The 284,796-nt window shown below is 47.3% G+C and overlaps 8 protein-coding genes across 12 annotated transcripts; 2 read left to right on the top strand and 6 right to left on the bottom strand.

Moving 5' to 3' along the window:
* Window positions 1–113,789: 113,789 nt before the first annotated feature.
* Window positions 113,790–120,734, top strand: LOC308574614 (uncharacterized protein). Of its 2 annotated transcripts, none has more exons than XM_081172670.1 (9): window positions 113,790–114,097; window positions 115,339–115,518; window positions 115,639–115,775; window positions 116,160–116,337; window positions 116,683–116,896; window positions 117,922–118,060; window positions 119,197–119,382; window positions 120,201–120,343; window positions 120,466–120,734. In XM_081172670.1, the coding sequence occupies exons 2-9, from the start codon at window positions 115,368–115,370 to the stop codon at window positions 120,542–120,544; spliced, it is 1,227 nt and encodes a 408-aa protein (XP_081028796.1). In that variant the 5' UTR covers window positions 113,790–114,097; window positions 115,339–115,367; the 3' UTR covers window positions 120,545–120,734. The 2 variants fall into 2 exon arrangements, with proteins under 2 accessions (XP_081028796.1, XP_081028795.1); XM_081172669.1 differs by having other exon boundaries at window positions 113,791–114,097; window positions 115,409–115,518.
* Window positions 120,735–120,736: 2 nt separating this feature from the next.
* Window positions 120,737–130,533, bottom strand: BUD13 (BUD13 homolog). 2 transcript variants are annotated; one of them, XM_081172595.1, is made up of 11 exons: window positions 130,367–130,533; window positions 128,694–128,790; window positions 128,333–128,417; window positions 127,060–127,117; window positions 125,679–126,064; window positions 125,199–125,551; window positions 124,656–124,764; window positions 123,401–123,539; window positions 122,872–123,056; window positions 122,166–122,247; window positions 120,737–121,799 (listed from the first exon to the last, which is right to left on the bottom strand). In XM_081172595.1, exons 1-11 carry the CDS (start codon window positions 130,513–130,515, stop codon window positions 121,706–121,708), a joined length of 1,737 nt encoding a protein of 578 aa, XP_081028721.1. In that variant the 5' UTR covers window positions 130,516–130,533; the 3' UTR covers window positions 120,737–121,705. The 2 variants fall into 2 exon arrangements, with proteins under 2 accessions (XP_081028721.1, XP_081028722.1); XM_081172596.1 differs by lacking the exon at window positions 130,367–130,533 and adding an exon at window positions 129,407–130,289.
* A 2,407-nt stretch (window positions 130,534–132,940) lies between these two features.
* ZPR1 (ZPR1 zinc finger) lies at window positions 132,941–142,703 on the bottom strand. The gene is made up of 14 exons (XM_081172659.1): window positions 142,468–142,703; window positions 141,314–141,475; window positions 139,987–140,077; window positions 139,061–139,131; window positions 138,153–138,239; window positions 137,890–138,012; window positions 137,658–137,711; window positions 137,330–137,396; window positions 136,955–137,025; window positions 136,784–136,873; window positions 136,587–136,697; window positions 136,124–136,210; window positions 134,278–134,343; window positions 132,941–133,226 (listed from the first exon to the last, which is right to left on the bottom strand). Exons 1-14 carry the CDS (start codon window positions 142,603–142,605, stop codon window positions 133,092–133,094), a joined length of 1,353 nt encoding a protein of 450 aa, XP_081028785.1. The 5' UTR covers window positions 142,606–142,703; the 3' UTR covers window positions 132,941–133,091.
* Window positions 142,704–147,029: 4,326 nt separating this feature from the next.
* On the bottom strand, window positions 147,030–151,636 carry APOA5 (apolipoprotein A5). Its single transcript, XM_081172705.1, has 4 exons — window positions 151,457–151,636; window positions 151,165–151,228; window positions 150,596–150,707; window positions 147,030–148,209 (listed from the first exon to the last, which is right to left on the bottom strand). Exons 2-4 carry the CDS (start codon window positions 151,211–151,213, stop codon window positions 147,276–147,278), a joined length of 1,095 nt encoding a protein of 364 aa, XP_081028831.1. The 5' UTR covers window positions 151,214–151,228; window positions 151,457–151,636; the 3' UTR covers window positions 147,030–147,275.
* Window positions 151,637–155,478: 3,842 nt separating this feature from the next.
* APOA4 (apolipoprotein A4) lies at window positions 155,479–160,259 on the bottom strand. The gene is made up of 4 exons (XM_081171565.1): window positions 160,129–160,259; window positions 159,436–159,529; window positions 158,350–158,476; window positions 155,479–156,742 (listed from the first exon to the last, which is right to left on the bottom strand). The coding sequence occupies exons 1-4, from the start codon at window positions 160,234–160,236 to the stop codon at window positions 155,785–155,787; spliced, it is 1,287 nt and encodes a 428-aa protein (XP_081027691.1). The 5' UTR covers window positions 160,237–160,259; the 3' UTR covers window positions 155,479–155,784.
* Window positions 160,260–173,325: 13,066 nt separating this feature from the next.
* APOC3 (apolipoprotein C3) lies at window positions 173,326–177,228 on the top strand. The gene is made up of 3 exons (XM_081172335.1): window positions 173,326–173,792; window positions 174,790–174,913; window positions 175,846–177,228. The coding sequence occupies exons 1-3, from the start codon at window positions 173,654–173,656 to the stop codon at window positions 175,943–175,945; spliced, it is 363 nt and encodes a 120-aa protein (XP_081028461.1). The 5' UTR covers window positions 173,326–173,653; the 3' UTR covers window positions 175,946–177,228.
* A 279-nt stretch (window positions 177,229–177,507) lies between these two features.
* APOA1 (apolipoprotein A1) lies at window positions 177,508–180,982 on the bottom strand. The gene is made up of 4 exons (XM_081172747.1): window positions 180,861–180,982; window positions 179,987–180,054; window positions 179,559–179,715; window positions 177,508–178,493 (listed from the first exon to the last, which is right to left on the bottom strand). The coding sequence occupies exons 2-4, from the start codon at window positions 180,027–180,029 to the stop codon at window positions 177,860–177,862; spliced, it is 834 nt and encodes a 277-aa protein (XP_081028873.1). The 5' UTR covers window positions 180,030–180,054; window positions 180,861–180,982; the 3' UTR covers window positions 177,508–177,859.
* A 3,538-nt stretch (window positions 180,983–184,520) lies between these two features.
* SIK3 (SIK family kinase 3) lies at window positions 184,521–278,963 on the bottom strand. 3 transcript variants are annotated; one of them, XM_081172464.1, is made up of 25 exons: window positions 278,812–278,963; window positions 221,338–221,454; window positions 218,930–218,993; window positions 209,848–210,009; window positions 209,412–209,536; window positions 208,991–209,114; window positions 205,256–205,374; window positions 204,896–205,006; window positions 204,660–204,803; window positions 204,003–204,080; window positions 203,795–203,904; window positions 203,348–203,501; window positions 202,861–203,016; window positions 202,045–202,115; window positions 198,957–199,094; window positions 195,386–195,536; window positions 194,662–194,787; window positions 193,461–193,546; window positions 192,718–192,827; window positions 192,126–192,450; window positions 190,809–191,647; window positions 188,039–188,202; window positions 187,722–187,857; window positions 187,126–187,304; window positions 184,521–186,493 (listed from the first exon to the last, which is right to left on the bottom strand). In XM_081172464.1, the coding sequence occupies exons 2-24, from the start codon at window positions 221,377–221,379 to the stop codon at window positions 187,147–187,149; spliced, it is 3,693 nt and encodes a 1,230-aa protein (XP_081028590.1). In that variant the 5' UTR covers window positions 221,380–221,454; window positions 278,812–278,963; the 3' UTR covers window positions 184,521–186,493; window positions 187,126–187,146. The 3 variants fall into 3 exon arrangements, with proteins under 3 accessions (XP_081028590.1, XP_081028589.1, XP_081028591.1); XM_081172463.1 differs by having other exon boundaries at window positions 187,130–187,304; XM_081172465.1 differs by lacking the exon at window positions 198,957–199,094 and having other exon boundaries at window positions 187,130–187,304.
* Between the last annotated feature and the right edge of the window lie 5,833 nt (window positions 278,964–284,796).

Here is a 284,796-nt window from a genome sequence, read left to right as displayed (position 1 = left end):
GTTACAGTGGCGTAGCGTGGGGGGTGCAGGGGGGGCCGGCCGCACTGGGCGCAACATCTGGGGGTTAGGGTTAGGGGCGCAAATCCACGGGTTAGGGGGCACAAATTACTTTCCTTGCCCCGGGTGCTGACAACCCACGCTACGCCACTGGCGGGGTATAAAGAATAAATTATTATTATTATATTACATTTGCTTTGCCCCACCCCAATCTTTCTTCTTTCACTCCAGCACAAACCTAACCTGCACACTTTCTTTGCACTTTGTGTTGGGGGTGGGAAGGGGAGGAGGCAGTGGGGAAACCACCACCCCCCTTCCTTAGCATCGGGGTCCCAATACCAATCAGGGGTCAAACAGCTAGTTTAAAAAAAGAAAAGAATCTCCCATGTCTTCTCTAGCTTTCCTCTCCCCGCCACACAACCCAACTCATCTTTTGTTATGGCTCAGGGACCTCAGTCCTGGGGGGGGGGGCTGGAATTCATACCCTCCAAGTGTCCCGATTCTACACATGCCACTAAGTGAGGTGCTAGAATCCAAAGGGAAGCTGCACCACTTCAGTCTGCAGGTCACAGCTTTGAATCCTTGCACTAAAACAAAAAACAAAAAAACACTGCAAGTAGAAATCTAGCAAGTACAAGGAGCAGGTGGCACTAAATGTTTTGAGTGGTAATTCTTCACTTGCAAGGAGCATTTGCTTAGGTGTTGTTTTTACACAGAGAAGCATAAAAAAATAGGAAATCTACCACCTGTCACTTGAAGTGATAACAGCTCATTAGGAACATAGGAACTGTCTTGTACCAAGTGAGGCCGCTAAGCTCAGGGTTCTCCCTCCCTCTTTCTTTCTTTCTTTCTTTCTTTCTTTCTTTCTCTTTCTCTCTCCACTGATTGAGGGCTCATCCACACTTCCTCACTATCCCATGCTTAGAAAGCGTGGATCCAAGTGGTTTTCCCCTTGCACTGCTCCTTTCCCAGGGAAAACCCATTTTAAATCAGAGCCAATTTCAATCCAGGGAAAAAGCCTTAATTGTCCTTTGCTCCAATTAATCGCTAAAGAGCAGTTTTCCAGCTGCAGAGACGGAAGTGTGAATTTAGGCAGCCTTTTCTAGGAACAAACCTGGGATCTTTTGCAAGCAAAGCAGATGCTCAACTGCAAATTTATGTCCCTTTTCCTAAAAATAAAGTAAGATCCCAGTCCTTATGATATTGAACAAAGGGCTGATTAAATAGGAACTGAGGAAGCTGCCTTGTACCACATTGCACCATTGGTCCACCTAACTCAGTACTGTCTGCACTGCGGTTCTCCAGGGGTTCAGGGACATTCTGAGCCCTATCAGGGACTGAACCCAGGACCTTTTGCATGCACAGCAGATGCTCTAACCACTGAGCCACAGCACTTGCCTGCCACTGCCCTTTCTGCCCCCCTTATTCTATGCTGCATGTATAGACCAGATCTGATGGGAACTTTTAAGAAGGGAAGGCACTACCTCCTGGCTTCCGATCCCATAAAGCATGGAGAATCTCAATGACTGTTTGGTATTGCACCATCAGGCAGCTGGGAAGAATCTCAGAGCGTAAAAGAGGCTGGCCCCCGTGCCCAGAGGAAGGGGGGAGGTCAGAGGACCTCCTCACCACAATCTGCGCAGTCACAAATGGAAGAAGCGAATCATTGGAAAGGGCATTGTTTTAGCTCTGTGCTCTGTGGTTTTTTAGGACCAGGCATCTCAGCGGAAGGAGGAAATGAATTAGTTTGACATATTCCAGGGAAATGGGCAAGGGTACAGACGAGAGGTCAGCCCTGCCATGCTGATGGTGGCTGGAAGTGTGGCTGGGTCCACCTCCCTCAGCTGAGTTCAGAGATGGGCTGCAGTCTAGTTTCAGTGGAGGAGGAGCAAGACCAAGGATTCAGAGATGGGTGCTGTGGTCAAAAGGCAGACTGGTGGTCAGATTCTGGATCAAGGAACATGAGGCTACTCAGTCAGACACCAGGTTTCTCAAACTGAGGGGCTGGCTTCATATGGCTTGGTGGGTTCCAACTGGATTGCACTGCATCCTAGAGGCTACTGTTGGTCCAAAGAGCCTAAACTATGGTTACCAAATGTCCCCGTTTCCTGGGGATAGTCCCCGGATTTACAAAACTGTACCCGGACAAAATCCGTGCCTGGAATGTCCCCGGATTTTGTTTAATGTCCCCGGATTTATATTTTAAATGTTGTAGATTTATTAGTAGGGAATGAATGTTGACACATCATATGGGGACTTCCGGTGAGGCAAAATGGTGGGCGCCACAAATGAGCAGCTCCTGAAGCCAGCCAGAGCCAACTGCGCTACCAGGCTGGCTCCCGGCTGCTGAGACTGCCGCTGCTGCCGCCACTGCCAAAGGGAAACCAGGGATGCCCGGTGCGTCAACTGGGGGAACCACTGACACACACACCCTATGACCCAAATCAAGCTGGGAGCGAGACTGCCCAGCCACCCAGTCAACTGCCCAGCGGCACTCCGGGGCCAGGAAAACCCCAGAGCCAATGCAGGGAGAAGGAGGAGAGGAGAAGAAGAAGGAAGAGAGAGGAAGAGGAAGAAGAAAAAAGAGGGGAGCCCTGACCTTGCCACGCTGCTGCCGCTGCTAAGGAAGAGAGGTAGGAGAGCACTGGGAGGGCAAGGACACGTGGCCGAGCCCAGGCCCGACCCGAGCGTACTCTACGGTGGCTAGCACTCCAAGAGAGCAGGCAGAGACACGGGCTGCACGACAGAGGAGACCACAGAAGAGAAGATATTACTTCTTTTAAAAAAATTAATACCTTTCTTAAAAAATAACTTTTTTTCTCTCTTTTTTTTTTAAAAAAAGTGTCCCCGGATTCTTTGAAGAAATCTGGTAACCTTAGCCTAAACTGCCGAGTCTGCAGCAATTGTGGGGAAGCAAATGTGGCCCCCATGCTTCTCTATCCAGCCCTTAGGATCCTCCCCAGGCCACACATCCTCCCAGTGGCATAGCTACATGAGCTGTTCCCCGGGCACGAAATTGTTAGAGGCACGAAATTTCAGCAGCCAGTGCTGCCTCAATACAGCTGTGTATTCCATCACTAGGCTCCGTTGAAAACGGCCTCTCCATGTGAACCAGGAAATGACCTCTCCAGACAACAGAACAACACTTCTTTTGTTATCGCTGTGGCTGCAATCTCCTGGGCAACATGGATGCCGTTAGGCAGTTGAATGCACATGCATACTCCATCCGTTTCCTTGCCTCGCACTATCCCCTCTGCACGGCCCCAGGCACTGGCAACCTACGCTACGCCACTGCACCCTCCTGAGCCACCAGCCCCACTTTGCACCCTTCTTGAATCTTTTTCCTTGGCTGTGTCCTTGAACTTGCATAATGCTTCTTCCTTTCCTGGATGGAGGGATGTGTGTGTGTGTGTGTGTGTGTGTGTGTGTGTGTGTGCGCGCACGCGTGTGTGTGCAGAAACTACATTACACTACAAAGGTAAAAAATTGCTCAGCCCATTTCTACCCCTCATTCCACCCACCACTGTCATGTGTCCCCCAGAGCTTGCCCAGAATGTGGCCAGTGAAATGAAAAGCCAATGCCGTTTCTTGCTACCAAAAGCGGGCACAAATTTCTGCTTCTTCCATTCACTTAATCACCCTCTAAGGGCCAAGACAGAGCTGAGAGCAACACAGGGGGGAAATCCAGGACTTCTTGGGAAACAGATCACCCTCCAGGAACCGCCTCAGTAAGGACAACACGCTGTATACAGTCCTTATGCAAACACCATCATCTCCTGAGTTATTAATGGGTGGCGTTCGCTGGCTCTTCATTAGCGTGGAATATAAACAGAAAATCATTTGCTTACCACTGATTCCAGCTTGAGCTGAGCAAATTTGGACAGAGGTAGTCAAACACAGAGTTTGTTGTTTGGCTAATTACAGCCATCGTGTAAAGTTTAGATGAAGCGAGCACTGCAGCAGCTGGAAGGGAGAGGGGGGAACAAAGCAAAAGGCACCCACAGGATCTCATGAAAATCACTTGCTGCTTCTGAATGCAAAGCCAACAGTAAGGCAGGCAGGCCCAGGAGAGCTCCTGCGCTGTGGGTTGTCCAAGAGATGGCATGAAGCCATGGGTCCCATGCAGGCATGCCCATAAACTGTGCCTGACAGAAGTCACTGGCCTTACCATGCCTGAGTGTTAGTTTACAAGCAAAGAAGTTTGGGGCAGGGGCTGCACGCACGTTAAAAAGTGGCTGGTGAGTTTTGTTTCTCAAGTCTATTTTTGATAAGCTATCCTTAAAAAAACAAAAACTAAAAAAAACCAACCCTAGGATGTTGTTGATACACTTCAAAGTGACAACATTCTGAGTCCCAAAACTGGGATGTGTGTCTTCTGTCTGTGTTCTGGTGTGAGTCATGTGACCCACATGAAATCACAGAGCCCAAAATCTCACATTTTTTAATCAAAATTTTTTATTGCTTTTCCACATTTATAACAAATCTCACATGTAAAAAACATGAAACAATACATCTTACAATACTAAAAGAAAGGGGGGGGGGGAGAATAAAAGTAAAAACAGTCATTAGTTTCCGAAATCCAAGTTAACTTTCATTGTAGTCTGACTTTCTCGATTCCACTCTAACTGAATTTCATTGTTTCTCCTTTGTAGCAGTTCTCCAAAATCCTCTTTCTAATACAATTAACTCCTTCCACTAACTATCTTCATCTCTTTTCTTTTTTAACTTAAATCCATATTCAAAATCTTGCATTTTGGGGCACTGGGCAAGATTGCGGTCCTGAAAAAAGCCCTTTTTTTGAAGGGTGTGATCTCAGCGCAAGATCACGGTGGCCAAAAGGGTCATCATGCTCTCACAGGAAAAAATGGTATGTCCCGTTTTTCCCAGGACACTTGTGGGATATGTCACTGTCCTGGCTCATATCTCTTCTTTCATCGCCCCCCCCCCCACTTCCTTGCTCTTTCCCCCCATAGTTTTTGTTCCCCTACTATCTGCTCTTGTCTGATTCTACTTTTATGCACAAAACACATGGTACAGTGGCCTCCCTGACATGCAAGCAATGCCATACACATTACAGATCTTTGTTCTGTTTTGCACCTTCCAGCTTTTGTGGGATGGGCTTAAGAAAAGGGAGGGGGGAGAATCTTTCCATTAACGGAAGCCACAAAATTGCATACAGCTATCCGGTGAAGACTTATTAGATCCCGCCAGCAGCAACCAACACTAACCTTTTAAATGTGAATTTACTTCACAGGCTGCTTGCCCCTCCCTGCTGAGAATGTTATATTTCTCACAAGCAGCCGGGCCTGTATTACACGTGCTGTGAAACTGGCACACTTTGTTAGGAATGTCAATAAACAGACCTCCGCAGCATTTCTCCTTCGACATTAGGTGGGTAGGGTATGTTAGCTGTTTGCACTGCTAGCAAGTTAAAGTCCGCCAGCCATAATGTCACTGCATGAAAGGGTCAGTTTGCCTGCAGGTAGACATCGCATTTTAAACAGGCCTTTGAAATGCGGGGGTTGACTTCCTAAGAGAAAACCAACATGCCCTTCAATCATCCTGGGCAAATCACTCTCTCCCTTTTTTTGTGTGTCCCCCTTTTTTGTGACATCTCCAGGTCTCCAAAAGTTGCACCTTGACTCTCCTGTGCATACATTTAGGCACCTGTGCATGTCACTGCACTGGTTCACTACAGTGGTACCTCAGGTTACAGACGCTTCAGGTTACATACGCTTCAGGTTACAGACTCCACTAACCCAGAAATAGTGCTTCAAGTTAAGAACTTTGCTTCAGGATGAGAACAGAAATCGTGCTCCGGCGGAGCAGCAGCAGCAGGAGGCCGCATCAGCTAAAGTGGTGCTTCAGGTTAAGAACAGTTTCAGGTTAAGTACGGACCTCCAGAACAAATTAAGTACTTAACCTGAGGTACCACTGTATAAGACTCCCAACAACTGCCCACCCAGGCAGACCCATTCCCTGCCTCCGAACACAGTGAAGGACATACTGTTATACAGCAAGCATGCAGCAGAGCCTTTAACAACAGACAGTTAAATGCATATTTATTTATTAATATATATATATTTATTAGTTTTTTTAACACATCATTTTCAATTAAACATACTTTTACATCTTATTCAAATTTTTGACTTCCATCAATCCTGTCTGAAAATTTTCCAATCTAATCTCTCAGTACGCATGTCTTATCTTCCCTATTACATTTCAAACTCATAACCAATATCTCTGTCTTTTTCTACTTTGTAACACTTTGTATATTTCTCCTTATGAAACTTCTTGTAGTCCTACTGGCGTAATTTGTTGATTACAGTTGCTCATCAAATAATTTATATACAGTGGTGCCTCGCAAGACGAAAATAATCCGTTCCGCGAGTCTCTTCGTCTAGCGGTTTTTTCGTCTTGCGAAGCAACCCTATTAGCGGCTTAGCGGCTTAGCGCTATTAGCGGTTTAGCGGCTATTAAAGGCTTAGCGGCTATTAAAGGATTAGCGGATTAGCGGCTAAAAGGCTATTAGCGGCTTAGTGGCTTAGAAAAAGGGGGGAAGCGGGGAAAAATCAGAACACTCGCAAGACGTTTTCGTCTTGCAAAGCAAGCCCATAGGGAAAATCGTCTTGCGAAGCAGCTCAAAAACGGAAAACCCTTTCGTCTAGCGGGTTTTCCGTCTTACGAGGCATTCGTCTTGCGGGGCACCACTGTACTTCTTCTGTAAATCTCTGGTCCCGCAGGTTTCAAATCCTTCCTGTCATTTTGTCCAATTCTGCATAGTCCATTAATTTCGTCTGCCATTCTTCTTTTGTTGGAATTTCTTCTTGTTTCCATTTCTGGGCTAACAATACTCTTGCCGCAGTTGTTGCATATAAAAACAATTTAACATCTTGCCTATTAATGTCCTGACCTATAATACCAAGTAAAAATGCTTCTGGTGACAGTTAAATGCATATTGCCAAGGGCAGGGGAGGGAGGAGAGGGAGAGAGAAAGAGACAGAGCTGAAGTACAAAGGGCCAGTGTTGCAGCATTGGGGGTGGCACAGGGATGGTTGCCCCAGGTGCAAAATTGTTAGGGGCGCAAAATTTCAACACCCAGTGCTGCTTCAGTATAGCTGTGTGCTTCCATTGCTCAGCTCCATTGTGAACCAGGAAGTGACCTCTCCAGATAATGGAACAACTCTTCTTTCCTTATCTCTGCAGCTGCAATCTCCTGGGTGATGAGTTAGGAAGTTGAGTAGGCACATGCATATTCTGTCCATTTCCACCCTGGATGTGGCCCTGGGCTCCGGCAACCCACATTACACTGCTGCAAAGAGCAGCATGCAGTGGCAGATCTTGGGGTCTCAAATTTCAGTGACATCCTCCCTGCGTGATACCAAAATTCAGTGCCGCTCTGCCTCTTGCTCTGCATTGTAAATCATAGTTGCTGTGTCCCCAGCGGCTCCCTACCCAGTGCAACTGAATCAGAGGTGCTCCCCTAAAACTGTCTCTGCAACAAGGACTCTTTTTAGAACATAAGGAGACCCATCCCATTTAGCACCCTCTTCTCACATTGGCCAATCAGATGCCCCAAGGGAAGCCCATAAGCAGAACTTGAGTGCAATCGCAGTGCTCTCCTGAGTAGACCCATGAAATTTTCCAAATCTTTAAACCAGCATGCAGCCAACTGAGGCAGACAGGGTCTAGGGATGCCAGAAACTGGGGGGGGGGGGTATTAGAGATGTGATGCTAAATTTGTCTTATTGTGCATAAAGTATAGGTAATGGGACGCCTGACTATTAGGTCCAGTCGTGGCCGACTCTGGGCTTGCAGCGCTCATCTCGCTTTATTGGCTGAGGGGGCCGGCGCCCAGCTTCCGGGTCACGTGGCCAACATGACTAAGCCACTTCTGGCGAACCAGAGCAGCGCATGGAAATGCCATTTACCTTCCTGCCAGAGCGGTACCTATTTATCTACTTGCACTTTGACGTGCTTTCGAACTGCTAGGTTGGCAGGAACAGGGACCGAGCAACAGGAGCTCACCCCATTGCGGGGATTCGAACTGCCAACCTTCTGATCGGCAAGTCCTAGGCTCTGTGATTTAGCCCACAGTGCCACCTGTGTCCCCTTATTGTGCATACTTCTTTTAAAATGCAAATAATAGTCACAGGGGAGGTCAGAGCATTATTGGGACTGCAGCAGGCAGCAGGGAAGGTTAACCCTTTCCTCCCCTCACCTAGTTAAGAGCCCTGACAGGAAGTCCCATGCCTGAAACATTGGTATTGCCCATAATCACAAGAGCACTCCTTAGCAGCACTTTAAGGCTAGAGCTCATCGCCTGTGGAAGGAAACTTAGAACCCTTGTAGATTCCCCAACCCCGGCAGTCCTATAGACCTTCTTTTTGTCTTTGTTTTAGGGAAACCCATCCCACAGGTTTCCAAAATCCATTAGGGTTTTCTACGTTAAAGAGTCTAAACTCTCATAAACTGATTAATTGCCACCTCAGATTGTTTCCTCCTTGCTTCCCACCTGCATTCCCATCCTTGTTGTTTTAGATGAGCTGGGGGTCCCAGGAGAGGTATATCTTCCTTCATCATAACAGGGGTTCCATGCAAAAAAGGGGGGGCCTGAAAGGATCTAACAAGAGCGCAGCCACCCTTGGCCTGTCCTCACTTCCATCCTCTCTGGCTGTGAGCTGACAACAAGAGGCAGCTGTCTACCTGAGAGCTAGAACGTCTAGCCTCCTCCCTAAAAAAATAAGGCCAGGCATCACCTAAGTAATCCCTAAAGCCCAAGTGTCAGGAATGGCTTCCTAATTCACTACAGCCCCCTGAAAAAGAGTTTCTCCCCACAATAGAAGAGGCTAATATTTGTACTTAGACCTCCTCCTTGCTTTTTCTCTCTTTGGCTTTCGAGAATCTGCAGCAAAGCATCTTTGCATTCTCATTTCCCTCTTCTCAACTCTAAGGCATCTTTCAGTGCACCCTCACTTCACCAAATTTGGCATTAGATATTTTTCTGCTCCTCTGCTTCAGCTGAGGGGCTGCCAGTCCATCTTGAAACTTGCTGCTTAATCAGTTTTCTTTTATTTCCATAACCACCTGCATATTAATGACTCTTGTGTAATAAATTACACATTCTTTGGTGCCAAGCTCTGCTCTCTTGTCTGGATGTGAATTCCTCCTGACAGAAGTGTGTGACTCTGAGCTGAACAGATGAAAACACATGTTCCCCCTGTACCTGTGAAAACTGGACATGCAATAACACCATGACAATCTCAACATGCTTGTTTCTACACAACGTGAGCAGGCCAAGGTGGGTGGGTGGCACATGGTTATTTTCCTGGTCAACAAGCCGACCAAGCTTATTCTGGCCTCTTCGACTTCCTATTTGTGTTCCTCTCATTTCTAGGGCTGCATTGTGGGACCTGGAAATCTAAACCAATGGAAAATGTTGCCCTACAGAATCCCATTCTTGAAGTGCAGAGCCTTGCAACTACCCAGCCTCATTGCGAAAAGAGGAGCTCAAAGGTGGATTCCCTCTGGCTCCACAACCAAATTATCCGCTCTCTCTACCACGTGAGCGGCAGGCCCTTGACTGGCTCCTGGATTTTAAATTTTCCTTTAAAGCCGAGAAGTAAACAAAGCCGTGGTAATGAACATGAGCACCACTGGGCCCAGCTGTACCGATGCAATTTGCAGTTGTTTAATAACCTCTTCATGGCTTTGAGCTCTGCAGCCAACAAGCTTTTCCTCTCTGGGTCTTGCGTCCTGTATCCGGCTGCAATGCATAATTGCTAATAAGCAACCAAAACAGGGGTTTAGCAATAATTAAAGGAACCTACGGAAGACTCCCCACGTTCCCAGGCCTCATGGTTTTTTTAGCAGCTTGTAGAAGTGCAGGAAAAATTGGGTGGGTTGGAAGGGAGATGCCTGCAGCCCTTGGTGCAGATGCAACTGCAGTGGGCAGGTGGAAGAGACTGAATATAAAATAGGTCACTGCCCATGTGCACATGTTAATTCATTTAGATTTGGAATTGTGCCAAGGCTAACATTGCCCTCATCACCTAAGCCTCAGCACATGTAACTGAACTGAACCCTGATTACCCTGTGACCTTCATTTTCCTCCTTCCCAGTCCAGTTTTAGATAGTAGGCTCCTCAAGGCAAGGGCCTGCCTTCTCCTTAGTTCTCTGTCAACAACATGCATATTGTAATTTGAATTTGTAATCCCTGAAACCTAGTCCTAGAAGAACGTGCAAAAAGGAGATTGTGGGCATGTGAGGGGAGCCTTACCATTAAAACACAGTCTCCAAATAATGGGTGCTAGAAACAAGGGCTGCCAGAGAAGGATTAAGCCAGGCATCCCCAAACTCGGCCCTCCAGCTGTTTTGGGACTACAACTCCCATCATCCCTAGCTAACAGGACCAGTGGTCAGGGGTGATGGGAACTGTAGTCCCAAAACAGCTGGAGGGCCGAGTTTAGGAATGCCTGGATTAAGCCCTATTTGGGACTAAGCTTTAATGGACACAGCTGGGAGATGAATGGCAGCCCTCTGATGACTTTAGCAGCCAATTGGTGACAAGGCAGCCTGCCCATAAATGCCTGGATTGATCTTCTTCTTCTCTCCATGCTGTAGTACAGACAGAGAAGCAACTTGGAAGGCCTTGTGATGGGTCCTAGTAATATCCCAGTTATATTCAGGTGAATAAAATGGCCTGTTAGCCAGCCCTTCCTTACTGAGTTTATGCTTCTGCCAGTCAAAATATGAGGCGGTGTCCCTTTATTTTCCTGTACATGCCTGTCTTGTACATACCTGGAGTCCTGCTCCACATCTGCCTGCTAACTGAAGGGCAGCAGGGAGGCACATGAGGTACGGGGCCTTATTGTGGTGGTGCCAGAGTCCTAGAACAGCCCACGCCAACCCCCAGAGATGGACCTGCCAGGCTAAGGGTTGCCTCTTGCAAGAGGCCTTTTCTTTTGAGGAAAGCTGAACCAATAATCTGTTCTGTTATCTGCTGGTTATAATATTTCATCATGCAGTTGGATGAAGTCCTAATCATTTGTCCTTCTGTGCTGTTCGCTGCTTTGAGTTCTGCTTGTGGAAGAGTCTTTTTTAAAAAAAAACAACACACACACAGAAAATAAACTGTGTGAGTGTGATCAGGAATCTTCTCTTTCTACAAAGCCACTTCCGACCTCAGGAGGAGGTGGTGTTGCAGGCTTCACGCCCCCAACACACGCGCGGAGGCTGGCTTCCAGCCCTGCGCGATCAGGGGAATCCTCGGGCCGCGTCATCCCCTGAGCCAGCCAATCGGCTGGCTCGGGGGGGTGGCTTGCCTCATTTGAGGCAAGCTCGGCTCCAGGATCGCCCTCTTTGGACCACTCAGCTGCTGAGGTTTTCCACCCACCCGCCCTTTAAGGTTCTCCGTCTGACCTTGCTATGGACCTCGGTTGGTCGCCATTAAGGGGCCTGGTAGGAATTTTTTCCACTTGGCAAATTGGCACCGGCCATTTGGTTTTTCGCCTACCTCGTAGCAAATTGTCACAACTCCTTTGGTTTTGGCGGTTAGGCATTGGTAGGGGTATTGTTATGTAGATGTGTTGGGGGGGAGCGCCATCACCTCCCCCAAATATTGAAGGGTAGTCCGGTAAAGGATTCCGGGGGGCGTGGCCTCATCCGAAGCCTATGGAGGTCAGGGCCTAAAGCGTGCCCCCGAGCGGTGACCCCGGGGAAGTCCCTAGTTGATTTGCATCAGCAGGGCTCCCCCTGCTGGTGTTAACTCTTCCCGGTCTTCAAGCAAACAGGCTGAAGCCGGTTAGTCGGATAGGACCAATGCCTAAGCCAATACCGCTCTTTATCTGTAACCAATAAAGTTGTGGCCAATGTTAGCCCATTAACCTAAAATAATGGCATCATTATTTTAAAATAATGGCACCCCGTGACGGGGTGAGCTCCCATTGCTCAGTCCCTGCTCCTGCCAACCTAGCAGTCCGAAAGCACGAAGTGCAAGTAGATAAATAGGTACCACTCCGGCGGGAAGGTAAACAGCATTTCCGTGCGCTGCTCTGGTTCGCCAGAAGCGGCTTAGTCATGCTGGCCACATGACCCAGAAGCTGTACGCCGGCTCCCTCGGCCAATAAAGCAAGTTGAGAGCCGCAACCCCAGAGTCGGTCACGACTGGACCTAATGGTCAGGGGTCCCTTTACCTTTACTAATGGCATCATGTGTCTTTATTTCTACTGGTGGGAGGCGGGAACTTGCCACGCAACTGGAGAGCACAGTTGGCAAGGCAAGAGACTCTTATTCTCAGGGTCGTGGGTTTGAGCCCCACATTGGGCAAAATATTCCAGCATTGCAAGGGGTTGGACTAGATGACCCTCGCGGTCCCTTCCAACTGTACAATTCTATGATTCTATGATATCTGAAGGGGGTTCCATCCCAGGAGCATGGGAAAGCCCGTCCGCCCCAAAGCACACAGCCTGCAGAGAAGGGAGGGAAGTGAACAGCGCCCTTTCCTCTTGTGCAAACTGAGGGGAGGAGGGAGAGTCAAAACAAACCCCTGTGAACATGAGTAATGGGCTGGGAATGAGCAGCCTGAGATAAAACTGAATAATAACACGTCAAAAACTACATGTTGTGGATTTTTATTCCCCAGCGGAGTCTCCCTCGCGTTAATCCATCACTGTAGAAGATGCAAGATTACAGCTTTCAGGGGGGGAAACTCCAGGAGATAAATGGGAGTAAATGAGGGTTTATTATATTAGTTGGGATGATATAATTTCAGGCCTCCCCTTATTGAATCGCTTACAATCGCTGCTGCAAGGCTGCTCTGTGGGGGTCAGCCTCATCACCGCTGGAGTCCTCCCCCCACTCCCCTCAGGAGAAAGGCCTGTGGTGGGTTGTGGAGCAGGGAGACAGAAAGTTGCTCAGGTATGTGGTACGTTGGGCATCCTTTCAATGGAGGGGGGTGCAAAGGGACCAGGAGGTCTCCTGTTGGCAGAGTTTAGGCCTACAAGCTATGCTGAATTAAGCTTTCTAAGGACTTTGATACTTAAAACAAAAACTCCTAATTGAGGGGCAGCTTGCCCTTATTTATTTAAACTATTTATATACCACCTCTCATTAAAAGAATACCAAGATGGCGTACAATAAGGCAGTTCAATACAAAGTAACAGTTCAAAATCAGGACAATATACAATTTTTAAAATTCCAGTAAAATCAACATGTAACTACAGTAGCCAGGATCGTTCCACTAGTAGCAGAGGGTAGGGAAAGCCTGAGTAAGTGGATATGTTTTTAATGGTCAGCAAAAGCTCAGCATAGTAGGTACCTGCCATTGCTGGGTGAGTAGCTCATTCCACAGGCTGGGGCCAACTTGGAGAAGGCCCTCCAAGTTGCCCTAAGATGAACCTCTGCAGGCTATGACATAACTAAAAGGGTTCCTCCAAAGGTACAGGGTCACATCCACACCAGAATTCTTCCCCCAAAGAATTCTGGGAACAGTAGTTTGTTAAGAGGGCTGGGAACTTTTGCGCTCTGGGGGCTTAACTACAGTTCCCAGGATCTTTTGGGGGAAGCCATGAGCTTTAAATGTATGGTGTGGATGTGAGCATTGTAAGCAAACTATATTGCAGTGGGCATACCCATTGATGCTGATGGGAGACAAAAACAGGATGCCTGCCTTCAGCACCCTGATGCCCTCCAGATGTTTTGGACTACAACTCCCATCCGCCTTAGACGCCACAGTCCCATCAGCCCAGCATCACAAGGCAGTGCTAGCTGGGCCTGATGGGAGATGTAGTCCAAAATATCCGGAAGAACATAAGAGCAGCCTTGCTGGATGAGGACATCTAGTTCAGCACCGTGTTCTCACAGTGGCCAGTCAGATGCCTCCTTTGGGCAGCTCACAAGCATGCACAGATTGCTTTGTGAAAATCCACACACAAACAGCTCAGAATGTGCTGTCTACTTCCTTATTACAAGGAATATGATACATGCAATGGGCCAGAGATAGAGCAGCTGTGCCCTGTGGGTGTTTCTGTCTGGGAATATAACCGGGAGTTGCTTCCAAGATCATGACTCTCTAGATCCGGGATAATCCTTATAGTGCCATTCAGCTATCTATGCTAATCTAGTTCAGTCTGTGGGGCTAACTGAGAAAGGCGCCAGCCCTCAAATTTTCCAGTTGGGTTTTGGCCATAGACCATGGGTTCATCCACACTTACCTTTGCTTCATGCTTTCTGGGCAAGGCTAGTGCTTTAAAGCTCTGTGACCAAAAGCTTTCTTCCCTTTTTGTTTTACTTTCTTTGTTTGCCCCAGAGCTTTCTCCGCCAACACTCACTCTTTACTGATGAATCGGAGCAAACGGCAATCTGGAAAACCCAAATTGCCCTTTGCTGCGCTTCAGCTTCTAAAAAGTGGATTTTCACGGGGGAAACTCTGGGGCAAGAAAAAGAGTATTTGGACATGAGCTTTAAAGCGCAGGCCTGTGCCTGGAAAATACAGGACTGTGTGTGGATATTAACAAAGGCACAGCAATTATTCTGGTCTATTAATGTGATACGCATTGCATTTTTATCACCTGCTCAGAAGCCACAATCTGTTTGTTTCTAGCTTCCTCTGTGCATCTCCCACCCACCCCCAAATGGGTGTTAATTGCAAAGGGGCTGCCCTGCCCCCCCCTTCTGCCTCTCCCCACCATCTGCCAGTACTGCCATCTCCAGCAGCGCCCCTGGCAAATGGGGCGTGAGGATTCGAGAGGACAAATCTATGTCGGGCCAAATGTCACGCGGGGTTCCCCTCACCCTTCCTCCTACTTTGATAAATTCCTTTCTTGAGCTGACAGCCGTTCAATTAGATTGATTAGAGTGAAGTGTCTTCCCGGAAAGAAAAGGGCCCTTGAGCTGTGGGTGGTTGTAAAAGAGCCTGGCTGGAGTCGAGAGTGGGGAGGGCTGGGTGGGTCAGACCAGGATGTGAAATGGGGCAGTGAAGGGGGGGGTAGTCCAGCCAGCACTGGCCTAAAGTGTTTTAGTGAGGCAAAAAAATCCCAAACAAAGTCATGAGGACCTCCATCTTGGAGAGCCTCACTCCAGCTTCCCCACCACATTTTGCCTGCTGGTGTGCTTTCCCCACTGGCTAGTCCTGAAGGCTTGCCTTGGCCTCCTCCCTCCAGAGCCATTAGCTGCAAGGAGCCCCTAAGCCGAGCTGACAGGGAAGGAGGATCGCTCATTCCTTGCCCGGACGGGAAGATGGAATGATGGTGTGTTTACCATGCAACCTGAGGCATGGGCGTGCAACATTAATCTTTTCCACCTCCAACCCCTCCTCCCCCTCTCAATTCTGCTTTTTAATGAACTGCTGCATGCCACACTCAATAAAATCAGCACTTTTGCAGGGATCACATCGGCAAGGAGGGAAAGCAAAGAGGCTAGCCGGGGACACGTTTTCTGTGGTGTGCCGGGATTCCGACGACTTCAGACTAGCTGCAAATAAACACTTCTGACTTCCCTTGCAAAAGACCATTCCGATCATCTGAACTCCAGTCTGCAGCTTTGCACCGGAGTTTTCCCACTCTTACCACGGGTGCATCGGAAATAATATGTAATGTTACCATTTCTCTCTCCCTCTCCCTCTTTCTCTCTCCCTCCCCCAGCCTTCCACCCTCCCAACTCTACAGTGAACTCCGGGGATTCCTGTTCCTTTCCATGACACCTTCTCCACTTGATGCAAGCCTCTACTAAACAGTGGGGAGCTTCCATGGCAGGAAACTCCAATCTCTCAGGTCTCCATCACTTGCCACACCAAAGATACATAATGAACGCTTAACAGAAAGTGCGGAAAGAAGACCTAGGGTGGAGAGGGAAGTCAAAGACAGAAGGGGAGAAGGCTTTGAAACTCTAGGCACTGTAATTTCTCCTCTTTGTCACCCTGTAGACTGCAGAGGGTGCTGTGTTCAAGTTCTGAACAGGCCTCACCACAGCTGCTCTTTATTTATGGGCCCTGTTATGAGAACAAAGACTTGCCTTGCTGGGTCAGGCTGAGGGTCCATTATCCTGTTTCCATCAGCAGCCAGCCAGGTTCCTCAGCAGGGCGTGACCTTCATGCCGCAGTGCCAAAGAGCCTTGGTTCGCCTTGGATGGCCAGGCCAGCCAGCCTGGTGCCGAGAGCTGTCCATCTCAGGAGTGGAGCGTTGCTGGAAGGGGACCACCCCTCACCATAGCATGGTGCATGTTCATGGGGAACCTGGTGCTAATTTATCCATACAATTCAGAGATTCCTGCAGCACGCAGCCAGGTGCCTCAGCAGCATGCAACCTTGATGGCCTTCCTCCATTTGACCCCTGCATGCATTCCCAGGTATACTGCCTCTGAACATAGGGATTCCATGCTCACAGGTACAAGGAAAGAAAGGTGCTTCCACCCCATGTGAGTGATGGAGCCATATCATGGCATACAGCTGGGGCATGAATGCACCAACTGTCTGGCTCAGTATAAAGGCAGCTTCCTGTGTTCGTTTGTAGGACGGGTGGAGAAAGTGCAGAGCAGATGCAGCCCAGCAAGCAAAGGAATATTTCAGGGAGCCTAACCCAGTCCCTCCGTCATTTGTGATGGAAAGCTTTGCCCTGAGCGTCAGAGCAGAAAGAAGGAGCACCTTTTTGTCTGCTGTTTGAATGGAGGGCAATTGCCAGCAAAGGAGCAAATGGAGGCAGCGGCGGCAGCAGCCTGACTAGATGACTGTCAGCTGATGAGAGGCTGGCTGGACAAGGGCTGCAGTAGCAATTTGAGCGGAGGGAGAGAGGAGGCAGATTTGATCTCAGAGATGCTGCACAGAAAAAACAGGCCCAGAGAGCTGCGCTGTTGGACATTCTAGTGGGAAGACTTACGTGCAAATTGAGGAATTTGTCTGCTGGAGAATGAGGAGCCTGCTGGTGGCAGGCTCAGAGAGCTGCTGAACACATGCACAGGTATTATCTAGGCTGCTGCATCTGGGCTGAAAGGCAAGGAGGTGGTAGGGCTCTCCTTTTCCACCTTTATTCTGTGATTCTCAAAGGAGCCTTTGAGAAGAGGAGCTGCCCTAAGCATAGGAAAGGGATGTCAGATTTCACATTGGTTAGAAAGCGGCAAAGTGTGACAGATGGGAGGGGGGTTGCAAGAAAAGATCTTTAAAAATGGGACATGCTTCATATCCCAGAGCCAGCAGGGCCTTCTGGTACCAAACCAGAAGTCTGGATCATTGTCAGCAACTAACTGCCCAGGGCTTATTTCGGTGAGGCCCCGCTTGCCTGGCTGGGGAGAGGTCTGTTCCTTCCCTTCTGTGGATTTATGTGGTGCCACCTTCATAAGCACGGAGTGTGGCTGTTGTGGTTGTCACAGTAGCCATTGAACATATCAATGCTGGCTTGGATCAGATGCATTTGGTGTGGGTGTCCTCTCCTGCGTGGGCCCTCATCTGTCCTCCTCATTGCCCTTGCTGCTGGGTGAATGGGTGGATGCTCACTTGCCAGGGCCAGAGCTGGTGAATAAGCAGGTGTTACAGCTCCTGTAGGATGTAACCCATTGGAGCAGTCAAATACAACACTCCTTGTTTCCCTAGAGTGGGCAGAGGCAGGGGGATGTTACTCCAGTCAGTATAACTTCCTGTTCCACTGGTCTGGAGTGTCCCCTCCCTGTATGTGACCAGGGAGATAGGTGTGACCCTGGCTGACTCCATAAAAGAGCCGAGTCATGCAACCATCTCTCTCTCTTGATGCCATGCTGCTCTCCTGCAGCCATTTTGTTCTCTTGATGCTGTTCTCTTAATGTATTTTGCTGTCTGCTGGCTCTCAGCCAGCAGCACATGGGCTCAGTCCCCATAAGGGATGAACTCACACTATGTTCTGAAACTACAAGCTAAAGTCTGTCTTCAGAGATCGTACTGTGAACTGAATGTGAGTAAACTTCTTGTTACTTTTAAGGAAAGACTCTTGTGTCTTGATTCTTTTAAGAGGGATCAAAGGGGATACCAGGAATAATCTTAACTAAAGAGATTCAAACGAGTCTGCAAACTAGCTTCTTGCTGTATTGAGGGGAATCTGCTCAGCTACATGACTCACTAGCGTGAGTGAAGGAAGGGTAATATTTAATCAATATATCCTCTCCTACTATCCTTAACAGAGATGTGGGTGGTGTTGTGGGTTAAACCACAGAGCCTAGGACTTGCCGATCAGAAGGTTGGCGGTTCGAATCCCCGTGACAGGGTGAGCTCCCGTTGCTCGGTCCCTGCTCCTGCCAACCTAGCAGTTCGAAAGCACATCAAAGTGCAAGTAGATAAATAGGTACCGCTCTGGCAGGAAGGTAAACGGTGTTTCTGTGCACTGCTCTGGTTCGCCAGAAGTGGCTTAGTCATGCTGGCCACATGACCCAGAAACTGTATGCCAGCTCCCTCGGCCAATAAAGTGAGATGAGCGCCGCAACCCTTTACTAATGACCCTTTACCTTTACTATCCTTAACATTCCCACAGCTCCTTCTGCCGCTGCCTCCTCACCTTTGCTGGTTCTGTTGCCCTCCTGCTCCTCAACTCTCTGTCCCACACAGTGTGAATGGGCACCTTGACAGGCATCAGCCAGGCACAAAAAGGAGCAGCAGCAGAGGTGGTCTCTTGGTTGCTGGCAGGCCCCCTGCTGAGGTGCGATTCCCCTCTGAGTGTCCTGACACCTTTCTCTTGCCCAGCCAATGCAACTCATGTCCACGACCAGGCCAGGGTTAATGCAAACCCTGAGCAGAATGCAAAATGTTAAACACGGCAAGGACTGTAAAGGAAAGCATCTGTCAACTCTTCAATCTTCTGTCTTCCAGACTTTTTATTTTTATTTTTTAAAGCTATGCCCACCAGCAGCACACAACTTCATTATAAAGAGCAGATACTGTATATGAGACCAGAGACTCACCCGGCACATCCAAATGAAATCCTGTACCTTCCTGGCTTTGATTTGCATTTCTGCATCTCAGTTTCCTTCCCCCATTTTAGCCTCAGCAAGAGGAAATCTGATGAGGTCTGTGCGGTGCCAGCTGTTGAAACGTGCATGTTGGGGAAGATAAGGAGGTCTTTCACAGCCGGCTTGATGCTCTGCTCAGCCTCTGATGAGGAGTTGCTTGTGGTGGGGAGGGAGGGGATCATCTGCATGAATTGTGCGAGTGCATATTGTAGGGGTGGATCCTGAGAGCAGAGAGGAAACTTAATACCAAAATATATACAAGCTGGTTATTTAACTATCAATCCCTATATGTCATCGTGTTTATTTTGTCATGGTCTGTTTATCTGGATTTTGAACCTGGCCCCTGCTAAAGACTTTATTTGTTTTCAATTAGCCCTGAAATAAACTCCCTGCTTACCCCTGTCACAAAGCAGTTCTCAGAACAATATGGTCTGCCTTTGCTTTTTGCTCAAGTTTTCCTAAACCCCATGAGAAGACAGCTCCAAATCTGGGGAGCAGGCTCCACGATCACCACCTTCTGTACCCTCACCATCCAAACCTGCCACATGGCAGAAGTAAGGTGTAGAATAGCCTCCCCACAGAAGTACATCTATGTACAGCTTTCAGTAAATGCTGAGGACTCACCTTTTCACCCTGGCCTTTGACGTCTGAGATGTATTTTTGGGACCCACCCTATTCCTGTGACTGTAATGTGTTTTAACAGTTTTTAATTCTGAATTTTAAGGGACATGGGTGGCGCTGTGGCCTAAACCACAGAGCCTAGGACTTGCCGATCAGAAGGTCGGCTGTTCGAATCCCCACAACAGGGTGAGCTCCCATTGCTCGGTCCCTGCTCCTGCCCACCTAGCAGTTCGAAACCACGTCAAAGTGCAAGTAGATAAATAGGTACCGCTCTGGCAGGAAGGTAAACGGTGTTTCTGTGCACTGCTCTGGTTCGCCAGAAGCAGCTTAGTCATGCTGGCCACATGACCTGGAAGCTGTACGCCGGCTCCCTCGGCCAATAAAGCGAGATGAGCGCCGCAACCCCAGAGTCGGTCATGACTGGACCTAATGGTCAGGGGTCCCTTTACCTTTACCTAATACTGAATTTTACATTGTTGTAACTCACACCTTGTGGTGAAGAAGAAGAAGGAGGAGGAGGAGGAGGAGGAGGAGGAGGAGGAGGAGGAGGACGACGGCGGCGGCGACGACGACGACAACAACAACAACAACAACAACACAAATCCCTCTTTGGACTCAGCTATACAGTTGCAAACATAACATTTTAAGTGTGTTTAAAGTGTATTATATAAATCTGACATTAGGTGGCCATAGTGAGCTTATGGCAAATTCAATATATTTTTCAAAACGCTTTTTTAAAAAAGCATTTTCATAGCGTGCTGGGTTTTTTGTAGGCTGGAGAGAGTGCAGTGGGACCCAGGCTGCATTTAAGGGAGCAGGAAATGGCAGTATATAAATGGCAGTTTTTTTAAAAAAATGAAACAAACAAGTGAAGTTATTATTCACATAGGGCATGGTCTCTGGTGCAGAGCAGCTGCATGTAGCACTGTCCAATCACACCAAAAGTACAGCAGCACAGAGCTTCCCAGACATCAGAGGACAAGAAATGGGGGGGGGGAGGAACCTCTCACATGATCAGCCTAGGAGTCAGTGGCTCCTCTTGGAGTGAGTCGTCTAAGAAATTTGCAATAGATGAGAGCAATTCCTTTTTTCTGTCCCCTGATGACAGTCTTAATTGCTCAAAAACATGTTGGGATTTATATTACTTGCATTAATAAGTTTGTCTCTGGCACCTGTTAGAATTCTGTTCATTACAGCCTGTCGTTTGGCAGCCAGATTTAGATGCCCATCATATTCTGTCACACAAAGTGGAGAAACGTAGACAGGGACAAAGGGAGCAGATGCAAGAGGTTGAAATGAGAAGCCACCCATGCGACGATTGTGAGAGATCAGAGCTGAAATATTTCATATGACTGGGCATGGCTAGGAGACTCTGGGGGAGAAAAGGCTTGGACTGAGCTGCTGCAGGGGGGCTGGAGGGGGAGGTTGTGGGGCTGAACTGCTGTTTCAGATGATCAATAACCTATCAAACTGTGCAGCTGTCAACAGAGAGATTCTGAGTAGCACCAGATCCACAATAAACACCTGCCTGGAAGTACTCTTTGACCAAGGCAGGCGGGGTCTCCAACCCTCTTTCCCACACTAACCTGGGGGGGGGATTTTTCCCCTCTACATGGATCAAGCATCCGTTGCCAGTATAGTGTCCAAAAGATTAATTCATCCAAATGTTTTGCCGTTTTAAAGTCCTCCGTGATCCAGCTGCCTGGTGGAAGTATGGATTCAATGACTATCCCCATATAAGCGCTGGAGTCATTTAGCATTAATTAAAGGGGGGGATATTCTTTTACTCTGATTGTGTGGTGTTTATTACTTTCCACAATTAGCAGATTGAATCTCTTTTATCGCTGTGCTTTCATTCCCAACTTGGTAGCGGGGAGGAGGAGGGAGGAGGAGGAAGAAGAGAGAAAGTGGTGTTGTCCAAGCAGAGAGAGCAGCCTTCAACCACCCAGCTCAGAATCACCTTTGTATTCACACTGCTCTGCCTGACTCCAGGCTCAGGAACAGGTGGGTGGCGAAATAAATGCCATTGGCTTGTGGTACTGAGTTGTCTTGACTGGAAATATCTATACAGACTTTCCGCCTAGCAAGGGTCCTGGCTATATAAACGGTCAGCAGAGCACAACTTGAGCCCTGAATCCATCTGGTCCACAACCATCCTCTCTGTCTGACCCAGACGGTGGAGGACTGCAGGGAAACTAACCCTCAGGCAAGCATGGAAATAGCCCCCCAAGCTGTAACTTGCCCAGTCCCAAGTTATATGCACTCCTAAGGAGCTCGGCACAAAGTTCAACCTCTTGCCTATTGTTGGTGAAGGTCAAGACCTCCTGACAGCTAGACTTTCTGCATCCCTAATACCACTTTGGGTTTCCTCCAAAGAGCCCCTTGAATGTGCTGAGTTGTCTTCTTGAGTATTACTGTGTCTATTCAAGGCCTAAGCCCCCTCATTGGAAGGGCATCTCCAGGCAGGGGCAACCTCCTGCCATAACCATCCTCAGAAGCAACTCCATCCACCAGCCTGTACTTGCTCTCTGATGAGAGAAGGCCTTCTAATTACCCCACCTCTGGCTGTAGGTCTTTCTCAGCATCTGCTTCTGGAGAGCAACGTCCTACACTGGCTCAGCCAAGGATACAGAGCAGTATGGTCCTTCTTTTAGGGTCATTGCCAGGGGTGCAGGTAAAAAAAATGCCTGCTTCATTCAAAATCAGCATGATGATTCTAACTAGCTCCAGTCCTGTGTGAGGTTTCCGCCCACCCCAGTCAGACTGACCTTTCATCAGTTGCACTGCTTGTGAACATTCTGTTGCTGTCACCTTGTCACAGAGCAGCCTGTAACCCAGACCCTCCAGGTATCCCTATTTTCCAGGCACATCCCTGATTTAGAGAAGCTGTCCCAGTTTCTGATTTGATCCTGGAATGTTCCGCTTTTCCTTAGGATATCCCTATTTTCATTGGATAAATGTTGGAGGATATAGAGTTGTCTGACCCCAAGCCGTCTGAAGGCAATCCTGTATAGGGAAGTTTTTTTTAAAAAAGTTTAATGTTTTATTATGTTTTTATATATGTTGGAAGCTGCCTAGAGTGGCTGGGGAAACCCAATTAGATGTGTGGGATATAAATAATAAAATTATCATTATGGAATGGGACGTCCCTATTGTCATCGGAGAAATGTTGGAGGGCATGGTAACCATTCCATGACTTCAGCCCTGTTAAGGGAAGTTTTTAATGTTTGATGTTTTATCGTGTTTTTAACATTCTGTTGGGAGCCGCCCAGAGTAGCTGAGGAAGCCCAGCCAGATGGGTGGGGTATAATTATATTATTATTATTATTATTATTATTATTATTATTATTATTATTATTACTACTACTACTACTACTACTACTACTACTACTACTACTACTTCACAGCCATTTGGCTCACAGCCAGAAAACAGACACATGTTCTAACCCATATATAAAAAATAATATGGGATTCTGTTGCTCTTCAAATTGACGCTACTGGAAGATGTGTTCCCAGTGGAGAGCTCAGCTGCCTACGGGTTCAGCTCTCTTGCTTCCCACATTGATCTACCTTAAGGAATGTTGTAAAACTGCTTTCAGTGGCTGCAGCTGGACCCCCTTCTGCTGCTGCAAACCCAGCCAACCTGTTGTGCATCTTTTTCCATTCTGTTTGGGTTCTCACTTCCCTACCCACGCAGCAGATGAAAAACGAAGGAAAGAAAACCCACACAGAAAATCTCTCTCTCTCTCCCTTTAAGTTCACATCCCATCAGTCTGCTTCTAGAAATGCCAGCAAAAATGGCAAAAGCAGTAGGAGCAAATGCTTTTGCCTTTGTGATGATCTTTCCTTGTGATCTATCCTGTGGCTTGGGGCTGGGGTGGGGAGTATGTTTGCTTGAGATAGGGAGAATCAGATTTATGAGGTGGGGAGGGGGATCCTGGTTATTCCAAATATTACCTTCTTCAGAAGAGTTGTGGGTGGGAGAGGAGAAAGAAATCTTCTCTTTTAGAGTCCTGGTGTTTGGGAGCCCCTGTTTGGGGGTACAGTAACTGAATCACTTCTTCTGGGGTACCAACTAAGACAACTTTTTGCAACCTCACACCCTCCAGAAAACTCCCAGACACACACCCAGGCTTTGTCAAGGATGCAAGAACACAAAGTCTCCTCATTCCAGACTGGAGCACATTTGCACATTTAAAGCTAATGCGCCAACTGCACCCTTTCCTGGACCCAGCCACGGTGGCATGTGCCTTAGTTATATCCCATTTGGATCACTGCAACATGTTCTAAGTTGGGCCACCTTTGGAAAGTGTTCAGAAACTTCAGAGGGTCCAAGTTGTTGCATCCAGATTGCTGACCAGAGCCAGTTACAAGGAGAACTGAACCTCCTTGTTGCAACAGCTCCACTGACTACCAGTTCAAATCACTGGTTTTGACCTGCAAAGCCCAATATAGCTTGGGTCCAGGCTACGTGAAGGACCAGATCTCCTTATGTGTGCCTGCCCAGGCTTTGAGATCTTCTGGGTAGGCCTTTCTCTCAGTCCTGCCACTTCCATGGGCAAGTTTGGTGAAGACATGGGAGAAGACCCTCTTGGTGGTTGCTCCCAGACTGTGGAACTCCCTTCCACAGGAGACTACACTAGCAATGATTCTTCAACATCAACTTTGTTGGACTGGTCATGTTGTTTGGATGCCTGATTATCATCTTCCAAAGCAACTACTCTATTCCGAACATAAAAATGTAAAGCGTAATGCTGGTGGTCAACAAAAGAGGTTTAAAGACTCTCTCAAGGCAAATCTTTAAAAATGTAGTATAAACACCAACAACTGGGAAACACTGGCCTGTGAGCGCTCCAATTGGAGAATGGCCTTTACCAAAGGTGTCATGGATTTTGAAGACGTTCAAAATCAGGACGAAAGGGAGAAACGTGCTAAGAGGAAGGCATGCTTAGCAAACCCTCACCGTTATCAACTCCCGCCCAGAAACCTATGTTCCCACTGCGGAAGGGCATGTGGATCCAGAATTGGCCTCCACAGTCACTTATGGACTCACTATTAAGACCATGTTCATGGAAGACAATCTTACTCGGCTACGAGGGATCGCCAAAGAAGAAGACACTAGGCTGTCACCCTCTCTGCTTTTATTTCACTAGCAGGCAAATACTTTTTTGTTCCGGCAGACCTTTGGTCACTAACTGGCTGTTGTGGCAGGGTCTCCTGGGGGTGGGTATTGTTATATTTCTTTTTTTCTCTTTAAAAGTGGTTTACACTGCTGTTTTTAAGAGGTTTATTAATTGATTTTTTTTTAATATTCATTGTGTGCATTTTTACTGTATCTGTTTTCATTGTTGCTGTGAGCCACCTTGGAGAAAGGTAGGATATATACATAACACACATGAACATCTAGGCCCATGTAAGTAATCATGAGCTGAATGAACTAAGAACTGCTGCCTAGGCCTCCAGTCTGGACATGCTTAAATGCTGGGTGAAGCAACTTACCCCACCAAACACTGGGTTCAGTGCATGAGCTTCTTCTTTTCATGTAGGAGGTCCCATGTTTAATCCTCAGCATCTCCAGGTAGGATTGGGAGAGGCCCCTGCCTGGAACCCTGGAAAGCCACTGCCTGTCAGTGTACTTAGCTAGCCGGACCAGTGATCTCATTTGGCACGAGACAGAATCCTAGAATTCTAGTGTGTTCCTGCTTGATTCTCATTATGCAGGAGAGCCACCTATTGCCTTGGCTGCCAAAAACCCACTTCACAAAATCTTCCGGTTACTTTGTCCCTTTTCTGCTTCACAGGATACAGGTGTTGTTCCACCCAAGTGCACATGCTTTTTGGGGGGAGAGATCTTTGCAGCCAGCTGTTTCGGGGCATTCTGGGCCACTTCCTCAGGAAAACCATCTGCAGAAAGGAGTGTGCAGAAACCCAAGTGAGGTCTGGGCACTTAAAATGCAGCCTGGAACAGCGTCTCGTGTCCCCTGTCACTTAGGCTCTTACCAACAGGACAGTTAAAAACCAAACAACCATTATTATACTTAATAACTAGTTTCTAGATCATCAACTCATCGAAGTTTGACAGGCACAGTTAGTGTCAGCTCACACAGCCTAACAAGCCGGAGCAACAGGAGCGAAAGCAAAGCAGTGGCAGCATATTATTCTGGTGTGCACCTGTCCATCCATCCATCTGCTAGAACAACACACAAGGGCAACTTGACACTGCAGGCTTCCGCTTCGTGAGCGCCAATCACCATGACAACCGGTTTTCCCCTGCATACCTGGGCAAGGCAAGAGACTACGCCATCACCTGCCTGAATATAACCAAACCCACCAAGTGGGTCCATGGAGCTTGGCTAAGATCGTGTCTCATATGGAGGAGGCAAAGGGCACAGGATATTTTCAGGTTGTGACAGATCCATTCAGGAGGGCAGCCTTGACTTCTGCTTTGCTCCCCCTGCTCTTTACTTCACGGGGTACTCTTCCCCACGTATGTCAATCCCACAGAGGAAACTGCCGCCTCCCTAACCCATTTGCAAGCAGGCTTAGTGGTACTTAGAGAAAATGTCATGCAATGGCCTTTTATAAAATTAAAAAAGCATGTACTAACTCACTTGCCTGTCCACAGAACAAATGTCTGCAAGGGGTTTGTCCCTCTCTGCAGTGATTCTGCTCAATTTAGGTGATTAGTGAAATCCAATGGGCTGGAAACAGTTTAAAAGGGATTGTGGCTTCTAAGTCCATGACAGTTTATGTGCAGGAAGCAGAAGCAGATTAGATGATAGATGATAGATAGATGATAGATAGATAGATAGATAGATAGATAGATAGATAGATGATAGATAGATAGATAGATAGATAGATAGATAGATAGATAGATAGATGATAGATAGATGATAGATAGATAGATAGATAGATAGATAGATAGATAGATAGATAGATGATAGATAGATAGATAGATAGATAGAGATAGATAGATAGATAGATAGATAGATAGATAGATAGATAGATAGACAGACAGACAGACAGATAGATAGATAGATAGATAGATAGATATAGATAGATAGATGATAGATGATAGATAGATAGATAGATAGATGATAGATAGATAGATAGATGATAGAAAGATGATAGATATAGATAGATGATAGATAGATGATGATAGATAGATAGATAGATAGATAGATAGATAGATAGATAGATGATAGATAAATAGATAGATGATAGATAGATAGATAGATAGATAGATAGAGAGAGAGATAGATAGATAGATAGATAGATAGATGATAGATAGATATAGATAGATAGATGATAGATGATAGATAGATAGATAGATAGATAGATGATAGATAGATAGATAGATGATAGAAAGATGATAGATATAGATAGATGATAGATAGATGATGATGATAGATTAGATAGATAGATAGATAGATAGATAGATAGATAGATAGATAGATAGATAGATGATAGATAGATAGATAGATGATAGATAGATAGATAGATAGATGATAGATAGATAGATAGATCATTTGAGTGTCCATCACAAACATTCAGCTAGGACTCTGCAAGCCTTTATTAAATTAAATTAAGTTCCCACCCCACCCCCCAACAAGTATGTCAAAAACATAAATACCCATTTCACCTGATTTTATAATGATTGCAATATCGTAAGAGAAACTGGCATGCAAAACCTACAATAAATGGAGTGTCTCCTTTGTAGCAAGGAAGAGGGCAGCAGTGGCTCTTGTCATCTGCACTGAGTTCAGGGCACACCCCAGGGGAACTTCAGCAGTGGCCAAACCCAAGGTCCCATTCTCTAGTAAAGCTTCAGAAAAAGCATGAAACCTTGTATTATTGCAGCAATTATTTCAATCGTTTCCTGATGGTTTAGTGCCTATTGTGCTTTTCTGTTCCTCTCTTTTTTTTAACATATTGCTTTGTGCTTAATCTTTTGTTAGCAAGTTGAGCTGCTGGAAAAACGATCTATGCATATTTTAAAGGAAATATGTTTCATGATATAGGCTGCTGCACTCAGGAGGAAATTTTTGCATCTCATCCTGCACCCTCCCATCCTTAGGATGTGTCTTCCTGTAAGGATGAGTCCCCAGCAACAGCTCCTGCTCCTCTCCCCTTATCAAACCCAGCAGTTATAGAATCAGGAAATGGCCCTTTCAAAGCCAGTTCCTCCTAGAAGATAGGGCCAACTGCAGACCAGGCCTTACCAGCCTTCAGAAGGCTCCAACTCTCTGCTGAGACAACACCAACTTTCTGCTGAGGATAAAACCACCATGCTCACTGGGAGTTGGCCATGGTCTTGAAAGGCCTGCCTCCATCTCTACTTGATCTTACTTGGTGTGCCCTACAGTTTAGTGGGCCAAGGTCTCCTTCCCTGTTGTTGATGGAATCAGTTCACCGAATTAGATCCATAGTCCAGGAGTGCTCTTGAAGCTGATACAGTGGACCAATGGGCACCCAATCTGTCCAAGGATGTCCTTTATCCACTACAATGAATTCACAATATATGACCATTTGTGAGTCTTTGGGATTCAGCAAGTATCATTCATGCCTTTGTCACCTCTATGACTGACTGCTTCAATGTACTTTATATGGGGCAGCCCTTGAAAATGGCCAAGGTAAAATACATCTACTTTAGGATATCCAGCTCTGGTGGCTGTAGCTGCTTGGCATCTGGGTATAGCTCAAAGTGCTAGTTTGTCCTTTAAAGCCCTGCAGCACTGTAGCTCAGGGAAGATCAGTGTACATATAACAAGTTCTGGAGCAGCCTTTGTCAACCTGATGCCCTTCAGCTGTTTTGAACTACAACTCCCAGCAGCTCCATCCAGAGATAAGGCTAGTGGGAGTTGTAGTCTAAAACAATTGGATGACATCTGTTTGGTGAAGGCCACTCTATCGGTTTATGAATAATGTCTCCACACTGGGTGGGAGTTACAGGGAACCAGGCAGAGGGCCTTCTCAGTAGTGGCACCTGCCCTGTGGAACGCCCTCCCACCAGACGTTAAAGAGAAAAACAACTACCAAACTTTTAGAAGACATTTGAAGGCAGCCCTATTTAGGGAAGCTTTTAATGTTTAATAGGTTATTGTATTTTAGTGTTGTGTTGGAAGCTGCCCAGAGTGGCTGGGGAAACCCAGCCAGATGGGTGGGGTATACATAATAAATTATTATTATTATTATTATTATTATTATTATTATTATTATTATTATTAGGGGTTGTGCGTATGAGCCTTTATTTAAGCCAAAGGTCCAAGCTACAAACCGTTCTTCACAAGGGAGTACTCTAAACTCCTGAACAATTCACCAGATTAGAAAAATAATGTCCTTTTGTTGTTGTTAGTCTAATAGACCTACAGAGTTGCTTTTTCCTGATCGAATTAGTTTGCCCTTTTCCTTTTCTTCCTGCATTATATCCTTTTTTTCAACCAGTGAGAGGAGAGCGAGAGAGACCCAGAGGTTGCAGCTGCATATATGTTATTTTAAAGGTGGGCGCACCATACATTTCCATGATAGCATTTCTAAGGGTCCAGGCAGAAGGAGAGTCATTTGCTGTCCTGTTTCTTTCCTCACAAACCACATCCCTTGTCACTCGCTGCCTGCCTTCCCCTGGCACTGAACTGGTGCTACACTGCCATCTTTTGACTGCCTGGCGAATATGACTTAGCAGTGAAGGGGGCAGGCAAACAGCAAGCCCCTGAACTGAAATGAATATGGTGCCTTGGACCTTTGTCTGCTCCTATGTACTGCTGAGATTTGCAGTCCCTGCCTGAGGAACCCTACTCAGATGCAGTGAGAAGCAAAGGGCAACTTTTAATATTTAATTGCCATCCCCTGTTTCAGTAGCACACTACAACCAAAATAGCTTTTGACTGGATGTGGGGTGGGAGTGCCTGTCCCTTGCAGCCCTGTTTATTAAAATTGGTCCATGCTAACAAATCAGCTAGAGACATCATCTTGCCAACAAAGGCCCGTATAGTTAAAGCTATGGTTTTCCCAGTAGTGATGTATGGAAGTGAGAGCTGGACCATAAAGAAGGCTGATCGCCGAAGAATTGATGCTTTTGAATTATGGTGTTGGAGGAGACTCTTGAGAGTCCCATGGACTGCAAGAAGAGCAAACCGATCCATTCTGAAGGAATGAGAAAGAGAAGACTCCCTGGAAAACACCCTGATGTTGGGAAAGAGAAGGGGATGACAGAGGACGAGATGGTTGGACAGTGTTCTCGAAGCTACCAGCATGAGTTTGACCAAACTGCAGGAGGCATTAGAAGACAGGAGTGCCTGGCGTGCTCTGGTCCATGGGGTCAACAACAACAAACAAATCAGCTAAAGCTTCAGCTGGCTAATTTCAATCAATGTATCAATACTTATTGGCTTAAACCAGGGGTGGGTAAACTGGCCCTTGTGACGACAGTTCGTTTCATTTCTATCCCTGCCCCACCTCCCAAGGGAATAGATGAGATTAATTTCAGCTACTGCAGAGTGAGGTTGTGGATGGGAATCCTGCAGGGGTTAGGCCAAACACATCTTCTCTCAATCCTTGCCCACCTAACAGAGAGAGGCTGACTTGGTGGGTCCAAGGAATAGTTCGTACCTTGCTGCAGGAGAGATTGATGCCTGAAAGGTGGGGTGGGGTGGCCTCTTCCAAAGAGGGACCCCCCACCTCAACCCTTAAGCAATAGACAACTATCACCCAGATGCAGATGCTCCCTTCCTTGGTGATCAAGAGAATGGAGATCTTCCAGCAAGCCTGAGTGAAGTGGATGATTCGGACCCATGTCAGCCTGGCTTTAGACCTGGATATCACAGGAAAACTGCATTGGTTGCGTTGACTGATGGAGTTTATTGGGAGAGGAACAGGGGGAGTGTGTAACCCAGCTTGTTCTCCTTGATCTCTCAGCAGCATTCAGCACCATTGAATGCATGGGCCTCCCAGAGAGATTTTCATAGGGTGGACATTGGAGAGACAGTGAGTCTTCTCCAGGGGGCTCTGGCCCTTCTTTCAGGGCTGCAACCAGAAAGAGGCATTGTCGGACTGCTTTTTGAGACAATGGCATTTGTGCCACAGGGTCCAATGGGGGTCTGTTCTATTCCACTATTGAATATCCATCTGAATCAGGAGAGACTGTGTCAATGTTTGGAAGCAGTGGCAGGCTAGATGGGCGCCAATAAACTGAAGCTGGTAAGAGGGAGGTGCTGTGGATAGGTGGTTATCATGTCCAGGATTTAGGGAGGCAACCTGTTCTGATTGGTGTTGCAATCCCCCTGAAGTAGCAGGTACATGGCTTGGGTGTTCTCCATGGTTCAAAACAGTTACCTGAGGATCAGGTGGCCTGAGTGGCAAGGAGTACCTATGCCCAGCTCCTAGACTGAAATACACCAGCCATGGAAGTCTATGCTGTAGTAATTTCACAACTGGACTACTACAGTATAATGTGCTCTGCATGGGGCTTCCCTTGAATGTGGTCTGGAAGTTGCAGCTGGTGTCACCAGGCTGTTAAACAGGGCATCAAGACAGGGCCATATTATCATTTTCCCTTAATGCAATGCACTGGCTGCTTTTGGGCTCAATTCAAGGTTTTGGTACTGGTGTACAAATATTCAAATGGCCCAGATCCTAAGTACAGTGGTACCTCGGTTTACAGATGCTTCAGGTTACAGACGCTTCAGGTTACAGACTCCGCTAACCCAGAAATAGTTAAGAACTTTGCTTCAGGATGAGAACAGAAATCGTGCTCCGGCAGCGCGGCGGCAGCAGGAGGCCCCATTAGCTAAAGTGGTGCTTCAAGTTAAGAACAGTTTCAGGTTAAGAACAGACCTCCAGAATGAATTAAGTTCTTAACCCAAGGTACCACTGTACTTACATACAGGATCACCTCCCTCAGTACCTGCTAGGCCATGTTTTGAGACCAGTGGCGATCTTGGTGGGGTGCCACTCAGTGTGGCATGTGGGTCGGTGCCTTGCAACAGGGCCTTCTCTGTGGTGGCACCCTATTTGTGGCACTCTTTTCCTGGTGTGATGCACTGGTCCCCTGTATTGTTGGCATTTTGACATGACATATTTATTCGCCCCGGCCTATGAGGCATGAACATTGGTCGAAATCTCGGCTGCTGGTTTTATCTCTATTTAGTTTTCAACACTGCATTTTAAATACATTTTTATTGTACAGATATTTTTAAGATGCTCACCATCGTGGGCTCCCATGGGAGGATTTTGGGGTAACAATAACAAGAAGAAGAATCTCTGTGGTGCAATGGGTCGGTGTATGTGGCTCTTAACCAAGAGGTTGTTGGTTTGTGCCCACCCAGAGATGGCTGCATGCAGGATTCCTGAGCAAGAGTACATCTGGGGCAAAGGAGCCCTGCGCTAAGGCTGGGCTGGGAAATTGCCCTCCTCCTTATGTAACCTTGGAGACAGGGAGAAAAATCAAGTGCAAGAAATTGCAGCAGAAGCAGCCGGCCTGGCAGCAGGTAAAAACATTGACAGACAATGAGAAAAACAAATTGAGGAGCCGCGAGGGAGCGAGGGGAGCCAAAACCCCTTGTAAGACAAAAAGGGAAAGAAATCCCGCAAATATACGGAAAGCGGCAGAAGGGGGTTTGGGAGGAGAGAGAAGGGGGTTGGCAAAAGACCAAGAAGTGGAATCAATAAGACACCAGGAATGACCCCAAAGTGGCTCTGAGGTGAGGCTATTTAGTAAAGTGAAAGTGGAGAAGAGATACGAAATGGAGAGAACGAGGAAGGGAGAGGAAGAGAGGCGGGGTGGTCTGTTGCAGAAAATTGACCAGATCAGGTGCAAAGCAGGGATTGAAAAGGTAAAGGGTGCTGATTTCCCTTGAGAGCACCTATGGCTGTTCCAAGACATTTCAGCCAGAAAAACAGAATTGCCTCCATCCCCAATTAACATCAGCAGCAATCCAGTGGAAACATCTCTTGCACAAGGTATGCATGCTCATTTCAATCCGGCATGAGGAAGAGAACTCCCGACTGCAATACGCAGCCCTGGCATGAGCTGTATTTGCCCATCTCCCCATCTGACACCTTTAACGGCATCAACCATTTGTCAATTCACCTCTCAGGGTGCAGCCTCACCCCCTGCCTCATTAAACTCTGGGTCTTTTGCAATGAGAGCTTAACTTAGCATTCTCAGACATGCTAAGTGGGCTATATCCAGTGGTAGTATTACTCAGAGCAGATGCATTGAAGTTAATGGATATGACAAGCAAACTCATTAATTTCAATTGGTCTACTCTGAGTAGACCTTAGCTGAAAACCACCCAGTGTCCCCAGAAGAACCAGGGAGCTGTGACTCTCCCCAGGGACCCTGACAAGTTCATCACAGTGCATGACTCCGAGGTGGCAACTCAGTCTCACAGCCAGTTGTCAGAGGAAGACTGCAACAGTGTGCCCTCCTTTGTTGGGAAAATCAACTTCCCTTTTGTGCCATTCACAACGTCTTCTAATTAAAAGCTGGATTGACTTTTTTGGTACATATTTAATGCTTTATATTTTAATAAAGAGCTATTCACTTCTCATTGCTCCTCTGTGTACATTTCCAAAAAGGTAAATATAAGGAGATAAAATATGCTTTCCTCCACCCGCTCACCCACGATTCTTGCCCTGAGATTAAGGATCTCATCAACAGCAAAATTATTCTTGAAATGTTATAAAATCAGCACAACCCAGTAGACATGGATATATGCTTTGTGTTAATTAGAAGAAGGGAAATGCCACAGCTTTAAATAATGACCAACCATGAAAGCCACCAAGTTTTGAATATACAGTGGTACCTCAGGTTACATACGCTTCAGGTTACAGACTTCGCTAACCCAGAAATAGTGCTTCAGGTTAAGAACTTTGCTTCGGGATAAGAACAGAAATCGTGCTCCGGCGGCTCGGCGGCAGCAGGAGGCCCCATTAGCTAAAGTGTTGCTTCAGGTTAAGAATAGTTTCAGGTTAAGAATGGACCTCCGGAACGAATTAAGTACTTAACCTGAGGTACAACTGTATTTTAATAGAGAGAGAACCTCCAGCATGCTGGAGACTGAAGAGCTGTCCATGGTCCTTAAAGGCAGCCAGGAAATGCAGCAACAGATGCCTCAACCAGCTTACCCATTACAGTTTTGCCCCATGGGAAGCATGGGAATAGTAGCTCCAACAGCATGATGCGGCTTCTGTTACAGAGTCCTACCTCCAATTGCTAAGAATCACAAGACAGGAGAGTTCTATGGCCCTCGGGTCCACAGCATCTAGAACAGGGTGGTCCAACATGTGGCCTGGCAGCTGCATGTAACCCTCAATGCCTTTCTCTCTTTTCTTTTGCACCCCAGACCCCTGCCCTCACACTGCCTTCCCAAAGCCGGAAAAACAAGGTGCTAGGCTTTGGGAAGGAGGTGTGAGGGCTCTGACAAGGTCCTCCCACCTTCTTTCCAAAGCCTGGTTAGTGCTTTCCTGGCTTTGGGAATGTGGTGGGAGGACTCTAGGACCCTGCCAGAACATCAGGCCTCCTTCCCAAAGCCCAGCCACACACTTTGGGAAGACAGCATGAGGGCTGGCAGGGACATAAAATTTTGGCCACCCACACATCACACTCACACACACTCACACTCACACACACACGCCTGCCCATGCAAAAAGGCAGTGTGCAACCCTCAGGTTCCATATTGAGGTTCTCTTGTGGCCCATTTAGTATGAAAAGTTGAACTGCCCTGGTCTAGAGGTACCTGGGTTCCCCTATCCCTCCCTTACGCACTCACTGAACTACAGTTCCCCGGATTAAAGCATAATCTTGCAGTATTCAAGACCATGACCTGAACAGCAGGTTTACCTTTGCAGCCTCTTCATTAATTAGCACAGGTGAAGAGGCTCCTTCCAGAGCTGCCTTTGCCAACTTGGTGCCCTCTGGATATGGTGCCCCGCAAGACGAATGCCTCGCAAGACAAAAAACTCGCTAGACGAAAGGGTTTTGCGGTTTTTGAGCTGCTTCGCAAGACGAATTTCCCTATGGGCTTGCTTCGCAAGACGAAAACGTCTTGCGTTTTTTGCAAGTTTGCTTCCTTTTTCTTAACACCGTTAATACAGTTGTGACTTGACTTCGAGGAGCAACTCATAGAACGCAGTGTGGTAGCCTTTTTTGAGGTTTTTGGTGATTTTTGAAGCTTTTCCAAAACTTTTCCGACACCGTGCTTCGCAAGACGAAAAATTCGCTAGACGGAAAAACTCGCGGAATGAATTAATTTCATCTTGCGAGGCACCACTGTATTTTGGACTGCAAATCCCATTATGGCCAGGCTGGTGGAGGTTCCTTGTTTGATTTGTTTGTTTGTTAAATTAATACCATGCCCTTGATACCAAAGGATACCACGGTGGCTACCAGGTTTATGGGTACTGTATTCTAAGTCATCTGGAGGGCACCAGATTGGGGAAGACTGTTACAGTTAAAGCAGACCTTGGCTCCAGGGCAGCCCATCCCAGTGGCCTTCCTTTCTGTCCAAACCATCACCTCTGTCTGGGGACAGGCAAGAGGTTAGCACCAGGTACCTAGCAATCCACAATTAGCTCTTGCTCTTAATTACCCACATTACTGATGAGCTCATCAACTTAATCTAATTAGTCCACTGAAGCTCCATTGCCAATCCTTTTTCCTTAAAGAATGTGCTGTGTAAGACTATTATCGCTCCTGAATTAAAAAAGAGAGAGAGAAAAAAGAAAAAAAAGAAAAGAAATTTGTCTTCCTGTTTACACAACTTGCCAAGGAAGCAGAGAGCCAGCACTGGTGAGAAGAAGGGAGGGACAGCAAGACAGATGCTGGCAACCATCTGCAGTGGGTACCCTTCTTTCTTTCCTTCCTTCCTAACTTCCTTCTTAACAGCACAGCTGTTTTTTGTGCTGGTCTATCCCACCCACCAAGGGATGCGGGTGGCACTGTGGGTTAAACCACAGAGCCTAGGACTTGCCGATCAGAAGGTCGGTGGTTCAAATCCCCGCAGCTGGGTAAGCTCCCATTGCTCAGTCCCTGCTCCTGCCAACCTAGCAGTTCAAAAGCACGTCAAAGTGCAAGTAGATAAATAGGTACCACTCCGGAGGGGAGGTAAACGGCGTTTCTGTGTGCTGCTCTGGTTCACCAGAAGCGGCTTAGTCATGCTGGCCACATGACCCAGAAGCTGTACGCCAGCTCCCTCGGCCAGTAAAGCGAGATGAGTGCCGCAACCCCAGAGTCGGCCACAACTGGACCTAATGGTCAGGGATCCCTTTACCTTTACCTTTATCCCACCCACCAAGCTGTTCTGTAACCTCATAAAAACCTATGTAGATATATGACTTCCCTGCCTAGGGATGAAGGCATAAAGCTATCAATGGATGCTGATCATGATGACTATATACTAGACTACCTCCAAGATCAGAGGTGGCATGCCTCTGAATTCCAGTTGCTGGGAATCACAAGCAGGAGAAGACTATTGTGCTCAAGCCCTGCTTGCTGGCTGCCCATTGGCATCTGGTTGGTCTCTGTGAAAAGAGGATGCTGAACTAGATGGGTGTCTAGTCTGATCCAGCAGCTCTTTTTCCTATGCCCTTGAGCATCTCTATGGAGTGCAAGGGCAAGTTAACCTTCTCAAACATCTATGAAGCAGATCAAGTTCTCTTGCTCCTCATTTTAATAACATTCCCCCTCAAGAATAAGGATCCTGGCTTGGCTGCCCCATAACCATCATTGCTCCAGTCCAGGACATGCTTGGCCCACCAAAAAGCAACAAACTGAAACATTTCCCCTTCCAGGCTGTTAAAAAAAAAAAGCTGAATATGTTTGTTCTCAAATCAAAGTGCAGACGCAGAGAGCAAGAGGCAGGTTTTGCTAGCACAGAGCTTCACAGACCCTTTGCAGGGAGGGCAGCAGGCTCCAGCTGTGTCCATTCCAGATGTGTGCCTGGCTCTGACTGCACATGTGAAGAGGCAGATCCTTCTGCTTCAAAGAACTCCCTGGAGCTCTCTACTACAAAGGATCCTGACCCACAAGGGAAGAGAACATGCAGAAATCTCCCATATGAAGAGAGGTGAGGAGAGCACCGTGCTCTTCTGTTCCTCGACTAACGCCTTGCGTTGTTCAGGAAGAAAAGCAAACTTCTGAAATAACCATGAGATCTGTCCCTTGTAGCTTTGACTCTTGATTCCATGCTGGCCTATGGAAGTTGATCACTCTAGAAATGTGTGCCTGCTGCAAGTTTGGGATGCTCATGAAGCAAAAATCCCTTCAAAACATTCAGGCACTGAGGCTCTTCTCAAGATTGGAAGCCAGGCAGCAAGCTGTGTCCTCCACCTCTTTGCTCTGTGAGGCTTCTCTTCGATGCAGATTCTAAGCACTCAGACTAGACACCCAAATGAATTGGGTCCTAGAGTCCTCAAGGGAAATGCACTGGTCACAGGAAAAATTGTACTACCTGCTACAAATGAAAGAACATAAGAAGAGCCATCAGTTCAAGTTAATGGCCCATCTAGTCTAGCATCCTATTCTCATAGTCACCTACCAGATGTCTGTGAGTTCAACAGCAATTGGTATTCAGAAGCCACTGGCATTGGAGGTAAAACTAAGCTATAGATATAGATAGATAGATAGATAGATAGATAGATAGATAGATAGATGATAGATAGATAGATAGATAGATAGATAGATAGATAGATAGATAGATAGATAGATATAGATGATAGATAGATAGATAGATAGATAGATAGATAGATAGATAGATAGATAGATAGATAGATAGATAGATAGATATAGATAGATAGATAGATAGATAGATAGATAGATAGATAGATAGATAGATGATAGATAGTAGATAGATGATAGATGATAGATAGATAGATAGATAGATAGATAGATGATTAGATAGATAGATAGATAGATAGATAGATAGATAGATGATAGATAGATAGATGATAGATAATAGATAGATAGATAGATAGATAGATAGATAGATAGATAGATAGATAGATAGATAGATAGATATAGATGATAGATAGATAGATAGATAGATAGATAGATAGATAGATAGATGATAGATAGATAGATAGATAGATAGATGATAGATAGATAGATGATAGATAGATAGATAGATAGATGATAGATAGATAGATAGATAGATAGATAGATAGATAGATAGATAGATAGATAGATGATAGATAGATAGATAGATGATAGATAGATAGATGATAGATAGATAGATAGATAGATAGATAGATAGATAGATAGATAGATAGATAGATGATAGATGATAGATAGATGATAGATAGATAGATAGATGATAGATATAGTATAGTATTGTGCTGTGTGTGTGTGTGTGTGTGTGTGTGTGTGTGTGTGTAAAGAGAGAGAGAGAGATTTGACAATTTTATGGAACTCCTTGCAAGCTGAGGTCATACAGGAATAGGAGAAGCCTGGGTTTCCTTAATAATGTAGGACTTTCTCTAAAGGTTAACTTCAGAACAAGCCTCCCTATCTTCTGAAAGATAAAACCAGAAGAAGGTCCTTCAGGGGCCCTGTCTTTAGAAAGCACCAAGCAAGTGCATCAATCAGTTCTGTGGCACCTTCTCTGTATATTAAGTCCTTAACTGAATGCACTGTCTTTTTGCAGTTCCAGGAATGCCGTCTCTGTCTCTCTCTTTCTCTGTTTGCTGGAATCAATGCAATCCCCCTAAAAGCTCATAACTCGGAGGTAATTATAAGAAGCATCAATTACCCGACGATGTGGATTCCATGAATTCAATTAATTTGCATAGTGATCGATTCAGCCGGGTCCTCTCCAGGCTCCCTGGAGAAAGTTAGGACATTGTTCTGCACGCTATTGATTTTACAATGTAAAACCAAACCGCGCTATCCTCTTATTCAGTGCTGTTCATTCAGCCATATTAACTTTCAGATCATTTATTTTTGTATGTCTTTCAACTCTGTTTGTTGCTATCACACAAATGCAGAGTATTACATTGTAGAGAATAATTGAATCAATACACAGTCATGGTACTTTGGGTCTCCCAGACTGCTGGCAAGAGGCTGCAACGAAGCTAGGAGAGGCTTTTTTTCTAACCTTTCCAGTTATTAAAACGGTTGTCTGGCTTCATATTAACTTTCAGCGCTGCGCGATTGTTATTGTTTTGCTTGGCCTTGGAGTGGGAGAGGCAGGTGCTTTGATGAATAGGTGGAGAGGTTTTTCTCTCTATCCTCCATTGACAAGGCTGTTTTTGTAGCATCAACAGCCATTCCCCTCGGCGCATTGCAACAAACATCACTTCCCCTCCTCCAGCAACAGAGCAGCGAGAGTGAGATCCTGGCCAGGCAAACAGAGCAAAAACATGTTCAGTTAAACAGAAAAGAGGGTCTGCTTCACTGGGCCTCAGCAGACACAGAAGGAAGGGGTAGAATTGCTAGGGTGAAGGATGGATGGGAAATCTCTGGGATGCAGTTATCCTCTTTGAACTTTCCAGAAAAATGACATGCACAGAGGAAATGCCCCCTGGTTCACAAAGCATAGGGGTTTTTCTTGTTTTCTTTCACTGCAATTCAAACCAGACACTTGTTAAAATGTTTTCATCCCATGGCCACCCAAAAATCAACCTGCCACAGCTAATGCTTTGATGATCTTGCTTCCCATGAGATCTGCAATTCCCATCATAGAGTTCTGCAGCAAGAGTCCCTGCCATAGAAGCAGAAGAGGCTACAGTGAGAGCTGGCCCTGAACTCGCTTCCTTTCTCACTGGAAGCCAGCAGCAGGGCCATCATACCCATAGGCACTAGGGGTGTGGGACACCCGGGCACCGGACTCTCGGGGTGCCAGGCCAAGAGTCCGGGGCCTGGGAGTTGAGTCCGTCTGTAGGTCAGAGTGCCATAGTGGACTCTTCTGCTGTGGGCGGCTCTGCACCACGAGTTCAGGGGTGACCAAGCCAGTGAGACACTGAGGCAGCCAGCTGGCTCCACCCTCTTGCGCGCCTGGGACTGGGCAAACGGGGGGGCACCAGGCAGATCTTTGCACCCTGGCACCGCATATGCTTAAGACAGCCCTGACCAGCAGTGATTGAAGAGAAGGAGAGCAGCAGGAACAGGACAGGAACACTGCTCTGAACTCATTCATTTATTTGTTTGTTCATTTTATTAGATTTCTTCTCCACCCCTCACAGCCAGTGTGGTGTAGTGGTTAGTGTGTTGGACTGGGACCTGGGAAACGAGAGTTCAAATCCCCACTCAGCCATGAAGCTCACTGGGTGACTGTGGACCAGTCCTCTCAGCCTGACCTACCTCACAGGGTTGTTGTGGAAAGTAAAGAAGGAGCAAGAACTATGCATGCCACCTTGAATTCCTTGGGAGCAAAATCGTGGGATGTAAATAAAATAAATTAGAAGGTCTGAGGGCATGTCACAACAATAAAAGATGCAACTGCAAAGCAACCAAAACAGTTACAACTGTAAAACAAGTATGAAAACAATTATTGCTAAGGACTTCAATACTTCAAAGGTCACCTCTCCCCTTATGAACTGACCTGGACCCTGTGGTCATACTCTGAAACCCTTCTTCATGTGCCTCCAGAGGGCGGTGATACAGGAATGGCCCATTTTGTGGTGGCTCCCCACTTGTGGAATGCTCTCCTCAGGAACGCTCGCCTGGCACCTTTGCTACATATCTTAAGCACCAAGCAAAAACATTCCTTTTCTCCCAGGTCTTTAGCTAAACAACCTGTGGCCTTTTAAACAGTAGGGGGTATTGTTTTTGCTTGTCACTATCGTATGTATTTTTGTGTTTTTATATTGTAAACCACCCTGTGATCCTTGGATGAAGGGTGACAGAGAAACTTAATAAATAAAATAAAGCAAATTGAACTAAAAACAGTTGCTTATAGAAAAACAGTTACATATTGCCGCAATGCAGATGCAGAGTAGGATAAAGATCTCCACTTCAAAGAGGAAGGACTTCAGTAGATGCCAGAGAAAAAAGGGAGACAGGGTCTGTCTAATATATAACCCATCTCTGCTCTGCTCCATTTGCCTGGCACTGGTTATGGTGTGCAAGGCAAACCATTTACCTCCTGTCCAGTTTTTAGAACTGGACTATCTTTACTGTGCAGTTCTTCTTTCCCTTGCCTCTGTGGTCCCTGGAAGCAACAGGTGTGTCCTCGCTTCAGAAACACAAGGATGCAATTTGCTACGAAGCAAAATGTGTTGGAGAGCTGGAAGGCAATGCGAAGGAAGTAGCACTCACCCACTGACCTGAAAGAGGTGCTTGCCTCCTTGTTCAGAGGGTTGGCACTCAGCCTCTATGTTCCCATATACACACAAGCATAGACACACACCAGGCAATGCTCACAGCCATGTGCGTATCCAATCCACCTCACACTCACAAAACCTAACTGCAGAAACTTGGGTTCTAGTCCCTAAGCCAGTGGTTCTCAACCTGTGTGGTCCCCAGATGTTGTTGGACTACAACTCCCATCATCCCTGAGCTCTGGCCTTGCTAGCTAGGGGTGATGGGAGTTGTAGTTCAACAACATCAGGGAACCCACAGGTTGAGAAAGGCTGCCCTAAGCCATGAAGTGTTACATTGGATGGGTTTGGGCCAGTCTCTCTCTCCACCCCCCTCTTCACCTAAGCCAGTGGTTTTCAGCCAGTGTGCCATGGCACACTGAGGTGCCTTGAATGATGGTCAGGGGTGCCAAAGGAACTAGGGGCTGCTGCTGCTGCTGCAGCTGCAGCTGTCTGGAAAACCTCCAAGGAGAGGGGAGAGGAGGCTGAGGGAACACTCCACAAGGGAGGGTGTTTGAAAAAGGCTGAGGGGCTGCCAGCTCTGCAGGCAAGAGGTGACATAAGTGGGCTCCTGAGGTCTGGAGCACATTTCCTCACAGGGGAGTCACAGAAAAAATGTAGTTGGTCATGGGAGCCATGGACTCAACAAGGTTGAAAACCTCTGAACCAAGCTACCGCAGAGCAGGAATGGGTGATATATCAGTATATTGTCCCAAACCAGTTTAAAGTCCATATTGTGATATTGGTTTCATAATTTTGGACCAGGCAATATATCATGAATCATGTGTGTTTGTGTGCTATGCAAAAATCACAATGTGGGAAAAACCATAAAGCCAACCAATGCCTCTTCATAGCGCCATCCTTATTTCAGACATTGTGATATATTGGTGTACCGCGATGTTTAGCTGGTGATATATCACGACGTTGAAAACCAGCTATTGCCCAACCCTACTTCACAGTACTGTTGTGAGGGAGAAGGGGAGAGAAGCCATGCATACTGCCTTCAGCTTCCTTGAGGAAAAGGCAGAATATGATTAATAGTACAGCTCTTGCGTAATCATGAAGTCTCCCTGCCCCCACACGCAGTCTCCGTGATGCATCTCAGAGGGGTTTCCCCCAAACACAAAGTCCTACGCCTCCTCTGATAGGGCAATCAGCCTTCTCAAGTTCACATGCAAAGGTCCTGCAGTGTTGGAGTGCTCCATTTTATTTTTTAGAAAATGGAAAAAAGCCCTGCTAATTTTGCCTCTTGCTGGCTGCCAGCGGGACGCTCAGCTACACAGATTTGTTTGGCGTCAGAAAACGAAGAACACTTGTTGCTGATGGCTACATTTGCAGCTAAGCTGTGGTGAGGGGAGCAGCTGTGACTGAGAGACTGGCAGGGAGACAGGAGATTCAGGCGGCTTCCCCAGATCTCTTAGCATTAAGGAACAAAGGAAGAAGCTGCCTGAACCAGGTCAGGCTGTTTGATGTCCACTGAGAAGCCCAATATGATCTCTTCTGACGGTCAGCCAACCCTACTGGGTCTTAGGCAGCAAGAGGCCTTTCCAAAGACTGGCCACCTGGCCATTTTGCATTGAACCTGCAATTTTCAACATGCCAAACAGGTGCTCCACCACTCAACTGTAGCCTCCTCCTCTCCTTGATGGTTGTCACCCATTCAGAAGCCAGTGGGACTCATTTGCGTTTAGAGTTAAGGATGCAGCACCTCAGCTCCTGAAGACAAATGTGACCCTTGACACCTCTCTATCTGGCCCCCAGGATTCTCCCCAGGCCATATCCCTTCTCTCATGCTGCTCTGCCCCCTCTTCAAATGCTGGGATGGCTCAGTCAGTAGAGCATGATACTCTTCAGGGTTGTGGGTTCAAGTCCCATGTTGGACAAAAGATTCCTGTATTGCAGCCCTGGACTAAATTATTATTTGATTGATTGATTGATTGATTGATTGATTGATTGATTGATTGCCCATCTGACTGGGTTGTCCCAGCCACTCTGGGCAGCTTCCAACAAATTAAAACATCAAACACAGTAAAACACAGTAAAACATCAACCATTAAAAACTTCCGTATGCAGGGCTGCCTTCACATGTATTCTAAAAGTCAGATAGTTGTTTATTTCCTTGACATCTGACGGGAGGGTGCTCCACAGGGCAGGCATGGCTACTGAGAAGGCCCTCTGCCTGGTTCCCTGTAACTTCACTTCTCATGGTGAAGGAACTGCCAGAAGGCCCTCGGTGCTGGATCTCAGTGCCTGGAGATGCTCTTCAACGCTGGTCCTCGGGGTCCCTTCCAACTCTACAGTTCTGTGGTTCTATGATTTTGCCTGGCTGGAATGTGTCCTCACACTGCAACAATGCCTCTGGCTTATCTACATGGAGAGTGGGGATCTGTGAGATTAGTGTGTGTACATATTGTGTGTAGCTGGAATGAGTCTCCTGTATAAAAGGTAAGAGTCACGTGAAATTCTCATTCCAGTGTTGCACCTGGCTCCACCCACCAGTGGTATACAGCCTCCAGAAGGTTGCCCACCAAGGGCTAGAAAATGTTTCCTACTACTACTGGGATCGGAGGTGGAGTGATGTCTGGTGCATGTCAGAGGCCAGATGGACCCTTGTTGATCCTGCTGTGCTTCCCAGTGGAAGGGAGGAGCTGCCCTTCGCCCAGCTCAACCTCCTTGTTTGGTGAGTCCAGTACCATACTCCCACGTTGCTTTTCATTCCATGCCAGGACCGACAGTGCCCTGGGGTGCCCAGCAGAGGGCGCAATGTCGAGCCGCACCCCACCTCCTGGCACGCCCTGGAGGCAGCTGCCTGGCCCTCCTGCAGACCCAGCTGGTCCTCTCTCCCCCTTGTCTTTCTGTTCCTCAGAACATTGGACCACACACATAAAAGTCGGAGGTTTCAGAGAGGGAAAACCTCCTTGAGGAAAGTCCTAAAGAAAGAAAGAAAAAGAAGTGTGTGTGTGTGTGTGTGTGTGTGTGAGAGAGAGAGAGAGAGAGAGAGAGAGAGAGAGAGAGAGAGAGAGAGAGAGAGGAGCCCTCTCCTTCAGATTCAAATGGTTAAGAAAAGAGAGGCCATTTTTTAATTTGGTTTCCCCTCCTACCAGGATATTAGACAGCTAAATAGCAATGTGCCTGTTTCCTTCAGATAACCAGCTCCCAACGAGGACCCTAATTGTCCCCGGAGTCTCTCTGCTGCCGTACCGAGTAGGTCATTTACTGAAACGTACACACAACTAAATAAAAATCCATTTTCCAAGCGAAAATTCTATTCTTATCAGAGTTCTGCAAGAGGGTTGCAAGCGGTCCATGTTAATTGAAGCTTTGATGTTTGTTGGAGGGGGCCTCTAATCAGCTTGACAAAAGGCGCTGAGACTCTGCAGCATTGTGTGTGCAGCACCCGGCGGCAGGAGGGGATGCTGCCCCAGGAGGCTGGTGGCAGGGGGCCAGCTGGAAGCCAACCAGGCCCTCACCTCCAGAGCAAGAGGGGCAAGGGAGATGAAGGGGGTGAGCAAGAGAAGATGGGAAGCAGTGCCCCGTCCTTTTGAGTGGGGTATTGTATTCTCCACCAGGAAGGGGTACTCCATGGGCATGGGAGGGCACCAGAGACAGTGGTCAGGAGCCAACAAACAGTACCAGTCATTCTTTGTTAGTATATAGAGTTTGTATGCAACAGAAGAAGTTAACTTTATTTAAAGGAATCCTTGCTTGGAGCACACCATTAGTTGAAAGGTATTCCATCTGAGACTTAGTACAGTGGTACCTCAGGTTACATACGCTTCAGGTTACATACGCTTCAGGTTACAGACTCTGCTAACCCAGAAATAGTGCTTCAGGTTAAGAACTTTGCTTCAGGATGAGAACAGAAATCGTGCTCCAGCGGCGCGGTGTCAGCAGGAGGCCCCATTAGCTTAAGTGGTGCTTCAGGTTAAGAACAGTTTCAGGTTAAGAACAGACCTCTGGAACGAATTAAGTACTTAACCTGAGGTACCACTGTATACCATAAGTATGCTTATGTTTATTAAGGGAAGTACACTCCTGATAGGAAAGAGTTTTATAGTCCTAGCTGGCTAGCTTTCGTTGGAGAAGCCTCACTTGCCCCTTTGTTCTCAAAAGATGTATCCAAGATGACCTCATGCTTCAAGGTCCAGAGAAAATGTGAGGAGGAGGAAGTTGTAAGCAGCATGTAACCTAAGGTGTATCAGTCTAAACTTCAAATGATAGATAAAGGTTATCACAGAGGTTAAAGGCACAGGGCTAGTATGACAATCTGGAGGCCCCTTACTCTATCTGTCTCAACCCCATGCAAATCCCTTTTGTGCAACCTGAGTCACACCCAAACTTCCAATACATTCTGTGTGCCCAAGGGGGCTGTAAAATTCTTTTTCCCTCTATTAGTCCTGCAGCATGGCACATCATGGCACACCCCATTTGAAACTCAGAGGAGAACTTCTCAGGGGAGTAGGGGAGACTCTCCTTCCCCATATATATATGTTGTATGATCAGTGCAATATATATATATATTTATCTTCAGTGGTTCAAGCCAGGGCAAACAAAAAGCAAAAAAACCACACCTTGACACATTAACTGTTTTGTGAGCATCAGCATATGGTTTTAGTTCCAGTTTTTAGGTATTATAATCCCCTGTTGTTTTAAACTTTTTCACGTGAGCTAGTTTGACAGCATTGCTCCTGAAAGGGTGGCATAGAAATCCTGCAAACAAGTACATATTTTAGCATCTAAATAAATGAAGCCTCTTCTTGGGGAATTAAATAAATAAACAGCTCAGAGCAATAAAAGAATCATTTAAAATATGCAGCAGTCATTAAAAGAAATAAAAGTTGCAAGAATGCAGGAGCAGCAAGATTTCCCAGTACTGAAAGTATTTCTAATATATCCACCTGAAGCCTCAAACTTTGTAAAAGGGGGCTGATGGGCTTGAATGATGGGGTTCAAGGGCAGGGACCCCTTAATGAAATCATCAGGCTCCAACCGCTTGGGCTCATTCTCCCAAAGCATTCCCCGCCCTCTCGTCACCACCCACCTAAAGCAGCAACTAAGGGAGCAGTTACAGAAGGTGTGAAGCCAGGACCCTCTCTGAGTGTTACTACAGTGGTACCTTGGTTCTCAAATGCCTTGGTACACAAACAACTTAGAACCCCAAACACAGCAAACCCAGAAGTAAGTGTTCCAGTTTGTGAATTTTTTTCAGAAGCTGGACCCGCTCCATTTTGGGTGTTAAGCTTCCGTTTTGAGTGCCACACTTCCGTTTTGAGTGTTACGCTGAGGTCTGTCTGTTTTTGCTAATTATTTTGCCTTTTCGTGGCTCTTTTTTGTTTTGTTTTTGTGCCTGTGTGGAACCCAGTTCAGCTACTGATTGATTGATTGATTGATTGATTGATTGCGTGACTGCAGTACATTGTTTATTGCTTTCATTTTATGGATCAATGGTCTCGTTAGATAGTAAAATTCATGTTGAGTTGCTGTTTTAGGGGTTGTTTTTAAAAGACTGGAACGGATTCATCCATTTTGCATTACTTTCTATGGGAAAGCGTGCCTTGGTTTTGGAACACTTTGGTTTTGGAACGGACTTCCAGAACAGATTAAGTTTGAGAACCTAGGTACCACTGTATTGGGTATAAATCTGGTGTTTGTCCACAGAGGGCATAGGCTTTGGGGGTGGATGGACACAGACACTTGAGTAATAACAAAAAAGGTTCCAGCTGAATGGCACACCCCATAGCTCAGAAAATAAACCCAAGTGGCTTGCTAAATTGCCACCCTTATACTGGCACAGCATCACTGCCTTTATATGTCTGTATTAGCCCAATCAACACCACAATGCAGATTCCCATATGCAACAAAGTGTGTCTACAGTCAGCACAAGTCCCCCACACGACACTTACTCCCACCGTCACATCAGTAGCTTTTTCAGATGATAACACGTTTCTCCTTTTTTTTACCCACTTTGGCACATCTTCAGCAATATCCTCCAGCAAATCAAGCGATTCCCTTCTTGGGATGTTTTCAATCTGTTTTATGTTGATTTTAATTAAAGAATTTGAAACCGAACAAACAGTTCGTAGCAGGTGGCTACACAAGTGTGAAATAAGCAAACTGTTTTATCTGCCACAAAAGTCCGCCAGTAAATTTCTTCAAATTAATCTGAGCCTTTGAAAAGCCGGTTGATTCCGACCAAAACGCTCGGTGATATGGTCTCCCCCCATTTCCTAAATATTTGTGTCTCCATCCCTATCTTTAAGGAGCTGCTTCATGAGAATATTGTGATGCTGTTGTGATAACAAGAATTGTGCTTACAGCTGTAACTGAGTGGTGGTGTTGTTGTTTTCCTGGGAAAGGGGGAGCGGACTCTGCTGCCGTTGCTTCCAACGTTGAGTGCTATTACCCTACAACGCATCTGCTGGAATATCATCACAGCCAAACTGGCATCCAAAATTTGGATTGTAAGCAGAACATTATTGATGTAGACATCTGTACACTGGAAGCGTGGAGACATAAAGGCATGCAGGTCTTGATGACCACACAATTTAAGTTACCTTCCTTTGCCTTCATCGGCTTGCCTTTTCCTCACCATTGGCTACTTTCCAGTCCTCAGGTATGGAAGCGGATCTGAGGGACAAGTTACACATTTCTGTTAGGAAATCAGCTATATTGCATTTGAGTTCTTTGAGAGCTCTTGGGTGGATGCTATCCAGAGCAGGCAATTTGTCGGTTTTTACTTCGTCTATCATCACCACTATTTGCCTCTCTTCACTAGACTCCCTTCCTGCAAAGGTTAGTTCAGGCACCAGGATTTGCCCTGTGTCTTCCACTGTGATGACAGATGCAAATAATTCATTCAGCTTTTATGCCATCTCCTTCTCCTCATTTAACACACCTTTGATTCCCTTGTCATCCAAGTGTCCAGCCACCTCCATAGGCAGTCTCTTTCTCCTTATGTATTTAACAAACTTCTTGTCATTGCTCTTTATGTTTCCAGCAATGTACTCCTCCGACTGCTTTTAAGCATCCTTTATTGTCTGCCTGCATTTCTTTTGCCAAAGTGTGCATTCCTTTTTGTTCTCATCTGGACAAGGTATCTGCTTTTTGAAGGAAGCCTTTGCCACTCTAAGAGCTTTTTTGACTCTCTTCATTAGCCATGTTGGCATTTCTTGGCCCTGGTGGTAACTTTCCTGATCTGCAGTACACACTCTAGTTGAGCTTCTAATACTGTGCATTTCAAAAACTCCCAGGCATTTTGCACTTTTCCTTTTAAATTCTCTTATATCAGCCCCTTCAATTTGGGGGTGTTTTCTCTTTTGAAGTCAAATGCTACCGTGTTGGATTTTTGTGGCAATTGGCCATGTGTATTAAATTTAATAGCACTTTGGTCATTGCTCCCAATTGGTTCAACAACACTTACATCTCCCACCAGGTCCTGGGCACCACTTAAGATTAAGTTCAGAGCAATATTATAATGAGGCTGTTATTGGAATGATATTGGGAAATAACATATATATATATCAATCATACCATCCTTCTGGTCACTTCCATGGCTGATGATTCTAGGGCACAGTCATTTAGGGTGTCTGGAAATTTTAACAGGAACACATATGTAGCCAATCTATGTGAGGGTTGTTGGAGTCACCCATTGTCAGGGATTGGACTCAAGAGGGTGAGACAGAGGAGGAATGGTGGAAAAGCACACACACCCTTCTTCTAACACTGCAAGAGAAGAGGAATGCAGCATTGATTTACAGCAAGGGTTTGAGGGGTTTGAGGAAAGTCATGGCTCAGAGAGAGATGAACAGAAGAGTTGGGGAGTGTTAAAAGAAGGCGGGGTGAGACAGAGGCAGGGCAGCCAACCTGACATGTTGTCACTGGAGAGTATTTCTGACCCCCCCCCCCTTCTCCCAGAACTCAGCGTTCATTAAGAGTGCAGGAACAAAGGAATCAGAGTCATTTGGCTACAAGCGGCCACCGTAAGGGGAGATGCTGTTGCTAGGAAGGAAGGAGGAGGAGCCCAGTTGAAGCAATGTCTTTGTCCTGAAGTGAAGGACATGAGTCAGGAGTTGGTAATGCAGGTGAGCTGTGCATAAGCAAGCTGCCAGCTAGCTCTGCCGAGGCTCTTTTTATTAGCACAATATGCAATACCAGTCAGGTACATTTTGGACTGTGCCCTTTACATCTTCCAATCACGAGATTGTGGGATGGTACAAAGTTATTTTGGCACCTGTTTCCACCGCGTCACTTTCCCCTTGAACAATGTATGACAAAAAGGAGACAAAGGTCATAGACAGAGCACAGCAGACCACTGAGAAAGCCAAAGGTTAGATAGAGGGCATGATGTTCAGACAGCTGTGGCTTGTCTGCGGGTGGAAGTGTGCTCCACACCTGGCGGTCATTCCTTCAGTCCGGCTTGCTGCATTCTTTTGTCTCTCATTATTATGACTGAATAAACTCATTAAAAATGACTCTGCCTTGTTTTCTCTGCTCTTGCTGCAACCTGGAGAGGAATAGCTTCCCCAAAGCCATGACACCCATTACTACATTTCCTCTTTTAGATGTTCCCTTGATTTTATTCTTCATCTCAAGATCTGGGGGACAATAGCACCTCCCTAGTATAGCATTGCTCTCGGGGCCTGGTATCACCACTCCTAGCGACGCCGTCGAGGAGTCTGTCCCTTTGGGGATTTCTAGCTTGCTAGAATCAATAGCCTCTTTGACATACAGAGCAACACCACCTCCACTACATGATCCTACCTTGTCCTTCCTATGGCACGCCAACACATCAATACTGTGTGTACAGGATCATGCAAATTGCCCCAATGCATTCTAAGCTGCCACAGGAAATCTGTTTTCAAATGATAAACAATTAATATTCTAAAAAGAAAATACAAGCTTTGCCTTTAAAAAAAAACCAAACCCCGTTAAGAGACAGCTGACTATTCCAGAAAGTCAACTATGTACACTATCAACAATACTAAATTCTTCTGAACAGACAACGAACAATGGCTTTTCTGCTCAGTGCTCATGTGTGTGAAAAGGTACATACCAAAAGCAAAAGAGAGATCGATGCACATCTTATGTGCACCTACCCCCACTTCCTGGCTGAGGGCCCACCAGTGGAAGCCAGTGGCTATTCAGCCTCAGCTTGCTACTTTCTGGTGGCCACAGATAGCAGCATCCCCGTCCACAGGTCGATCAGTACAGTACAGCTTCCACCAATGAACATCCTCTCTCCATCCTACCTGCACAGCTAGAGTGAGGAGGCGGCTGTGCTGCTTTCAGCCTTGGAATTCTGGCTGGCCTGGCTCAACCTGGCTTCCCCAGCCCCTCAGCGAAGAATTTCCAGCGGGGAGGGGGACGGATGGCTAGTTTCCCAGCCTCCTCTCTGCTCAGTCCTGAAGACTTTGGCAAGGTGGCATTTCTCTGCAAACAAGAAGCCTCTTTCTGCATTAACCTTGAGGATACAAAGACAGTAAAGACCCTTTTATCTTGGCAACAGGCTGTGCATACTGATCACCCCTTCCCCCCCTCCACCACAAGCAGAATGCAAGGCCCCCCATGCCCACAGGCCTTTCTTCTGGAAAGTCTGCATTGGAGAGAGCGGCTTGGGGAGGGGGGGCTGCTTGCTTCTCTCCAGCTCCCAAGCCTGCCCTCTTTAAAAAAACAAAAACAAACCACACACACACACACCTTATCAGCATCTCTCCACAGCCACATTTGATTATCCAGAAATATCAACAGCAAGGATAAAAATCTGAAGGCAACCCAGTGGGGGCCGGGGGGGGCCAGTCACATCTCCTTGCCACTGAGCTCATTCCAGGATTCCCTCAAGAGAGAGCTGGAGATGGGGGCAATCTTCTCTCCCCACCCCACCCCTCCCATGCAAAGAGAGAAACGCCACTGCCTCTGAAAGCAGGAATAATTGCATGTTGTTTTTTTCTTGTCTTCAAGACAGGCCCCTCTGCCAAAACTAGCTGGGTTTTCAGTCTTGCAGCATGCCTCCAAAACACCCAGAGACTACCTGCTAACTCTGCTACCTACATACCTGCCAGAATTTGAAGATCCAAAAGAGGGAAGGTGAGTAGAAATGTAAAAAAGAAAGGAATCATTCTGCTCTGGTTATAAATTATGAGCCTTCTGAGCATCTCTTGAATAGCCAGCAGACAAAGCAAACAAGATCTACTGCCTTTATCCTATAAAGTTTTATGTAACTAAAGGGCTAAGTAGCTGAAGGATGAGAGCCAGTGTGGTGTAGTGGTTAAGAGCGGTAGTCTCCTAATCTGAGGAACCGGGTTCGCTTCCCTGCGCCTCCACTTGCAGCTGCTGGGTGACCTTGGGCTAGTCACACTTCCTTGAAGTCTCTCAGCCTCACTCACCTCACAGAGTGCTTGTTGTGGGGGAGGAAGGGAAAGGAGAATGTTAGCCGCTTTGAGACTACTTAAAGGGAGTGAAAGGCGGGATATCAAATCCAAACTCTTCTTCTTCTTCTCCCCTATGGTCAGCCATTTTGTGCCCTTAAGACAGGAGAGGCTCTGCTCAAAATTCCATTCTTACAAAGATCTGATGAAGTACAACAACAACCTTGTAAAATATACAGTTTTGGCTCCCCCCCCCATTCCCCCCCTTCTTTATGGGTTCTGTTTCTCTTTTTCTTTTTCTCTTTTTTGTTTGCATCTCACCATGTTTGGTATACATATAGTTGTGCACTTTTTGAACTTTCAGTAAAGATGTTACCCCAAAAAAATCCATTAACGGTGCAGCAATATGAAACAGGGCCTTCTCCATTGTGGCACCCCAGATGTGAAACTCCCTTCCACATGGAGATCCAGCTAGTCCCTACATCATCTGTTTCTAGGTTTCTCATTTTATGTGTTAATGTCCCAGGCTTAGAGATTTGGCTGATGTGTGAGAGGGATCTGCCACTAGATTGGCAGAACTTCTGATTTTGTGGATAGGGGGTGACATCTGTTTTATATTGCTTGTTTTATGATTCTTTTATTGATTTATAATATAATTGAATATATTTCAATGTACCACCTTGGAAACGTTTGGGTTGGAGGAAATAATAATATTACAGTAAACCCACAACTTAGACTAGGGTTGCGTTCTGGAGATTATGCCTAATGCCAAAATCGCTTGTATTCAAAACACACTGATTACCAAAGTCTTTTTTCCTGGATGCCCACCTGCTTTCCATCCCCCTTTTTTATTGTCAGGAGTGAGCCAGCAGTAAATTACACCCTGCAAGTTGAAGTTAACTTTTTATTAGCAAAACCATGATCTTCACAGGAGTGTCAGGCCTAAGGAGAACAGCAACTCATCTCCAGTAGGTCTTTCCTCCAAGAAGCAGTTTCTGAGATTAAAGGTACCCACCTCCCCACAGCTTCCTAAGTCCCCTACTCTCCAAGTTTTCCCCCCAAAGAATCTGTGCATCGCTAATTTCTCCTCCACCATTTTCATGCCTCTTCTGGTCCTGGGAGACAAGGGGAGAGGGGAGCTTGTTGCAGCAGGAGGGGGAGACACAAATGACTCTCCACCAGCCTGGCTCATCTCTGCCTCTTGGCCTCCTTCCTCTCCTGCCTCAGCTTCTGCCTCTGATTCTGTACTTCGCTCTGCCACAGACTCTCCTTGCTCCCTAAGTCCTGTTACTTCTTCAGCTTCTGACACCTCCTCCCAGTCTTCTCCTTCTGACCACTCATCATCATCCCACCACCAATCCCCAGATTCTAAGCCTTCTTCCCCTGGGGGTTCCCCAGCTGGTTCTTCCCACCATTCCTCTGAGCCCAACAAGTCCATTACATTCATTTATTCATTCATTCATTCATGCCAAGCACATAAAGCTGAATGAACACAAGTTAAATGTGCATAAGTTGCAGGCTTACTGTAACAGCAGCAGCAGCAACAACAACAACAAATGATATCATGTAAATGAATGATCAGGGCAAAAAGTACCAAAGGCACAGAGGAAAGGAGCACCTGGATCTGTGCTCAGATGGAAAGGAGCAGTGCAGCAGCCCCTTTACACCTTAATGAATCACACACACAGCGTACACTGCTCAAAGATGTACTGGCACCCAGTGGCGTAGCGTGGGGGGTGCAGGGGGGGCCGACCGCACCGGGCGCAAATCTGGGGGTTAGGGTTAGGGGGCGCAAATCCACAGGTTAGGGGGCGCAAATCCATGGGTTAGGGGGCACAAATTACTTGCCTTGCCCCGGGTGCTGACAACCCACGCTACGCCACTGCTGGCACCCCAGGCCAAAGGATCTCCTCCTAGGCTGCATCGTGCTCAAGATGGAATGGCTGCAGAATCTACCACTAAGTCCACTCCTGGCCCTGTGGCCTCTGAGATGCTGTGCATGGCAACAGAAGACAGCGTTTGAACAAATGTGGAGCAGACCAGTTGGCTGCTGAGAATCTGACCAAGCCCACACACGTGGACAAATGGCTTTTTGAATCAGTGCTTGCAGCTGAAGGAGCAAAGCAGGGAAGCAAGCAGCTCAGTTGGAAGCTGCTGGATCATCTCCATGTTGCTAATGCTTCCCACTGAAAATTACCAACTCAGCCACTGTTTGCCAGTGGAGGAGGAACACTCCAAAGGCCATCCCCAGGAAGGCTCTGCCATGGGAACTTCTGTGAGCAAACAAGTGCTTTTGGGTTAGTTACTTGATGAGTAATGTCAGCCTGTCCAAAATGCCAGTAAAGATACCACTGAAATGCACCTGCATGAAAGAACATAGGAAGTGGCCTTATTGGCTGTTGAAATGGAACACTCAGGATGAAATGGTGAAATCAGCTATGATTAAATGGGCACAAGATGTTGGACATAACATAATGATGGCTGACTGGGAACAGTTATGGACCACAGGTATGAAATTCACGGCATGTAATGCCTTAAGAGAAAATTTAATGAAAATGATTTATAGGTGGTACATGACACCAGTCAAGCTTGCAAAAATTTACCATTTGCCCGATAATAAATGTTGGAAATGTAATGAGACTGAAGGTACATTCTTTCACCTTTGGTGGACATGCCCAAGGATTAAGACATTCTGGGAGATGATTTATAACAAAATGAAAAAGATATTTAAATATACCTTCCTGAAGAAACCAGAGGCCTTTCTCCTGGGCATGGTCGGCCAAATGGTGCCAAAGAAGGATAGAACTTTTTTTATGTATGCAACAACAGCAGCAAGAGTACTTATTGCAAAGTATTGGAAGACACAAGATCTACCCACCCGGGAAGAATGGCAGATGAAGTTGATGGACTATATGGAACTGGCGGAAATGACTGGCAGAGTCCGAGACCAGGGAGAAGAGTCAGTGGAAGAAGACTGGAAAAAGTTTAAAGACTATTTACAGAAATACTGTAAAATTAATGAATGTTAGAAAAATGTTGGAATGAAGTTATATGGCTTTAGTAGAAATGTTATAAGGAACTAAGTATAAATAGATTAATAGAGTATTAAAGGAAGAAATAAGGTTAGAATGTGTCAAGATAATTATAGGATAGAAAACAGAGGAAGATGGAAAGGAATTGCTGAAACAATTAACGGAAGTGGAATACAAAAAGGGAGGTGTGAGGAGGTCGTTGAAATAAGTGAATGAAAGATAAGATATTGAAATTGTTTGATGTGTTTTAAGCGGTTTTTGTTTTGTTTTGTTAGTTTTATGTGTTAGTGTTATGTAGTGTCTCTGTATTGTATTGTATTGTATTGTATTGTATTGTATTGTATTGTATTGTATTGTATTGTATTGTATTGTCTTTTTTGTGTTTAAATTGTTGGAAAATAAATATTATTATTTTTTTTTTTTTTAAAAGGAAGTGGCCTTATTGGTCCATCCAGCTCAGTAGCATCTACAGCAACATTCTCCACTCTGGTGTCTTCCAGATGTTTTGGACCACCGTTTCCATATGCCCTGGCCATATGGATTTGTAGTCCAAAATAACTGAATGGCACCAGGCTGGGGCCAGAGGTTTTTCCCTGCCCTCCTTGAGAAAAGGTTGTAGCTTAGCAGCAGAGCAGGTGCCTTGCATGTAGAAGGCCCCAGCTTCCATCCCTGGCATCTTCAGGTAGAGCTAGGAATGTTGCCTGCCTGGAACTGCTACCTGACACACCTGCCTGACAATACTGAGCTGAATGTGACCCAAGGGCCTGACCCGGTATAAGGCAGATTCCCATGTTCTTTGATTCCAGCAACTGAGCCTGCCACCAAGCCACAACTCAAGAGAGAGGGGGGCTGTGGCGTACTTTAATCCAGCCCTGCCTACAAGCTGGCCGGCTGGCAAGAGCCTGTGTCCAGTCCGCTGCAGGAGATTGTCCTTGGCTTGTCTGACTCCTCCAGGGTGTTGTCAACACAGCAGAAACACAGGGACTGATCTGACATCTGCCAGCCTCTCTGGCCAGACCAGGTGCCGAAGCCGAAGTGAACAGGCATTCTATAGGTGAGTCAGTCCTGAGGGTGCAGCTCCACCTGTTCTGGCCACCAGCAGAAGGCAGGTTGGAGGCTGTGAGTACATCACCTTTCACCAGCACAACATCCACACAACAAATTAAATTAGTTGAGAGCAAGAGGATTTATCGACCTCTAACCCTGCTCCATCCAGGGGGAAGGCTGTTGTCTGTCAGCCCTGTTTGTTGCACTAATGCTCAGCAAATTCAACACACACTCAGCCACCTTGACCTCCCACAAGACATCAGGCTGGGAAATTAGAGGAGCAACTTGTGGCCAGCTTCAGTTGTGCCAGACGTGCTGGCGAAATCTTTTACGAGATGTGAAGTTGCCCTGGGATTGCTTCTTTCTCTGTGTCTCTCTCTTGCTACTCTCTCTCTCTCTCTCTCTCTCTCTCTCTCTCTCTCTCTCTCTCTCTCTTAAAAGGATAAATATGCAAACATTTAAGTACAGCGTTTGCTTACAGCCGCAGCTGGCCAAACAGACATTTGTCAAAACCCCAGAAGCCCCTTGTAAATTCTAGGTATGAGCAAACTCTCTTTAACCTCTGCCTAACAGCCAGGTTGTAATAAAATTCTCAAGCTCCGTTTCACACATCCCCACATCAGATCTTTTCTGCAAATCTAACCTGAATGCCACTTTAATCATTCTCCTCTCGTTCCTCAAACAAGAATCACACAGAACCACCAGGGATCTGCAGCCCCAAGATTTGGCTGATTGGCTCAGATCAGCACATTAAATTTAGTCCTTCTCTATGTCCCCCCCCCTTTTTTTGGCACCTCTCAGCTTCCGCCCCCCCTCCCCCGCCCCCCGCATTTGCGACGCCAAAGCCCATTTGCCTTCCCGCTGCCAACAATGCAGACTCAGGTGCTGTTGTGCAAGGTAGACCCACCAGCACCTCCATTCACAGATGCTGCCAGGCTCAGAAGCACATTCACTGCACTTTCCAATACGCACACCCTTCCGCCCATGCAAATGCTGCCAATAAACCACGTTCAGAGGACTGTTTATCAGGCATTCATAGACATAGTTGCAGAAAGGGGAAAGTGGTGCCAAATGAAGAATTCTCAGCACATTCACATAGCTGCAATCCCTACCGTATACTACCATGGGGGAAACAATGGCATTTTAACCTGTTAGGTTCCAGTCTGTAGTGAGATTATAAAGCCTAGATAGCTGAGTTGGTCAGGGCATGGTGCTGACAATGTCAAGGTTGCAGGTTTGATCCCTGTTTGGGACAGCTGCTTATTCCTGCATCGCAGGGGCATAGCTGTCAACGTTTCCCTTTTTTTAAGGGAAATTCCCTTATTCTGAATAGGATTCCTCGCAAGAAAAGGGAAAAGTTGACAGCTATGCGCAGGGAGTTGGCCTAAATGATCCTCAGGGTCCCTTCCAAATCAACAATTCTATGATTTCTGGTGACGCTTATGCCACCTGGTCTTTTTACCCTTTTAAAAACTAGAAACATTTTGAAATATGTAAGGCTGGAATCTGAAATTATACCAGCTAAGCACAGACCCTGATAGAGCGTTCTTCTACTTTCAGTTGTACCAAAGCTAAAATTTCACCAAGTGAGGCTTTTGTCTCTTTTTTTATATAATTTTTATTAACCGGCCAATCAAATCAAATTAAATCACATCACATAAATTCCGAATTACAAAACCGAATTTTAAATTTTTGTTGGGGGAACCCATATTTCAAGATCCGAAGGGGGATTCTGATCATCTTCTTGCTACTGCGTTAATGTCCAAATCAGTCCAAACAGAGTTCATAATTCTATCCAGTCTTATCTTGATGTTTCCACATCACATCTTGTTTATATATTTTCTCTTTTTTCTTTATGATCTCTTCTGATAGTCTCCTTAAACCGATAAACTCCAATAATAATAATAATCCTGTGTGAATTTTCCGTTTTTCCATTCCTCAAATCGAGATGGTTTCCATATATCATCGCCTTCATAGATAATATCGCTCTTTCCATCTCGCAAAGCTGTCGCTCTTAAGTCCCTCTGAGGAGTTTCACCCACAATATATAAACAGCTCTATTTCTCTCTTTCTCCTCCCAGACTCAAGACCTCCGACAGAACTTCCCAATATGGCGACGGCATTTTTAACTGTGTCATTCACAAGCTCTTATACATTCCTCGCTCTTCTTAAAACATGCTTTGGGTCGAAAGTTTATCTCCACACAGCCTTAAATCCACAGCTTAAGTCCTTAAAACGACATTTCTGACTCGTGACTCGTGTGGGGAGAGGATTCTTGTTAATCACATAGGAAAAGAAAGGAAGGTTTTTTTTTCCCTCCCCCATCAGTCATTTGCCATACTGTGTCTTGGCGTATCTTCTCATGTTTTATTCTTGTCTTGTTTTATCAGAGATCTCTTCTATAGCAGTCTTTACTCCCCCTTCTTCCTTGAAATATGTGCATTTCCTTCATCCAAATTGTTTTCTTTTGAAGTTCAAGCAGCTAGTGGCGCGAATCAGGGACGGCGTCCAGGAGTGCCGGAATCCCACAGGAGGGCTTTGTGCCTAGTGCTCCCATCCCCACAAGTTTGGGGGTGGTATAGGGCACAGCAGGCAAAGGCAGTCCCCCCCCACCGTCCTGGGGGGGGTTAGGGGGGCTAATTACTCCCATCATAGCCTCCAAATTACCTCGTGTGGGTCGGAGAGATGTTATTGTCAGCCATCTTCCGATGCGCCCCCTAGTGGCCCCCCAGTGAGGCTTTTCTCTGCATCTGCAGTGATGAGAAGCAGCACATGGAAAAATTCTCCCTTCTGTGCGACCAGATGACTGCATAATGCAGACCAGGAGATGTGGCATTCCAGCACATTTGACTTCCACCATTTCTGTTTTGACATACTGCACAAAACCAAACAAGCTCTGTTAGCTGGGGCTTATGGGAGCGGCATTCCAAAAGAGTTGTGGGGGCACCAGGTTGGCAAAGGCTGCCATAAGCTCTTCCTGAGAGCATCCTTTGAGGCGGAAAGAGAGAGCAATTCTTGCAGCAGCAGAGCACACACAAACACAGCAATTGCTTCCCTGCCCAGTTGCTGAACTTCCAGTTTAAATGCATGTCATGGGCACTGATGGAATTCTATATAGGATGAATTCAAAAATGTAGGCAAGCTGTCCTGGAACTTGGTGGGGGGGAGGGAGATTAGATGGCTGGGCATACTGGTAAATTGTGGGCCAGGACTGAAAGCTGAACAGGCGCGGCTTCAAGGGTCACCTGACAGGATACAGGGGCTTCATCAGAGGAATAGCACAAGAGCCCAACTTGTTCAGTTTTGCCGTGATCTCCCCTGGAGTCTGAAGACTGCAGAATGAGGCGTTCCTGGTGCGAATCACGCAGGCTTGTCTGAAGTCCATGCAAGACTGGTCTCCCGCTGAGCTTCATTTCAGAATCTGGGGATGTCATTACAGGGCGGGGGGAGGAGGGAGAAACAGAACTGTTTGCTCACTGATCTGTGCAACAATTTTCATCAAAACCTCCCCATCTCTTTGCCTTGGGAGACCTGCCCATGGGGACGATTAGACACCACACAGAACCTCATCTCCGGGCAGAGAGAAAGCCTGCCTCTGCATGTTTGACACAGAAGGGAGCAAATCCTAATTACGGCACTCTCTCAAGGACACCCAGGCAGCCGCGGGCATGAGGCAGCACAAGTGAGGGGCTTTCTGATCCTCAACAAACCCCTCTTCCTCGGCTCAGCTTTTGCTGCTGTCCCTAGGTGGACCACAAGAGAGCGCTGCAGGTGGTAACATGCCGCAATAAACGCGTTCGTCTTTAAGGTGCCACAAGATTCCTTTAAAGTCTTTTGCTGAAATCCCCTAAGTCAACTGGGATCAAGGACATTCCCTAACTAAATGGCCCAGACTAGCAATCTCTTCCCTGCAATAATAATAGACAAGTTGGTAAAACATGCAGGTAGAATCCCTTAATACACTTTAGCCACAATTCCCTCTTCACATTCAGAGTGGCAGGTGAGGGGGTTTTGCCCTGGCCAAAAGCCACTTTTTTCCATCCATGCTTTTGGGTGGAATAGAACCTCTATCCCACATTGCTGACTCCAGAAGCCATGCTTCCAGATTTAGCAAGTCTTTGTTTGCAGGATCCAGTCTGGAGCAAGAGCCACACACAAACAAAATGCAAAAACGAGCTCAGCAAGCGTTTCCCTTTTTCAAGCAGCCTCCCCACATATCCACGCCGGACCTTTGGAGCACGTGGCTTCCCCCAAGAATCCTGGGAGATGTAGTTTTTAATCCCTCACAGAGCTACCAATATCAGTGTCCATGGCAAACTACAATTTCCATGATTATGTGGGGGGGGGGGAGCTTGTGTTCTCAATGTGGGATGTAGATTCTGCAACACGTACATTTTCACTCTTCTGCTGGAAGAGTGGATCTTTCTTCATCAATGCCCCAGGTGCATCGGCTGTCTCTGAGGCAAACCTAACTGACCCTCAGCCTCTGCTCTCCCCCCACACACACACACACACATTGTTTAAATAGTTGTCAGGGTACTGCCTTCCTAGGTAGTTCTGGGAACAAACCCATTAAAGACTGCAAAGTCATTGTGAGCTGAATGAGCCAGCCCAATGTCAGTTACCCATAAGGCACAGCCAGTCTCACATCCTAATGTGACTTGTATTAATTACTACACTCCTGGGAATAAGCAGTGGCCCTGTAAAGGTAAAGGGACCCCTGACCATTAGGTCCAGTCGTGACCGACTCTGGGGTTGCGGCGCTCATCTCGCTGTATTGGCCGAGGGAGCCAGCGTACAGCTTCTGGGTCATGTGGCCAGCATGACTAAACCATTTCTGGCGAACCAGAGCAGCACACAGAAACGCTGTTTACCTTCCCACTGGAGCAGTACCTATTTATCTACTTGCACTTTGACGTGCTTTCAACCTGCTAGGTTGGCAGGAGCAGGGACCGAGCAATGGGAGCTCACCCCGTCGCGGGGATTCGAACCGCCGACCTTCTGATCAGCAAGTCTTATGCTCTGTGGTTTAACCCACAGTGCCACCCGCATCCCTAGTGGCCCTGTAGTCCTGGCTTAATCATAGGTGTCAACTCCATGGGGCCCTGGATGCCCGAGCACCCACAAAATTCCCCAGGAAGGGGGTGGGCACCCACATATTTCGGTGCCAGGGCCATGCATGGCACCCACAGCCCCGAGCACCCATGGTCGCAGGGCCAAGCTGGCACTCCTAAGCTTAACTGGTGTGTCATTAAGTGTATAAGGCACTCCTAAGCCAGTAATGTTTGCACAGATAGCTAGTTACCAGTTTGGATCAAGGCCGCTTTGGAGGAGCACGCATCAAAATGCAGTATTTCATAAGAAACAACAGGATGTGGTTTGTGGCTAATGTGTGTGCACCACTTCTGAAACCAGCGCTGAAAGAGCATCTCTTACGGGAATAACTGGGAGTGCGTACATACCCTAAAAGTGTTGAGATGTTCTCCTCTACCCCAGCTGGCTATTTCTGGCCTCAACAGTGCCATGCAGGCAAACATACCTTCCTCCTGGACACCCTCCTATAAAGGTAAAGGACCCCTGGACAGTTAAGTCCAGTCAAAGGCGACTATGGGGCTGTGGCGCTCATCTCGCTTTCAGGCCGAGGGAGCCAGCATTTGTCCACAGACAGCTTCCCAAGTCATGTGCCCAGCATGACTAAACTCTTCTGGTGCAATGGAACACCATGACTTAAGCCAGAGTGCACGGAAACACCGTTTACCTTCCTGCTGCAGTAAGGTAAAGGTAAAGGGACCCCTGACCATTAGGTCCAGTCGTGACCGACTCTGGGGTTGCGGCACTCATCTCGCTTTATTGGCCGAGGGAGCCGGCGTACAGCTTCTGGGTCATGTGGCCAGCATGACTAAGCCGCTTCTGGCGAACCAGAGCAGCACACGGAAACACTGTTTACCTTCCTGCCGGAGTGGTACCTATTTATCTACTTGCACTTTGACGTTCTTTCAAACTGCTAGGTTGGCAGGAGCAGGGACCGAGCAACAGGAGCTCACCCCATCACGGGGATTCGAACCGCCGACGTTCTGATCAGCAAGTCCTAGGTTCTGTGGTTTAATCCACAGCACCACCCGCATCCCAACTTCCTGCTGCAGTATTAATCTACTTGCACTGGCATGCTAGGTTGACTGGAGCTGGGACAGAGCAATGGGAGCTCACCCCGTCACAGAGATTCAAACTGCCAACGTTCTGATCAGCAAGCCCAAGAGGCTCATTGGTTTAGACCACAGCGTCACCCGCATCCCACCCCCTATATGCCCCCTCCTATACTCCTGCCTTTCATCACTTCAGGATATCTTAGTGCTTGTGAACGGCACCTCAGAACTCCTGGATTCAACTTCACGCACCATGGCTTGAGGAGGCAGAAGCTGCCATGCTGCTCCTTGTCTTGTTGCAAAAAAGAAGAAAAAAAAACCATGGCAAGGAGGATCCACCGTTGCTGGATGTGCCCCGTTCCGATAAGGGAGAATAATAACTTGTCAAAGATATATATGATGCGTGTTTTCTTTTGAGACAGGCTATATATTGGAATAATTCATCAACCTGCTTTGCAGTATTGTATTTGGGGAGGGGGAGATGTTCAGAGGAGAGAGGACGGATACAATAAAAGCAACAAATGCTGGAGAAAATTTCCCTTTTCAATTTGTGCCTCCCACCCCCCACCTGCATTATGTTGCTTTGCTCTGGCATGTCTTTATTAAAGGGTTCTTATCTAGCTTGATTGCTCATTAGGAGGAAGTGGAGATTGACACTGCTGGCCATCAAACAGCCTGCAAAGGGAGGGAGGCTGAATGCATTGGGGTTAAGCAGAACCCTGGAGCTGGGGCAAAGGCAAAGGCAAATCAGACATGGAGAGCAGCTTACATGAGGTCACTCGGGCAATTGAGTCAAGCTGCACATTTCTCACAGGGAGGCCAAAAAAAACCCCAAGTCCAACTCCTCTGGGTTGATAGCCAGAATGATATTGGGGCAGAGGAGGTTCATGCATTTCCTTGATTACAGACCCATCCCAAAAAGTAAGTGAGGGAATACATGTCCCACAAAGGTGGTCAGAGATACAGCCCGTGCTGTGAGTGGCACCAGAGCAAAGCATCAAGCTGCATGCAGTGCTCAGGAGACACAGAATAAGGGCAAACTCCAGAGGTGCAAGTGAATCCTTTGAGGCAAACCTGCAAAGAGTCTCTCTCTCTCTCGGGGCTGTTTTGGCACAGGCCAGACGTCGCCTGTCAACTGCCTTCAATTGCAATGAAATAAAATTAAATAAAGGCTATGTGGGAATGCAGGCTGCGCTATCCAAAAGACCCCATGATGACTGCGAGGCCAGCAATGAGCGCAGCTCATGAGCTCAGTGTCCTTCTCATCCGGAATAATACCAAGTTCCATTAGGTGGTGCTGTGCTGCGCCATTGCCGCTGACTCCCTTGCCTTGGCGCACTAGATTTTGGAAGAGCCGGGCCAGGATGCTAGAAGCGGCCCGCACCAGGAGTGGGGCCGGCAGCAGTCCTGCCTGGCTTCCAAGCAGCCTGGCCAGGCAGAGATGCTCATCTTCTCCGGACTGGGGACTTTTCTGCTGCCATGAAATGAAAGGTTTTGGCTAAATGCAATGCCTCCGGCTCTGGGAAGGGTGCTGATCCCCGCCAGTGCTTTCTGGAGTCTTTCCAAGGGCAACTCTTCCATGCAAAGTGAAAATGCCTCCGCCTCTACCTTTTCTGCTGCTCTCTGAGCTGGGATGGGGTTTTGTTTTTTTTAAGTTGCACTGAAAATTTATTTTGTCTGTTCTGGATGCTCATCTCATCCATTTCACTGGATCAGCCCATGTGTAAGAGTGAGGAAGAAAACTCTCCCTAGCAGCTACTTTCTCTAGACCAGGGTTTCCCAAATTTGGGTCTATAGCTGTTTTGGGACTACAACTCCCATCATCTCTAACTAGCAGGATCAGTGATCAGGGATGATCGGAACTGTGGTCCAAAAACAGGCCTGACCAGGGCGAAGGCCTCTTATATACCTGTTGGGAATGACAAGGCATCTGACCCTCACCTGAATCTCATAGCTCTCCTGACAAGTGATTTGGTCTGCAGCCACAGTGTGGAATAAAGGATGAGATTGCCCAACAGATACCAGGCACTCTACTATTCAAATTAGCCCCCAGTGTTTTTGTTACAATCCCCTTCTCAATTAAGTAATCGATTTTAAACTAGAATTTAAATTCTCAAAACTTTCTTATTTGTTAATTTGAGCAAGTAAACTACTGCTCTCACTTCATTACAAATAGTATTTCTACCTGCAACACACTTGAGCAAACCTGCTCCTCTTCCTTTCACAGATATTTTGTTGCCATTTGCAACTGTAACTGCCTCTGATTAGTTATCATTTAACTCTTTGGAAAAATAATTCGCATCACGTCATGTGCATGGAAGTTGCCGAACCAATTAACCAACTAGAAGGATTACTGTTAATAGCACCAATTTCCCTATAACTTGATATTGCTGGATAGTTTTGATGAACTGCAAAATCATTTTTAGTTTGCTTTCTATTGCCACCCTGGAACCTTTCTTTATTAGTGCCATTTTGTTTTGTATAATTCCTTGCAAATGAAGGAATATATCTTTTCTGCTTGTATATGTTGATAATACAGTTTTGGTTACTGAGAACAAACAAGATTGTATAAAAACAAGATTGGGCGCAGGCCTGGCCAGGACATAGGCATCCTGATTGTGACAAAGGTGACCTGTGTGCTTGCTTGCTTGCTTGCTTGCTTGCTTGCTTGCTTGCTTAACAGCTGTTGGGAACTTCAAGGTCCCTGTTCTCCCTTCTTATGGTCTTTGTACTGGACCTGGAGGCTCCAATGGAGAGCATTCCATGTCAAGAAGGAGGGCAAGTGGGCACCCTATCAAATGACAGGGCAGGAGCTACACGGAGCAGGGCCTTTTCACTGGTGGTGCCCATTGTATGGCTCGCTCTTCTCAGACCTGCTCTCTTTTGGTCTGTATTTTGGAGCTTTATAATTTAGGAAGACTTTGGAAGAACTGGTTGACAATTCTTATCAGTCGCTGACGTATGAGCGGATTTTATTTGCTGCTATTCTGGGCTTCTGGTGTACCAGGGTTTATACCAGCATAATAGAGTTGGCCAGGATGCCAGAAGGGATACAATTTACGAGCTTTCTCCATTATCTGCATAGCAGGGGGTGTTCAGTCAACAGTGCAAAGGCTGAGCTGAAGCGTTCCCTACTGGTTACCTGCTTTCAGCAATAGGGGTCACTGTTTGGTAGTACCCAATTGGTTAGCTGTCAGATTCTAGAACTCCCTATTGGTGGCTCTTAGGTAATTCATGAAATACAGAGTCCATTCATAAAACACAGTGTTCATTCATAAAGCAGTAACATAAATCTCCATTGCTACATATTGGGTGTATATTTCAGCAGTTGAACATACAGGTTTATGGCCATGCTGTAGTGTAGTGCTTATGCGACTGTGAATAAAAGGTGGCTGGGCTCACTGTCTCGGGGTTTGGGGGTGACAAAACCGATTTCCAATAAGTGCCCCCCTTTATTTCCATAACAAGTCCTTGAGTCTGTACTCTGAATAGTGACACCAGGGACCTAGAAGGTGCAGGTCTTGTCAGTCCAGCCCCTGCATAGCCTCATCAGAGCTGAACTTAAGGCAACTGGAGCAATTTGGCCAAACTGGGTCCCTTGTGCCACTCCTAAGCAGCCCCCAGCACCAGGGTAATCTAGATGGATTTTATTTATATCTATAAGATTTTTGCAGACTTTGGCTGTGAACTGGGGCCCTACAAAAAAAAAAATCAAGTTGTGCCCCATTGCTTCAAATTGGGCCCCACTGGCTAGCCCTGAGTCTCATAGTTGCTGGGCCTGAGTGGCCCTGCCCTTGCATGAAGTCTTGGGTTTACAATTTTGGGAGAGGGGAGACTGCGGCACTGGGGAGCGGGCAGGTTGGCGAGGCCCCCTAGATTTAGAGGCCCAAGTTTTCCTGCCCTCACATGAAGCCTTGGGTTTGCAATTTTGGAAGAGGGGAGACTGCCCACTGGGGAGCTGGCGGGCTTGCGAGGCCCCCTAGATTTAGAGACCCTAGGCTCTAAGTAGACCCTAGCCTACTTAGCCTATACATAAATGCGGCACTGGTGCAGATGAACAGGTCCAATGTGAGTCCTGCTGCCCGCACCCTTCTGGTGCAGCCCAGCACTGCTGCACTTACAAAAGAGCCGGGTTGTTGAACTGCCATCCCAGCTTCTGTTTCCTTGGCAACCGGAGGCTGCAGGACACAGCCTTAATAGCAGAAGCAGCTCATGTAAATAAGGTCCTCGGCAGTGGAGTTTCACTCCGAACACAGCACAGGCAGTAAGGCCTCTCCCCAAGGGACTCGCTCAGCTTAAAAAGGCATCAAACCACTGACCTGTGAAACAGACAAGAGTAAGATTTTGCCAGTGGGGTGTGTTTCTCTACTTCTTGCCTCTCAATCTTCTCCTTGGAAAGCTCCGTAGTGTCTCACCAGCAAGAAGGCCCGGCCTTGCTTCCTGCCTTTCTGTTTACAGGAACACAGGAAGCTGCCTTATTCTGAGTTATTCTGGCCTTGCTCCATCTAGCTCAGCACTGTCTACACTGACTGGCAGCAGCTCTCTAGGTTTCCATGCCCAATCCTACCTGGAAATGCCAGGGATTGAACCAAGGACCTTCAGCATGCAGGGGGAAGCAGTATCCCACAACTGATGGGCACCTTCTGGCATTCATTTTGCCAGGACCAGTTAGCATGTTAAAATATATTTGTACTTCACAGTCTGGACTCAAGAACGCTCGAATACTTTGGGACCTGGGACCCACACCCGCTGGGGTTTGCCCTAGTGCAGGTACCAGAAACTTGACCTCTGCACCAGCTTCCCAGTTTCATAGACTCATAGAGTTGGAAGGAACCCCAAGGGTCATCTATTCCAGCCCCCTGCAATGCAGGAATCTTTTGCCCAACAAGGGGCTTGAACCCACAACCTTAAGATTAAGTCTCATGCTCCAACCGACTGAGCTATCCCTGGCTCTTGCCAGGTGGGATGCAAAGAAGAGGCTGAATCTTTCATTCTCCTGTTGCAAAACATGCCTCATGTTACGTTTGCTTCATGATATGTTTTTTAAAAGGTTACTTCCGGGTTTCGCCACTCACGAATGCGCAGGCGCACAAAATGACATCACACGCATGTGCAGAAGTGATGAATCACAACCCGCACATGCGCAGACGCACCACTGCGGGTTGCGTTCTATTCATGTTTCAAACGGGCCTCCAGAACGGATCCCATTTGCAATCAGAGGTACCACTGTTGTAGTGGAAATAAACAAAGGCTCTATCCTTGTTTATTTATTTATTATCTTAGTTGAATGATTCTTATCTTGCTACATTGTAACAGAAGTGGTGCTGAAGCAAAAATCATACTTTGCTTTAAGAAGATACGTGTGTGTTTGTGTGCTGTAGCCAGCATCATCTTAGAAGAGGCACACTGTCTTGTACTCAAGAGATGAGGGGAAGAAGCATCGGTCATCTGCAGTTTTTATGACATTTTTAAAGATATGCTGCCTGATTGATGAGAGCCCTTGCTAGTCAATCAAAATGTTTTTAATTGATTAATCTAAGCAATGGATTAGTCAGTTGTCCAAACAATAGTGTTGTTTATTTCTTTATTTACTTGCTTGCTTGCTTGCTTGTTTACTTACTTACTTACTTGCTTGCTTGCTTGCTTGCTTACTTACTTACTTACCTACTTACTTACTTACTTGCCTAGCTATTGCTTCCCAGGACGCATCCCAAAGTGATCTACATCAGTGATATTCAGGACAATCCAAAGTTCGGCGATGAGTCATGGTGAATACAGTCATATCTCATGTTACGTTTGCTTCATGTTACGTTCTTTCAGATTACATCCCGCAGCAACCTGGAAGTACTGGAAAGGGTTACTTCCAGGTTTCACTGCTCATGCATGCGCACAAGCACTAAATCACGCTTCTCACATATGCACAAGTGCCAAATCGCACCATGCACCTGCGCAGATACAGTGCTTCAGGTTGCACTCTTTTCATGTTGTGAACTGGTCTCCAGAATGGATCCTGTTCGCAACCAGAGGTACCACAGTACAAATAATCTAGGGCTGCCAGATTGCCAGCAGGCCTGCTAAGAGACAGAAGCAGCAGTGGTAGAAACAGCTTGCTATGACCATGATACCTGTCGGCAGTAGCGGTGACAACCTGCAGCACAATCAGTGGCGGCCTGTTGTAGCCTTATGAGGCTTTGCCCTCAGGTGGGAAAAAGTATTGCACCCAGGAGAGGGAGTGGGAGTCAACAGACACTCAAGGAATAGTTTCAGAGAAAAAGCTTTATTTCTACCATGCATGAACTGGTAGAAGGAGCAAGTGTGATAACTCACAAACAAGCACGAGTTCACAGTCATTTGCACAGAGCATATATTCCCCTTCTAGTTCCCTCCCCTTTCTCCCCCTCTTCAGGAGTCCTGCCCCATGTTGAGTTTCCTGAGCATGAACAGAAAGCTCCTTTCTTGGGACTCTTTTGGACTCTTCCCAGGAAAGGGGGGTGAGAAGCCAAGGGGGTGGGTCGAGGAGCCTTGTGGTTCAGCATGTCCAAGATGTTGCAACTGAATGAGATAAAAGTCAGTTCTCAGGCTTGCTCTGACAGAGCCTATTCATTAGCTTTTTGAAGCCTTCTCGTGCTGATAAAAGTAACATTTTGCCTATGCACAGCATCTTGTGCGAAAAGCAGAGCAAAACTTTAGCTGTGAATTTTTAGGAGAGAGAAAGGGAATTTTGGATGATTTTGAGGCCTGGTCGGGGGGGGTGACTTCGGGCCTAGGTGGGGTCACCTGTCCTCACCTCCTTCACTGTGAGTCCTCGTAGCAGTAATGGGAGGGGGCAGCAGCCTGCAAAGCCCCTCAGCGGCAGCACAAACAGTGGCAGTCTGCAAGGCCTTGCGGTGGTGATAGAAAATGATGGCAGTAGTGGCGGCAGACTGCGTGAACTCACAGCAATGACGGGACGTGGTGGCAGTAGCGGTGGTGGCCTGCAAGGCCTCACAACAGTGAAAGCAGCAACCTGCAAGGCCTCAATGACAGGGAGTGATGGCAGCAGCAGTGGACTGTGAGGCCTCGTGGCAGTGATGGGAAGTGAAGCAGTAACAGCATTGGCCTATGAGGCCTCGCAGTGGCGACAGGATTTGGCAGCAGAAGCGGCAGTGGCCTGCAAGTCGTCGCGGCAGAGGCCTGCAGGGACAGGAGGTAACAGGAGTAGCGACATCCTGTGAGGCCTTGAGGTGGTGGCGGGAGATAGCAGCAATAGTAGTGGAAGCCAGCAAGGCCTCGTGGCGACACAAGCAGTGGGGTTTGTGAGGCCTCACTGTGGTGGCAAGAAGTGGCTGCAGCCTGCAAGTCCTCCTGGCAGTAGTGGGAGGTGGTGGTAGAAGCTGTGGCAGCCTGCCTCAGCAGGGCCTTGTAGGAGGCCACCTCTGCTTCTGCCACCATCTCCTGCCACCACTGCAAGGCCTCGCAAGCCGCAACTACTGCCACTGCCAAGACAAGGCTTCACAGGCTGCTGCCGCTTCTGCCACCACCACCCACTGCTGTGGCGAGGCTTCACAGGCTGCTGATTTTTGTGCCGCTGCTGCTGCTCCCCCCCCCCCCGTTGTTGATTCGGGCTGCTGCCGTTTCTGCTACCTAGTAGGCCTGCTGGCAGTCTGACAGTCCCAGATTATTTGTATTTGCTATGACTCATCCCCATACTTTGGATTGTTCCGAATACCACCATTTGGTAGCCAAGCCCAAAACCAAAAGTCTCATTTGGATGCATTTTGGCTTGCCTGCTGCTGAAAGTGACCATGAAGTGATTGATAATATCATTTATCAGTTTTAGACCCTTAAGTTTTAGACCCTTAACTGGGCCAAAACAAACAAGATGAACTTTAACAGGGAGAAATGTAAAGTATTGCACTTGGGCAAAAAAAATGAGAGCCACAAATACAAGATGGGTGACACCTGGCTTGAGAGCAGTACATGTGAAAAGGATCTAGGAGTCTTGATTGACCACAAACTTGACATGAGCCAACAGTGTGACGTGGCAGCTAAAAAAGCCAATGCAATTCTAGGCTGCATCAATAGGAGTATAGCATCTAGATCAAGGGAAGTAATAGTGCCACTGTATTCTGCTCTGGTCAGACCTCACCTGGAGTACTGTGTCCAGTTCTGGGCACCACAGTTCAAGAAGGACACTGACAAACTGGAACGTGTCCAGAGGAGGGCAACCAAAATGGTCAAAGGTCTGGAAATGATGCCTTATGAGGAACGGCTAAGGGAGCTGGGCATGTTTAGCCTGGAGAAGAGGAGGTTAAGGGGTGATATGATAGCCATGTTCAAATATATAAAAGGATGTCACATAGAGGAGGGAGAAAGGTTGTTTTCTGCTGCTCCAGAGAAGCGGACACGGAGCAATGGATCCAAACTACAAGAAAGAAGATTCCACCTAAACATTAGGAAGAACTTCCTGACAGTAAGAGCTGTTCGACAGTGGAATTTGCTGCCAAGGAGTGTGGTGGCGTCTCCTTCTTTGGAGGTCTTTAAGCAGAGGCTTGACAACCATATGTCAGGAGTGCTCTGATGGTGTTTCCTGCTTGGCAGGGGGTTGGACTCGATGGCCCTATGATTCTAAGTAGTAGCAGTTGTCAGGACATTGTCCTGTTCGCCTCTGCTTAGTTCCTTCGTTATTTCAGATATCGTGATGTTTAGCCGGTGATATATTGCGATACTGAAAACAAGTTATCACCCAGCCCTAGAGTCCAGCAGTATCTGAAGAACCAGAGCTGCTGCTGCCGCTTTTGCTACAGCTGTTGGGCCAACTATGTGCAAGGAGCTGTCCTGATACTGAAAATAACATGTTCCCTGCACACAGAGACATTGCAACCCATATTAAGCAGACAAGAAGCCTGGTATATAGCAGAAACCAGGGTCACAAGCTGGGGCAGCCAAATAGCAGAAGCAGAACAGGTAAGATGTGACTTGCAACAAATCCAGACAAAAACGCCTCCCCTCCTCCTACTGGAGATTAGTGGCTCTCCCCTCCTCACTGCCTTTTCCAACACTCCCTATCCACCCAGCTCTGCCTTCCCAGCAGGGGCTGCGTCTCACTGCAGGAATCTTTTTTCCTAATGGTAGACCACATGTCTCCATCCCTCCACCCCTCCCTCCCTTTGCCTGGGAGTATCTGTGAGTTCCAGGAACATATGCAGCAAAATAGCAAACTGCCCACCACCAATTACCTGCTCCCAACACTGGACACCTGCTAATTATTTTCAAAGAGCCAGATGGTGCAGTCATAAAGCGCTTACCTCGCATGCACACATGCACAGAAACACAGAGCCATGGAAACAACGGCCAGATTTGCCTCGAAGGAGCTCAGGGACTGGAAATCAAGCTCCTCGCCAATTAATTAGCAATTACTTTGTTTGAAAAATAAACATTCTGGTAAATAAAAGTTGTTGCATTTGGTGGCAAGGAGCAGGCAATGCCATCAGCCTGTGTGGCTGGTGTCCCTGGCTTCTGTCGAGGTCCAACTAAGAAGCAACACTTCACTTTAGGAGCAGAGTCAATTGCCTCTTGAGGGCAGTGGGGTCGAGTGGCTACATCAGTCAACCTGATGGAACAAGATAAACCTATCCCGAGGCTTAACTAGTAGCTTGAGGTGACCTTGAGCAAATCATTCTCAAATCACTTCCAACTCTAAATTAATTGGATCGAGGAGTGTTGTCTCTGGGGCTTGGCATAGTCCAAGAAGACTACACCATCAGCACATGAGAGACAAAACTTGCCGTTAGGAGCTGCCTTCTACGGAGTTGAGACAAAAGGTCCATTCAGCCTTCTGCATTTAACCTACCTGGAAGCAGTTCTCTGGAATAAGAACGAAAAAGAGGAGCTCTCCTGAATGAGGGCAAAGTCCCATCGAGTCCAGCCTCCTCTTCTCACAGTGGCCAACCCGATGCCCCATTGGGGAACCCACAAGCAGGTCATGGGTGCAATAGCATTCTCGTCTCTTGTGATTTAACTGGCACTCAGAGGCATATTGCCTCTGGCAGTGGAGGGATAACACAGTCATCATGGCTTGTAGCCATTGGTAGACTTATCCTCCATGAATTTGGTTAATCCTCTTTAAGAGCCATGACAGCCTGGATAGCTCAGTTGGTTAGAGCGTGGTGCTGAGAACCAAGGTTGCAGGTTTGATCCCCGTATGGGACAGCTGCATAGTCCCTGCATTACAGGGAGTTGGACTGAATGGTCCTCAGGGTACCTTCTAACTCTACAAGTCTATGATTCTAAGTTGGTGGCCATCAGTACATCAAATCCCATAGCTTAACTATTTGCTGTGTGAAGAAGGTCCTGTCTTTTGCCAGCCCTTAATCTTCCAACATTCAGCTGCATTGAGTGACCTCCAGTTCTAGTGTTATGGGAAGGGAAGCAAAACATCTCTTGCGAATGGGTAGCTGAATAAAGAGCCTGGAACATTTGGTTGGGTTGAACTAGGACAACTTTTATTGATTGTGAGCAAACCAAACCAAACCAAACCAATAGCTGCAGAGGGGAAACCCTTATAAGTGTGGGAATTAACTCAAAACACCAGGTGAAGCCAATGGGGTGACAAAACCCCTGCCTTGGAAAAATGGGGGTATGGCAGTACCACCCACTTACTTCCCCAGGCCATGCTATGGCTGATGGCCATAGATAGGCCTCTGTCTGTACGTCTAATCCTTTTTTGAAAACCCATTGACACCAGCGGCTGTCACAGCATCCTCGCTCCCTGCAAACACAAGCATAGATGGAGTGTGCTTGCAAACAGCCATGGCCTGCCAAAAAGGAAACAGGTAACTGGCCCCTGATTGGAAGGCCTATTATGGAGGACTCAGCTCAGGAAAGAACAAAGTGATAGAGGCGGAGAGAAATGAAGGGTGCCAAAAGAGAGCAAACACACCAGGACCTCCTCACTGTGGCGCCGTGCTGTGTGATCTTTGTGGCTCAATATGAAATAGCTTATGAATGATTGAAATGGGGGGAAATGATAGCAAGGGCTTGTGTGGAATAAAGAACGGAAGCAGGGGGTGGGCTGGGCTGCTGGATGAAGACTTGTGCCCTGATGGAGGCCACGCAAAGCCAGCTTTATAACACGATTTGTCAACTGACAAGCAACTCTCTCGTACCAATTTGGGGCTCTGATTTGCCAGCAACTTTTTAATCCTTGAGTTGTTGTTGAATAGATTAAAGTGTCTGCTTCGATACAGGCTGCTGGATGGAAGCATAAATATATCCATCACTTATTCTTTCAACACCACGGACAGAGATGTCGGTGCCCATCAGAGACGTTTCCAGCAGGGAGTGAGAGCCCTGCATGCAAATGGACCGTCTGGCTATTCAAACTTTTCTTGAAAGGAAGAGGAAGGGAGAAGTTCACTGGGTTTGGGTGGGTCACTCCTCACATCTGTGGGGGAAATGGACTCTTTCCTGGGGCTGCTTTCTTTTACCTAAGTGCAAGTCTCTTTCCATTCTCTGAATTAAAGTGTGTGTGTGTGTTTTAAATATATTTTTACTAAGGATTTCTTAGTTTATAAAATATGTGTAATGTCTCTTTTTTCAAGCTGTGTTTTCTACAGATCAGTTTCATTTGTTGTGAGACATTAGTGTTGCATACAATGCAAGGTTAGGAAGAAAAGAGGGGGGAAGAGAGAGGGGGAATGGTGAGTGGGCTGGGGTTGGGTGGCCATGCTTCTCTTCTTCTACTTAGTGTATGTGTGGGGTTTAAGGCTTAAATAAAATGTGTTTTAAGGTAGAAGTGGGCAAGAGATAAGTTGGGGTCCACTGGTAGGTCTCTGGTGATTTGAAATAGAACAGCAAAGATTTCTGAATCCCAATTATTTAGCAAGAGCTGCAATGCTACCACCCCCTTCTAAATTAATGCTGCTGAAATGAAAAATGGTTGGACTGAGGGAAGGGGTGTAGCCAGAAGTGGATTTTTGTGTGGATGGGCTATGAGCTTAGTTCATTTCCAGAATGCAAACCAGATTCCTGGTTTCAGAATTCTCCCATTCTATGCATTTTGCACCTGTGGATTCGCTTGGTGAATCTTGATATGTGGAACTGGCCACATAATGCACTTTCTACATTTGCAAGGAGTCATTCCCTTAGTGTGGCAGCACCTCTGCTCTGAAACTCCCTACCTATTGACATTAGGCAGGTACCCTTACTATATCACTTTAGGAACAGAAACTTTTCTGTTTGGGCAAGCCTATCTAGGCACATGATCTAGTTGCCTATATTTATTTTTAGAACTGTTGCTGGTTTTATCTCTCTTTTTATTTGGTGGAGGTTTGTTCTAATTCAGGGGTCAGCAAACTTTTTCAGCAGGGGGCCGGTCCACTGTCCCTCAGACCATGTGGACAGGACTATATTTTGAAGGGAAAAAATGAATGAATTCCTATGCCCCACAAATAACCCGGAGATTCATTTTAAATAAAAGGACACATTCTACTCATGTAAAAACATACTGATTCCCGGACCGTTCGTGGGCCGGATTGAGAAGGCGATTGGGCCGGATCCGGCCTTAGTTTGCCTACCCATGTTCTAATTGGTGCATGGATTTTAGCAATGTTTTATGTAGGATAGTATTTGTACACTGCTTAGAGAGCTTTTGTTCAAGCCATTTATATGGTTCCTAAATCAATGCATTAAACAAAGAAATAAAACATAAGGTAGACCCCCACAAGTCTGAAATCTGCCCTCCCCTGATTAAGATCAGGCTAACAGTCTATATGTGAAGCAAGGAAGAGCCATTTGCCAGGTCAGGCAGATATGTGACTGTGAAATGTCCCCTCCTTAAAGCTTGTGTTCATAAGCTGCCTGGAATTCATATTTTGTTAAACATATTCCAGTTAATTTTGCAGGAACCTTCATTAGTATTGTGGTGGTGCCACCAGTTTTGTCCTTATAGTCCTTCATCCAAATAATAGCAGCTCCTGGCCATTTTGCAGGTGACAGTCCCCACTTTAGCAAAGGGTAGAAGGTCTACAACTTTCTCCTAACTCAATGATGTTCAGTCCCATGTCTTAGGACAGTGGTGTTCAAAGTGTGCTATGATGGGAATCCCTGGTGCTCCCTAGAAACTGGTCAGAGGTTCTTCAGAGAGATCAGAAATAACACACAACCAGCTTCCCTAAAAAGGCAGCTTGCCCAGAACTATGGGCAATGAAAAGAGCCTTAGCACCATTATGGAGCCCCCTTTCATGCAAAGTAACCATGGGACCCAAGAGTCATGGGCGTTGCCACAGGGCAGGTACTGAGCAGGTACCAGAATCCTTTGCAAAGCATTGGGATTCCATAACTATTTCTCAGGATTTCCTCTCCAGACATGCTGACCTGGAAAGTATCCCTTGAAAGTAGAATGATTGAAAACTGCTGTCTTAGAATATAAGAAAGATGAGAACAGTAGTCTTGCTGAATCGAGTCATCGAAATAAAATAAAATAAAAATGTCCAGTGGCACCTTAGAGACCAACTAGGTTTGTTCTGGGTATAAGCTTTCATGTGTCTTCAGACACCCAAATTTTTTTTTTTTATTTAGACTGCGTCAGACCAATGCGGCTACCTACCTGAACTGAGCCATGTTGTCCTACTCCATTTAGTCATCAACAGTGTCCATCTGAGCAGAGCACAACTCTGCTCGTCAGTCCCTCTTGCTTGCCCTAAACATCCAGGACTGGGAGAAGTGAAAAGGGAAGCTCTGTTCAGTTGTCAGTTACTACTGGTAGAGTGGTCTTCTTCTCACCAAGGTAAGGATTCTGCTGGCATTTCCCATAGCGGAAGTGTGTCCCACTTGCAAATTCCCCAGACTAAAAGTGGAGGTCTCCCAACTGGAAGATGCACAGGAACACAAGCCAGAGGCTGGCTCCTGGAAGCTGGAGCTACACAAACAAGAGAGGGATTTGGGTTGTAATCCTGTCTCTTCTCGGTGCATGCTTGGTTGATTGTGTCATCGTTCATCAACTGCCAGGCACCTAGGAGTGGACTTACTGCCGTTCAGGCTGGCTGTCAGAGCAAATCCTTCTCACATTGAGCCGTCAAGCACAGTTACACGCTCATCACGTGAAACTCCCTTTCACTCAGATGGATCCCGATATGCCCTTTCCCTTCCTTTCCCTTGTTCTCCTGATGTCTAGAGAGTCTGGCTGCGGTTGCTCAGATTAACAACACTCTGCCTTTGCCAAACCTGGAGGATTTCAAACATGGGGGCATTGCTATTGCAACAAGACTTGACACTGAATTGGCCGAGGAAGATGATGAGCCTCCAAAGAGGAAATCTAATCATGTGTCCATATGGGACCAGTTCCACATTTCAGATCTTGTTTTAGAACAAACTATAAAATGAAGCACTTTGTGGATTGTTCATCTCTGTTGATTGTGAAACTCCCTCCACACTCCTCCCTCAGCTGGACACCAACCCCAGATACCTCTAGCTTGCCATCCAGTCTAGCAGCGATCAGCTCAGTGGCTTTGTTGTTGTTGTTGTTGTTTAGTCGTTTAGTCGTGTCAGACTCTTCATGACCCCATGGACCAGAGCACGCCAGGCACTTCTGTCTTCCACTGCCTCCCGCAGTTTGGTCAAACCCATGCTGGTAGCTTCGAGAACACTGTCCAACCATCTCATCCTCTGTCGTCCCCTTCTCCTTGTGCCCTCCATCTTTCCCAACATCAGGGTCTTTTCCAGGGAGTCTTCTCTTCTCGTGAGGTGGCCAAAGTATTGGAGCCTCAGCTTCAGGATCTGTCCTTCCAGTGAGCACTCAGGGCTGATTTCCTTAAGAATGGGTCGGTTTGATCTTCTTGCAGTCCATGGGACTCTCAAGAGTCTCCTCCAGCTCAGTGGCTTACTGGGGTGGTTTCTGCATTAGTTAAATTAGTGCTTGACACCCACATGCTGGAGAGGATGCTTGCAGAAAGGTCAAATTATTCTGCAATGCTGTAGCCAAAGAAATAATCAAAACTACAGGGTTGCCCTGTATGATGACCTCTGCCAGGAGAGAGACAGGGGAAAGGTGCCCTTGTTAATTCTCCTTGACCTCTCAGCAGCTTTTGTTACCACTGACCATGGTATCCTTCTGGATACAGGTGGTGCTGTGGTCTAAACCACTGAGCCTCTTGGGCTTGCTGATCAGAAGGTTAGGTTGGCGGTTTGAATCCACATGGCCATGAAAGGGTGAGCTCCCATTGCTCTGTCCCAGCTTCTGTCAACCTAGAAGTTCAAAAGCACACCAGTGCAAGTAGATAAATAGGTACCGCTGTGGCAGGAAGGTAAACGGTGTTTCCGTGCACTCTGGAACTTGTCACGGTGTCCCGTTGTGCCAGAAGCGGTTTAGTCATGCTGGCCACATGACCTGGAAAGTTTCTGTGGACAAACGCCAGCTCCCTCAGCCTGAAGCAAGATGAGCACTGCACCCCATAGTTGCCTTTGACTGGACCACCCAGGTTACTTTTTTACCCTTCTGGAGTGGCTGTCCAAGTTAGAAGTGCATGGCGCTTCCAGTCCTACTTGGATGGACGCTTCCAGAGAGTAATGCTTTGGGAATGCTCTTCGGCCCCATAGAGCCTTCAATGTGGGGTTCCACGGGGTATGATTGATCCCTCATGCTGTTTAACATCTACCTGAAACCACTGAGTGGGGTCATCCAGAGTTCTGGAGTACATTGTCAGCAATTTGCTGATGACACACTACTTTTTTACAACTGCAGATGCAGCAGTGGATGTACTGGAACATTGTATTGCCTTGCTAATGGACTGGATGAGAGCATGGGCATAGCCAGAATTTATGTTAAGGGGGCAGGATTTATGGGGGGGGGGGAGAACTGAGAGCTATCTGTGACACGGTTTTTATTTGTTTACTTGATTTAGAAAGCAGCTGCCCCACCCTCCCTGTCTATGCCCATGGATGAGAGCCAACAAATTGAAGCTCCATCCAGATAAAACTGAGGCACTGTTAGTAGGCAGTTCCCTGGTCCAGATGGATGGGAGGTTGCCTGCTCTTGATGGGATTACACTCCCTCTGAAAGAGCAGGTATGTAGTTTGGGGATACTTCTGGATCCTTTTCTGTCAATTGAGGCTCCAGTGGCCTCAATGGCGTGGAGTGTCTTATCCCTTTCTGGACAGGGATAACCTAACTACTGTCATCTATGCTCTAGTAACCTCTCGGTTAGCGTTCTGCGTAGGGCTGTCTCTGAAGACAGTTCAGAAACTAGTGCAGAATTATGTGGCCAAGCATAATACACCAATCCTGGCCCGGCTACACTAGCTGCCAATTAGTTTCTGGGCCGAATTCAAAGTGTTGCTTTTGTCCTATAATGCCTTAAATAGCTCAGGACTACAATACCTCAAGGACTGCATCTCCTTGTTCGAACCTATCCGGACCCCACAATCATCACCTGAGACCCTTCTTTGTGTGCCTCCTCCATGAGAGGTCTAGAGGGTGGCAACACGGGAATGGGCCTTTTCTGCAGTGGCTTCCCTTTTGTGGAACGCTCCTTCCAGAGAGATTCACCTGGTGCCTTCATTATACACCTTTAGGCACCAGGCAAAAATGTGGCTGACTAACATCCTATATCCTTTCAAGTGTGGGGGGGGAGGGGGTTATTGGTTTGGTTTGTTCTTGTTTTTATTCTGTATTTTGTGAATCACCCTGAGATCTGCAGAGGAAGGGTGCTATAATAAACAAACAAATGGGCAGTATTTTTTACGCCACTATTGATTCCTTTTTTTCCATCTCCAAGGGGCACAACAAACAACTCAAAAATAAAGAATAACTAATGTTCCTTCTGGCCATCACGCACCTGGCGATAGCCCAAACATGGAAGGACTTAAAAAATGTTGTACACCAAATTTGTAGTATAATAATGTTTGGAAACTGGCAATAGTTGAGAAGATCACCCACAACATCACAGTCTCCTGAAGAAAGCGGAAACCAGATACTTTCTTTGCGACATGGTAGTGGTTTATTTCATACATCAGTGATCACAGACTCACAGACAAGCTCGCACATGCTGCATTGCAAATCTGGATATCATGATAGACAAAACGATATAGCCTCTGTCCAGCCCTGACTTGACTGTATTCTCAGACCACAGCTCCCATTCCTTGTCATCTGAAATCTAAATCTCGAAGATTATTTGATCTTGGACTCTAGCAAATGGTGTATAAACATCTGCCTTTGTAAAACTGTAGCTGTCAGAAGAAAGAGGGATTTGGGTGGGGAAAAGATTAGTCATTGTTATATTTGTGTTAATGTTTTATTTCTACATATCCCCTTAAAATCAGGGGGGGGCAGGGATTAAATGTTCATTCTTGTTTTGCGTCATCACATAGAAGTGGTATTTGACCTCAGTGGGGGGGGGGGGTATTAAAAACTAGAGTTCTCCCCAGTGTGGGAGCACCAGGTGCTGTCAAACAAAATATTGGCCATGCTGTAAAACCACTTTGTGGTGACTTTAGAAACATTGTCTTGTGAAAAATGGGCTGTTGTCAGAGGGAAGAAGATGGGGAGCCTTGAATGTACAGACTGCAAAACTGAAGTGGATGCAGAAAGAAGCAGAAGACCCCTGGGGAAGGCTTAAGAAGGAGAGTGGTACAATCATAGTGTCATCTATGGAGGATTATTTCAATATTGGCTGAGTGCAAAGGCAACAGGAGACGAGGCTCACCAGCTGGGAGGATGCTGCACAGATGACCCCACTTGCCCTCTCCTTGCACTCAGAGGCCATAATTCCCAAGCCCAGCTTTTCTATGGGGCTGTTGTAAACAGCACGATAAAGACGCCCAGTGGCACCGAAGACAGCTAAGATTTGTGGAAAGGAGAGCAGCAGGACTCGTAATGCAATTAGTGTTTGAACAACAGCCGCAGAAATGTCAAAAGGTAGCAGGGTGATCCAGAGGAAAATTAATTCGACATTTTACTCAGCGACAGTGCGTGTTGCTGAGGTTATGCCTAGTTACCATGCAAAAGCCACGGGATGAAAACAGCCGCTTGGAAGGGGCTGCTCCCATTGCGAGAGAGAGCTTGCTCCTGGCTATGATAATCTCAGGCAGCACCCAGCACAGCCAGTCTGGACCATGAGATGGGCTCTTTTCAAGGTCTTCCACAGTATCAAGCTCATGGAATCCTGACTGGTGTTCAGGGCAACTCTGAGAAAGCACCAAGTCCAAGTGAAGGCACTGCCCCCCACCCCTGACACCCAAGCCCCACGTCCTGCAATTACTTTATCATAAGGTTACCAGGTGTCCCCGTTTCCTGGGACAGTACCTGGATTTACAAATCAGACCCCATACATAATCCATTGAAGTTGAAAAGTGTCCCCGGATTCATTGAAAAAAATCTGGTAACCTTACTTTATCGCCTCTGCCCCACCCTGCTTATCAGGAGGCAGCCTTCAAGGTCATGGGCTACAGAAAGGGCTCAAAGCAAAGGATATTATAATTCAGCCAAGGAAGGCAGAACACAAGCAGGTGGCTGAGAGGGGAAAACTGACACATTCACAGAGGAAACAGATCACAGGTTTTAAATAGAGGAAGAAATGAACTACTGGGACAACCTGAAAATGTGGTGGGGGAAAGGGGCAGGAACACCAATCAGAAATCAACCTAATTATCAAAGCACTCCGAGTTGATGGATTGCATTACTAAAATTTGCCAGCTCTTTCTCGCATGTTGCTCAACTGATCATGGGTTATCCCCTATTTGTGTACGCTTATCTTTATCCAGTGCAATACGTCCCCTGCAGCTCCGGGAAACCCATCAAGTGCAAATCCATACAAAACATCTTTCCTTGCTAGCACATTTTGGCTGCACCTGCCGATGCGCAGAGAAACAGTCCCCCAGCACACCTCCTCCACGAGGCTGCAAGACAAACTTTCCATAACATCCCAGCTCCGCTCATCCTTCTTGCGTCATTAATCTTTTAATCAGCGCTGCCAATTAATTAGCAGGCTGCATGAAGAACCCTGCTCAGTCCACTCGTCTTTGCTCTTGTCTGGCAAAGAAAATGAGGATTTATTTAATTTTTTTGCCAGAGTGAGTGCAGGCATTATGGCAGCCCTTAAACTTGCAGCAACATGCAATTGGACTCTCTAAGGATACCGCAGTCTTGGAAGCATTTGCCCTCCGCACTCCCGAGATCCCTTTCTTCCACCTTTCCATCTCAAATCACTGTGCTGTGCAGAAACAGATGTCTTGCTTCAGGCACCAGCACACCAGTCAGGCTCCCTTCACTGGCCATTGGGTGTCAGTCTTGCTTCACAAGAAGAGTGGGAGACATCACCAGGACAGGAATGCCCTGCCTTAGCCATGAGGGACCTGCTGGGGGTCAGGTTTTATTCCCCTTCTGCAACCTAAGATGCTGCAGTAACACTGCTCTTAGGGTGCAATGAGGGGACTTGATAGATACTGTGCGATTTTCACACCTAGAGGTGGAAGGCATGTTTGCCATATCTGAATAGCTAAGGGGAGGTTTTCCTGTCCCTTGTACCACTTGACCGTGGGTGACAACAGCGAAGTGGCGCCTCAGAAAAGAAAAACCTGAGTGCCACTGGCTGGCAAAGAGGCAGCTGGAGAGACCCTCTGTCACCTTCACATACTGCCTGTGATCTTCATGGGAGCAACTGATGGTGAGACACAAGGTGCTGTTCTAGATAGATGCATGCCAGGTTCTCACAAGATTCGGGAAACCATCCAAAATAGTTCTGAGGTTCTGGATCTATGTTCTTGAGGTGTTGGTTCCAGCCTTATCTGATCTCCCTCCGCCCCCCGGGTGACCACATCCACCAGAATCAGTCAGACTATCATCCACCAGGGCCAGAGCCTTTTCAGTGATGGCTCCAACCTGATGGAATGCTCTGTCCCATGAGACTAGGGCCCTTCAGGATTTAACCTCCTTCCATCGGGCCTGCAAGACAGAGCTATTCCGCCTGGCCTTAATTTGAATTCAGCCTGATCTTTGATTTCGCTTCTCTTCCCTCCCCCTCCCCTTTTATGAAGATTACCCGCTCTGAGACCCCACAGCTAATTCTCCCCTGGCCTCCTCGCTGGCCCAAGTAGGACTAATTCAGCCAGCTAGCCCTGGGGATTATCTAATGCTTATTAGATGGATTTCCCCCAAATTGATTTCTGACCTTTGAATTTTATTGTTACAGTGGTGCCTCGCAAGACGAAATTAATCCGTTCCTCGAGTCTCTTCGTCTAGCGGTTTTTTCGTCTTGCGAAGCAACCCTATTAGCGGCTTAGCGGATTATCGCTATTAGCGGTTTAGCGGCTATTAAAGGCTTAGCGGCTATTAAAGGATTAGTGGATTAGCGGCTAAAAGGCTATTAGCGGCTTAGCGGCTTAGAAAAAGGGGGGAGCGGAAAAAAATCGGAACACTTGCAAGACGTTTTCGTCTTGCAAAGCAAGCCCATAGGGAGAATCGAAAAAAAAGCAGCTCAAAAACGGAAAACCCTTTCGTCTAGCGGGTTTTCCATCTTGCGAGGCATTCGTCTTGCAGGGTACCACTGTATTCATGTTTATATACTGTATTTTATGCTGCTTCTACAATTAAGTGTTTTAAATTTGTTGTTAGTCACCCTGAGCCCGGTTTTCTGAACCGGGAAGGGCAGGTATTAAAAAAATAATAATTATTATTATTATAAACAAGAACAGGGAAGTCAAAGGCAGGAGTGTAGGAAGGGGGGTGCGGGGGGTGCGGTCCGCCCTGGGTGTCATCCCTGAGAGGGTGACAAAATTGCATACCGCATACCGCGGGGGGTGTCACGTAGCATGGGGCCTGTCCTGCAGTGTGCCCGGGCCCTGCATCTCTCCTGGGAATGATGTGGTGGCTTGGGGCACCACACTGCCAGAAACGGGGGCAGCTGTGGGCAGCTCGCCGTGACCCCCCACCAGGGCAGATCAGCACAGCATAGCTCACCCCGCCCCCGCCGTTCTGGGTGCCGGAGCAGCTAGCTACGCCCCTGGTCAAAGGTTGTGAGATGATGTAGCTTTCCTTCCTGACTCCTGTATGCAACAGCAATGGATCTAGTGATGGTCGGCACACCAACCAAGGAAGCCCCTTGTGGGGGGAGAGGGGCAGTGATGCAAGTCCTGCCTGACTTGGCAGGGGGTGAGGTCCCCTCCCTCCTACAACCGGAGCCAAGATTGCTAAGGGGAGAGGAGCGATGCCTCCAGCTGACAAGGGATTAATTGAAACCTACTGTCAAAATGTCGCTGAGGAAAATGATTAAGTTAAGGTAAGCCTCTTCTCCACATGACAAGGCGAGGCAGTCAGTCTCAACCAGGTCCCCTTAGGAAAGTGCGGGGAGTAATTAATCAAAAAGCTAATGAGAAATGTGTTTTCTTTCCTGGCCTAACCCCACATCATATTCTTATTAGCTGAGGTTATTACAGTCATAATCAGGCATGCTCGGAGTTCAAATTGGGTTTTCTTGCTCCAGTGCCACCAATTTAGAAAGCCATTAATAGAAAAGATAAACCCTGATAACACAAATCAAGAGCCTTTGTGTTTATTCACCTGTCATGTGATTAGCAGCGGGTGTCACCTGTGGCTGACTGACATCGATTGCCTCTTGATTTATGCTAGGCTTTCCTGACCGGCAGCCATCTTCCCATCATGCACCTGGATACGGCTGCCATGGAGGCTTATCAACTCCCATGGGGTGGCACATCCCCCAGAGCAGAAAAGGTGCCCAGAGTTCAGGCTTCTGGACTGAGGGAAGAGGATAGCATCTGAGTCTAATATTCAGCAGTAAATTATTCAACCCTTGTATAGAGGTTGACAATGGGGGGAAGAATGGGTTTGTCAGGCAGCTTAAAGATTTCCAATGCTATGTCAAAATGCGCTGCCCTGATTAGCTCTTGACTGTGAGGGTGCTGAACAGAGGTAGATTAGAAGAGGAATAGGAGCCATGTGGAGAGACCAGGAAGCCAAGGGTGAAGGGACGGGTCATCAAAGATGCAAGGACACCTCATCATTCAATTTGGCCTCAGAAATTCAGAATCTCAAAGCAATTCTGTGAAACACATCACCAAATAACTTAGAATATCTGAATGGCAACCTCCATTCCTACAGACCCTCCAAGGTGTTAAGATCGGCAGGGGGGAACACTCTTGATATATTTTCATCACCCTCAGAAGCTCAGGGAGGCCCAACAGAGAGACAGCTTCTAAACTGCAGAATTCCCTCCCAATATAGATGCTTCTGGCACCGTCATTCTGTAATTTTCACCATATAGTGAAGACTTGTTCTTTACATTGTTCTTTGACACCTGAGATATATATGTATATTAGGGTTCACCCGCTTCTCTTGACGGTAACTTATTTTAACCATTTTCAATCCTGCAAGATGGTTAGATTGGTTTCAACTAGGGCCAGGGCCTTTTCAGTACTGGCCCCAACTTGGTGGAACGCTCTGTCACAAGAGACTAGGGCCCTGCAGGATTTGACATCTTTCCGCAGGGCCTACAAGACAGAGCTGTTCCACCTGGCCTTTGGTTTGGACTCAGTCTGACCCTTATGTTTCCCTCCCCATATGGTTTTGATCTATGGGCTACTATTAAAATGAGGCTGCGTTTTAAATTGTATTTTAACCCGTATTTTAAATTGTTCCCCCCCCCATTATGTTTTTATTGTAATTTTACTGGTGTTAGCCGCCCTGAGCCCGGCTCTGGCCGGTGAGGGCAGGGTATAAATAAAAATTATTATTATTATTATTATTATTATTATTATTATTATTATTATTATTATTTTATTGTCATAAACTGCCCTGGGCCTCATGGTGAAATGTGGGTAAGAAATCCTAACAACAACAACACCAAAGCAACATCTCTTAAATAGCTTCCTGCTGTCAATGTTTCAGGTGCCTGAATTCAAAAGAGCTTTCAGAGTAATTGTAGGGCAGAAATGGCTTGGCTTTGCAGCAGATCAGTTAAGGGGGAGAAGGGCTGCAACATTTCTGAGGTACTGCAGTAGGGGAAGGGTCCTCGCCTGCAGGTTTATCATCTCCTGATGACCACAATGTGAAGTTCAGGATATACATGTGTCAAGAGCCTGCCTGTCTCCTTGCATACAATGCTATTCAGTGGAATCAGTCATCAAGGGTGAGGAAAAACGAAGCGTTGGTGTGCACGTAAGTCATGAACTGGCCCCCCAGGATAGGGCATGCTCTTCACATGGCATCTGGCTTCTGTGCACCAACAGATTAAAGGAAGGGTCCCTCTCTTTTTTTGTCTGTTGTAATTTGGATGATTGGTGTCACAGAGTGAGAACAAGGGACACATCTAAAGTAGGGTTGGGTGATATATCAATATATCGTCCAAAACCGGTTTGAAGTTCACATTGTGATAATTGTTTCATAATATTTGAGCTGGCAATATATCACAAATCACAATGTGTGTAAAGGCTAGGCAATATGTGGTTTTCAACATCACCATAACTCACCAACTAAACACTGCAACGTTATCAGCAGCTAAACCTCACAATATTACCAGCTAAACATTGACAATCAGTCACAGATTCCCAGGGATTCTGGGTAAGTTGATCAATTGGTTTCCTGAACATCTTCTGAAGCATTGATGCTGAAACAAGTGCATGGATGTGCCCTAACCCCAGCCTCAGAAGATATAGTCAAGGCTCAGAGACAGAAGCCAGAGAAGGGGGGAAAGGGTGGGGGGGGAGAGACAGAGACAGACACACAGAGGGGGGGTGCTTGCTGGGGATTGCCCAGTTTAAAAGTCACACTCCTCAGGTGGGGCTCAAGGTGGCACCTAGGAACACTAATCTGAACTGGAGTTACAAATCTTCAATCTATTTTGAAGCTGCTGCTGCTGCTGCTGTTGTTAACATACATCGTCTTTATTTTCAGATCAAAAATGGTTCTCTACAGGTCAATTATATTCAATGTGAGACAATAATGAACACAACGTAAGGCTGGCAGAGAACAGTGTCACAGCAACTTGTGCTTTTGGAGCTGTCTGTGGTCCTGAAATCTAGGCTGCCTTCCCCCAGGAGTTCCTGCACCAGATAGGATGCTTCTTCTTGGCTGTGGAGGTGAATTTGGGTGTATAACTTCCTTTCTTCCTGTGGGGAAAATAGGAAAGTTATCCTGCAGAATGTATATCAGCCTATTCTGCAACTTACACATATACTTAATTTTGGGTAGTCCATGAAACCATTTCAACAAACAACTTCATCTGGTCAAATGTCAGGCCCCTTGTAATGGACATATTTGGGACATATGAGCCTACAGAGTGGACTGACCACCATCAGCTGTGTCTTAGGTGGTGGTTGGGTGAATCCTCTAAGAGGCATCATCAAAACCAGCCTACATAATGGCTCGGCCACAAAATGTGGCTCCTCTTCATGCAGAATGTAAGTTTCCTTTGTGGAAACTTTATGCTCTACAAATGCACCCAAAAGACTCCTCAGCTCCCCAAAATATATTCCTTTCTCTTCTGTGGGGTCCTCTGTACCAAGAGCCAGATCCAGCTGCTGCCACAACTTTGCCAAACTACTACAGTACCTGCAAAAGGGACTTTGATGTGTACATTAATAATACTTGACACCACTTGGTGAACCCTCCAAATGCTCACCTGCTGAGCCTCCTAGGGTGAGACTGGAGACCTTCAGAGGCCAGTGAGCCAATTCCACTCCCAACAAGTACACAAATGGCTGCTCCCATATTGTGGAATTCCCTCCCAAGAGAGGTTAGATTGGCTCCTGCTTTGTTATCCTTCTGCTGGCAGGCTGAGAGCTTCTTCTTCTGACAGGCTTTTGAAAAATAAGGCACAGATGACACTGAACACTGGGCTGATGTGAGGCCAAACTGTACTTTGATGTGGTTTTTAAATCTATTTTAATGTATTTTAACCAGTGTGTTTTTATTACTTTGTACTTTATAATGATGTTTTTTTAAATGTTATAGGCCACCTTGAGCCCCAATTTCAGAGAAAGGCAGGATATAAATACATTAAATTATTATGATCATTATTATTACTTTTGTTACCAGAGCTGATCCTGTTAATGTGGTGTCTGGGAATCCATGCCACTCCTTCCTCGGGAGATAAGTCCATTATCCTGTATTATCAATTAACTAATTAATTAAATTTGTATATCACCCTTTGATCTGAAGCTCTCAGGGCAGTTCATAGCATAAAAACGCAAAATAAAAACACAAAATTCATAATAAAACAGGAACAAAACAAACCAATAACAACTCCCACAAACACATTTAAAAGGACATAGGACGTTAATCAGCCAAAGGCTGAAGAGGAACATTTTTGCCTGGTGCCTAAAGATGTATAATGAAGGTACCAGGCAAGTCTCACTGGGGAGAGCACTGCACAAACGGGGAGCCACTGAAGAAAAGGCCCATTCTCGTGTTGCCAACCTCCAAACTTCTCACGGAGGGGGCACACAAGGAAGGACCTCACCCGATGATCACAGTGTCTGGGTTGGTTCAAATGGGGAGAGGTTGTCCTTATATCCAAAGCAGCACTTTGAATTGGGCCCAGAAACTAATTGGTAGCCAGTGCCGTTGGGCCAGGACTGATGTAATACGCTCAAACTGTCCTGCAACCTGGCCATTGAATTCTGCACCAGCTGAAGTTTCAGAAGCAGCCCCATATATAATGTGTTGTAGTGATCTAACCTAGAGGTTACCAGAGCATAGATGGCAGATGTTTGGCTATCCCTGTCCAGATTGGGACACAGCTGAGCCACCAGGCAAAAGCTGGTGGAATAGAGACTCAGAGAGGTTGGGACAAACATTAGGACTGTGCAAGAGGTTGTTACATGGGCATAGCCAGGATTTTTGTTAGCAGGGGCAGGCCTTTTGCTACTGGGGGCAGAACCTGAGTTAGTTATGTATTTTTATTGATTTTTTTGTTGATTTAGGGGGCAGCTGCCCCTCCCTGCCCCCCTTGCCTACACCCATGGGCTGTTATAAGCCCTGGACACTGGAAGTCTCAGGCTGGCTCCCAGCTACCTACTTCTGCCCCTGAGGGTGCCTTTTGCCATTGGTTCTGCTCCTGCCATGTCTCAAGCATCCACAGCTCAGAGAAGCTATTTCACCTTCTGTTCCTTGCAGATGTTCTGACAAGAGATGACTTTTCCCTCCAGTGGGAGAAAGGGATCTCTTTTTCATTGCTGTTATTGCTTTTGCATCACTTCCTACCTACAGTTTTTGGGGACCGGCAGTCTTGGATCTTGAGTGTCTCGGCAAGCCCAGCTTGGCTGATCATTGTGACGCCTTAGGTTACTGGAAATGAATATGGATGCACATCTGCCTCCACTTAACAAATTATTGGAGATTGTGTTAAATTGCCCTGAAATTGTCCCGTATGGCAGTGGCTATCACCATCTCTCTCTCTCTCTCTCTCTCTCTCTCTCTCTCTCTCTCTCACACACACACACACACACACACACACACACACACACAAGTTGGGACTTGCCACCAAACAGTGCATCCCTGGAAAGTTTAAAAACTCACTCCTGATATTGAATATTGAATATTTTATCCTTCCTATGCAGGTGACTTATCCTCTTGCCATCTCCAAGCCAGAGTGGTTGTATGTCTGTATCAAAAACATGGTGAAGAAGCAAAGGGAGCTTATGTGAGAGTTCAATCCCTCCCAACCTGGGGTGGATCTGTGCAAAGGGGCGGGGTGAAAGTTATAACAAAAGGGAAAAACCCCTATCTAAAATCACATAGAAAAGTTTTGTGCTCTGCAGCGCCATCTGGTGTTGCATGTTTATAATGCATTTAAAACATTTTTTTTTTTTTTACTAATATAGTTGTGTCCCTGCTCTGGCTGGCTGGCTTGCCCAGTAGCAGGATGACCAAAAAAATCTACAGCCTTCAGTTCCATTCAGCATGATCCTGGCCATGTTTATACCTGGTGGTGCAGACTAACCAATGCACTTTCACACCTCTCGGTTCCTGAGTTGTGGAGCACTATGAGCATAAAGGATGCAGGACATTGGTACTGTCAGGCCTTTAAAGAGAAGGATGTTCCTCTGCTAGTGAGCTGTTTGTCATGTGATGGAGCTAAGCTGGGCTGGGCCAGGTCTTCTGCATCCCTGGGTACCTCGGCTCACTGCTATGAGTGCTATGGTTCTCTTCTTACACTTTTTAACTGATCAGAGCCAAGAAGAATTCTTAGCAAATTCAACATGACTTTATTAGAAATCACCCTTGGAATGACTCCTCTTTGGGAATAAATGACCTGGCAGCCTTATCCTGAAGAACCTCTAAGGCAGCAGCCTTTCTCAACCTGTGGGTCCCCAGATGTTGTTGAACTACAATGCCCATCACCCCTAGCTAGCAAGGCCAGAGCTCAGGGATGATGGGAGTTGTAGTCCAACAGCATCTGGGGACCCACAGGTTGAGAACCGCTGCTCTAAGGGTGCTTGCTTTCATACTGCTTGCTTTCATCTGCTTCAACATGGCCAGTAAGTTGAAGGCTAACTTGGCCCTAGGACCGTAGCTCCGTGGTAGAGCACCTGCCTTGCTGCATGTAGGAGGTCCCAGGTTCAATCCCTGGTGTCTCCAGGTAGAGCTAGGAAAAGCCCTGTCTCTCGGCTTTCAAGGACCGATGCTCTGACTCAGTATAAGACAGCTTCCTGTGTTCTCTTTGTTGCTGAAACACAGCCAAGCCACTTGCCTCCACAGCACCAACTTCACAGCACTGGCACGCTGATCCTGAACTGTTCTGGGTGCAAACAGGTACCACAGCTCTCTTGGTGTCTGCACTGACTCACTCTGTGCCGTTTCATTTCTGCTTTTAAAGATCCATGACATTTTGCCTTTCTGCTTCCTCTTGTCCTGGCCCAGGACCGTACCTTGTTGCTGCAAACGAAACTTCTGCTCTGGAAGAGGCTGCTGTATAGCTACTTGAGAGGGTTCTAGTTAATGTAGAGGGAAACATCTTGGAATGCTCCCCAGATTTAGTCACCTCAAAACATTGATTGCCAAGGAATCATCCTAGCTCCCAGTAGGGAGGTCGATAGTGCTGTCTTCAAAGCCACGTATCTCAAAGCACATGAAACAATCTACATTGGGGGGGGGACTTCACACTTGAGGGAGAGGCAAGGAAAACTACATACCATTTTCTCTTCTGCACTTTCCTTGACAATTAAGACCTCTGCACTTTCATGACCACGCATCCCTCCTCTGTCCTCTAGATTTCATCCACAAAAGGTGGTGGGTTAAAGGATTCTCTCTTGCATTCATCTCTTTCCTTCCTCTGGCACTGAAACACCAAGGCATCTGTTTCATATTGGCAGCCAGGAAAAGCAGCAATAAAGAGATTGGGGGGAAGAACTGAGTCACAAAACTCAGCCAAGGACATCCAGGCAGTTACAGAATTTGTATTATTATTATTATTATTACTGCTACTCCGTTCGTCCCACTTAATAGCCCAAAGAGGCTCTCAACACCACTTACAAAGATTTGCACAATGCAATTGCATTCAAAAAGATTTGCACCTTTTACCAAAAATAACATAGTGCTAGGTTTATTCAACATTTTTGTCCCCGTTCTTTGATTTGTCTGCTGTAGGCAGGTGGATTCCACAGGGGACGTCTGAGGAAAGGAACTCGCTGCTTTTTGCGGCTGAGGAAGCTCAAGCAAAGAAGCCACTAGGCACACCCCTTCTCCAAAAATGGCCACATTAGCAGATCTGCAAGGGAACGGGAACTCCTCTCCCTTCCAGACTGGCACATCAGCCTTGCAGAAATGGAACACCACACATCCCACTTAGGTGAGGGAAAAGATATTTTGCACGTGCTCAGGGGCATTCTGTTCTTTACCACTTTGCACTGAAAAACAGGCTCCATGGTAGGAGCTCTGGAGTCATAGCAGGAGCTGTCTCTGACGGGGAAACATATTAATTTAGCAAAATCCAGCCTCACCCATGTGGAACCAGGGGTTCCTCACTAAGGCAGCACTCCACTGGCCAGCTCCACCTGGTCCATCCCTCCCTTTTCTCTCCTCCTCCTCCTCCTCCTCTTCCAGCCCAGTTTTGTTCACCTTGATGAGTTCTTCAGAGGGAGACAGGGGGCATCCTCTGGTCCCCCGCCCTCTCCAGCGTCGTCTGCCACGTCCAGCCGCTATCAGCTCCTCCATTGTAAATGCATTGTGTGCTGGCTTTGAAGCAATTATCTGGCTGTGGCAGAGCCTTGGAGGAGCTTTGTGTGCGGGAGACAGCAGCATCTCAGGCGCTCATCTTATCAGCCTGGTGTTAGGTTAATGAGTTTTATTGAATTCCATTCCCCGTGCATATGAATGGGCCTCCAGCAAGAGGGAGTGACAGCCGGCCAGACGGAGCAAAGGTCGGGCCCCTCTTGGCATCCACTCACCGCCCAGGACTGCACAGGGGTTGCAATGGGAGGTGGGCAAGTCCCTTCACTGCGGCAGAGCAAGGAAGATGGTGAGACCAGGACTGTCTTAAGAAGCTGCTCTTCTCCCCACTGTGACTATTATTGTCTTCCTCATCAGAAACTATACTCCAATGATGAGAAACAACTTGTTTCGGGTGTCCTGGAAACTTTTGTCATCCTGGTGCTCTCCAGGAGTTTGGAACTACAACTCCCATTAGCCCCAGTTAACAGGACCATACAGTTGCGTTCTCTAGTGCGGATGGGAGTTGTAGTCCAAGGCATCTAGAAGGCACCAAACTGATGAAGGCTAGTTTGGAGGACACACCAGCAGGGGCAGAGGAAGGAGGGATAAGTGGGGCGGTCCACCCCGGGTGTGGGTGTCACCACTGAAGGGGGTGGCATAATGCCGGGCAGCACTCACTGCGGGGCCTGCAGTGCGCCCCAGCCACGCATCTCTCCTGGGAGTGACGCAGTGGCTTAGGCACCCGCAGGCTCCGTGCTGCCTCAAACGGTCTGCCCACCGCCTCCCCCTCAGCTGCAGACTCCTCGGAGACCCCCACAGAGTTTCCTGCCCTGGGTGGCCCCGCCTCTGGGTGTAGGGCAGGTCCACCGCCCCAGGCACCCAATCGGCTTGCTCTGCCACTGCACACCAGTCAGGTGATTAGGCCAGAATATTTATTGCCTCCCTCCCGTGAAGAATTATCCACAAACTATCCACATAACTGGTTTGACCAAATTCTGCAAATTCTTTCTCTTCTGTAAACCCACCTCTTATCCTCACAATCAAAATGAAGCTTAAGTGTGAGTAATTCCATTTGCACATTGTTCATTTCTTGGACCCTTGAAAATTTAGACTGGCATCTCAAAGCAGGGTCAGTTAGGTGGAGGTGTCTCTGCAAAGTGTCTTATACACCAATCACACTCACTGATAGGGGAGAGAAAAGACAGACAGACATACAGACAGAGAAGCCTCCCGTGTTAACATGGCAAGAAAACTCAGCTTCAGGGCTGACCTGAAATTATTGAAACCATCTGTTGTGTGGTGGTTGCAGACATCACATCATTCATGTATAGCCCCATTAACAGGGGACCCAGAATGCTGGTGTCCTTTTCTGATTCTGGAATCTAATTATGGATTCACTTTCTCCAAACTGAATTGTGGACCCTAAAACTACATCTGTGCATGCTGGGAAATAAGAGGAGCAGAAGTGGTTGCCTTGGTTCATCTCATCTAACCCAGTATTGTCTACACCAGGATTTCCCAAACTTAGGCCTCCAGCTGTTTTTGGACAACAACTTCAATCTTCTTCTTCTTCTTCAGCAATCACTTGTAGTCAAGTAAGATGGTCTTCCATGAACACAGTCTTAACAGTGAGTCCATAAGTGACTGTGGAGGCCAATTCTGGATCCAAACGTCTTTCCACAGTGAGGACATAGGTTTCTGGGTGGGAGTTGATCACAGTGAGGGTTTGCCAAGCTTGCCTTCCTCTTAGCACATCTCTCCCTTTCGTCCTGAGTTCAAGTATCTGCAAAGTCTATGACACCTTTGGTAAAGGCTGTTCTCCAATTGGAGCACTCGCAGGCCAGTGTTCCCCAATTGTCAGGGTTTATACTACATTTTTTTAGATTTGCCTTGAGAAAGTCTTTAAACCTCTTTTGTTGACCACCAGCATTACGCTTTCCATTTTTATGTTCAGAATAGAGTAGTTACTTTGGAAGATGATAATCAGGCATCCGAAAAACATGACCAGTCCAATGAAGTTGATGTTGAAGAATCATCACTTTGACACTGGTGATCTTTGCTTCTTCCAAGTACACTGGTATTAGTTCGCCTGTCTTCCCAAGTGATGTGTAAAAAATTTTGGAGATACCATTGATGGAATTTTTCAAGGAGCAGGGCCAGAGGTCAGAGATGATGGGAATTGTAGTCCAAAAACAGCTAGAGACCCAAGTTTGGGAAACCCTGGCCTACATTGACTAGCAGCAGCCTGCTGGGTTCCAAATGAGGAATACTGTGTCCAGTTCTGGGTGCCACAATTTAGGAAGAATATTGACACTCTGAAATGTGTGCAATAGAGGGTGACCAAGATGATCAAGGGTCTGGAAACCAAGCCATATGAGGAATAGTTGAAAGAGTGGGGTATCTTTAGCCTAGAAAAGAGGAGACTGAGAGGAGATTTGAGAGCCATCTTCAAATATCTCAAGGGCTGTCACATGGAAGAGGGAACAAGCTTGTTTTCTCCTGCTCTGGAGGGTAGGACTCGAACCCATGGCTTCAAGTTACAAGCAGGGAGATTCCAACTAAACATCAGGAAAAACTTTCTGACAGTAAGAGCTGTTCATCAGTGGAACGGCCTCCCTCTGGAGCTGGTGGTCTCTCTTCCTTGGAGATTTTTAAGCAGAGGTTGGGTGGCTATCTGTCATGGATGCTTTAGCTGAGATTCCTTCATTGCAGGGGGTTGGACTAGATGACCCTCAGGGTCCCTTCCAATTCTATGATTCTGTGATTCTATGATTGAATCTGAGTCTGTGGTTCTGCCTTTGTGGAGGGAGTTGAAGGATGTTCCCTAACAGAAACAGGGAGAAGCTCCCTGCAACAGCTGCCACCAGTCTGCTTCTTCTGAGCAGTTTCAGAGTGGAAAGTCAATAGCCACAAAAGGAAATGGGCTCAACAGAGGAGCAATCTTTAGAAACTTCTCATCCCTCGGAAGCCCAGGGAGCAACGTGACTTGCTAAAGGTGACCCCCAGAATCCGTGTTCCTCCCTTCCCTGCTCCGCCACCACTGCCTGCCAGAGGATCCTTCCCTCCCGAACGTGTTTATTTCCACCCAGGCTGCTTTGTAATTTCATTATTTATCTCCCGTTTAGCCTTTGACAGATCAAAGCCTCAGCCGAGGCAAAGCAAGTTGTGGCATGCATGCAAACAAGCCTGATACATAATTAATTACCATAGAACAGTTTCATTAGGAGATGGTGTTACACGGCTGTTTGTCTTAAAAATTTAAGCTGTGTAAAGAGAACAAGGAAAAGTATGTCTTTGCCGTTCAGCCTGCGGTTGTATGACAGCTCTGGGGCAGGCAGGGAGAGGAGGGGGGTTCAGGGGCGGGAGATGGAAAAACAGGCCATACGCAACCCAGCTGCTTTATGGAGGTGAGCTTCAGCCAAGTGGCCCTGCAGGTGAGCTACCTGTCTGGAAGAGGAGGCCTCTTGGGAGATGCTCCAGGAACCTCCTGCCCATTCGCTCCAGGTTGCAGCTCAAATTCACTCAGTACAGAGTACCATCACCTCTTCTTTCTTTCTTTCCTTTTTTGCTACCAGTTACCCCCCTTTTGGGGATGCGGGTGGCACTGTGGGTTAAACCACAGAGCCTAGGACTTGCCGATCAGAAGGTTGGTGGTTCAAATCCCCTTGATGGGGTGAGCTTCTGTTGCTCGGTCCCTGCTCCTGCCAACCTAGCAGTTCGAAAGCACATCAAAGTGCAAGTAGATAAATAGGTACCACTCTGGTGGGAAGGTGAACGGCATTTCCGTGCGCTGCTCTGGTTCGCCAGAAGAGGCTTAGTCATGCTGGCCACATGACCCGGTAGCTGTACGTTGGCTCCTTCGGCTAATAAAGCAAGATGAATGCCGCAACCCCAGAGTCGGCCACAACTGGACCTAATGGTCAGGGGTCCCCTTTACCTTACCCCCCTTTCTGTACTGGCATCCATGGCACCTTTATCAAGCACATTTGGATTTCTTTTTTTTAACCACAACAAATATATAAAGATATCTATAGATTCCAACAAACATCATGAAGAACTTTCTGACAATAATAATAATAATAATAATAATAATAATAATAATTATTATTATTATTATTATTATTATTATTATTATTATTATTATTATTTATTATTATTATTTATTATTATTATTTATACCCCACCCATCTGGCTGGGTTTCCCCAGCCACTTTGGGCGGCTTCCAACAAAATATGAAAATACAGTAATGCATCAAACATTAAAAGCTTCCCTAAACTTAAGAGCTGTTCAGCAGTGTCCCTCGGGAAGTGGTGGACTCTTCTTCCTTGAAGGTTTTTTACGCAGACCTTGGCTGGCCATCTGTCATGTATGATCTAATTGAGATTCCTGCATAGCAGGGGGTTGGATTAGATGACCCTCAGAAGTCCCTTCCGACTCTATTTTGATTCTGTAGTTATAGATAGATGATAGATAGATGATAGATAGATAGATAGATAGATAGATGATAGATAGATAGATAGATAGATAGATAGATAGATAGATAGATGATAGATGATAGATAGATAGATGATAGATAGATAGATGATAGATAGATAGATAGATAGATAGATAGATAGATAGATAGATGTAGATGTAGATGATATAGATATAGATATAGATATAGATATAGATATAGATATAGATATAGATATAGATATAGATATAGATATAGATATAGATATAGATATAGATATAGATATAACCCCGGAAGTCTCCCACATCCTAGTCGGACACTCTAACCACTTTACTGCACAGGCTCTCTCATAACAGTGCCCCGTGTCCTGAATATAGCCAGTTAAGACTTACGGTATTCGTCAGCAAGATCGAAAGTGTCAGGGACTGGACTGAGGAAGAATGGTGGAATCCTCCTGCACTTCACAGAGAAGAGAAAGTACAGTATAGATTTAGAACAGTGGTTTGCAGAAGGTCACAGTTCAGAGGCTGCAGTGGGGAGAAGCTGGGAAATATTGGGAGAGGAGCAGCAGGAAGAAGCAGCGCAGGGGGGAGACAGCTGACAGACTCAGTGTCCTTGGAAAGCATGCCAGACAGCCCCTCTCTCCCAGGTCCCAGCAGGTATTGAGGGTAGGAGAACAGAAAGCTAAGAGGCAGAAAGAACAGATCAGCCAGCGTAGGGATGACGAATAATAGGAGAGACAGAGGGGGTGGGATTTTACTCGTAGCAATGCCATTACTGCAAGGGAGGCACTTTTCAAAGCCTCTCTTTGAATATTGGATAAAAGACTTGTTAAGAACTCTTCTTGTTTATCTACTTCTTGGCTGCCCACCACAGGAGGGAACAGATTACCTGAAGCCTGACAGAAGGTGGCTGTATGGTGGTACTTCAGGGACATTTATTTTAATAGAAACCACCCACAAAAGTACAAAGATCAAATGTGATTTCAAGCTCGCTGGCTCTTCTTCAGTCTGGGCCAGGAGAATTAATCCTCTCACGGCTACAGGCCGCATCTCAAGTCCACGCACTGCATCAAAATACTTACCCACATTCAGACATGACTTGAAGCCATACCTTCGCCAGCAAATTGCAAAGGCTCGTCTGGGAACTTTCAGCCTCAGCCTCAGCAACAAGACTGATGTTCCAAGTCTGGTTCCAGAATATGACAAGATCAGGCAGTTGAGGTGCCAGGGTCTCAAGACCAACAGAGGGGCCCCCTGCCCTAACAGCTCTCCTGTATCCACTGTGCAGCCAGGGAAATGAGATACAACAACTTAAGAGAAATTGTAGTTTGCATGCCCTACCTCTTCTAGATTTTTTATTGGGGGGGGGTTCAGTTAGGGGCTTCCAAAATCCTGGAACCAGCACTGGGATGCATCATAGTCCAGGTGTACTGAAGTATTTGATTTTTTAAAATAACCCAATTTTCTTTATATATCACAATTATTTATATCCCACCTTTTCTAAAAATCCTTTAAATCAAAGAGACTGAAACCCGATCCAGGCACTCTTGGAGGAAACTGATTATCTAGAGCCATTTCAATCAGGGTTTCGGCTTGGTTTCGGCATAGAAACTGTTTTGGTGACCCTGTGTGATGATGATGACAGACAGGGGAAAGGTGTCGCTGTTAATTCTCCTCGACCTCTCAGTGGCTTTCGATAGCACCAAGCACAGATATCCTTCTGGAGTGGCTGTCCAAGTTAGGAGTGGGTGGCACCACTTAGCAGTAGTTCTGGTCCTGTTTGGAAGTTTCATTTACAGAGGGTGATGCTTGGGGAGTGCTATTTGCTCCTGTGGGGTTCCTCAGGGTTTGATTTTGGCCCCCACGCTGTTTTATATCTATGTGAAACCAGTGAGGGGTGTTATCCGGAGGTTTGGAGTACGTTGTGTTAGCAATATGCTGAAGATGTTAGATTTCCTGCTCCATGATTGCAGTCATGGGATTTTTGTCTATCACATGACGGTGTATGTTCTGACTCCACAAAGTGGGAAGTGATGGAGAGAGGATGTTTGGGTTACTGTGTTCCATGAAGTGGGACTATTGTCCTTTGTTCTTTCTCTTTCCTGTCTGATGCTAGAGAGAGAGGGAGCCATGTTGCAGTGATCCGTGTGTGTTTATATGTAAATAAAGTAGATTAGCCAACATGCTAAGTTACTGAGGTCTGTCACACAGCTGTGTAAACTCTGCAGATCCCTAAGTGTGCCGATGTCTGTTGGCATCAGTCGCTGTGATGTTTGGGCAGAAGAAAGCTTTTGAAGCTCCCGAACAACCAACCAGGAGGGAGAGAACATGCCAGTCAGGCATGTGTCTCTGCCAGAGTCCTACTCGAGCGTAGGACGAGCTCCTGACAGAAGACACATGGCTCTGCTTCTCCTTTACATCTGCAAGTGTTGCAGTAGATGTGCTGGACTGCTGTCTTGCCTCAGTAACAAGAGCCAACAATCTGAAGCCCAATCCTGATAGGACACTGCTAGCGGGTGGTTCCCTAGACCTGATGGATGATGGGTGGGTGCCTACACTTGATGGGGTCACACTCCCTTTGAAGCAGCAGGCAAGTAAATTGGGAGTGGCTTCCATCAGCTTCAGATAGTGGCCTAGCAGCAAAGGTAAATGTAAAGAACCCCTGGACTGTTAAGTCCAGTCAAAGGTGACTATCTAGCTTTCAGGCCAAGGAGCCAGTGTTTGTTCATAGACAGCTTCCTGGGTCATGTGGCCAGCATGACTAAACTGCTTCTGGAGCAACGGAACTCCGTGACAGAAGCCAGAGCGCACGGAAATGCTGTTTACCTTCCCGCCACAGCGGTATCTATTTATCTACTTGCACTGGCATGCTTTCGAACTGCTAGGTTGGCAGGAGCTGGGACAGAGCAACAGGAGCTCACTCCATCATGGAGATTTGAACTGCCAACCTTCCAATTGGAATGCTCTCCCTAGAGAGGCTCACCTGGTACCTTCGTTCCATATCTTCAGGCACCAGGCAAAAACATTCCTCTTCCCCCAGGCTAATAGTCTATGGCCTTTAAAACTGTGGTGGGGTTCTTGTTTTCGTTTGTTATTATGGTATGAATTTTTGTGTTTTAAGTTGTAAACCCCTCTGTGATCGTTGGACTGAGCTGGCTCCATGTAGGGATCACCCCATTGATACCTTTGAAAAGGTCTCTGTCTGTTTAATCTCTGCACCCTTCAGCCTGAGCTACAATGAAAGCTCTTCCATTAAGTTGCCTTTGGCCGCATTTGCCCCTTGCTGGCCTCCTCTCCTAGCTTTCTCTTCTCTCGGTTCACTCCCTGCTGTCAGCTTGACATGGCAGTTTTCTCAGGGCAATGATCTGCCTCTCCGGTTTCTTTTATAATGTGAGATCATCTATTTATTTACTTCATAGAATTTATACACTGCTTGCTTGTAAAAAATAAATACTTCAAAGCAGCTTACTAAGAGATGAAAACAATACAATTTTCAGCAACAACAGTAAAAGCAACTATCTGAAACGTTCAGAAAAGAAAATCAGCAATAAGATTAAAACAGATTAAAATATGCATCAACATTCTACATGTCTGGGTAGGCAAAATGTTTTTAGGTAAAGGTAAAGGGACCCCTGACCATTAGGTCCAGTCGTGGCCGATTCTGGGGTTGCGGCGCTCATCTCACTTTATTAGCCGAGGGAGCCGGCGTACAGCTTCCGGGTCATGTGGCTAGCATGACTAAGCCACTTCTGGTGAACCAGAGCAGCGCACAGAAAGACCATTTACCTTCCCGCCAGAGCAGTACCCACTTGCGTTTTGACGTGCTTTCGAACTGCTAGGTTGGCAGGAGCAGGGACCGAGCAACGGGAGCTCACCCCATCACGGGGATTCAAACCACCGACCTTCTGATCGGCAAGTCCTAGGCTCTGTGGTTTAATCCACAGCGCCACCCGCATCCCAAAATGTTTTTAGCAGGTGCTAAAAAGAGTACAGCGAAGTCACTTGCCTGGTGTCAATAGGCAGGGAGTTCCAGTGAAGATGCTGCCACACTAAAATGTTAATGCTTAACAACTGCAGAACAGGTATTATTCGGCACCATGCATTCTGTTGAGATGGTATACATATTTTTTCAAAAGCACCAACACAAAAGTGGCTCTCTGTTTGTGGAGCAGCACCCCTTTCACCTCCTTTCTGATCTCATCTGTGACTGCACCAATCTTGCCCAACTTTGCTTATTATCTGGGTGTGTGTTTTTTTCTAATTCTATTAAGAGATGGCCAGGAGAAAGAACATCCATTTCGGATTAACAAGGTTATTAGCACTTAATTATGTGAGGTGTCTGTAATTGAAAAGGGAACAGGCGGCACTCCATCAATATCCCCAGACTCTCTAAACTCCTTGGGGCTAAATCTGTAGGTTTCTCTTTTTCTTCTTTTTTTGAAAAATATTATTCACAGGGATATGAAACTATAAATATTAAAACATCCTGCAAAAAAAAAAAGAATTACAAAGAGAGCGCAAGGGAGGGTTGCGCTTCCCCTCTGGATATTCCAATGCGTGGGAGGCTCTCGCGTTTACAAATATTCATTAAGGAGGATCTGCTAAGTACCACCATAGCTCACAGAAAGCGGGAGGGGGGTGTTAATTATCCGGGGGAGGGGGATTCAGAGTAAATATTTTTGTAAATTTTCCCTGTGAACATCTCCACGCATATAATCCCAAGCAGAAACAGGCACGTCCAGCCGCTTGCTCCTGGGGGGGCAGATGGAGAAGGCGAAATTAAGATGCTGCCGCAGCCTTCCATATGAAGGTAGGTGGGGGGAGGGAGGTTTCAGGGACTGAGTTTTGCCTGGAGGAAACGTACCCCCAGGTAGGGAAACTTTGCAAGAGCGAGGGCCCCTGAAAGGGGGAGGCGAGGACGTAGCCGGTGGGGAACAGGAAGCGGGGCGGGGTTATTCAAGTAAATAAATAAAAATACTTAACTAAAAGTAGAAGCTGTCGATTTTGACCGATTGTTCTGAGCACTTGGGGTCAAAAGGAAGTAATTTAAAACAACTGTTGTTGAGACATTACAATCTGAAGTTGCTAGACAGACAAGTGGGTGTCTTGCTCCCTCCCCTATCCACCATGGCACCTCCTACCTCTTCAGGTACCCCTGCCCGCCTCCCCACACCCGCAGAAAACATGCCCGCAGCTGCAGCATCCATCCAACCTCCTTCGCTTTGCATCAAACTCGCATCTGGCGCACTGCAGCTCCGGCCACGCACGAGCCAGGCGAAGGCGCCCAGGCAGGTGGGCTCCCGCACCTGGATTGGCGTTTGCTGCCATCTGCTGGCTGCGCGGCAGGTTGCAGGGGCGCAGAGCCGGCTTGCAAGAGGGCGACTGCAGAGCTGCCTGGGCAGCGGTCCGTCCCAAAGGCTCAGGTTGCACCCGCGCAACTCCCTGCAGGTTTTCGTTATGCAAATAGCAGCCCCAAGCGAAGCCGGAGCAGCCTCCCGCGGGGGTGGAGGGAGGCGGAGTAGAGTTGAACATAGGCGAACTCAACCCTCCAGATGTTTTGGGACTACAACTCCCATGATCCCTAGCTAACAGGACCAGTGGTCAGGGATGGTGGGAAATGTAGTCCCAAAACATCTGGAGTGCCAAGTTTACCTATGCCTGGTTTAACTCTTTCTCTCCCTGCTACAAGTCTTCTGCCTTAAAATTTTTAACTAATAACTTAGTTTTATTTCTGTTTAATTTAAATCCTGCCACTTCCCCATATTTTTGAATCTTTTCTATAACTCCAGGGAGAGAGGGTTTTTGGATCTTCCACTGTAATCACTAGATCGTCAGCATATGCTTTCAATTTAAACTCCCTTTTCCCAGTTTTTATCCCAGTGATCTCCTTGTCACCTGCTACAAGTCTTCTGAATCTAACAAAGTTAGAACATGGCAAGGGTCTTTGCAGCTGGATCAGGTCAAAGGGAGCCCTGCCCAGTATCCTGTTCTCACAGTGGCCAACCAGTAGGAGTGGACTTTGGGCCTTTCAAATTTCAACGGCGTCCTGAGTGAGGCCAAAACTCAGCACACACCCCACAATTCTTCCACTCAGTTCACTACATCATAGTTGTGATGCCCTGCAATGTCCCCTAGGCCTGGTGCCCAGTGCAGCAGAACTGCCCTAAATCCACCTCTGCAACCAGAGGCTGCAGTGGGAAGCAGTGGCGTAGTGTCAGTCACCAAGGTACAGTGGTGCCTCGCAAGACGAAATTAATTCGTTCCGCAAGTTTTTTCTTCTTGCGAGTTTTTCGTCTTGCGATGCACGGTTTCCCATAGGAATGCATTGAAACATTCCTATGGAAACCGCCTTCAGACCAGGTCCGGGGACAGTCTGTCCCCCGACCTCTTCTGAAGGGGGGGGACAAGGGCTTTTCTTCCCACCCCCAGCATTTTAAAAAACCCCGGGACAGCGGAGGACTTCTCCGCTGTCCGGGGCGATCTTAAAATGCTGGCGGGCGGCATTTTAAAATCGCCCGGGACAGCGGAGGACTTCTCCGCTGTCCGGGGCGATGTAAAAGCCCCTGGGAAGGCAGGCAGGGGGGACAAAGCCCCTGGGAAGGCAGGCAGTGGGATTACTGATAAAGGAAGGCAGGCAGGGGGGACAAAGACTTTTGCCCCCCGCCCGCCTTCAGAAGAGGTCCTGGACCTCTTCTGAAGGCGGGCGGGGGCCGAAAGTCTTTGCTCCCCACCGCCTGCCTTCCAAAGCCGTCCGGGACAGCGGGAAGCGCTTCCCTGCTATCCCGAACTGCTTTTAAAATGCTGGCGGTGGGGAGCAAAGCCTTTCGGCCCCCGCCGGCCTTCCTGGACCTCTTCTGAAGGCCGGAGGGGGGGAAAGGCTTTGCTCCCCACCACCAGCATTTAAAAGAGGTCCCCGGAGATTTCCCTATGGGCTTTCTTCTTGCGAAGCAAGCCCATAGGGAAATTCGTCTTGCGAAGCGCCTCCAAAACAGAAAACCCTTTCGTCTTGCGGGTTTTCCGTCTTGCGAGGCATTCGTCTTGCGAGGTACCACTGTACAGGGCAAGCTGCAAAAGGGGTGGGGCACCACGGCTCCCCTGTAGCCCGACACAGGAAGCTCCACCAGTCTGGCCCAGAAACCAGCACACTGCCAGTCAAGGCTCACGTGGCCACCTCTTCATCCACGCCGGGCACTCTGGTGACAACCCGCCATGCCTAGGGCTGCCTGATCCCACATGGGGCCTTGGCCAGGGGGGGGGTTCTGCGGCAGCCCTGGGGCAGAAGGGGGGTGAAGGGGTCGCCCAGTGCAGTAGCAACCCAGCGCGCATGGCAGCAGCCCCAGCCAGGGTGCAAGAAGCATGCAGCGAGCTGCCCCGAGGCTAGAAAAGGCAGCCAACAGTGGTCTCCTAGTCAATGTGACACCTTTGGGACTGCTGCAGGCCACTTGCACCCTTCTGAATGTGTGCCCAGGGCAACGGCCCCCAATACCCCCCTGCCAGCACCCTACACCACTGATGTGAAGCCCCACCCCAAAAAAACAGCACCTGCACACCATAGCAACTCTGCCCACTTGCGATTCCCTCCCACAGGTATTCAGAGGCACACTGCCTCCTCCTCCAGGGAAGGTAGGATAGTGATAGCCACTGATAACTTTATCCTCCATGAATTTGTCTAAGCCCCTTTTAATGCCATCTATTTTGATGTCCGTTACTTCTTGAGGTAGCAAATCCCATCGTTTGCTTACGCGCTGGAAGAAGGAGTCCTTCCTTTTGTTTCTCCTGAATGGTCCACCATTCAGCTATATTGGATGTTGGGTTTCTTGCCCTTTTTCTAAACTAAAGAGCGCAAAACCTTGCAACTATTCCTCATAGGGGAGTTGATTGACCCCTAGGAGCAACTTAGCCGCCTTTTCCAGCTTTGCAGTATCCTTCCTGAGGTGGGTAAACCAAAAACTGTATGCCGTAGCCCATGTGCCCCTTACCACAGATTTATATAACGGTTTTAATCTAGGAGGTGGAATTTGCCTTTTCACGCGGAGCGAACATCTTCATCCGCCACAACTCTTCCAAGTTCTCATTCCTGCTCAGTCACTGCCAGTTCAGACCCCATGGGTTTATATGTGAAATTATGATGGATTTGCCTCCATGTGCATCACTTTACGCTTGCCAACATTGAATGGCATTTGCCCTTTTTCCACCCGTACCATTCTTTCAGAGCTCCTCACAATCCTTTTCCATTTTAAGCACACTGAACAATTTGGTATCATTATCAAACTTGGCTACTTCACCCCTAAGTCTAGTGGGTTTGGGGGGGGGTTAACAAGTTAAAAAGCACAGGCCCTGATCCTTAGGTAAAGGGACCCCTGACCGTTAAGTACAATCATGGACAACTCTGGTGTTGCAGCGCTCATCTTGCTTTACTGGCCGAGGGAGCCGGTGTACAGCTTCCGGGTCATGTGGCCAGCATGACTAAGCCGCTTCTGGCGAACCAGAGCAGCACACGGAAACGCCATTTACCTTCCCGCCAGAGTGGTACCTATTTATCTACTTGCACTTTGATGTGCTTTCAAACTGCTAGGTTGGCAGGAGCAGGGACCGAGCAACAGGAGCTCACCCCGTCGCAGGGATTCGAACCGCCAACCTTCTGATCAGCAAGCCCTAGGCTCTGTGGTTTTAGACCACAGCACCACCCACATCCTTAGGAGACCCCATTTCTTCCCTTCCTCCAATTGGAGTACTGTCCATTTATTCCAACACTCTTCTTCTTTAATCATCAGTCATAAAAGGACCAATCGCCATCATTACATGTCTTTAGGCACCAGGCAAAAACATTCCTCTTTACCCAGGCCTTTAGCCATTACATAATTTATGGCCTGTTAAAGTTGGGGCAGGGGGAGAGTGACTGATATTGTGCTTATTTTTTATTATACTGCCTGTTATAATGCTTTTTATTATGTTTTTATTAATGATGTTCCATAAAATGTGTTCTTATTGGTATACAACACCCTGGGATCTTTTGCTAAAGGAAGGTATATAAATTGAAATAATAATAATAATAATAATAACAATAATAACAACAACAACAACAACAAACATAATAATAATAATAATAATAATAATAATAATAATAATAATATCTGCTATTTTCATTTCAAGGGCAGCTCCCATTTGCAAATAGCAGCTTCAGAGGGGCTACTTTTATGATGACTGTGACCGGAAGAAAAAGAGTTAACACTTCCCTTAGAAAGGGCTGTGGCTCAGAAACAGAGCACCTAGTTCATATGCAGAAAGTCTCAAATTCAATCCATGTTATCTCCAGGTAGGGCTGGGAGGGACTCCCATCTGCAGCAGATAGAAGTCCAGAAGCAGAGGTGAGGAGGACGGCCAAGAGGCACAAACGGGTAAAGCTGGAGAAAAGCCACATGTCACTCCACCTGCTGCTGTGACAAGCTCCCCTTCCCCCTGGTCTCCCAGAACCAGGAGACGCATGAAAAGGGCAGAGGAGAAGGTGGCTTCACACAGGTGCAGTATCAGATTGCTTGGGGGAAACCCTGGAGAGGTAGGGACTGCAAGGAGGCAGGACCAAGCGCAGTTGCTGTGCTCATTAGGACTGACACTCCTGTGAAGATCCTGTTTTTGCTAATAACTTGCCTGGTATGATTTACTGCTGGCTCGCTCCTGTCCGTCAGGCTAATGTGAGGGGATGTGGCTGAGGAGGTGTGGCCCGTGGAGACCCCTGAGGGGCCAGTTGGAGAGGTCTGAGCAGCCACATTTGGTACCACTGCCTCTTCCAGTTCCTCACCACTCTTCCAGTCCTGCATCAACTTTCCAAAGAGGTCCTGCACCCCCTAAAAGATCTGGGAAGCCTTCCCACACACAACATCCATCTTCCTCCTGGAGCATCCCTTATTTCTTCGCAGGCTCATTTGATATGTTGATGACAACCTGGAGCGTTCCACCCCCTAACATGGCTGTAATTGTAGAGCATCTGCTCCCAACAGTGACTGATGAGCCACCGACTCTGACATCAGCAAGAGCTATTAGAGAGGGTGGCAGCGGCAGCAGCAACTGAGAGCCAAAGGCAAAGGGGTAGCCTATCCAGAGTTGCTGTTTTCCAACTCCAGCATAAAAGAAGAAGAAGAGGAGTTTGGATTTGATATCCCGCCTTTCACTCCCTTTAAGGAGTCTCAAAGCGGCTAACATTCTCCTTTCCCTTCCTCCCCCACAACAAACACTCTGTGAGATGAGTGGGGCTGAGAGACTTCAGAGAAGTGTGACTGGCCCAAGGTCACCCAGCAGCTGCATGTGGAGGAGCGGAGACGCGAACCCGGTTCCCTAGATTACAAGACTACCGCTCTTAACCACTACACCACACTGGTGCACAAAGGAAGTGCACCGAGGCCCCAGAACTCTCCAAGGTGAATTAATGTATAAACCCCTGCCACTGAAAAAGGAGGGACGCAGGTGGCGCTGTGGGTTAAACCACAGAGCCTAGGAATTGCTGATCAGAAGGTCGGCGGTTTGAATCCCCGTGACGGGGTGAGCTCCCATTGCTCGGTCCCTGCTCCTGCCAAGCTAGCAGTTCGAAAGCACATCAAAGTGCAAGCAGATAAATAGGTACTGCTCCAGCGGGAAGGTAAACGGCGTTTCCGTGCACTGCTCTGGTTCGCCAGAAGCAGCTTAGTCATGCTGGCCACATGACCCAGAAGCTGTACACCGGCTCCTTCAGCCAATAAAGCAAGATGAGCGCCGCAACCCCAGAGTCGGCCACGACTGGACCTGATGGTCAGGGGTCCCTTTTACCTTTACCTTTACTGAAAAAGGATTGGTGGCAGACCACTGAGCCTTGGCCAAGGCTTCCCTGTGCTTATTCCATGCCTGGCTATTAAGCCGATGGAAATACCTTTAAAAATATTAATCGGAGGTTGAGTCTAGAAAAATTCCACTGTATACACTTCACTCTGCTTCTGGAAGTAACAGATGACCACTGTATTGCCCACTGCATGCAACACCAGTCAATCTTGCTGGTCCAGATGGCTTGATGCGGTCATCCAAAAAGAGGACCATTTAAATACTCCGCCATCTTGGCTGCTGCTCTGTTCTTGTATTAAAATGTTTCTTCCTGTTTTTTGGCACAGTAGAAGCATTCCAACATCTCAGATGGGCTTCTTTAGTTTGTCAATAGCAAGCTGACTTTCAGCCATTTGCTGTTGCTTGCATTTCTTTATGTCCCGGTAAGCTTGGACAACCCTGTCTCTTTCTTCCTGCACGATCCTCTGGCAACCAAGGGATGCATGTAATCTTAGCAACTTGGGGGTTCTGTAATCTTCCCTTAACTTTCCTCTGGGATTCAGAGTAGAAGGACTAGTATGGGAATGGTCTCGGAGGCAATTACACCAAATAAATATATTTATATTGGGGAAAAATAAAAATAAAAATATTAACCGGCTAGAGGCAGGAGGGGCAAGGCAGCCAAAACCAACCACCACACCAAAGCAAATCCATCTCTGCCAAACTCCGCCGACACATGATCCCCTTTCCAGGGGGACCACCAGGGCAAGACCAGAACTCTGGGTGACAACATCATGGACAATATAGCAGAAACAGCAGCTACGCCGTCTCCCAAGGCAATTCCAAATCAAAGACCATTCTCCCATGTTGCCATATAGAGTTCCCAATACCGTTTGGAGGTTAAATTGCAATTGAAACATTGAAATTGGGAGTCACCCCAGACAATTCCAGTCGGAAGGCATGGTTGAGACTAGGGATGGGAGATATGTATCATTCAAAACTGGTCTGAAGTCCATATTGCAATATTGGTTTCATAGTTTTTGACCCGACAGTAATCATGGGGGGTGTGGGTGTGGGTGTGGGTGTGATGCAAAAATCACAATGTGGGAGAAACCATGAAGCAAGTCAATGCTTCTACATAGCTCCATCCTTATTTCAAACATTGTGGTATATCAGTGTATTGTGGTGTTTAGCTGGTGATCTACTGTGATGATGAAAACCAGACATTGCCCAGCCCTAGTTGAGACCTAGGAAAGATGTAGGCCCAGCTGTCACAGCTAAGCTGCACATCTGGGCTGGGGGGTCTCATCCCCCAAGTGTCTTCTCCTAGCTGAGGCACAGGGGACACCTGTCGTCTTCCAGGTGGTTCTGGACTCTACAACTCCCAGCAGCTGACCTGACTCACGATCCAGACATGATGGGAGTTCTAGTTCAACAGTATCTTGGAGGACCTCCTCTGTCCCCCAGCCCTGAGCTAGCTGGCAAGTGGCCTTTCCCACTCCAGCATGTTTCTATGGTGGTTTGGAGAAGGAAGATGGTGGTGGTGGGGGAGGAACTCTGGGCGATGTTGTGCACTGAGGACTAAGCCCTTAATCTTAACTAAACACATTACTGATGAGCTCATCAACAAAAATCTAATTATTATGTGTGAGGCCAAGCTTAATTGCTTGTCCTTGACATGCATAATGTACCACATAAGCCTATTACCCAGTGTAAGCCTATTATTATTATCATCCGGCTTCCTGTCAAAAGTATAAAAGTAAAACAGTTAAACATTGGGGGGCGGGGGCGGGGAATAATGCCGCACAATTAGCAGCCAAGCCGTCATACAAGAGATCTCAATTCTCAATAGCGTCTGGATTTTACCCTCAGGTACATCAGACAAAATGAGCAACAGGAATACCCTAGAGCCTCTGTCATTTACCACACACACACACACACACACACACACACACACACACACACACACACACCAAAAAAATACAGAGCGGCCAGGAGGTGCACTTAAACTCACACACCCCTCAAGTGCAGCAGAGTGATAAATCCAGGATGACATAGCATCTCCTAAGTTCTGTACTAAGGGAGAGTAGAATCTACCCACAAACATGCATAACTCCCTTCCTGATCGGATTACCTGGTTCTCAAGTGTACAGAAGTGTAGGCAAGGTGTGTTGAGGGGCACCTAATCCACAACATGTGAGATGGGGCATGCACCTTAATGAGCTGTTGGCTGATTTTCAGTCCCATCAAGTTTGCAGACAGGTCTTGATAACAGGACAGCGCAAGGAGGCTTGGGAAGAGGGAGGAGTCTAGGGAAATGATGTCACAACGGAGAAACAAGACCATCTTTGGTGGGGTGCCTCTTCTAGCCAAGAGGGTGGTTGTTTTGAGGTGGGGGGAGCAAGTTGGGTGGAAAGTCAACCCTTGGATTCCCCTCCTTCATCACTTCCTGAGATAACCTCTTCCCTTTGATTTAATAAAATTTTATGACCAGCCAAATCCTTTACCTCTTCCATTATGTCCGGAATTCAACTATAAACTACAAGTGATATTCCAATCCTATTACAGTGGTACCTCGGGTTAAGAACTTAATTTGTTCTGGAGGTCTGTTCTTAACCTGAAACTGTTCTTAACCTGAAGCACCACTTTAGCTAATGGGGCCTCCTGCTGGCGCTGCGCCGCCGCTGCCATAGCTGTCAACTTTTCCCTTTTCTTGCGAGGAATCCTATTTGGAATAAGGGAATTTCCCTTACAAAAAGGAAAAAGTTGACAGCTATGCTCTGCATGATTTCTGTCCTCATCCTGAAGCAAAGTTCTTAACCCAAAGTAATATTTCTGGGTTAGCGGAGTCTGTAACCTGAAGTGTATGTAACCTGAAGCGTATGTAACCTGAGGTACCACTGTAACGGTTTTAACTGTTTACAATGGTCTTTAAGGTAAGTTATAAATTTTCCCCATTCCTTTTTAAACTTTTGGTCTTCCTGATTTCTAACTCTTCCGGTCGTTTTAGCCATTTCAGCGTAGTCCATTAACTTAATCAGCCATTCTTCTCTGGTGGTGATAACCTCTTCTGTCCAGGCCTGCAAATCTTACAATTTGCAGATGCGGACATTATTATACATAGATTGTAGACTCAGTGGACAGAGTCTGCGTTGTCTCCATGTTGAGTACAGCATCGAGCTCAAAATTAAGAACCGTCACATGAAGGCTCTGCCACCTTCAACCTTCGAATCCCCCTTGCCAAATAAAACCCAAGCTTGCCACACCCTCTCTCTCCCATCAGCTCAGTCGCAGACACCCCTCCTTGACCCGCCACCCTCGCCAACCCTGCCGCTGTGCCCACCATCCCTCTCACGCTGCTTGGCTCCTGCTCATCACTCCCTAATTAAAGCGTGCTAATGAGACAATCAGGATGCCAGCGCCGGCTGCACCACGTCCCCACCCGTGTGCCAGTGCCGTGCAGACTTATCACCACTCGCAGGATGTTTACAATAATTTTTAATTTGTACAATTATTAATCATTTTTCTATCTGCCTCATTTGCATAATGATTAGCCTGCTCAGTGTTTGCTATGACTGTGAATGACAGCATTTTAAATTAAATTAAGATTTTAATATCCTTTCCCCCACTCTCCTTCCTATGGCTAAGGCTAATCAAAGTCGACCGGCGACGCCGGTTTTGAAGGCAGCAGCTGCCTTTCCAAAAATAACACTCAAAGGGACATGGGTGGCAACTGGGCGAGCGGCTGGCGCACGGAAAGCACAATGCCACCCCAGAGCCAAAGACTGGCAACATCTCTGCGGCCAGCCCAGGGGCGGAGGAAGTGGGGGTGCGGATCGCCCCGGGTGTCACCACTGAGGGGGGTGACAAAATGCTGGGTGGCACTCACCGCGGGGCCTGCAGCGCGCTCGAGCCACGCGTCTCTCCTGGGAGAGATGTGGTGGCTCGGGCACGCACAAGCTCTGCGCTGCCCAAACAGTCCACCCACTGCCTCCCCCCCCCCAGCTGCAGGGCGGCTGAGTGGGAGGAGGCAGGCCCCACGGTGCACCCCGCCCCTATGGGAGGCTCCCTGGGCACACTGCCCCAGATGCCCAAGCAGCTTCCTCCGCCGCTGGGTCAGCCTCTCCACACAGGAATTTTTTCCCAGGGAGAACAGGGGACCATAAGGCCCAGAGCAAGCTGTCAAAAGTCATTCTACAGAACCAAGGGCCTCCTAAGGGCCTCTTTCTTTCTTTCTTTCTTTCTTTCTTTCTTTCTTTCTTTCTTTCTTTCATCTTTGAAATCATTTTTATTTGATTTTACCAATACAAAGTGATAAAAATCCAAATATATATCCATATACAGTGGGACCTCTCGATACGAACGGGATCCGTTCTGGAGCCCCATTCACATCCAGAAGCGAACACAACCCGTGTCTCCCCATGCACGGGTCACGATTCGCCGCTTCCGCACATGCGCGTGATGTCATTTTGACTGTCTGCGCATGCGCGAGCGGCGAAACCCGGAAGTAACACATTCCGTTACTTCCGGGTCGCCGCGGAGCACAACCCGAAAGCGCTCAACCTGAAGGAACTTCAACCCGAGGTATGACTGTACATATATTTCTCCGAATCTCAGGACTTCCCCCACCCCCTCCATGGAGTCCCATTTTAAACAATCAAAACTGCATCTTCTTCCAAACTCTAACTTTTATTTCAATCCATATTGTCCATGGCCATTATTACGCTACAAGTGAAATCAAAATCCTACCAATGTTTCCATCGGCTTACAGTGGCCTCTTAGATAACTTATAAATGTTCCCCATTCTTTTGTAAAGCTTTTGTCCTCTTGGTTCCTGAGTTTTCCAGTCAGCTTTGCCATTTCAGCATAGTCCATCAACTTGGTTTGCCATTCCTCTCTGGTAGGAGGGACCTTGTCTTCTTTCCATCTCTGGGCTAGTAGCATCTGGGCAGCTGTTGTTCTGTACATAGAAAGTCTTTTCTGATCCTTTGGAATGTAGACACCTGTAATTCCTAATAAAAAAGCTTCTGATTGTTTTTTTTTTAAAAAAAGTTATTTTCAACAAAAGGGCCTCTTTCAATCCATACAGCATTTAGCACCAGGTAAGTTTAGTACTGCCAACCTAGCAGTTCAAAAGCACATCAAAGTGCAAGTAGATAAATAGGTACCGCTCCAGCGGGAAGGTAAACAGCGTTTCCGTGCACTACTCTGGTTCACCAGAAGCGGCTTAGTCATGCTGGCCACATGACCTGGAAGCTGTACGCCGGCTCCCTTGGCCAGTAAAGCGAGATGAGCGCCGCAACCCCAGAGTCGGCCACGACTGGACCTAATGGTCGGGGTCCCTTTACCTTTAAGTGACTATCAGTAGCAGGTATGTTAAAGTCCCTGGAGGCAAGAAAAGATCCAGCCAAAAATGCATTCCAGGTGAAGCTCCAGCCCTGCCATTGGGTAGTGGGGCAATCGCCTCAGGCGGTAGAACTTGGGGCAGTGGTGGCAACCCCCTCCTGCAGCTTTACTTCCTAATCCCCTGATTATTGAGCCCTAACAGAGGGAGGGGAGACTGTGCGTGCGTTCAGCCATCTTGTAAAGGTAAAGGGACCCCTGACCATTAGGTCCAGTCGTGACCAACTCTGGGGTTGCGGCGCTCATCTCGCTCTATGGGCCGAGGGAGCCAGCGTTTGTCTGCAGACAGCTTCCGGGTCATGTGGCCAGCATGACTAAGCCACTTCTAGCAAACCAGAGCAGCGCACGGAAACGCCATTTACCTTATTTTTAAAGGTATTTCCATCGGCTTAATAGCCAGGCATGGAATAAGCACAGGGAAGCCTTGGCCAAGGCTCAGTGGTCTGCCACCAATCCTTTTTCAGTAAAGGTAAAGGTAAAAGGGACCCCTGACCATCAGGTCCAGTCGTGGCCGACTCTGGGGTTGCAGCGCTCATCTTGCTTTATTGGCTGAAGGAGCCGGTGTACAGCTTCTGGGTCATGTGGCCAGCACGACTAAGCTGCTTCTGCTGAACCAGAGCAGTGCACGGAAACACTGTTTACCTTCCCGCTGGAGCGGTACCTATTTATCTACTTGCACTTTGATGTGCTTTCAAACTGCTAGCTTGGCAGGAGCAGGGACCGAGCAACGGGAGCTCACCCCGTCACGGGGATTCGAACCGCTGACCTTCTGATCGGCAAGTCCTAGGCTCTGTGGTTTAACCCACAGTGCCACCTGCATCCCTAGTACTTGTACTTTGTACCATCTTGTACTTTGTGGTAAAACCTCTCTCTTCAGCGGCAGTTCTGGCCAGGAGAGTCAAGAGGTCCATGAAACTAAAACTGGAGGGTGCAGAAGTGCAGCCCCAAAGTTAGGAGGTGTCTGTGGCATCATCATACTTCAAGACACCATGCAAACCTGCGCCCATGCCCCTTACCCTCTGCCTCCCATCAATTATTGGTGAAAGCAAAGCAGTAAGTTGTTAAAATTAAAAAAAAAACACAAATTAAGCAATAGTAATAATGATTATGATTGCACTTAGTTCAACCGAGGCTGCCAGCCGCCAACTCTCTCCCACATACAAACCCTAGAGAGCAAACTCAGCAGAGAAACACAACGGTGAAGAGAGCAATTCCAAGGTGAACTGATAGAAAGGAAAAAGAAACACACATTTGTTCATCTGCCGAGTATTTGGGGACCTGACAGAGGGAGGAATAGGTCTTGGAATACTCCCTGAAAACATATGATCCTAGATGTCCCTATTTGGTAACCCTGGTAAATCCACACACGTTTAACATTTGACACCTGTAAGCATGCTACAACCGTTGTTCCCTAGGGTCTCTAGCAGTTTCTTCCTGGCAAAAATGCATCTTGGTTTCCAGAGCATATGCCACGGATATGCATGCATGCCTATGAACACGGAGGTATGATGCAGTTCACCACCTGCTCTTTTACACACAGCAGGCAAATTTTAACACTGTTGATAACAGATTCATAGGACAGTTGGGTTCACAAACATATGGACTCTAGGAGAGCAATGCCAAGTGTCAGCCGAAGACATACTACTGCCCAGTGTAGACCTCAAATGGCACCACTCCCCCAGTTCACAATGCCTGAAGGAGGCCACTTCACCCCCGGCTGCATAGCAGGGCCGGCCCTCTGCAGGAGTAGCAGGTGCCTTCCAGAATGTGTGGTTTGATTAGGGGAAGGGGGCTGTCAGGAAGCGATCCTTGGCACAGGGACTGGGGTGTAGCAATCAGGACTTTGTAATTTTATTATTATTATTATTTTATTACTATTATTTTATCCTGCCCATCTGGCTGGGTTTCCCCAGCCATTCTGGGTGGCTTCCAGCAAGATATAAAAACGTAACAAAACATCAAACATTAAAAACTTCCCAATACAGTGGAACCTCGGGTTAAGAACTTAATTCGTTCCGGAGTTCCATTCTTAACCTGAGGTACCACTTTAGCTAATGGAGCCTTCCGCTGCCACCGCGCCGTACCGCTGCCGCACGATTTCTGTTCTCATCCTGAAGCAAAGTTCTTAACCCGAGGTAATATTTCTGGGTTAGCGGAGTCTGTAACCTGAAGTGTATGTAACCCGAGGTACCACTGTACAGAGCTACCTTCAGATGTCTTCTAAAAGTTGTGTAGTTCTTTATCCCCTTAACATCTGAAGGGAGGGCGTTTCACAGGGAGGGTGCCACTACCGAGAAGGCCCTCTGCCTGGTTCCCTGTAACTTCACTTCTTGCAGTGAGGGAACTGCCAGAAGACCCTTGGAGGTGGATCTCAGTACGACATACTGGACATACTGTATCGGAGGAAATGCAAACATGGTGTGTCAAAACTTAAGGAAGGCAGAGCATGGAGCAGCAAGAGAACCAGTTGCAGACCAGCTTCCAACAAGCACACAGGCCCTGCCTGCTTTGTGCTCCAGCTGTGCCAGGCACTGGGGCTCTGAGAAATTCCACACCTCTGCTGGCAAATACAGAAGGCCTCTGGGGAGCATCTTTCATATTCAAATCACCCTTGGCAAAGAGGAGGGGGGAGAACAAAAGGAGGGATTTGTGGGCCTTAGCAACCAGCACAAACCCCTTGAGTTGAGTTCTGGCCAAAAGCAAAGGACAAGCCTCTCTGCACAGGAATCCGAGCAGTTTCAGTTCTCTCTACAGTGCTCAGCCACAGACTCTGCAACGGTGAAGATCTCTCTCACACAACATGGAGAGCCCTCCCTTTAAAGAGTGTCTCTGCGAACTCTGCGACTGTGGGTAAGTGCAGTTCCTCTAGGTCATGGGTAGGCAAACTAAGGCCCGGGTGCCGGATCCTGCCCAATTGCCTTCTCAATCCGGCCTGTGGATGGTCCAGGAATCAGTGGGTTTTTACATGAGTAGAATGTGCGCTTTTATTTAAAATGCACCTCTGGTTTATTTGTGGGGCATAGAAATTCTTTCATTTTTTATTTATTTTTCAAAATATAGTCCGGCCCCCCACAAGGTCTGAGGGACAGTGGACCGGCCACCTGCTGAAAAAGGTTGCTGACCCTTGCTCTAGGTTTTGCAGGTTAAATGGTAGCCGGTGACAAGGAGCAGCTGGCGATGCGTAGACCTTTACCCAGGCCCTGCATTCCGCCTTCCTCGCTTCCAGGGGTGGGTCCACTCAACCCAAACCATTTGGACCAGGTGTGGCGAACCTGGAGCCGTGGAAAATGTTGTTGGACTCCGTCTCCCATCTGTTCCGACACCCAGCGTGGCCAATTGTCAGGAATTGTGCAAGTTGTGGTCCACCAGTACTTGAGAGGGGCACAGCTTCTCCACCCCTGACTCAGATCTTCCATCGCTGGAAATAGATCTGGTTTGGCTTAAGCAAGTGAGCCCATCTACATACAGAAGAAGAAGAAAACAGGCAGCAAGCAAGCCCAGCTGCATTGCAGCACATTGCAGAGAGGATGATCTTGAATTTTTAAGGAATGCTCCGATCCCAGAACCCTCACAGTGGTACAAAGCCTGGCGCATCCTGCCCACTGCACCTTCCATTTTCCAAACCAGGCTTTTATCTATCAAGACAGGCAGAGAACGTCCATTACAGAGCAGCCTATAAAGCAGTATATGTAAAGGTAAAGGGACCCCTGACCATTAGGTCCAGTCGTGGCCGACTCTGGGGTTGCGGCACTCATCTCACTTGGCTGAGGCAGCCGGTGTACAGCTTCCGGGTCATGTGGCCAGCATGACAAAGCCGCTTCTGGCGAACCAGAGCAGCGCACTGAAATGCTGTTTACCTTCCCGCCAGAGCCGTACCTATTTATCTACTTGTACTTTGACGTGCTTTCGAACTGCTAGGTTGGCAGGAGCAGGGACCGAGAAACGGGAGCTCACCCCGTTGCAGGGATTCAAACCACCGACCTTCTCATCGGCAAGCCCTAGGCTCTGTGGTTCAACCCACAGCGCCACCCACGTCCCGCAGTATATGTACAAATAACAAAAAAAGTATCCCTTTTTTCCTTGGCACACAGAGCTGTTGCCAGAGAGACAAGCCCCTTTGATGCCACCTAGTTCTCAGATGCTTGCTTGCTTCCCATGCAGCCGCCACAAGCGCCACAGGAACTGCCGAAAGCAACGGGTGCTGCTTGCACAGCCGAAGACTGGGAAGGGCTGGCTCTCTCACTACAAGGCAACTTACACGTGCCCACCAGGTAAGAGGGGAAGGAGGGCCCCAGCTGGCCTGGGAAAGGGCTGGGTCAGTCCCTTCATTTCCCTGATCTCAACCATATCCTAGCACCTAACTGCTGTTCTTTCCCCCCTGCTCCAAACAGCTGTGCACCCACGCAGCAGCAAGAGGCCCCCCTGCACCCCTCCACACCCAAATCCTCCTCCCATGGACCTCCAGACCACCCAGAGGGCAGAGTTTGTCATCTGGGATCCAGGCAAGAGAACCGAGCATCCCATAAAGGTAAAGACAAGGGTGGGAGGTCTCCTGTCACCTGGGGTGAGGGGGAGCTCCCAGTTCTGCACGCAAATACCTACTTAATTTGCCCTCTTGCTTTTAGCACATCTCAGGGGGAAACAGCTTCAAACACCTTGAAGGGAAGAAAGGGGAGCTTTTGGTTGGAATTATTTCTGTTAAAGAAATCGGAAGGAAACAAAGTTTCATCTCTATGCAGTACCTTGCATGGGCCAAACCTTGGCTCAGGTTTGCTTGTACATTTGATAAAGCCCCCTGCTCCTAAACATAACGTCATCACAGCACTTCACAGTTTTATGAACACACAGCTGGAAAGTGAGAGGCGTGCAGGAGAGATTTACTGAGCAAGTTGTGGGGCCATCTGCTTTGCAGGAGAGGAGAGGCCAGCACCCACAGGGACCCTTCCAGAGCCAGGCTCTCTGCCAGCTCCCCTTCCCACCACAAGCATCCGCCCTCTCGCAACCTCCAAGCAAGCTCCAGCCCTGCATCCCTGCAGTCAAGAACAGCTCCAGAAGCAAGGGATTCAAGAGGGAGCTTCCAGACCAGCCAGGTAAAGCTAAAAATGAAGAAAGCAGCAGCACCAAAACTAAGCTTGATAAGGGGACATTCAACTAACCTCAAATATAGTATTGGTTCTACCAAATCAGAGCTACACTGGGGCAGGAATGGGAAGCCTAGCTGCACTTCTAAGTTGGAGGCTGTGTCAGGTGTTTGAGCTAAAACAAGCAAATGAAATGTTTCCTCTCTTCCCGTATCTGCCCCCACCTGAACACAGTCCAGGTGAGTTTTTCCTAGGATTAAACGCAGCCTTCCATACAGGGGGAGTTGCAAGGCTGAGGATCTGAACTCTTCACACCAAAATAAAAGGTATCGTTCACCATTTTCTGCCCTGCAGGAGTAAATGTCATCACCACCCCCAGCCACCCCTTGCCCTTGGAGAAGGGGGCATTCCTTCGAGAGAAGAGGGCCATCACAAAATCCTCAGAACCGGCAGCAGCTGAATATGTGACCAAGTACCAAAGCGATTTCCCAGAACAAAAGGCCTTTCTTGGCCAGGCTGCACCTGCCCTGCCTCCTCTGGACAACCTGGCAATTAACCCAGCCTTCAGGTGAGCATCTCAGATGCTGGGGAACGATTCTTGAGAGGTTTGGGATTGAGGAGAGACAGGAGCAGGGACTTCACATGTCAGTCTGATACCAACAAAACAAAACCACAAAGAGGCCAACGGCACCTTAAAGACAAAGCCATTGATCATGGCGTAAGATTTTCTACATTGGGCAAATGCGCCAGCACCAATGGGAAAGAATAAATGCACAGAAATAGGATTTCAGAAAGGAGAACATTTCGACCTACCAGACCACTTTGCTGTTGATCTTGGGGAGGCAGGGGGCCATCCTCAGAGAAAGGAACTTCAGTGTGAATCCGCTGGATTGCGACTCATCAGTAAGTTCAATAACGTTCATCTGAGTCTGAATAGAGACCATGGTTTCCTGCCCAACTATAGGTGTTAACATAATTATCTTTGCAGTGCTGAGTAAATCATCACCAATTTGCTGTGTCAAGGGCTCCTGTGCCTGTTTAACATACCCTCTAAGCTCTAATTTAATTATCACTGATGGTACTTTTTTCATCTCATGACTGTTCAACTCCCACCTTGCATTTTTCTCCTCCTGCATCTACACCCGTCAACTGAGATATCACTTCATGCATCTGATGACATGTGTTTTGGTCCATGGAAAGTTATGCCATAAGTCAATGAATTTGTTAGCCTTTAAGGTGCCGCACGACTGACTTTTCTTTGGCAAGTGGTTTAAAGTCCCAAGAAAGGTTCCCTTTCATCCTCTCCCAGGACCTATGAGAAAGTGCAGCATCTTCTTCTTGGGTATTGTTACATTAGCACAGGTGTACCCAGGGCAGTTTTCATTGGCCAACCATGAAAAGGTCAGTGAGGTAAGACCAGGCTCTTTTGACTCTAAAAGCAGTTCCAAGAGGATAGAATGAATCACTATTCCTTCACAATGAGAGAACAAATACTGCTGCATGGTGCAACTGGCTTAAAGGCCTTTCAGTAACACGAGACTTAACAAGGGGACTATTCACTGCAGATTCTCACACGCCATCACTTCTGCACAGAACCAACTTCCAGACTGTCCACAGAGAGAGCTACCGTAGCTGGAACGCCTCTGCATACTCTCGTGCCAAGCTCATCACGCTGAAAAAGAACCGGGGGGCAAAGGAAGCTGGGAAATCTGAAGAAGACGACGTTACCAAGGTAAGGGTTCATCCCAGCAGCAAAGGAAGTTGGTAAGAGAATGAGGGTAGTACTTTTCTGCTTGAAATTTATCTCCCCTTCACCCCTAAGGCTTAGGGAGGGAAACAGTGGAGCCCATTGAATTTCAAAATATGAGAGTCCCACTTCCTATAGGAGGGATGCGGGTGGCGCTGTGGGTTAAACCACAGAGCCTAGGATTTACTGATCAGAAGGTCAGCGGTTCGAATCCCTGCAACGGGGTGAGCTCCCGTTGCTTGGTCCCTGCTACTGCCAACCTAGCAGTTCGAAAGCACATCAAAGTGCAAGTAGATAAATAGGTACCGCTCCGGCGGGAAGGTAAAACGGCGTTTCCGTGCGCTGCTCTGGTTTGCCAGAAGCGGCTTAGTCATGCTGGCCACATGACCCGGAAGCTGTATGCCTGCTCCCTTGGCCAATAAAGCGAAATGAGCGCCACAACCCCCGAGTCGGTCACGACTGGACCTAATGGTCAGGTGTCCCTTTACATTTACCTTTACTTCCTATTGGCATCATGCCCTAGACCTTCAGGCTACATTTATAGGGTAGCTTGAACTCCTCATTGCTCCATTGGCTCTACTGGAATGAAGCCTAGTCACATCCCAACCCCGTGTTCCACCTCTAACTTGGGCCAGCTAGCTGGGCAAGCAGATAATTCCCTTCCCTGCCTCCTTCACCTACTTCTGCAGATACTTTCTGAAGGGTTGCGGGTGGCGCTGTGGTCTAAACCACTGAGCCTCTTGGGCTTGCCGATCAGGTCGGCAGTTCCAGTCCCTGCGACGGTGGTGAGCTCTCGTTGCTCTGTCCAGCTCCTGCCTACCTAGCAGTTCAAAAGCATGCCAGTGCAAGTAGATAAATAGGTACTGCTGTGGCAGGAAGGTAAACTGTGTTTCCGTGCACTCTGGTTTCTGTCATGGTGTTCCATTGTGCCAGAAGCGGTTTAGTCATGCTGGCCACATGACCCGGAAAGCCGTCTGTGGACAAACACCGGCTCCCTCAGCCTGAAGCGAGATGAGCACTGCACCCCATAGTCACCTTTGACTGGACTTAACCATCCAGAGGTCCTTTACCTTACCCTTTACCTTTACCAGTATCCTTTTTGCATTCCTCTCCTCTTGCAGCTTCCTTATCACCTTCCTGTCCTCCTCAACCATGCGGAGCCCATTAAACATCCAGGCACAGCTCTGAAATCTCTGGCTGCCCAGTTTGACAACTCCACAGCACACAGGTTCTTCTTCAGGGACTGGGGAGCTCAGCCTCGTATTCGATACGGAGACCCCTGGGAAGGAAGCTGCACCCACTCCTTGGTAAGGGACCCATTGAGCAGAGTGTGCTTTGGGGCAGAGCCGTAGCTCGGGGGCAAAGCCATCACTGCACCCTGGAATCCTGCTTAGTCACATCCTCAAATACTTATAAGGCTCCAGGTCCAGTCTCTGGCATTTCTGGTCTAAAGGTGATCAGAAAGATGCATCCTACCTCAGCCCTGTCAGTCACAGCAGACAATACTAAGATAGACAGAGAAGTGGCTTGATTTGACGTTAGAAAGAGGGGTGGGAAGGCTGTCCTCTTCATGGGTCAGGGAAGAAAAACTTGCCCCAAATATATAGCTTCTGTGAAGTAGAATCACCAAAAAGGGACATGTTGCAGGCAAGAGCCTAAAGGCATCAATAGCAAACCCCAATCTTGCTCAGTAGCTGAACAGAGGTGAAAAAGGCAGACCCCCCCCCCACCCCCCAAAATTCCTGTTCCCAATCTCTCAGGGCACTGGAGATTTCCCAAGGGAAATGCAACTGTTGTTCAAGCCCAAGGAAGTAGGAGTTGAAATTGGATCAGCTCTCGAGTGAACAAGGTGCACGCACACTGCCTAGCATCATTTTCAAATTTCCTCAACAATCTACTCCACTCTCAGTCCTTCCCATTTCTAGTTAAACTACCTCTTCTGCAAGTATATATGAAGCAGATGTGAACGTGGTGGATTGGGCTGCTCTCTCACAGGAAGCCCTTTGTCGGCTCCTCTCATGGCTGTGGCTTAAGGTGTCAGACAAAGGACATTTTAATACTGTATCCCATCTCTGCCAACGGACACTGAAAGCATCTGCTGCTTGTTTCTGTTTTGTTTCAAAAGGGTCATTTTGGAAGCCAAACCACAACATGCAGCACTTATCTGCTGAAGAGAGCAGAGAAGGCCAAGAACTACAAGCCAGAACTGAAACCCATCCAGACTGAGGGAGGGCAAGATTTTGCCACCATCCACCGAGAGGCTTACAGGTATCCAGCCAAATAGTGGCCAAGAAAAGCCCCAGGGAGGCATCCAAAAGTTTGGCTGGGCTGTTGCAGGGTAGAGATTGGAACAGCAGCAGCTTAAGCAAGCTCTGCATTCTCTTTTGCAGGCATATTCCACTCCCTGTCTGTCGACTGCAAATGTACCTAGCCCAGCAACAGAAGTCTAGGAAAGAAGCAGACGACTAAAGTGTGACTGTGCCAGAAGGGTCAGACCTCAGGGACTAATGGCTGAACATCGTGGATTTTAAAGGGGGCTGGAATCTATGCTCCTTCACAAATTATAAAATTGTACTCTCAAGTTCTGTTCATGTTTGGATATTGCCATAGCAAAAACACACTTGTGTTCAATAAAAAGGAGTAATATAAACTCGAAACAGCTCAAGCCCAAATCTTTCTTGTTCCCTGGTACAAACATGGTGGTAACAGAACTTTACAAAATGCATACAACCAAACTGGAAAAGGAAGTTGTTATTTACAAACTGTACATCAAAAATACAAAGGGTTGTAAAAAATTTAGCTGCAGAGAATCCCATTTCCTATGACAAAGTCTTTGCATTTAGCTTCCCTATGTTTTGCAGGAACAGAAGAGACTCCTTCGGTGACATCAGCAGACGTTTCAGGGGAAATGTAAAAGGGTTTCAAAATCTACACGTTGACTTCCCAACTAGCTCCTTGAGCTGCTGTTGGAGGTGAGTTTATTCTCAAATACAAGAGTGCGGATTTCCAGCTGGTCCTTTTAGGAAAAGGCTATGGGAAAGCATTCTCCCTGCCCAGGCAAAAACTGCACAGTCCAGAAGTGTGTGCACCCAACAGTGCAAGACAGAAAACGCAGGAAGATGTTGTGCTTATGTACACCAGGATGTTCAGAGTCACAAACCAGCCAGTGGTTTCAACCATGGCCAGCAGCTACAAGAAACAACAGTCAAACCCTTCAAAGAAGCAGAAGGAACGTTATTCAATGAAGGGAGTCCTCCTTAACCTTGTCTCTTGCTGCTCCTTACCCAGAAAAAGCACCTGAGATTTCAAATACAGCTGCAGCAACCTCAACTGCTCCATGAGGTTAATATGTAAGAGACCAGTTTCTTCCAGCAGTGGATTTCCAGAGGTTTCCATCCGAAAAGGACTTGGGGCTTCTGCACCACATCTCTCACTCCTCCTTGCCCAGTCTATATATACTGCAGGAATTCCATCAGTCTCGCCTTCTGCCTGGAAACGGCAAGCTGCCACAAGCCCTTCCAAAACCACATGGAACAGTCTTGATAGGTGGACCCCTTTAACCCTGCTGCAGAGGAGATTCTTCCATCTCCAGCACTGTGAGGAGGTTCCATCGCATCTCAGGATGGAAAATCACATGTCCTCGACACTCCACTTGTATGCCAGCTCCTGAACTGCCTTCTTACTTGAGATCCTGGCAAAACGCTTCTGCTCAAAGCCGTTGGACCTACAGGAACAGAAACAATGTCAATAAGGTGAACCAACAATAAACTGGGGCAGGCAGATTTCTTGGAGGAGCTGGGTGGCCTTCACGGTGAAACCAAGTCCTTCAAATTTCCCAGCCCCAAATCTTGGTCATGAGAAAGTTGCCAACAGCAGCTGAATGAAGATATCCCACCCACCCACAAAGTTCACAAAGAAACCCCACTAGGGATGCTGCTTCAGTGTCATGATCAAGGATGAAGGATGGACACGAAACCAGAAGTTGTTTCAGTAATAATATTGCATGTAGGAAATGCCACATGGATACATCACATGGTTCTTTGTAACTGGAGACCGTCTATTACCATTACTAGCAGAAAGACAGACTTACCTGTCCACTCCATCCCAGCGATACCCAGGCCAGATGTTGAACCTATTAAGTGGGGGTGCTGGTCCATTGTATCTTGGCTTTTCTGAAGAAGGGGAAGGAAAATAAGCAAACAGCTTCAACAATTATTTTTTTCCAGTGAAGCCAGGGAGTTATGCTAGCACTGACCCAACACACATAGAGGAAGTCAACAGTGGTCCTCAAAGACCGTGTGATTTATGGGGAAGACATGGTGCAAGGCACAGGGTTCACAGGAAGACAGAGGCAAGGCAAGAAAGCAGAATGCCTGATATGCCATCCATCACAAAATGCCTTCCTAGAGGAAGTAGCCCTGAACAACATCTTCCCCCCCTCTACCCCAGAAAGCAATTTTTGTTGAGGGGAGCTTAGAAGTAGAATGTGAGGACTGGGTGTAACAGAGAAGGACGACGGGGGAGTTTCTTGCCCAGTTCTCTTCACCACAAAGCTTTAGTTACTCCTCTGACTCCTGACACCCCATCCTTTTCAAAAGGCATTGCTGAAAACTCCATTTAGGTGCATCTCTTAGGGTCAGAGTTATTTCCAAGCTGAACATTCTGCCTCTTAGCTGTAACAGATCAGAATTTACCTTTGGGAACCACAAGAATTAGCACAGTGCCTCTTCCTGTCAACCACAGCCACCCTCCCCACTGCCACAAACCAGTAACACCTGGAGACCGCAAGTGCTGACCTTTGGTATCTTTCTTCTCCTTGGCCTTCTTCTTCTTAAGAAAATCAGCCATGGGGTCCCCTTCACGCTCCTGCTCCCGCAGCATCTTGTCCAAGTCCTGGTCGTCAATGTACCTGGCCAGTGGCTTCTGCATTTCTTTCGCTGCATCTTCCACATTCTGCTGCTGCTGCCGGCTCTGTGTGAGGCTGCAGGGAGAGGCACAAAACAAAGCAGGGCATAAGCGGCTGGACTCAACTTTTTTTCTTGCCTTTTTTGCACAAGACACTACAGGAGGTTTGGAAAGAGAGAAGGGTCACCTGCTGTTGCCCAAGTCAGCAACACACCAAGGAAGGCTTGACATAGCGGCTCTTCTCTTAGGGTAACAGTTGTGGCTCAATGCTACAGGCAGGAGGTGTCAGGATCAATCTTCTGAGCTGGTGTTAGGACACCTTCCTTTCTCACTGTTAAGTGAATTTTCACATCCCCATTTTTCAGTGGTCTGATAGGGAAGTGGGGCTTCTGCCCTGAACGCAGGAACCAACCAGCTTACCCCTTTCCCCATTTGGCATACTGCTCATCTCGCTCGGATTTCTCCTCTGCTTTCTTGCGCTGTTCCAGCAACTCCTGCTTCAGGTCCCTCTTGCGGCCTGACTTGTCCCGGAAAACCGTTTCAGCATGTCGCGATTCAGCTGGGGGAGGGAAGCAGGGGAGAAGGAGTCAGGCATTCAAGCTAGCCACAACAGGAGGCTGAAAAATGTCGCACCATCGAATCTATCCGTTTGGTGAACTCAGCACAGCCAGTAAACATTTGATTATTTCTGTAGTAAAGCAAAGCTGTAAATGATGAATTGAACTGGTATTTTTCCGCTTGCAGGAAATGCGGGTCTCTGGACTGCAGAACTTTGCTTTTAGACTTACAATGAGCCAAGGACGAGACAAATCGTATGGCTCAACACCACTACTGCTAGCAGCTCTCGAGTTTCACAGGTGAAAGGTCTATCTACATTTCCTTTCAATCTGCTGGGTGCTAACTTCATTGGGTGTGAACAATTAGACTCCAAATATCTGTAAAAGGTAAAGGGACCCATGACCATTAGGTCCAGTCATGACCGACTATGGGGTTGCGGCGCTCATCTCGCTTTATTGGCTGAGGGAGCTAGTGTACAGCTTCCGGGTTATGTGGCCAGTATGACTAAGCCACTTCTGGCGAACCAGAGCAGCGCACAGAAACGCCGTTTACCTTCCAGCCGGAGCGGTACCTATTTATCTACTTGCACTTTGATATGCTTTCGAACTGCTAGGTTGGCAGGAGCAGGACTGAGTAACGGGAGCTCACCCCGTCCCGACCTTCTGATCGGCAAGTCCTAGGCTCTGTGGTTTAACCCACAGCGCCACCCGCGTCAAATATCTGTAGGCTTGCACATTTTTCAATCATAGCCCCCCACATCCGTATGAAAGGACAGTGGTTTGCTTTAGAGAATGCAGCAGCTGCAACTACCCATTCCTGCAACTAGCAGTCCCAGCTCATCACCACTGCATTTGCAGGAGGACCTGCCCAAAACTCTGGTGGGCCCTGCTCCACTATGGAGGGTCACAGCCAAACACTTCCTTCTGAAAGCCGCTTTCCTTCCTGCTATAATAACCCAGTCTTGGTGGGGATGACATGTCCTGATGGGTTTTAAACAGAGGTGCCCATACAACCCCGGGGGTGAGGGCTGGATTCACGTCCTACTTGTGCCATGAAGTCACTGTGTGACCCTGAGAAAGTCACATTCTCCACCTCTGCCTCCCACCCCACAGCTCACCTTCCAAATGTTTGCTGCTGCTTTGCTGTTTCCTGAGCTCATGCTGCTCCTTCCTCAGCAGCTCAGCTGACACTAAGCCAGCTTTGCCCCCCGAAAGCATCTGAGGGCCCTGCAAGCCAAAAGCAGCACAACAGCTGTGTCAAAAATGCTACCCCTGTGCCAGTTCCACAAAAGTACTAAAGCCCATACAATTCCAGTGTAGCTGCCTCTGAGGGAAGTCATTCCCCATAGCACTTGGGGAAAGCATACAGAAAATCATGACAGGGTTCCACAGTTCCTTATTTATTTATTTATTTATTTAGAGCATTTGTACTCTGCTCTTCAGCCCAAAAGGCTCCCATAGTAGTTTAGATATAATCAATTAAAACAAGACATCCCTGCCTGCAGATTTACCATCTATTAAAAAACAACAATACAACACACAAAGAGAAAAGGGGCAGGGAGAGAAGAAGAAAAAGCAAAGTCTGGCAGCAGTTCTTATCATGGTTGTCATGCTTACAAAACAGAATCAGCACATTTACTGCTGAATAACAAAGTCCTCACCTTTTGGATGCCATCCTTCCCTTTGGTGTCCTTGGCCCGTCGAGGTGGTGAGAGGTCAGGGGGGCTCTTGGATCTGTGGGCCTTCCTCCTGCCTTCTTGACCTCTTCGGGGAGGGGACAAATCAGAGTCCGAAGACTTGCCCCGTGATCTTCTGGGGGGAGAGAGGTCGGAAGGAGAGCTCGGGCGCTGTGAGTGTGTACTGCGAGAGGCCCGTGGTGGGGAAAGGTCCGAATCTGAGGAGGTTTTGGCACTCCTCCTGGGTGGGGGAGAATCGGAGTCGGATTCAGAATCATGTCTCTGGCGCTTCCTCGGTGAAGGTGCTGATGAATGGGACCGTTTATTGGCTTCAGAGTCTGTAAAGTGGCATACAAGCATCAAAACAAATTACCAAATGTGACTGGATGTTTACCAGGACTTCCAATAACTCACACTCCCAAAACATACTCCTCTCTGGAGAAAGGCTTCCACAAATCTACTCACCTCTGGCGTTGCTTTGTTTTCCTAGACCCCCAGTGGGCAACTGCCGTTTCTGAGATAGCAACGAGCCGACATCCGAATCACGCGTCTTCTTTTGGGGTGGTGACAGGTCAGAGGTAGCTTGCCACCCTTGATGGGCTGAGGACTTGTCAACGTAGTGTTCCTGTCGGCCTCCATGCGAGCTTCTGGTATTATTTTTGCCTGTGTCAGAATGATGCCTTTTAGGTGATGGATCTGGTGAGTCACGACGGCCCCTCCTGGGCGGGGACAGATCTGGTGAGTCACGGAGGACCCTCCTGGGCGGTGATTGGTCCAGAGAGTCATGACATCTCCTCGGCGGTGACTGGTCTGGCGAATGCCTTGCTCTTTTCTGTTTTGTGGCGTCTGAACTGGAAGGAAATCCAAAATGCACATTAGTCAAAGCTTCAAACAGGCAAGTCACTTTCAGTAAAATTTTGCTGCCTTATATGGTTTTGACACAGCAGGCTGGCAGCAAGCGGGGAGTAGCAATCCTGACCAGGGAACACCCAGTGGGCTGACTCAGCCTCCTGGTGTTGGCACTTGAAACTCTGCCACTGCCAGTTTCTTTGCCAATACCACCACAGTCAGAATGCCAACTGTCCACCATGTGTGCTCTTTCTTTGGAATCATGTGACAATTAATTATTTATCTTGACACCCCTCTTATGCCGCACTACGCCCAGCCCAGTTCTAACTATGGTCATAAAGATGTTGGGAGGCTTACTGTGCTCTTTTCAACTGTGCAGAGCCTACACAGTCGGTTTTCAATGAGCCTGCAACAAGCTTTGTGCCTTAGCTTCAAAGATTCCATAGAGCTGGTGTGCTACAAACATGAAGTGCTAGTCATTCCTTCCACTCACAAACTGTTAAATAGCTACTCCAATCCAGAAGGTTAAAGCCACTGTCACAGCAGCTGTTAAAATCATCCTGAAGGAGCTTTTCTTCCTCCTCCTCCTCCTCCTCCTCCTTTGATGATCCCTCGTAGACAAGTAAGATTGTCTTTCATGAACACTGTCTTAACAGTGAGTAAACAACACTGTCTTAACATTCAGTTGGATTTGTGGCGGAGAAGTTGTTTCTGGCTTGTTGGTGCAGCATTTTGGTTTTGGGGATGTTGAGCGATAGGTCAAGCTTTTCGTAAGCTTCTGCATAAATATGTAGGATGGTTTGGAAATCATCTGAGTGTGCACACACTACATTGACATCAGCATACTGAAGCTCTATGACTGAAGTTATGGTAACCTTACTCTTTGCTTTCAGCCTACTCAAGTTAAAGAGCTTTCCATCTGTTCCTCCTATACCACAGATGTGTCCTAGTCAGGAAAACATGAGCTGTTAAATGCTCAACTAAATACCCTCCTTACCTCTTTGTTGACTTTGCAGTCACAGAATGATCAGATTCTTGTGACTCTTTCTTCTGATCTGAAAAAAGGACGCAATTCAAGCCATGTTTATGTAGACCTCTGAATTGTCTCCATAACATTATGAGAAGATGCAAGTTTTGTGGCTTTTGCAATGGTCATGCAAAGGACAGCAATGTCTAGAAAACTAACCCAGGAGCGGTGATGTGGAGCGGAACGTGTTCCAGTGCTTTATCTTTCTGCAGAATGCATTCCATCTCATATGGTAATTAGTAACAATGAACACCAATTAAAAATACATTGTTAGGCAAGTCAGACAGAGTCAACCTTTCTAAGCGTTGTTTACTAAATATAAGTAAAATAAACACACTAGATTAGATCACCTTCTAGAGCATCAGAAAGTTTTCCAATGCAAATTACCCCAATTCATATTTTTTTTCTGGAAAATTCACATCACTGTCCAGGAAGAGAGCACATATTTTTCCATGCAAAAGATCCCAGGGATAATACCTGGTGTCTCAAAGTGGAAGAAGAGACTCCTGCTAGTCAGTATCTATAACAATGAGCTGGATGGATCAAAGTCTGACTTGGCATAAGGCAACTCCCTGCATTCCTATGCTCGCCCCCTCCCTAAGCTAAAGTAAACCCCCGACAGGCTTTTTTGGCAACCCACAAACTTCTTTTTCAAACGCCACTTCCCACAAACTGTTTCACCCTGCAAATACTGCTGGACTACAACTCCCACCATCCTTAAGCATTAACTATGCTGGCTGGGGGATGATGTGAGTTGGGATATCATTGAAGGGTCACTGTTGACCCACTTCTGTAGCAGAGTTATGAAAAACGGATCACACGTGATATGTCATAGCAAAAATGTTCACACTAGCTTAATTCTACATGAGATTCCATTACTGACACAGTTTGCATTCTTATAATGTCTTATTTTATTAAGACCCCAATGAACCTCTACACTGCATAAACACGAATAAGTAAAGTGTATTTATTTTCCATCTTCATTCTTTTTTGCGCAGTAACCGCTATCTCTTGGTTATGCTTCCATAACATCTACTAAGCTACTTCTCTGTTCACCTAACCTCACTCTTCTGCCACACCTACAGAAAGAGAGACATAACTATACAAAATAACCCCCTCACTCCCCCCCCCAAAAAAATTGTGCCCATCTTGGCTGTGTGCCTACATGCAGCGCTAACCTGATGAAAGTATCTCACAGAGCACAAAATAATCATCCCATTTAGAAGAACTACAGAACACTAACCTCCCAACAGCTTCCACTTGTTACTGGTTCGGAATTCTTCCATCCATTTAACTTCATCTGGCCGCTCATCAATAAACTCAGCCACCTGGAAGGAAAGACAGGAGATCTGGGCAATCCCAAGAGGCACGTCGCACAGCAAAGCCAAAATCTCCCCAACTGAGCAACCCTTGTTACAGTGTGTACTGAATGCATCTGTGCTTGTCTGAACCCTCCAATTCCAATGAGTAAAATGGAAATTATATTGACCTTCACTACACACGACTGAGAAGAAAAGATGATGTACTACTCAGAGAGTTAAACAGTTTAAAATAAGTGATGGTACAGCTAAGCACTCTGTTTCCAACTGCCTCCAAATACTCACCACAGGTAAGTCTCCATCATCCCCCTCCTCATCCTCTTTTTCCTGCTCAATAGGGATATTTTTCCAGCTTGTGTCATCATCATCCACTATGCGAATTCTGGATGTCAAACAGATAACACAACGTGATCAAAGATCAGCATATTCTTTAAATGTATTCTTTGGAAAAAAGAGCAGCTCCCTAGAATAAGAAATCGCATTAGTATCACAGTGTAGCATTACAAACACTTCCATTTATTAAGCCATCATACTCATGAATAAATCTTCTAGATAACTGCTAGGCTGTCAGAATATACCGTTGCTTGGTCCCTGCTCCTGCCAACCTAGCAGTTCGAAAGCACATCAAAGTGCAAGCAGATAAATAGGTACCGCTCCAGCGGGAAGGTAAACGGCGTTTCCATGAGCTGCTCTGGTTTGCCAGAAGCAGCTTAGTCATGCTGGCCACATGACCCGGAATCTGTTCGCTGGCTCCCTCAGCCAGTAAAGCGAGATGAGCGCTGCAACCCCAGAGTCGTCCACGACTGGACCTAACGGCCAGGGGTCCCTTTACCTAGTTATTAGGTTTCCCACATCCAAGCCCAACATTCTGATAAGTCTGTTAGAAACTCAGAATGCACAAGTGGGCTGCGCCCTCATTTTTCTTATTATGTGGTGCCCACTGCTTTAAGAGATGAGTGGCATGCTAAAGGCTTCTATGGGCAGCACCATCAACGTACTTGCCATTTTGCAGGATTCTCATACAAAGACCACAAACTGCTGTTTTCTAGGACCTTACAATCTGAAAGCTACAGTAAACTCCTAGAAAAGACAGGAAGGGAATAGAATGAATGGCAGCCAATGCTACTGAATGCTACTGAGGCTTGGTTACACAGCAGGAGAGAAAGAGGGGAAATGGAAGATTGGTGGAGGCATAAAAAGACTCACATTCCAGCACTAATCTGGTAGGAATAGGAAACCAGAAATTGCATAGACAAGGTCATGAAATGCCACACAGATGATGTGAGCAAGTGGGCTGCCTGGAACGCTCTGTCGGGTGGTCCGGTGGGAGAGAGATAATTGGACTTGTTCACCTTTGTCGTATAGAAGGAGGAATTTCACAGGTACGACATAAACCCAGCATGAAATGCAAGCAGGCTGCTAGACAAGGAAGGGTCTCCTCCACCCCACCCAGCTGTGCAATGCTCCATCCCTCCTCTGCCGCCTTTCAACAAGCAAGTAAAAAATGCTGCAGACCAGTATATTTGGGCATATTTGCAAGGCTATTAAAAACACAAATGGGCGTTGTGGCTTGAGAAGCAAGGCGGGCAGTCTGACCAACCAAGGCTGCCCTGCGGTGAACTTTGGCATTCAACCGTCATTTATTCATTTATATCCCTTTCTTTTGGCTCCCAAGAAGCTCAAGGGTGGCACACGTGGTTCTCCCTTCCATTCTCACTCAACACCCCCACCCACAACAACCCTGCGAGGTAGGCGAGGCTGAGAGGCCGTGCAGAGAAGCGCAGATATTTCTATGCGTTCATACCCCTCAAAAGGAGGGGGAAAGCAGAGCGGGGAAAGGGAGGAGGGTCTCCTCGCCATCGGCAGGAAGGAGGAGGAGGCGGCGGCCGCGGCGGAGACAGAGCCAACCACCACCCCCGGCCCTCCAGCCCTGTTCCCTCCCTCCCTCCGTCTCCCACCTTCCCGGCGGCAGCTCCTTCGCCGCCTTCTTCTTCTTGCGCCGCTTCTTGGCCTCCGAGTCTGCCTCCGGCCCGTCGGCCTCCAGGTAGCGCCGCCGCAGGTATTCGGCCTTGGACAGGCCCGAGGCTGAAGCCGAGGCCGCCGCCATCTTCCTCAGGCGGGAGGAAGCGGAAGCCAGGTCGGCTACGGAGTCAGAACCATAGAGAACGAGGCTCTTTTTTCCTCCTGTCTCTATGGTTGGAGCTGCTGGGGGCCGTGAAGAGCGCGGGAGCCTAGGGCGCCCTCTAGCGGCAACATCTCTGCGCGAGGGATGGAATGCAATACAGTGGTACCTCGGATTACATACGCTTCAGGTTACAGACTCCGCTAACCCAGAAATATTACCTCGGGTTAAGAACTTTGCTTCAAGATGAGAACAGAAATCCTGCAGCGGCAGCAGGAGGCCCCATTAGCTAAAGTGGTACTTCAGGTTAAGAACAGACCTCCAGAACAAATTAAGCCAAGGTACCACTGTATTGTAATCCCATGCCCACCAGGCGACCGGGCAAGCGGGGGCGGGGGGGGGGCGCAGAGCAGCGACCCTTTTTTATTATTGCAAGCCTATCCGCACCTTTTCCTTCAGGGTGCTCAAGGTGAATGGCCTGACAACACTTGTAGTTTAATGGTGAATTTTGGATATAATGAAGATGTAAAAAAATTGAATTATTATAAAAGATGCAGAAGGAAATGACTAACAATTGGACTCATGAAGGGGAGGAGAGAAGTCCAGGAGATTCTACGCAATCTTGTCTTTCTGTTGTGTGTTGGATATGTGATTGTAAAGCTGTAATTTGTAAAACCAAATAAATTATTTTATTTTATTTTTAAAGGTGAATTGCCTGGTTCTCTTCCTCCCCAGCACAACCGTGAGGTGGGCTAGGCGGAGGATACAGGAACTGGCCCAAGATGACTTTCACAGCCAAGTGAGTGGGGTGGGGAGCAGAATGACAGAATTGTAAAGTTGGAAGACCCCAGGGGTCATTCAGTCTGACCCCCTGCAAGCAGGAATCACACTTGAAGCAGCCCTGGCAGATGGCCACCCAGCTTCTGCTTAGAAACCTCCAATAAAAAAATGTGCCACTTTCTGAGGGAGCCTGTTGCGCTATCAAACAGCCCTTAGTGCCTGAAAGTTCTTCCTAATATTTAGTTGGAATCCCCCTTCTATTTTAATCCACTGCTTTGGGATAGTCCCAACAGATTGCAGTAGTAACGCAGTAAAGAGAGAGGAGTGGAGAGAGAAGGGGCAGATGCAGACCTACCACCTATCTTAGGATCCCTCATAGGGAGGCATAGGCGCCAACTACTATATTTGAGGGGGCCAGGGGGCCCCAAAATTGATGGGCATTGCTACTCAAACGATGTGCGTGTGACACGTCTTGTAATGCGGGGCAGAGCTTACCTGGCCTCCCAATATTTTATTCAAGTTGGCACCCCTGTAGCCCCCTGACCCTCGCCTCTCAATACTATTGCCAGGCTGAGAGGCTTCCACATTTCAGGAACAGAGCAATATGAGCGATCGCCTGCTGCTGCCCTCACCTCCTCCCAACTGTGGATTTCCCAGAGGCACTGGGGTGGGGGGAGCACCATTAGTGTGGGAAACAGGACAGCAGGATATGTATGGTCTGATCCAGCAACCCATTACTGTTTGGTATTCTCTATCCACTGCAGCACAGGCCAGAGAGCCAAGAACAATTCATTGTATACACCTTTGGTCAGGTAGAAAATATGATCACAGACACAGATCTTCAGAAGCCCCGTAATTTACAGGAGCCTTTGTCCACCTGGTACCCTCAAGATGTTTTGAGCAGTCACTCCCATCAGCTGCCCTTTCTGCCCACCAGGATGATAATCCAAAACAGCTGGAGAGCTTCAGCCTGACAAAGGCCAATTTATGCCATGACACCTAGGTGGAGAGGACTACCTTATACAAACCCTATTACAAGTGTGCAACTGACAGGTGTCAGCCTTGACAAGTTTTTAGACAAAATTGCCCAGCCTTAGCTAACACATGAAGAGGAAAGCAGGCTTCACTGAAAAGCCCCTACCCTTGCGAAGCAGAGACAATCAATGCTGCTTGTGTGAAAATACAATTCTTTCAAGGTCGGGTACCAGCTTTTAGTTTAAGAGGGAGCTAAGGTCGATTACATCCCTACTGTTCTTCAAGGCTTGAATATCCTTCATTTTTCTCCTAAGAGCAGAGTGGCCCTAGCAGAGGGCAAGCAGGAGTTGTCTTTTCACACACCTCACTTTTATTGCTCTGGAGAAAAACAAATGCAAAGAAACCGAACACCCACAAGGGAACAGGGGAGAAGAGGAGACTGACAATGTTGCCTCCCTTACTGAAAATGCCAGACACTATTCATGCGGGAGGCAGCACTCAATACAGAACCAAGTGCTGAAGACCCTGGGCAATGATATACCTGGGCATCTAACTTTGATGGGCCAGTTGGGGGAGTAAATCAAGCAGTGGATGGCCTGTGCTTTTTGCGCCAACAGAATCCCAGGCCATAACAAAATGAGCCTCAAACCAGAAGCAATGCTTTTGCTTTTTATGAGAAACCCTGCTAGCAAGCTTTCCGTGGGTCAAATTCAATCCAGAATCACAATCCGACCCTTCCTTCGCCAGGCAGGCAGAACTGTTTGTCTTTCTCTGCACAACACTGTCCTGGCCTCTGTGTGGCGCTGCTACCGCTGGGAAGAGCCTTCTGCTTCGTAGCCCTCTGTTTTCATGTCGTTGAGGCCCAGCTCTTCGTTCTGCTCAAACTGCCGCTCATAGTGCTCCACTCGCATCTCCGGGTCTTCCTCAGGAGCGTAAACGTTCTGCAGGCAGCAAGAGGCGGTTGTGTTATGCGGGGATACGACACAGAAACCCTTCCTGCACAGCCCACAAGGAATGAATCACCAGCTTTGGGGAGTCTGTGGGTAGAAGGGCCTGCTCCGTTTAGCTCATTTTAGGAAAGGGATCATGTGGCTTGTGCAAGGGCCAAATCTAGAGCAGGTGTATATTGAGATCAGTTACATGGAACATGCATGTGGATGAGAGCTATCAGCCATTGCAGCAGGTGGTCTGGGATGTTGAGAATTGAGTCCAACATTCTTCTGGAGAACACCAGGTGCCCCATCCCTGACTTGTATACACCTCTCTCTCTCTTGAATACTTTTCAAGGCATGCAATGCTGGGCTTGAGCGCAAGCATGCTTAGATTCTTCAGCAATATGTTTGGAGGCACCTGGATATCCGATGTTTTCCCCAATCTCAAAACTCCCCACTTATCCTCAAAATCCAAGATGCTAAGCCAAAAAGATTGCAACTTGGCTCAAGCCGTTTTCAGCGGTGAGTGTGTTAGCCATGGATTCTCCGGCCTCAAGCCCCCAATGCACTACCCAGGCCCCTCAAACCCCGAACTTAGGCACTTGCTCCGTTCCTCGTCCTGTGACCCGTTCCTGACATGGGTAAGGAAGGTACAGACTCCCCTGTGGCCCTATAAACATCCCTGCTGTAACCTCCACTCCTCCAGCGTTACCATCCTACACTGTCCGGAGGTCTCCAGCTCTGTCAAATGACTCTGCCCTTTCTTCCCTTGTTGTCCCGGGTGCTGAGCTGGGTCACATAACACCTGGGTTGGTGCCATCTTAGCCTGTTCTCAGCAGTGTCAATATCTTAGGCCTCTTGTCATCACCATCATTTTGTGCTCTCTCTCCCCAAGCACTTTGAAACTCAGCAGCCAGGCACATGCATACACCACAGCCTGTCTTTTTTAAATGGGCCATTCTCAGAACTTTCCTGTTCTCAGGAACCAACATGGCCAGCACTTCCTACAGAACTATCTGCTAAACAACCCCTTGTTTCTTCTGTCCCAAGTTCACTGTACCTGGAGGTAACTGTTCCCTGCAGGGTCATCCAGGACAAAATGTATCCTCAACTGCCCATCCACTACCTGGAGAGAAACAGAAAAGGCATGCCTATCAGGGAAGGCTTCACAGCCTCTCGTCCCAGCCAGAAAATCAGCCCAAGTACAGGAGGAGCATCAAGCCAAAGAGCCCAGATGCCCTTCTCATCATTTAATTAGCTTATTTATTTTATTTATTTATTTACGGCTATTAGCCCATAAAATATGTACAAACATAAAGGACAGAGGCATAAAGACCGATATATTCGGCACCAGAAGGAGAACACCACGATGCAAGGGTGGGTCATTGAGCAGAGTCAAATAACAGCTTGGGGCCCGGGGAGCTCCAAGGGACGGATCGCAGAAAAAGGAAAACTGAAGACGAGATCCGACATGCACTCTCATCATAACTGTCCGATTAGTTTTTGATGATGTTGTTGTTTTTTAGTGGTCTTTGTGTGTGAGATAACCGCGTTCAGGAATCTCGCCACCTGCAGAGTTACAGAGGGATCTGTGTCCTGCAAAAGTAGTGCGGCGTGTGACTCAACAGGCCTGCCAACCAAGCGCAATAAAACAGGACCCAGGAATTTAGTCCTGGCTATGCTATGTAGGGGACAGTTGAACATTATATACCACTCAATATTAGCAGTCTCAGAGAGAGACCTCAGAGATTATAGTGGGTAGCTCAATGAAGGTGTCAACCCAGTATGCAGTAGCTGTGAAAGGGGCAAATTCCATGCTAGGAATCATTAGGAAAGGAACTGAAAATAAAACTGCCATTATACAAATTTATGGTGTGACCACATTTGGAATACTGTGCACAGTTCTCCACCTCCAAAAAAGATAACAGTCGCACCTTGGTTCTCAAACGTAATCGGTTCTGGAAGTCCGTTTGACTCCGGAAACCATTCAAAAACCAAGGCACGGCTTCCGATTGGCTGCAGGAGTTTCGGACGTTCAGCTTCTGAAAACCGTTTGCAAACCGGAACACTTACTTCCAGGTTTCCGGCGTTTGGGAGCCAAAACGTACGAGTGCCAAGGAATTTGAGAAGCATGATACGATTGTATTGTAGAGTTGGAAGAGTTTTTTTAAAAGGGCAACCAAAACCATCAAAAAGAGGTGGAGAAACTCCCCTATGGGGAAAGGTTACAGAATTTAAGGTGAATAAGAGCAGACATTATAGAAATGTATAAAATTTCTCATGGCATGAAGAAAGTGTACAGAGGGAAAAATTCCTTCTCTCCTAACGACAGAACTTCTGGACATCCAATGAAACTAAAGAATATAACTCACACAGTAAACAGCTCACAAATATGAAACATAACTAAAAACCAGTAGGTAAAAAAGGTAAAGGACCCCTGGACGGTTAAGTTCAGTCAAAGGCGACTATGGGGTTGCAGCTCTCATCTCGCTTTTAGGCTGAGGGAGCCGGTGTTTGTCCACAGACAGCTTTCCGGGTCATGTAGCCAGAATGACTAAACCGCTTCTGGCACACGGGACACTGATGGAAACCAGAGTGGTACCTATGTATCTATTTGCACTGGCGTGCTTTTGAGCTGATAGGTTGGCAGGAGCTGGGACAGAGCAACAGGAGCTCACCCTGTCGCAGGGATTTGAACCACCGATCTTCTGACTGGCAAGCTCAAGAGGTTCAGTGGTTTAGCCTACAGCACCACCCGCATCCCTTTTACTAAAAATCAGTAGGCATATATCAATAACACCATAAAATCCAGCAAAATTAAAATTTACAAACTACAGTAAAAAAAAATGTACAAAAAAACAGAAAACCATAGTATGCTGAGTTAAAGGCATAAAGAGGCACCAAACCTGTTGCAGCTTCCTGCCAAATGCACAGAGTTTTTCTGCTCTGTCTGATGTTGAGCTGTCCCCCAGAGTGAATGGGTTCTTCTCCACCTGTAAGACACAACTCAGAATTTAGTCCCTGTTCAAAAGAAGGGCCCCCTAAGCCAGCCAGTGACTCTGCTCACATCCAGCAGATTCAGTCTTCCCATTCCGAAACATTATTCCTGTCTCCTGTCCCTCCAGAGACCAACACCTGTTGGCACCTGCTGGCAAGAGCCACACCTGTCTAGAGGAAGGACATTTCTCCAGCTGAAGTGAAGCCAACAAGCCAACTCAAATTTGTTTTGAGTTCCTATTGGTTTAAGGTGTCACCCCCCCCTTAATTTAACAGCTTCCTTCCAATATGTGTTTTCATTAAGTGCAAGTCACTTTGTGAGGGCTTTACCTTCAAAGGTGGGATATACATTTATTTTATTACAAAACTCACCAGAGTCTGGATATCCTTTAGCAATCCTTCCAGAGTCGTGAATTTCCCACCCAGGGCTCCCATTCCCAGCTCAAATTCAAGCTCTGGAATCTCCACTCTGCAGGTTTCGGACTGCGGAAGAAGGAGGACATTTCACTTAGTTTCTGGAGGCAGAAATTTGCAAGAAATGGACAATGACGGAGAAAACAGCACCACACCTTGAGGATGTCCCTCGTCATGTCTGATGGGTCAGTCACATGAAGGGTTATCTTGGTCCCCAAAGGCTCTATGGCTCCTCCAGATTTAACCTGTGGACAAGTAGGAAAACTGTAAACTGGACAGAGTTCATCCAAGGAAACATCAACCCTGCCAGACCAAAAGCCTCTCACCTCGTTTGTTCTGTGCCCACAAGCATCACAGTTCGTAGCCATGATAATGACTTCCTTGAAATGAGGGATCTCTGGAGAAGGAGAAGTCAAGGAAACCAACAAACAGCTAAACTCACATACCTGTTTTACTGATACAGATACAAGACCCACTTCTTTGCTTTGTCAGATCTCCTCACTGTCAGAATCCCAGCCCTAGAACAGCACTCCAAACCACCCTTGACACAGTTCCTCCACCACTAAAAAAGGAATAAGGTATGTTTGGTTGAACCACACTCTTTGGCCAAGACCGAGGCATCTGCACGCACACACTTTATTGGCCCCACATGACCGGACTGGAATGTGACATGTTCCTTGTTCACAGACTCAAAAGGATACGCACCAGCTTCATGTTTGTACTGGCCGGGGCATTACATTCAGGGCAGTTGGTGCCAAACTGCAGCACCTGGAATACAGGAGAGGGGCACAGTGGATAGCTCAGTCAGCAGAGCATGAGACTCTTGATCTCAGATTCTTGCATTGCAAGGGGTTGGACAAGATCACCCTTGTGGTCCTTTCCAACTCTACAATCATATGATTCTAAGTCCCTTTCTGCAGAGTGACCCCTGCTGGGAACAGGAACCCTCCAGAGGGCGCAAGCCAGGCCTAAGCAGGCCACTGAGTACTCCAGAAGACTCTGCCTAAACCTCAAGGGCAGTTTACTCACTTCATTCCGTAGGTCGTCCACAGAGTCAGTCAAGTCCTCCTTGGATTCATCAGCCTAAGAAAGAGCAGAGATGTTGGAATTTGTCTGTTGCACACTCTTAGGACCTGCAGCACGGCTCAAAGGTCAAGGGATCAACAACAGTGGCACATGAACTAGAACACCATTGCCTAAATACTAAGTTACGGAGCCTTCATGAATCCACTAAGGCCAGACACCCTCTAACTCAAGCTACCTCAATTCCAAGCAGAGCAGCCTGCTGAGCGGTTCTCCTGTAGTGGGTCACCACCAGGGCTTCGTCCCTCCGTGGAGCATGAGGGTTTTCCACAAAGCTGTTGCCAGAGGGGTCATCTAGGATCTGGCAAGAGAGAAAGGAAGTGGAAGGGAAGAGCCATTAATAGCCTCTGTTTGCTTCTGCAGGGAACAGTTGGGTGCATGCCAGGATAGGCAAAGGCTCCCCACCACAACTAAAGGCAGCCCTGTCCTGGTGGTACTTACAAAAGTGAAGGCTGAATCCACATCTTTCAAGCGCTTCAGCTTACAGATGAATCCCTCGATCTTCTCTGCAACGTCTGGTTGGGTTTCCTGCATCCAAAAAGCAGAAGCATTTGTTTTTAGCCTCTATTATCCAGACCAGCTTGGAAGAACAACTTGGGAGTCCAACACCAGACTTAAAATCCAACACCACAGGCCACAACTCCCATCACCCCTTGCGGTCAGCAGGGCCAATGATCAGGGAGGATGAGAGCTGAAGTCCAACAACAACCAGAGAACCAAACGTTCCCCTTCCCTGCTTTACAGCAAAGAATATCAAACAAACAAGCACAGAGAAAGCTGCCTCATATCCTCTGCTCTCTGTTATTTGTCCAGCATCACTTGCTGCATGTTATTGCCAGACATATTCAACAAGTGAGTCATTGTTTACCAAAAGGGGGGTAGGCAAGGTGTTAGCCACCCATATTCTGGACTTCCGGGGCCTTTAACAATACTGCTAGAAATATTTAGGACCAGCTTTACTAGCTCACAGGACTGCGATAGAGCTGCCCAAACCAAAAGGGCGTTCAGTGCTTCTAGGTAGTTCTCAAGTTCTGCTTCCCGAAGGGTGACTTCTAAACCTTTGTTGTTTAGTCATTTAGTCGTGTCTGACTCTTCGTGACCCCATGGACCAGAGCACACCAGGCACTCCTGTCTTCCACTGCCTCCCGCAGTTTGGTCAAACTCAAACATCATTTAATATACTGGCCACACAATGAGCACTGCCATAGCACCTGCCAATGCCAGGTATCTTTTCAGGCAGAAGTTTTCCCCTGCCAGCTGACCGAAAAGCCCCATGAAATGACAGCTCAGCCCATACAGACAAGAAAGTGCTCCCCCCACCCCCTGCGGAGCCCTTGCAAACAGCTTACCCTACGGAATGGCTGGTCCTGCTTCAATCCTTCTATGGCTCTCTCAATTAACCCTTCAATGGTGGTAAGAGCTAGTGAGAGGGAGGTAGAGAGAAAGGGCAGACACATCATTACCCACAGCAGTCCAGACCCCACCAGTTATAGTCTTCCACACTGGCACGCAAAAGTGACTGTTATTACTAGAAATAACAAGGTTGGCTCCTTTGCTGGCTCTCGTGGACTGATATCAGTCCATTCTGCCAGCGACCAGATCCTCTGCAGTGAGCCCAAGACTGGGTAGAACAGGGAAGAGAGGCCCCAACTTCTGCTTTTCAAAAGGCAGCCTGGCAACACAAGTCCTTCTCTGCCTTGTACCCCCATCAATTCCACTGCCCTCCCCCCGCCAGCTGCCCTTAGAAAATAGAGCAGATGGAACTGGCACACTGGCAATCACAGCAGGTGCACAGAACACAGGGTGAGCTGGCATCCCCAATGATTTAAGCAAGGAGCACTGCTACTTTGGAAAGCAGTCAGCAGTGTCAGCCACCAACTGGGATGGCTTTAGAAGAGGGGTAGACAAATTAACGGAGGAGAAGACTCCCCGTGGCTACCTGCCGCAGTAGCTATGTTCTTTCTCCGCTGTCGGAGGCAGTAAGCCTCTACATGAGAGAAACATGAGAGCAGGAAGCTATTTAGTGGAGATCTGTATTCTATAGGCTGACTGGGCAGGGGGCTTGACCAAGGGGCTTTCTAGCCCTCTTGTTCAAGCCAGTACAACAAATGCCTCTTCCACACACCCTTTAAAAGCCCCACAGTGGAAAATGTTCCTTTTCACACCCTCAAACAGCAGCTCCTCCTCTGGAACAGGTTGTCAGGAAGGTGCTAGTAGCTCCTTGCATCCCAAAGACCAGCTGCCCCAAGACATAGTGAAACGACCATATACCCACCTCCCTTCTGAGAAAAAGCAGGGATTTCAAAGTCTAGCTCGGGTACTCTAGCTGTGGCACAGTCAGTCTTCACCACTTCCCTATTCATATCCTGGGGAGAATGATTTACAGGAGAGGTTATACCAGTCTAGAAACCCAGCAGCCCACCTGGTTGGGTGAGGACAAGGACATGCCCAAAGCACACATGAACTAAAGGGAAACACAAGCTGAGTGATAACACCTCCCCAACTAACCCAAACCAGAGCAGGGGTGGGGGAAGAGGCCTTCTGAATCAGCTCCAGTGCAGCCCATTCCTTCTGGCTCTTCCTAGAAGCTTGTGCCCATGTTACCATTTATCCCTGGTAACCAGAGATAAAAGGATGACCAAAGCCAACCTTTAAATGTGCAATGGAGACAGGTGGCAGTTAGTTACCCCACAGAAAATGGAACGAAAACCCAAATGCCTCTTTCAGCTATTTGCAAACAGATGTCAGCAAAGTATCTCTTCCAAAGAACAAGGAAGCTATTTTCCCTTCCAGTTTCAGGATTCCACTTTGGAAGAACGCTTAGAGACCAACCACTGGCCCTACATGTTTGTATGAAACCCCGCCGTGGGTGTCACACATTCAAAGGTTGCCCCCCATCCAGTTACAAGTTAATTCTAAAGGACAAACTGGACCCAAGTTCCGATCCAGAGCACACACACCCATTTACTTTGCACGCATGGTTTGACTGAAAACTGTGTGGGCAAAGGAAAACAGGTCACCTGACACAATGACATCTGGTGACTGACAGGTGGGTGGCCCAAACCCTGCTAGATGCCTGTTATGTTTTTATGCAACCTGGGGGTCACAGGAGTTTTTAAACTCTGCACTGGAGGAGGGGTGTAAAAGGCATCTCTTTTGGAATGGCAGAGTAAGTTTCTAGCACTGATTGAGTGGTTTTCTATATGTAATCTGGGCTGTGGTTTCTACACTGCCTTGAGTCTTGGAAAAGTGTTTATTAAATTTTTATATAACATAAGATCACACCGAGGGACCTCAAATCTGGATTTCTTTAGTCTGATTTCTGCAACGTGACATCAGCAGCCCAGCCCACCTACAGCCACACACTGTGCTGCCTTTGTACTGTAAGAAAGTAAGCTTAATTGATTGAAAGCTTACTTCTCTGCCAATTGTGGTTTCTCAAGCCAGATCAGCTTTACAGCAAATCAGTTCTGTGACGCAGTGGATCCAAACAGGCAGGGATTGTGCCAAAACCAATCGTCAAAGCTGCCAAATTTGCTTCTAAAGCAAAATCAAGGTCCTTAAGCTACCACAGGGGAATGGGAAGCAGACAAACCACTCACCTGCTTGCTCCGCACAGTCAGCATATAGCATACACCTTGATCCTGGATCCGGCCAGCCGACTGGATCTCTGAGTTAGTCGAGCCACAGCTATTGCAGGCAAAGGAACTGACAATGATCTCTTTGAAGAAGGGAATCCTAGTCAGCAACAACCGAGTCACCCCCTAGATAAAGAAAAAGAAGAATAAAGGCAAACTGCAAGGGCTCAGCATCCCAAACATCTGGGCTGCTGCACAGTCACACTTAGCACCTTTCCCCTTTATACAAAGACACCACAACTTCCCCCTCTGCACCAAAGCTCTGTAATAGACATGCCTTATCCCAGACAAACACTACCTGCTACCTATAACCCCATTTCTGAATGAGGGTTGTATACGATAGTCCGACTCGGAGTAGACCCGCTGAAGTCAATGGGCATGACTCACTTAGGGGCACTATTTCCAATGGGCTTACTCCAAACCGAACAAAGAACAGTCACCTATCCCCCCCCCACCCTAAATTTAATACAGTGGTACCTCAGGTTAAGTACTTAATTCGTTCCGGAGCTCCATTCTTAACCTGAAACTGTTCTTAACCTGAAGCACCACTTTAGCTAATGGGGCCTTCCCGCTGCCGCCGCACGATTTCTGTTCTCATCCTGAAGCAAAGTTCTTAACCCAAGGTACTATTTCTAGGTTAGCGGAGTCTGTAACCTGAAGCATATGTAACCCAAGGTACCACTGTAATGATGTTTAGAAACTATATGGCACCATGGGTGGGGTTTTTTTGGGAGGAGACGTCCTTGCTCAGAGTGCAGCCGATGGGGGCAGGGGGGGGGGAGAGAGAAAAAGCAAGAAAGCAAGGCCTAAGAGTGGTCGCCCAGCACAAGAAAGGGGTTTCCTCTCCAGGGGCAAGTCCTAGAAGAGGAGGAATAGGAAAAGAAGCGATGGAGGCGGCGGAGCGGGGCTCCCATCTTGGCAGAGGCTGCTGCCATTAGAAGGAAAACCTGCGTCTTAGCAACCCCCCGCGAGAACCCTCTCGTCCCCCTCTTGAGAAGCTGCCCGGTGGGGAGGACGTATCCCGCCACCCCCGGAGGACGGTGAGGCCCCACAGCCGGGGCGGAGAGAGAGAAGAGAGAGACCAGCAGAGTGAGGACTAGCATCTTGGGGAGGCTCACGTTGGAGTGACAGGCCATGCAGAGGGACTCGATCTCGTCCGGCAGCTGCTGCTCGTCCTCGGCGCTAAGCGGGCGGAACAGGGCCGGGGTCGCTTCCCCGCCGCCCCGGACAGGGTCGAGGGTCCCGATGGCCGACATGCTTCCCTTAGCAGCAGCAGCAGCGACCTACGCACGCTTCCGGCAACCCGGAACTTCCACTCAACGCCTGCGCATTCTCACCCACACCGCCCGAAAAGAGGGCACCGGCTTCGGGTGACGTCACAAGCGTCGTGTGACCGAATCAGTGCGCAGTACTCCTGCGCGGGCCTCGCGGGCTTTTCCTAGGCCTCGGCGGACTCAATAAGAAGACCAGCGGGGAGGCAGAAGTTCAACAGGGGGAGAAATAGGAGGAACAGCGGGTGGGCAGAAGTTCAACAGGGGGAGAAATAAGGGGGCCAGCCGGCGGGCAGAAGTTCAACAGGGGGAGAAATAAGGGGGCCAGCAGGCGGGCAGAAGTTCAACAGGGGGAGAAATAAGAGGGCCAGCGGGCAGGCAGAAGTTCAACAGGGGGAGAAATAAGAGGGCCAGCGGGCAGGCAGAAGTTCAACAGGGGGAGAAATAAGGGGGCCAGCAGGCGGGCAGAAGTTCAACAGGGGGAGAAATAAGGGGGCCAGCAGGCGGGCAGAAGTTCAACAGGGGGAGAAATAAGGGGGCCAGCAGGCGGGCAGAAGTTCAACAGGGGGAGAAATAAGAGGGCCAGCGGGCAGGCAGAAGTTCAACAGGGGGAGAAATAAGAGGGCCAGCGGGCAGGCAGAAGTTCAACAGGGGGAGAAATAAGGGGGCCAGCAGGCGGGCAGAAGTTCAACAGGGGGAGAAATAAGGGGGCCAGCAGGCGGGCAGAAGTTCAACAGGGGGAGAAATAAGGGGGCCAGCAGGCGGGCAGAAGTTCAACAGGGGGAGAAATAAGAGGGCCAGCAGGCGGGCAGAAGTTCAACAGGGGGAGAAATAAGGGGGCCAGCAGGCGGGCAGAAGTTCAACAGGGGGAGAAATAAGGGGGCCAGCAGGCGGGCAGAAGTTCAACAGGGGGAGAAATAAGAGGGCCAGCGGGCAGGCAGAAGTTCAACAGGGGGAGAAATAAGAGGGCCAGCGGGCAGGCAGAAGTTCAACAGGGGGAGAAATAAGAGGGCCAGCGGGCAGGCAGAAGTTCAACAGGGGGAGAAACCCTGGGATGGAATTTCTGTCCACGTGGGCATACTGGAAAGCCAGGCTACTAGATCCTGTTGCTGGCAGTTAGACCTCAGAAAGGGAAGCATTCCCCTCCCAGTCCAGTGGCAAAGGAACCACTTGGCCGGGTAGGGAGACAAGTCCTTGCCAAGGTGAGCCTGGCCAGGCTGCAAGCCGCTGGGAAATGAGAGGCCTCAATAGAACCTCCAGAGCCAGGAGAAGTCTACCTCTGGATACCAGTTGCTGGGGAGGAGCTGCTTGCAGGCATCCTAAATGGTTGTGCATGTCCAGTGTGGGTGGGAACCTGAGTGCTTGGCTAGACAGGTCCACCTTGGCCTGATCCAGGAACCAAGCTCTTCCAGTTGGAGGTGTGTGTGTGCACAAGGATGGGGTGGGTCTCTGCTTTTTAATGCCTGGACCAGAGTTTTCAGCCCTCCCTTTGCACCGTGGTAGACCACTGCAGATTCAGACAAAACAAGAGGCAGGACCAGTGGAAATGTTACTTTATTACAGACGGTCAAAAAGCCATTTACAATGCAGGACAAGGAAGCCAAGTTTGATGCAGAAAGTGTAGCGGCAATGCTTTGTTCACAGATTCATACTGATCAGACACGTACACACATATATACACAGTCAGCGGGCGTGGAGGGAGATTGGCAAATAAGTGGTGCAAAACTACTTTGTGGCAACCAAAGCAGAGCTTGGTAAATATTTTGTGCTTAGTTTTGCAACTATTGGAAGGCAATTAAAACCTAGAAGTTCAATTGTTCTGCAATTTTAGTCCATGTTTTCATTTTTTAAAAAATTAAATTTCTATACCACCTTTCATCCAAGGATCACAAAAATACATATTACAAAAATACAAGAAACAATAACACTCCCCCTACGCTGTTTAAAAGGCCAGATTGTTTAATTAGCCAAAGGCCCCGGAGAAAAGGAATGTTTTTGCCTGGCCTTTGGGCAAGATGCAGTTTGACTTACTTTCCTTTGTATAAAACAAGCCTGAAGGAGACCCCCAACCTGCTTCCAGGTCCTTGTATGATCAGTGGAAACAGTTGGTCCTGGCAAGTATTAACCACTCTCAATTCCAAACCTGATAATTGCCACCTGCCCAGATTTTAATTTGAATTAATTTTAAGATGTATTTTAATTAATTGATGGCTGTTTTATGCATATTGTGTTGTTTTTATGATGTTAGCCACTCTAATCCCAGCTGGGGAGAGTGGGATACAAATAAAATTATTATTATTATTATTATTATTATTATTATTATTATTATTATTATTATTATTTAATGAAGGCACCAGGCAAGCCTCCATGGAGAGAACATTCCACAAGTAGGGAGCCACCACAGAAAAGGCCCATTCCCGTGTTGCTGCTCTCTAGACCTCTCATGGTGGGGACACATGAAGAAGGGCTTCAGATGATGGATACAGTGTGCATATGAGGAGAGGCAGTCCTGGATGTATTGCGGTCCTGAGCCATTTAAGGTTTTATATGTCAAAACCAGCACTTCAAATTGGCCAGAAACTGATTGGAGCCAGTGCACTTGGGCCAAGATTGGCATTATATGTTTAAGTAAGCAACCTGGCCACTGAATTTTTGCATTAGACCACCGTCATAAATTGGATGTGCAAACTGGAGCTGAGGATTCCACAGCCATTTCTGTATTACCTGTTCCATAGGCATAGTGGTTGTGCTAACATCTAAGAGAAGAAACAGTGCAGGAGAAATTATGTATTTACATAAATGGAGCACCAGAAGTAGCAAATGGGAGTAGTTTCATTCATTATTATCTTTCAGTCTTTCTGTCTCCTACTGAGCACAGTAGCTAAAAGTTGGGTGTCACGGGAGCTGGTTGAAACGTGTTTTAAACAGGGCAAAAATGTTTAGGAAAAGTCACCACCATGTGCTCACATGATGAACATAAACCTTTGGAGGTTTCAGTTTTCAGTGCTTCTCTTGATGTGGCAATTTCTCTACCCATTTAGAGTGCATTTAGGTGCATTTAGAGTGAATGCAGAAGTGAGTAAAATTTGCACTGAGGAGGCACAGTGAACACGAGAGTCTGGCCTCTCATGAATAAAACATGGGATGGTAGGGTGCAGTTTATTTATATACTGTGCCACTTTTTTTTCAGCCAGAGGCCCCCCAAGAGGTGAACAACATGAATGCATATTACTACAAAATATATATTTACAGCATTACTACAGTATATGTATACCTACAATAAAAGTAAAGGTAAAGGTACCCCTGCCCGTTCGGGCCAGTCTTGCCAGACTCTAGGGTTGTGCGCTCATCTCACTCTATTGTACTCTAATAAAAGTACAATACATCAAATAGAAAACAGTGGCAGGATATTTAATCATCAACATGTGGGGGGTGGGGGGGGGATAAAATGTTCCGCTAAGAGGAGATCCAAGGAGGTACTCCAAATCAGAAGCAGCCTCTTAACACTTTTAAAACATGAGTAAAATTAAGATGGGAGCCAGGTCTTAATCATTCTAACAGAGGGAGGTCCAATTTTTCGTACCAAGTGGAGCACATGTGTACTTTGAAACAGAACCCATGGGACGCACACTGTCTTGCCACACAGGAAAGAGGAAGGCCAAAATTTTATATCCCCCCCCTTGCCCCCACCCCATGCTGCCTTCCCAAAGCCGGCTAAGAGATGCACTTTGGGACTTTGGGAAGGCATCACAAGGGCTCTGGCAGGGTCCTAGAGCCCTCTCACCTTCCCAAAGCTGGGGAAGCATTCGCTAGATTTTGGGAAGGAGGCAGGAGGACTGTAACACCCTGTCAGAGCCCTCACATCTCCTTCCCAAAGCCCAGCACCTTCCTTACCTGGCTTTGGGAAGGCTGGGTGTCAAATGTTGCCGAGGTCCACACTTTGGACCACCCTGTCCTAGCATAACCTTCAGCAAACTCAGCTGCATGGGTGAGAAACTGGATGATCTGACCCACTGGCCGGATTCAAAACTCACTCACCTGTGTGCTACCTTTGACAAGTAAGCCCCACCCTCAGCCCCCTGACATCCAATGATTCCTTTTCAAGTTGCAATTTGGCACAATTGTGCTTTTTTTTTTTTTGTCACCGCAAGGTACCAAGGTGAAAAAAAGTACTGAACTGCAACCAGCGTCTGGAAAGGCAGAACTGCTGCTGGCATCATAAGTTGTCAGGTGATGGACAGGTGGACATAGTTTGGACCCAAAAACGCCATGGACCTAATTGGGATGTGTGTGATTTTGCCTGCAAGGTGAAGGTTCTACACCGCTGCTCTCAGGGCTGTAGCCTCCTATTTACCGGTAAATGTTTATCCCCTACCAAATAATAGAGAAAAGGAGAGGGGAGAAAATACTGTTTGCCGCAAGAGATGATGTATTGAGCTTAGCTGTATCCAATAATTCTAAGGTCCTATAATTTTGAAAAGGAGAATAAAAGAGCCACAGGAGGAGCGACGTGCCCAAAATAGGTCCCAACCATTAAAGTCTGATGTGGCAGTCTAGGGAAACCACTACTGCTCAGAAGGGTTTGATCTCCCCCACCCCAAAAGTAGGTTATTTCAAAGAGGGCTCCACTGCCTAATTTGCCTGGGCACAAAACTTCAGTATAAGCTGCTGCTCGGCTCATTGAGACTCTGGAAAATATCCTTCCACAGGGAGTCTAGCCTGACATGCAAGTCTTCCAGTGGTGTGGAGTTTTCCTGGAACTCTTCCAAGTATGAGGATGTGGGAGACAGCTTGGACTTCATTTCTTCCATCTCCCTGTCCGTGGTCCTTGTGAAGTTGTCTATCTGAAGGATTGTATCTCTCCTGAACTCCTCAATTCTCTCCTGAACCTCCTGAGCCATATTTTCCAGGTCCACAGACAGCTGGTGGTTTTCTTGGCTCCTGTGGGAAGGATGTGCAACCCAGGTGTTGGGGTGAAGGCTCAGCTGCACCTTGAGTTGCTCTAGGTTCCTTTCAATTTGGAGATGGAGAACCTTCACATTGTGGGTGAGCTTGCCGGAGAATTCTTGTAGATACTGACTGAGTCGCTGGCCCATAACCGCAGTGTGAGGTGGTGTGCTTTTGTGGAGTTCTTCCATGGTACGGTGGATCTCAGTTGCCAACCTGTCAGCATATGGGAAGAAAATCTCCTTCACCTGGTCAATAAAGGTAGCTGCCTTTTCAGCATAAGAGGCTGTAAACTTCTGGACCGCACCTGGAGTTTCCACCAACGGAGCCCCTGCGTTTAGGTTGGGCCTGAAATGCTGGTGCAATTCTTTTGCGCATAGCGAGACCTGTTCCATCAGCTGCTCTGTGAGGGGAGTCAGGCGGAGACGGAGACCTTCTAAGTTCTGGCTGATTTTTTGGTGCACCTCATCCATGTAAGGGGAAAGTTTCCTCCGGAGGCTTTCGACCTCCCTCTGGATGATCTGTCGAAGTCCATCAGCATCTTGGTAGAACTGGGGTTGGAATCCCCTGTGTACTGGGGTCAACTTCTCAAGGACGTGTCCCACGTAGTTGGCTCCATCTTGGAGACTTTCCTTCATGTTTCTGAACAAAAGAGAGAATGCACACATTTGCAGAGGGGACACAGACCCGAAAACAAAGTCTTGAGTCTGAGAGCCCATTACGGTGGTACCTCGGGTTACAGACGCTTCAGGTTACAGACTCCACTAACCCAGAAATAGTACCTCACGTTGACCTCCAGAACAAATTAGGTTCTTAACCCAAGGTACCACTGTATTAGGATCGTACCAATCCCAATTATTGTATCTCATTAAACAGACAAACAGGAATGCAAGTACGGTGGTACCTTGGTTCTCGAAAGTAATCTGTTCCAGAAGACCTTTCAAGTTCCAAAATGTTCTAAAAAGGTGGTCTGCAAATTTCATTGAGGAAATTGAGAAACAAACAGTGGAAGCCATTCGACGTTTGAAAATGGAAGCATTTACTTCTGGGTTTTTGGCATTTGAGTTCCGAAATGTTCATCAATGGAGACGTCCGAGAACCAAGGTACCACTGTATACCATATGTTCCACACAACACTGGTTATTTCATTTCATTTATTTATTAAATTTGTAGACCACCCTTCACCCACAGATCCGAGGGCAGATCAAAGCATAAAAATACAGGATTAAAAGACAAAATACATAATAAAAACAATAACCCCACCCACCCACCCACCCACACTGCATTTCAATCCCCTCTCGCCAAGTCACTGTCTAGCCGTCTCTGTTCCAAATATGTCCTCCTTTGCAGTTCCACCAGGCCACATACCAAGGGTGCCAACTTGAATAAAATATTTGAGGGGTCCAGGTAAGCCCCACCCTGCATAATTGAATGGGAATGCCCATCAACTTTGTGGTGACCCAGCCCCCTTAAATATTTTACTGTGGGGACCAAAGCCCCCACAGTCCCTAGGAGTTGGCTCCTAGGCCAACCACATCAGCAAGGATGCTGTGTATTGAGGCTGCAAGATACCTTCCCACACCCAGGCCTCCTAGTGCCCATTACCTATTCCTGCATCGTTCCTAGCCATTATATGATAGGCAGCTTCAACTTCACTGAGAAAGGATGGAATGAAGGGATGGTGGACTCTCCTTTACTTCTATGCTGCTCAGAATCCAGGCAAGCAGTTAAATTAATGATTAAATAAATAGGTTGCTATGTATTAGCAAGCAGGTTTTCGTCTTGTTTTAAACGTATTTGTTGTTTTTGTGTTTTCAGCTGTTTTTAATTATCTTGAGATGGTGGTTTATAAGGCGATTAATCAATCAATTGGGACACGGGTGGCGCTGTGGGTTAAACCACAGAGCCTAGGACTTGCCAATCAGAAGGTTGGTGGTTCAAATCCCCGCGACGGAGTGAGCTCCCGTTGCTCAGTCCCTGCTCCTGCCTACCTAGCAGTTCAAAAGCACGTCAAAGTGCAAGTAGATAAATAGGTACCGCTCCGGCGGGAAGGTAAACGGCGTTTCCATGCACTGCTCTGTTTCGCCAGAAGTGGCTTAGTCATGCTGGCCACATGACCTGGAAGTTATACACCGGCTCCCTCAGCCAATAAAGCGTGATGAACGCCGCAACCCCAGAGTCAGCCACGACTGGACGTAATGGTCAGGGGTCCCTTTACCTTTAATCAATCAATCGTCATTGTCATCCCCTGCATGTTGATGCAGTGGGAGCCCAAACAATAGTGGAAACCTCTACCAGTGGTCAATAGGGGAGACTCCTTCCCCTCACTAGTTAATATTAAGGGCTGGTGAACCCTCTCACCTCCCTCTTACCCCAGAACCATTTCTAGCTATGGGCTGCAGATGTGCAGTTCCTTCTGTCACTTGAAAGGATGTTACTGTGGAAAGGCAATATATAATCTTTCAAAATAAAAACTTTAGAAGATCCTGGCTGCTGGGTCAGGCCAATGGAATCTAGTCTAGAATCCTGCTCTCACAGTGACAGGCAAGAGGCCCCATTGGAAAACCCACAAGCAGGACCCCATTTTAATCAATGTCCCCAGCACCGTTTCCTTAGGCCTGATCAGGGGCTAATCCTGTTGGCTGCACTTGCTTTCTTCTGCCAGTGCATCAGATGATCTCTCCCCATAATGGTTCCCACCCCTTCCCCTACAAATCAGGGAATGGAGGGGTGGATAGGAAAACCCACCAGTTGTGTCCTTTGTTCTGTGAGAGCCAGTGTGTTGTAATGGTTAAAGTGTCAGCCTCTAGGACCTGGGAAACCAGGGTTCAAATCCCCACTCAGCTATGAAGCTCACTGGGTGACCCTGGGCCAGTCACTCTCAGCCTAACCTACCTCACAGGGTTGTTGTTAGGATAAAAAAAAATAGGAAAAGGGAGAACCTCCTTAGAGGAAAAGGTGGACGATAAATGTCTGAAATGAAAAAGCACACAATCGTACTGATAAGCTTAGAGCGAATCAGACTCACTTGACCCTTTGTCCTCCTTTCAGCTGCTGGGCTTGCTCCGTGCTGCCCTTGTCTTGAGTCAGTTGGCTGAAGTAGTCCCAGACATGGCTCCGCTGAAGACTGGCTGGAGAAGCTGTGCAGATGAGGCAAAGAGGAAAGGACAAAAAGTAGACAGTCTATGGAAAAGCCAACCCACTTACAACCAACAGAGTTCTCTCACATTGGTGGATTCTCATACTGAGAATGTTGCACAACAGTGCAGGCAACCAGGGAGGTCACCTCTGCAGCTCAGGGTCATTCCTGCTCTTTAATGTCGCTGCTAGAGGGGTCTCCAGGGGGAAAAACCACCCTGTGTGCCCAGGTGTCCAGAAGCTGAATCTATTTGTCACCCCGCTAGCAGCTCTGATTGGGACTTGTGACTAGAAGCAGAGCATTGTAAGCACTGTGTTAAGGCTGTAGCCCACAAACACATGCTCAGAGGTCACCAAGCTGTCCCTAACACAACCCAGAACCTCCCCACTCTCTAAATACACCTGTATTATTATTATTATTATTATTATTATTATTATTATTATTATTAGGAGCCTAACCTGAAAAGGTGGCCAGCAGCACTGCTAGGAGGGCAGCTTTGATGCACATGATGAAGCGAGGATTCTGCAACAAGGCATTAAAGGGACATGTTAGCTGTGCAGCCGCAGCAAGCAAGGATCTCCGCTGTCAGACTTGGCTGAGTATGGATGATGCTCCTTCCAGGCTGTAAGTCCATCGGCATGATTATCCCTCATTTCAATTTAAAAACAGGAATTGGTTGAACAGAAAGGTGTGCTTTGTCTGCTTAGAACCCAAAGTTCACGTGCCAGATTGTAACCACTTTTGCCTTACCTTATTCCTTCAGGTATTTTGCTCAGCTGCTCCCAGATGGTGGGATTGTTCCCCCTGTGTCCTCCTACCTGTATGCTGGGCACTGGTCTCCTCGGGGTTGGCTCTTGTAGATGCCCTGCTGCCGCACCTTTTATATATGCCAGGCAGCATTCACTGCCTTGCACACGGCTGCAGAGCCAACCAGCCTGGCCCTCGTTCCGTGTAAACACAACACAAAGGTTGAAAGACATTGACAAAGAGATGACGTCTGCATCTGTCGTGAGCAGAGGACAGAGGGCTTACTTTGATCGGGGGAGGTGGTGGTTTCTGAGATAAGGGGGGTCTCTTTTGATCGACCCAGCTCTCTATACTTGGGGCGCAAGCAGGAATCTCCTGTGGCCTTTGCCTCCCCATCCCAGTTATTCAGTCTTCTGCAACTCCTGGCCCAAGTACAGGGGAAAGCATCATGGGACAATTAGTCCAAACTGGGTGAGAGTTCAAGGAAAGGAAAACAGAGAGAGTGAACCCTGTGGGGGGTGGGGGCTAACTGCATCCCAGGCAATTCCACCCTGGCCAGGGGAGCGTTGAGATGCAGGAAGGTGAAGCTGGAGCGGCGTTTTTTGTTTGTGTTGCACTGCCTCGTTCAAATCTTTTGTTTCTTCATTTCATGTAAAACTATCCCACCAATGAGGCTCAGTGGTTTGCAGTCCAACTGGGCAGGAAATGGCTTTGAAGGAGCAAGCTCAACTCTTTCCAAGGGAGGGTCCCAGCATTGTGAAGGGGGTGAGCATGGCCTCTAGCAAGAGATGCATGTAAACTGACAAGAGATTTCTTACAAAACATAAAGCAGGGTATAAATTAAATAATAATTACCCTAGTTATCTGTGTATAAGACAGTGCTTTTTATTATAAAATAAAGTTAAAAATTAGGGGTTGTCTTATACACGGATAGTCCTGAAGGGGGGTGGGCGATTGTTTGCAGCCGCGAGCAGGAGATTGTCAGTGGCGACTGGGCAAGTGATTGGTGGCTATGGCAAGGCCAGCTGTTGATTGGCTGCCACTGCAGGAATTGGGCGGGTGATTTGTGGCTGCTGGCAGCTAGCGGGCAGATAATTGGCATCTTTGGCAGCACGTGTGATTGTCCGGTAGGTGAGCAATTTTTGGCAATCCCCCCCAAAAGCTCAACAGCCCTGGGCAACCCCCCCCCAAAAAAGCTTAACAATTCTGGGCATTTTCTTAATTTGGAGTCCCCCAAATGGGGGTCATCTTACACATGGGGGCGTGTTATACACGGAAAAATACGGTACCCTGAGCAGGATGGGCAGAGTTGCTGCAGGTTAAGGTGATGCTGAGGACAAAAGCTGATACCCTCTCTCCACTGGCCACCCCAAAAATGCATCTTTCAGGCCATTCTCTCTCAACTTTACTTTGAGTAAATGACTTTTCTACACTACAGTTTTATGCCATTTTTGGACTGCCATGGCTTCTTCCCTGAGAACATTGCTATAGATCCCCTGCAGTTCCCCCCAGGGTTCTCCAGGAAGAGGGAACATTGCTTAAGCCAGTTTAAACCTGTAGTGTGTTCATGCAGGCATGGAAAGCAGCCTCAGAACCGGATTTCCATCTTGTACCAATGGCTGGGCTAAAGTAGCAGCACCAAAAAAGGCTCAAGCAAGGGAAAGGAAGGGCTTATCCATACTCCCTCTTGCAGGCCGCCAGGTTCCGCCCAAGATCGTGGGCGCCCAGCATGCATGCGTGACATCACGCATGCCGCATATGACATCACACACTGGGAGGAGCCCCGGTGCGCCCTCTGAAAGGCCCAGTGGGGCCTGCTGTAACTGCAATGGGCTCTATCGGGCCCATCCGCTGCTGTGACAGGCTCTGTCGAAGCCCACTACTGCAGCGGATGGGCGCAACGGAGACCGCCTGGCTATAGAATATTGAGGGGCCCTGGCTCCATCACTGAAAATTTTGTGGGTACTTGGGCACCCATGGCCCTGCTGAGATGGCGCCAGTGCCCTTTGTCCCCAAGGTAAAGCCCTCTTTAAGCACTCAGTCAAAAAGCACAGGATTGCTGTTTGTTCCCACTGAAAACTAAAGAACAGGTTTTCCCAAGAAGAGGAGTGGGACAAATGGGAGATGAGGGTGAGCCCTAATTCAATGTTCACATGAGTTGCCCTGGCACCAAATTTGTAAATTGACAGGCATGTGGGGAGAAATAACTGCTTTGAGAGAAAACAATCCAATGACAGCAACCCTCCCCCACCTCTTCCATGTCTGTAGGGAGTTTGGGGTGCACCCCCCCCAATCTTCAGCCATTCAGAACACATCTCTGGCCAAGCCTCTCAATGACCACAGAGTTATTCCCAGCAAAACCCTCTGTGCGAATATTCAGAAGAGGTCAGAGTGCACAGAGCTAGCCAAGGCCAGCTTGTGGCCAGGGGAAGTTCCAAGCAGTCATTGCTCCCAAGCTGGTATCAAAGGGCAGCCCAGCCAGCCCCCAATTCTCCTCAAAGAAGAGGCCTCTCCATATGCAACTCACCCCCACCAGCAATCTCTAGCCCATGTCTTCCTGGGCAGAAAGGGGTGCTGGAGGGGAGATACATTTCCTTCCCCGAAGATGACCTCTGACCTTTCCAAAAGTGGTTTCAACCAATAGATTCAACTTACAAGAAAGAAGATTGCAAACTAAACATTAGGAATAACTTTGTGATGGTAAGAGCCGTTTGGCCGTGGAACAAACTACCTCAGAAGGTGATCGGCTCTCATTCATTGAAGGTTTTCAAGCAGAAGTTGAATGATCATCTGTCAGGGATGTTTTAGTTGAGATTCCTGCATTTTATGGGGTTGGACTAGATGACCCTTGGTGTTACTGGCAACTGTCAAATTATATGAATCTATAGTGCTCTGCATGGTCCAGCTCCTTTCACTAAAGCAACCTTCCACAACTTGGTGCCCTCCCTAATTTTAGACTCCATGTTGGCTTGGAGGTGAGGGAGTGTTGATAGGAACTGCAGTCCCAAACATCTGGATGTCATCAACTTGCAAGAGGTCACACTAAAGGCTGAAGCACCCCAAAGCTCCTCGCGCTTTGAAACTTCATCTCCCCACTTTGTCCTTCCCATGGTCTGTAATTAGCAAACTCCAATCTTGCTAGATCAAAGCTATGTGCCTTGCAAGGTTCCTCAAAGGTTTCCTTGCTGCTAGATCAAAGCTTTGCTCTCATCTCCTGTCAAGTCAAGTCAGCTCAGATAATCTTTGCTAAAATGGAGTCGTTAACTGAGGACACGCAAACCTAGTGATAATTTTGCCTTTTCTACTAGCGAGCCAAAATTCTTATTTGAAAACAGAGAGGAGTCTTAAACCTGCTGTTCAAATGCACATCGCAGCAAGAGGAGCTACTTGAAAGATGTTGCTTGTAGCATGGGACATTTTAATACTTTTGCCCATCCATCCACCCATTTCTCTAAAAACTCTTGGATAGATGCCATCTGGACCCAGTTCCTGGTCCCCAGTTCCCCACCCTCCCACCATTGCTGGTGGGAGCACCATCCCCACCCCAGTTTCTGCTGAAAGCACATAGACTCTCCCTCTCTAGGTCCCATGTAAGCTTTTTCTCCCACCCAATGTGAAATTTCATTTCAGCTGAAAGAACCCGCACTGTGTCAGACATTGCTTTGGTGGCTGATACCTTTCCCTCTAACAACTGAATGCTTGTGAACATTCCTTGGCATCACACTCAATCAGTGGTGCTGCAGTGGGGAGGCATTCCCAGAGGGGCAGGTAGCAATCAGTTTGCAGTCTACTTGTGTAACAGATTTTCCCCCTCCAAAAACACACACCTGTGAATTTATCCTTTTTGCCATTTTTGCAATAAAAGTCTCCCTGGGTGAGGGGATGCTCAGCTCCATCCCCACCATTCAGCCAAGGGCATTCCCATTTTCCCCTTCAAAAACACTTTCATTTGGGATCAGATCCCTCCATCTCACCCACCCCTTCCCTTTCAAGGTGGACTGGGCATTAAGAGACAAAAGAGCAACTTGCAGGTATTGCTGAGGTGTTCGTTTATTTCAGCAGAGAGAGTGTGTGTCTGGGCACACAACAGTGCATGGAGATTGTTAGCAGCAATGGACAGAGAGGGTAATAGAAATGTGGCCGCCAGCACTGCCCCAAACATTCAGGGGCATTGGGGGCTCCAGTGGGTCACAGCCAGTTCCTCACCCACTTATTCTGGGTGGCAGCATCCTGAATCTTGCCAGGAGTCTTGTTTTCGGTGGTGTTTCGGTGGTGGCTTCAAGCAGAAGACACGCTGGGGCTGTGGTGTCAGAAATATAGGGTGCCTTCTACTATTCCTCCAAAGCAGGGAGAGGGGCCTTTTCATTGGCCATCTGCTTAAGGCTGTCGAAGAAGGAATTGAACCTGTCCCTCACATCTTTCTCCAGGAAGCTCAAGTGATCCTCCGTCTCACCAGCATAAGGCTTCAGCTTCTTCTTCATCTCCTCCACCTTCTGCACCAGGAGCCTGTTGAAGTTCTCTCCATAGGGCCCCACCACCTGGCGGAACTCCTCGATTTGCTGGTCCATCTTTTTGTTCAAGCCTTCCATGTAGGGTGTCAGAGATTCACGCAGGTCGGCCGCGTCCCCCTGCAGCTTCTCCCTCAGCTGCTGGGCGAGAGGGCTCAGCTTGAGCCGCAGATCCTCGGTCCTCTCCAAGAGCTGGGCCCGCAGATCCTCAATGCTCTTCTTCATCTGGAAAGACATTCCCTCCAGTTGGCGGTTCAGCTGCTCTTGGACGTCCTGGGTGTAGGGAGACAGGCTGTTCCGCAGCTCAGCCATGGTTTGGTCCACCTTGGCCTTCAGCTCATCAGCATAGGGCGTCAGGCTCCCTTTGATGTCCTCCACCGTCTGGTTGACCTGCTGCTGCAGCTCATCGGCGTAGGGAGACAGAGAGGTCTGGAGGCTTCCCATGTTCTCCTGCAGCTTGGCCTGCACCTCCTGGGCCAGGTGCTCCAGCTTCCTGCGCAGCTCTCCAGCATTCTGGTTCACCTGGGTCTTCAGCTCCTCTGCATAAGGGGCCAGCTTGGCCTGCAGCTCCTGAATATTCCTGCTGATTGCTGAATGGACGTCATCAGCGTGAGGGGCCAACTGGGCTCGGAGCTGCTGCAGCTCTTTCTGGATTTGCTGCTTCAGCTTCTCGGAATCTTCTGCCAGCCGAAGGTGCATGTCTGTGGCAAAGGGGACCAGCTTGTTCTGCAGTTCCCCGGCATAGGTGTTGAGGGCCTGGAAGTTGTCCTGGAAGAGGGTGCTGTGGAGGAGCAGGAGGAGAGAGGTGAGCAGACAGACAAGCACTCCTTGGCTCCCAAAACGCTTGGGAGTTTCAGCGTTCCTGCTGCCGTGGATTTCCCTCGGGCGCCCGGTGGCCACAGGTGCCCATCCTACTCCACTGCTGCAGCACGCAGCGCAGGAGCCGTGGCCCTTTCCCACCAGGATACCCCCCTGCGCTTGTGTCCCAACCCCGAGGTTTGTTCCCAGGCTGATCCTGTCCCTTCTAAGCCAGTTCTGGGAGGACAGCAGTTCACGGCTTGCACCCTACACCAAAGGTGAGGCGCCTTAGGCCTGGAAGGTCAATGCATGGCCCCCCAGGCCTATACACCTGGCCCTCAAGAGCCAGTGTTCAAAATTAGCTGGGCACGTTTTGAGAGGAAGTGGCTGGCTGGCGTGGCTGCGATGCTGCACCAATCAGCTGATCTGTGGGGCAGCGCAGCACCCAAAGAGCCATGTCTTTTGGTGCTGCATGAGACAGTGACTCACACAGCAGACATGTTTTGTATCTCAGTTTCTAACACTGCACAGGTCTCTCCCCAGGCTGCATCCTTCACTGGTCCTGTGCTAATGATTTTGCCTGGCTAGAAAGTCTGAACCCTGACAATACCTCTTGTTTCCTGAACAGAGGATAGAGAGTGGTGGGCATCCTGTAATGCCCACTGCCGCTGTGAGACCCCCACCCTCAGAAGGTTGTCAAGAACGGAAAGTGGCCCTTGGGCTGACAGAGACTCCCCACCCCTGCCCTACAACAAGGGCAAGCCACGTGTAGTAAAAGGCCTGCATGCAGCACCCAATCCAGCAGATTATCATCTCCTGGAGAATGCCACCCCCAGCAAAATAACCACAGAAACACGACCCCCAACCCTGCCTTATATTCTGCTCATTCTTGGTGTGTTTGCTGATTTAGGTATTGCACAGGCTCTGAAGGGACCTCAAAAGTCACCTAGTTTTTAATTTTTAAAAAAATCACTTTTTAAATTAAAAACAAGTTTCCAAATAGTAGTAAGGGGCATTAAAACAAGAAGATCTTTAAAAAGCAGGTGTGTGTGTTTGCAGAAGCAAAATAAAATCCTCACATGATAAAACAGCAGTATCAAACTATTTCACAGCAAATACCTTATAATCTATCTAAAATGTCTCTGAGTGAATTTTGAAAGCCTTCCCGTGACACCTGAAGCTTAAAAGTGACAGATGATCTAGTGAAGATTTTAAGAAAAAATGAAGTGGCAACAACAGGAAGAGATGGACACGTGTTTGCAACGGGAGCAGGAAACCTGGTTGGTGTTGTTTTTGAGTATTAAATTAAAATAATTTGTTTTAATTTGTAATAATTCAGAAAATCAATAAAATAATATTATTTTTTTTAAAGTGACAGATGAATGGGGAGGAGTTATCTCACAAGCAGGGCACCCCATGAAAAAGAGCCTTCCCTCCTTACCAACTGCCTTGCCTTCAAAGGCACAGGGAGAATCTCAGAAAAGGGACAAGGGAGTGAGCGGGCAAGGGGTGTGTATGTGTGTCCCTAAGCCCAGTCGCCATCATGAGCACTCCCCACCTCCACCGGCCCCAGAGGAAACAGCTACTCACTTGAGCCGCTTGCTGATCTCTGACTGCTGGACTTGTTCCACCGTCTCCTTGGCATTGTTGCCCATATCGGTGAAGTACTTCCAGATCACGTCAGCCACCTGGTCGGCATTGATCTCGGCCTGGGCCCCTGCAAGGATGAGGAGGGAGCAGGTTGGTGCTGTGTGTGACCCGGCTCACAGCCTCCCATCCCAACTCCTCTGCCACTTGCCAATGCCCCACGTGTCTGCAAAGCCACAGGTGAACTCCCCTAATTTCTGGGAATACTGGGAGAACCACACAGACCCTTCCCTTTAAGAATGCATGCACATATCCATCAAGTCTGGGTAGGACCAAGACTTCTTCAAACAGATGAGGCCTCTCAGCAAGGCTGCCAAGTTTAATGAATGCAGCCAGCCCAGCACGGAAAGGCTAGCCACATGCTTCTTTCTACGGTGCCCAGATTTGCCAGTACTCTTTTCCGTTTCAAGCAGACACCCTGTTTCAGCCTGATCTGCCTCCCACTCTGAAATCCAGTCTCTCGGTTTGCTTTTCTCCTGGCCAGTTCATTGAGGCTTCTCAAACAATGTTATTGCCAGGCAGAGGGCTTTCTCAGCAGTGGTGCCCTCCCTTTGGAACGCCTTCCCATCAAATGCCAAGGAGATAAAGAACTACACAATTTTTAGAAGACATCTGTAGGCAACCCTGTATCGGGAAGTTTTTAATGTTGGACGTTTTGTTATGTTTTTATGTGTTGGAAGTCACTCGGAATGGCTGGGGCAACCCAGCCAGATGGGCAGGGAATAATAATAATAATTGTAACAACTGGGCAAAGTGCTTTAGTAAAGAATCATTCTGCTGTGCCCGACTCACAAGATTTTAGGTTAATCACACTGATTTGCTAAACCTGAGCTGCAAGACAACCATCGCTCGGTACATTCCGAGATCTGAGCTATATAGCATTTCTCCAGCTATGCCTTGGCCAGCCAGCGCAACAAGAAATGGGTCAGTGAGAATTTACAAAGACCGAACAATATTTAGAATTCAACAGTTGGAAATAGGACCAAAGTGAGTGCAGATAACAAGATCAGCAGAGCCCTTCTGGGTTACCTGTGATAGCCAAAAGGCTGAGGATCAAGGCTGCTGCCTTCAGAGTCATCTTTTGCGGCTGGGGGTTGCAGACACCGCCGTTTAAGGAACAGATCTGCCAAGAAGAAGAAGAAGGGTCAAAACTAAATCAGCGGCATTCCCATAAACACAGCCCCCTGATCTGACTCTCAGCCTTGTTCCAGCATCCCTTCCAAATTCCTGTCTCAGCCCTGTCCCCCTTCCGCATCCCCATCTCTCATGGCTCTTAGACATATTTTCTACATCACTTAGACCACCAAGCTGGGGCCCTCCAGATGTTGCTGGACTACAACTCCCATTAGACCTTGCCAGGGTTGCATTGACTGATGGGAGATGTAGTCCAAGAACATTTGGTCGGCAAAGGCAGAATTAGGCAGCTGAAGCTTTTCTGCCCTGAATGTGAGCTGGGGGGGGGGGAGAGAGAGAGAGGAGAGGGGAGAACCACCAGATTAAAATTGGCCAGAAGTTCCCCCTTCTAACTAGGATAGGAATAAGGAGATCACAAAGGCAGTGTCTCCCCCCCCTTCAAGTTCCCAGTAAGCAAAGCAGCACAAAGCCTCCCCTGCTCCATCATCCTGAACCAAACAGGGCTCCCAGCCCAGCATCAGCACCCTCCAGGTCAATGGAAGAGCAGTGCTCAAGCATGGACCCTGCAGGCAGCTCAGCTCAGCTCACCTCTTCTCCTTGCGCTGTCTCCTCAAGGTGGCTCAGCCTGCTTTGCCCATCCAAATTTATAGCCCTCCGAGCAGCTTCTTCCTGCTTCCACGCAGGCTGCTGACACATCCTCGAGCTTTTGGACTTTAGCAGGAGTGCAAACGTGGACGAGGGCTGGATGGCAGCAAGGGAGCCCCCACCCCTGTCTTATCTGCTGGGCAAGCAGAGCTCTTAGCAGAAACAGCCACGCCAACCTCTGACAGAAAGGCAAAACAACGCTTTTGGGGGGGGGCGCGGGAGTGCACGCTCGCACAAAAGAATTCATGAGGACTCTTAGCTGCAATTGCGCGCACCAAAGAGGTCAGGAGGAATGGAGCGCAACTACATAGGAAAGACAAAGGGTCGATGGATTTTGGGGTGTGGCATGACTGAAAACCAGGCGTGGGCATACTCCAACAGAATGTGGCTTGAAGGCCCAGGAGAGTGGGGTGTTATTGGGGTAAAATGATGGGTAGCTGAGTGGGCAGCTTCCCCATCCCGTGTCTGGCTTCCCTCAAAGCATCATCTGGTCTGCGCCTGACTAGCAAACAGCCCCATCCACCTGCTCTCCCACCTCCAACCCTCTGAGTTTCATTTTTAAAGGAAGAGAGGGACTGAAGTGTTTTAGTCTCTAACTACACCCCTTACCAAGCATGGCTCCGGCATGATTCAGGGATGGACATTCTGCCCTGTCTAGATCCCTATAGCATTTAAAGGTTGAGATATACAGTGGTACCTCAGGTTACATACGCTTCAGGTTACAGACTCCGCTAACCCAGAAATATTACCTCAGGTTAAGAACTTTGCTTCAGGGGAAAAACAGAAATCGTGCAGCGGCAGCCCAGCGGCAGCAGGAGGCCCCATTAGCTAAAGTGGTGCTGCAGGTTAAGAACAGTTTCAGGTTAAATACAGACCTCCGGAACGAATTAAGGTACCGAGGTACCACTGTAGCTCCAAGTGATTTATTCAGCTGGAGCCAGCTTTGCAGCAGTTGCTCTAGATTAACCTGGCATTGGAAGGTGGACTTGAGCAACACTGGATTTCTTCAAGCGCTCGCTATGATGAATTGGCAGAATATCCACTCTTGCCACAGATCCAGAACTGGTTTACAATTACAGGGAACAGCTCTGAGGCAACAGCAAGAAAACATAGTCTCTGGGCATAAATAGAGTACGTTTAATTTGTTGATTTGATTGACATCCTATGCCCTTTTAAAATGTGGTTCTTTTGGGGGGGGGAGTGTTATTGACTTTTTTTTTTCTTGATTATATGTACAGTGGTATCTCAGATTACAGACGCTTCAGGTTACAGACTCCACTAACCCAGAAATAGTACCTCACGTTAAGAACTTTGCTTCAGGATGAGAACAGAAATCACTTGGTGGCAGCGGGAGGCCCCATTAGCTAAAGTGGTACCTCAGGTTAAGAACAGTTTCAGGTTAAGAACGGTCCTCCAGAACGAATTAAGTTCTTAACCCAAGGTACCACTGTATATATATTGTGGTTTTATATTTTGATTTTGTTCTGTGAACTGCCCTAAGACCTCCGGGTATAGGGCAGTATATGAATTCAATAAATGAATAAATACTGGAAGACTGAAGAAACCCCAACTAAAGAATCATAGCAACAAAAATTGACGGATTATGCAGAACTGGCAAAATTGACATATAAGCTACGGGACAAGGATAACTGTGACTTTAAGGATGAATGGGAACCCTTTACAAAGTATCTGAAGACACAACAAAGTGAACTGGACTCCTTGGCAGGTTTTGAATAAACATTCACAAACCTTTTATTGATAATGATCAGCTGGATAGTTTGAAGATCTATACAACTTTCTAACATGCAGAAAACAGTATTCTTAGAGAAACCAAAGACTGGAACTGAGGGAAGTCGTGGGGTGGGGTTTGTGTGGGAGGGGGGAGGGAGGAAAAATGGGGGTGGGGAACAAGGATGATATGTTTTTTGATACTATGTCTTGTTATAATTTTGAATAAACAATAAATAAATAAATAAATAATCTATATCTATCTATCATCTATCTATCTATCTATCTATCTAACTATCTATCTATCTATCTATCATCTATCTATCTCACCCCTTCCATAACCATTTCTTGCACATATTGGTTTAGGAGCAGGGCATGTAAGAGGAGGCACACTTGAACCCAAAGCTACCCAAGGACTGGGTAGGCCAGCTCGCCTTCTGTTTAGTAATTTTCAGAGGTGGAGAAAAAGCTCTGTTTAGCTTCCAAGGAAATTCACTTTTTGTACCCCCCCATCCCAAAAACCCAAGGGGAAATATATAACTTTGTTTTCTTAAAAATCCTAATGTTGGAGCAAGGTGTACATCTTGGGCAGAGAATTCCCAGGTTTGGAAGCCACTGCCAAAGAGGCCCTGTCACATGCTGCCATTCTCTGTTTAACAACAAAATTGTTTATCCCCAGAGTAAGAAAATGGCCAACTCCCCCCACCCTGGACCCCCGCTGGATGTTAAACAAAGTTTCTTGGGGACATAATGTCTTGTGTGCTTGATAAGAACTGCTAATCCAAACAGTTTATTTGCTCTTGTTTGTTATTGGAAGCACCTGGAGTTTCCCCTCTTTCCCACTCACCCTCAGCCCTCACTTGAGTGCTGCTTTCCCACTTTGGTGGTTGGTTTTCTGGAGAGTAAACAAAATGAAGGAGGGGAGGGGCATGGAGATGAAAAACCTGGGATGATGAAAAGCCCAAAGATGTGGAGTTTGTAAGAGTCTTAACATGGAATGTAACAGGTGACAGGGAAGGTTGGCTATGTTTTCTGGGTACAAACTGATAGCATCAAGGACTTCTGGGAGAAAGAAGCAACAACAACTTGTCAGTTTCTCTCTCTCTCTCTCTCTCTCTCTCTCTCTCTCTCTCTCACACACACACACACACACACACACACACACACACACACTTCTATGATAGCATGAATTCCCCCTAAATTAGACATGTTTTTGTAAGAATTTTCCCCTGATGCAATGCACCTTTGTCTGCTAGGTACACTTCCTTCCAGTATTCATTTTTGTATCCGTTACTTGGCAGGAGAACCACGCTGCAAAATTCAAAGGAGTGTGAATTTCAAAGGAAGGTTAAGTTGCGGTTTGCTGATTGTTTGGGACGGCACAAATTAGGTAGTTCACCTTTAAACATGGACTGAACCAAATTCTTCCCCATTCTACACACACACATTTACAAATACATGTGTATGGCAGTAGTTACTTTGATGTCTCTCCAAATCTCTGGTATTTCATTCTCCTTTTTTTTGTTGTTGATGCATAAGTCGCAGCAGGAAGCAAAAATGCTGCTCGCTCATCAGCCAGAGCTGTACAAAAACAGAAGGCTGCCTGCCTGGGCTCACATTAACCAGGAAATCACACTCTCAAGGGAGTTGGTCACCACATATTTAAAACAGGATGATATCACTTTAAATGTAGCTTCTCCCAAAGCATTATGGGAGCTGTAGTTTGTGAAGGGTGCTGAGAGCTGTGAGAGGACCCCTTTTTCCTTCCCATGACTACCATTCCCAGAGTGGTTTAGCAGCCAGTCTCCCTTCCCAGGGAACTCTGGGAATTGTAGTTCTGGGAGAGAAACAGGTCTCTTTACAACTCTCAGTACCCTCAACAAACTACATCCCCCATAATTCTTTGGGGGAAGCCATGGCTTTTTAAAGTGGTATCATGGTGCTTTTAATGAATGGTCTGGATGTAGCCATTGTCACCCCACATTTGACACCCCGAGAGCTTGAGAGGTCCTGGAGCCTGTCCCCTTCCATCTCAGCAACCCCCTTGGGTTTGGACTCCTTCTTGAGCGTCTGCTTGTGAGGCAAGGCAGGGGCCAAACTCCCTTGCATTGCATTTCTGCTGTGTAACCCTTGGCCATTTCCAGGCTTAGCAAAGGCAGTGGGCAAAGTCTCGGCCTTGCACATCACACATCAGTCAGTTCAGCTTCTTGCTGACAGATGCCAAGCTCTCTTCACTCCCCCTCGCCAAGGGAGTCAGAGCACCATCTCTGTTGGAGACAGAATGCAGAGCTCAGCAATATGAGACTGGACTGTGCCTCTGAGCGTGTGCAGAGTGCCTCTCCCTCTCCACCAAACAAAAACAGCCAACCCGCAACTGGCAGGATAAGGGTTTCGGGCTTCCAGGCATCTCTCTTGGTTTAGAAGAAACCACTTTATGGCACTGCTCTCTGGCCTGTCTGCAATGTGTTATCTTGAGGTCACAGTCCAAGGTGAGGCAGATTGGAGGGGCAGAGCTCAACCAGGGATGGCAACAGGCAGGAGGTCCAAAGATGAGTTCATTCATTCCTTAAGGCCGTTCCGTTGTGTAATGCAAGATGGTTCTTTTTTTATAGATATATTTATTAAATTTCATAAACAAATTTTAAACAAGATTTAAACATAAAATACATAGCTCAAAAAAATTCAGGAATAAGAAAAAATACAAAGCAGAACAGATATTAAACAAAAAAACAGTTACCAAAAAAAAGAAAGAAGTCATAACAAACGCCAACCCACCCCGAAAAAGAGGAAAAAAGAAAAATTATACCTCCAGATATTATATCTTATTCACTAGTTTCTTGACCTCCTCACACCTCCCTTTCCGTATTCCAATTCAAATATTCAGTTCAGCAAATTCTTACCCTCTGTCATTTAACCTTATTCAACATCTTAAACTATGATAAAGATATAATTTCCGTCATTATCCATCCAAATTTACATATGCTTATTAAGCTTATTACTAACACCACTTATTTTCAATCCAACGTCCTTTTAACATTCATTAATTTTACAGTATTTCTGTAAATAGTCTTTAAATTTTTTCCAGTCTTCTTCCACTGACTCTTCTCCCTGGTCTCGGATTCTGCCAGTCATTTCTGCCAATTCCATGTAGTCAATCACCTTCGTCTGCCATTCTTCCAGAGTGGGTAAATCTTGCGTATTCCAGTACTTTGCGATGAGTATTCTTGCTGCTGTTGTTGCATACAGAAAAAAAGTTCTATCCTTCTTTGGCACCAAATGGCCGGCAATACCCAAGAGAAAGGCCTCTGGTTTCTTCAGGAAGATATATTTAAATACCTTTTTCAGTTCATTATATATTATTTCCCAGAAAGCCTTAATCTTTGGGCACGTCCACCAAGTAATGCAAGATGGTTCAAGGTTTCCCAGATGCCCATTCTTACCAATGGCCGTCACTCATTCCAGTGCATCCCTCATATGCAGAGTACTATGGAGGCCTCTAACAGAATTTTTGGAAGGAGAAAAGGCTGGCCAGCTCAGCCCCCTGCTGCTGAGCTCAGGCAACCACCCACCACCCTCCATAATCCAGACCACAGCAAATCACAAGGTAAGAGGTAAGAACTGCCTGCAGGACAAAGAGGTGGCTCTGGCAAGTGAGCCAAGCCACAGGCTCCAGGAAAAGACAATGCACCCGAAGCAGCAACAAGAGTCCATTTAACCTGCAAGAAAACCATCTATACTGATTCAAGTCTTCCTGCGCTTTTATTCTTAGCCAAAATTGCACCATGCGGTCACAAGAGACAGAAGGACTGGCAGACATAGGTTAAGTCCGGGGTACAAAAAAAAATCAGCAGATAAATACTGGAGGTGGGGAATGGCCCCAAAAGTCCAAAGGCATGGGGCATTGGGAGACTGAAACCCTCTTCAGGCATTATGAAGGAGGGACAATAAACTGTTGGATGGGTTTGAGCTCTTTCCCATTCTGAAGGCTCCCTGGTTCAGACAGTTACCTTCCGGGAGGTGGAAGGTGATGGGGGAGGAACAGGGGGTCAGAGATAAATAGATAGATGAAAGAACCACCTCATTGCTTAGCTAGGTCACTTAGGAACATAGGAAGCTTCCATTTAGCTCACCACTGTCTACAATAGGCACACAGTGGGCAAGTATCTCAGATCCAGGCCAAGAGACAGTCCAGACTTGAGCAGGAAACTGGCAAAGCTGTCACGAGCTCCATTGTGCAGTGCAAGTTCCCCCAGGCAGGAATTGGACCCAAAGACCCAATTTCACTTTATTTCTTCAAAATGTTAACAATTTTTAAAAAAACCAAGCATATAGAAGGAGAAGCCTTACTGATGCAGAGCCAGCATGGCTTCTGCAAGGACAAGTCCTGTCTCATGAATCTATTAGAGTTTTTAGAAAGTGCCAAGAAGTATATAAGTAGGGGTGATTTGGCTGACACAGTCCGGTTGACAAAGCTGGTTGACAAACGATCTACAGTTAAGGGTGAGCAGTGAGGTGGCCAAGTTTGCTGATGATGCTAAATTGTTCAGGGTTGTTAAAAGAAAAAAGAGACTGTGAAGAGCTCCTAAAGGACCTCTCCAAACCGGGTGAAATGGCGAATGCAATTCAATGTAAACAAGTGTAGAGTGATGCATGTTGCAGCAAAAAAATCTTAATTTCACATATATGTTCGTGGGGCAAATGCACATATATGCACTAGTGGTGACTGGCCAGGAACAGGATCTTGGCAGGTTATAGTAGATGGCTTGATGAAGAGGTTGACCCAGTGTGTGGCAGCTGTAAAACACACACACACACACACACACACACACACACACACACACACAGACAAATTCAATGCTAGGGATCATTAGGAAGAAATTGAACATAAAATTGCTGATATAATGAAGCTATACAAATCTATGGGTGACCACATTTGGGATGTTGTGTGCAGTACTGGTTGCCTCACCTCAAAAAGAATATTTTAGGCTAGGAAAGGGTTTGGAAAAGGGGAGCGCAAAATGATCAAGGGGGTGGAGCGACTGCCCAGTGAGGAATGGTTGCAGCGTTTCAGATTCTTTAGTTTAGAAAAAAAGGGGAGTAAGATGCAACATAAGAGAAAGTAGAGAAAGTGGAAGAAGAAAAGTTCTTCTCCGTCTCTCACAACACTAGAACTCATGGACAGCTGACATAGCTGAACGTTGGAAGATTCAGGGCAGAGAAAAGGAAGTGCTTCATGCAGAATTGTGGAACTCTCTGCCACAGGAGGCAAAGATGGCCACCAACTTGGATGGCATAATAATAATAATAATAATAATAATAATAATAATAATAATTTTTTATACCCCACCCATCTGGCTGGGTTTCCCCAGACACTCTGGGCAGCTTCCAACAGAATATTAAAATACAGTGGTACCTCGGGTTACATACGCTTCAGGTTACAGACTGCGCTAACCCTCAAATAGTGCTTCAGGTTAAGAACTTTGCTTCAGGATGAGAACAGAAATCGCACAACGGCGGTGCGGTGGCAGCAGGAGGCCCCATTAGCTAAAGTGGTGCTTCAGGTTAAGAACAGTTTCAGGTTAAGAACGGACCTCTGGAACAAATTAAGTACTTAACCCGAGGTACCACTGTACATTAAAAGAGGATTAGACAAATTCATAGAGGAGGTTATCAATTGCTTCAAGCCACAATGGCTATGTTTTACCTCCACAGACGGAGACAGCAGTACTTCTGAATACCACTTGCTGGAAACCACAGAAATGGAAAGTGCTTTTCTGGTCGAATCCTGCTTTGTGAGTTTCCCACAGGCATCCAGTTGGCCCTGTGAGAATAGGATGCTCCACTAGACAAGCCATTGGCCTGATCCAGCAACAGGCTCTTCTTATGTTCTAAACAAATGTTAAGACAAAAGATTTGTGGGACATCTGCAGAGCAAGCTGAAGCCAGGGTGTTTTTGCCTCCTGCAATCTTGTTGACAACGCAGTACAGTGGTACTCTAGACGAAAGAGTTTTCCGTTTTGGAGGTGCTTCGCAAAACGAATTTCCTATGGGCTTGCTTTGCAGGACGACAATGTCTTGCGAGTTCCTTCTGGGTTTTTTTCCTTCCCTCCCCTTTTCCTAAGCCGCTAAGCCACTTATCAGCTGATCCAATCAGCAGATAAGCCGCTAAAAGCCGCTAATAGCGCTAATAGCGCTAATCCGTCAATGGGCTTGCTTCGCAAGACGAAAAAACCGCTAGAAGAAGAGAATCACAGAACGGATTCTTTTCGTCTTGCGAGGCACCACTGTATTCCAAACTGCAAACACTGCCGGTGTTGGCAGGCAGCTTGGAATGAGTTTTGCATGTGCCCCAAATATTTTATATATATATATTTTTATTGGTTTTAAAATACAAAATTATAAAACATACCACACAAATTATCACAAATACATTCTTATTGGACTTCCATCAGCACCTCTGATAATCCTCCGTCTTATTCACTTCTTACGCATTTCCTAACTTAATATTGCCTTTACATTTTTAACATATCCCATCTCCTCCTTCATTTTTGCCATATTTCTGATATTATTCCTCACAGAGCTTCTTGCAAATCTACAAACATCATCTGGTCATCGCAAATACTTTTCAAATAATCCGTAAATTTACTCCAGTCCTCGGTAAACTTCTGGTCCCGCCGGTTTCGGATCCTTCCCATTAGCTTATCAAGTTCCGCATATTCCATTAATTTCATCCTCCATTCTTCCATCATGCCCCAAATAGGCAAGGATATGTACAAACATTGCTAGAGCAAGAGAGGCATCAATTCCTGCTCCCCAAAACAATGAGCAGGGTGGTGGTTGTGGTGCACAGGAGATACATTTTATTCAGGATCAACGATGAGCCAATGCCATGTGCAAGCTTTTGAGCTGCACCGAACTCTTCCTCAAGAAGAATACTGGTGAAAAGCAAAAAAGGAAACTCACCAGTGCCAGACTTGGCAGCACAGAGCCCCAACCTGGGCACACAGTTTCTTCCTGGCTCTTACGCAACAAAGATGACGGGAGCATCTTTCTTCAACAAAGGGGAAGAGTACCTGGCATACATGGGCAATGGGTAAGGCTAGAGTGCTATCCCTGGGAAGAAGAGCCATCTGCTAGCCCATAAGGAAGACCAGTGCCAAAGTCAGAGAGGGCCAGGCAGGGGCTGCCCACAAAGCAATGCAGGAACCTTGGTAGCAGAGACGGGATTTCTCCACCTCCAGCACAGGCTTCAGCTGAGCAAACATGGCGAAAGGAGGAGGGGGGAGTCAGCAAGAGATGGTCCCCCTCCCCTCAGGTCTCCTGGCTGACCTTTGGTCCAATAGCCCCTACAGCCTGGGGGTTTATAAATGAGAAGCTGCCCAGGCAGGCGCCAGACAGCACCTCCTGGGAAGAAGAGGGAACAGGTAAGAGTGGGAGAGACTTGCTGGGTGGAGCAAAGGGGACAGGAAGGGAGCCTGTTCAGTCACAAACTGCTTTGGAGCACCTGACTTCTTCCAGGCCAATTTGTGCATTTAAAAAGGCATATTCCCCGAAGGAGGAACTGCTCACCCCTACCTTTTGCCAACAGGGGAGCCAGGGCTTAATCTTGTTATAAGAATTCTAAAGTCTCAAATCTACAATAAATATACAATAAATACACACATATCTAAATGTGTTTGAAATAGTACAGGAGAGCAATCCTGAAGCCATTTTGACTCTCCCAATGACCTCAAATATTCCTCTGCATTTAGGGAGGTAAATGGGGAAAGCCTTCCCATTGTCTTTTCACTTGCAAATCCTGTTTTAAGGGCGTAAAGGTAAAGGACCCCTGGACAGTTAAGTCCAGTCAAAGGCGGCTGTGGGATTGCAGCACTCATCTCGCTTTCAGGCTGAGGGAGCCAGCGATTGTCCACAGACAGGTTTCTGAGTCATGTGACCAGCATGATTAAACTGCTTCTGGTGCAATGGAACACCGTGTCGGAAACCAGAGCGCATGGAAATGTTGTTTACCTTCCCGCCGCAGTGGTACCTATTTATCTACTTGCACTGGCGTGCTTTCAAACTGCTAGGTTGACAGGAGGGTGTATTTGTGTATGAACAGGGTGAGCCTGTGACCTGATTCAGGAACTAAAGTATTCACCATCACAAAAGAATGGCCAGACTGCCCAGGTAATGCAATCAGCGACCATTATCAGTTATCCTGGCAGACAGGATTTCTGCTATAGACTGCCTCCTATGATGTATGTATGATGATTTTGGGGTGGTCTTTGGTTAAAAGGGGTTGGTCAATGTCAAAAGTCTTTAAGCTTCCTGCACACTTTTGTTCAGGGTCTCTCTCCCTGCTTGGAAGGAGAGGAGAGAACTCTGTTGCAAAAGAAAAAATAAATATCTGCCTTGCTTTCCGCTGGATCCTGCCTCCATCCATTATTCTCTGACCGATCATGGACTTAGGAGACTCAGGGTCGCATGAGGAGTTGGGCAGCAAAAGGCAAACCTCAATTTTTACATCAATCTAAACCAGTCTGAGCTTAGAATCATTCCCAGGATGAAATAGGAAGTGTGACTCTAGGGATGTGCAGAGGGTTTTTCCCTCCCCACCAGGGGCAGATCTACTATGAAACTAATGAATCTTAAGCCTTAGGTTCCTTAATCCCAGAGGGGCCCCAGAAGCACCTTTAGTACACATTGCTTTTAAAAAATTGCATCTAGTAGACTCAGTTTCAGTTGCATTGAACTAAGTCAAATTGATTCTTTTTTGTTGTATATATATTTCAACAACCCCAAAGTTTGAGAGTCAGTAGCACAAATGCTGTAAAGGTGTGGTGGAAAAGGTAACAGACAGACAGACAAGAAGAATTGTAGAATCACGAGGACTTATTTGTTTATGGATATACTATGGACAAATATAGAAAATGGAAGAAAAACATTATACAAAATGGAAGAAAATTGCAATAAAATTATATGTGATATAAAAAACCAGAAGAAGGAAGGAGGGAAGTCAGCTCTGAAGAGCAAGTTTAAATGTAAAATGTAATACAATATGTGTATGTGGAGTATCTAATTGAAAAACTAATAAAGATTATTTTAAAAAAAGAAAAAGGTAACAGTGTTTACCTAGATTTGTTGCTGGTTGCAAAGGAACTCCCACCCCCAATGACAATTCAAGCTTCAGGGCCCCCATAATGTAGGTCTGCCACTGCTCCCCACAGCCTCATCACATCTAGGAAGACAGGCAGAGAGAAGTCTAGGATCCTTTCGTTCTTTTAAAAGATAGCTGGTGGAAGTTTCTAGGAGCAACTGCTGCAATCTATGCATCAGCAGATCCCATGGAAGCCAAGTCAGCTGAGCTGGCCACACCCTGCCCAATCCGGTTTGGAATTGAGCTGGGTCCAAGGTACCAGTTCGGATCACCTAAAGGGCACAACAGGGCACCTTATCCTGAAGCAGATATATGGCAAATGTTGCCCCAGCCTTGCCAAATCTGACTGGCAGGCGCTGTCCCGGGTTAGGTAAAGCAAAGTCCCTTCTCTTTTTTTAAAAAAAGATATTTATTAAAGTTTCAGCATATTACAAAAATAAGAGAAAAAAGTAAAAGAGAAGGGGGGAAAAACAAAAATGAAAATACAAAGTAGAAACAGTTAAAAACAAATCAGTCTTTCCAAATCTTATCTTTCATTTGCTTGTTTCCCTGACCTCCTCACACCTCCCTTTTTATATTCCAGTTCAATTAGTTAATTCAGCAAATCCTTTCCCTCTTTGATATTATCTTAATCTTTTATCTTAATATATTATAACTTTAGGTTATCACCTGTTAACAATCCATTTTTACATATTCCTTTATAGTATTGCTTCTAAAAACCACTTAACTTCAATCCAACATCATTCTAACATTCATTGATTTTGCAGTATTTCTGTAGATAATCTTTAAATTTCTTCCAATCTTCCACCAACTCTTCTCCCTGGTCTCGGATTCTGCCAGTCATTTCCGCCAGTTCCATGTAGTCCATCACCTTCATCTGCCATTCTTCCAGAGTGGGTAAATCTTGTGTCTTCCAATATTTTGCAATAAGTATCCTTGCTGCTGTTGTAGCATGAAAGCAAAGTCCCTTTTCAAGCCCAGCCACCAGAGACCTTCTGGATGCTGCTGAGTGCAACTTGGGACCCCCGGCCTGCACAGCAGGTGGGAGCTCTGCCACTGAGCGCTGATGCCCACCCTCCTGCTAGCAGAGTTGGGTGTGGGGTTGAACTCAGGAACACAGGAAGCTAGAGGAGGGAGAAAGGTTGTTTTCTGCTGCTCCAGAGAAGCAGACACGGAGCAATGGATCCAAACTACAAGAAAGAAGATTCCACCTAAACATTAGGAAGAACTTCCTGACAGTAAGAGCTGTTCGACAGCGGAATTTGCTGCCAAGGAGTGTGGTGGAGTCTCCTACTTTGGAGGTCTTTAAGCAGAGGCTTGACAACCATATGTCAGGAGTGCTCTGATGGTGTTTCCTGCTTGGCAGGGGGTTGGACTCGATGGCCCTTGTGGTGTCTTCCAACTCTATGATTCTATGATTCTATCTGTCTTATCCCAAGTCAGACATCTGTCCATCTGCCTCAGTATCTTTGTGGATGCTCCTTCCTTGGAGGTTTTTAAGTTGGGTGGCCATCTGTCATGGCTGCTTTAGTTGAGATTCCAGCATTGCAGGGGGTTGGACTAGATGACCCTTAGGGTCCCTTCCAACCTTACAATTCTTTCGCTCTCTCTCTCTCTTTTCCCCACTTAATTTATTTATTATTAATGTTGCAATACATATATGAAATCTTTACATATTGATACATATACATTATAGTCGTAAATTCACATTTTCACATTTCATTATGTACCAGCATTTATCCATTTCTTATTTCTTGCCCTGTGTCTTCCCTCCACCCGTGTGTGACTTCCTTGTTATTATTTTGTAACTTTATTATTGAGATTGTAATTTTGTATCTTAATAATTAAATATTCAGTCTTATATATCTGCTTAGCTTAACTTGACTTGAATTTGTGAAAACACTCTATACATATCAATAAGTTCTTGTTGGAGCATCTTTTGGTCATGTATTCTTCTACACATTTCCATTCCTGTTTGAGATTTTGATTAGATTGCATTCTAATTGTTGCCGTCATTTTTGCTAATTCAATCATTTCGAAAAATTTATATTGCCAGTCTTTCAATGTTGGTACTTCTTCTGATTTCCAGTTTTTTGCAATCAATAACCTTGCGGCAGCTGTTGCATATAAAAAGATTCTCTTCATGTCTTTGGGGATGTCACAATTCCTGAAAGGAATGTTTCCGGCTTCCTACCAATTGTTGTTTTAAACATTATTTTCAGTTCCTCGTGTATATTTCCGCAAAATTTTTTAATTTTAACATATGTATCTCCACTATACATGATATAAGGATCCCTCTGATACCTTACATCTCCAACATAAACCAACCTTACGATTCTATGATCCGCACGGCTTGGCAGCAAGATGTTCTCTAGTGTCTTGTCAGGTGGGGTCTCTCTCAACCCTACATAGAGTCGCTGGAAAGCGGGGACCAAAGCTGCGACCTTCAGCATGCAAAGCTGATACAAAACTGCATCAGAACCAATGTTCTACCCCAGGGCTACAGCAGGCCTTCCTTCTCAATACCCTGTTCTGCATAGCTGAATGATGGCTCTGGCACTAGTCTAGCGCAGGCCTCGCCTCAGCCCCAGACTACTGGGGATGGTGCCTTCTGGGCCTTCAGTGGCCAATGGTGATCTGACCTGCCTTTCCTTCCCATCACAGGTCCAGCCAAGCGACAGAATGAGAAGGCCCCTTCCACTGCTCTTTGTCCTTCTGGCGCTGCTTGCTGCGTTTGCACGTAAGAAATGCCCCCCACCCCAGTGCCAGAACAGTATTGCTCTCACACATGCCTGCCTGTGTGGAAGAGGGTGCAAGGGGCACAACTGAAATCCAGTCAGCTACTTGGCTCCTGGTGGGAAGAGGAAGGTGGAAGGGGGATCTCTCCCCTTGGGGCCACCAACTGAAAGCCCGTACCCTGCAACAATTCTCCGATGAAACTAGAGCTATCCTACCATCCCCTCCAACATTTCTCTGATGAAGATAGGGGACGTCCTAAGGAAAAGCAGGGCATTCAGGGATCAAATGAGAAACCAGGACAGCTTCTGTAAATCCAGGACTGTCCTTGGAAAATGGGACACGGGTGGCGCTGTGGGTTAAAGCACAGAGCCTAGGACTTGCCGATCAGAAGGTCGGCGGTTCAAATTCCCTGCGAAGGGGTGAGCTCCCATTGCTCGGTCCCTGCTCCTGCCAACCTAGCAGTTCGAAAGCACATCAAGTGCAAGTAGATAAATAGGTACCACTCTGGTGGAAAGGTAAATGGTGTTTCTGTGTGCTGCTCTGGTTCGCCGGAAGTGGCTTAGTCATGCTGGCCACAAGACCCAGAAGCTGTACGCCGGCTCCCTCAGCCAATAAAGTGAGATGAGCGCCACAACCCCAGAGTAGGCCACGACTGGACCTAATGGTCAGGGGTCCCTTTACCTTTACCCTGGAAAATACGGACACTTGGAGGGTCTGGGTGTCATGGGCTCTCTAGCTTACATGAGCATCACTCCTTGGCTGAAGCTAGGGGCAAAGGCACACCTGATGGTGATAGGAAGCACCTGGAAGAACAGATCATTCACACAACCCATGTGGTCCCCACCCCTATTTCTTTGGCATGGGGAATCAACCAACAAGGCAGCTGAGATTCTGCCCTCCTCTCCCCCAAAATAGAGGAAGCGTATGTGTAGGGAGGGGAGCGGGAAAGTGCTTGTTTGCTCCATATCCCGCCCTCCCTTTTCTTTTTTGTCTTGCAGAAGCTCAAGATGCCCCAAAGGAGAGCCTGGTGGCCAAAGTGCAAGTCTTTGCTCAGCAAGCCATCCAAAAGACCCAGGAGCGCTTCACCACCCTCCAAGAGTCGGAGGCAGCCCAGCAGGCCAGGTGGGGGAGGCCTTCCAAGCTCAAGGAAGGGGGAAAGTTGGGACAGAGCAGAAGGGAGGGGGGACCGGGGCTGGGGGGTGGATGCATGCCATAGGAGCCAACTCCAGGGGGCCATGGGTGCTTAGGCACCCACAACAATATAATGAGCAGAGCCACAAAGTCAATGAGCAAAATCAGAGACAGACAGACAGCCAAGAGAGAAGTTCAGCTCCGCCTTTTACAGCCAGCGAGTCACCTGTTTCTGAGGTTCGGGCTCGAATTCGGAGGCAGAGCTGATGGCCACTACAACATGGACATGCGATGTCACATGCACACAACTGCACATAGTGTGTGTGACATCACACACACAATGCACAATGTTGCATTGTGGTTTCGGAGGAGCCCCCTTCCAAAAATCCAATGCGTGATGTCACACACACTACATGTGTGTGTGACATTGCACATCTGTGTTATGGTGGTGGGCGCCCACGATCCTGTGGGTGAGATGGCACCCTTGATGCATGCCGTGTGGGGCTGCACGTATCAGCAAACAGTATTATCTCCTGAACCTGCCCCCCTTCCTAGAATCCCCTCCTTGGCATAAGGGAAGCCTTATTCGCTTCCACCCACTGTCTCCCCTGGGGCAGCAGCCTCTTGCTGAGACCCCAAAGGTGCTATTGGCGCCTGTCACAACACGTGGGGCAGAGGTGGCTACTTCTGGGCCCGCAGACATGGAAGGTTCTTGCAACACACCGTGGGCGTAGTAGAACTCTGGCAATAGCCAGGCTTTCAGGGGGCTTGGAATTCCTACTTTCCTAAAGGGGTTGGGGTGGGGTAATTTATGAAACCAAGAAAAGCTCTCACTTGCCACACTGCACTAAGTGACCCTTCAGGGAGGGATCCACAGCAATTAAATGCACCTTTTCCTTCAACCCACCCCTACTGCCTTTTAGGGAATGGATCACTAACGGCTGGGCAAATGCAGTTCAATACTTTGGCCGTGTAAAGGAGAAGATTGCCACATTTTTGAAGACGCCGGCACCTGCAGCATGATGGAATTTTGATTCCACACAATTCCAGGAGGATCTCTCGCCCTTCCCAGTACAGCGGAAGGTTGCTAAAGTTGTCCTCAGTGATGGGCAAGGATTTCAACATTTGCCACTGTTTCTCCTTTTCCCTGCCCTGCCTAGTCACTCCTTCATTCCCTCCTTCCCTCAGACATCTCAATGTTCATTAAGCGTGGCACTTCCCCCCATTAAATCTTGCAAACCCTTTGCATGGTTGAGTTTCTTGCTGTGAACCAACAAAGCAAACTGGGCAGAGGTCTTGATGGAGCATGAGGGACACTTTCAAAAAGACTTTTTGGGAGGCTTTCAGTGGTTTCCCACCAGAACCACCCAAGAGCAAAACAATCACATTTCCAGATGTGGGTGGGATCCCCTTCCTTGAGCAGCTATGTAAGTGGGCAGGGGGAGGCATCCTGGGTAAAGACCCTTTCCAGTTAAAACTCAGTCTCCAGAATCAAGACTTCGCCCTATCAGGGCACCTGCTTAATCCCTTCCCTCCTGCTGCCAGTTGGGATGAATTTGGCCTGAATCTGAGGAAGGGGCAGGGAGAGAGAGAATCTTGCTGTGTTCGTGGTGACCTAGATTTGGTGGGTTTGGTGGTGGCAGGCAAGCAAGCAGGGAGAGGCATCTTCACCTAGCCAGGGGGTCTCCTGCAGCTCCTCCTGGCTCCATCTGCCAACACAACCCACAGGAGAGTTGAGAAAAGTTCTGCCCTGTGCTACCTAAGGACAAAGATCAGTTGGCATAGCAGCCACTGCCACCAGGAGGCCAAATGGCCAAGACAATAATTGGCTAGGCACTTGTTCACTTTCAGGTTTAGCTGCCCTGTTTTGTTTTTTAAACAAACTGCTGAGTTTAGTGTATATTTTTGTGGTGGGCTCTACACACACACACACAGAGAGAGAGAGAAGTAAGGCTGATCTCTTTGCCCTCAAACGGCAGGGATTTCTTCCCTGGCTCTGCCCCCCTCCATCTGGTTCTTCCCAGTCCCGATATATTTTTGATTCCAAGAGCTGGGAATAAACAGCAGCAACTCTGAAGACCCACAAATCTGTCTCACACAGTGGCGACAGCCCTTCTTCCACTTGGCCTTGCCAAGAGATTGCAGGGGCACTGGGCAGCTGTGCTGTTGCATGGAGGCATTGCTGAATCCCTAGCAAGTTCATCCAGGGGTCTATATGGCCTGAACCTCTTTGAGGCAGCTTTCCTTGCCTGCAGAAAACTCCCTCTATCTTTTAACCCCAAAACATCTGGCACCTGAAGCAGCCTCCTCTCTCTCCTTCAGGACCCACCCTCTCTTAGTCTAGGCCTCCTTCCCCCACTAAGGCGTTGGGCATGGTGGGGAGACACCCACAGAACTAGCCAGGAGGAAATGAGACCTTTGGACTGGCAAAACCTGCAAAAGGAATCCCCAACCCCACCCCAAATGCCAACGCTTCAATTCCTACCCACCTCTCACTGCCCTCCCCCTTCTGACCCCCCCAGTCATGCAACACAGCTCCCAGCCCCCTTCATGGCAGCAGACATCCACCACACAATAGCCATATCTCTTAAAGTTGCTTTTTATTTGGCAAAAGAGAAGGAGAGAGGCACTGGACTGAGCAGGTGGGGATGGCGGTGGGAAGAAGAGGGGGAGAGAAGCTAGGTTTTCTTCCACTCCAGCCTGAGGTCTTCCAGCTGGGGTCTTAAGGGCGTGGGGAGGAGTTGCAACCCCTCCTTTCCCTGCTCACACCCCATAACCCACCCAGGGTTGTGGTGCCAAAATGTGGGGTGGGAAAGGTCAGCGATAAATACCGAAGTGGGGAGGCAGTGCTTATTCAGAGGAACCCTGATCAGAGGGAAGAGGGAGGCCCAAAGGTCCAGGCAGGATCCTGGAAGGAGGGGGCTGCCATGCTTCTCTCTAGGCGGCTTGCTGTTGCTGCCCCTTCTTCACCTCCTCCTCCACGGCCTTTTGCACATTGGCGATGAGGCCCTCCACGTAGGTCTTGAAGCTTTCCACGCTAGTGGGCAGTTGCTCGCGCACCTTCTCCACCATGGGTCCGATCTTCTCCCGCAGGGCAGTGAAGTGCTTCTGGGCCTCGGCCTGAAACTCTCTCAACTTGGGGGCACCCTGCTCCCGGATCTCCTGCAGCTTCTGGCTCAGCCTCTGGCGCATCTCTTCGGCGTGGGGGGCCACCTTGGCACGCAGCTCGTCCACGTGGTCCCGCAGCTTGTCCCGCGCTTCCTCGGCCACTGGCCTCACCTTCTCCTGAATTGTCTCCAGGTTCTGGCGCACAATCTGCTTCACCTCCTGCTCAATGGGCTCTGCCTTGGCCCGGAGAGCCTCTATTTCCTGGTGGAGCTTCTTGCTGAATTCATCAAAGTAGGGCTGGATATTGGCATTCACACTTTCCAAGTGCTTCTTCAGCTCCTCGATCCCCTTGTCCCAGTGCACTTTCAGCTCTTGCTTCAGTTCTTCCATCTCGGGGGCTATTTCTTTGTGCAACTCAGCTAATATCTGGTGCGCCTTGTCCAATTTCGGAACCAGGCTTAGGCTACAGAGAGAGGATGGGGAGACCGAGTTAGTGGGTGAAGAGAGGGCAGAGTTGGTGCCTAGACCTCTTGCTCCAGCCCAGAAGAAGAAGGGAGCACCTCTCTCCTCGAGAAGCACCAGCCAGTTTCGACCTCCTGTTCTGCTAAGGAAGGTCAGGGTCTCTGCTACCCCTTTATACAATGTGGAGCAGAAGCGAGGAAGCCACCCTCTGCTCTGGCCATCGGTGTTGGGGAGGCCACTTTGTTTTAGTGTCTTTTGCTCTTTCCAACATGTTGGAATGCCTTTGAGTGCCAGAGCTGGGTCTTGCCTTTGGAGTGGGGATGCTCTCTTGGGAGAAGCTCGTCACAGCAAAAGAGGAGCCTCTTTGCTGTCTGAACCCAACACAGAGACCTGCCAAAACTGCCTCCTCGCCCAATAGCAGCAGCAGCAGCAGCCAACAGGAGCCAAGGCTGCGTCGATAAAAATATGGCATCTACTCAGCCTTTATAAAAGGATTCCTCCCCCTACCCTGTCACATACACACCTCAGTTGTCTAATTTCATTTTTTAAAAATCTGTTTATAGGGTTCATACAAGGCATGTCTATTTAGCAGTTGCCTTAAAAAGTATATTTGAGGCTCCTCTTTCAGCTATGAATTTGTGATGCGGTTCAGTAGCCCAGCCGGGGTGGGGTGGGGTGAGGCTGGTCATGCAATCCAGCCCCTCTAAATTGTGTGGAGCTGTCCCTCCCAGGGAAGGCCCCTGAGATCAGAATGGATGTAAGCCGCCCCCCCCAATATCTGGCTTTTAGCTGGGGGGGGGGAGGGAGGTGGTTGGTGCTGCACCACAGTTCCATAAGGGTGAACGGAGATCTGGGGGACTTGGGTTTGGAAAGGCCTCCACAGATATCCACAAAGGCAGCCAGCCAGCCGCTCCTCCCTGTCCCCGCTCCCTCACTGCACAGATGGAAAGCCCTCCTGGGGCAGAAGCACCATCTCCTGAGGAGATAAAGGGGAAGGAGCTTTGGCCACCCCAAAAGCCTACAGCCTGCCAGTCTATTCCCTGCTTGCCCCTAATTTGCTACTCACTCTACTTCCTTGCCCCATTCAGAGTTATCCAGCTGAGTGATGGCTTCACGGAGACCAGTCCTGATGGTTTCTACGTAAACGGTGAGAGCGTCGTGCACACGCTCCAAGGGGGTTTGTTGGGGCTCATCTTGCTGCCAGAAGTGGCGGGCCTGGGTTCCTGCAGAAGCAATGCAATAATGGTTAGAGCCTAAGGGCAGAGCGTTTAGAAAGCGGCAGTCAGAAGCGAGCCAGGTCTCCCCCAGTTTGGCCCTGAGAAGGCAGAGCCCACTCCTCTATGGCTACGCCTCCCTCCACCCGCAAGCAGAGATTAGCAGAGATCGGAGCATGTCCTTCAGAGCTCATCCCCCCAAGGTTCTTGGGCAGGAGTTGGGCTGCCTCAGGGAGAGCTGCCATTCCCTGCCCATGATAACAGGGTCGAGGGGACTCACCTGTGAGGAACACCAGGGCCAGGGTCACTGTGATGGCTCTCATCTTGCAATGCGTTCCAACCTGGAGACTGCAGAAGGGGATCACGTCAGGCCAGAAGAATCCACAAAGATGTAGAAAAACAACAACAAAAAGATTTCTTGAGCTTTTCTCTCCCAAGACCAAGAAAGAGAGAAATTGGAAGTGAGGAGAAAAAGAGGCATGCTGAAGATTAGCCAGAAGAGCCAATGGGAAGACCAGCTCCAGCGGATCTTGCCAGTCAGCAAGCAACACAGAAGGACTAGTTACCATAAAGTCTTGCTTGTGGGCTTCCCTGGAGGCACCGGGCTGGCCATTTTGAGAAGCAGCCGGATTCGAGGTGAGGTGGGCTCCCCTTGGCATGACCCCACAGGGCAGCTCTTTCGGCCCTTAAGCAAGAATTGCTGCGTGCAAGACCTGCTACGTCCACCTAGCCCAGCAGCAGCAAGATGCCCAGAGATGCTTCCCAAGCTGGGGCACCTGCTCATTGGAAGAGTCCAATGAGCTTCCCTTCCAAAGGTGTACACCCCAAGGTATCCATTGATATATCCAAGAGGAAGCCCCAGGCAGAACAACCAAGTCAGCCTTTGCCAACCTGGTGGTGCCCTCCTGATGTGCTCGGGCTGCTGTGCTAGCTGGTGCTGATGGGATCTGTGGTCCAAAACATTGGGTGGGCACCAGGGAGTTGGCAAAGGCTGATCAAGAAAGAAATGGAGAGGCAACTTCTCTGCAGGGAAAGCAAAGTATTTTCACAGAGCTTTGAGAGAGAGAGAGAGAGAGAGAGAGAGAGAGAGAGAGAGAGAGAGAGAGAGAGAGAGAGAGGCAAGCCATAGTACCAGGAGAGGCCCAGATTCTTACCAGTCCTTTCAGCGTCTGCTGCTTCGTGTGACCGATCCTTCTCGGCGGTGGCTATTTATACCAGAGGTGGTTGTTTATTGCCGAAGATAAGTCAAAGCTGTAAATGGGGAATTCACTCCCAAGTCGTGACTATGTGGCGCTTAGAGTTCAAGGATCAAACACACATCCCCAGGGGGAACGCGCACGATCAAGGAGCAACAGGGGCCTGGCAAGGGACTCCGGAACAAACACAGAAGCTGGGCCTGGGGCCAGCTCTCTGACCCAGATTTGCACTTGTGGGCAGAACAGGAGCCCCACGGACCCCTCCGCTCAGCTGGGCAGCTGCCAAGGAAGGAGATTTGCAAGGCTCCTGTTGTTGTTCCCAAGTGGCTTGAGGACTCTGTCCTCGGTGCCTTTAGCAATAACTTCAGGAGAACAACTCTGTGACCTGAAGCCTCCCAGCATGGACCAGGCAAGCCTTTAACAACAGGCCAATAACTGGGGTTGTTCTCCTTTGCTGGGGAGCCAGCGTGCGAGAAAAGTTGTACCTACCGTAAGCTGCTTTCTATCCTAGCCCCCCACTTCCCCAGGCGAAACCTCACCTCTCTTGACAAGGACAAACATCAGAGAAAGTGGCTGACTTGGGCCTGGCTGAAAGTGATGGTGGGGGTTCACACACTGGAACGCTTCCCCATACACAAGAGGAAGAAAAAGGGTTTTGCTCACAGCAAATGGGCAGTTATCGGGGAGAAGGGCTCTTGCTTCCAGCAAGTGCCTGATTATTTTTCTTTGGAGTGCAAAACATCTGGACAGAGCCAGGTTAGGGAAAGCAGCTCTATGGGAAGAACCACCACAGCCGTAGAGGGTTGTTCCAAAGATGTCTGAGGCTCTAACGATGCCTTATGAGGAACGGCTAAGGGAGCTGGGCATGTTTAGCCTGGAGAAGAGGAGGTTAAGGGGTGATATGATAGCCATGTTCTAATGTATAAAAGGATGTCACATAGAGGAGGGAGAAAGGTTGTTTTCTGCTGCTCCAGAGAAGCAGACACGGAGCAATGGATCCAAACTACAAGAAAGAATATTCCACCTAAACATTAGGAAGAACTTCCTGACAGTAAGAGCTGTTCGACAGTGGAATTTGCTGCCAAGGAGTGTGGTGGAGTCTCCTTCTTTGGGGGTCTTTAAGCAGAGGCTTGACAACCATATGTCAGGAGTGCTCTGATGGTGTTTCCTGCTTGGCAGGGGGTTGGACTCGATGGCCCTTGTGGTCTCTTCCAACTCTATGATTCTATGATTCTATCTACACCAAGAAAACCTCCTGACTCCACTAAGAGAGTAACTGCAATCTGAACACATTGTGCAGACTCAAGCATTTGGATGCATTTGCTCATTCTGCCTACTTCATTCTTGGATTGCTGGCCCCAGGGAGATAATGTGGATTACCTTTGCCCCACCCTCTGACCTTAACACAGTCTCCTTAACACAGGAGTCTCCTTAACACAGGAAACTGCCTTATACCAGATGAGACTTTGTCATGGCGTGATACGGTCTACTCCAGCCTTCCCCAACCTGACGTGTTCCAGAAGTTGTCGAACTGCAACTCCCATCAGCCACAGCCAGGAAGGTCAAGGGTGATGATGGGAATCACTGTCCAAAACACTGAGGAGGCTGGTGTCCTCTGATTGGGGTTTTCTAGGATCTTAGGCAGGCAAGGGTCTTTCTGATCATTTTTCAAACTTGATGATACCAGAGATTGACCTACTGTGGGCAGAGCAAGTGATCTGCCAGAGTTATGGGCCCATCCCACGACTTCTGAGATTCCATCTCATTGTTCAAGGTTGGAAAGGCCCGAAAATTGCCTTCCCAACTTAATGGAATGCTCTCCCCCAAGGGAGGCCCACCTGGTGCCAACCTTGCCATCCTTTAGTTTTCTAGGGCATTTAGGCAGCACCAATGATACAGTATTGTGCTGTTTTGAATATGCTGACGTGATTTTATCACTGTTATGTTTTACTTAGTTGCAAATCACTTCAGGACTTTATCCAGTGTGAAGCAACACATACATCCAATAAACCTCAGCCTGTCCCCGAGAGTGCTGGATTTTACATCAGATAGGAAGGCTGGTGACTGCGTGGTGCAACTGAATGCATGAAATTCTGGGCATGGCTTTCTCTGCCATGGGAGGGCGGAGCCTGATTACATGAAACCTCCACAAAAGTGGAGCTGCCACTCATCTTAGAATTCACAGTGCCAGGAAACCTGTCTCCAGCGGGAGGGGGAGTTACTCTCCAGAAGACGAGAAACACATCCTGACTGTTTCCATACATGTCTTAGTCTGTTGGAGCAAAAGCCAAGTCTAAGGGCACCATAAAGACTAATAATCCCTATCAGTTAGCACCATTTTGCATGTGTCCCTTTACTGCCATTCCATCAAGAGTTTTGATATCTATGGCACCTTTGAGGCTGGGGACACAGGAGATAACAGCAAGGAAAACTCTGCCAGCCTTTTAGCTGAAGCCCATACACATCAGAACAGCCTTACTGAGGACTGCAGCTGTAGTTCCATCACCTGCAGAGCATAGGAAGCTGCCTTCTACTGGGTCAGCCCCCTAAGGTCAAGCCAGCTCCATATAGTCAGCACTGGCTGGCAGCAGCTCCATAATGTCTCAGACAAGGGACAAGATGCATACAAGGAACCCCCAATCCAGACTTTCTGGAAGAGAAATCCAAGTAAACCCATTTGGGCACTGTGCTCCATTCTTAGCCTCCCACCCTGGGAATGAATCAGCAGGACTCACTGGGGGAGGAGAATGAAGCAGTGGTGACACCAACCCATTCTCTTGCAAGCCCATCGCCCAAAGAAATGTGACTGAGGTTGTGGAGGCTCTGCTTGGAATCCAAGCCCAGGGCTATCAAAATGACAAAAATGCTGCTCTTGTATCAGCCAGCTTGGCTTTAAAGGACAAACAACTTTTCTGGTGGAAGCAAATATCTCCTCAGGGAGCACAAATTGCCATTGGATGCCACCAGACTAAAACTGTCAACAGGACCCGACTTTAGCTAATCACTCCTTGGCATGCCATTTTCAGACAAAAATGCTCACATGATGGCACCCCCTCAAAGGGAGATGCTAAGCAGAGACACACCAAGGAGCATTCTATGCCCCCTTCCTCTAGGTCATGAGCAGTGTGCAGCAGGAGGGTCTTTTGATACTAACCCTGGTGATGGGATGCAATGGAGGAGGCAGGTGGGGCCCTGCGATGAAACAGGTTTGGGAAACCCTGTGCTAGAAAATTCAACCTGGGAGCTTTTGCTTGCAAGGAAGATGCTCTGTCACTGTGTCCCTTCCCTCCCAGCTGGAAGCTCTACTGATCCTGAAGTATGCAAGGACCCAAACATGGGCTTGTGCTGCTACCAATGCTTTTGCTTGCAAGGAAGATGCTCTGTCACTGAGTCCCTTCCCTCCCACCCGGAAGCTCTACTGATCCTGAAGTATGCAAGGACCCAAACACGGGCTTGCACTGCTACCAATGCAGCACATGGTCAGAACGCAAGGGTCCTCTGCCTAAGGAGGGTCTCCAGAGCCATCACTGCCACTTGTTCAGGGACAATCCCAGCTTAAGGCACCACCACTCCCCAACCCTGGACACAACAGCAAGAGAAAAGCCAGACCAGAGCTGCTGAGAGCCAATCATAATCATGGGTTTATTTGTCATGATCCCACGTCCAACTAAGTTACTAGTTGCAAAATGACCCACCGAAAACGAACAAACAAACGGAAAAAAACTGAACTAAGATTTTGCTGAAAATCTGGGGAGTTTGTTTGTGTGGGTTCTTGTTTTTAGTCCAACATAAATGAGAAAAAATACTTTGGACATTTCCCCCAAAACAGAAATAATAGCAAAGTATATGATACATTCAACATATACTGCGAGTATTGATTACTACAATACAAAGCAATGATTAAAAACAAAAGAATCCCCCCCGCAAAAACAAAAAACAAAAAGTGTGATACTGCAAAACAGCATAGCCAGGCCAGTCCCTGCATGGCGGTTTGCTTGGAGGGCGGCTGATGCTGCTGTCATCTCTCAGGATCATGTAAACAGAAGGAAAAACCAAAGCAAGAGTCCAAAGCCAGGCCAGAGGAGGCTTTCGGTGCCTTTTGGCCCCTCCCTCCCAGTGGCAGGAGGGAGCAGTGAGCAGCCCTCAATTCCCCCTGCCCCTCCATGGCCCACTCTTCTTCCCTGGTAAGCGAGTCCCCCGCCTCAGTGGAACCACGGCCACTATCCAGCCTGGAGGAGGAGGAGGAGCAGGAAGAGGCTTCCCCCCACCATCGCTTGCACATCTTGGTATCCAGATGCTGCTGGAAAGGTGAGAACGAGGAACAGGAGGATGATGATGATGGTGATGATGACGATAGCAAAAGAACCTCAGCCATGCTGGTCTCACACTTCTTCTGTGCAAATTCAGGAGGGCTGCATTGATATATATATTTATATATATATATTTAATCCTTTTAAAAAATTCTTCCAAAAAGAGTCAGTAATAGGGATTCTCTGTTGCAGCTTTGTCAAAAGTTCCAAAGGCAGAAAAGATGACACGAGAGACTCCCCGGAGGCCCAGCCGCTGGAGGTGCCCCAGACCCTGGACCAGTCACAGAAAACAAGTTCCCCAAGGGCTGAGAGAGGGGGAGAGATGGTCTCCGATGCCACACTGGAGAAAAGCCAATACTGGGAGGAAGATGGGGGAGGGGCAAGCAGCAACGTGGGGCGGGGTAGAAGGGGAGGGGCAAAATGCATCCTGCCTTTTATTAACAATTAATTTATTATTAATAATAATAACAACAACAATAATAAAACATTTACCAAAACAAATTCCTACATGATCTGAAGGGAAAGCAAGTTAAAAACAAGAACCAGGTTTTCTCGAAACAAAGGGGAAAAGGGGAAAAAAGAAGAAGTAGTAGCACATGGAATTAAATGGGGGGGGAGATGTACAAAAAAAGAGAAACGGAAGAAAGGACAGAGTGACAAAATTTAAAACAGAAAGGCTGACAGAGGAGAGACACACAAAAGCAATATTGCACCACTGCGGTGGGGGGGAGGGGGGCAAATGGCCAAAGGGTGGGAGGCAAGCGATGCATGGAAGGCAGACGTGGAGGTTTGGCTCTCGGCCCCTCCGCAAGCACAGCCCCCCCCCCAGCCCCCTGGCCTGGAGGGGCTACTGCAAAGGCAGATCATGAAGAGGCACCGTCCAAAACAGCTGCTTATTGCTTGCGGGTGGGCAGAGCTCCTCTCCCCTTCTGCCATCAGGTTTTCCAGGCAAGGCTGGCTGCCCCCTCCCCTGGCACCTGCCACTGACTGGGAAGGGGGGGGGCTCCAAGCCGGCAGCTGCCCGCAAACTGCCCCCTGCAGCTTCTGTGCGAGGGGGGGTGCTCTGGTCCTTCCAGAATGGCTGGCGTCACAGGCAAATATGGCAATAATGAACATCCGAAAGGAACAAGCACACTGTTGAACCAACGAGGAGGTTGAGGAGGAGGAGGAGGAGCCGCCATAAGATTTCCGTCAAGGAGAAACGGGACGGCCATTTGGCGCAACGCTGCGAGATACTGTTGGTTTGAAATGGACCTTTTTGTTTCAAAGCTGTACATACCCCTGCCGGAAAATGAGAGAGACAAGAGGGGAGTGGGTGGCAGGAATACTAGACACTTGCTTACACAGCTACACAGAGGAACCTCACTAAGCCTTTCTTGTGCCCCACGCTGCTCCACACTCCCACCGCCAGGCATAAAACCAGCTGGCCAAGCAAGGCCCTCTTGGCAATGGCTTCAGGAGCAGGAACAGCTCACTGGGGAGCCAGAGAGAGCCCAGAACTCTGCCCCTTCCCAAGGGCAGCAGTGAGCAGTGCACCTTTCGAACTCTGAGCCTACTAAGTCTCTTGACCTCTGAGCCAGGAATGCGACACCCAACCTTGAATGCCCCAGGGATGCAGACACAATATTTCCTCATGCCTGGCTCTTTTGCCTGCAAGGTCCCGAGACTTGCGGCTGGTCCAGAGAGAGCTTTGCTGAGCTCCAGTAGCAGCAGCAAACAGATAGGCCCACCCCTGCAGAAACTTTGGATGTGGCGCTTGCTTCCCCAGTGAGCACGGTGTAGTGCAGGTCCAGGTAGTGGGTAGACCAACATTAAAAAGGAGGGTACTTCCCACCCCCCCAATCCCCTTTCTTTCATGGAAGGGGCCCATGCATCTCCCCAGTGCCTGGCACAGGTTTGGACTCAAATGCTACTTACTGTAGCCTGCCTGATCTCTAGACCCCAGCCTGCTCCATCCCAAAGGGCACCTCTGGGTGCTTGTAACTCAGCAGGACGTCAGTAATACACGTGGAAGAGTAACAAGAGGTGTTTAGATGCTGGTTGCCATCTGCTAGGTTCAGGTGCTCTTGACCTTCCAAGTTCTCTCCACAGTCTGCAAAACCAAAGACAAGGGAAGCTGAAGTGAGAACTCAGGCAAGGCCTGGAAGTGTGCGTTTGGCTCCAAGATTTAGGAGCCACAGGGCATGCCAAGCGCAACATGCCCCAGGGAGAGAGGGCTGCAGCTCAACCTGGAAAGCTTAACAAAGGATCCCGCTGTCCCATCTAGATGTTCAACCTGGTGCCTAGTGCGAGAAGGGTGGAGTTGTTAATGTGGCCGTTCCCACTCCAGGCCCACAGACACAGAGCACTCACAGATGCTCCCCACCTCTCAAATCCAGAACTGTCCCCGTCTCGCTTTCCTGGGCCAGGCCAAGCAAGCGGGTCACTCTGCCCAGCCTTAAGTCAGGCGCCTTTGGCTGGACATGCAACGAGGCACCACCTGGCAGCGCTGGAGGCTCCAAGCACTCACCTTCTTCACTCTCCCCATCATGGAGCGGCTGGCTGCCCATGAGGGAAGACTGGCTGAGCACAGCGTCGGACATGCGGGCAGAGCTGAGCGCCTTCCCTGCCATTAGGCTCATGCCCGGCAGAGTGTCCAGTTGGACCTGCAGGCAGCAGAAAGGAAAGGCTCAGAGACCTGCAAGCGGCACTGCTAAAGAATGAGAAGGAAGAGGCTGGCCAGAGGAGGTGGGACCAGGGCCTTCACCTCCACCACACCATAGGACAGGTGTGTCACCTTGACACAGGGGGCCCCCATCCCCACCAACACCCCTCTCCCCAACATACATAGGCATCGTCACTGTTTTGAATGGTGTGGTGTCTCTGCAAAGGCCGGGATCTGTGATGCACACCAGGAATCGGCCTTGTGGGATAACCCTCTGGCCCATCTGCATCTGGCATCTCCACGTGGCCAGGAGAGCTTCTTTCCATGCAACCTGTGGCCATGGAGTCTTCGTGGGCAAGGGAGAGAAAGACAAAAGAGGAGGGAGGGGAAAGACCATTATGTCCCTTCAAAGGCACCCATTCCCAACTACAAGTACCCTAAAGTCCTTCTGGCTCAGGCCATAAGTACAAGGAAAGAGAACCCCCTTTTAATTCCCTCTTCTCATTCACTGTACACGCTTTCCATCAAGACATTCATGGGAATTACCCCATTTTTATCCTCACAATGGCCCTGCGACAGAGCACAACCGGCTTAGGGCCAACCTGCCAATCACAACACACACACCCCTTGATTCGCAGCAGCAGCAGAGCCACTTCCTGGTATGAAACCATGCTTTGCGTAGACTCTCTGTGGCACAGCCTGTGGAGATGCCCCTGGATATGGGAGGAGCTGAGAGGCAACTGCAGCTCCTTGGTGGGCTCTACACAGCACCCCAAAACAAAAAAAGGCAGCCTTCCCTCTCTCATGTGTGGGACACCTGCTGTTGGACACACAGTTGTGCAAAGACCCACGATCAGCTCCTGTTCCCTGCAGTGGAGCCTGTGCAGGAGATCCTTCCCCAACAGGCAGAAAGTGCCTAGCTCAGGCCCACAGGGCACAGCCCGCTTCCTGGCATGGGCCCACCTTCCCCCATTCCACACAGCGGAGACATGCAGTGGAACGATTCCAAAGGGGCCAGGCCAAAGATCAACTGCTGACAAAACTGTTGTTCTTGCAGGGTGTAAAGGCTGTCCTTTATCACCTCAGGAGCCACCACCCACAGGGCACAGAAAGGGCTACTAGCAGGCAGCGCTGTAGGCAGACGGGAGGCATCTGCACAGCACAATGTCCTCACCTGTGTCTCCCCCAAAGCTCTTTCCTCGGGCCTAAGGTGCAACAATTCCTGGCTCTGGCCAATGAGTAGGAGGCATGGAGGTGGCCTTTTTGTCAGAACTAGGATTCCGTATGGAAAACAGGGACAGGAGGGGAAACGCTCTTTTGGGCTCTCCCCCCCCCCCCCACCGACTGTTTTCAGCCCAGCTTGTTGTTTTAAAGGACTCTTAAACTTTCAGAACTGGTCTTAAGCATACTTTCCCCCTCCTCCCTCCCCATCCCTTTTTCTTTTTGTGTGTTGTGCCTTTTAGAATGCAAGGGGCAGCAGCTGTGGGTTTTTAAAAATAAATAAGTAAATAAAAATCTGTAAGCTGCTCTGGGAGCCTTTTCAGCTTGAGAGAGGATAAAAAAGGACTTTAAATAAATAATTAGCCAGGATTTCACAATCCCAAAGAGTACCCAGGATTCCCGTCTATCACACCACTCTTTCTATATGTAGCCGCAAAGCTGGAGTCAGTTTAACTTTCCTGGAAAAACAAACAGAGGATGCTTCAGGCAGGAGAGGGGAAATATGGCCGACTCTGCCACCAGAGAGGCCTCTGCCCTCCTTCCTGCTGCTCCTCCAAATGGAGGACCTCCAATGACCAGCTGCCAGCCCCTGACATCTGCTAGATCTTGCAGCAGCATCCCATTGCCCCCACCAAAATGAGCAGCAGGCCATATTTGGCCAGAGCAGGACAAGGCAAGGAAGAGAAATAGGGTCCTGATCAGGGTGCTCTCATCCAGCCCCGGAGCCAGGCAGGTGGAAGGCAACACACAGGAGCTCTTAGCTTGGCTGAGGAGGCAAGTGTGAGGCCTTCCCTTGCTTGGTTTCCTTCCCATGCAATGAGAGCACCTTCTCCTCCTGAGCAAATTCACCCCCATACCAACCCTGTGCCACAAACACTTCCGGAAGTGTTTGCTTGCTGCCTGAATGCCGACCTGCCTGTACTCTTAATCCCCTAAACTGGGGTGGGGGTGGGGGCAAGGTATTCACACAAGGTCAATCCTTCTATACCAACTTGGAAAATGGCTCTGTGGTATTTACCTTGCTTGCCCTCCCATTTCACAGATGGGAATGATTAAGACCAAGAGAGGATAGTGGCTCACCCCAGAATCCATGTGAGTTCCCAGCTCAGCTGGGCCTTGAGCCTGCCTCTCCCAGAGCCATTCCACTGAACTGCCATTAACTCAAGCAGCAAGCAGGAAGGCCCTAGGTGATCAGAAGAGATCAGCTGGACAAGGGCAATGACTCTTCTGGTCCCGGTGCCTCTTAATGATCTCACAAGGAATGTAAGAAGGCAACAGCCCCCTGCTGCTGTTACTCCTCAGAAGATGGTATCAGGAGGCAGGCAGGCTCCAAGCTTGAGGTTTCCCTTTGTTGGCATTTCCTCTCCTGCAGGCTCCATGGATTTGTCTAACCCCCTTTGAAAGCCATGGGCCATCATGACACCCTGTGGCAACCAAGTCCATAAATTAGTGATGTCCGGTGCGAATAAGCCCCTTTCCCCCCTCCAACCACCACCCTGGCCACGCCCATAAGCCATGGGAGCCTGCCCTGCTCTCCTCCCACCTGCCCATCCTCCATCAAGACAGGTGCCACTTGCAGAGCAGCATGCAAAGGCGGCCTGCTCAGCAACCCAGGTCCTATTCCTCAGAGTTTCTCGCCTCTTTCTGCCTCCTGCCCATCCAGGCCAGCCCCACCCAACCGGCCACCCAACGGTGCCCTCTTCTGTGCCCCTGGGCAGGGCCTGGCCTTACCTCTACCGGGCACCTTATTCCGACTGAAGGTGGCAGCTGGCTGGTGCCTGTAATGGTGCGCCCCCAATTCCTGCTCCTGCTTGGCAGTCCCAAACAAAGCGTCTGGGTCCCCAGGACCACTTAAGAGCAGTGGAGCCTCGTGGCAAGCTTTGGTCTTATTGCCTGGGAAGCTGTCCCGTTCCCCTTCACACACGCAGTCCACTTCCTCCTCCATGCTCTCCGAGTGGACCAAGGTGGGCTGGTGAGCGTACCCATGGGCTGGCACCGAGGCTGGCGCCTGCTGGATACATTCGTGCGCCCTCACTTTCAAGAGGTGCTGGGGACTGGTGTGGTGGTGGTGGTGGTGGTGATGGTGAGGGTGGTGATACGTGTCAGTGTTCTGATAAGGCAAAGACAGAGCCTGTCGCTCTGACAGTTTCTGGGCCACGCTGGTAGCCACATGTCCGCTCTCCCCTTGGCTCATGTGCCGGATCAGCTCCTGGAATTCCTGCTGCTGCTGCTGCCGCCGCTTGATGAGCTGCGCCACCTCGGCCTGGGGCAACCGCAGGTCCGTGTGGCCCGTGAGTGAGTGCCGGGGCGAGAGCAGGCCCTGCAGGATGTGTGGGACTTGCTGGTGCCGGCTGTAGTCTGGTGGGGTGGGGGACAGCAGCGCCTGCTGCAGGGCTGACGTGGCGTAGTGCTGCTGCTGCTGAGCGCTCTGGGAGAAGCTGGGGAACTGCTCCACCTGCGGAGGGAAGCCCACTGCTGTAGCTGGGCTGTAGCTGCTTGGAGGGACACGGGACTGCTCCGGAAACAGGTGGGGGTGCAAGTGCACCTGGTCGTAGCCAGTTGATGGATACCTGTGTGGATTGAGAGACAGAGAGAGAAGGAAGGAAGGAAGCTCTTTAGGAGCACAGGAGACACTCCGGGGAACTGTGCCTCAAGTGCTTTGTGGCCCGGAAGGAGGATTTTGGCTGGTCTTCAACAGCAGCCAGCCAGTTGGCCCAGAAAGAAGAGATGACCTCATCACTTCCACAACCCACATCATCCAGCCTCAGGACAGAGAAAATGTTCCATTCAGAGAGAGCCTGGCTAATAATCATTGATCAGCTGCCCCTCTGCCCATCTACCCAACCCTTTCTCAAAACCTACTTAAGCAAGATGTCATCACCACCTGCAGACCCCACAAATGGACCAGGCCTAGCCTGGGAGAGAAGCACTGCGGTCCAGGGACGACACCACTTGGGAATCTCACACTCTGCGTAGGTGCTAGCCAGGCCAACTGTGAATTGGCACACATAACACCCCAAAACTACCCCATTGTTGCCATAGCCATACCTGTGCGATTCTGCGTTGTCCGCGCTGAGCTGCTTGGAGAGGGGCCTGTGCCCGTAAGTCAGGGAGGCCATCAGACTGGCACGATGGTGCATCTGCAGCTGATTGGCACTGACGGGGGTGGGCATGCCCCGCCCAGCCTGCAAGAGGCTGCCGCCCATCCCATCTCCTGGCTCCTGCACTTGGATGGCTACCGGTTGCCCCTGCACTTGCTGCGGCATGCCCATGCAGGAGAGGGCCACATTGGGGGGAGGTGAGCAACTGCCCGACTGCTGGAAGATGGCGCTGTGAGAGGGCATCCCTTGGAACTGCGACGGCGAGGCTGCACCTGCGAAATGGAAGCCTTTCCATTAACTGCCTTGGCTGGGATTCACAATGGCTACTCTCTGTGTAAGCAGGGGGGAGGGATTCTTTGTCCACCATTTCAGGAAACAACTGTGATTGCTCACTCATCCCTCAGCTGAGTTCTAATGGTGAAGGTGGCAGACTGCCTAACCTGGGACTCCCCCAGCTAGCTGGAGCAAGCAACCCCTGGCGGGGATGGGGACAAAACCAAAATGCAGCTCGGCAGGAGAGAGGTGCTGCTGGCACTTACTGTGGCTCTGGAGCATGCTGCTGCTGACTGGAGGGGGGCTGCTGTCCGTTTGCCTGAAGGGATGGTTGCTGGGATGGTTTGGAGGTGGGCTGGAGGGCTGGATCCGTAACCTACACACACACAAGCACGTCAAGTATGTTTATGTCACCACAGAAAATCGCCAGCACAGGCCTAATGGCGTCATCGTAAGGGCGAGCCAGGCAATCTGTAAGTTTTTATGGCATATCAGCACCCAGGCTGTATTGCACAATACACTGGATTACGTTGACAGAAAGTGAGAAGGCAAGAGCAGGCCTGGGCAAAACACACCACCACTGCCTTGGCCAAAGCTTACCTATAGCATGAAGTGGAAGAAGGGTGGGGTAGGGGACTGACATTGGAAGCAGCTGGGAAGGGGCTTCCTCACTTGGCCAATGCCCCAGCAGCCCTGCCATTCCCCAGCCTTCTCTATGAGGCAGTCCTTGCAGGGGCTACAGCCTTTTCCTGAAAAGAATGCAATAAGACAACCTCCCAGCTGAGAAGGCGCCTGTCTGTCTAAAAAAAAAAGCTTTTCTGAGTCTTCCATCTAAACTTAAGCACCTCTCCTTTTTTGCCTCTCAGCTTCACAAATGCAGCTACAGCAGGCCAAAGCGCCTAGGCTGATCAAGCCGAGACTGGGTCCCTTTGAGCAAGAAGGTGCCAACACTTTCCTGCAAGGCATGGAGAAGGCTTGAGGCCTGCCAAGTGCAGGAGCTGTTCCTTACCTCTGAAGCTGGTGAGTGAGCAAAGCAGGCTGGCTTTCTCCAGGAGCTTGCAGTGGCGGAGAAGGCTGAGGAGGGCGGACACAATCCTGCGCACCACACAGGAAAGAGGAAACAAAGAAGAGTGCTGGTGAGCAGCGACATCCGCAGAACACTCTGAGAGCACTCTGCAAAATGGGGGCAAAGCAGCCCCATGGAGCCAAGCTATGCCAAGGCATTCAAGCAACTCTCCTCCTGGCTGCCTCAGAGAAAGCAACCTGTCAGACATTGGCCCAAAGGGCTGGCAGCTGAAGCTCTGGAACGGAGAGAGATGCTGCTGGCACTTACTGTGGCTCTGGAGCATGCTGCTGCTGACTGGGGGTGGGGGGGGTGGAGAGCTGAAAGGGCAGAAGGACTACCTGGGAAGGAGCTACAACGCTCCAGTTTACCCTATCTAAAGAAAGAGGGCCAAATGGGGGAAGAGCTGGTTCAATCTCTGGCAGCACAGCATCTCCAGCTAAAGCTGGTAAAGATCCTTGCCTGAAACCCTGGCAAGCCTCTACCAGCCAGTGTAGATAATACTCAGCTAGATGGACCAATATTCTGAATTGCTGTAAGGCAGCTTCCTGTGTTCCTGATACTGACCAACAGGGAGGAGCATTTCAGCACTAGACAACTCTCTCTCTCTCTCTCTCTCTCTCTCTCTCTCTCTCTCCCCCACCCCAATGAACCACAGTGGAAGCGCTTGAGCTGACAAGACCGAGTTTTCACTTGACACAGACATGCTCATGGGCATCTAGTGGGGGGAGGCACAGGAAGCTGACTCCTACTGAGTCAGACCTTTGGTCCACCTAGCTCAGTCTCTTTTATACACTGACTGGCAGCGCCTGTTTCCAACAGGAGTCGCTCCCAGCCCAACCTGGAGATGCTGCTGGGAACTGAACCTTCTGTATGGAAAGCATACAGTGGCATTGGGTTAGAGCAGTTTCCCAAACTTGGGTCTCCAGGGGTTTTTTTGGACTACATTTCCCATCATCCCTGAACATTGGTCCTGCTAGCTAGGGATGGTGGGAGTTGTAGTCCAACAACAGCTGGGGACCCAAGTTTGGGAAACACTGGGCTGGAGCCATGTTCTAAAGAGGGAGGGCTAGCATGGCACAGTCCAGAGCAGAGACATCCTAGTCACTTATGCCCTCCTCCTGATGCTCCTTGGAAGTGCCAGTACCTGGATCTGCTGATGAAGGATCTGCTGATGCTGTTCCTGCTGGTACAAGATGTGCTGCTGCTGCGTCTTCTCCAGGGTCCTCTCGTCCATGTGGCCCCCATACATCTTCTGGAGCTGCTCACACTCCTGAAACAACCCACCAAGTGACCTTTTGCTGCTTCATGGCTAAAGAAAGCCAGAGGGGGCACGGCAGGAAGGGGAGGCTCACAGGCAACCTTGCCACTGTGGCTCCCTCTGGTTTTCAGATGAGCCCCACTCATTGCTTCAGTGGCAGCAGGAGGAGAGACCCACATAGCACTTGCTCCTTCAGGCACTGCCGGCAACAGCAGCAAAGTAGCCAGAGGGGGCAAAAGCCCCAGATGGGGCCAGCTGGATGCAAGACAAGAGAAAGTCCTCTTGGGACTTGGAGTGTTCCCTCCCCACCACAACAATCTCAAGGGCAGGTCCTGGGGAGCATCTTATTCACCATCACATCTTTTTCTACAAGACACTGGGAGCTGCTCTAGTGCTGCAAGGACTCCAAGGCTTCCTAGCCCCTGCTTTACATTTGTCGCAGAGCAGGAGACAAAGCTATTATTCAACCTGGCCTAAGAGCAAGATACAGGGAGGATGCAATGAACAATGGTGGGATGCTAGGTGAAAAGTGGCTGGAGGTTGAACAAGGAAGGAAGCTTTTCCTTTCTTGCCTGGCTTGGTTTCCGCCCTTGCTCTCCCCTCTCAGTACCTGCTGCAGCTGCTTGATGCTGCTGTGGTTGCCCATCTTCTCCAGCTGGGCCTTGAACGCCTGGATGCTGGCAGCCCCGTCTGAGAAACGGCGGACCGGAGAGAAGCGCTCCGTGGGGAGGTGCAGAGTGTTGGAGTCTTTATAGACATAGCTATGCATGCACGGAGACAGAAAGGTGGGATTAGAGGCACCAGCTTAACCAAAGCCATGTTCTCAGTAGCCTGGCCATGTTCTGCGCCCACCCCTCACAGTGTGGGCAACGGAACTTGCCAACTTGCTCTCTGCGCAAAAGAGATTGGAAGTGTGGTGTCCTGGGGTGCCTGCAACCCTAGAAGCAGGAACGAGTGGCTCTGCTCCAGCACCCAACAGTTCTCAAGCCATGTGGGACACCCAGCAGACCTTCCAGCTCCCAGGGCCTCAGACTTTTGCTCCCTGGCATTAACTGCTGGAGGACCTGCATTATCCTGCACAAATAAAAGGGGGTCATTGGCAAGCTGCTGAATCATAGCACCAGAGAGTGCCAGGAGCAGGGGATCGTGTCCCAGCTGGGGAGGCCTCGGCTAACTACTAAAGCTGTCCCAGCCAAATAAGAACAGAGGAACATAAAAAAGGCCTGCTAGAAGAACAGGCCAGTGGCCCATCTAGTCCAACATCTTGTTCTCACGGTGGCCATCAGATGCCTGTGGGGAACCCACAAGCAGGACCCAAACACAGGAGCCTCTCCCCTGCTGTGATTTCCAGCTCAAGGCAGAAGATAACCATTGTGGCTGGTAGCCATTGACAGTATCCTCCTCCTCCATGAATTTGTCTAGTCCTATTTTAAAGCCATCCAAGTTGGTAGCCATCACTGCTTCCTGCAGGTGTCAATTCTATAACTTAACTATGTGCTGTGTGAAGAAGTTCTTTCTTTCATCTCTCCTGAGTCTTCTCTTCCAACATTCAGCTTTAATGAATATCATAAAATCCTAGTATTTCAAGAGAGAGGGGGAAAACCCCCCTCTGTTCGCTTTCTCCACACTGTGCATCACCTTCTACACCTCTATCGTGTGCTCCCCTTTTCTCTCAACTAAAATGCCCCAGATGCTGTAACCTTTCCTCATAGGGGTGTTGCTCCTCTCCCTTGAGCATTCTGGTTACCCAGCTGGTTCACAGCATCAACAGACTCCGGAAAGGCAGCCTGTGATGACTAAGCAGTGAGAAGACCCAGAGTCCCCTAAACACTGCAGGCTCGAAGATCCTCTCAACCAGCATGCTGCCACTTGTCTCTTTCCCCCTCTTATCACGCTTGCCCTTTTGCTGACAGTATATTACATGAAAATATGATGGCTGGGAGGGCAGTGCCAGCCAAAGGTCAAAGGACAGCAAAGGACTCCACCTCAGAGAGAGCCTGGCTTCAGTAGAACCCTTTCTTCCCCAGTAAGCACATCTGGCCCAGGTACTAGCTGCAATGCTCACAGATGCCCCACGCTAAAGGAATTTAGAAGAAGGAAATGGGTTTGCAGGTCCACAGCCTCTGCCTTCCCTGCTGCAAAGCCCTGCTAGGCTTGCCCTTCTTTATATGTAAGCAAGAGATTGACAGGAACGGCTCATTGTAGAATGTAGGGTGAGGATGTGCAGAGTATACGACCCCCTCCCTGACTTATTTACATCCCGCCTTTCCTCCAAATAGCTCAGTGCAGGTCACATGGTCTCGTTAGGAATTAAGCAGCGCCAAACAAGTCCCACCTCTCCACTCCCAACCACAACATTGGATCCAAGCAAATTGTCTTGGGGTGGCAGCCCAGGAAGGTGGACAACAGAAATGGGCTATGCAGTGCCTTTTCCAACTATGTTCCAGCAGAGGAGGTGGTTCCCAAGGAGCAGCAGGGCTCAGGCTGCTCAGCCCAGCCTATATAAATCATGGCTCTGGTAGGCACCAGACAAGATGCAGCCTTGCTGAAACCCCTCTTAAAACACAAAGGATTTTCCACTGGCCATGTTGCAGGGTGAAGTGACTCTCAGCATCTCCAGAACCGGTTGCATTTCATTCTCACCCATGTGCCCTACCCACTTCTGATGCCACCGCCAACCAGTTAAATGAACTTCAAGGGAAACAGCAACCATTTCCTTGCAATGTTGTGCCGGTCGTGGGTGGCTGGAAAGGGGCTTTGACACTGAATCATTGGTGGATTAAAGAAGAGCCTGTTTATGTGCCAACACCAAAATCTATAGTGATTAGCTACTCAGGCCCTGAAGTCACCTGAAGCCAAGAGAGCTGCAGAAATAGCTCTTATCTCTCCCACCTTCCCTGGTGTAAGTCCTGGAGAAGGGCAGGTGTGCCAGGAGAGAGACCTGCAGTGGTCTTCCTTAAGCCAGCAGGAGGAACTGGGCACCTGGGAAACACATTGAGAGGCGGGGTGGAGGGAGATGCTGGGCTCAGAGCTGCCTCCGCCAAAGAATTCTGTTTACTCAGCCCCAAGATGTCCCTGTCAGAGTCACACAGGACTGTGCTCCTGTCCTGCAGCAGAGCTTAACCAGGAGTTACCCAGGGCCAGCACAGCTTATCTTTGCTTTCCTCAGGTTCCAGCGTGGCGCCAGCATGGCCTCAGCCAGCTCAGAGTTCAACTGTTCCAGCTGGCGATGTCACTGCTCGGCTCTGAAGCTATCCTGACGACAATTACAAAACAGGCTTGCAAGCCGCAGCAAGGTGGGTCAGGAAAGGGGCTTGGCGGCGGCAGCTCACACCTAGGATTAAAGGGACAGGAGGACAGCAGGGTGGGAGGGGGCGAAGGGCTACGGCTCATATGTGGACAGACTTGCAGCAGGAGTCCAGGTGTGTGTGTGTGTGTGTGATATCATGTAGAACCCATTTCGCAACAGTCAAAGGTCGCACTTGTTCCTCTGCCACAGAGCCACCCCCCTCCCCTGGAATTTTAGCGAGGAAACATTGCAGGCAAACACATACAGTTCTGGTGGTGCCAATCCCATGACAGAGCTGTTGACACAAACAAGGTTCAAAGATTCTCCTCTAAGGGCTGTTATGGTGAGGTAGCAGCCCATACCTCTATCAGACTATTCCAACAGCCTCAGGTCACTCAAACGATGCTGTGTGAACCCCGCCCACCTAGGGTAACAATCCTGCAACTATGTACATGGTCGATGTTCATATGATGTGAAAGAGAGTCGAGAGCTTTTGTGGGGGGGGGGCAGGAGGAGGAGCTGCTGACACTCTCTCAACTAACTTCCACTGCTGATTTACCCCTCCAACAAACGGGGTCAAGTGGAGTTTTGGGTTGTAACTCCAGGCAAGCCAGTTGGTCAGACAGAAACAGCTGTGACACATCCTTTCTTACAGAGGTTTCCTGCTCCCCAACAGAGTAACAAAGCGCCCCACCCTTGCTATGCCATGCCCAGGCCTGAGTGACAGCTGCCTCCTGTCTAATCCTCTCCTGCATGTAGAGGGCCTGGAAAGCCCCTTCAAGTGCCTGATCAAAAAAAGCCTTTTTCTTTTTTTTCTGCTAGGGGGTGCCATTCTGCCCAGGACAGGTTCCCTGGTGCAGAACTGCCCAAGCGGCCGGTGCCACCTACTCACCGGTGCTGGTCGGGTGCCAGGTGTGATGCCCGGGAGCGGAAGGGCTGCTGTCCTAGCTGCCTCTGCAAGTCGGGCGGGATTTCCGCAGTGGGGTTGGTCATTGCCAGTGTGTGCCTTTTTGACCTATTGGCCAAGTATCTGCAACAAGCAGGAGCACATTTGGTGAGAGGGAGGGGTGGGGGCTGTGCCTGGAATGCTCCAAAGAGGGAGCGAGGGGGGTGGAGAGAGGGGGCAGCGAGGCAGTGGAGGCACCCACCACCCAGCTTTCTCAAAAGAGTTTCTTTAATGGAAATGGGGGGTGGGAGAAAGACCGCCCTTTGGGGGCCCAGGGAAACTCTGGAGAAAGCAGAAACACCAGCCTACAGAAAACCCAAGCAAAGCATTGGTGGAGGTTAAGAGCAGGCTCAGAAGGTTGCAGCAGGTGTAAGGAGGAGGGCTCCCTTTTTGCCGGAAAAGGGGACTGTGGGGGAAGGTGCTATCTTGATGCTGGCACTGGGCCAATGAAGCTAACGAGCTTCCTGGGGAAACAGGCAGCTCATTCTGACACAGGACTCCCAAGCAGAAGTCAAGGCCTCACGCACCAGGTATACTGCACATGGGGCAAGTCCCCTCAGCCTTTAAGAGTTACCCAGAGGGGAGAATTTCCACTGGTGCAGCCTTTCTGAACATGGTGAGGTGGGGTAAATGATGGCTGCGACAAGGGTTTCGTTTGCGCCACTCTTAAAGGAGCAGGGGCCCTCTGGCCATCCAACCATTGCAGCACTTGGTCTAAGCGATGCTAGAAGGAAGCATCAAGAGCGCCACCTAGACTCTGTTCTTGGGCACTTCCAGGTGCACCTGGGCAAGAAGAGGAGAGAATAAGGGCATGTCCAACACAAAGGGAATTGTTCAGGTCATGTATGCAAAAGCTGCCATGTTTCAGCAAAAGTTAGACATAAGGGCAGCCTGGGCCTCTGAAAGGCTCACTTGCCTCCAGGGAAGGGAAAGTTTGGGGGTCCCACCCCCACAATTCCTGGATCTGTGCTAGGGACCAGCTCTTACAGGGCTCTCAGATGAGTAACCTACAACATGGCTTCCTGAGTTCTCTCCTAATTTCATTGCTGAGAGTGTTGAATCCATTTATCAAAGCCAGCTTAAAAGACAAGTGAGGAACTTTCTTCAGGGAAGCCGGTGAGCTTTGGCTATAGTATACTTGTACAGACTTCAGAGATTTTAATGCCAATTATGTTGTGACCAAAGAGGAGCAGCAATTAAAGCTATTTGCCACCACCACCACCACACAGGAGTAAAGCAGAGTTAAGAGGATGGAGAAGAGTTAGTGCTGTGGGAACAAGCCAGCATCTCAGGTGGAGATCAGGTCATTTCCTGAAGAGCTCTAAATCTGCCGCTTGCTAACAGTGTTTCATTTCTATATCCCAGAGACCAATCTTTCCCTTAACTACATCAAGCAGTTTTGGAGGGAGAGAGAACAACGAGCTGCAATTCAAGGTCAGGTACCTCAAACAAACCCAGGGAAGGAGGCGAGAGGCCAGCCCATGGGTCCCCTCCAAGGTTCTGCAAGCAGAGAAGCTAACACCGTTCTATGAAGGTCAATATTTGCACCCACCCCTGCAGGAAGGATGTTGACTCTTGAGACGTGGCAGCCCGTGGCATGGTGTGACAGCCAACGCTAAGTGGGAAGGCAGGCAACACCATATTCTCTAGCCACATAGTCTCATCCCAGTATGTGAGGGGATTTGACTCAAGTATGTTGACTCCATTAACCTGCCCAGCAAGACTGACATCTGTCCCAGCCCAAAGGCAATGGGGAGGGGACATAGTTCACAGGCAAAGCACCTGTCTGCCATGCAGGAGCTCCAAGTTCCATGTACAGCATCTCCTATTCCATTTTTTGAGAAACGGGTCATGGGAAGGAGGCTTTTCTGCTCAAGATCCTAGAAAGCCATGACTGATCAAAGTTGGCAAATATTGAGCTGCAGTGGTCTCGGTTTAAAAACAGATTCAGGCAGACAGGTGTATGTATAAAAAGAATCCTAGTCCAGTGACCAGAGTCTCCAGTTAAGGGAACAGAGGCAAAGACCTCCATGAACCAATAAGCTGGGCTCTAGACGCATTGCCAGCTAGGCTACTCCAGGCTAGAGGAACTACTGGATCAACTCAGCATAAATAAGTTCCATGAGCCATTATAAAGGATATCACACAGGGTCAGATTTCATGCCACAAAGGCAGTCTCATCTGATTTACATACTGCAGCTCTGCCCCACCATACAATGACTGCTGTTCACCAAAGTAGTGAGGGTGTTGGAGAATGGAGAGTAGGAATGGAGAGGACACTACATTCCCAAGGGGTTTGAAGAGGGGAAAGAGGAACCACTAGAAAGCCTCCCCCAGATAGATGGAATAAGGAACCACAGCTATCCCTGATAGAATCCTCCATGGATATTTCATTCCTTTAAAAAAGCCTCACCAACCAACCTTTATACCCAGTTTCTGCCTGCCTTCTTTTGTCTCTAAAGGGGAAAGGATACCCCAATCTTCAAGGAGGCATCGTTTCCAGGCAAACTCTGAGCTCTTTACAAGCAAAGGTAGTTGCCTGGAAATCAGGAAGGCTGCTGTTTAAATAGCAAGCTACTTGGTAGATGCTGTTCACAGCTGCTACCAAGGCAGCCTGCAAGACTTTCCTTGGGACACAGGCTACAAGGAGAATCAAAAGAAGCATGCTAAAGCAAACGGCTTCAGCAGCAGCATTGTAGTTGACCATTTTGGACCCCCATCAGTGAGATCAGATGTAGCCAGGGTGTCAACTGTAGGCATCTTCTTCCAAGAGCTATACTAACAGCTGAGGCCCCAAATACCAGAAGATCCACCTACCCAGGGAGGTTAGTGGGAAGACCAGGGGAGGGAGCAGGAGCAGGTCACAGCTGCAGCAGAGTCCACATGAAACACCAGTTCCCAGAGAAGCAGAGGCAAAGCAGAAACCACAAGCCAACCTGCTGCCTAGCTATAGCTAAAGCAGCTGCCAGGCACCAGAGGGTGCCTCCGAAGACAGCAGCAGCACCACCAGCAACAGCAGCAGGAGGAGTGTTACCTCTGCACAGCTTCTTGATCTGGCTCTCCATCTGAGCTCTCCTCATCCACAGGGGTCACGGCGGGCACTGCCTGGAAGGACAAGAAAGGGAAGGGGGCTTGGCTCTGCAGAAAGGTTTTTACTCACCCAGGTACTCCACACTTGGCACCATTCCCCACACACTCCCACTCCAGAGCCAGCCCCACCTGAAGTTCATTGCTTCCACAGAAGATAAAGATACCCCAAGAAAGAGTCTGAACTAAGAAAAAGAGGCCGAGCTCTTCCCCAAGCGAGACACATCCTAATGCCCTTTTAAGTCCAAAGGACTCAAGAGGGACATGCTTGGCAGGGCTGCTTAGTTTGTGCCAATGAATGTCTCAATAAAAAGTCTGCCTTGGCCTCATTTCCTAAACAGGTTTTATAGGGTTTGTTTTTTGTTTTTAAAAAGAGGAATCTTTCAGAAGGAATAGGGAGTTAGGCCATGGATCTGAGAAATACCATCTCATCATATGCACTTGATCCTGCCCACCCTACTCCCCAAAAAACCCATGGACCTAGAGCAAGCCATGCAGTCTCGGGTGGGGAAAGGGCCAGTAGGAAAACTAAGGAGAAAAATTGAGTTCCAGAAGATGCATGCTACACTAGCAAGGGTGAAGGGCCAGCTGAGAGAGGCACTCTGCATGTGGCAGGGCCACCACTTTTATCTGCCATGAGTAAGCCCAGAAGAAGCAGAATGTAATCACTTGGTCCATATCCATGGAGCTGTGAAATACTGTGAAAAGTGGGCACAGTGCTGTGCCAGAACACCCCCACCCCAGTCATCTTTCAGTTACTTACTGGTGTCATTGTAACAAGTGGAGAAGGACCCCGGGGACGCTTCAGGAGCTGTTGTGCGTGCAACTGGATATTGGCTCCTCCATCTGAAGCCCTCCGTCCAAGGGGTCCCATTCCGTTCAGCAATTGCAAAGTTGGGGGCTGCAGCAAGGACTGCTCCTGCAAGAAAATTCTGCATCTCTACCAAACCCTGGCTGCATACCTCATGAGTCAGGAGAAACAGCAGGGTCTGATGGGCATGGGAGAACCATGATCACACAAAAGCAGGCACTGAAATAGCAGTGGAGACTTCATCCCCTTAGATTGGCAGACAGGACAGTGATGACTTGGGTCTCCATGTCATACAGCTGGGTGGGTGGGAGGGAAGGTGGGTGTCTTCTTAATTTGGTTTCAGGTCCAATTCAACAGGCTCATGAAACCATGGTAGCTGGTAATCTCACAGGAATAGGGACTGATGCTCAGAGTTCCCAAAGTGTTTCCTTTGCCATACCTTGTACTCTAACTGACCAGTTGGTTGCAGGTGCTGCATCGGAAGCATGTTGGTTGCCATGTTCATGTTGGGAGCCACCTGCAGGAAGGGGGCCTGGGGTGCGATGCGTGGGAAACAAGGTAGCAGCTTCTGGAGATCCTCCATCACCTCCGTGCTGCAAATACATGCACAATAACTCAGGAGACGGGCCAGGCAACCCTGCTTCTCTGCTCACATTCTGGGCTGCTGGTTTGTTTCCCACCACTTAGGAGTAGCAGAAGGGAGGCCAGCATTTTCCAGGCCAAACTTGTTAGATAATGTGTCACTACAGAGGTGACACCGGCCACTAAGCTGAGCCAGGAGCTAGGTCCCTCTTAGGACAGAGGGCTGCAATACTGGAGGGAAATTTGCAACACCCTTTGATGGCTCTGGGATTGTTTGTAAGAAGCAGCAGGCAGCAAAACTCACCGAGGATCAGCCACTCCCACCGTGTGCCTCCTCATGGAGAGGTAGCGGACCAGAGCTTCAGGGGACGGCTCTTCACCTTCGTCGCTATCCAGAGTCATTGCTCCATCAGTCTAGGGCAGAAACACATACCATAAAGTGGTTTGTGGGGAGAAATGCAGAAGCATCTGTGACTAGCAAGGGGAGATCCTGGAAGAGAAAAACAACTTACCTCCACTATTTGGTTCTCGGGGTTGATGAGCTGCACTTGTGGGACACTGATGCTCACTGGGTTGCCCGCCTGCTCTGCCTGCAAAGCAGCACAAAACCAAACTGTGAACGCCAAATGCAGAAAGCCCATGGAAAGCCCAGCCCCATTCCTCTTGCCCAGCCGCCACCACCAGAGGCAGATATTTACCCTGGCCTTCGACACCTGATATATATATTTCCAGGACGCACCCAATTCTTATTACTATGATTTGTTTTAAGCTGCTTTTAATATTGTATTTTAAATTGCTGTATTTATATTGCAGGCCTTGACGTATTATGGGTAAGAAATTGAAATAATCTACTGTGGGATCCTCCTGCCACCCAGCAACGGAAGTAGCTGCCCAAGGTGGCAGAGAAAGGCTGAGTGGGCACCTGTGGGGATGCTGAAGGCAGCCCTGTCAGTCACCTTCTCAAAGTAACGAACCCCGAAATATTTTTAAGAGGCCGTCTGCCTACACAGACAAGAGTTTGCCATTTCCAGCTCCAAGAGAAATAGTAATCGTCCTTGCATGAAGGCTAGTTTTGCACAGTGCCAGCTGCTAGCCAGGCACCCTCTGGAACTGCCCCATTGCGTAAATTAATCTGAAAGCTACAGAGCTGCACCTCACAGAAGACTAACCTGGATGCTGGCTTGTGCTGGGAAGGCCATGGTCCGTGGGAGGCTGGGCAGGGTGGCAATGCGCAAGTTCTTATGCCTCTTTAGACGGTCACAGAGCAGACTGTAGATTGCACTGTAGTGATCGTACGCATCTGTCCTTAATGACTGGGAAAGCAAGGAAACAACAAAATGATCAGCCTCACACCCAAGGCAAGCCGCTCTACTTCTACCCCAGAATGCCTGGAGACAGCCAGTACCTGGAGGGTGCGCTCCTTGTCCAGCCCCATCTCGGCCATGGCAAGCAGCACATCTTCATTCAGCGGTTCCATCTGCCTCTCAACCTTCAAGTGCTGACATTCGGCTATTAACTGGAAAGAACAGAGCGTTTCAATGGCTGTAACTTTCACAACAAGGAAAAGCACAAGAGCTGTTAAAGGTTTGGGGCTAGCTGGTCACAGACTGGCTGGGAAAACGCATCTCAGTTCCATCTCCCAAGCAACCTCCTAGGGCAAGGAAGAGCTGAGAGATGCTGAACTCCTCGGGGAAACAAAGACAAAGGAGGCAAGTAAACTGCCTGGATGGAGAGCCACCAAGGAAGGAGAGTTGTGCTGGCTCACCGTGTCGAACTCCGTATCCACCTCCCCAAGCTTCATCCACTTGTGTTTGCAGATCTGCTCCATGGAGAGCCGCCTGCTCGGTTCCAGCACCAGCATGTGGCGGATTAAGTGCTCACACTCTGCAAGACAACAGCAAGAGGCTGCTGAGGAACTGGTGAGAGAGGGAGCCATCACCAGCCACACCCGCCTCAGCACATGGAGGGGAGCCATTCCACTTCTGAACATCACCAGGATGCATGTAAATATCAGGAAAACCCCATTAAGCTCCTACAACCCCGCAGGGCTTGGCTGCACACAATGCAACCCCACCTCACACAAGGTCTCTACATAACAAATCTTACTCCCTTATTGTAACAGTTGCAGAACACAAGCAACCAGGCTCATTAGGATCTGGCCACTGGAGAAACCCAAGTGTGGCTTCTGCTGACCACCACAAGACTCCAAGAAGCAAAGTTACTTTTTAAACACACAGGTGTGAAGCCTGTGGGGGCCCTATAGATGTTGCTGGACTCCCACCCACCCACCCAATTCCACCAGTCCCAGTCAGCATGGCCAATGGTCAGAGGTGATGGGAACTCCACAACAACATCTGAAGGGCCTCCACAGATATTCCCGATCCCTAGGTTAGAGTATCCCATTAGCAGAAACCTAGCATTAAGTCACACATTTACTTTTTTTGCTTAGTGGTGACTGGGCTTCCCACAAGAAACCAAAGAAGAATGTTGGGCTTTGATAAACTGATGTACAGATAAAATACATCATCATTATCATCATCATGTCTATATTGCCCTTCATCTGAAGATCACAGGCTGCTTTACAATATAAAACCACAAAAATACATACCATAATAACGAACAATAACAATACTTGCCCCACACATAGTTTAAAAGGCCATAGATTGTTTAATTAGCCAAAGGCCTAGAAGAAGAGGAATGTTTTTGCCTGGCACTGAAAGATATGTAGTGAAGGAGCCAGGCAATCATCCCTGGGGAGAGCATTCCACAACTGGGGAGTCACCACAGAAAAGGCCCATTTCCACCCTCCGAGCCTCGCACTGAGGAGGCACACAAAGAAGGGCCTCAGATGATGACCGTAGGTTGGTTCATATGGGGTGAGGCGATCCTTGATGTATTGCGGTCCTGAGCCATTTAAGGCTTTATAGGTCAAAACCATCATTTTGAATAGGGCCCGGAAACTAATTGGCAGCCAGTGCAGTCAGGCCAGATTGGGGGTTATATGCTCCAGTAAGCAACCTGGCTTCTGAATTCTGCACCAGCTCAAGTTTCCAAAACGTCTTCAGAGGCAGCCCCATGTATAACACATTGCAGTAATCTAACCTAGAGGTTATCGTAGCATGGATGACAGAAGTTAGACTATCCTTGTCCAGGTAGGGGTGCAGTTGGGCTACCAACCAAAGCTGATAGAAAGCACTCTGCACCACCTGAGCCTCAAGCTACAACAATGGACCCACAAGTACCCCCAAGCTTCATACCAGCTCCTTCACTAAGGTTGGGGAAGGCCAACACTATATGAGAAAAGGCTTATGGAACAAAACAGGGTTGGATTATTGAAATGTTTCAACCGGAGCTGTGCAGGCAGTAACCTCATTCCAGCTCTCCTAAGGAGGAGCTCATAGCAGGGAGACAGAGACTGCCCAAACTGGATGCGTGCCCAAAGAGCAGCAGGCCCAAAGCTCTTGCCTGTCTTCCATACAATTCTGAGAGAGACAGTCATATCTGTGCAACCCATTCTCAATGCAAGTGCTCAGTTTTTAAAGGTGGGCTTTGCCTTCCACAACACAGCTACATTTCAGGGGTCTTTCTCTTGCACTTGCCCCTAACTGATCTCTCTTCCCCACCTTGGCCCCAAGTTCCACACCTCAGCTGCAGCCAATCATTCTCTTCCATTAGCCAGAGACAGTCATGCCACATCTTTGGCAGCAAGAACTATAGTTCTGAAAGAGGGTTTTGGTGTATCAACATACTCCAAAGAATTTAGATCTGGTCAGTCAATGGGAGTTAGAAAGGGACATCCCCCTGTGCCTCCAATAAAAGTGCAGACAAACACTCCAGTCAGGGGCTTCAGTGCCATGAGAGGGGAAATGAAGGAAACAGAAAGAAGGCACACTGTTCAGTCTCTGATGCATCTGCTCACTGGAAACAGTTTTGTTTGTTTGTTTGGTCATCTTCAAACTAATATGGCTCTCGCATTTGAACTGGCTGGGCCACTGTTGCAGCAGCTGATAGTCCTGGAGTGGTTTGGAGGTCTTAGGTAGTGCTATCAGGGAAAGCTACGTGGGGAGGGGTCTCAGGACACCCAAGATAAGTTGGATTCACCAGCCACAAAGACAGGACACACAAGCACTTTGTGCTCTCTCTCTCTCTCTCTCTCTCTCTCTCTGTGTGTGTGTGTGTGTGTGTGAGAGAGAGAGAGAGAGAGAGAGAGAGAGAGATGCTCTAGTAACCATTTGTGCGTGAAACAAGAGACTTTGCAAAATTAGCTGGTAAAGAGAGATCTCTCAATTCAAGCCCTTTGAACAACAGATGGACTGTCTCAACCAAACCACACATACGACAGGTACGCTTACGATGGGCATCTCCCACCCCTTGGTATACTTTTCTGCTTGGTGCTTCAGCTATCAAACGGGTTTCTTGCTGCCCAACTGATAAAAGCCTCACACTGCATCACTAGTCATTAAGCCACAATGAGTTCCAATTAACAATGCCAACAGGAAGCCAGCAGTCATTTCTAGACAGTGCTGCAGCAGGCTGAAAATTAATTTTCCTCCAGTTAAATGTGGGCAGTCAGAAAACAGCCCTTTGCTCACAGGAAGATGAAGGACACAGGTTCACTGGGTGGGCTTGCTGCATTGTGAGCGGGAAGGTCCAGCTGAAGGTCTCTTATGACTGATTCAAAGCACAAACAACCAATGCATGCAAGCTGTCTGGGAGTCTTCTCTAGACAGCCCTCATCCATCTCTTCCCAAGGTCTCAAAATGGCTCAGGCTTTCCCTGCTTGATACAGCCAGCATAAAAATAGGGTTCCATCTTCCTCTTTGCCAACAGTTCCAGGAGCAGAATTTTGGGCAGGCGGGTGGGTTTTGAGACCTCTCTCAAATTACTAATGTCTGCCTGCAGCACACTGGAAAGGGCACTGCAGCAGGTGGCTGGGGAGAGAGAACCTCAGCAATTCAGCTTTCCAGCTAAAGCAGTTTCTCTCTGACCCGCAGAAAAAGAAGTACACCAGAAACTGAAAATCCACTTTTTAACATAGCCATGAATTTAGCTTTCTATGAGGAGGCAGGTTCAGCTCCCATATAAGTAGTGCTCAAAGCACATAGAAGGAAAAGAGAGGGCAAAAGAACCCAATCTACAACTCTTGTCTAGCGTGTTGGCCCAGACCACCTAGCATCCAAATTCTCTGACATCCTCTGCAGTTCCTAGTTTTGCAATCACCTGGCATCCTCAACAGCTGAGCAGTGAAATGCAGTTACTCAGTCTACAAGGGATTTTGTTGCAGCTCTTTATTTCAAAGAGATCAGAGTGCCAGGCATGGCTGTCCCAAGCGAGGCGACCTCAAATTCAAGAAGTTGCCAGTGTGAAACTGAACCCCTGATGTCAGCCAGTACCTGTAGCTGCTGACTTTTCTGAAGAGGAGGAGGAGGAGGAGGAGGAGGAGGAGGAGGAGGGGGAGGGGGAGGGGGAGGAAGGGGACATCTCCCCACAGAGCCTTTACCTGTGGACATGAAAAATGGAATGCGAAACTTCCCACTCAGGACCCTCGCCCGCAGGTTCTGCAGCGTACTCCCATCAAAAGGCAGGGCCCCGCAGACCAGCACGTAGAGCACCACCCCAAGGCTCTGCAAGAGAAGAGGGCACAAATGTTAGGTGTCATTTGGGGCAACAGCAATATGAAGCAAACATGTGCCCTAGTAAGGAAAATCTATTTAAGAAAAGGGGTCCCACTTATATCTTTTAAAAAGTTTAAAATTATTGCACATGGACAATGACAAAAGTTGGTTCACTAATCAAATGCATATAGTGACAAAAAGGCTTTCCCTCAAAGCTGCTTCGGTGTGCTCCAGAAGCAGCATTCCCCTCCCCCTCCCCTTACAAAGGGAAGTGCTGGCAGTGCAGAGTGGTTCTTGATGGTTTACCCAAATGTCCACCTTTGGCCCATCATACTCCTTCCCTTCAAAGAGTTCTGGGGCAGCATAGGGGGGACTTCCACACCAGGTCTTCAGCAGCTGACCGGGCGTAAAGATATTACTGAATCCAAAATCTGGAAGAGAAACAGGAGGGAAGCAATTCAGAGACCATCCAGTATCATAGTTTTTCTATAAAGGTTTCTAATCATTTCTATTGGATTAGCTCAGCAATGCAACAGCAGCAGGGAAGGCTGGCCCCAAGTGGAGGTGCAGAATCATGAATAACTAAGCCCTAAAAGTCTGGCAGGGCAGTGGAACACCATCCTTGGTGGCCAGGAGCAGAAGCAGCAAGATCTGTCACTTGTCAGAAACCTCAAGTTGCCAGGATTTGACCTGGGCTGCTTTGCTTGGGTAGCCTATGCATCCATCTTTTAAAATGGCCGACCTGCTATTTTGATGTTCAGATTTGCATCCAGAAGCAAATTCTCTGCTTTCAGATCTCTGTGGACGATGTTACGACAGTGGCAGAAATGGACAGCTGCCACTATCTGCTTAAACTTCTTCCGGGCTTCTTTTTCAGCCATTCGTCCATGGGCCACAAGGTGATCTGAAGGAGATGAGGTGGGGAGGGAGAAGAGAGAGAAAGCACAACCATTGTTATTGGATCAGTATAGACTTACTTTGGTTTACTGCAGGACTTGTAAGGCCTGCACTGCCCAGAATGGATCTATCTAGCACCATCTTGTGCTGGGGAAACAGCACAAGGAGGTGGTGGCACAACTGCCAGGCAAAGTGTCAAGACATGCCCCAGCTCACAGAAGCTAACCTCTCTAGGTCTGCAGCAGGAGAGCTCCTTTCATATTTGGGCACATCTTCTCTGCCTATTTCAGTCGGATTCAAAGTCTGCCCTATACCCAAGGATGGTGGTAGGTACCCCAATCACCAGCCCTATTTAAATGCCTTAGAATACTTCTGCAAGATGCTAAGACTCAGCCTCTGGTGAGTCCCCATGCCAGAGCAAAAATGCTTCTCTGGGCAAGCATAATGTTCCAATGACACACAATTGTATTTTAACACCCATGATTGATAAAAGATGTCAGCTGTAGATGAAGGTTGTTGCAATTATGCTGAGCACTGTGAGTGAGCAACAGGGGATATTCAGGGGTCACCATCCCACGAAGAATTACAGGGATTGGGGCAAATTTGCCCCAGAGGGGGAAAGAGGCCTACGAGATTCACAATCCATATGCAAGAAACCAGGGGAGATGCAAGTGAAAGAAAAGTCCCTGGAACAGCTGACCTCGACCTTTGAAGGGGTGCAGAAAAAAATAGTGTGCGAGGGAGTATGTGTGTACAATATGATGGATCCTGAAAAAAGGAAAAGGCTGAGGCTCTGAAGGGAAGGCAAAGTTCTGCCAAGTTTCCTTTGTGAAGATGAGATTTGATTTGATTTTGATTTAGCCCCCAGAGCGGGGGTGGGGGTGGTATATGGAGCCCCTTTTAATTCAGACAAAACCCCAGTGCCAGCAAAGGAGAAGCCTCTGGGATGATGGCAGCAGCCAGAGCAGGGCAGTTTCCTGTGACAGTAGCTGTTGGCTCCAGCCTTCTCACCCTGACAATAGCTCTTTTAATAAAGAGGCAAGAAGGAAACTGGCCCAAAGGTTGTTTTTAGCTGTTTGCTGCTTCTGAAAACTGCGAACACTGTGCAACCTCCAGTTGTCAATGGGGTATTTAGAAAATGTCACAAGAGAAACTCCTGCAGAAGGCGGTCACGGATAAATAGGCTGCAGCTCTTTGGTGGGACTGGTAGATCACATGATGCCTGCCCAGCTTGAACAACAAGAAGTAGCTGGCAGAAAGAAAAAAGCAGGGGGAGATTATAAATTCTTACACATTAATGTGGAGGGAGAGGAATGGCTGGGTCAAGATAGAGAGCCTGTTTGCTAACCATTTGGGAATTCAAGGAGAGGGCCATTGCACAGCGAGTAGAGCATCTGCTTTGCATGCAGAAGGTCACAGATTCAAATCCCAGCATCTCTGGGTAAGGCTGGGGAAGACTCCTGCCTGAACTCCTGGTGTCACTGCCAGTCAGTGCAGGCAGTACTGAGCTAGGTGAGCCAATCATGTGTCTAGGCAGAAGGCCCCGTCTCAGGCGAGCATCATTTGAGGAAAGGGGAGAGGATGTACATAAGGAACACCAGGAAGAGTATGGACTCATTCACAATTGTGTTTGACACATATTTTGATCATATGGTGTGTCAATTAATCCCCACAGGTCCGAAAGCTTTCCTTGTTGTTCTGCAGCTGTGTCTTCCGAAAGACCAATCTTACCCGCTGAATTGGATCTTATCAGATGTGCAGAATATCATTTATAAGAGAGATTTTGCTTAACTGAGCATCAGTTTAAGGGGTTAGACCAGGTTTTTGCAAGGCACAGTGACAGAAAAATGAGAAAAGCTCCTGGGTCCAGATGAATTAATCAGAACACAATAAAATCAAACTACAAGTCAGGTGAAAGTGTGGCTGTGCTCTATTATTGCTTCTGGTAGAGAGGAACAACAGTTTTCAATTATAAAGCACTTTGGAACCATCATTGTATTTTGCTATGGGAAGTATTGTCTTTAATTTGCTATATGTATATGCTACTCTTCCTCCCAAGATTTGGCTACATAAACACCTTTTAAAGTAGATCTGTCTGTCTGACAGAGATTTGAGCCTAGAGTTTCCATAGCTTCTGAAGCACAATTTCCTATCTGTATTACAGGTAGAATATGTTGGTGCAGGAGAAAAATGTAAGCATAAAAGGAAAATTTCCTGGATGTCAAGTTCTGGGTTTGGGACAGATACGCTTTAGTGAGAGAACCCCAACAGAGATTCAAAATAGCAAATATGCAGCAAAGCAAAGCATGGAAATAGAGACTATTAGACCTTTAAAATATATCCTTCCAAGTTCCTTCCAAAGTTCCTCACTTCTCCTAGCACAGGAAAAGACCAAACGTTTGGTACGTTAAAAATGGTTTCCTTACAAACTTTCCAAATGTTAGGTTCATGTGCTCTTCCAGACAGCAATCAGAAAAGTTGCACAGGCAGCAAATGTGGCTTAGTTACGGGGTGAAATAGTTCCTAAATTATGGGTAAAGGAACTCAAGAGAGGCTGGTTAGACGAGCCATGCAGTCTGAACTGCAACAATCAGCTCAGACCTCCTCACACATTGAGCTTCTATGGTTAACTGAGGTACAATAATACTCTTGACCACCTTCCTCCCAAGCTGCGCAAGAGTGACCTAGCTAAGCCTAGCAGGACGGCTTATTCTATGGCATTAACCCCTTCATGCACTAATTAGACTTAAGCATGTGGGTTATATGAGGCTAGTTATCCCACATAATAGTGAAGTCATTTTATAGACAGGGAATTGATACCTTATTCCCCAGGCCTCACTCTGCTAAGAGTGTTTCTGCTATGAAGAAGTAAAAGTAGCAATATGATTTCTGTCGGGGGGGGGGGAGAGAAACGGTGGCCCTCCAAATACTACTGGACTGCAGCTCCATCATCTCCGAGTGTTGGCCATGTTGCGCCTGATGGATTCAAGCTATATCTCAAGGACCTCACTCCTGGCCCAGAGAGTTTAAGAGTCAAGGCCACAAGCCCTTCTTACATTCCCAGGTGGGATCAAAAGAAACTCCCTCATGCTTGCTTCCTCCTTTTCTCCCTTCACAGTTCATTTGGACTGCTTCTTGAGTATTCATAAAAGAATAATTTACTCTGTAAATAGTTACTGGGCTCCAGAGGCAAGAGCCAAACCATGTTCGTAATCTCCTGGAGGAAGGTTACAAACATTTCACCTCCTTTGTCTCTGAGACAAAAGCTGGTGCCTTTTTGCCATCTTCTCTTGTAACCAGCTTCGTATCATGGGCCTTTCTGTCTTCTAGTGATTAATGTCAGAGGTAGCTTGCATCTACAGATTGTGAAATACAGAATTATCCAACAGGCTGCTCTTTGCTCTAAATCTTGCACAAATTTGGCAGCATTTCTGTAGCTGATAGGCCCACAAGCCATCTTTCAAACCATAAAGGAAGGTGGGCTCCCTCTCTCTTCTGCATTTCTACCAGGGCAGTAAAATTTCACACCTCAGCTTAAAGAAATATTTGCCCAGTATGTGCTAAAAGAAAGGGGTATATGTATGTGTGCACTCAGAGAGACCAGGACGGTTTGTGTTTTAGAATGCGTTTGTGTTTTGTTTCTTTGAATAAAGAGTTAACTTCATCGACACCTTGTGAGTTATTGCTGAGCTGTTCCTGACTCCCGCCTTGACACTAGGGAGGCTTCAGGAGAAGCTGCAATGTTCACTCCTGCATCCAAACCCAAGACTCTACCTCCTCAACTGCTCCTTAAAAAGAACAGCAGCACAATCCTATGTATGCTGACTTAGAAGCAAGTCCCACTGAGTTGGGCTTACTTCCTAGTAAGTGTGTCTAGGCACCCTCTGCAACTTTACCACACGCCCACTTCACTGCCTGCACCTGGTATCTTTTATTATAAATGAAATTTAATCAGGGAAGGAAAAGAAGCTTGCCGGCTGAAAGCCCCATCAAAATATATTAGAAATGCAACATCAAAAGAAAGAAATTGCTCTTTATCTGGAGAGGCAGAAGGCTTTTGATGTGTTTGTGTAATTAGTATTTACTGTGAACTGCTTGTGCCTGGGTATTTTAATTAGTGGGCACTTTTGGCCAAAACAACCACCTAATGGGAAAACTTTAGCTTAATTTTGATTCTCTAAAGCAGACTTTCATCTTTCGCTCTATAATTAATACAGTTTATGAAGGGAAGCAGGTTGAAACTGCCCAACCTTCCCTTTTGAGGCCAAAGCAGCAGGCTCCTTCTGAAGAAATGGTTTCTTGGATGCATCTGTGGTGTCGTTCCCAATACCACACACTGGCTTTCCCGCTGCAATTTAACAGTTCCTAAAGCACAAGGCTGAACTAGGTCAATGTTTTTGGATGAATCTCAGCCCTTGCCAGGCACCCAAATGGTGATGGGGTGGGCATATCTTGCTGTTCTCAGCTGAGAGCTATCATCTCAGGTGCATGTGCTCCATGTGAACAGTAGAGCAGGTCCTTCGTGAGAGCAAATCTCCCTCTCTTCCTCTGTTACTCAACAGTTGGGTAAAACCAGAAAGATTTGCTTGATGTAGTCAGAAGCAGTTCAGATCCCATTCTAAACCATTCATCACCTTCCAACTTTGATCCACCTCTCTAGCAAGACCAGGCAATGGCTCCCTTTCCGTCCCAACTCCCTTGTCCACCAAAGAGTCCTGGATCCCAGTAGGAGATCAGGCTGCAGACTTGATCTCTCCAGCAGTCCCAGCCACCATCGGCTCTGCTTGCAGTTACCAGCTGGGATAAAGTCTACATGGCTTTGTTCCACTGACAGGAGCAACAGAAGTACTTTTTATTACAATTAACAATGTTATGAAGAGCCATTTGATTGCTCCAGGAAAAAAGCACATGTTTAGCAACAAAGCCTTCCTGCAAATGGATCAAAGCTTTCTAAGAATGGCCAGGGATCAACCTTGCTGCAAAGGCACAGAGATTTGTGTCTATTTTCTTGGACCTGAACTGGTGTTCTGTTTTGTTTTTCTAAAGTAAACACTTCCCTAGGTTAATGACAAATAAATGAGTTCTCTCTAAAAGCTCTTTGCCAGACACCAGGTCATTGGTACCAGGTCATTTGGAGACAATATCTCTCGGGAGGAAGCTGAGTGAAAGCTCCCAATATCAGGTATGAATGGCGTGCCCAGAGCAGCTATCAGTTCTCCTCTTGGTTGGGGTCACTCAGTATCAACTCTGCTTACCTAGAGCTAAAGTGGCAGCCAGCTGCTCCACTAACACCCTTAGAAAGTCATCCCAGCAGCACGTCCAGACTACATGATTTGCTCAACTCTCCCAGGGGCCACAAAGCAGTAGTGGGTGGGTGGGTCCAGAGGCACAAAGTGGGCCAAGCAATGGATGTGACTACACATGTGCAGTAGGCCACATCCCAGTTGTGCACAATCCACAGGTCTCTGCCCTCACCCCACACATCTGCACCCCACACATTCAGGCAAGCAAGGGACATCAATACACTTCAGAGACACATTCCAGCCAGGCACAAGGGTGGAGGTGGGGTGCATAGATACAGATGCCTGGAGGGCTGCGCTTGGCCCCTGAGCCTGTGGCTTCCTACCTCTGGCCTAATTCAATTAGGGGAACTTTGATGGACCATATGAGAAATTTGCTTATACTGCTAGGATTGATAGATGCATGGTATGGATCATGTCTTCCCAATAAGCAGCTCCACTCTAGAGAATCCTAAACACGCCCCCCAGTCTCCTGCAGTTATTGTTCCCGTGTAATGAAAATTACTGCATCCTACCCGCACTCTTTATGTAGGATTTACAGCTGCAACGTACGCTTCATGCCCACCCAGCCCCTCCTTCTGAAGGCCTCTGAAATTGCTGAAGATTGTCAGAGCAAAAGGTAGAGCAACACCACCCATCACCACTAGCCATCCCCTTCAAAAAGAAGACTGACATTTGCACCTATGTTTTGCCTAAGGGGCAGGTTACAAGTCCCACTATGACGCTATATGGGTGGCCCAGCCAAGAAGGGAAGGAGGAATTGAAAACCCCTTGCCATTACACCACAAAGGCCCAGCAGCATTCAACTGCCTGGAAGCTGCTCTGCTCAGCAGAGCTCCTGCTGATGTTTTTCCAGGCAACGCGCAGGCCGCTCTGAAGCCAACAGTGACAATGATCTGCTTGGGCTGGCGGCGGAAAGGGTAGCTCAGCACTCTGGATCACGTCAGGGCTGCAAGTGCTCCAGCTCCTTACCCGCAAGCTTTGGCCAGATTACCAACGGAAATTAAAAAGTCACTTTAAACATTGGATAAATTAAGCTGTCTCCTCCCCCTCCCCCTAAATGTCAGGTTCCTTTTTACAGTAGCTGCAGTGTAAACAAGCGACAGGGCGTTATTAACACAGCTGCAGTCAGGGAAGCCGCTCTGGGAGCTGCTCACAGTGCAGCCAGTGACTCCAATGGAACAAGTCACCCATACAGAGAAAGAGACGCTGAATGGAAGCCATGTGGCCAGCTAAGGGAGCTGCCTGAAACTGTCTTGTTTCAGCACAGAAACAAGCCAGCAGCTAGAAGAGACTCCTCTTAGGGTGGAAGTTATCAAGGAAGGGAGAGAAATGCTGGGCCTCTGCTTCCTTCAACAAATCTATCTCCTCCTCCTCCTCTCTGGAGCTCCTGAGAAGCATTTCACTAGGAAACACGGAGGAAGTTCTGGTTTCACTCTCCCAGCAGATGAGGGGTTTAGGGCTAAAGTAGATCTTGAGTGGCGGCTGAAGACAGCTGGGGAATGATGGAGGTAAACAAGATGCACAGGCCAGATGACAGAAGCGGGTTCCACAATTAGGCTTGCCAGCTCTCAGCTAGCAAGCAAGGCCATGGGGGTTGGATGGCGTGCAGCAGATCAGCTGCTCCAAACGAGCTGAATTTACTGCAGCATGAAGGGCTTCCAAAAGCAATGGGGAGATTTCCATCCGCTCTGCACGTAACAAGGTTATTTTAGTAACCATCAGAAGAAGCCTGATCAAACTCACACAGGGCGGCTTTCTGGAGGGAAGGCTGCTCGGCTCAGGATAGATATGCAAGGGACAGAAGCTGGGGCTCCCTGAAAAGGAGAGATACTGAAGACAATTTGCTTCTGACCAGTCAAACATCCCCAGGTGTATCCAGCAGAGAGCTCATGCTTCTGTGTTCCCTCCACTGGACAGCTCATCTCCCAACCAAAAGGGAGAACAAGGCAACCGCAGGCCATGCAGTCTTCCATGGAGAGTCCAAAAGGAAAGATCTCTTCAAAATGTTCTTGATTAATTGATTGAAACAGTTCTCCCTGACCCCCTCCTTCTTGTCAGACAGCTGGTGTCAGTCCCCACAGACAATGCTGTGCTAGGTGGGCAAGTAGTCTGGCCAGCTATAAAGGCAGCTTTCCATAGGCAAACTCTTTACATTACTCTGTCTTTAAAAATGCTGAAAGCAGTTGCTCCATATGCAGCAATGTTTCTTCAGTTATATCATTACAAAACATTTCATATCACTTTCCATTCCCAGCAAGGGAACCCCAAAGCAGTTTGCATAAAAGAACAAAATATCACCAAGTAAAAGAAATAAAAAATAAAACCTTCACTGGAAGTGCCTATGGCTTCCTTTAAAATGATGACTTCCACTCTTTGCTTGTGACTTGGCCCGCTTGCTTGAGCCACCTTTGAAGGTGCTCCTGCTCTCTGTGGTCTGCTTTGCAGGGGCTAATCTCTGTCAGACGTGTGTGTGTGTGTGGTCTAAATGCAAAAGAGTGGTCATGTTCTGCAGTGGCACACTTAGGCTGGTGGCCTGTCTTTCTCTTCCAACTGAAAAGTGCTTGTCCAGAGCATTTTGAACAGTCCCGAGTAGCTACTCTTGAAAAATGCAGAGCAACAGTCCTCAGCTGTGCATTTTTCACTGACATATCATATACTATCAACAGTTTTAAAAATAACAAGAAACAGTTAACCAGCTGGAGAATGTGAAATGGCTGGCTCTACCCCACTGGAAATCAGATGCTGCCTCCTCTGACCCACAGAGGTTAATTCTGCAGAGCAGGGATGGAGCAGGGATGGAGAACCTTCCCTAGGGCATTTGTCATGATGGCTGAGGCTGGCAGGAGTTGAAACTCAACATCTGGAGGACCACAGCTTCCCTACCCTTGTTACTGAGTCATGGGAGAGTGCTGAGATTTGTAGAATGAGAATTCACCCAAACCATTTTTGTAAAACACATCACCCCCAAACCATAAGGGGGGCAAAGTGTTTTCAGGTGGCACGAAAGCCCTGAGAATGTAGATGTATTGTACATGTGTGTTTATGTATGCATGCTGCTAGCCAGAATCCACAATAGAAAGCCACAGAAGGTGCACTTGAGATTTACAAGAGAGCTTTGGAGATTTAGCAAGCCTGCCCAAGAAGTTATTGAGTTTTATGCACTGGAAAATGCAATTTTCCAGCCGGAAATGCATTGGGACCATTTACTAGCGACTGTTTATCAAACTAACCCCCCTTTTAATTTTCACAGAAGCTGCAGTGGATCATTAGCTCCATCTTTCCCGCAGGAGAAGCCAACTCAGAACAGCTTTGCTCTGCTCAAATGCACCCACCAGTTTTGAAAATGAATTTTAAGCTGGCAAAACTTTTCCCAAGGTTGCACATTTCAGGCCTTTAGTTATGAAAGGCACCCTCATTTTTTAAATGTTATTCCTCCCTAGGAAGGCAACAAACCCAGTTCACTGCAGCTTGCAAGTCCTCCCACCAAATACATTGATCAATGGAAAGTTCCAAGACCTGAAGGGCATCACTCAGCTGAAAGCAGAGAGGAGGGGCAGCTATTTTAAGTTTACTGTAGTTGACTAAGTACATTATCTGATTAAAGAATGCAATAAATGTACTTACCAAATATTTCCCCTCCGCTCGCATATTCTGTCACCAGATAAATCATTCTCTCTGTCTCCATAACCTGCACAAGGACAGAAAACTGAAAGATAAGGAGATTGCCTAGGACAAAAGGAAGCTGGCGCTAATTGGACCTTACTTTTTGTGACTTGCATCTTAAATACACTGAGCCACACTCAACAAATTAGAAGCACCCACCCAGCGGCTGCACTCAAGTGCACAAGGTCTGTTAAGGACCCAAACATCAAGCAAGCAGGCTAAACTTCAGGCTAAAATGCTGCAAGTGAGTTTTCAATATGCCTTTTCCAAGCTGAAAGAGCCTACACCTCCCATTCTGAGGGGCCAATATTACTCTAAAGGTACTTCCACAAGCCATGCTAAGAATGCCTTTGGGTAATTAATGCCTCTTAAGAATAACAACAACTTGCAAATATGGTAACTGAAGCCTATAAGGATGGGTCTGTCATTTTAATTCAAATTATATAAAGGCATTTAATCTGAATGACCTGATGGATGTTTCAGCCAGCAAAAAGGACCAGCCCATACACCCTGCTTTCTCAAAAGCATTCAGGTGCAATGCTCTAAAGCATTTTCAGAGGTGGAGCTAAGCTCCATAATTGACCTCATAACTTAAAACACTCAAGTAGCTACAGACTTGCCAGCAAAGGCAGCAGTATCTCTTTGCAAGGGCAAAGAACACCCCACAAGCAATTCAAGCATCTCAACAGAAGAGGTAACTAGCTTGGCTGTTCACTCTGGAGGCCCTTCCATTCTGTTTAATCCAGACCAGATATCTGACAGGTCTCAGGCAAAAAATGCACCCAATTAAAGCCTTCTTGTTGTGCCAAATAACCTTGGTTCTTTGGATAAATGATGTAGATGGGCTAACAAAGCCACTGTCTACCATGTCATTCAGACCGCTGGAGATGTAGCAGGGGAACTCCTGGAAAAGAGGCTGGTCAGCCACAAGTTCCCTGAAGGCCAAGGTTCAGGGACTCCATATCCTTACCATGCAGGGCACAGTGAATTGTGGGGAGAAGCGGCCTGGAAGGCTGGAAGCAAAAAAATCAAGGCAAGAGAATGGTAATGGTTCTCTGCCTTGTTTTCCCATTGCAGTTCCCCAAATACTGTATCTGCACTGGTACCAATGAAGATGATGAAGAAGAAGTGAGGTGCAGAACTTGTGCTAAACAGATTCTTGCTGCAAGTGACAACGGCAACACAGAGGACAGTAAGCAGGTTTTCCCAGAGCAAACTGCTAAGGTTCTCATTACTCAACAGGACACAGGGAATAGGACAGGGGGTAGGGGAGCAAAAGGGATGGTTTCACTGAAGTGCCCTTTAAATGTCATACTAGCACAGTGGGAGACACTCTTCTGTAGACTCAGAGCAAAACAGAAGTGTAAAAGTTTAAAAAGCTTGTAACAGGGGGCAGTATGTGTGCATGGATGAGGTCAAATGAGTATGTCCCATGGAATTTTCACCTCAAGACAGGAGTACCAGGGCAGTGTTTCTGACAGCACCCCTTCATACGCAAAGGGGTCCCTGCCCAAATGGACCCATGTAGTGAATTATGGAGCCTGAACATTAGCCAGCCTAGAGATCCGATCCCCCGCCGCCTTCGATGAGCAGAGTGGATAAGGGCTTTAGCCTGGTATCTTTCAGCCTTTTGCTTGTAAATTGCTGGAAGGAAGGAAGGAAGGAAGGAAGGAAGGAAGGAAGGAAAGAAGGGACATTTCTAGTAGAAAATAAAATTTGGGCACTGAACTGTGACTACAAGCAGTCCTTTTTGCTTTTGAGAGGTTTGGAGGAACTGCTGATGCTCAAGAAATTGGCTCCAGATCACCCCACTTCCATAGATGGGGGGCGGGGCATTTCTTATGGACAGAATGGTTTTTCAATGTGTCTCAAAACAATTTGGTGGGTGGGAGCCAAGAGGGACACACCTGGACCCTGCTCTTAACAGTCCAGAAACTGGCCATCCCATGTCAAAATTGGAGCTCATCAGGCAGCCTGTGCTGTCTTTTGTTTCAGTCACTTTTCAGTTAAAAGCAACATAAAAGAATCACATGCAAAAATTCTACTCCTTGAGAAACAGCGAATATGAATAGCCTGCTGACAGACCTTGGCGGTGCAGAAAGATGGTTGTGTAGATTCTGGAATGGTTCATCTTTGGCATTATTATGTGCATTCAGTTGACAGAAAGCTGCTTCTCTCAAGAAGCTAAGAGGCCTCATTCCAGCAGCAGTCACTGCAAAAGCTGCCTACCTCTGTTAATGCCTGTTGAACAGCTAAATTTGGAGGTTTCCCATGTCCCACCCTAGTCCCACCCATGGTCTTTACTCCCAAACCTCAAGGACACTAACAAGTGAATCCTCAGAGTGGACACCAACACACAGCATTCATACCTGATACAATCTGATGATGTGTGGGTGGCAAAGCATCTTCATGATCTGAACTTCTCTGAAGATCTTCTTGAGGTTCTCTTCGTCCAGCTGAGTCTTATCAATTATCTTTATGGCAACCTGAAAGGGACCAGCAAGACAGGCCTTTAGAAAACACAACCTCAGACTGGTCAAGTGGAATTCAGAAACATCATTGCCTCTTATAGCAAAAGTGTCAGTTTCCAAACTGTTCACAAGAAAGATGTTATCGCACCAATCAAGGCACAGTCACTATTGGGGATTTGCACGAAACCACCTAAGTCAGGCTACTGGTCCATCTAGCCCATCACTCTCCATTTCTGCTGCCCAGGTCTTTCCCAGTCCCGACACCTAAGATGCAAGTGCCAAAGGTTGAACCTGTAACATTCCCACATGCTCTACATTACACTATGGCACCCCTCTCCACCACCACACACACCTATGTCCTATTTATTGGGTCAAGAAAGTTGTTCCACAGAATGTCTGCAACATCTCACATCAAGCAGCCTTGCCCCTTATGTGCAGAGGTGAAAAGGAAACAGGTTTTACAGACAGTTCCAAGCACTTTGAAGTTTACTACAAATGTAGAGAAACATAAGCAATCCCAGTAAAGCTTCTCTCTCCCCAGAGGAGTAGATCGTTTAAAACTATAAACATCCAAAACATTCCATTTACTAGAGATGTAGACCAGAAATTAGTTGCATCTCATGGGGCCACTTTCCAGTTGTAAAAATGCAGGTCACATAGCACCCATTTTTTAACATCTTAAATTCCAGGATACATGGATAATTCTAACCAGGACTAGTCTCCTGGTTGTAGCCCTTTAGTGAGATACCTGCACAAGCAAGCCTAAAGCACCAGATCTTCAAAGCAGTTTTTAAAAAGAGAGAAAGAACTCCAATTCAGCGTCCTTTGAATATTAAAGCATCACCATCACAGTGTGGAATAGTTAGAAAACAGAGTCCAGATTGCTAGCAGCCCAACATGTATATTTCCATTTTATTAGTATGACATATGTAATCAAAGGGAATCCTGTCTAGGCCCTGATAAATTCAAGATTTCCTAGATCTAGGCCACTCTATTCATGTTACGTTCACTTATTTTTCATAGCATGGAATGTCTTCTATACACTCAAATTATGCCAGCATACATGCAAACAGTGCACACAGGACTATTGTCTGCTTACTAGTGGTAAGTGCTAGTCAGTGACACCTGCCTAGAGGAATCTGCTGCTGTCCTCTACCCAGCCCATTCATTACTGCTTCCTCTAGTGCTCTGCTAGGAACAGCAAGTGTCTCATTCCACACTGACAAATGTCCTCACTGAGGCATGCTCCACAGTGTTTGAAGCTGCCTGTTTACCCGTCCCCATGGAGATGTCCAATTCCACGTGAAACCCAAGTCACTGTTGCTTTCCTGGCACAAATGTCGTAGCAAAGCCTTTTCACGGGTAGGGAAGTAGATTGAGCACAGCAGCTCTCTTGTCTTGCGGCTCAGCCAGCGAACTGTTTTTCCAGTCAAATCTTCACCACTACCCCACCCTTCCCTGAAATGCAGAATCATAGGTCACTGATGCATCTCTCTCCTCCTCTTTCCCTTTTCAGTGCTCTTTTCAGGTGAGCAAAGACCCCTTCCCTTCCAGCCAGCTGGCCTACTTTGTCCAAAGCACATGTGGCTGTGGATGTGTTCCAACATGTGGTATAGAATATTGGTAGGCTGATCAAAAAGAGCTAATTTCTACACCAGCACCAGCCATGTGTGTACAGTAAGCATTGGCAAAGAGACCATGTCAAAGGTCTGCCATCGAAATAGCCAATGTTAAAAGCTGCTGGAGCTCTAAGAGCAAGCTGAAAGAGCTGCCTTTAGGGGACACCTCCAGAATTCAGACAACTTCCAACCCAAATGACTGCTCCCATTATAAATTCAGTGGGACAGATCAGCAGGATGCTGCAGCCTCAACAGCAAGATTCGTCAGAGAACTTGGTGTGCTTCCCCTGAGTCTGTTACTGGGGAAGAAAAGGATTAAAATATGCCTTAATGTAACCCCCAGCTCATCTGAACATTAACCAAGTGAGTTTTCCTGGATAATTATGAAGTGTATACCCATTGGCAAACCTCCCTCTGAGGCTCCTGATACTTCAATCGGTATTACCCATTTACTTTCAGTGGAAGTCATAGGTGTTATCAACTCAACCCTGGAGAAGCTTCTCAATTCAAGGTTTTGGCTGGGGATATTGACCAATGGGGTGTACAGTCTCCACCAACTGCAGCTGAGTAAGCTCAGGGTAGTCAGCCCCATATACTCCAAAGATGTCTCAAGTTCATGCACAGGTTGACCCAGATTCTGCTCAATCCACTGGACTGTGGCCACAATTAAGTGTCAAACTAATCTATAAACAGAATCCCTTCAGTAGTGAAACTCCAAAACAAAAGCCCAGGGAAATTAACAATCCTATTATGGGACGCTAACAAAGCGTGTAGCATCTGCAGGAACTATGCCAGCTCCCAGCACTCATGCTGCCACCAATCAGAAGTGCTTCAAAATCCAAGCTGCCTTCCCCTTTCCTTCTGTCCAAACTTCAACCTCACAATTTGAGAAACCAATGCTTGAGAAGCAAGGTTGGGAGAACTACCCAACACTCTGCTGAGGAGAAGTTAAGGGCATAATTCTGAAACAGAGTTCAAAGCTCCACTGGGAGCAAGTGCAAGTAATGCTAATTCACAGGTGGTGCTGTTTTATAGTTGAACATTCCTCTGCATTGCTCAGTAATGAATTTATGGGAGCCCAGCTGGTGGTGCTCTCCCCTCTGCAGGGATTAGACAGGGGTCAGCAAACTTTTTCAGTAGGGGGCCAGTCCACTGTCCCTCAGACCTTGTGGGGGGGCAGACTATATTTGGGGGGGGGGAGAACGAATTCTTATGCCCCACAAATAACCAAGAGATGCATTTTAAATAAAAGCACACATTCTACTCATGTAAAAACACGCTGATTCCCGGACCATTCGTGGGCCGGATTGAGAAGGTGATTTGGGCCGGATCTGGTCCCCAGGCCTTAGGTTGCCTACCCCTGGATTAGAGGGAGAAGGGGGCTAAAATCCAGCTCAGAAGAGGCTTGTCCCTACCCTCCAACTGCCAGTGTGCCACCTCTCAGGCCCCTGTTCCTCATCCTGCAATTCTCAAGTTTGCTGAAGCAAGAGGCAAAGAGCGGTCTACTGCTTATGTTGAATAGATGGCATGAGGAACAGCCAAAGAGCTGTGAGGAGCAGCCCTGGTGGAACTTCTCACACACTTGTCTAGGTACACCACCTGTTTCATCTCCTGCATGTGTACCACTCTGGTTTTGAATTATTGCGACATTGTGGTAGAAAGTGATTCGGGGTGTTTAAGAGCACTGCTGTCTTCCAAGAGCAAACAATTTCATCTGAGCCAGAAACAAGTGCTCCAATGTACCCTATATTGTGGATTGCATGACTGCTGGCTCTGGCTGATCTTGCATTGCTCCCAAGTTCCAAGATCCTCTATCGTTATGGGACAAAAAGTCAGTGAAGCTAGAATGCCTTGGCTTTTGACCTACAATTTCCCAAAGTAGGTCAGGATGGCGTGTAACTATGGGGCTTGTCCGCCTTCAAAAACGCCACAGTGCAGACACCCTGGAGTAGGATGCTACATCTTTTCCACCACCATGCCATTTCACCCAGAAGGCTGGAACAGAGATTCTAAAGCACTTGCAAAGCAAGCCAGGGATTCTTTAGGCTGCTCCAGCATAGAAAATTGCTGGCTGTAGACTAACTCCAGTATTGTCTGCTTATTCCACGGGGTGCAAATGCCTCTGGCTCAGACCAGCAGCCAGCATTCTGCAGACCTCATGTTAATAGTCACTGGAAACTTTGCTAGGCAGGAAAGGTCTCCTAATTAGAAAGCCAGCCAGCCATTCCCATTCCAGCACAACTTGGACAAAGAGCGCTGGGTATTACAGACCCTGGCTCCAAAGTTGACACCACACAATTTTAATGAAAATAATCCTCTCCCCTTGAAAGCACATTCACTTCCAAAAGAGAGGTGCAAGTGCCAATTTCTTGGAAGCAGCTCCTCCAGTGAGGGCTTGCAGCTTCCACGGTGCTAAACGTGCACATGAAACCTTCCTATATTGCACTGAGAAAGGATAATGCCTGCAGGAGTGTGATGCACAAGAGTACAGTGGTACCCCGCAAGACGAACGCCTCGCAAGACGAAAAACTCGCAAAACGAAAGGTTTTTTCGTTTTGGAGTTGCCTCGCAAGACGAATTTCCCTATGGGCTTGCTTCGCAAAACGAAGCTTGCCCCGGGGACAGCGGGTCTTCTCTTTTGAAGCAAGGGGCTGGGGGGAGATAGCGATCTCCCTGCAGCCCCTTGCTGCAAAAGACGTCCGGGGGAAGCGGGGAAGCGAAGCGCTTCGCTTCCCGCTGCCCCCGAACCTCTTCTGAAGCAAGGGGCTGGGGGGAGATAGCGATCTCCCTGCAGCCCCTTGCTGCAAAAGACGTCCGGGGGAAGCGGGGAAGCGAAGCGCTTCGTTTCCCGCTGCCCCCAACCTCTTCTGAAGCAAGGGGCTGGGGGGAGATAGCGATCTCCCTGCAGCCCCTTGCTGCAAAAGACGTCCGGGGGAAGCGGGGAAGCGAAGCGCTTCGCTTCCCGCTGCCCCCGGACCTCTTCTGAAGCAAGGGGCTGGGGGGAGATAGCGATCTCCCTGCAGCCCCTTGCTGCAAAAGACGTCCGGGGGAAGCGGGGAAGCGAAGCGCTTCGCTTCCCGCTGCCCCCGAACCTCTTCTGAAGCAAGGGGCTGGGGGGAGATAGCGATCTCCCTGCAGCCCCTTGCTGCAAAAGACGTCCGGGGGAAGCGGGGAAGCGAAGCGCTTCGCTTCCCGCTGCCCCCGGACCTCTTCTGAAGCAAGGGGCTGGGGGGAGATAGCGATCTCCCTGCAGCCCCTTGCTGCAAAAGACGTCCGGGGGAAGCGGGGAAGCGAACCGCTTCGCTTCCCGCTGCCCCCGGACCTCTTCTGAAGCAAGGGGCTGGGGGGAGATAGCGATCTCCCTGCAGCCCCTTGCTGCAAAAGACGTCCGGGGGAAGTGGGGAAGCGAAGCGCTTCGCTTCCCGCTGCCCCCGGACCTCTTCTGAAGCAAGGGGCTGGGGGGAGGTAGCGATCTCCCTGCAGCCCCTTGCTGCAAAAGACGTCCGGGGGAAGCGGGAAGCGAAGCGCTTCTTCCCCGCCTCCCCCGGACGTCTTTTGCAGCAAGGGGCTTCGGGGAGATCGCTTCTCCCGGTGCTCTGAAGCCGGGCGGGGGGCAGGGGACACCTCCCGCCGCCGCGGGGACACCTTTTGAAGGCAGGCGGGGGGGAGCAAAGACTTTCGCCCCCCGCCCGCCTTCAGAAGAGGTCCAGGACCTCTTCTGAAGGCTGGCGGGGGGCAAAAGTCTTTGTCCCCCCTGCCTGCCTTCCCAGGGGCTTTTAAATCGCCCCGGACAGCGGAGAAGTCCTCCGCTGTCCGGGGCGATTTTAAAATGCCGCCCGCCAGCATTTTAAGATCGCCCGGACAGCGGAGAAGTCCTCCGCTGTCCCGGGGTTTTTTAAAATGCTGGGGGTGGGAAGAAAAGCCCTTGTCCCCCCCCCCCAGCCTTCAGAAGAGGTCCGGGGACAGACTGTACCCGGACCTGGTCTGAAGGCGGTTTCCCTAGGAACGCATTAATTGATTTTCAATGCATTCCTATGGGAAACCGTGCATCGCAAGACGAAAAAACCGCAAGACGAAGAGATTTGCGGAACGAATTAATTTCGTTTTGCGAGGCACCACTGTAGTCCCATGTCAAAAATAAAACAGGCATTGAGACTGTGCATGTGGTAAACATACAGGGGGAGCTGTGGGGATGAGAATGTGAGCTTACCATTACTATTCCATTTGCCTCCCAATTCATGGAGGGTGACCTTGCAAAACAGGGAGCCTTCCTCTGCTTACGGAGGTGCCCTGCGCATTCTAGAACACTGGAAAAATCAGGGTTCTAAAATGGGGGGGCACCAACATGAGTCCAATAGACTCCTCACTTCAGAAAGTGCCCTCCAACTTATGAAGGGTTGCTAAAACAGTGACAGCAGCAGAGTGAGAACACTCATCCCTATAGCTCTGCTACTCCCCATGTTTATAACATATATAGTCTGAAAGGCAGAAGAAAGCTACAGACATGTGCCGTTTTGGGGCTCATTGAAGAGAGAACAGCCCAGCCAAATGTTGCAAGAGGCACAGGATCACTCCTCATTGACTTGTGGAATAGTGCTGCTTGCTCCCAAATTGCTCAAGGTTCTGTAACTGAATATTACTGTCCAGGGTTCAAAATTAGCAGGGCGCCAGGCACATTTTGTACCTAAAGATCCCCCATTTGCAAGCACCTCAAAAAGTTTGGGTGCCATTTTTTGCACCTGGCTGGTACTCAAGGATTACTGAAATGTATGTGCTTTGATGTCTTGAAGTATATGTTAAGGACAGAAAGCATGTTAAGGAGTTTAACAATAAAGAGTAGAGTTTTTGAAAACTGAAGAATGGTACCAATATTTTTATTGCAAACACCAAATTAAACATGTATTAATAATTCTGCTAAAAATGTGATATTAACGATGTGTCACTTATGTGAATTGTGTATCAATTCATGTTTATCAAAATAATAAAAAGTGTTGCCGACCCACCCCCCGTGGCGACTAGACATTCTGTTTTGGTGCCCATAACCCTGGTGCTTTTCTATCCCAGTTTCTAACACTGCCACTGTCCCTCTAAGAAAGAAAAGGGGGGACTGCTCTTACCTACTCTACAATGCACTTACAACCTTGTAGGCTTGTGTTCCAATGTTGTACGGCAACACAGGCCATGGAACTGCACTGCCTGACAGACACAAGGAAGAAACTCTATCCAGAAATATTTGTTAGATTAACAGCCTGAACTGCTCAAGGAAAAACCTGATTGACTCTGCTTCTGGATTGCCGCTATTTAGCAAGCTAAAGTGTCAGAATAATAGAAATGGAGAGCTGGAGAGGACCTCAAGGGCCATCTAGTCCAATTCTCTGCAATGCAGGAATCTCAACACACAGTTCCCCATCTGGTTTGAAACCATACTGGACCCTGCTTAGCTTTGCAAATGTGCATGCAGTTTTATTGCTGCACCACTGGAAAACAGAGGTGAGTTAAGCGTACGAGGGGGAGAAAATACAGCACACTAGAGGCAACATCAATCTCTTTACATGGAAGGCAACACCCACTTGGCACAATGAGGAATCAATGAAAACATCCTGTTTATCAATTTCAAGTGGGAGTAACATCCAGACAGGATTCCTTGAAACTTGTATTTACCTGCTAGAACGTAAACCAAATGCATGCCAATACAAAGGGGTGGCAGAATTTAGCCCCCCCACCCCCAGCACTTCCACTTCAATGATGTTTCCAAATGAGAAAGCAAAAGCCCTCCATGTCACCTGGCCTTCAAGCCATCAAGCCCATCCCAGATGGGCAGCAAGGAACAGCAGAAGAAACCGCAATGCTCTCGGGCAACTTTACTTCTTGTAGAAAGTGATATTTCCTGCTTAAGCAACATGAAACCCAAGCAGGACTGGACAAGACATCCCACTGTCTAACACGTGCAGAGACTATGACAGCAGCAGCCATACAAACAGAAGTAGGTCAGCTGCACAAAGGACTCCAGGTTGGAAGGAGACAGCCCTTTGACACATTATGAACTTACCTGCCCCGTTGATTCTTTGCTCCATCTTTTCCACAGAAGCTCCCCCTTCTCTCCCCAGAAAGCTCACAGTTCTTCCACCACAGACAACTGTATAACAACTTGCCCAGACACAGGTTTTTCTCTCCCTATCAGCTGGGAACTGATCAGGTAAATGAGGAGCAGAGGGGACCGAAATGCCAATGCAGATGAACTTCCATGCCCTGTGTCTGCTCAATCAGGTGCCACCCAAGGGTCACAAAAGGCCCATAGAAGCCTATTAAAACATCAACTGCAATTCTGAAAAAGATGCCCAACAGCAACCATTCAACCTGGACTCCACAAGTTCAGCACCACATTTGTGGATGGGTCCAGAGTACCGTGTAGTATTAAGACATGTATTTCAGTTTCTTTGGCCTGTAGACATGGACAAAATGCTTGCAGGAGTACTGCTTATAACATGCTTGCTTGATCCTTGCCATCCTTGCCTTTTTTTTTTTTTAACCTACCAGAATGGGGTGAAAGTCTGGGCCCAGGAGTTACAAATGCCTAATTATTGGGGTGTGAATATTATCTGCCTTTTTAGGAGGCAGTCATTAGGCAGCAGGCAAAGACATTTTTGTTTTTCACGTTGAACCTCTGTATTCCCTACACCCTTTGGTGAGACTTGTTGAACACTGCCTTTCATTACTTTATCCTGCTTTTGTTCATTACTGTAAAGCACTGTGGGGATTTTGAATCGAAGGGAGAGAATTACAATGTCTTAAAAAGTAAAAGAATCTATTATTTTGAGTGCTGCAAGTTATCAGGCCTTCCATGAAATTTGCTCCCCCTTAAGCTGTCCTGTGAAAGCCAGTAAAGGCTTGGTCTTTCAGGGTTCTAGAAGCAGCATTTCCATCCCATTGTGTGTGCAAGCAGCCAATAGGTGGCAGTAGTGGACATCAACACCACAATAATCACCCATTGTCTCAGAAAACCAGACTGCCATGGGAAGCCAGTTCTCTGGCCCCAGAGCACTCTTCTCCAAGCCCAAAATGCCTTGCAAAATTACCCCGGGGCCACAGCTTGCCTGTCACAGTCACAGAGGAAGCTGGAGCATAAAAAGTCAAGGCTGCCATCTCTGATGAACCACCAACACATTAAATCCAAATCAAGCACTCCCCAGGCCAAGAATATCAGGACACAAAATTGCCACACATTTGGGGTGGGGAGTGGCAGGGCCCAGCAGCTTTTGGGGGTGGGGAAGCTAAAGAGAGTTTTAGGACAAATAATTTCAGCAACCTTACTGTGAGGGGGAAGGTCTTGCGGCTTGTTTTATTTTACCACCATCACCACCGGGGTAAGCCTCTTGCTGCTGTCTTTTGCCTTTCTGCCATAGTATTAAGCGACTACTGGAAGTTTCACTTTTGCTGCTCTGCAGCCTCAAATTAAATCCAGATCAAGTGAGGAAAATGCAGCCATTCAAAGAGCTCTGAGCCGTTTACTCACATCTGGAGCCCATTTTTATTGGCAGACGCACATAAATCTCAGCTGGAGACAAGGCTCTGAACTTAGACGCTTTTGTTGGTGACCTTATATAACAAACCCTCCATCAGCATTGGGCAGCTCTCAGGATCACACCGCAGCACACGGCTTCCAAGCATGCTGTCATTACGCCCTGCCTGAGACCACGTGCCAAGGTCCTTGTGCACATTCAAGTCAGGCAAGGTGGCATCACCACTGTGCCCTTGCTCTCTCAGTCACCATGCCTCCCTGCCATGGCCTTGCCATCTGCTTCTGTTTGCAAGCTCTAGTGGAAGCTCTCCTGTAAAAGCACTGGAGTTCTTTTCAATTCTCCAAAGGAATGACGTATCCCGACTCTGTACCAGTTCCACAAATAGGATTCTTTTGAGGGCAATTAAGAGTTTAGAGCTCTGTTCTACTCCTCATTGTCAGGGGTAGTAGTGGAGAAAGAGCCCAACACTGACTAGAGAGGGAGCTTGCATTTTAAGTAGTGGCAAATGTAAACCTCCTGAGGAGGCAGCCCATCTGAAACCTTGGTGCTCTCCCCTGTGGGGGTTGGCTGCATTTAGTGACAAAGAGGGTGAGAGGCACAGTCTCAGAGTCTTTCTGGATAAAAGGTACCAACTGCAAAGCTGCTATTTCCTATGCCTGCCCCAGCTCACACTGTCAGACTTCCTGTAAGCCTGCAATTTCCAGGTACAGGGAAAAGTTGTCCACAGTGTCAAGGCAGTCTCAGTAAAGCCCTGGGGCTTGCTTGCATTTGACCCTTACACACCCAAATCTCTCTGCCATGGAGTTTATTACCAAATAATTCTGTTAAGCGGCAGTGCTTTCCAAACACAGGACAATGGGATATTTGCATACTTATCCTCTTGTACCAGTCACCCCCAGGCTGCCAATGTTCTCGTCTGCCTTTAGCAAAGAGCAAAAGCTACCTAGTGCAAACTGGAGCAGAGAAAAGCGCTATCCTAGACCACCTCCCTTTCCTGCACATATACCACCATCTGTGAACAGGTCACTGTGCGTGGCTGGTGGTACAGGTGGCAATATTGACAATGCCAAGCAGTTGGAGAGAGAGGCCCCAAAGCTAGCTGTAGGAGTCACCACACAGTCTACAACGGCCAAAGTAGTATGAGGTTAACAGACATTGTAAAGGTAAAGGGACCCTGACCGTTAGGTCCAGTCATGACTGACTCTGGGGTTGTGGCGCTCATCTCGCTTTATTGGCCGAGGGAGCCGGCGTACAGCTTCCGGGTCATGTGGCCAGCATGACTAAGCCACTTCTGGCGAACCAGAGCAGCGCACGGAAACGCCGTTTACCTTCCCGCCCAAGCAGTACCTATTTATCTACTTGCACTTCATGCTTTCGAACTGTTAGGTTAGCAGGAACAGGGACCGAGCAACAGGAGCTCACCCCGTCGCGGGGATTCGAACTGCTGACCTTCTGATCGGCAAGCCCTAGGCTCTGTGGTTTAACTCACAGCGCCACCCGCGTCGCTAACAGACATTGTAGTTCAGTTTTATTTTCTCTCCTTGCTCTGGGCAAAGAGATACCAAGTTGACCTTCCAGGCAACACAAGCATTCCTCCCTTCCCTCAAACTTCTGATTATACTAGTCCTGAAGTAGGATTGCCATATCTTGAAGAGCAAAAAAGAAGACAGCCCAAGCCGCTGCCAGTCTGAGCCAGAGAAAGAGGTGCACAGGCGCAAGGGGATGTCACCACGCCCGTGCGCCTCTTTCCCTGGCTCCTACTGGCAGTGGCCGCAGTGTTCAGAGCAGCCCGATCCCCCCCCCCCGACATTTCCTTTAAAATGTAAAAATCCACCTGGATATTGCCCCCCCAAAAGAGGACATGTCCAGGTTTTCCTGGACGTGTGGCAACCCTACCTGAAGTAATTTAATTCTGGAGAAAAACTGTCATCTGTTGCTGAATAGCAGAACCCAGATTTGCTGGTAATTGACAAGACAAGTTCACTTCAGTGACCTGGTGCATCGTACACATACTAAATTGGCTGCATTCTGCCAGTTATTATTTTTGATCTATTCAATTTATTAGTTGCTTGCTATGTAAAGCATATCAAAGTGTCTTTAAAAACTTTAAAAACATAAAGCAGAACATAAACATCAGAAAAACAGCAATACATTATAACAAAACCCATACTAATTTCCATAGAAAAGAGTCAGTAAAACAGCAACAAAATCATAATGATCCATCAAATACTGGGAGAAGAAAGAAGTTTTTCCCTGGTGCCAAAAAGATGTTTATTTTTATTTTACTTAAGACATATACTGCTTAATTATTCACATTTCTAAACAGTGTACATAAAAACTATTCACAGAAAATGGGACAATAAAACAATAAAAATTCATCATAAAACCAAACACTACTTTAAAATGTCTGCTAGAACAAGAAAATCTCAGTCATGTGTCTGACATTAAGCAAGGAGAGCATTAATGATGGCACCAGGCAGAGCTCACTGGGAGAGCACAGAACTGAAAAGGTTCAGAGGTAAGCATTCCCATCCAGCACAGAGGAGCTTCAAGAATTCACAACTCTAACCAGAAGGAGTCTCTGGGGAGGCTCTCCCCACCCAGACCTTTCCTAAGAACTTCACTGTCATTGAAGAGGATCCTCAGAATGCAATCAAGGTTTCTGCATCACATAGCAGGAAACAGGAAAGCCAAATGTGCACATCTTCTAATGATTGCTTCTTTGAGATGAACCCCTGCATTTCCTCATTCTAGTCACCCAGTCAAGGTCCAGAGGCAACCACCCAAGAAAAGTTCTCTACACATCCCTCACTTCAGTACATGGCATTTCCTATGAGAACTAATATGGCTAAAAGGCAACAATCCACCTGAACTATGGGACTGGAGGGAAAGAGAAGAGAATGCATTCTGACACAGCTAAACATCAGTGTTCATGGGGATAAAGGTAGGTCAAGGTAAAGGAAAAGTACCCCTGGAAGGTTAAGTCCAGTCAAAATTGACTATGGGGTGCAGCGTTCATCTTGCTTCAGGCCAAGGGAGCCGACGTTTGTCTACAGACAGCTTTTCTGGTCATGTGGCCAGCATCAGTGTTCAAAACTCCCATTGTTCTAGGCGCATTTTGTGACAGGGAATTTCATTAACGTGAGCAGTTTCTGAGCTCTGGGCACAGTACTGCGCCTAAAAATTCGGATTAAAATTGCGGAGTTGAAGGAAAGGAGGACCCTTTTTTGCCTCCCCACTTCCACCTACTCTCTGAAGACTAGAGAAGAGACCCTCATAAGAATATTAGGGGGGGAGGGAAAGGACGATACCATGTGAAAAATTAACGAAATATTTTAGCTGCAGTTCATTCATTTTCAGCTTTGTGTTTTAGTCATAAAAAAGCGTGCCTAGACATTCCGTGGTTGCGCCCAAAACCTAGGTTTAAGGTACCATTTAGCTCCTAACTTTCATAACTCAGTTTCTAACACTGGCCAGCATGACTAAACCACTTCTGGTGCAATGAGACACAGTGACAAGTGCCACAGTGGATGGAAATGCCACTTACCCTCCTGCTGCAAGCCAGAGCACACGGAAACGCCATTTACCTTCCCGCCGCAGCAGCACCTATTTATCTACTCACACTGGTATGCTTTCAAACTGCTAGGTTGGCAGGAGCAGAGTCAGAGCAATGGGAGCTCACCCTATCACACAGATTCAAACTGCTGACCTTCTGATCAGTAAGCCCAAGAGGCTCAGTGGTTTAGACCAGTGTTTCCCAACCTTGGGCCTCCAGCTGTTTTTGAACTACAATTCCCATCATCCCTGACCACTGGTCTTGCTAGCTAAGGATGATGGGAATTGTAGTCCAAAAACAGCTGGAGGCCCAAGGTTGAGAAACACTGGTTTAGACCACAGCACCACCTGCTCCCTCGGACCTGAATCAAAAATGTCAAGTATCTGCTATTTAGCAGTTCCTAACACCCAGGCCCCAAAGGCACATTCATGTTTGGAATATAGGCCCTTAAGCACTCATGGGGTTGGGCATTTGAATGGTTTAAAGGATCTGGGAGTGCTATTAATCTCTCACTCTTCTGGCTCAAGCAACCTCCGTGTCACAAGGGGTCTTTTATCAATGGGGGTCGGACTGCAGCCCCTTCTGTAGAGGTAGCCTAGCCAGTTATCCATGCCCTACTAGCTTCAACGCTGGAATACTGAAATGCGCTTTATGGCTTTACCTTTGAAGACAGTTCAGAAACTACAGCTAGTATAGAACACTGTGGACAGAATAGCTAACAGGGATTGGGCAAAGGGATCATGTATTGAAACAACTCCACTGGCTGCCAGTCAGTTTCTGAGCTCAATTCAAAGTGCTTGCATTTAAAGTTTAAAATCTTATATGGCTTAGGACCCAGATATTTGTTTGATCACCATTCCCCATATCAATCAACCCATCCACTGACAGAGTAATCTGAGGACTTTCATGGAGTGGTGACTGGAGCAAGAGAATTTTTTCCTGAATGGTCACGAGAGAACCTTTTCTGTGGTGTCTCCTCACATTTGGAATGTCCTTCTCAGAGGTCTACCTGATACCATCATTATCAAGCATTTAGGTAACAGGGGAAACTATTTCTGTTTTTCCCAGCTTTTAAGAATTGCTACTATTGGGATCTTAGGTTAGAGTAGATCAGTTTTCCAGTTTTCCTATTTGAATAGGCAGCTGAAGTTTTACTTCTTTGTTTTAATTTACTGAATTAGTTTTATGCCTTATTTTATAAATAAATTATACTCGTTCTGCTTCTTACTGCTCTGTTAGCAATTTATGCTGAAGGTGAGGGATACAAATTAAACAGGCTAAATGTTTTTAAATCACTTCATTAGCACAACAAAATGAAATCAAATAATACTTTTACTGTTCTGGCCAGTGGCCATGACATCATCCATAACATCAACAAACACTAAATATGCAATAAAACCACAATCAAATCTAACACAAACCTTGATACAAGGACAGATAAAATAGAGGGCAGTTGCATATGGGATTAGCACAACAATAATAATTTAATAATAAAATTATTTGATACCTATGCTACTTACAATAGATTAGTTAATTTCACTGTTTCACTACAAAAGTTAACCTGTTTTTTATTTTAAAAATATCAATTTATATTCCAACTTTCACCAGTTAGGAAAGTTTTCTATAAAAGTGACTCACTGAAACACTCTTCTCCTCTTTGGCTTTGGCTTTGATCACCCAACAGCAGCCTTTCCCAAGAAAGTGCCCTCAGCTACCGTGGAGGACAGGGATATGAACAGCTACCAGCCATACAGTATTAGAAACTCATATAAGCTAGGCACCAAATGGCTCCTTAAACCAGGGTTACAGTTGCCATTTTGAGGCCAGATGGCTCAAAAGTTGTATTTTTCAATATGACTTTTTGGTTCCTGAGATTCATTCTGATTGTGCAGATAAAATATAACGGATAGAATTCTACAGGATGTATTGCTAGTGTGTGAAAACAGTCAAGGTCCAAGGATCCCCAAGCCTGCACCTCCAGATGTCTCCATCAGGCACCTTCCTGGAACCTAGGCATCTTCACTTGGTCACAAATGTGCCTGGCAAAATTTGAACACTGCAGCCATAATGACTATGTTCTAAAGGAAAATATTATGAAAATGATCTATAGGTGGTACATGACCCCAGTCAAGCTAGCAAAAATCTACCATTTGCCTGATAATAAGTGTTAGAAATGTAAAGAAACTGAAGGTACTTTTTATCATCTTTGGTGGACGTGCCCGAAGATTAAGGCTTTCTGGGAAATGATATATAATGAAATGAAAAAGGTACTTAAATGTACTTTTCCTAAGAAACCAGAGGCCTTTCTCTTGGGCATTGTCGGCCAATTGGTGCCAAAGAAAGACAGAACCTTTTTTATGTATGCTACAACAGCAGCAAGAATACTCATCGCAAAGTATTGGAAGACACAAGATCTACCCACTCTGGAAGAATGGCAGATGAAGGTGATAGACTACATGGGACTGGCTGAAATGATTGGCAGAATCCGTGACCAGGGGAAAGAGACAGCGGATGAAGATTGGAAGAAATTTAAAATTTATCTTAAGAAATATTGTAAAATTAAGGAATGCTAAAATGTCGAGGTTTTAGAAAAAAAGGGGATTACAGCTGTAAAAGATTAAGTAAAAGAAAAGAATAAGGGAAAATATGACAAAACCAAGGGGCAGGATTTGCTGAAACAAATTTGGAATTTGGGATGCAGAATGGGGAGGTATGGGGAAGTCGGTGAAATAAGGTTTAAGAAAAATGGATTCGAAATTATTCATGTTTGTTTATGTGTTTGTTTGTTTGTTTGTAATGTGTAATGTTTGTGTTTATAAAAATTGTGAAAAACCAATAAAAATTTTATAAAAAACAACAGCATAATGACTATGTTCTACCTCCACTCCACTGCCAGGTATGCTTCTGAATACTAACTGCTACGACTCATCAGTGGTGAGAATGCTGCTGTTGCACTCAGATCCTGTTTGCAGACTTCCCACTAGGTCATCTGGCTGGCCATTGTGAGAACAGGAAGCTGGACTAGATGATCCCCTTTAGTCTGTTCTAGCTCTAGGCTCTTCAGATGTTCTTAGTCCCAATCACAATTGCCAATGGTCAGGAATGATGTGAGTTGTAGTCCAAAACATCAGGCTGGGGAAGGCTGCCCTACAGTTACAATTTTTAAGAAAATTGCAGTTTACCCTTTCACTACTGCTGACTCCTTCTGTTTATCTTTAGCAGCCAGCCAGCAGGAGAAGCTTTCCTGTGCTACGACGCTTGGCGCTGACTTCTGCCAACTCAAGAGCCAAACAGCTCTCACTCCTGCCCTGGCTAACAAATGACATCACCAGGAAATTAACAAGCAAGCCACTAGCAAAAGTGTGGCATTCTTGGATTCAGAGAATAGTTGACAATATTTGGCTGCCATCAAATATTAGGCAGTCACTTGACAGGATCTGCCAGATGTCTGGCACACCAACCCTAAGAGTCTTTGTTCCAATCTGTAGCTTTGCAGAGGTGGCCAGTTTGCCTGGGGAACCAATGGCACGCTAGGAAAGGGCAGCAGAGGAGTACCAGGAACACCAGTGGGACAGCAGCAACTCACAGCAGCTTAGTCGCAGCATTCCCTGCAGAAATCCCCTGATGCGACTTGCCGCCACCACCTCCCAAAGGATAAATTACACATTCTTATTGCTGCACTTTAGATTGGTTCAATCATTTGTGTGAACCTTATAAGAAATAGGTCGTACCATACACCATCTGGAAGCAAGCCATCACCTGTGCTGGGAGGCAAGCTGCCTCTGGCTTTCTACCACCTGCCAATCAGCAGCCATCTTTCCATCAGACTGCCTGAACTATTCCATTGCAGAACTGGTGCCCAAACTTGCCTTTTCCCTCCCCATCTCTTTTCCCTTATGTGCCATGTCTTTCAGACTGTAGACCAGAGCTTTCCAAGCTTTTCATGTTGGTGACACACTTTTTAGACATACATCATTTTGTAACACAGTAACTCAGTTTTATTAGCAAACTGTATGTTAAATTAACCCCTTTCCAGCCCTGGGAGGAGCACGGGAAGTGTTTGCGCGACACACCTACACACTGCAACCAACACACTAATGTGTCGCGACACACAGTTTGGAAAGCTCTGCTGTAGACTGTGGGCAGGGACTGTATTGCATCTGATTTTTGTAACCACTCTGAGAACCATTTTGCAGGGAAGTGTAGAGTAAGAGTACTTTAACCAAATGAATGAAATAAATACAATTTTGGAGAGACTGGAGTGGAATCTCTAGCTGGTCTCCTGATTCAAGGTTTTCTCTTTTGTCTCCAAGAAAGGAAGCTCTAAACTGGAAGACAAAGGTGATATACATTTAGGAACCCCAAACCTGGCTCTTGACCAGAACTGTGCACTTTTATCCTAATTGTTTGAGGAAAGTTGCAGATAACCTATCCCCAAGATGTTTGCCTTGGCCTTGAATGCCAGGAAATCAGTTGTGTGCCAAAGAAAAAAACCTTAGTTTATGTCAGGGGCTTGTTGGGGGCAGGGGCACATTGAAAAGCAGGGAGAAAAAAGGATAAATATATTGAAGTAAGCTCCCTGCTATTCTGCCTGGGAGGATCTGACTTGGCCTGGCAGAATGGTATGACTTTTCAGCACAGGGGTCAACCACAAGTTGCACATGCCCACAACTCTGCATTTCCACACAGTCTACGTTACTTGCAAAACCCCACACATATTCTGGGGACTCAACAAGAGGCTTACATTACCAGGAAATTCTTGCTTCTTCAACCCCAGATCTCTGCCCTGCTTATTTCTGGATCATCCCTGTCCTTGCTACTTTTAACCTTGCCTCCCTGTGACCTTGCCTTTCCACAGAGTTTCCAACCAGGCTCCTGGCCAGATCAGAGCCTCGCTTTCTTGGGGGCTAGCTCAGATCCCACACCCACTTATTCCTGGAAGGGACTTCCTTCATGTCACCTCTTCAGAGAGTCTGCTTCCATCTATGCCAAAACCACCCCTGCTAGCCACCATGACTGTACAGGATGCTCTGGGGAAAGATTGCCAGCAGCACATCCTCGGTCCTCCAGGAAGAGCAGCATAAAGCTCAATGTGAAGTGAGTTCATGAGGCAACCATTTTAATCAAGGAAACACAAATACAGAAAGGCCTGGCACAAAGCAGATGATCCAAGCGGAGCTGTTCCGTCCTCCATGCTGCCTTTTCCCACACATGTACCATAGCACGTGGGAGGGAAGAGGAAAAACAGCTCACATGTGTTCAGCTCTGAACCTCCGAGGGGGAGAAAGAGAAAGAATGAGGGGGGAGGGCAGCACAGACGTCATCGGGGTGCTGTGATCTTGCAAAAGGCCAGGTTGCCTGGAAACCAAAGAGGAAAGGGAAAAGCCATTTCTTCGGGAGCAAAAAACACTTTTCACAAGCAAGAGTTTGGATCAAAGAGCTAACATGGGTGCTAATTAAGGGAGCTCAGCTGGGTGTATTGGTAACATTTAAGTCCATACAACCAGCCGTGCAATGATACAGCATGGGGTTGGATGTGCATTCTCTGGCAGAGAATGGCAGAGCTGAAGGATTGGTAAGATTTCCTTCCTGTGGCATATTGTGTGTGTGGAACTAAGAGATGCCCAAATGGAAGGGTGGAACTGTATGTCCAGTTCCTAGAAACTGGTATCAGTTTTCAGAAACCAGCTACGTGATAAAGCTAGAACAACCCCCCACATCTCCTTTCAATACAAAAGTTTTTTGTTTGGTTAGATTTTTGTTGACTCAAATCTCAGATAGGCATACGTAGCCACATCAGTGAACTTGTTGCAGCTAAATTACTTGGAAGCACAGCAAGAACAAGTGAAATGGACCCATTTAAAAGACAAGAAGGAGATGGCAGCATGGGGAGTCTATTGAGCAAGTTGCAGGGGAACCGCTAAAGAACCCCTTTGGAACATTAAAAAATGGCTGTGCAGCTGTGGGTACACTGGCAGCAGTAGTGGTTGTTTTCTTCTTGGTATTGGAAGCAGTGCCTGTTACAGGATTGTTACGAGAGAAAGAGAGCTGCTGCATGTCCACATAAACATTTTCAACCACTTGCAGTGAAAGTGCTTCACGAACACAAAGTGATTTCATTGCACAACTGCCAAGGAGTCAAGAATAAAACCAAAGGCAGTCTCTGTCCAACTGTGTCAGGCTGCCAAACATTTAGCGATAAAATACCATATTAAAAGTGATGTGTTCTCATAAAATGGAGGCGTGCAGCCCATGAAATCACAGAGTAGCCCCTGCTACTTCACCCAGAACCAGCAGCCAGCAGCGGTAGCAACGTCTGTGCCAAACACTGCTGCTACCCTGGCCAAGACATTCCCTCTGCCAGCTATGGGACCTGCTCACGAGATAACCTGTCCCTTAATAAACGTGTTTCTTAGATTACCAGGCTTTGCACTGCTGCCAGAGGCACTGGAGCCCAGTACAGCTGCTACGCACTGGCACGACATAAGAGAGAAGCTGGAACGCCAGGCAGAGTTGTTTAGCAGCTTGGGAGAATCACATGTTGTCACAGCAGTTTTTGCCTTGAGAACACTGCATGCCAGGAACTGCCAATAAGCCTGCTGACTGACAAGCTCTGAGATATCATTCTGCTGAAACACAGAATGAGGAATGAGGGGTGGGGGTTGCAAAATCACCCAAAGCAGCTGGACAGAGGTGCTGGGAAAGGCGGAGCAGCATTCGTGCCTAGCTCTGGAACTGTCTCAAGAGAGTTCACAGGAGGTGACTTGGTGAGGAAGAGTTAAAAGAAAGACCTGTCTGGCTGCATGCACAGGAGAGATGCATCACCATCAATGCTATTAGCCAAAAGTGTTTCTCACTCCCCACCTTATATTAAATACTTTTCTGCAAATGGGTTCCCTGTGCTTCCACCATATGGGTCAGACGATGCACAGAAACTAGCATCACACTCGAAAGAGCACTGTGTCACCAAGAAGGCTCTCCAAGTGCCAGCTTCTGAGGAAGGCAGCCGACAATAACTTGGACAATCACAAAGCAAGAGCAACAGCAGCTTTCACTCTTGGACACCTCCTCATTTCCTCTTCCTGCTCACCCCTAGAGTGCCCAAAGCCAAGTATTTTAACTAAGGCTCCTGCCATCAAGTCAAGCAAGCTGGCGCACAGCCCAGGGCGTGCTGCTCTTAGAGCCACAGGCCCGAGGGTTGCTCAGCACCTCCCAAAGCACAGCACCAGTTATACCACATGGCCTCCAGGAGGAGATGATGCGTGGGATGGCTTGGCTCATGCACCCAACTGGCAGCAGCTTCCAGAGGAATCTGTCATTACGTCCAACAGCTCCTTTTACACAACTCCAGCCAGAGAAGCTGAGCAAATTGTTAGCAGCAGCTTCTGGCTGAGCTGTTACACTGAAGTCTCCTCCTCCCCATGTTCAAAGTGGAGGCCAGTGGGCCCCAGCACTTGCAGGATTTAACATGCTGTAACAGTCCACAACAGCTAAGCTCAGGGCAAGAAGACCTCACCCTCTCGGTTGCCTTATGCAACAGCAGACAAAAGATGATCCAAAGTGACAGGCAGAGGCATCTCTGTCAAATTGCCACTTCACTTTAGGTTGCGGGTAGGTAGTTTTGATACGGCAATGGAATAAGACACACATGGGCCTAGACATGTTTCTTTACAAGACTGGTTTGCACACACACGGGTATAGAAATATATATAAGGCTGCTGTATATACTTTTGGTGTAAAGACTTGTAAGAGTCTTTACAAAAACTAGTCTGTACACACATCACCTTTCACACATGACAGCCAGGAGTAGGAGATCAGAAGCAAAACCAGGAGGGCAAACTTATCTGCAGCAAGGAAGTGGACTCTCAAAATGAAATTGTAACAAGACTTATGAGCGTACCCCAATAATTCCTTGCTCAGCAGCCACATGCACAAAACACAAAACAATCATCACAACCAAGAGGAGTTGACAAGGATTGGCTTGGGTGGAAATTCTCTTAGAAAGGCTGCCCCTTAGAAGTTAGCAACCCCAAATTTTCTAATGTATGTAGAAGAACACAAAAAGCAGGCTTATACCAAGCTGGACCATCTAGCTCAGGATTATTTATTCATTAAAAATGTCATTACGAAAGAACACTGGCAAGAGAAATTGATGAAATATGCAGAACTGGCCAAATTGACTTACAAATTGCGAGACAAGGACAACTGTGACTTCAAGGAGGAATGGGAACTTTTTACAAACTATTTAAAAAGACAACAAAATGAACTGGACTCCTTGGCAGGTTTTGAATAAACATACACAAATTTATTGGTTGATAACATGATGGCTAGATATGTAAGGATATGTACAATTTTATAATATGCAGAGAAAATATGTGAAGAGAAATCAGGGAGAGGAGCTGAGAGAAGTCCGGGGGGGGGAATAATGTATGTGATTATATCATTTGATAATTTGCTATGTGGAAATTGATCAATAAAAAATATTTACCAAAAAAGAAGACGCCATTAACACCCTTTATACAGATACCAAGGCAATTAATAATGCCTGAGGGGAAGTGTGGTTCCAGTACTGTGTAATCCCTTCTGTGGAAGCCTTCACTGGACCAGTTTTGAATGTGCTATACTCAAGCAAGGTGCCTGAGCATGTGGTGGTGATGGCCCAGTTCTGAACTTTCTTGGATGAGGCTGATTATCTGCTATCATTTCCAATCTAGCTTCTGAAATGGTTTCAGGACTGAAACTGTCTTGGTCACCTTAGGATAGGAAAAGCCAATGCAGTGCCCTCTAGATGTTGTTGACTAATGCTCAGGGATGATAGGATTTGGACTACAACATATGGAGGACACTAAGTTGGCTACCCCTGCCCTGGTGGATGACCTGCACCAGAAGATAGGCAAGAGGAGTACATCTCTATTAATTCTCAGACCTCTGAGTAGTTTTACCATAGGATCCTTTTGCAGCACATAACTGAACTGTAGTTGGGGCACCACACTTTGGCATCTCCAGTCATTCCTTGAGGGTCAATTCCACAAGGTGGTGCTGAAAAACTGGTCCTCCACCTATCTAAAATGAAAGAGCTCAGCCCTCTAAAGACCAGGGGTTTATATTAATTTATTTGCCCAGTTTTTATCTGCTTCCCCCCCTACAGAATTCACAAGAGGAAGAGGCCATGCTAACATTGCCAGATAGAAAGTGGACACAGTAGAACAATGTAGTCACCTATAAAATACCTGTGAGAGTGAACTAATAAGAGAGAAAAGTGCACTCACTAGCAGCAGCTCCAAGGTTTTAGGCAGTGTTTCTTTCCCAGTCCCACCTGGAGACACTAGGGACTGAGTCTGGGACCTTTTCCATGTAAAGCTCTACCACTTAAATATGACCCTTCGAGGAAAGAATGACAGCAAGAGTAGCTAAACATGGCTGCATCTGATGAGAGATGAAGTCCAACAACATCTGCAGGGCTAATCTCTGGATTAGTTGATGTGAGAAATTGAGAGGAAGCTAGAAGATTTTCTTGACAAGCGTCTTCTATGCTATTTGCTGCCATCACCCAGCAGTTTCTATGGGAACCACAGTAAAGTAAAAGAACCATTTGGGCTCTTGCAAACTGTGGTAGTTTCCAGCATTTCAGTTCTACAACTGCAAATCAGTGGCCGAGAGCACCATACAGACTTCCAATAGCCACTCTTTATACCAGAAGTAGAGCATAGAAGAACCCTCACATAAATTTGGCAAGATATCTAATGGGGGGGGGTAACATTTTCACCACTTTCCAATGGCTTCTCATTTCTCTCTTTTGGGGATATTTCTGAGATCTAACCCTATGTTCAAACAAGATGGCATTCCAGTGGAACAAAAATGAGCCTCCAGGCACTTTATCACAAAAACAGGGCTACCCCCTGCCTCCAATCTCTTCCAAAACACTTATCCAAAGAGACACTCACAACCTCTCCTGATCAAACATTTCAAAAGTCTCCAAGGCAGCCAAAGCTGAAACAATGCGTAGATCCAGAGGCCAAGTTAAGTTTTCTCATTTGGGGGGCTGTGTTAAATTCCCATTTCAGCCCATGGAACTGAACCACCAGCTGCTTTGGCCTCGCAATGCCTAGCAATGGGATACTGAGGCAGTTTCCAAGGCAAGCGGAAAGGTCGTGTTGTCAGTCAACGACTTCTAGCTGACATCCCCATTCTATACAAATTTGGGTCAGAGTACCACATAAACACAATTTTTTTCAAATGGGCAAAAAATAAATAATTTAACAGATAAATGCAATCAAAGGAAAATATTAAAACACTCCTGGTCTTGCCATTCGTGGACTAGGACGCTATCCAAGAGACAGCCTTTTGTTTCTCCAAGAACGACCAGAAAATTCTTGAAATGCTATCACCAGCTAATTCCTGGGTTAGTGCTGAGCAGCCGTGGAATGTTATCCTATCTGCACTAGCGTGACATTTGCTACTTAATCACAAGGGCTGCTAGCCTTGCATTATAGCCACGATCTTACTCAGAAAGCCGACACCTGGTCTGTTAGAGACACTTGCAGCTCTTAGGTCACAGTTTCCACAGGAGCTGGCTGGGATTTGCAAAGGGGCAGGATGACTTGCGCTCTCCCATTTACAGATGCACGTAGGAGGAGGCTGTTTAGTAAATAGCAGTGAGGTGAACTGGTGGCAAAGAAGTATACTTGGGGCCTGAGAAAGGATAGGCTAAGAAACACGGAGAGTTCCCATATTACACATTTCACTTGCAGCAAATACTGTGTTTAGAATGGAAGTTTTGCTCAAGCTGCTGAGAGACCGAAGATAACATTCCCAACAAGGAAGCCATTTCAGGGGCTTCATACAGCCTGCACTAACTCAGATCATAATAATGTATCAGACAACCGTTTTACAACCCCCTCGGATCAATCATATAATTTCTAAGAAGTCTAAAAGCAGCAAAGAGGCTCATTTGTTTTGTCATTCACTGAGGTGTCTACATCACACACTTAATCACAGGATGGAAGGAATGATCTCCATAGAGTAGGCATGTCCAAAGTTCATTTTGGGGGCCTAATCCAGCCCGCCGGTCGATTTAATCTGGCCCCCATGGCAGTATATGCCCTGGGGTAAAATTGTAAAAAAAGCTCAACAACTTCAATCCTAAAAACTTTGGTCGGCCCTCACTTATGTTCACTTCATCAAATCTGGCCCTCTTTGAAAAAAGTTTGGGCACCCCTGCCTTGGAGAAACCCAAGAAGGCCAATTGTTACAGTCAGCCCCTTATGAACACATCTTAGCAGGTCACAGGAGTGGTCTACCTGTATAAATGGCTGCTCACCAAAATTCTCATCTCCCTCTTTACACTTCCTTACTACTCATACTCTCATATGAGCCATTAAAGCTACAGTTAAGCCATCAATGCAGTCTTAAGGGTTGCTTGATTCCTTATATTCCTGCCCTGTCATCAAGATAATTGTTGTATGAACTGCTTTGTGACCATCTATGGCAAAAGCAGTCTATAAATACAGGAAATAAATCTTAAAATACACCTCCTTTGGCATATACTACACAATATAATGCTGATCAAATTTGCAGATAAGGCTTGGAAGCTGGGTACAAAAAATGTCCAAGCATTTGTTGACAGATACCAGCTAGCAAGACTTACTGAATGCATATCCAAGATACCATCAATCCACAAGCAATCCTATGAGTTTCAAAGGATAAGACATCCTCTCAGTCAGGTATTATTTTACGTGCTTCTGTCTTGCTTTTTCTCTAAGGACCCAGGACCCTGTAGGATCAGGATTTGCTCAAAAAGCTACATAGCTGAGCAGAGATTTGAATCCAAGATTCAAGTGCAAGAGTTGATCCACGGCCCCACACTGGCTATCTATAACATATCACCAGCATGGCCAAAATCTTGGAGTGAGAAGCACACAATGTTCAAATGCAGCACATGGGCAACTTAAGGAAGTCAAGAGAAAGAGAACTTAAAACTACTCTTAACTGGCATCCATGTTAGAGACCCAAATTTGTTTCCTCTAGGATGGGAGTACTGGTCAGTCTGGAAGGCAGGAGAATTAGCGAGTGTGGAAGCCTGACAGGAAAGGCTTCCACACTCACTAAAGAGGTTCGACTAGGAGGAGACTGGCAGCAATGGAGCTCTGCATCTTATAGCTGTTTGCAATATGAAGAATTCCACACACTAGAATGAGGAAGGGGCATCCCTGGACTACCACACTGCAGCTGAAATCTCCAAGGCTATAGATCTCCTCTTCAGGTGCAGGTGCCCCTTTTACAAACAAACAATAGCTTCTGCAGTAGTCTTTCTTCTTCCAAATCTCCACCTTCCTTGGAGGTTTTTAAGCAGAGCTTAGATGGCCATCTGCCATGTATGATCTAGCTGAAATTCCTGAATTGCAAAGGGTTGGAGTAGATGACCCTCAGGGTCCCTTCCAACTCTACAATTCTGTGATAATAGAATTAATAAATGAATGAGTGAGTTTGTTCTTTAACATGGAAGCTGACCAGGTTACATTCAATGAGAGTACAATGATGCATATGATCGTGTTTGCAATGTGCTCCTGTTATCTATAGAAAATCCATCTCAGTTATTCTTTTGTTCAATCATGCCTCTGTTTTCGCCACCTATCTTCCAGGGTTCAAATCCCCACTCAGCTATGAAGCTCGCTAGGTGACCTTGGACCAATCACTGAGCCTAAACTACCTCACAGGATTGTTGTGAGGATGAAATGGGAAGGAGAAGTGTGTACCCCACCACCCTTTGGAAGAAAAAAAGGTGGTATATAAATGTAATAAATACATTTTTAAAAAATAAGCAGCACAGAAATAGCTGTGAGAAAATGAATTTTTAATCACCATTAGTTCTGCCTTAGCCGATTCAATCCCTCCTGGAAGTAAACAGTTCCCACCTTATACTTAACAATGAACCACTGTGTTGCCTGTTATATATCCTCACCCATTCTCAGGAGTTTTGTAAAATCTGTTTCTAACCATAGATAGATTCCTGCCCTCCAATTATACGTGTGTAAAGAGACACCTGAAAGCAACCTACAGTGCTGGGGTTGATACTGTGACCCAAGTGGTATGTGTTCCCCCTTAGATCTTTGACCAATCCATGCCCAAATTGTTTCCCCTGTCCTACTTCTTGCTCTCGTTACCATATTGGTCTTTGGGCTCAGAGTCCAAGAAACGTCAAGACAGCTCTGAGTGTTGGTAATGAGAGTACAGTTATCAAAAAGGTATTGTGTCTCATCAAGCTATCCTGTCCTATCAACAGCAGTGGGATTGTTAAGTATCAATTCAGAATTTATTTTTAAGATTGCATTTTACTGCCTAACCCTTTAGGTTTTTCTTCCTTGATTCAGGGAAAAAAACTAATTTCCCAACTATAAATATTCTGGACTGAGCTGCAATTATTCCAAAAACAGATGGCCTTGCCATGAGACGAGTTGCTACTGTCTTAAATTGTTAAAACCTTTATTGGGGCAGGGGGAGTGTGTTAAGGCAAAGTGATTCCTGTACTCTTAAGATGGAGAAGGGTGCTGAGGGAACACTACTGTTAAGCAAGCAGTTGTCCTTAGAACAACCTTCCCCAGCCTGGTGCCCTCCAGATGTTTTGGACTACATCTCCCATCAGCCCTAGCCTCCGCTGGCTGGGGATGATGGGAAATGTAGTCCAAAACATCTGGAGGCACTAGGCTAAGGAAGGCTAATAACCGCACACTGGGATGAGGAGCCAATGCTGGGTCTATTCTGGTTTTTGTTTCATTTAATAAATACAAAGTAGGTTAATGGTTGATGCTCTCTGAACCCAAAATGGTTCCAAAGGGACCACATTCTGTTGTAATGTAAGGGAATGAACAGAAAACCAGCATTTGCCTCTGGACAGAGGAGAAGACTGGCCACTGATGGGAGAATTCAACAACTAAGTCAAAACACATTTGCCCCCCACCGACAGAAACATTTTACTTCCATACTGTCAGGGCAGCAAATGTTTAGCATCACTGAAGGAGCTGCATATGCATTTTGCATCAAACACTGAAGCTGATAGAAGGGGCAGATGCTCCTAAAGCTCCAGCTCTCAGAAGATGATAACAGGCTCAGAAAAACAAGAGCTTTCTATAGCTCTGCCAAACTAGCTTAAAACACTGCTGTGCCTCTCTCCACTGGGCACACAAACAGCCAATTAGCAGCAGCCTTCCAAGACTGTCACAACTGCCAGAGCTGCAGCCCCATGTCCTTATGCAAGGCACAGTGACGCAAATGTCCCTCCCTTGCACATCAAGAGTGCAGGATGAGCCAGCCAGAAGGAATTTCAGACCACATTTCTGTTCTTCCCTGCTCATTCACTGGAATCCTTTGCTGTGACCTTGTTCTCCGGAGGGAACCATTACCAGGATGTCGACAGCAGTGACAGGCAGTGTTTATAGCAGTGGAAGCTGCACATTAAGAAGCCCCACGACCAGAGCTGTCTTGCAAAGAGGACCTGAACTTTGCCCCTCCTGGTCCGAGAGATTATAATAGCATTACCAATCACTTGCTATGACACGATGGTCACTAGCAGTCAACCCTAATTTTTTAGCCACCTCAAGACTCCATTTAACCAACCCCACCTGAATAAGGCCAAACACAGCTTTATCACTTGGGATGTCGTTTAATAATTTTAAGCAAGGGAAGTGTAGCTAAGGCCTTTGCCTCTTGGCTTTGGCATTGTTAGTGCTTCCTTCTTTGACACAGAGGGCAGTTGCGACAGGGAGTTCCTTCATGCTGCTGCTACCTCCCCTAGTAGGTGGGTGGGTAATGTCCCCAGGATACCCAGCTGAGCTCATCTGCCCCCACCCAACCACAATAAATGTTGAGTCAGGTAGAGAAGCTTCTTGGCTGCTCACTTTGCAGGAGATCCCATTTCACAATACACAAGCCAGATCTGTCAGTGGAAGCTAAATGCTGCCTTGCCATCCGTCAGCAGAAACTCCCGTGCTGCCGTCACTGTAGAAAGTCACCTTCCCACAGTCCTGGTCCAGAGCACTCTCTGATTCACACGCACAGGATGTTCAGTGCTTGACCCTCCTTTCACAAGCTCCAAGCCACAACCAGCTGATGACAACAGTAGGATTAAGCACAAGCAGTTCAGCTGTATCTATTTTTGTGAATAGAAAAAACGCCACTGAAGACTCGGCCCCCTTTGTGGGCTTTGGGTGCCATTATTCATACTCATGCATATCACAAGCCTGGGAGCTTCAGGGATGGTAATACAGTGGTGCCTCGCAAGACGGAATTAATCCGTTCCGCAAGTCTCTTCGTCTTGCGGTTTTTTTGTCTTGCAAAGCACGCCTATTAGCGGCTTAGCGGCTATTAACGGCTTAGCGGCTTTAAGAAAAAGGAAACAAACTCGCAAGAACTCGCAAGACGTTTCGTCTTGCGAAGCAAGCCCATAGGGAAATTCGTCTTGCGGAACGACTCAAAAAACGGAAAACTCTTTCGTCTTGCGCGTTTTTCGTCTTGCAAGGCATTCGTCTTGCGAGGTACCACTGTACATGACAGGAGGTTGAGGTAGAGAGGTGGAGTAGAGAGCATTTGCACAGAGGTTAAACTATGGGGGCAGGTAGGTTGTTTTTTCAAAGAGTGAGTAGACTTCAAAAGGGATCCCTAAAAATTGAAGGCCTCCCTCATTCTAAGGAGGTGGCTTACCTTGGAAAGTATGGTTGGGCTGAAGAATTTTCAACAAAAGATTTCTATGGGCTCCCTGCAAACTGTTGGGAGAATTTCAGGGGCCCTTGGAGAATACTTGGTGAAATGTCCAGATCCAGCCTCTGCCTGGGAAATAATGGGTGCATGTGTGGGACCCATTTTGATATTTTATATTTTATATTTTAAGATTTATTATTTTAAGATTGCTGGAAAAAAGTGTGAACTTGGCCCCTTCCTCCTTCCAGCTCTCCTCTGAGTCCACTGGTTCCTTCAGACACTAGTATGAATCAAAGAAGACAGTTTTATTTCAGTATGAACAGAGCCAACATTTACTAGAATATAAAGTTTGAGATTTTTTTCAGCCATCTGCAGTTGGGGAATTCAATGGATCCTTCCCCCGCCGCCCCATTTCATCCCCCACAAATAGGATGCAGAATTTTTTTTTGCAAGGCGACTTCTCGCCCAGCCCAAATTCTTGTTTGTATTCCATGCCTCACTTCTCACTGTTTCACAGTATTTAAGCCATCTTTTTCCCTCTGCCCCACTTTCCTTTCTCACCTCACAAGAAAACCCAGAAGAACTTCTTGGACATCAGGGGTTTTAAAGAAAGCTTTGTACAACCATTCCTTATTCCAAAGAATATGTTCCCAATGCACAGGCATGGAAATAAGAGCCAAACTCCAGGAAATAAGAGCCAAATTCGCAGCCGATCAAAGATCACAGGGCTCAGACACATTCAGCAAACAAACTTCTTGAAAACTGGTCAGCCTAACCTGTGCTGAAGATACTCAGCTGACCCTTTGCAACTAGCAGAGGTAGACAGTGCCCAACCACTTCCCTGACTAGCATTAAGAATTTATAGAAGCAGCAGCAATTTGAGAAGCTGCCCCAAAATGCCAGGGGAAAAAACAAGAGTAGATTCCTTGTGTTGTGGCTGAAGTTCAGTTGCACAACAAGCCCCTAGCATGGAGGCACCAACCTATTTCCCTAAAGCAGAAAGTAGCTTTAGTGAGAAGACGCTTATGCATTTTCATGATAGCTGGTCCATGGATTTGAAAAGCAGCAGACATAGCATGTGTGTCGGCAGTTGCCAGCACCCAGCATCAGGAGTGCTGGAAGAGAATGTTTCTTGGTGGGAAGTAGGCCTTACATATATTTATTTGTTTATTAAAAGTATTTGTACACAGCTGTTTGGGAAACAACATGATAGCAGTTTACAACAAATATACATTTACATAACAAAAGCCATGAAAACATTTAAAATCAGAGATCCCTTATTACATGTATTTGCTTAATTGACAGCATAAGCCTGGTAACCAGCCCAGGGGTGGCTCTCCCAGTAGCCCCAGTAGCCCGCCAGCACAGTCAAGGGACAGAGATGGTGGGAGTTGTAGCATGGCAACATCTGGAGGGGCACAGATCCCCTACCCCTGCTCTGGCCAAATATTACTGACAAAGAAACTCTCTCCATTGCCCTTAGGCAAAGAAATAGCCTTTCCAGCCAAGTTAACCAAGACTGAATATGGAGAGATTCTGCACTTGAAACCTTCTGCATGCAAAGCAGCATGTCTCTACCACTGAGCTAGAGTCCCTCCTATGAGAAAGCAAGGAGGAAACAGGGATAGGAATGAGGGAAGCACACACTGGCTTTAATCGACGTTACCTTTTCTAAACTGCTTTTTACGGAAAGCAGCAAAATGAACATAATCACAACCATAGGCAGCAGCATCTACCCATGGCTAACAGGCTTTGCCACCAAAGGCCTCCAAAAACTAACAGCTGATTTACACCAAGGTGTGTTATCTTCTACAATGAGAGCAAAAGTTACTCCTTGAAATTGGGATTTCGGTTTTAAGGGATCCCTAACATGCTTCAAGTTCAACTGCATGGCCATTGCATGCCCCATCCCTTTGTGACGTGAGAGCGTCAAAGCCAACAGAAGAAGCTTGAGGAGGAATCGAGTCCTCTGATGTCATGGAAGGCAGGGCCAGCTGTTGCCAGCCCACAGATAGATGTTTCATATCAGTTATGAATAAGCAGAAGGGAGGAAAGCATTATTTTCCTTCTGCTTTACACCTCCTGAAAACGGAAGGCTTAGTACACCCAACATCACACAGTCATGAAGGGGTTTATGATACAACGATTAGATCAGACTGTGGAAAGAAGGGTAAATATCTGGACAAACATCATCAAGGAGAAGGCAGTTTTCGGCATCAATTACTGGCAAACAGGCACCCAAAGCCAGAACTGGAAGGGGATGCCTTCCCAGGCACTAGGGTCCTTGGCTCACAAAACACTTCCAGGCCTGGCAAAGAGAGCACTAGATACTCCTGCATTTTCAGCTCTTCTGCTCCATGAGTCTCCCTTTCAACCATATGTTTACTGAACGCTTATTTTCAGGACTGTACACAGGCTTAGCAGTGCTTCCTGTGCTGCGCTTGGCAGAGAATACCAGAGACCAGTTGGCAGTGCCACTCAGTGCCAAGCTGCCAAATGCTGAGGCACCTAAAGAACTGAACAAAGTCCCAAGGTTAAAGAAAAAGAGACTGCGCCATTCTTTTTGGTTGTAAGGGGGTGGGCACTTTCTTGCCTCGTTGTTCGTGGAGAAGACACCAAGGCCACTGGAGCAAGCCACAAAATAGCAGCAGGGCACCATTAAGAACGGCTGGTTTCTGTAGTAACCCTGTATCAGCCACAGTTTCATGCCCATTTCTATACTCCTCTCACTTGAGAACCCTTGGCTTTGTCTGTCTAAGGGAGGCCTGTCTGTCTGTCTCTATGTGACCTAAAGTATGCAAAATTATTCAGGCCTGCAGGAAAGGAATTGGGGGAGGCGGGTGTGGGAGAATCACATCTCAGCACTGGAATGTTCAGGATGATAAAGGGCACTGAGATAGCATGAGGACAGAGAGAGAGAGAGAGAGAGAGAGAGAGAGAGAGAGAGAGCGAGAGCAGTACAACACTCAGGTTTGTCCTCAATGCCAAAAAGGCAGCCCAAGAGGCATAAACAGCTACCAAGATTCACAGTAAAAAGTCACTTTCCTACAGAGACTTCAGTTTACAAAAAAAAAAAAAGCTCTATGTGTTAAGAGTGATTCACTTGAGAAGAATGCTCCATCACTCCAATGCAATGGAAAAATCTAGAGATTAAAACGCTCAATCTACCCATCCAAGCTTAAAAAGGTTAGAGCAGCATTTCTTAAGAACACACACAAAAAAACTCTATTACTCATCATTGCTCCAGCTACACTCCACTGAAGAGGTGGAAAAATTAAGCTAAGTAGTATTAGCAGCTCTCATTGATTATAGTTACCAAACAACAGGCTGAGGGAAGATGCAACAGATCAGAGCTGAGCTACTTCACCACATCATCCTGGCCTGTTGCAAACATGTGAGTTATAGATGCCCAAAACTCTGCCATTCAGGTCCCTTCCAGATGGAAATGTGTTGCTTCCATTGGTTTGGCCATCTCTGCAGCGTTTGTCAACAAGCTCACTCCAAGATGAGAGCTGCTCAGATTTAAAGAGGGTACCTATATTCACACAGTGAGAGCTTAGGAACAAGCATATGCTATGTAAAAAAAAATCTCAGCTTGACCGCTGTCAAGGCAGCAGCAGTGATTTGGCAACCTCATGATGAAGCAAAAGGAAGCTCCTTAGTCTGAAAGCTTAACGCTCCACAGCATTAAGAATGTGTATTTGTGAATATGAAATTTTCCTTCTCGTGGCCTCCTCTGCAGTAGAATTAAACACCAGGTGTTAACTTTGTTACCCACCCTGCAACTTTGGGCAATGATTCAACTGACTCATGAAGAAGTCAAGGGCTTGTTTTCCCTGCCTCACAGTACAAAAGGAGTGCCCCCCCACACACACACAGCTTGCACACTTTCACTCACAAGAGCGTGCCCTGAACAGGCAAGAGCTAGTTGCAGTCAGAACATCTGGCAACAATGCAAGTGGCAGCTACAGGTGTGCACGCACACACCTGAAGAAAGGAGGCAAAGAGTCCAAGGTTGAGCTACTCAAGAGTTCACCTATCTGGAGAAGAATGGACAGACATGCCTATGCCCCATGGTAAGAATCTTCACACATTACAAGGAAGTTCCAAGGAAGTAGAAGAGCTGCTACAGCAGCCCTCGACTTGCCAGCTCCTTTCTATCTATCCATCCTTCCGTGTGCTGCATTTATGGTAATATGCCTTTCATCTCAATCTACTTAGCAGAGTGTAAAATAATCAGACTTACTGTCCTCTGAGTTTGGATGGTAAAGCCAGCAGTGGGCAATCACCAGCACAAACAGTCAAGATTACTGTGCAAGGAATAATAACTCTCAGCACCCCAGGCTTCCTATCATACTTCCAATCGAAGTAGTAAAGAGCTGTAAGAGGGAAGATCTCCCAATGTTTCAGTGCATTCTTATGGGTGAATGGAGAGGATCTCCAGCCTATACTGATTTGGAGAGCAGGCCGGATACATCACAGAGCTACCACTGAGAGTCAAGGCATAATTCTCCAAAGGGTAGAACTATCATCAGCTGACAGAGCAGGGGTAAGTTAGATCACAGAGGTCTGGCCAATTTAGAGGCAACTCTCGAAAAATTGACAGCTTGAGTCTTATTGAAAATGTAACATAGGAAAAGCACTGCTGGATCACACCAAAGGCCTATCTGTAACAGTATTCTGTTCACCTTGGGATGCCTATGTGAAGACCACAAGCAGAGACAGGAATGCAACAGCACTCTCCTTATCTGTGATCCCCAGCAACTGGCATTATCAGAAGCATATTGCTTCTGCTTCTAGAGGTAATACAGCCATCAGCACTAGCAGCCATTGCTGCTATGAATTTAGGCTGTTGCTGCCAATTTAGAAAGTGTTTAGCTCTATCAGGGTACATCCCCCTCAAAAAAGAAGAAGAAGAAGAAGAAGAAGAAGAAGAAGAAGAAGAAGAAGAAGTCAACAGGATATATGGCACCTTACCAAACTACAACTGCAAAACAGGCTAGCTTCTGCCCACAAGAAGCTTATCCAAAATAATGTAACAGAGGAGTTCCTACTCATATCCTTCTGCTTAAATAACAGGGGTGGTGATGGGGAGGAGTATGAGTTGGGATTGCAGAGATAGAGACAGTTAACACAAGTAGATAGACTGTTTTTTATTCCAAGCCTATGTGAGTCCTTTTTTCCCCCCTTTAGGAAACACAGTAAAAACTGCTCAAAATTTGCCATAGGGGTAGGATTTTTAAAAAGTATTTCTTATGTTTTAGGAATAAAATATCCCCTCACTCTTCGAAAAAGATGATTTTTTTGAAATGTACTGGGAATACAGACCAATCAGTGACACTGTTTCCTTACTGTGCATTAACCTCCCTTCCCCAGTTCTAATCCAAACCACTGCAGTTATTAAACTTTTAAGAATATTGGGTGATCCAGTCAGGGTCGCCTGTAGTTGCACCTTAAGCAACAGTAGGTAGGAGAAACAACTGAGGCAAAGAGAAAATAAGATGAGGGAGAAAAGGCCAGGTGCAGTTACAGGTCCTTTAAAACTTGGGTTAGTGTTGAGAAAGGATTAAAAGCACACAGCAAATCACTTGACATGCACAACATACAAAGAGATGTAGCAAAATGTAAGCACTCATAAAACATTATTTACATACATTTTTACCAAGTGGGCATGGAAGATATAGCAAATAGATGCAAATGCTTTCTTTGTTTACCAGTTGACAACACTATGTCAAAATATATACAAAACATAACACAAATACTTACTGAGTTTCTATTTTATACAGGGGTGTGTGGAGTGTTAAGGGAATGGCAGTACCTCTGGTGGGAGGCATGCCATGCTCCTGGGGTAGTCTGTCCACCTTTGGACCCAATCCTGCACTCAGTTCTTCTTGAAGCTGTCAGCATGCAAGAGCAGCCACTTCTGGGGAAACAGCTTCAATGGGCCAGCTAAACCGAGTGAGGGTAGCCAATGAGTCTCAGATCCTCCATGTGTTAGGGACTTCCCCTGCATGCAGAAACAGACTGGCAGATTGAGTGAACAAGCCCAACTGCTTCAAGGAAGCAGTTACTGCATGTGCTGTAGAGGGAAACGAGGGGCAGATGGAGCTTGTCAACCTGGGAAGGTAGTTCATCTAGGAGAAGGAAAAAACTGGTCCTAAACCTCTGCTGCCTTGCTAATTTGTGAGAAGGGCTTTGGGAGTAAACCCCAAAGAAAAATTCGTACTTGCTGCTTTGTGGGACATCTTTGGGAGAAGAAAAGGCTAAGAAGCAGAGTCCCTAAGGCGGTTGGATGGCTCCTTCCAGCAACTCCTGCAACCAAGCAGCTACCAAATGTATTTCCTTTGGACCACATCAGCGAGCCCGAAAGTGGAGTCTTGTCGTCTGGGCAGCCCAGGACCTCCATGCACACTGCCCAGGCTTGCGCCCCAAGGGGTCATTTTGGTGCTGCTATCGCAGCAAAAAACAATGCAGGAGGCAGCAGTTACAAGTTACCAGTCTCTGCAGCCACAACAGGCGCTGTGATTCTCCAGTGGTTTGACTTCACTCCCAGAAGCACTTTCCATTGTCTCTCAAAAGTCAAGACAGACGGATGCCAACAAAAATTTATACAACAGCATAAAATTTAACATTTATCCATCTCACCTGTCAGCTTCCAAGTGCTTCCTAGAAATGCTTACAGGCTTTTAGATGATAGCTCCCGACATGCCATAGAGTTCAGGTGAGGTGTTCTTTACCTACATCCCAAGTAAAAACATTTGGAACTCACAGCAGAATCAACATGTCTGGTGGCTCTTTAAAATGCCTCTGTTTTCTGTTTAGAGTAATTTTTTTTTCTCATGAAAAGGAATATCCGTGGATTCCTATTTAATGTATTTATTGGTATTAATTTACTGCATTTGTGTCCCACCTTTTCATCTAATGAACTCAAGGTGTTATACATGGTTTCTCTGCCCTCATTTAATTCTCACAACCACCATGTGAGGCAGGTTGGGTAGTGACTGGCCCAAGGTCACCCAGTGAGCTTCAGGCAGATTTGAAGCCTGGTCTCCCAGGTCCCAGTCAGCACTGCTTTGCCACCACACAGCTTATTCTAGTTAACTTAATTAGCTAGCATTTGATGTTCCAAAGTCTTAACCTGCTCAACTAGATACAGTCTGTAAAGTAGCTTTGTGATTAATAGCAGGGCTCTAAATACATTTGTAGGTTAAACTAGAATAAAGGTAGGATTTCCAAGAGTACAAACAGCTAGGAAAGTTTTTAATGTGTGATGTTTTATTGTGTTTTAAATATTTTGTTGGGAGCTGCCCAGAGTGGCTGGGGAAATCCAGCCAGATGGGTAGGGCATAAATAATAATAATAATAATACCACAAACTCCAGGCGTAACCTCAATTGCCTAACATGATGGCAATCCTTGCACAGCTTTTAAGTTCCCCAAAGTACTAGATTGCTAAATTAAACTACTGAATGCAAGGAACTGTTGTGGGAAGTTTCTCCAAACAGCACAGAGTACTCCTGATTTACCGTATTTTTTGCACCATAACACTCACTTTTTTCCTCCTAAAAAGTAAGGGGAAATGTCTGTGCGTGTTATGGAGGGAATGCCTACAGGTGGCATGCCTACGGATTTTCCTCCTCTAAAAACTACATGCGTGTTATGGTCGGGTGCGTGTTATAGAGCGAAAAATACGGTAATTTCAAACCCAAACCATCACACACAGCTTCCAAGGTAAAACAGTACTTATCGAATAGGTGTGCATGTGCACACCCCTTAGCTGTGTTAATGAAAGCAAATAATAGTTTGGATGTGTCTCTTCCCCCCACCCCATATCACTTGTTTCAACTAGACCATCTGGCTCCAGCGCCTCTATGAAGTGTGACTCACTCCCGCAAGCCTGAGGTTTTGGGTCCTAGAGTACCTCAAGTGCAGACTTCAGAGTCAGAAAGATATAGTTCCCCTCCTGAATACCAAGAAAACAGGCTTTATTTATTTAACACATTTCACCTTTCCCAGGGCAGTTTTCTACAACACACACACACAAAACACACCAAGAACAGAGTAAAGCAGTGCTAGGACCAGTCACAGCAAAATTGGGGAGCAGGAGAAGCACAGAGTGTTCAATACCAATAAAATCAAAAGGGCATTTGCCTGTTGTCTAGGAGAGAGCAGTGAAGGTGCTAGGGGAGTCAGGAGAGAAAAAGTAACACCACAGCTGAAAAGTGGAAATGCCTTTTCTCGGAGCGATGTACCTCACATCAGCTGAGGGAGGCAGCCAGAGGAAGGCTTCTGAGAGATATCTTTGTGCTTTCCTTGGCTGATGTGAGAGGAGAGGTTTCTGCAAGTACCCAAGTCCCAAGCCATGCAGGGCTTTAAAGCGAACACGAGCACTTTGAATTGTGCTCGGAAATAGACCAGAAGCCCGTGGAACTCTTGAAGCACTGACAAGATGCATCCCCGATTTATAGCCTATCAACTAGATTCTGAACTAACTAGTCTTCAAAGGGCAGCCCCACATACAACACATTGCAGCAGTCTAACATGGAAGTTGGGAAGCGGGTGGCGCTGTGGGTTAAACCACAGAGCCTAGGACTTGCTGATCAGAAGGTCGGCGGTTCGAATCCCCGCGACGGGGTGAGCTCCCGTTGCTTGGTCCCTGCTCCTGCCAACCTAGCAGTTCGAAAGCACGTTAAAGTGCAAGTAGATAAATAGGTACCACTCCGGCGGGAAGGTAAACGGTGTTTCTGTGCGCTGCTCTGGTTCACCAGAAGCGGCTTAGTCATGCTGGCCACATGACCCGGAAGCTGTACGCCGGCTCCCTTGGCCAATAAAGCGAGATGAGCGCTGCAACCCCAGACTCGGTCACAACTGGACCTAATGGTCAGGGGTCTCTTTACCTTTACCTTTTTAACATGGAAGTTACCAGAGCACGGATAAGTGTAGCCATTCTCTCTCTTTCTTTCTGGGAGGGGTTACAGCCAGCATACACTCCTTAAGTTCGTGAAAGACACTGTGCCAATGAGATCCTTGGGCCTCTAGTGAAAGAGGTGGATGGGAAACACCCAGACTCCAAACCGATTACTTTGGCAGGACAGCCAACCCTCCCACAAGATGCTGAATGCCACGTCTCTGGACAGATAAACCATCCCATCTTCTAAGATGGCTCTTATTCAATTGTTTTGAGTGATATCTGCAGACTGATGGCACCAAAACCCCAAATTCATCCCCCAGTTTCATGTAGATGATGAGAAGCCCAGGGGGAAAGATGGAGCTCTGTGGGACCCAATGTCATAGATGTCATGGGAATGAGCAGAAGTCCCCACCACCACCACCTTCTGGAATTGGGCTCCTTTAGAAGTAGAAGCACTAAACCCCTGACTCTCCAACTCAGTGGGCCTCCCTATAAGTTCTTCTTCTTTGGCGATCACTCGTAGCCGAGTAAGATTGTCTTCCATAAACACGGTTTTAACAATGAGTCCCTAGAAGTATGCCATGGTTAGTGGCACTGTAAGTGACCTGAGAGACCCAGGAGAATTAGAAGCATTTTTCTGTAACATTTCTATACCATTTCGTATAGAAGGCATTTACACATATTCCCTTATTGCACTCCCCTGTTCTTCTCCCAGTGCAGGTCATCCTTCTGGGTGACCTGAGCAGTTTTTGCAGTAGCAGCACTCTCAATCAGCAGCACTTGTCAGAAATGGGAGAGCTTCATTGCCAGGCTGCTCTGGGATGTTATGCTTTAGACATTTCATTCTATCTGGCAGCTTGTGTTCTTCAGCCATGTTTGTCAACATAGCTCACAGTATCAGGACTGCCATCAGCACTCTTTCACAAGGCCTTGAACATACCAGACAAACACATAATGCTACCTTCTACCAAGTCAGATGATTGGTTCATTCAGCCCAGTTTTGTCTGACTGGCAAGAACTCTCCAAGGTCTCAGGCAATCTTTGCAGCCCTGTTACTTGGGAGTGCTTTCAAATGAAGATGCTAGGGGTGAACTTGGACCCTTCAGCATGCAAAGTCACATTATATCTATGGAGTTTTCCCCCAACTGAGAGCGGGAGCAGCCGTGGGGGGAGTATTTGCTTTGAGCTCTTTGCTCAAGACAGAGTATCTTTGTGGAATACAAGAAAAGCCATTTCTTCAGGGCCAGTGACTTTCTCCGATTAACTAGCACACTGCTTAAATCAGGCATGAACACTTTAATTGGTGGGATCAACTCCATTGAGACTTATAGCCCTCCAAGGAAGTTGTGTGGGTGCCACTAGAGTCTGTATCTGTGTTATTCATGGTGTTGTTCTTCTCTTTATTGGAGCAAATTTACCCATCATTTTATGTATTCTCCCCAAGCTACTGGGGCAAGACACACTGGTGGGTCAGGGATATCCACATCCCCCATTGTTATTGTCCCTTTTCTTTAAGTAAAAGTGAAAAATGGGGGGGGGGTGAGTGCTGAGAAGCAATAAATACAGTCAAAGTGAAACACTTATTGCAGAAGGATGAGGGTTATAAGTGGGTCTCAGACCACAAAAGGAGGCTAACAACAAACCTCAAAACAAATTTCCAGGTCAGCCATCATGATAACGCAGGTGGGCAGATCCATCTTCTTCCCCCATACCCTCACTGTTGCTTGTGCTCTCTCTGCTCTCCCCCCACCCCATGCAAAAGGCTTGCCTAGGCAAACACAATTCTGATTATGTTTTCCACCAGCCCCTATGTTAAAGCAATGAGGACAGAATGGGGTATTTTTCATTAGTGAGAACACAAATGTGAGCTCAGCTCTTCAATTTAGAATACTCTGAATAGGAGATGGTCAGTGCTGTCTTTTTTATTTCATTATTGCTCATTATTGTTTACACAGAAAATGGATAAGTATTTGAAATGAACAGTATTTCTCTCTGGGTTGGGGGGTGCACACATGTTTGTGTTTATTGTTTGAGCAATTGCACAAATCTACAGCATTGATGTGCTGGAGAGTATAAGGAATTGCACGGCCTCACTGTGACAGAAATTCACATTTTAGTGGTTGAAGAGGGCAACAGGAAAGAGTGGCATTCCAAAGCCCTTGCCCACACATCCCTAGGGGCAGCGTGGGAAGAGAACCACACCCACAAAGTCTGAGGAAACTCTTCTGGGTGTGTTGCTGTGGATACACATTTGCATCCAGTTTAGCTGTTAAAATGAGACAAGCAAGTACAGAAGTGGGGTGAGTTTGTCTCCCTGTGTGCTGCCCAAGAGTCATTCAGCTGAACTTGCACCATGACCTGTAAAGCAAACATAAAGCAGGAGAACAGCCCAAACAAGGCAAGCCAGGCGTCTCCCCTGCCCCCACCCCGGTTTATCCTCAGCTGCTAATACAGACAACAAGGGCTCCGTTGCTGGAGGCCTCCTCCACCATATTTTCCTTTCTCTCTGTAGATTACCAAAATGTCACTCGGGCACAAGTAGGTCATCATTTTAGGGGTGGTCAGTGGACTGGAGAAGTCTGTCTCAACAACATTCAAGGAAATAAAAGGAGAAGAAGAAGAGGACTTCCTGGAGAGGCAATAAATCACCAAAATTGGGGGGGGGGGGGAGAGAAGAACCATGCAGGGAGAGCTGAAGTGAAGAAACACACTTAGCACTATGTGAGCAACCACTGTAGGAGAAGGAAAAGGGAAGTTTGGGCAGCTGAAGACATGGTGATGTTTTTTATTGACTGGGTTTCCAATTCCCTTGAATGGAGCAGTGGTTACTGTTGCTAAGAAAGGAGGATTTGATTACACAGGGAGGAGAGAGCTCGAACCATACCCCAGAATAGAAGGAGAGCAGCCAACCACTACCAAGAGGGATGGAGGCAGCCAGAAGCCCTACAGGAGCTATAGCATGCTGCCATTGCACACGAGCAAGGTTTTTTGGTCAGTGGAGTGGACCCCAGCTGCAAACAAGCCACAACAAGCCCCATTAGAAACAGAACTGATTTTCCATGCTCTTTAGCCAAAGTGGGAGCCTGGCACAAGACTAGTGCTTTTAAGAGAAGCTGTCAAACATTCCATTTGAGGTTTGCAAGGAAAAGGGTTATAGGCTGAGCAGGAATCTTTGCCCCCAATGCAGAATACCCAATGCTAGAGTATCTCCAACTGATGGCAGCCAAACCTCTGCTTGAAAACCTCCAATGAGGCAGAGCCTGCCCTGTGGTCATTATTTCCACTGTTCCAACTGCTTTCATCAGCAAGAGGCTTCCCTAAATGTTCAACTGTAACATGCTCTCCAACAACTTCAGTCCCTTACATCTACACCTACCCGGGAGGGCAGGGGGAGAGCAGAGAACAATTGTCTATCTCAATATAAGGCAGCTTCCAGTATTCCTATCTGATGGTTCAGTTCACAATCAATAAAATTCCATAAAATGTCAGTGAATAAGGGGGTAATAAAACAACAAAAAATACAGACTTATGCCATCCATTTTGACCAGCCAATGTACAAAATCATTTGAGTGCATAACAATTTGGGCACAGCCATCTTCATCCTCCTCCTGTGAGTGCATCACAATTTGCCTATAACTTTCTGAAAGAGTGGCCCAGACATAAAACACAGTTCTCTAGAAGAGGTTGAATAAGAGATTAATAAAGCAGAATTGTTACTTCCTGTAACTTGGAAATTATGGTTTTATTAATGCAGCCTATAAATCATGGTAGCCTTTTCTGCAGCCATAGCACAGTGATGGCTCATGTTCAACTACAATCCCAAAATCCTTTTCACGTGCTAAGTAACCCCCATGCTGTACCTGTGAGTTTTATTTTTCTTTCTGTCTAAATGCAGAACGTGGCATTTTTCTGTTGAGTTTCATGTTGCTTCAGCTCTATTTTCTGTTCTATCAAGGTAATTCTAAATGTTATTCCCCTCTTCAGAGGCCTTAGTATAGCAGTCCCTCCCCATTTTGTGTCATCTACAAAACAGAAAGACTCAGAAGATTTCCTCCACACCTTCATCAAAGTCACTGATAAAAATGTTGGAAGAGAATCAAGACCACAGCAGATGTCTGCAGCATTCCACTCAAAACCTCCCTCTGGTAGGATGAGGAACCACTGGTGAGCGTTTAGAGTATGGTTGTCCAAACAGCTATCCAGGATGCTAGCACTGCTAGCCAGGCCTTTTAGTCACTTGCTTGGAAGCAGTTCTCATCACAGAAGAGTTAAAAATATTAGTTCTAGTTTCATGAAGACCCCCACTACACACACACACACACACACCCCTACATGAAGGCAAGTGGGCTAGTAAACTCTTTAGCTTTGTTTTCAAGGTCAGTCTTGGGGCAGAGCGTACAGACAAACAACTACAATGCACTGTAAAGCGCATCTCTCTTTACATGAAGCAGAACGGAGTCTTTAGTAAGGGGGGTGGGAATAGATGAACACTCACTTTGCTTTGTTCCTCAGCTCTGAGCAGCTCTCCTGGGCCTCTTAATCCCAGGCACTGGTTGTTATTCCTGAACTACAACAGTATCCATTTCAGACCATAAGCCTATCTAAGCTTCCAGGAAGCCTCCCTGTGGATCTGTTCCAGCACGCTCCACTTTTGTTCCACAAGCCTGGGAAGCAGTCGCAGCCCGTGACAAGCAGTGCACCTACTGCCATATCAGATCCCACCTTTGTCCTAAACACTGACAGAGCTGCTCCCTTTCTAAACTGCAACCCATTGGTGTAGCTTGCTTGGCCCTCAAGCGAGCTTGTACGTCAAAAATTATGCCTCTATACAACATCAAGCACCACTGTGAGGCATCTGCATCAGACCTGGGTAGATGAGAAATGCGTTTTAGGAAATGTAGACAAGCAAAATTCTGCAATGTGAGTAGGCAAAGGCTTTTTGAGCATGTTCCGAGTGCTACAAGCTGCCTTGGGACCAACGTCTTTGTACTTTTGCCACCAACTGCAGGGTGTGCAAATGCAGACAACCATCTACGGGTCAGCACAGATGCAGCACCAAGACAGCTGAACTTCCCACTAACGTTTGCAGCAGTTGTAGTTCCACACAAATATATAAATATATGAGCACACATGCGCACATGCACAATGGTGGTATCTGAAGCACTCCAGAAGCCAAGGGAAGTTTTCAGATTCTTAACACTTAAACAATGCCTCTTCAGTTCTGTGATCTGTATTGCACAAATGACAACGTGAAATACAGCTGCAGCTTCAGTTTCCAGAGCCCAGACAAGTGCCACTCGGAGGTTATGGAAAGTTCATGAGCACCGACTGGCAATTTGGCGGCGGCACTTGCGCTACATTTATTAGGACAGGACAGTCTCCTAAGCCTTCACAGCCTGCAGCTCTGATCTCTCTCTGGACTCTTAGTTAGCCCACCACCCGCTGACCCCTATTGCCTTTTCACTGTTCTTAAGCCAGGAGAAGCAACTCTGTTCTTGGAGAAGGGGGCGAAGGTCCCTGGTTGCCAGTACAGTTTCAAAGCTATGGCAGAGTCATTCTCCTGCCTCGGCCTCCATCTGGCTGACCTGCTTTGTTTTTCTCTTCTCTCCCCGACAGGAACATGGTATGTTTGTTGCCATGGCAAAAGCTGCAACACATTTACTTTGCTTTCCCCACAGATTTCCTGCCTCGTTGGCATTTGTTCTGGATGGCCAAGACTCTCCCCTGCTCTGTGACCTGCCATCTTTCTATACCTTCATCTCACTCTAAGGACACTCTTAGGGCTGCCAACCAGTTAGGGGGTCCTTTGGTCTGTTTTAGTCTGTTTAGCAGATTCAGAAAAGATTCAAAGGTTACAAATATACATATTGAAAAAAGCTTTGGTGAACAGGTATTGAGGAATGGAAGGAGACAACCTCTCTGATGCAAAATCACTCGACCCAAGCCAAACACAGCGGCAGCAGACTGGGGCAACATGATGCAAGATGCCACTAAGAGCTTCTCCAAATGACCTATTAACTGATCATCCATCCCGGTTTGCTGCCACAAAGTTTACAAAGGTTAGATTCAATTTGGTCTTCATTGTGTATTCCTTCTGATTTGTCTTCAGGAAGTTCATTCTTCTCTCACCCCAGTTTGTTTGCAAGGTGCGTATACACCTTCCCATCAGTTCACTCCACATTTTTCAATTCATTTCCCCATCACTTTCCTAACCACATAAGGCCTGTTTCTTTTTAAAGTGAATTTATTGAGCTAGGACAGAGCACTTTAACCCACTTTAATAAACCTACATTTCACAGTATTCCTTGAATTCCTCCTAGAAAATGTTGACAATCCAGAGATACCCCAAGTGAATATTTTAGAATGCATAGGGGAGGGCAGAAAGGAGTACTCAAAACTTTAGCTTGAACTCTTCCAAACCCAAAGCCACCATCTTGTCAGCTATTTCTTATCGTGGCAGCAGTTTCCAAAGCTGTACCAACCCACACTAGGAGTAACACAGTTGGGGAGAATGTGCAGGTAAAGGAATTAGCATTCCCTGGTGCCATCACATTTAACTTGTTTCAGTGCAAAAAAGAGATCTTACACAAGTAACCACTCACTGTTAGAATGCTATCTTTTTTAGTCATGTTTATTAATTTCAAAGAACCAACTCTAATTAACACTGGATGCAACCCTAGATGACTTCATAAACAAGGCTGAGAGATGTGGATAGTGCAGGACAGGAACAAGGAAGCTATGCCTCTCCAGGCGTTATTGGACTCCAACTCTCATTTTCCCCATCTCACATAGCTAACAGTCAGGGATGATGGAAGTGTCTGAAGTGTCACAGGATTCCTATGCCTGGCATAGGAAATGCAAGTTTTAAAAGTTATACTGACAGTGGAGCAAATGACTCTGTAGACTGGCACTAAGCAAATGAGATCTAGATAACTGCACAATCCATTTTCCACTCTGAAAAACAAGAGTCTCCTTAGAAATCATATCCAAAATCTCAACGTATGCACACCATACATTCCTTGGGTAAACCTACGTCAATGTAGCCACTGACAGGCAGTGTCATCACCTTAAGCTGCCAGTGCTTTTATTATGAAAAGAAATCCACGGCAGTTACCCTGAAAGGCAAAATGACGCAGAATGGAAAGAAAACCCACTGCTGAAATATCATCCATCAATGCTGGTGCAGGCAGCAAAATACCAGGACCTCTGTGGTTTGCTTGCTGGCAGATAATAAAATAATAATAAAATAATTATTATTATTATTATTATTATTATTATTATTATTATTATTATTAATACCCCACCCATCTGGCTGAGTTTCCCCAGCCACTCTGGGCGGCTCCCAATCAGTGTTAAAAACAGTACAGTGTTACATATTAAAAACTTCCCTGAACAGGGCTGCCTTAAGATGTCTTCTGAATGTCAGGTAATTATTTATCTTTTTGACATCTGATGGGAGGGCGTTCCACAGGGCGGGCGCCACTACCGAGAAGGCCCTCTGTCTGGTTCCCTGTAGCCTCACTTCTCGCAATGAGGGAACTGCCAGAAGGCCCTCGGCGCTGGATCTCAGTGTCCGGGCTGAACGATGGGGGTGGAGATGCTCCTTCAGGTATACAGGACCGAGGCCGTTTAGGGCTTTATAGGTCAGCACCAACACTTTGAATCGTGCTCGGAAACGTACTGGGAGCCAATGCAGATCTCTCAGAACCGGTGTTATGTGGTCCCGGCGGCCACTCCCAGTGACCAGTCTAGCTGCCGCATTCTGGATTAATTGCAGTTTCCGGGTCACCTTCAAAGGTAGCCCCACGTAGAGCGCGTTGCAGTAGTCCAAGCGTGAGATAACCAGAGATCCTTCAAGAGTGCCAAGTTTTGGCATGATGTTCAGATCATCAGTGAACCAGGGCCAGTTTTAATCTGGGATTTAAATACTGCATAACTGCAATTAACTGGAACATCTTGAGATACCAAGGCTACAATCTTATTCCCACTTCCCTGGGAGCAGGTCCCGTTGAATTCAATAGGACTTCAGAGTAGATGTTAATTAGGAGTACTAACAAAAATTATTAAAAGAGAAGGAATCAGAGAGTGGTGGTGTCTGTCTGCCAAGTACAAAAATCTACTGCCCAGAAGCTACATACAGATACAGTGGTACCTCGCAAGACGAATGCCTCGCAAGACAAAAAACTCGCTAGACGAAAGGTTTTTCCGTTTTCGATTTGCCTCGCAAGACGAAATTTCCCTATGGGCTTGCTTCGCAAGACGAAAACGTCTCGCGGCTTTGTTTCCTTTGTCTAAAAACAAAGACATGTTTTGTTTATAAAGTTAATTTATTTTCCCTTCAATTTTTGAACTGCTCTTTACAGTATGTGTGACTTTAAAGAGCAGTTAATAAACTGTTGTTGTACCAAATTTGGCTTTGTTTCGACTTTTTTTGACCATAGGAACGCATTAATTGATTTTCAATGCATTCCTATGGGATTTCGTGCTTCGCAAGACGAAAAATTCGCTAGACGACAAAAATTGCGGAACGAATTAAATTCGTCTTGCGGGGCACCACTGTACTTTCCTTCTCTTACAAAGGAAAGCATGAAGCTGCCTTTTACCATGTCAAAATGAGCTGCGATAGCCTTGACTTCAATGCAAGATGCCCTCGTCAAGAGAGAAGCCTCAGTAATAGTTGTGAATGGCCAAATGCTAGACACACAAGTCCAGCACAATGGCACCCAGAAGACAGCTACTGGGAAGGGCCATAGCTCAGGGACAGAGCATCTGCTTTGCATGCAAAGGGTCCTAGGTTCAATCTCCAGGTAGGGCTGAGAAAGATCGTAGTCGGTAACCCTGGAGAGTAGCTGCCAGTCAATGTAGACAATACTGAGCTAGATGGACCAATAGTTTGACTCTGTGTAAGGCAGTTCCCTGTGTTCCTCCTGTAATGCTAAAATATATTCTTTGGTTTCAGTAGTCATTCTGGGAGGAGAACTACATGCTATCCTCTCAAAGCATGTTACCAAATTCATGGGGGCCAGGAGAGGCCACATTTGGAAGTCGGAGTCAAATCAGGAAACGGGGGCTTAACTATCTGAATCTTGAGGCCTAGCTATGGAAGCGATGGGATAACAGCAGAGTTTGCTGAGGAGATTGGATAGGCATTGAATTAAACACTACTAGCTTCATGAGCATGATATTGGAACCCTGGATTTGTCTTAACTTTGGTAGCTTCATTCTCTCTCTCTCTTTCTCTCTCTCTCTCTCTCTCTCAAAAAAAAAAAGGGGGGGGACACACAAATTAGTTACATTTCTGGAAGTCTCTTAATCTTCCATTCTTCTGCAAAGCTTAGGCTGCTGCAGGGTCAAGCCTAGGCAGCCTCTCCTGAGGCAAATACGACACTAGAAGCAGCAAAGAACAAGCAACTTGCCTGCTTTAGTGCATGAGTGCTGGAGGTACCAATTTTGGCAGGGTATTTACAAACTCTGCATTATTGTGCTGGCTCTACTGGTTTGCCTTCTCTAGATGTCTGAAACACAGAGATTTTCTGGGTAGGATTTTTTTAAATAAAAACTGGAGTGGTACTTTGTGTACACAGTTGTCATTATGAGGACTATTCCAACCCACTGGCCAAGACAATTTAGCAATTTAAGTAGATCTTACCATCACTCCAGCATATCTATGTTGCCTCACAGCTGGGAAAGACGCAATCCACATTTCTTTAACCACCCTTCATAATCTTGGAGCCCAGTTTTAATCAGTTTATAACCTCAACAGAGATTTTTCCCTCCCAAGCTTATTAGTCTCTCCTCTACAAACTTCTTTCATAGCAACACTCAGATAAGCAAAACACTTGACATATGAGGTGTGTGAATGTCCAGCCCTGCGTTGGCTGACAATTAACTACATACCAGCTCAGGAGGCACTACCTTGCCTTCTGCGGTGTCAGGTTGGAATTTCACAGTTAACCAAAACTGACAACCAAGCACTTCCAAAGCAGAGAAAGGTCACTATGTCAGATTCTCGTCCAGTTTGCTACTGCAGGCTCAATCACATAAAACACAAGCACTGTTCAACCCCAGATTCTAAAGGGAAATTTTAATGTATGGCAAACAGGCAAAGAGGTACTGTTCATCAAGTTCCTGCCTTTCCCATCAACATTCACTATACATTTTTTTTAAGAAAAAGACTGTTCAAAGCAGATTGAACACCGATTATCCGTGTTACCCCTATAACAATCCTATGAATTGTTTCCCATTCTGTCATGGAAACTGTGCCATTGCTTTCTGGAAAGCATGGCATGCTATTAGCCTTCTCCCTAACTTCCAGGCATTGTTATAGCAGCAAATCCATCCCCATGCATTCCCAGCTCCAAGGCTGGGAGGTGGCATGAAATGGAATGGAATGCAGTATCCTGGAAGAGGGCCTAGCTGGAGGTGAACTGTGAACAGGAAGACTCTGTTAGAAACACTGCAATATTTTAATTCCCACATGGGAATTAACAAGCACCCTAGGAACTTGCTCGGCCAACCTGACAAAACCACTGAAAAGACAGAGTTAAAAAACCACACTTTCCTGGATGTATGTGGACAGACTTGAGTAGTTGTCATATATTTATGAGTGGAACTGCTACTATGTGTTCTTTGCTTCAGTGTAGCATTGGCACAAGATAACCTAGACATTTTGCAAGAAGGATGCTCTTGCCCTCCTTTAACGAACTATTTTAAACCCTCCCCCCAACTCTTATGTTTTAACATTAAGCAAAATGAAGAGTTATGTGGTACTCAAAAGGTAGATTAAAATGTCCTAAATGTTTTTTTACTGAGACCAAATAAAAATCACACAATACCATTCCAGTTGGGGGGGGGGCAAGTTTCCATAGTTAGCACTCTCCTTCTTTTGCATGCCCAACAAGACCGATACATAACATGTATAGCTTTCAGACATTTTCAAGAGACAATAAAATAATGTGACTAAACTGATAACAGAATTGATTCAGAAGCAAAGAGAACATGCCCATCTCTTCAGACAGGGCCAATTTACAGACATCATGGGAGAGAGGGGACACACAAAGCAAAGAAGGGCTTGGAAAACATTTTATTAATATACAGAAATATAGAAACAGTGCAACTTGTTTCATCTAAAGCTTTAGCTCTGCTTTCACTTTTGCGGTTGTTTCAGCTTTGCTACAGTAACTTGTCAGTGGCCACCCTGAATGTTGTTCATAGGAATAAGGTGCCACACAATTATTTTAATAAATATTGAAAAAGACATACCAAAGAAACTTTGGGAGATTTAGAAGGAAAAAGTGTTCTTCTTTAACCAGGCCTTTGGCTATTGACATCCAATGCCCTTTTAAAATGTGTTGGGGAGGAGAGGGATTATTGGGTTGTTCTTGTTTTTATTATGTTTTGTGTTTTTATATTGTGATTTTATATTGAGAACCGCTCTGAGACCTGCGGGTAGAGGGCAGTATACAAATTTAATTATTAATAATAATAATACCATGCAGTGCCCCTAGGCCAAACAAGATCAGACAGATTGAAATGCCAAAGAGCAGTGGTGGGAGCAGAGAACACTTTCATGCTCTGTGATCTCCAGAAGCAGGTAATTCATATCACATCTGGAGCACTAATAAAAGGATGAGCTAAAGCCTGTTAAGAGTGGCCCAAGAGTTGTCAGTAGAAGAAATATTACTGGTTGCATAGAGAGATTTTCTGTAGCCCAACAGCCTCCCTGTTACCTAACACACACACACACACACACACACACCAAAAGAGAGTTGTTTCAGAATGATTCGCAGTCATTAGTCATTTTTAGAACAAGTGACTCATCTCCACGCAGAAGTCCCCAATACATACTGAAAAGAGGGTACCACTGATGCTTGGGGCTTCTCCAAGCCTTTCTCTATAGAGCTGTAGCAGGTGGCTACACTTCAGGCTTTTCAGAAAACCTTAAAATACTTGTTTGTTTTGACAGGGCTTCCTTGACTTTTTTTTTTTTGTCCCATTCACTGGCATTTTATGTAATTGGAGTTCTGAATTTGTTTTGAATTTTATGATTCTGTTTTTTATTATTTGTAATATTGATGTTATTTAGTATTTCAATATGAATAAATAGCAAACAGGGCTCCAGAAGCCTGGAAGTCCAATTTGCAAATGTGGAATTATATTACCTATAGATTCAAAGAGATCTTCAGCTATGATCTTTAAAAAACCAAGTAACCCACAGAATACGGATTCAAGCAAAGCTTCACCACAGTTAACACAGATCTTGAAAGCAAAGGGCATTTAAGGGCACACATGCACTTCTCTTGTCCCAACCCAACATGAACATGACCACAAGTCACTAATTCAATTTGTTTCTTAGAGCCATTTCCAGTTTTTTCCAACAATGACTCAAAATCCAGGGCACCTCAGAAATTTTGTCTCTTGTGGATGGTGTACAGTCATCGCATGTAGATCTCTGGAATCATCTGTGCCTACCACCAGACACAGGGAGTCATGTGCCTGCAGTATGCCAATTACCATTTTCCCTTCCAAAAGGGGTGCAGCACAGGACACACTAGTCCCAAAGTCGGTCAGCTAACTTTGATCCTCTTTCTGGCCTTTCTCCCACCCCAACAGACAGTCACTGGAAAACAAGCTGCAGTACAACCATCAAGAGAGGGAGGGATGAGCAAGTGCTGTTTGTTTATGAAGCAAACAAGTGAACTCTTCATAACGCGTTTTTGGCATTATCTAACCATAGAAAGAAATGCTGAACAAGATTTTGATCTACCTTAAATCTCAATATTGCAGAGAGCTCTCCAGCACCACCCGATAAGAGCTTGAAAGAACACCAAAGTTCTGGTCTTGTTTCCTCAGATCATGTGGAGCTCTTTTCTTTGGGGAGGGTTAGGCAAGAGCTAGACCTTAATCCCCCTCCCTCGACACACCTACACACTTTCCAGTTTTTACAGCCCTCACAAAAGGAGGTGTTTTGAGACACACAAATGTCACCTGTCAACAGAACTGAGCTGGAGCTGATGAACATTTTATAGTGGTCCTTTTGCTAACTACACTAAAATACTTTTAGAAGTTAAGAGTTGTTAAGTTAAGAGTCAGATACATTTTGGCGATTAATGCATTCTTCTGCTTCTAAGGAGTGTCGAGGGAATCACAGAGTGAATACGCTGGCAACAGTTCTCTGCCTCTTTTCCACATCCTTCTTCATTCAACAGCAAACATATCAGGATTCTTTGAGAAACCACAAGCCCCAGGAGTACTGCGAGAAAAGGTGTCTTTCCAATAGATGTCAGACATATTTCACAAGATTCAATTGATAGAGAGGAGGGGGAGTCATAGTCCCTGTGCACTGTGAGTAAAGATCTGAACCAGAAAAGAAGCCCACATCAAGCTAGCACTATGCCATGATCAGGAGACAGCAGTCTCCTAGTATACATTGCCTTGTGTGGCAGAGGGAGGTATGTGCATGAGAAACAGCAGAAGAGTTGAACAGGGAAGGAGAACAGCCCTGAACATGACCCTTTTATTTTTCTGCATTCAGGCAAGTAACAAATCACAAATGCTCCCAACAACTAGCCCTTCCAAACATGCCATATAAGAAGTCCTGCAGATTCCCCAAAGAACAGAAGCTTTCCCCCACCTCATCAAGTAGTAGGGCTTCGTTTGATGAAGATGATGATGATGCATTCTGCCGATCTGATTACAGAGGATTTCAACAAACAGAATCGTGGTTGCTGTTCAACATCCTACACCTCAGACTCAGAAGTTAGGTCAACCAGGAAGCCACATTTGCCAGAAGCCACCAAACGTGAAATGTCAGCAAAAAAAGGAGTTTCACTTTCCTAGTTAAAATATTGGTAAACTGTGAGGTAAACTAGAGCAGCCTGGGAAATCAAGTGCAGATACCAATATTGAGGCCTATGGATGATAACTCTGGCAACTTGGCAAGTTAAGTTGCTTTCAGCTTACAGTGCAGCTTAAATTAAAATTGACCGGGGAGTTAGACAACAATCAACTTCTCAGGCAGGAGTCAGCAAACTTTGTCAGCAGGGGGCCGGTCCACTGTCCCTCATACCTTGGCGGCCGGACTATATGGGGGGGGGGAATGAACGAATTCCTATGCCCCACAAACAACCCATGATGCGTTTTAAATAAAAGGACACATTCTACTCATGTAAAAACATGCTGATTCCTGGACCATCCACGGGCCAGATTTAGAAGGCAATTGAGCCAGATCCGGCCCCCGGGGCCTTAGTTTGCCTACCCATGTTCTCAGGCATGAGTGATGTGTGAGGAAAAGGCTACACTATCAGTAACACCTTCACCTTAGGCTTGTCAGGATTGTCCCCAGCATATGACAAGGTAATCAGCCCTTGCAAGTTGAGCTTCCAGAAGGCAAAGGCAGGAAATCAAGAACTAACTATGGAGACTGTGAGTATGCATCTCAGACAATGCCTACCTGGCCCTCCTGAGGACACAAGATGGAGGGATTGCAGCATTACTGAGAGAGCACTTGCATATTTGCCAAATGCAATGCGCTATTGATGCACATCAGGTTCCTGTACAAAATACTATCTTGTATGCAAATACAGGTACGCAGCATAATGTTGTGAGAGAGAATCAGAAGATCACCAACAAAACTACAGCCAGTATAAATTAACGGATAAGGGCCCAAGCCTCGCCACAGTTGCGTAACAGACACCACACACATGGCACTGCCCAGTAATGGGGCAATTTCAAACTCCCTCTGCCTGCAATGAAACCACTGGGTTGACAGTGCAGCAAATTCTACTCTGTAATTCAACAAGGCCACTAGAAGGATTTGTACACAACAGCCTGGTAGACAGGTCATAGAGCATTTTCCCTCCTCCTTGTGCAACATCAGAATGTAAGAGAAATGAGGTGAAAGGACACAGGAAACAGAGAGGGAGGAACACAGTAAGATATCCTGCAGGTGTCCTGTTAATACCCCCAGAGAAGCAAGTCGGTTCCTGTCTAGCTGACAGCAGCATCCTTGCCATACACTAAAAGTTAACAGGATTTAAAGTCAGCTCCTCTAAACCTAGCTTTGCATGCATGCATCAAAGTTTATTTCCCAGATAGCAGCATCTAAACATTGTCTCTGAAACCAAATAGCCTGCATTTTCCAAGTGAACAATGCTCTCTTACCACAATGTTCCATCACTGTGAATTTCAGCAAACATATTTTCAAGGTTAGCAAGAACGCAGTAAATAAATGGACCATCTGCGCTTTTAACTGAAAGGGTCCATTTCAACAGTGTTTGTGGCCTTGTGCTTAGAAGGAATCTTGCCAGCGCTAAGCTCAAAAGAATTTCTGACAGACAAGGAGACTGGAGAAAGGCTACTGGGAAAGCTAGAAGTCTCTACTGAGAAGCAAGGGATCTTCCATAAAGAAAAGCAAGTAGGCAATAAAGTTACCCCTGTAACAAGCAAGAACTTAAGACTTGTATGAAGCAAGCCACACTGAGTCTCCCAGAATCTAAAAAACAATGACACGTTCTGTGAACCATGAAATGTTATTGGTCTAATACAACAGCTCCTCGCACCTATTTGCCCTTCCAAAATGATCCTCAGAGTTGTAAAACAGAAGCATGCTCCATATTTTTCCATGCTTGTGGCTTTGCCAATTTTACTGGGAGTTCCATTCTCCAAGAGCTCTTAACAAACAGGACTCTTGGATTCTGTAGCTTCACCATAAGCAGACAGGGGGGAAATAGATGGGTAACCTCTCCTGCAGTCAGATCCCCCCCCCCAATGTTTCAATTACTATCACAAAAACTCTGTGAAACCTTTGGATATTGTTTGGGCTCCAGTTTTCCATGGATCTGTCTGTCCCTACCAAAGTCTACTTAAGTCAAGCCCTAGACAGAATTCCTGTTAACGAAGAAACACTGGCCTGCTTTTGAATGCAGGCGGGTGGGGTGGGCATGGGGGGGGGGTTCCCCACAACACTTTCCCACTTCAGTATTAGTGACTTGCTCAACACTTCAGGCTTTCTGGTGGACTTTGTAAACAATCACCTATTTGTTTCTATGCCTGTTTGCAGCCAGCCATCTCTGAATCACTACGGTGACTGCCTCCAATTGAGACCACAGAAAAACACAAGGACTGGAGAAACCCCGCATAAGCAGACATCTGCTGGTCATGTACTCTGCTTGCTGGAGACAACAAAATGAGGAACCTTTAGATGAAAAGGTTTTGAGAGGCACAAGGATCCTCTGCCCCTTCTTCAAAGTCTGCATTTCTTCTCTCACCTGCCCCCACCCACCCACACATGTTTTGAGAGTACAGGTCAGATATTTGGCCTTCAAGAATTCACTTTGAACTCTTGATTGCATTACAAACTCGGGTCAGGCTAAATATTCTCAGAATGCAAGTTGCTCAAACTGATCAGAGACTTGACTTCCAAGGAACAGCAGTTCTTCTCCACCCACTGGCAGAAGTGAATCAACAGGTTCAAGAAGCATTTCAGATATATGGTAGTCAGTCTCTTGATCCAAGAAGCTACGAAAAAGTCTTTGTGCAACTAAGACCCACTCTGAACAAAACAAGGTGGAGGAAAGTAAGATTTATTTTAAATTGAGATTTCTTGTGTCAGATGCAATGAGCTGAATCCATTCTCATAATGAACAGAGAGCTCTACTCGGTGCTCACATTATAAGAAGGGGTTGGAGTGGCAATTTTCATCAATTCCTCCTTTCTCTTACAGTCCCCTAAAAAGCTGCTCCAGGGGATTCCAGAACAGCATGGGAAGTGATTCTGGGGGCTTGGGGAAATAGAAGTTACTTCCTCCTGCCTCACCCACTTTCCAGCAAGAAGCCTCTTCTGGGTGCTGGTACCTTCTGCAAGTGGAAGGTGCCCTTGGATTAGCAATCCAGGAGCTCCTCGGTCAATAAGTTTTTGTATTCAGAATGGGCTCCAGATCATAAGATATGCAGAGAAAACTCTCAAAGAAGCAGGTTCTTCAAACTTCAGTTCCCATACTAAGCCTCTGTTATTCATTAACACAGCTTTTACCCTGATATTTTCATAGACTTTAACATCAACGACAGTCAGTAATCCTGGTTGTGTTAGGCTTTTAAAATATGAATTTAACAGTGGAGGATAGCTCTACCTGGGAAACTACCTGGAGTACATGCACCCATATGCTGTTGTTGGACTCCACTCCCATCATCCCAGCCAGCATGAGCCATGGTCAGGGGTAATGGGAGTTGTAGTCCAACAACGACTGGAGAGCCACAGGTAGGGAGAAAGCAGCAATTAAGCTCTGAAACAAACTGAACGATAGCACCAGCAGCACTGTGCCACCTCAGATGTTGCACACCACAGCCATAGATGGACCCAAGGGCTTCTTACATAGATCAGAAACTCACTATCATAGGACCACTGCTTCCTGTCTGCTTGCTACACTATGCAGAAACAAAATATCAGCACAAGTAACAGAGCTGACCTAGAAGCTCTGCTGAACTAGCCTGCAGACAGAGATGAAGATTTTATTCCAGATTTCTGCAGATTTCTGCATTGCTGCCCCTGGCACCAGATTAACAGTAGATGAGAGCAGGCAAAAAGCAGGAGCACTGACTTATTCTCACCTGACTTATTCCAACAATAGGAGAATTTCTCATAATGTACAGTGGTATCTTGGATTACAGACGCTTCAAGTAACAGACTCCACTAACTCAGAAATAGTACCTCGGGTTAAGAACTTTGCTTCAGGATGAGAACAGAAATGGTGTCGCGGCAGCAGCGGGAAGCCTGGTAACTCAGGTTAAGAACAGTTTCAGGTTAAGAACGGACCTCCAGAACAAATTAAGTTCTTATCCCAAGGTACCACTGTATATGTTGGTTAGTCAGACTTGCTGTCAAGCTGCATTCAGCAACATTTGATGAACAAACAGCTGCTTAGCATATCATCAATCTAAAAGGCCCAGCAGCTAAGACGACAACCCAAAATTCAGCTTCATGATCAGAGGATACAAGTAGTACCTGTGTTTGGTTCAATGTAGCATGTTGAAGACCAACTAATTTGTTATGGCAAGTTTCTGAAGGCAGCCCTTTTTAGGGAAGCTTTTAATGTTTGATGTATTACTGTATTTTAATTTGGTTGGAAGCCGCCCAGAGTGGCTGGGGAAGCCCAGCCAGATGGGCAGGGTTTAAATAATAAATTTTTATTTATTTATTTATTTATTTATTTATTATTATTATTATTATTATTATTATTTCATGGACAAGAGTCCACTTTAACAAATGAATAAACTGTAGTCCTCAGTTGGCAGATATATATGTATGTATATATATATAAAGGGGAAAGTAAAAGATAAAGTCAAAGATTGTAGTCCTTGAGTTTCAATGCCATTTAACAATTCAATTAAAAGTTACATATGTGTAAAAAAAATAAAATCACAAGGACCACTCTTAGCAGCAGTAACTGGTGATTAAGGAATAGATTACATGGCAGGAAACAAAAAAAAAAAAAACCCCAACAACACAAAACCCCTTTTCTCCCACTATTGATCTCATTAAGTTGCTTTCTCCTCTCAGACCCAGAATTCAAAAGTACCATCAGAGCAGCTGGTGACACCCTCCTCCCATCAGTCACCCGGGATCAACCATCACAAGCCAGACCACTCCTTTCCACATGCAGAATGATAATTGCCATCTCAAAAGATGCTTACAGGGCAAAAATCTTGAGATTACTGCTGCCAGTAGTCAGGCTTCATGCTTTAAGAGAAGGTGTAAGATTCCAAGGCTGCTGCCACCAGATCAGACAGGAAATTCTGTCCTGCCCCAAGCAGAAGTATCCTTGGAAAGTGACCAGCTTTGGTTTAGATTCTTATCAAATGATGAACGAAAATCTGGTCAGTTTCAGAATATCACACCTTGGACAGAAAAAAATGCCAACTCAGATCCCAATTGATGGAAAGGGACACTGCCACTATGAAGCCATCATCCAACATGGCAAACGTAAGCAGCTAGCACAGGTACGCATTGCCAGCTAATGCACCAAAAGCATATGAAAGAATTTGACTAAAGAAAAAGGCACTAAGCTCTGCTAACAGGTGCCAGGCAGGCCTTACAAAAGGCAACGCTCATTGCCCTTGCTCTTTTCAACAGCACAGAAGCATTCCAATCCTCCTTCACTGAATAAAAACAGGTCACGAGTAGCCTTAAAAGGTTCTGCTGTTTAAGCAAAATTTAAATGAAACAAAAATCTAAATGAAGTTTCTGAACCATCTCCTAAAGACCTCCTTTCCACAGACAGGCACACACAGAGAGAGAGAGAGGAGGGGGATTTTCTTTATTAGTCCGAGATCAACAGAGGCCCAGTGCAAACTGACAGCAAGACCGTGCCCGGCTTTTTGATGAACCTTTCCAGTGCCGGAAAGCAAGCTGCTCTCAAAGTTACCACCGTGGCTACTTTGCATGGAGGTACCCAGGGTGCCTGCATCCCTAGCCACATGTGGCTGGTCCACAGCAACCCAGCAGCAGCGCCTGCCTGGACCACAGGTACTTCAACGAGCCAGCAGGCAAAGGAAAGGACCAGGTTTGCTCTGGCAGGGAAAAGTGGCACTCTCGGGAGAAGCCTCCCCTCTCCGGGAGCGCCGGAAAGCGGGAGCACAAGCAGGGCAGCCTGGTTGTGGGGACCAAGTACTGGACGGGGAGGCGGCAACAGCATCCCTCACAGCGAGGAGGAAAGGGGCAAGACCACCTTCCCAAGCCAGTCTCCTGCAAGCCCAAGGAGCCCTTTGCAACGCCTCCGGGGATGCCCAGAGCCGCGCCGCGCACATTCTCGGCGTGGCGTGGCGGGGCTCGGAAGGCTCCCGGCGGCTTTCCCAGGAAAAGAGGAGGGAAAAGGAGAGGAGCCGGGGTGGCCGGTGCCGGGGTGGCGGTCTGGTCTGGTCTCCCCTCTCACTTTGTCGCTACCGGGCACGAAGCAGACGCGACCCCCCACCACAAGGCCGCGGGGGCGGCGCGCTCCAGCCTGGGGGAGCGGAACTGTCAGGCGACCGGGCGGCGGAGCAGCGGCTCCGAGGCCCCTCAAGAGTCGCGCCCGCCTCACCTTGACGCGAGTGACGAGGTGCGTGGCCAGCTTGACGACGGCGAAGTTGCCCTTGCCGATGGTGCGCTCGATTTCGTAGTAGCCGATGCGCGCGGGGCCCGGCGGGCGGGCCGCGGAGGGCGGCGGGGCCGGGGGAGGCAGGCGGGTCCCGGGCGCCGGGAGCGGGGGACCCCCGGCGCTTCCACCGCCGCCGCCGCCACCGGACGCTGCAGCCGCCGCCGCCATCTTGTTGTGAGGGAGCAGCCGCCCCTCCCCCCTCCTCCCGGGGCTGCGGCACCGCGTGAGCTCATCCGCACGGGGGCGGGGCCCCAGCCGCCGCCATGGCAACCGGCGGAGGAGGAGGTGGTGGAGGGGGAGGAGCAGCGCGCGGGCCCAGCCGCGGCGGCTTCTGACGCGAGAGGGACGTCAGCGCGCAAGGCAGGCGGCCGGCGCGCGCGACGGCTACGGGGAGCGCGAAGGGACAAACTGCCCGTTCTTTGCAGTTCCGGCGGCAGCTGCTGCTGCAGGTCAAGCCGTGCGGGAGACCACCAATGAAGTGGTCTCGTCCCCGCGCGCTCCAGAGCAGGGCCCGACCAGGAGTCTTTGCCTTCGCTTGCACGAGGACTGCCCGACACGACGCGCGGCCTTTCGCACGTGCGACCCGCGGTTCGTTTGCAGAGCCGGGCGGCTGCACCGCCACATGAGGAAGAGGAGCGCCGGCTGCCGAGGGAGGTTGGGAGGCTGTCGCCCAAGGCCCGTTGGGCTGCAGTGGGACTCCCCACCGGCTGAAGCCCTCCAAGCCAGCCGGGGTCTCTTGGCATCAGAAACTTGGGTGGGTTAGCCTTTCTCTTGGGGATTATTGTTGTTGTTGTTTAGTCGTGTCCGACTGGCCAGGCACTCCTGTCTTCCACTGTCCTCTGTCGTCCCCTTCTCCTTGTGCTCTCCATATTTCCCAATATCAGGGTCTTTTCCAGGGAGTCTTCTCTTCTCATGAGGTGGCCAAAGTATTAGAGCCTCAGCTTCAGGATCTGCCCTTCCAGTGAGCACTCAGGGCTGATTTCCTTCAGAATGGATAGGTTTGATCTTCTTGCAGTCCATGGGACTCTCAAGAGTCTCCTCCAGCACCATAATTCAAAAGCATCAATTCTTTGGCGATCAGCCTTCTTTATGGTCCAGCTCTCACTTCCATACATCACTACTGGGATGGCTTTAACTATACGGACCTTTGTTGGCAAGGTGATGTCTCTGCTTTTGAAGATTAAAAATAATCTTGGGGATTATAGGGACAGTTTAAAAGAAAAGAAAAAGATTTATGCACGCACAAAAATGGGTGGAAGAATTCCCCATCAAAGAAGAATGGAGAAGTAAGATCAGATGGATCATGGGCGTAGCCAGGATATTTTTTAGGGGCCGCCAAATTTGTTCAAGTTTTTTTGTTTTTGCTTTTGCTTTTTTTTAAGGAAGTCAAAGTTGTTGAGCCTTTCTTGGGAAATCACGGGTAAAAAATACACCATAAATAGAGGACAAGAAGACATTGCAGGGGGCAGGCTTCTGTTGGGGGTGGGGCAGAACCTCGAAAAATTGAGTACTGTACTTTCTATGCTTTTCAACAGTGCTTGAGGATCTAGGGGGGGTACCTGCCCACCCACCCTTGGCTACACCCATGTGATGGGCTATGCAGAAATGGCGAAGTTAATAGCCGAAATAAGAGAATCTAACGATGATTGTTTTGTGGAAGAAGGGAAGCCCTTTTCGGACTACTTAAGGAAATCTTAGTTTGATGAACTCGCAAGGAGGATTTTAAATATGAGCAACAGAAGGAACTAGAGAATACAGTACTGATGTGTTGGTATAAGAAATAGAAGGTATTGTGCAGCAGAGGGGAGAAATTAAAACACCATGGGAAATGGGTCTGGAAGTCGGGAAAAGACAATTTTATTATGTACTGAAGTATTTTTAAAAATTGAAAAATCAATAAAAAGTTATATATAAAAACTTGGGTGGGTTTTCTGGCGGGCGGGTTGTGGGTGGCTGGAGTGGGCTCCGTAAAGCAGAGAGGAGCTGTTGAGGCAAACTAAGCAGAGAACATGGTGTGAGCAATGCTCGGTTTATGCCTTCAGCTCCATGATGTGGGAGCGAAAAGCTACTGATGGGTTAGAGAAGGCACTAGGCCATTTCCATTTCCCTTCAAGCACTGGCCAGCCCTGCCAGACAGCTGCAGCCCCTTGCGGTGGCATAGCATGAGCAGGGCCACAGAGGCAGTTGCCCACGTGCAAAATTTCAAAAGAGAAAAAGTAATCGTAATAAAATAATAATAGTGTGCTCTCCCCCTCACACAGAGAATTTCCCCATTTTTTAGCTTTCTACACAGTTTTTCAACAAGAAGGGGCCAATAAACTTTGCGACATAACATTTTACACTATTTTCCTGGCTAATTACAGCCATACTGCCCTCATGTAATTCTTATCGGTGAGTTACATAATGCCTGGTAATAGTATTATTTCCCATTTGAAGATACCAGTATTGTAATGTTCCATAACATATTAATAATAATAATAAAACTCATAATTTACCACAAGTTGCAATGGGCACCTAGAAAGCCTCACTTCTTCTCCCTTACCAGTCTCGGCTCTGTGATATGTGTGACACTGATAGTTGTGTTGCACAATTTAAAGAAATCCACCTCATGCCTAAAGTAATCCTTAAAATGCATATGTGTACAGAAGATTTTCTACTCGGAATGACATTCTTTCACCTTACAAATATTTGCAGAAACTCGTGTTACACTTTGTATTTATGAAACATGCTGTGACCTCCATTAGTTGTGTGGGTGGCAACAATCTGATCGCTAAATTAAGATCTGTCGAAATAGCAAAATACTTCCACCAAGTAATGCCAATTTAGTGTTCCAACACAGAGTTAAAACATGATGCTATTGCCAGTGTGCACATGTGCTGATAGGAGTTCGATCATTTGGTGAATTGTGGTGTTCTGGCATGTCAAATATAATATTTTCTATTTTACATCTCACAGTAAACATTTTACATAATATTCCCTCCTTCATTTTACTTAACTCTCATTCCTGCATATTTTACTATAACCATTTAGGTTAGTTTTTTGCTGACGCAGTAATTTCTTAATCTTTTGCTTCAAGTATATAATGTAAGAGAGGGAGATGTAGATATACTCAATTTTTAATGGTTTAAACATTTACAAAAGTAAAGAAATGGTTATACAACGAAGGGGCTGAGTGGTTAAAAAATAAAAATGGAGCAAGGCATAAAAGTGAATAAAAATATCTGACTTTTAGAAGACATCAGGGAAGTTTTAATGTTTGATGTCATGTTTTAATTTATTGGAAGCCCCCCAGAGTGGTTAGGGAAACCAAGCCAGATGGGCGGGGGATGAATAAATTATTATTATTAAGTTTTTTTTATTTTTCACAGAATACTACACATCCAGACATGCCATGTCAGCCAGGATGCTTAAAAAAAAAAAAAAGGTGCACAAGGCAGGAAGAGGAGGAAGATTGAGCAGGAGCAACAAGCTCAGCTCTCTGGAAACCTTGAAAGGTTTCTTGTGATCACTGCTAAAAGCACACCAGGCTCAGTAGCAGCAAGTTCCACAGGAGCCTGATCCAGTGTCTGTGGACATTCCTGTTGGTGCTTTAGAAGCAGAAACAGCTTTGCCTGAGGATGCCTCTGCTTCTGCTCAGCTATATATTCTGCCAGAGAGTATTGACCTAAAACTTTTCGCTGATATTGGCTATTGGCCTGAAACGGTTGATGCAATCCAGTTTGAGCGTTAAGCACCAGATCGCTCCTGCACCTGCATAGTTCTCTCTCCGTTAACCATCCACCAGGCGAGGCGCACTTTGTACCACAGACGGTCGTGCAACGCCGCTGGTACCTGGGTGCATAATGGTGCTATTTTTAACTAGCTCTGCCTGAGCAGCTTTTGCTACTAGGCATCACTGCGTCACAAAAGGTATTGCACCTGCTGTTGCCGTGGACTGTGTACACTTCTCACAGCCGTGCTGGGGGCGGGTAAGCAAACCACATTGTAGTTCTTGCCATAAAAAGGTCACAAGTAAACAAGCCTTAACTTCCTAAAATATATTGCACCTACATTCCTCACACCCAATTCAGTGTTCATACATAGCCTGAGCCATCAAAACTATTAAATCAAGCTATACAATTTGCTTACCTCTGCACCCTAGGCCAGCAGTTGCATGCTTGCAGTTCATTTTTGCCCTTCGGGGTTGTATCCAGCACCAGACATACTCTGTGTAGTCCCATTGAAATTATTCTGTATTCTGTAATTATTCACTGTATTCTTTTTGGTGCCTGCTGAAGGCATTCTTATTTAGACAAGTCTACCCAGATGTTTAGAAAGTTCTACGAGTTTTAATTTGTTTAATGTATTTTATTGTGGTTTTAACATGGTTGCAATTCTTTAAGTGATAATTTTCTTGTTTTAATCTTTTTTGCAAATTGCTTTGAGGGGTTTTTTCTGCAATCAAGCGGTATATAAATTTTATGAAATAAACAGATATGGCCAAAATGTTCCATTAATTTAGTGGGTCTACTTGGAATAACCATCAATTGGATACAGCACTGTACATTTTAAACAAGATTCTTTCCAAGGGGCCCCCTGCTGGTCAAACACAGATAATATGTAACATTGACTTACCAAATAACTGCCACCAGCACATTGGGCATGCCATATGGAAATTGGCCTTGAAATGTTTGACTCCACAACTTGAGAGACACTAGACTTGCCCTAGAAGAATTATAGAGGAGCTGTCCTGAAAATCTGGTTCAATTTGCACAAGAGGCTGAGCTGTGGTACTTGCCTTCTGTACTCCACCATTGTCGTGTGCAAAGCAAATTACTGTTTTAACAGCACACAAACTGGTCAAAAGCAGCCCCCATCCACATTAGTAGGATAGCCATTGTTTATTTTTGCTGAGGAGCACTGCGCAGTCGCCAAGGGAACCACACCAGAAGCCTGTGGGCAAAATTGCTCATTGATGGCTCTGGCTGTTCCATAGCTGCTGATAATACAGTTCGGAAACCAGTGAATAAACCAGAGAATGCTCCACTTCTTAATCAGCGCCACCTCCATGAGACAAATTAGGACTATGGGAAGCTGCCTTACACCAAATCAGAACATCGGTACATTAACATTTACAGTGGTACCTCAGGTTACATACGCTTCAGGTTACAGACTCCGCTAACCCAGAAATAGTGCTTCAGGTTAGGAACTTTGCTTCAAGATGAGAACAGAAATCGTGCTCCGGCGGCGCAGCAGGAGGAGGAGGCCCCATTAGCTAAAGTGGTGCTTCAGGTTAAGAACAGTTTCAGGTTAAGTACGGACCTCCGGAACGAATTAAGTACTTAACCCAAGGTACCACTGTACAACTATTAACAAGCAGCAAAGTGCAATCTCGAAAGAATAACAAAAGATGGTATAGAATCTAGTAAAAAGAATGAGTTCACCATAATAAGTTATGCCTCTCCAACTTATTGAATATGATCTAAGATTGTTGGGGACGTGAGATGCTGTGTTAGACTAGTTTTCCATCCAGCCCTGCATTGTCTACTATTGACTGACAGCAGATTTTCAGGATGGCAAGATTCTCCATTCCTCATTGCTCAGATGTTTTGTTTTTAATGGTGAATAATACTGATTAGACCTGGAACCTTCCCTTATATACAGCATGTACTTTGCAACTGAGCAAAAGTACTACATTTAAGTACATTCTACATAAAGAGAGACATTGGCTTTGGAATCCTCAGTGGCAGGAAGCACATCATGAAGAAACAGCCTAGTAGCGAGAAGCAATATCACAGGTTTAAGCGGCACCAAGGAAGGGGCCTAGGCCAGCAGAACTGCCCGGGTCACACACCCTTTGCAAAGACCCAAAACTAACTCCTCAGGCTCATCGTCTCCAGCCTCACAATCATTTTAAGATGAGAAGTCTGAATAGTCTCGCTCCACCGG

Source organism: Podarcis bocagei, assembly GCF_964188305.1.
Source record: "Podarcis bocagei genome assembly, chromosome: 15".
Classification (NCBI taxonomy): Eukaryota; Metazoa; Chordata; class Lepidosauria; order Squamata; family Lacertidae; genus Podarcis; species Podarcis bocagei.
This window is presented reverse-complemented; position numbering and strand designations above follow the sequence as displayed.

What these genes read in the sequence shown, in the direction of transcription:
- LOC308574614 (XM_081172669.1), top strand. Translation starts at nt 114,048, where the DNA reads ATGGAGAGCCCTCCCTTTAAAGAGTGTCTCTGCGAACTCTGCGACTGT. An exon ending in TGCGAACTCTGCGACTGTGG is followed by an intron (nt 114,098 to 115,408) that starts GTAAGTGCAGTT and finishes CTTCCCATGCAG; the next exon opens with CCGCCACAAGCGCCACAGGA. An exon ending in AAGAAGACGACGTTACCAAG is followed by an intron (nt 118,061 to 119,196) that starts GTAAGGGTTCAT and finishes CTCCTCTTGCAG; the next exon opens with CTTCCTTATCACCTTCCTGT.
- BUD13 (XM_081172595.1), bottom strand. Translation starts at nt 130,515, where the DNA reads ATGGCGGCGGCCTCGGCTTCAGCCTCGGGCCTGTCCAAGGCCGAATAC. An exon ending in ATGATGGAGACTTACCTGTG is followed by an intron (nt 128,418 to 128,693) that starts GTGAGTATTTGG and finishes CTTTCCTTCCAG; the next exon opens with GTGGCTGAGTTTATTGATGA. An exon ending in AAAACAAAGCAACGCCAGAG is followed by an intron (nt 125,552 to 125,678) that starts GTGAGTAGATTT and finishes GCCACTTTACAG; the next exon opens with ACTCTGAAGCCAATAAACGG.
- ZPR1 (XM_081172659.1), bottom strand. Translation starts at nt 142,605, where the DNA reads ATGTCGGCCATCGGGACCCTCGACCCTGTCCGGGGCGGCGGGGAAGCG. An exon ending in TGGACGACCTACGGAATGAA is followed by an intron (nt 137,397 to 137,657) that starts GTGAGTAAACTG and finishes CCTGTATTCCAG; the next exon opens with GTGCTGCAGTTTGGCACCAA. An exon ending in TACAAACATGAAGCTGGTGC is followed by an intron (nt 137,026 to 137,329) that starts GTATCCTTTTGA and finishes CTCCTTCTCCAG; the next exon opens with AGATCCCTCATTTCAAGGAA.
- APOA5 (XM_081172705.1), bottom strand. Translation starts at nt 151,213, where the DNA reads ATGTGCATCAAAGCTGCCCTCCTAGCAGTGCTGCTGGCCACCTTTTCA. An exon ending in GCTGCTGGCCACCTTTTCAG is followed by an intron (nt 150,708 to 151,164) that starts GTTAGGCTCCTA and finishes TCATCTGCACAG; the next exon opens with CTTCTCCAGCCAGTCTTCAG. An exon ending in AAAGGAGGACAAAGGGTCAA is followed by an intron (nt 148,210 to 150,595) that starts GTGAGTCTGATT and finishes TCTTTTGTTCAG; the next exon opens with AAACATGAAGGAAAGTCTCC.
- APOA4 (XM_081171565.1), bottom strand. Translation starts at nt 160,236, where the DNA reads ATGTGTCAGCAGCCTGCGTGGAAGCAGGAAGAAGCTGCTCGGAGGGCT. An exon ending in AGACAGCGCAAGGAGAAGAG is followed by an intron (nt 159,530 to 160,128) that starts GTGAGCTGAGCT and finishes TCTTCTTGGCAG; the next exon opens with ATCTGTTCCTTAAACGGCGG. An exon ending in CAGCCTTTTGGCTATCACAG is followed by an intron (nt 158,477 to 159,435) that starts GTAACCCAGAAG and finishes TCATCCTTGCAG; the next exon opens with GGGCCCAGGCCGAGATCAAT.
- APOC3 (XM_081172335.1), top strand. Translation starts at nt 173,654, where the DNA reads ATGGTGCCTTCTGGGCCTTCAGTGGCCAATGGTGATCTGACCTGCCTT. An exon ending in GCTGCTTGCTGCGTTTGCAC is followed by an intron (nt 173,793 to 174,789) that starts GTAAGAAATGCC and finishes TTTGTCTTGCAG; the next exon opens with AAGCTCAAGATGCCCCAAAG. An exon ending in GAGGCAGCCCAGCAGGCCAG is followed by an intron (nt 174,914 to 175,845) that starts GTGGGGGAGGCC and finishes ACTGCCTTTTAG; the next exon opens with GGAATGGATCACTAACGGCT.
- APOA1 (XM_081172747.1), bottom strand. Translation starts at nt 180,029, where the DNA reads ATGAGAGCCATCACAGTGACCCTGGCCCTGGTGTTCCTCACAG. An exon ending in GGCCCTGGTGTTCCTCACAG is followed by an intron (nt 179,716 to 179,986) that starts GTGAGTCCCCTC and finishes TTGCTTCTGCAG; the next exon opens with GAACCCAGGCCCGCCACTTC. An exon ending in GAATGGGGCAAGGAAGTAGA is followed by an intron (nt 178,494 to 179,558) that starts GTGAGTAGCAAA and finishes CTCTCTCTGTAG; the next exon opens with CCTAAGCCTGGTTCCGAAAT.
- SIK3 (XM_081172464.1), bottom strand. Translation starts at nt 221,379, where the DNA reads ATGAAGATGCTTTGCCACCCACACATCATCAGATTGTATCAG. An exon ending in CCGAGAACCAAATAGTGGAG is followed by an intron (nt 203,905 to 204,002) that starts GTAAGTTGTTTT and finishes TTTCTGCCCTAG; the next exon opens with ACTGATGGAGCAATGACTCT. An exon ending in TCCTTCATCAGCAGATCCAG is followed by an intron (nt 193,547 to 194,661) that starts GTACTGGCACTT and finishes TGTGGTGCGCAG; the next exon opens with GATTGTGTCCGCCCTCCTCA.